Source organism: Strix aluco, chromosome 5 (genome assembly GCF_031877795.1).
Source record: "Strix aluco isolate bStrAlu1 chromosome 5, bStrAlu1.hap1, whole genome shotgun sequence".
Classification (NCBI taxonomy): Eukaryota; Metazoa; Chordata; class Aves; order Strigiformes; family Strigidae; genus Strix; species Strix aluco.
This window is the reverse complement of record NC_133935.1, coordinates 5,692,714-5,929,826: the sequence shown is the minus strand read 5'-3', so window position 1 is coordinate 5,929,826 and position 237,113 is coordinate 5,692,714. Positions and strand designations below refer to the sequence as shown.

At 41.7% G+C, this 237,113-nt stretch overlaps 3 protein-coding genes across 3 annotated transcripts; 1 reads left to right on the top strand and 2 right to left on the bottom strand.

Moving 5' to 3' along the window:
* Positions 1-2,702: 2,702 nt before the first annotated feature.
* VWF (von Willebrand factor) lies at positions 2,703-149,563 on the bottom strand. The gene is made up of 52 exons (XM_074825700.1): positions 149,414-149,563; positions 147,830-147,884; positions 147,093-147,251; positions 145,307-145,409; positions 145,013-145,221; positions 135,539-135,663; positions 128,234-128,450; positions 126,010-126,132; positions 123,378-123,489; positions 122,363-122,409; positions 115,814-115,950; positions 114,271-114,409; positions 113,593-113,693; positions 110,419-110,614; positions 109,204-109,419; positions 102,636-102,876; positions 101,738-101,832; positions 100,297-100,457; positions 93,236-93,339; positions 87,766-87,904; positions 85,911-86,045; positions 82,727-82,873; positions 81,931-82,071; positions 80,179-80,298; positions 79,409-79,565; positions 78,702-78,860; positions 77,341-77,476; positions 73,359-74,695; positions 72,451-72,570; positions 70,102-70,245; positions 60,958-61,101; positions 59,894-60,058; positions 57,586-57,629; positions 53,009-53,186; positions 48,717-48,937; positions 47,524-47,716; positions 46,575-46,916; positions 39,820-40,025; positions 36,023-36,125; positions 35,839-35,913; positions 35,203-35,307; positions 34,530-34,735; positions 33,051-33,200; positions 24,485-24,595; positions 21,505-21,688; positions 20,582-20,622; positions 15,562-15,675; positions 12,286-12,384; positions 10,826-10,954; positions 9,072-9,111; positions 4,560-4,657; positions 2,703-3,048 (listed from the first exon to the last, which is right to left on the bottom strand). The coding sequence occupies exons 2-52, from the start codon at positions 147,882-147,884 to the stop codon at positions 2,860-2,862; spliced, it is 8,412 nt and encodes a 2,803-aa protein (XP_074681801.1). The 5' UTR covers positions 149,414-149,563; the 3' UTR covers positions 2,703-2,859.
* Positions 149,564-178,460: 28,897 nt separating this feature from the next.
* CD9 (CD9 molecule) lies at positions 178,461-198,742 on the top strand. Its single transcript, XM_074825698.1, has 8 exons — positions 178,461-178,638; positions 189,747-189,849; positions 192,717-192,814; positions 194,018-194,092; positions 195,029-195,121; positions 195,706-195,795; positions 197,621-197,704; positions 198,398-198,742. Exons 1-8 carry the CDS (start codon positions 178,573-178,575, stop codon positions 198,461-198,463), a joined length of 675 nt encoding a protein of 224 aa, XP_074681799.1. The 5' UTR covers positions 178,461-178,572; the 3' UTR covers positions 198,464-198,742.
* Positions 198,743-218,689: 19,947 nt separating this feature from the next.
* NOBOX (NOBOX oogenesis homeobox) lies at positions 218,690-233,262 on the bottom strand. Its single transcript, XM_074825435.1, has 8 exons — positions 232,742-233,262; positions 232,224-232,330; positions 231,552-231,670; positions 230,532-230,665; positions 223,071-223,341; positions 222,156-222,505; positions 219,980-220,327; positions 218,690-219,384 (listed from the first exon to the last, which is right to left on the bottom strand). The coding sequence occupies exons 1-8, from the start codon at positions 233,130-233,132 to the stop codon at positions 219,359-219,361; spliced, it is 1,746 nt and encodes a 581-aa protein (XP_074681536.1). The 5' UTR covers positions 233,133-233,262; the 3' UTR covers positions 218,690-219,358.
* Positions 233,263-237,113: the final 3,851 nt, after the last annotated feature.

The window sequence follows — 237,113 nt, the reverse complement described above, 5'->3', positions numbered from 1 at the left end:
CCTTCTCAGTCTGTTAAGGAAGACATTGTAATATTCCCTTCCTCTTGCTCTTTCCCACTTGTCTGTTTCTATGACAGGGTTTTCAAGGAAGAAGGTCCTTTTGGCCTTGAGCACAACAGGTCCTTGTCTTTTCTTGGAATATATAGGTACTAGTCAGGCCTGAATAATTACATATAGACCATACAGAAATCCACAGCACTCTATTCAGTAAGAAAAACCAGCAAGTTCTCATCAGATGTATTGCTCACCCACTTCAGTCCATATACTGTCATGGATGCCTGAAAGCAAAATTGCAACCAAGAAAGTTGAAGGAAAGCCACATAGTTTGGATATATTCCTGAACTGGTGTAAAGTCTTAATGCAGTTTTGTTTATCCAATTACAGCAAGCTAACTCTGCTTGAGTTTGATCCTATAACCAAGCAGTTTTCCAATAAATAATCTGGACCTCCTTAGGAAAAAATACTAATTGCTCTAGTCTGAAAACAAATATCTTTATTTTAATCCATTTCTCTCTAGAGATACTTAGATCCACAAGATTTTTTTTCTTGTTAATTAAGGTAGAAGTGATGAAAGCAGGAATGCTTGCCTTTTTGTTGGACAGATCTGTCTATCCACTTTGTTGCTGGTGGAAAATACTCGCGGTGTGTGTCTGCTTTTCAGAAGTTCCAGAAAACTGTGGCTCCATCTCTGCCCCTGTGGATGCCCCTGTGTGTCCTACCCATGCAGATAAGCTGGTGCCTGACTCATACACTTATCTGATTAGAAGACCTGTCTGCAGCCATGAAGCCTTAGGCTGCAATCCTGTCAGCTTTCATGAGCTAAGAAAGGTCAGTCTGGATAAGGTCAACAATGGAAACAAAGGGGCAGTTCAGCAATGGTAAGGAGGAAAACATTGCCTTTTACCCCTTATCCACTCCTTTTCTCTCATCCTCTCTGATGTTGCAGGCTGCTGTTCCAGGAGTTGCTTATTTGCAGCTTCAGATGAGCTGCTGTGCAGTTGATTAACTGAGTGACCCAAATCCAACTGTCAGGGAGCTCAATAGCCAGAGCCAGCTACAACAAGGAACTAGTGCAACGATGGACGAAAACTGGTGACAGAGATTTACTGCAGTAAGTGGACCTGGTGCCAACTAAAACTTGGTTTCTCTCCCTGGGGTTATTGTGGTCTAATAGCAGAAGAAACAGAGATGCATAGAAGGCCTGCATTTCTCCTAGCACTGTCCAGCAACAGAGGATGTCCTGAATGAATAATAAGGGAAAAAAGGGCCTACAATTCAATATGTGTTGAATTCATGGCTAAATGGCAAAAGAGAAGAAGCAGGAATCTACCTGGTTCTTCTCAAAAAGGAATGCAACTTGCCTTTTTAGTTGAAAGCACAGAGGGAGTTTTTGTTTGCTCCTAAAGAGAGCCATTCATGAAGATGGGGAAGTGTTTTGACCCATTTAATCATGTGACATTGGCATTCATGTGAGGAGCAATAGCTCTTCATCTCAAAAATTTCCTCCCCAGGGGACCATGACCCAGGAAGGAAATGTCCTCTGAAATGCCTTCCATTTCCACAGATGCCAACCTAAAAACTGCGCAAGGATTACCTGATTTCCTGATCTTTTCTGTTAGGCTTCTCAGGAGCACCCTTCTCCTTCAGAACTTTTATATATGCTTTTCACTATTTCAAGAACACTTCTGCTAGAGCTGGATTTTTTTTCACCCATAACCTATTGCTAAGCCTTAGTGATTCCATAACAAACATATGGAAGGTCTGGGGTTGCCTTCCCCCCCCCCAATATATCTCCTATATCTCATTAATATATTTTATTTTAAAAGAAAAAGTTAATTCACTGAGATCTTTAAATATTTTTTGTCTTTCAAAAATGCAAATGGATGAACAGTTTTCCCTCTTCCATATTTTTGAGAAATTAGTACTTCCCAGTGAACTGTTTGACTGGCACTAGATTCTACCAGAATCAACAACCCTCTAGAAGATCTTTGGTCTTCCACGGCCTGATCAGACCAAGTGGAATTTAAATCCTGCTAAATTTACCCCTGGTAACAGTAACCAAATTAAACCTGCCACTGACAGTTCTGCATTTGAATAGCTTTTGTAGCTAATGCAACAGATGAAGTTTGGTATCTGGAAAGAAGGGAAATCACTGAGGACCTTTCTCTTCAAGTTGGTCTGTGCAAGTGCTGAAGTAAATAAGTAAGAGCTGTCCCTCAGCCCCGTTCACAGGTACTGAGGACTTGCAGAAGTTACACAGCCTGTCCCCAGCATGCAATTTCTTTGCATTCAGCTTCAGGAGGAACATGTATATGCATTACAGAAAGATATTTGGTTGCCTGAGCCATAACCAGTACTGCTTGTGTACTAAGAACATCACCCTACTATGAAGTCTTATGCCATAATTACTGTCCCCCTGACTGGGGAAAAAAAAGACCCAAAACCTAAAAGTCCACAGTGTGTCACTAAGGTCTGAAGTAAGGAATGCAAGTGTAATATCTCTGAAGACAATGCTAAGTGCTTTGTGATATGTTCTTTAAGTAGAAGCAACTGTCTCCGTTACTGTGTTGTGGGTTTGCTTTTTTTTGTTGGGGGTTTTTTTTCAATAATGTGGATTACTTTCCATGGTGAAGATGAAGGGGAACAATACAAGCTGCAATATCTCTTCTATAAACCACCCCAAGAACAATCAGAAAATGCTCTGTTGTGCTAGTAAGTTTTATTGTTTGCTGTGTTGATACAATTAGTTAGTCAGGATTCTACTGGATAAAATGGTCTACAGAGAGAAAATGAGGCTTGCACTGTAAAGTTCCTTCATCATAACACTTAAGATTAAACAACTGGGCTTCTTGGAAATATTCACTCTGTACACTTCCGAGAATAGCATTCACACTGAGAGGCAGAAGGGATGTAATACTGCACCACCGTCCCATTGGCACACTGGAGGGGCATCGTGACCATGGTTGTTTGAGTGGCTCTACAGCAGCTGCACAGGTCTTCCCATTTCCCTGTCTGAACAGAGTATCTGGTATTGCTTCTGCACTTGCCCTAAATGGAAAAAAGAGATACCAAGTTTGAACAGTGCCAGGACTCAGTGCAATCAGAATCCAAGTTCTTCCCTTCAAAACATCCATGGATGACTGTGTGCCTGGAGTTCAGTGCTCTGCTGTAAACCATGAACTCAGAAACAGGTATCTGATTCCAGAGTGTGGGGTGCTGGTCTCATCAGCATAAGCATAGCAAAGGAGAGGTAAAGGAACTGGTCACACACAAAAAAGCCTATAATTTAAAATATCATAAGTAATGTCCAGGGTTGTTGTGTTGGCTTCTAAGCACATATGGTTATCGTCTCAGCCGTATGAGATCATGCATTCAGAAAGTGCTTTAACCCAAATGTTGCAAGCCACACATCCGTTGTTGTCCTGCTGGTTGCTATTTTTCCTTGTTCTACTTGTCTGTCCGCTTTATTAATTTAGACCGAGCTGTCAATGCCTGTAGCTATATGCTTTCATGATGTAAAAACAAATGGGCCCACATGAAACTGTCAGAGTCCATTTCTTTTTGTGGCTCTGAGCTCTTATTTCTGATATTAATACAAAAAAAATTCATAACATCAGGGAGGACTTTGGAAAAACTGTACTCAATACCAGTCATAGCAGAAGTATTTAGTTTACTCAATATACGGTCAGTTTCACAAAGTGAAATCTGTACTTTTGCAGAGGAAACTTCAATACATATGACTTTATGGCTAAAGAAATGATTATGACTTCATGGACAGGACAAGAGGTCAATAATTATTCTTTTTAATGAAAGGTAGGTAGTTGTGTTGTTGTTCTTAAAGCTTCCACTCTTATTAAGACTTCTGCAGCTAATGAAGGGCCTTCACCAAGTAGCTATCTGAAAAGTCTGGGCATGTATGCTCTTAATACTTCTTCCTGTTCTGATTCTTTTCTCAGTAGCCATGGTAAAGAAAAACTCATTTTGCCTACTGCCTTAACTAAAGGGAATAGTCAAGGGGCTCGGTACAAGCCATCTTCTTGACTGCCATCCTTGTATGCCATAGTTTGGATTGCGTACAAGGGTTGTATGCAATCCTTGCATGAAACATGGTTGTCTCAGATTGAGCAGTTGTCCTGCCACAACCTAGTCTGGGAATAGAATGTCATCTTTGGTTCCCAATCTCAGAGAGATGGGAACATCCAGAAGGGAAGCCATGCTCCTCTTCCAAATGGAAGTTGCTCTATAAGGTGTAAGCAGTGAAGTGCAGGAAATTAAATTTTTAATCTGATTACGGAAGAAATGCACAAGACATGCAGAACACAACAGCTTAGTATGCAGACTAACAGAGGAGTCACATCATAGTGCTCAAGTTTAAAAGTCTGTTTAAGTATCATGCATCTAAATAACTATTTACACTTTCATAAATCAACTTCGGAGCCTGAAGACAGATATGTGCGCTTAACTGTAGACTCAGATCTGAAAATCAGCTTCACTAATACTAAGGACAGGTCTTGGCAGGGGGGTGGGGGGGGTGGGGGCTAGTTGCTTTTGTTATTTACCTCACAATGAGAAATAGGCACCTCCTTTTCAGCCACACATCCGTTGATATTTTTATACTGCAGTCTGGTACTTACTGGTCGGCATTCCACTTCCACACCTACCAAGTTAAATAAAAAAAAAAAATGTGTTTGACAGTGCTGACAATTGCTTTTTTTAACTGCCCCTTATTACTGGAATTGCTGTTAGTGAGATGTCATTACTGTAAGATCCCTAGCAAGAGAATTAGGTGTGTCTCCTTAGAGTAATTAACGTAGAGCTGTGTGCCTATATCACACTGCAGCCCTAAAATTCAACTGAAGAGCAGTTTCCCTCATGTTTCTTTTCAAGTAACTGCTTTGGTTTAAAGCCATCTTGCCACCTAACATGTGCCTTCTGGGTTAGATAACTCTCCTTTTAAAGATAGTTCAATGGTACACTGGGCAAGCAGGCTCACAGGAAAAAAGATGACACACATGGGAACCCCAATAACCTAACTGGAGAAACAGAGCACCCTGACCTGGCTGTTCCCGGGGCTGTCACAGGAGAGAGATCCCATTGTCTTGGGATGATGCCCTTCAAGATGAGTCAGTGGGAACAGCTCTCCAGATCACCTTACAGACTGAGGTGGGTCACTGCCTTCAGGACTATGTGGGACTCCTTTTGCCATGCTAGGGAAGAACATTTTGGGATTCTACAAGACTTACTTTTCATGGGATTTTTAGGAGAGGGACCAAAAGTGGGGGAAGAGACAGATTAAAGTAGTTTGAGGAACAAGCATGGAAAAATGGATGGATAAAGGCATAAAGGGGGCTAGTTTCATGTTAAACAGCTGCTGGTCCATACTTTTGTCTCACCTTGACCTATGTTTGATCACTGCAGTCTGTCCTGTCTTCTCATTAAACTCTTTTTCTAACTACTTGTGCTGGATGATGGACTTTGTTCTGTGTGGATGTGTGTGCATGAAGGCATAAGTGGAATTGGACCACAGGTCATAGGGCCCATGAGTCTAAGTTAGCAGGGATGCAAGACAGAGCGAGTGCCTAAGACCACTAAGGACCTTCATCCTGATCAGCCAGAGAGGAGATCTGGAGGAGAATGTGGATGCTTTTTGTATTTGCCAGGTACTGTGTTCCTCTGTGTGTATGTAAAGAATGAGCGTGTGTGCGTGTTGTATACATGTGTCTGTGTGTGTGCCTACTGGGATACATGCTCAGCCTCACTGTTGCCTGGACCTGGGGCCATGGAGTTGTGGCAACCTTGCCTCTATCAGGCTCCTAGATTTGACAATTCCTAACAGTCCTTGCACATGTGGTGCATTTTGCAGAAAACTACCATGGCAAAAAGAAAAACTAGGAAAAAAAAAAAAAAAACAAAATTAGAAAATTAATTCTGCAAAAATCTAACTTTGGGTCAATGAGAACTTTTCCACTGTCTTCAGTAAGTCATGAAAAACTCTGATACTTGTTTCCCAACACTTTTTGCTCTAAGTGTTAGGTAAATTCTCCCTGCTTTTTTCCATCTAAGGAGAAATCCACACAAGAGCTGGTAGATCTGGATTTGTTATGTGTGGAGGGTGCAAGCTCAGGAAATGTGCTGATCCCTCTTTGTGAAGTGAGGTTGGTTTGCTATGAACTGTTAACTGCAGTAGTCGACAGGGACTCTGCTCCTCCACTTTGGAACAGAACCTCGCCATTGACATGCTCAAATACAGACTAATCCAGAATATTTTGTTCTGAACGCTCTTGTCTGTTTTGGTCCCTGTCTAAAGACTTGTGAAGGAGCTAATGCTTTTTTAAGTGGATATTTTATGCACTGCAAACAGCAGTTCTTTGTACCATTAATATAGTGCTATGCCTCTGTGTAAAGATAGGCTCCTACTTTTACTCATTTCTAGGTAACCAATGGAATTTCTGTCAGAATACTGGACTATGTTTTACATACTACACAACAGCATTTCAGAGAGCAAAAGGAATTCAGCTGGCCAACTGCACAACTAAGTAAATACATAAATTGAAGAGATATGTATCCATCTTCCTAGCAGCAAACAGCTTTCAATACCTTTTGCATGGGAACATTAGTACCAAATTGGCTCTGTGCCTTGCTAAGGCTTTACATTTCATTAAAAAAAAAAAAAAAAAAAGCTTGAAGAGTGTTTCTGGCTCCAGGGCTGGAGCTGCCAGTTCTCTTTCAATTATTTCATCACTTCATTTGATAAAACTTGTCCACCTGGAAGGAATACACAATTGTGTCCGCACAACTGAGAAGACCAAACAAAATAATTGTCATCAGACTCAACACAGCTTCATCACCTTTTTGATCCTGACTTATCGCCTTGTTCTTGAGTTATTTTAATACTCTCATTTACTTTTTGTAAACTGTGCCTCCTTTGCAAAGGCAAGTGCTTGTAACTTAACAAGACATATGAGATCAACAAGGAAAAGAGGTAAGAAGTTCTTTGTTAAGTGGGAAAATAAGGAATATCCTTTGCAAATAATGAAGTCCTTTGTTAGTACCACAAAAATCTAATGAGAAGATGAACCTGTTCACTTATGTGCTCCTACATACTTAAAACTTGGAACAATGCCCTCAGACATACTAATGAACTCCAATTGCCAAGGCATAACATAGAAAGGGAAACTGGCTTCTTAAACAACCTTTGCTCAAAGCCACACAGGACTCTTCTGAACTAAAGGCATCATCCTGAACTGTGCTTTGAACTTGAGAGAACAAGTTCTTTGTGGTACTGAGGTGTCTGAAAGACAAACTCTCTCAAGACCTGGGAAGGCAGTGTAACCTATATCTAAGTCTCTGCGTCCATGAGAAACTGATTATTCTCTTATCTGACTTTTAAGAATATTTAAATTACTCTGGTTTTACAGTAGCTTTGCCAAGCCTTGGCGTTCCCTGTAGAGTATGTAACAGACTGCATGTTGCTACTGAGTGCCCTGGTGGAAAGATATAAATACAGAGGAGAGAGAAAGAGAGTTTGGTATCTAGAAGAATCTGTTTGATTCAAAGGTATGTGTTAATCACCATCCTTTAACTGATAACCCATGCTTAGTTGGCTGGATGCAGTATGTTGGCTTTTTTCTTCTGAAGGGCCCCGAATAGAGAAGTGACCAGGAATAGGCCTGCCCTGTAATACAGGACTTTTCAGTTTTGATCTATATCCACGCAAACATCAATGGGAAAATAAGGATTTGAAGGCTCGTACAATACGGGTGGTTTTAGGCATGTGATATTTCCCTTAGATCTGTTTGTTGCTGCAAGACAGTATCACTTTTAAATGACGATAACTATTAAATAAATATATGTTTTGACCCATTTGGAACTGGGTTTCTCCTCTCCTCAGTTACAGTGGTAGGCATTCTCAATTAGCAGAGCCTGCCCGCCACCCTGTCTTTTGAATCTTAAAATCTGGTTTTGTTAATAAATAATTTTCAGTATTCTTTACTTGAAGCCTGGTAGATTAATGCTCTCTAAACTAAATTGCCTGTTTGAGCCATTTGATGACAGTCGATCTCAATAGCTTTCTGACTTCTATTTCTCAAGCCGGAACTCCGTGATTATACAGACAGGCAATGGCTGCAAACCCTCCTGGAGTTAACGTCCTTCATCAGGGGTATTATTACAGCAGTTACTGTACCAGTGTGGTGATGGGCTGCTGTGCTGGCCATCTTTTATTTATTGGCACATGCATAGAGAAAAAAAACCTAAACATATAATGGAACACAGGCAAGATGTTGATAGTCTGACCCTAAATGAGAACATCAATCTTTTGTTACTTTTTTAAAAAAAAAAATGAGCCACGGTATTATTAATTTTTTACTTACAAAGGAGAAAACTGAGAGTTGTCTGTTCACAAAAGCATCAGAGATTCATTTTAGAAATGAGAACCCAATCCTGCAATCTTTCCTCATGTAAACAAACCCCTCCTACGCTCACAGCCTGACTGACATTTGGTTTATCTACACAATGATGCATGAAATTAAGAGTTGCAGGACTGACTCCTAAACTGATGAATTTAAGATGCAGGCAGGGAATGCACCTTTGACAAACATTTTCCCTACCATTTTTTGGTTATTACATTATCAAAAACCAATCAAAATTACATTACTGCCACCAGGGTATTTTGGCAAACTCATTTTAGGTTGATTGATTATTCATGAAGTGGTTGCCTCACATATTCAGTATCAGGTTATGTGACTTGTCAACCTGTGTCTGCAATACTGTTCCTGTTATCTTTAGATGAACAATAAAATAAAACATTCATAATTAACATCTGCATAAAATGTGGAGAGTATCTATTTCTTTCTAAGCACTTGTGAATACTGTCAAAACACGTGTTCTCTTGGACAAACAAAACATGACAGCAGTATCCCAATTAGAGGGTAGACTTGTTTGATGGTTTATTTTAACCACATTGCTTAGCTCTGTTTCATTAAACTGCATCTTACACAAAATGTACCTCCTTACCCAGTAGCTTACACTCTCTGCAATTTCCATGCAAGATTTTTGGCTTATTTACTTACATGTGTCACAGCAGGTATTGCCAATTTTTGCAATTCTGCCCTAAAACGATCAAAAAAGAAAAATTCTATTTTGGCACAAGTAATACATATTTGTTCTGCTGGAAGAGTACAATGGGATGTTTAAAACAGGGTATTAGACAACAAAAATGGTATTTCTATATTCTACAAAAATATAAATCTACATTAGTAATCACCTCTTTATCCCTTTTAAGGTTTTTAACTTGTGATTTTATCTGTTGACAGCTGACTTGAAATAATCGATTATATCGGCAAGTTCAACACCTGAAAATATTGCTTTCACTTTATATTAGGAGCTTTCTAAAGTAAAGACATTGAATACAAATAAATTTCTGGGAACCAGAGTGATAAAACCACTAGCGTTCTAGTCTTATGTCTGTTTAAGAAAGGAAGTTAAATAGTCCCTCATGATTTTTTTAGCAATATAGATGAAAGCATGCCTATTCCACAACAGCTGAAAATGTATAAGCAAATCATCGTAAAATATCACATCTGCTAAATAAGTTTTAGCAGACAAAAAATTTAATTTTTCTTGTTTCATTACTACCACGTAGAAAATAATTCTCAGAAATATATGTACAGTGGAAAATTACTGACAACCCATAGTGAAAGGCAAAATGGAGAAATATTTATACTGCAGGGTGATGCCATCATTGCACCAAACACCTGAACTTACATGCAAAATTTTGGAGGCTTTTTTAATTAAAAAAACCTAAACTTTCCATCTGTAACTAGATGAAAACCACTAATTTTATACCTGAAATAGTTCATATTTTTTGGATGGCAGGAAAATAAATGCAGTTTGGGAAGTTCTGGTTAAAAAATAAACTATTCTTCATTGATTTTCAAAGAAGACCTTTAGAATAGGATAACAACCCCAAGCCTGTAACATAATCCAGCATTTTTCTGATTCTTTGTTTGTATAGCAAAACTGTGTGTGCTATAGTGATTTCACAAAGTGAGAAATGCACCGTAGAAGCTTTCTTCTTCCTGCATCATACATCTCAAATCCTCCATTTGCTTGATGTGTATGTAGAGAGGGGCTTGGGCACAAGCCTTGTTAAAGGTTTCCAGCTTCCTGTTGTGCCTAAGAAAATGGGGACAGGTGGATATAAACACCTGTGTGATAGCAGATGAGCAAAAGCAGGACCCCGTGTGTGACACCCCAACCTGCACTCTGTTCCTCAGTGTGTGGCTAACCTCAAATCTCAGGAAGGATGGGTGGACATGCTGAGTGGAGGTTTCATTATACCATTACACCAAACAACTCCAAATGTGGAAGCTATTCTTACTGCACTGTGAAAATTCCTTTCCCTAACCTCATACAGAGATAAAATGTCTTAGCATTTCCTATGCATATTTGTAGAATAAAAGGGGCTGATCTGACTGTGTTCTTGGTTTGTGTAATTGCCCACACAGTTTTGCTCTGGATACCAAACTGAAAACACTGTTAGAACAGCCATTTTCTTATGTCTGCTGCTTTGTATGGAACAAAATTTCTGCAAGCTCAGCATCTCCCCAGCAGTATAGTCCCACATAAAACCAGCATATATTTTAAAATAAAGAAAACTTACATTTCTCTGAATTTCAAAGAAAGTTCAAATTCAGTTTAGCCAAGGTGCTGGGAGAGGGTTGGGGTTTCCCACCCTAATACACATAAGGTACCTATATACAGAACCATAAACATGACAGAGTCTATTAGGAAACCTGGAAACAGGACCCATTTCACTACTTACTCCTTCAGCCAAACATCTTCTGGAATCAAATGGAGGACAGCCAGTGATTCTCCTTTCCCAGATAAATTCTCCTTTCTCATTTACTTTACAGGAGTGACTATCACAGCCATCCTGAAGTGATTCATTTGGCTGTAAAGATTTAAGAGAAAAAACATGGGACAGTAAGTTTTCAGGATACTATACAACCTGACTGTTCCTTTACGAATATTTCAATTAATGTACTATGGTGGTGAAGTTTACAAAACATGAAAATCTTTGCTAAACAGAATTGTTTATCAACAAGATCATCTTCTATTTACTTCCATAACCGTATTGATTAGAACTCAGTCAAGACTGTCAAAACCTGACATAGCTCTTAACAGGGAAGAAATTTCCATTAACTTAAAAGAGAAATTTGTCTAGGTGAGAAACTTGGGAGTTTGGCCTATGAATTGTCTTTTAAAGAGACATGTATATGAATATTTAACTGCTGGCTGAGTTGGGAGCTTCTTTAAAAAAAAAATAAATACATAAAACCACCCCACCATCCCCCACATAGAATCAAAGGTTCATTTATGTTGGAAAAGACCTTTAAGATCATCAAGTCCAACTGTAAACTGAACACTGCCAAACCCACCACTAAACCATCTCCCTAAGCACCACATCTACACGTCTTTTAAATACCTCCAGGGATGATGACTCAACCACTTCCCTGGGCAGCCTGTTCCAGTGCTTGATAAGCCTTTTAGTAAGGAATTTTTTCCTAATATCTGATGTAAACCTCCTCTGGCACAACTTGAGGCCATTTCCTCTTGTCCAATGGATTCTTACTGGAGAGAAGAGATACCTGCCTCACTACAACCTCCTCTCAGGCAGTTTTAGAAAGTGATAAGGTCTCCCCTTACCCTCCTTTTCTCCAGGCTAAACAACCCCAGTTCCCTCAGCCACTCCTCATAAGACTTGTGCTCTAGACCCTTCACCAGCTTCATTGCTCTTCCCATACTCTCCCCATCTAAAACTTAGCTCCGGAATGGAATAAAAGAAAATGTTTTAACCAGAAAAATACCCACTCCTGTTTAAGAACCTATCATACTGAAGAAATTTTTCAAAATCCACATTTTCAACTTAAATTATCCATTTCTCATTTAAAATTAGTTTTTTTAATTTCCTCTAAGTATTTGTTTGAGCTCATATTCCATTTACAGTTCCCTGATAATACTCATGCGTCCAGGTGCATCTAGAATGTCCCTCTAGAATTTTGCACTGTGGTATGATGTCTCCCTTTTTTCATTTACAAACAACAACAAAAAACAATGAACTTCCTTGAAAAACCATTCTGAGATATAAAAGAAAAGGCACTAGTAATACCATGCTGCCTAACCAAAAAGGAGGAAAAACCCCACACTTTCCTTGGGTTGACCAGAAGCCCATGCTACATTTACATTTACTCATAAACAAATGAAAGAGTGCTTAAAGCTTACCTGAAGGTATTTAAGCCTTCCATCTCTCAGCTTGACACCACATGAAGTTGGCACACATTTTCCACAGCAAGAACCAGGGATTTCCTGTCTTCTGTAATTCTAGAATGTAAAGGACATTTTTCTGGGTTTATTTTGTTTTAAGAATGCTTCCTACACTTATTTGTAGAGGGTTTTTTTAAAAAAAAAAAAAAAAAAAATCAGTAGACAAAGTGATAGCCAGCAAAATGCTTTTTTAAACAGTAGGACTAGACTAGCTTAATCTAATTAGTTGCATACTTTTGTTTTTTTATTTTGTAAAGGCTGGCATTAATCCTTGTACTGATTTATTATACAATAGGGAGAGAAGATTATTTCCAATTAGAAAGCCTGCTGTGCCCACTGAATTCAATATTCTTTGACTGTAACAGTTGCAAGGTCAGGTCCACTAAACAACATCTGACAGTAGGAGAGGGTAAGAAACTTATTAAAATGATGTTTTGAGTGACAGACAGTTTGCATTTGTGGTGTGCAGGAGCTTCTCTGTAAAGCTCATGAATACTACACAGTGCAACTTGGAAAAGTAGTTTGAAGTGCTTAAACTAGGAGAAAAGGGCAAGATAACCAGTAAGTAGTGGGCAGGGAAAGGGAAGAATAAAGCTAAGGTAGAAAATTTGGACTATGCAGAGAAAAAGAAAATTGGCCTGATAAAATACTAATGTAAAAAGAGCATCAGAGAGGGTATGATATAATAAAACGAAAAAGGAGAGAAAGAAAGAAAAGAGGAATAATGCAGCCCCACAAATGGCACTGGAAGAAAAAAAAATAGTGGCAGGGAAAGGAGCATGGGAGAATGAGCAGCACTAGATGGAGAGGAAGAAAGGTATAGAGTGGATAATGGAAAGAAAGAAGAAAAAAAAAAAAGGCAAAACCAGAAAGGGACTGAGTTAACACATGAAGTGTCCCACAGTAATGTCTCCAGCTGCTACACATAACCAACAGCTGCTTATGATGAGCTGAACATTTTTAAGACAACAAACACTTTCTGGTTGAGTGAAGGCATGCATGTTATCCATATGTTTTTTATAGAAAAAGAATTTAGGAGGGGTGGGGGGTTACTATTAAATCATTGGAAGAAAACATAGTTCATTGTTATTTAGGTGAACTTGCTCTACTGGCAAAAATGTAAGCACCTAAAGTAGGTCATAAAATGACCAAAACAATGACCCTGATGAGCAGAACATGCTGCAGTTGGCTGCACTTCAATTACCAGCGCATTTACTTTCACAGCTTCAGCATCCAGTAGAAAGCAGGTGCTCCTGAGAGAGTATATACTCTTAACCCATGGTTTTATCCATTATGAAGGAATTGCTTTTAATCTGGGTATACCATGAAATCAGTGACTCTGAGACAGGAAAGATCCCAAATATGTGTGTGAATCCCACTGGCCTTAGGGAGATGAAGACATTCTGTATCTTATTTGATATTTTTTTCCCCCTAAGCTCCACAGATTTAATACAATGGCTACAAAGGGATACATACACCTAGACCTACAGCCTCCCTTGGGTAGCTGCACATCTCCTAAACACAAGTTCATAGCGCTTAATAAGCCCAACTGGAAATTGCCCTTTCTTCAGGGTTTTTTGTTTAGTCTGTACTTTTGGGTCAGGTGGGGGAAAGGAGCTGTTTGGGAATTGTGTGGGTGGTGAAAGAAGCAGGAGAGGAATGTTTCCCAATTTCTTTACCATGTATTTTATTGATTCCTCTACCTTTAACTTCTACAGCTGGCTTCTTTCATTGAAAAGCAAGAATTGATGTTTGTATATTTTTGTGTGGGAACATACATATGCACACATGTTTCTGGCCACAGATCATTCTAGTGTATCTGGGTTTTTTTCATTGATCTGCCAGGTTGCATTTTGTGGAAGTGAGGAGGATGCTCAGCACTGAGCTTGGCCATTTATTTTCCTTTCAAAAGCCTGTGTCTATAATCATACCTTACAGGAGGGGTGATATTAGGGTCCAGAACCAAAGTATTCCACATTTTCCCTTTTGTCATAGGCTACATCCATAGCAGCAAATAAAGGGGGTCAAGGCCAGTTTTCTGGCCCTGCAGAAAAGTGGGACATGTATGTGTGTCTAAATTGCATTTTCCCCACAGAACAGGCTGGTTTTGGGTTGTCCTAACCACTGACCTGTGTCTGGGCATTATTTAAAAGCTTGGTAGTGAGAATAGGCCAGCTGGGACACTGCTGATAATTCTTCAATGTAAGTGGTTGCAGAATATAATTTGAGCCTGCAGTCTTGCTCTGGTTAGTTTATCAGTACAGATTAAACCACAGAAACTTGACTTACTACATTGTCATTTCCAGTTCCACTTAGGGGTGGAAGACTCATCCAAACCTCTGCCCCTCTCTTTTTCAGGGACCCTAGAAATATATGCCTCTCCTGGATATCAGCTGGCAATCCCATGTGATCATGTTAGAGATGTGGGGTTTTTGGTGCAACAGCCACTGCTTGCCCAGGCCCTGGGTTTGGTTGAGTCCATTGGGCTCCATCCATTATCCAGGGAAAGGCAGAAGAAGGGGCATTTCAGCTTTTTTTGTGAAATTTAGCTCTGCAACTTGCTTAGGTCTTCTACCTGAGGTATTGGCGCTAAGAGAGAAAACTACATGACTGAGCAGTAGTCAGGCACTCCAGTCACACTGTTAGTCAGTGGAATAAAAAATGGGAGCTATTTGCCTCTGGCTTTCCCAGCCAAGCTCATTCCTTGCAGATGATGGCAGCAAAGCAGCAGCAAAGATTTCAAAAAGGCCAGTGGAACTGATGGGGACAATCACTTCAAATCACCTAAGGCATGGCTGGGAACCAGACAGAAATATTATTGACTCCAGCTATTAGACAATTTGGAATAGTCATAGGAAAGCCCTGAAGCTGCCAGTCCCTGGAGGGACAGATAGGACTGGGACTGTAGGAAAGGAGACACAACAGTTCCTGTTGCAAACGATTTGCCAAACCTTATTTTGCCCTACAGGTAAGTACTGTAAAATACACAATAAAATGTGCCTGTGGACCTGAGTACTATGAAAAGTTACGTTTTCTACACTGTGTATTGAGACCACATTTGGTATGTTTCATAGAATTCAGGGCAAGAAGAACACAGGGTCATGACTTCTCAGGAAAACTTTAAGGCAACGGGTCCCAGAGTTGTACAGAACATAAACTGGTGTATACGATGAAGAACACGACTTTCTCATCAGACACATTCTTAACCAGACCATCCAGACCACTTGCACTTACTATCGGGCACGGTTCACAGGTTAATTTTGTACATGTCAGAGTGTATCTCCGAGATGATAGCTCGAGGGAGCAGTGACACGTTGTGCATTGATCCACCATCAGGCGTCTCCATGGCTGAAACATTAGAACCAGTTGGTAAGTCAGTGACTGTCTCTTCAACAAAACTCAGATAAATGAGCAATTTTAACTAGGTTAAATCTCTTCCATTAAGTCTTGCATTGCAAATCTTTCCAAGAGAAAACAGAGAAACAATGCCCCCACTTTCCAGAGACGCAAATTTTTGCATCTGTAATTCCACAACAAGCAGCATAGCATGAGCTATTTTTCATGTAAACCCTTTAGAATTCCTTAGTCCACGAAATAGCATTGGCATTTCTTACTTTATTGCTTACAAAGCTAGCAAGCACAAAACAGATCCTTGGAAGTGGAAGATTTTGCCACAAGCTACCCTGACTACGTGTTAGGTGGTTGCCACCAGTTCATTTTTCCCAAGCGTAAGTGAATTGCTTTGCCAACAGGTTTCTATTCTTGAGCCATTGCAGCCCACAGACCATGGGCAGAAATTGTTACTGTCGTTGTAATAATACTGCTTAGAATCTCTAGAGGCCTAAAAGCTTAAAACTGAGAAAGGAGAAAGTCAAACAGAAACAGAATTACTGAGTGAAGAACTGGACTTGTCCATAGTTACAAGAAAATCGGTGGCTGAGCTGGCACACAATTCCAATTCCCTGAGCTCTTCCCCAGAACCTTGTTTGCTGGATCACATCATATTTTTAAAGCAAGCAAAACCATTTAAAATGTAGAGCAAAAATGCCAAACTATTAAATGGGAAACAAAAGGATGTGGAGTTAGTAATTGGATTCCTAGCACTGAAAGGAATTCTAAATACAAAGACTTTCTGCCTCCCAAGTGCACAGTCTTTCATTTCAACCCCAAAATAACAAACCACTGTGGTTGAAGGGACAAAATGGGAGGAGTGTATTCAAGATTTTTCAGAAAGAACTTCTAAAACCTAATAAATAAGGTAAACACAGACTGAATACTACTAGATTATAAAAGCTTTGAGTTGTGCTTTAAAAGTCAATGGAATGTCGCTGTTGACTTCATTTGGAACAGAAATTTCCCATGCTACATACTATGCATATCCTCAAATTCCTTTTTTTTCTTGTTCCACACTAGTAAACACTCATGGAGCAAATGGAGCAAAACTAAGAAGCTGGCCAGAGTAGCAGTGTAAAGGTAATGCGTTCATGTCTAGTTCAGAGCCAATACTCCGATACAGACGCTGAAGGATAAATGTTCTGATTAAAGAATTTTAATTACATTCTTACTCTGCACCCAAGCACAACAGAGGTCCTCAGGCCTCAGTGGTTTTCTATAAAGCACCAGCAATACCAATGACTTTTTTCTTGTTCTGTGGAGGTCTAGAAGAAAGATCCTCCACATACAACATGATGGAAGTGGTACACCAAGGGGGAGATCCCTGTCTTTTAACAACTCAGCTTGAGACCTCCACACAGGAATCTTCAGCTTTCTTGGTTTAACATTTTGTAGTGAATATCAGGTCATTAATCTGGAGGGTTAAAAGTCCTCAATGGATGCTGGCATGAGGACACACTCATAACATATTCCTATGGGAGAGAGACGGATAGCAAATGTCATACGAAACTCCAGAGTTCTTGTTTACTCTCAACATTGGAAAGCATTCAGACACCAGCGTGATGGTTCTCGAACAGTCTACACGGCCTCACAAGGGCATTCAATACACCGACACTAGTATTGCTCTACCAGTAGCTCCACACACACGTGCATGTACACATAAAAGCTTTGCAAATCTGGAAGTTGTATTCATCATGTTGACCTGATTCGAAATATGTTTGGGTTTGTTCTGTTTACTGTCATAATCGTACTTAATTCAGGCCCTCTAAAAATAAATGCTTATCAGAGAATGCCTCAGAAGAGTCTGTAAAGCCACAACTGATATTACAATTGATATACTCATTGGATCTTCTAGTAGTTCTAACATTCCAATTAAATAAAAAAAGGATAGATAAAGTTGAGTTTATCATAAAATCACTGTTACGGGCAGGAATGTAGGGCTTACAAGAGACATGTTGAAACAAAATCCTCACACACAAGCACCTTGAACTTTTGGGGGAAGGTCTTACCTTGATCCAAGGTTTGCATCACACCTTAGTTCTATGATATTTATTTAATGTATTTAGGGATCAGCATGCAAATGGCTTTAACAATGGCTTTCTGTGAACAAATATAGCTTAGCATGACAGAAATGAGTGAAATAATGGATCGACACATCTTTTTCCCTTTATATAATACACCTATCATGTTTTCTTGGCTAACTTAGAATGAAATGTCAACATCTGCTAAGTCAGTGTTAGTCAGTGCAACTAAAATAACCTGCATAAAGCCCAAATCTACTCAGATCTCCTTCAAAAATGCTACTCAGTAAAAGCCTGGGAAAACAGATGAGTGATATAGATAATCCTTTTGGTAAATACAGCCACCTGCTTGGAAGTCTGCAGTTAAAGCCCACAGCATTGTTAAGAACAGCAGAGTGAATGCAATACACCAAATTACTGGAATATAATATTGGTAACCAGATACAAGACAAAAATGTAAAGGGATTAAGGACACAGTCAGTTAACAGAACTGCAGTAAAAGACTGAAAACTTGGAACTATTCAGTGAATGAGTTAATGGAGCAAAGTTTTCCCTTGATATAAAATGAAACTTGAAACCTATTCTTAAAGGACCCAGAATAAAGGTTTTGAAATCCAGGAAGTATAAACTTCTGTGGACACCACATCTTCCTTCCTGACCAGAACTCTGGAACAGTCATTGAAGTAGAGAATAGTGTAAGATAAAGCTGTAGTAACACCAGCTGCCCAAAAACTTTCAGACATATAGCTAATTAGCTTACAGTAAGTCATTAAATGAAGCTAGTTTAATTCAAGTTCATGAATTTAACACAAGTTCTAATATATATGCTCTAATTTTATTTTTTTTTTAAATCAAAATGGCCACTTTGTTTAGAAATCATCTGAGATTATATCTCAACTCGAATTTCACACTCTCCATCCTGAGAAAATATTTTGGTAACTGCGTTGTTGAATGCTAACTTCAGTAATGCCTGACATTTGTGACAGCAAGAGCACAGAAGTAATGTAACAGCTGGGGTCTACCTACACCCTCAAAATCTTGTACAGGCAGTGTTTGATAAAATGACCAATTGTCAGGAAGAACAATAACACATTTTAAAAGCTATATTAAAAGAAAAAAAAAAAAAAAAGAAAAACATTTTAAACACAACTTTTCAATATACCCAGAGAGCAAATAAGAATGAGTCAAAAGGTAGTTCTGTGTCAGCTGAAACACTTTAGAAATTCATTCCAAATTGGGAAACTTTTATTAAGATAGGATTTTTTTTCAATAATGTAGAGATGAAATAGTTTATTTTTAAGTCTTCAAAACACAGATAATTCTGATTTTGCCTTCAACATGACATTTTGTTTCCAAATTTGCTTATGCTTCGCTTTACAGTGTTTTAAAATATTTTAAAACACTTGAAAATAGAACAAAGACTTTACTTGACAGATCAGGCAAACATTTTGTTGGAAAAGAAAAAAATCAGTTGTTCATGAAAGAACAGCATGCAACTGGAAAGACATCCTCTTTTTGTAACACGGAATATATATTTTTATATATATATATATACACACACACACGTTCATATCCTATATAAGAGAAGGTGGCAAGAGCTAGCAATTACTGTACTGCATGACATTCTCTACAACTATGATCTTTATAAAATGCCACAACTAGTTTTGACAACATACTACTGAGGAGACAAATAGAGAAATCAAGGAGAAAGCAGATTATTTCAAATTTTACCACTTTAAAACCCTTCTCCCAGTGTTTTGACAAGAAAGGCAGAGTTATTCCTTGGATTTAATTCTACAGGGAAGTAATCCCCACACAGAATGATGGATGCTTGATGACAGGGCTTTAGCTCTAACAAACTGATAAACTTGTGCCTATTGACTATGAAAAAAATCAAATCCAGAAGAAATAGATGGAGAAAGGTTCTCTGTCATACCTCAAATGTCCAAAGAGATTTAGGTAAACTTACCTTTTAAATAAATGAAAAATAAAGACATACATTGATAATGCAGGAATACGTAGGTTAAAAGTTAGGTTAAATGACTAAAGAGGACCTGTTTCCCTGGGGAATGATGAGAATATTTAGAGCTCCTTGACACCAGAGGTGCTGCCAGAATACGGATTTAGGGAAACAATAGACAATTGACAGAGCTCTCCAAAGATAAATTCGGCATAAATGAGATCAGATGCTTAACTCCCATCATTCCCACTGTCATGGGCTGGGTTAAATATGTCTTAATCTATCCATTAAATATGTAGTTGAGAAAAAATTTCCTCTGAGGGCATATCAGCAGGGATCTTGAAAGGGGACAGAGGTCAAACAGTGAGGAAGCTCAGCTTTCCTGTCCCTGCTAATAGCCAAGGAGGGATACCCCTCCTTCCACACAGGTGGAGCAACAGTCTCCATCCTTTTTTAATCTGCCTTATCCTCTAGGTAGAATACGGGAAGTTTTTCCTTCCCCGAAGTGGGCAAGGATCATTTTTGAGATTATCCCTCACAGAGAGTTTCCTGTGTGTTTGGTAGCCTGCAAGTCGTTACACAACACAGATAACCACAGTTCCTAAGCAATTTTCTCAAGCATTCTTTCAAGATAAGGAAGCATTACTGTCCTCATTTTGCAGAGATACTCATTGTCATATAGGAAGACCGTGGCAGGTTCATGAACTGGATATACATATGCTGAGCCCCTTGCCACTGCTTTTACCCCAAGGTCTTGCTTGCAGAGATTCTGTCTGAACAAAGCTGTCCTGTCTGCTTAAGTGTATTCTGGCAAGTTTGTGTTCTTCAAAAGCTCATTCATATATCTAAATCACAGCAAATAAAAGGAATCATGTCTTACCCCAATAACAGTGCCATTCAAAGGACAACCATTCAGGGGTACTGAAAAAGAAGATAATATTCCATTTAGCATTGCCATTATCATGACATTACCAAGATTTGATAAACCACAGGTATGATTTTTGACTTATTAGAGTTCCAGCTGAGGACATTTAGATCCAGTTTCACTGTAAAGAGGCATATTGAGCCATCTTACATTATACCTTGAAAGGTAGCAATTTGTCAGTTATCCTGAATTCCATCTCCGAATATCTCTTGCTGAGCTGTTTTTTAACAAGTATGTGGCACAATATAATTGTTCCCCTCCAGTTCAAGCCTCACACTCTCAGAAGGTGCACTCAGGTTTTCTGCAAGTTAAAGTGCATATTTCCCCTCCTCCTCCCACTGCTCACCCTGTGGTTGCGTATATACTTGTCAATTAAACATGACTGGTAGTCTTCCCAGATGGAGGCCAATTAACAAAATCTTCTGATTTGCACTTTTGACCCAAGTCTATGCTAGGAAATAGCCACAGCCACAATGCTCAGAGACATGCAGAAGACAGGATGGCTGCATGCAAACTCCTTGTTCATAGCAGGCACTGGGGAGAGTGTTGAACCTTCCTATGCCAAAAGTCTCTCAAGCCCTCTTTTAAATGCTTAAAAATGCAGGCTAGAACTGTAGAAACATAGCCTGATATGGCTGTGTGAAGCAATGCAAAATAGCTTCAACAGTAAGTAGTTCAAGAGGAGACAGGGAACATCAGTTGGAAAGAGAAAGTAATAGCAGCAGGTGCTATTGTACTCAATGTCTAAATTATACAGGAGAGCTTAAAAGTAGTACTATACTTGCATAACATGCACTTTTGAAATTGCTGTTGAGAAACAGGAGATCAACATGAGACACATTCTCTTTTAATTCCATTTGTCATACACAAAACCTTACCACATCTGCAGGAAGGACAGCAGTCTATTATTTGGTTGCAACGTAGCTCAGTTCCCTCTGGACAGTCAGGCACATCCATTTGAGAGCAAGAAAGATTCTTTTGCTGCACAAAAACCTCATTGTTCACCTGGACACACTCATTGATAATGCAGTGGTTGAAGGGGGATCGCCACTCTGTGCCGACCTGATGGGAAATTGTAAAAGGATTAAAGGTAGGCAGCAGTATTTGTGTCACTGGATAGAGGGAAGACCACAATAGCCAACATGCTGGTTTGCCAAAAGCACGTTCACTGCCTCAGGAACAGTCTGTCACTCAACAGCTCACAAATCCTTACCACGACAGCCAGTTTATAGAACAGCCTACTGTTTGGTTTGTTTGTAGACTATAGGAGTTACAGCAGCATCCCCAAGGTGAAAAATAAAGGGGCAGGTGAAATAACGTGGTAAAGAAGAAAAAGCACTCTTAACTAAATTTCTATCTACCTTTGTTACCCAGTAGCTGGCTGCATTGCATTGCGCTGTAGCCAAGCTGACCCTCTTTCTGCTGGAACCTGCTCCAGATCAGCCTGAGGGAGGCTTTGGCAATAGGCTCTAGACCTGAAAATACTTGAGAATGTAGAAGAGACCGGATCCTGCTGACAGTCCTAATGATTATAATCGTCCATGGGTCAGACAAGGTGGGAATTTCAAGTGCTATTATGGGAAGAGACATCACCACAGGCCAGAAAGAAGATGCTGTCACAATTCAGCCCTGGGAGGAGCTGATGACTGCTTTGAAGATATATGCCTCCATCGTTAACATGCTTTGAATACACTTCAAGAACAGTGAAAGTGAAAATCAGATCCCCAGCTCCAGTAAATTCAAACAGCTTTGCTCAGAAAGTTAGGGAATACTTCTCTCATGTGTTAAATATTTAGTTCTTTGTTAATGACAAAAGAGTTGAAAGAGGACAGAGCAAGAAAAAGACAGCAGAGTATGAGGATCTATTGCTCCATTAGGAAAACAGAAATCAGTAAGACACAGTGGGACATTAAAATAGGCCTTCTGAAGGCTTGTTTTATGAAGCAGAGAAGAATATTGATCCACATTTAGAAATGCTTTTGGTAAAATCAGGGAAGAGGCAGGCTGCAAAATGATGCATTAACGTTTTTTAAAAGACAGCAGCAGTCTGCTGTACAAGAAGCAATTAAAAAGTTAATATTAAATATGTGAACATGAGCTGTAGATGAAAATGCAGACACATTATAAAGAACAATACTTAGGGAAGAAGAGATGGGGAGAAGGGCTATTATTTTAACCATACTTAACTTTCACTTCTTGCCTTTGTTGAATCCAGAGCTCTACATAAGATTAAGCAACTTCACGCTACTGGGGCAGGCAAAGGCTTGCCAGGGGTGTTTGGGTCAGGGACAGAACAAACTGTATTAAAAATGTAGGCAAGAAAAGAAACAAATATCCATGGAGGTTTCCAGACTGGTAGGGTATCTTCAGTGCATTTTAAATGGCTGTTGCACACACTCACTCCCCGTTGGGGTCTTTGAATCCTAAGGAAGAGGTTGTAAGGAACTGAAGGAAGGAATGCTTCAAACACTCATTGACACAGAAAACCTCAAGGACAAGCTGTGGCCTTTGTTGATTAGTCTAAGGAATGTCACCCAAGGAAGCAGAAGTGTATGGAGTTGTACTGACAAACTCCTTAGATAAGCCTCAAATGGGGGAAACCGGACTGAGTGAAACCAAATGTTTGCCATCAAGCACAAGTACCGCTAATCACTGGCTCTACTGTGTAAGCCACAGAGCGCAGGCCTTGCTAATGACTTGGTGCCTTCACCATTGAAGAGGTGACAAGAACTGATAAGAGGTGATCATTTCTGCCCCAGGAGCCAGAGGACTGCTCAAGAAGCATGAATTCAGCAAAACTCTGTGGGAACAGAGCAAAAACCAAAGGTGGGCAGGGTGAGCATGACCACCAACTCAATTGGACAAGGGATGGTGCACCCCATTCCCCCTCAATGCATGTGCAGAACCCCTGCTACACCTTTTTCCTCGTCTCTCATGGAAACGAGTTTCTGGAATACCTTCCCCTCCTTGCCTAGTATGCTAATTAGCTGATAAAATGAACTTAAAAAGCGACAGAAAACTTTGCTGTGTGTGCACCCACCACCCAAGATTACCAGACCTGAGACAGCACTGAATCCAGGGGTGGTGATTTGCATTTCTTTGACTCTCTTTCTCTCTTTCCTTTGTCTTTCCTCTCCTTTCTTATAGATTTATAAGACATCACATTGCTTATTATCCTTTACCAAGTTTAAATTGTTTTCTACCGCAAGTAAAACATTTTAACCAGTCGTTTGGTGTCATGTCACTTTAATTTAACCTGAGGGGATCACAGAACCTTTGTGATTCTCTGGGCTTCCAATCCAGGTCATGTCAGAGGCACAGTCTGAAAACAAACTGTTATTTTGAGCAGAAAACAAGTGTGGCCTGGACCACTGCTGTTTGATCTGACATGCAGCAATCATCTTTAGCAACCAGAGAATAATTCACGTTTCTATCCTCATTTACTTCCCGATATTTCAGTGTGTACCAAATAGGATATCCTATTTGAATGGGATTGTGAAATTCAAGGAACCCACTACCCCATCTGCCTGCTATCCATAGAGTAATACAAATTAATTGACATAATTTAAACAGCCTACAAACAGTGAAGAATCACGTCCCATTAACATTCTTTTGAGCTATCATTTATGAAATTACTAATTTTACACAAAAATACTGCTCCCTTAGAGGCCAAAAAGGGTGGGGAGGGTTTGCTTGTTAGAACCAAGTAAGTCAGATGCCCCTAAAAACATTGTTTGTAAGCACTGCTAATGTATAGAAGAAATATTTCATATCTTCTTCACCTCCTTTCACGGAACACAAAATAATTTCACGGCACTTCTGCTAGAAGAGGAAGTGTCCACACAACCACCATCTCACCTCATGCAAACGTGTATCTGCATCACCTCGGGACCAGAATAGCTGCTCCTCACAGGCAGTCTTCTGGCATCTCCCACAACACTCCCCTTCTTGTATGATATACTTGTAACCCTGTAGGAGAAAAGAAGAGGACTGACTGATCCAGGAATAGGAGACGAATGAGAAGATTAATCCTGAAAGAAAACACTTGGAAAAATGCTTAATGTTAACAACTATTTAGGGAAAAGGGAGCTTGAAAACAGAACTGTAAGGCCACATGCTGCTATTACAAAAACAAACAAGTGGTCCACCCAGCTCAGCATCCTGTTAAATGGTTAACATTATCTGTCAGAAAAAATATCTTAAAATGCATACATTAGGAGCAGAAATCCTTATCTCTTTAGTTCCTACTTAATATATATTTTGAAGACATATTCACTTCAGCTACCTGAACTAACTCTAGGTACTATCTTTGCTCAGGTCATGCTAATTAACTAACGAGCCTTCCAAGGATATCAGCTTCTCTAGTGTGGTATGGAGCACCCTTCGTGGAGCACAGAAAATGTTGATGGTGCCTAACATAAGAAAAAAGGAAGGAAAGAAATCTAAAATCACAGAGAAACTTCTTCCTTTTGCTAGGATTTACTCAAATATGTAATAGCACAAAGATTTGCCGCAAGACAGAAAAGAACAGTGACATAAACAGGCAGAAATGGATAGGGAAGAGGTAAAAGGAAAACGCTTTCAGAGGACCCTGAGCCGTTTCAACATCATTAACCAGCAGTCATTTCCAAATGTTAGTTTATTGTATGTGAGCAGTTTCTTTTATGTGTTAGCAAATTGTAAAGAGCAAGTCTTCCCAATAACATGGACCTACAGAGGAGTGCAAAAGGAACAAGTAAGTCCACTTCTAAGGGTGATTGTCAGAATTGCTATGCTATTCAGTAGATTTTGAAAGAAAACTATATGTGAATGTTAAGAATCCAGTTTTAAAAAACTCACTACATTAAATGACTTCTGTTTTTTACATACAAATCTTACATAATTATGAGAATTTTTATTTGGTATTTAAAAATTTTTTTACATATATATAAAAAAATACTATTTTACAAAAGAATATTAAAGTAAAAATTGTTTTAGTGGCATCTTGGACATTATCAGCGCTCACAACTTCCCTTCCCACTCCTGAGAATTCAAGGTTAGGATTCAGTCTGAGCACATTCAGACATCTGACTGCCCTGTGCTGAAGCAGAATGAAGGGGTTGGTCAGACATGTAGTCCAGGGACCAGTTTTGACTGATCATTTCATCTTTTCATCTCCTGTAGCAACTAGACAAATATTCAAACATTGAAGCATGTAAGTGAAAGAAAACAAGGAGCTTTAATCTAATTAGAAATAATATATTCTACATTTAACAGCTAGGCAGTCTCCAAGGAGAAAAAACATAACACTGATTTCAGTACAGAGTTGAAGAAAAGATGTTCAGCCAAAGAAAATGCTGTTCATGTGAAAAATGTCAATGAAAATAAGCATCGTTTTATTTTGGTCAACCCCTTTGAACTGAATTGCTGAAGTATTCCCAACTGTTCCCTCCCTCCATGAACTGTCCTTGATTTGCAAGATGAAGCACATTAGCAAACCTCAATAATCAGCAGTCTTTCATATGGAAGTGCATTTTGTATAATGCCATAAAATGTAATACCAGAGTTTGACCTAGCTTGGTGGAAAAAGTTGTGCTGTTGAGCATTTAATTTTATATGACTTTTATCTGCTAAAAACATGTCTGAGGCATCTGAAGTATTGGATAGAACTTTTTATTTGCGTGGCAAACTCAGACAATTAAAATCCATGAGCTATCTGTGCCCAGAAAAAAGCAAAATCCAGCTGCAGGACCCAAATATCACTAAGTTGGTTTGAACAGAGCCCTCTAAAGTACAAACAAAAAGATGTCATGCAGCAAACTCCAGAGGTGATTTGCACCACTAAAGCACTTAAAAAGATGTTGGGTTTGGACAGTTCCACCTGCCTGAGTGGCCCTTTTGGTGCTCGAGGTGTTCAAAGTCTGGGGGCTCTGACTCCTAAGGGGGAGAAACACAGGAGATCACAGCTGCCAACCTCAGCACCTGCTGAACTTCTCCTAACACAGCCCCTAAACCACCACAGACTACGAACCTCTCAGAAGACAAAGTCTTCTTCAAAGTCTCAGTCTACAAGCTCCTCAGAAAGCAGAGCATCCATCTGTACTTAAGGAGTAGGTGGACAGTGAATCCCCGTTGTGACAGATCCTCCACAGCATGAGAAATATTTCACCATCAGAAAACTCCACTTTATGTACTTCACACCATGGGGAATTTAGGTCCATGGGAATAAAGAAAGGTTTACGTTATGTTTAATTCTAAAGGTATCAATGTTTAAGGTTACGTCTAAGAAAACAAAAATGTATTGTGCATTTTGAGGTGGTTTTTTTATTGTGGGATTGTTTGGGTTTTTTTCCAGTTAGATGACTTATGTACAGAGTGCACACTACCAGAATTATTCCTGAGCTGCACAGCCTTTGAACATGAACATCTGACAAGTCTCAGATACTGTGCTGTTGAAGGTTGTTGGACTGAACGAGGCAGAGTAAGCAATATCCATCTCTTCCTTCATTATTTTTCTTTTGCAGGCGTATAGACATTAGCACATAGGGATGCCAGTGTTTCCCATGGTTTGTTCAAGGATCCACTTACAGTAAGTATTTTGCTCATCCCCTGCTTTTTCTGGACTGGATCTGCTGCTTTATTACGCCTTCTGCCTTTTTTTTTAACACAGAGTTCAAACTTCAAACAAGCAATTAAAATTCAGAAGAAGCCCTCGGTAGGTGTCTGACCGTCTGTCACACTGAGAGGCAAATCACAGTCTACAGGACTAAAAAAAAAAAAACAAACCAAAAAATCACCCTGCCCCAGAGGGTGAGGGATGAGGCAACACGAGGCACTCCTCGCATTCAGACAGGTGCACGGGAGCGATAACCAGCAGCTGCGACGGAGAACCTGACAAGTGTGCAGTTATGCTGCCAGATCAGGCTGTTTTATCAAACACAGAGATAAAGCTGATCTCCCCCGCGGAGGGTGAAAGCATACGGAATAAGATATGCTGTGTTGGGGGATGGGGGGAATTTTGTGCTTTTTTGAACTGGAGCTTGGCTTGCAACAAACAAAAGAGGAATGCAGAATAATTCTGTAACATTCATAGAACACACATTTTGGTTTCAGAATCACAGAATCATTCAGGTTGGAAAAGACCCTTGGGGTCATCGAGTCCAACCCTCAGCCCGACTCTACAAAGTTCTCCCCTACACCACATCCCCCAACAGCTCATCCAAACAACCCTTAAACACACCCAGGGATGGGGACCCCACCCCCTCCCTGGGCAGCCTATTCCACTCTCTGACCACTCTTTCTGTGAAACATTTTTCCCTAATGTCCAGTCTGAACCTCCCCTGTTGCAGTTTAAAGCCATTCCCTCTTGTTCTGTCACTAATCACCTGTGAGAAGAGACCAGCACCAACCTCTCTACAATGTCCTTTCAGGGAGCTGTAGAGAGTGATGAGGTCTCCCCTCAGCCTTCTCCTCCTCACACTAAACAGTCCCAGCTCCTTCAATCGCTCCTCACAGGATTTATTCTCCAGACCCTTCCCCAGCCTCGTTGCCCTCCTCTGCACTCGCTCCAGCACCTCGAGATCTCTCTCGTATTGAGGTGCCCAAAACTGGACACAACACTCCAGGTGTGGCCTCACCAGTGCAGAGTACATCACCTACTCAAGGCTACGGGAGGGATCCGCAGAGTCTGTGGCTTGGCATATTTGTGCATTCCCTCTTTTCTTCTAGTGTTGCTCAAGATACTCAGCTCATCTTTTCACAGGTGCTAAGGTTTTGGCCAGAAAACTCTTGTAAGCTGCTTTTGGCAACAAGGCAGGAAAGAAAGAACAGAGATTATTCCTCAGTGCAGAATTTTTAAGAAGGCTCCAGTATTTGCCTTTTAGATATTGAGTAGCTAGAGAGGGTTGGAAGAACCAAAGAGAGTGAGAATGGCAACAGTAGACCAAGAAAAACCCAGTAGCATGGATATAAATCAACTTGAAATGCTGAAAGCAAAATCTTCAGTGGCAATGAATCAGCACAATTCTAGAGATTTCTCTGGAGCTGCACTCTTTTACCCCAGGTGAGAAGTTAATTCTCTGTTTGCAAGTCTCTAGAATATTAAGGTATCCTTTCCTAATTTCCATAATAAGTTATGCTTTAAAATGCAAGCAGGATGTTTGAAATCACCTCCCAACAAGACTTTCAGAGTTTTTAAATGAGATGCTGCACATCTAATATTCAAACAACAGTCTTCCTTTTACCTCTTTGATGTACACTATTAAGCTATCTACTACCTTGCCTTACACGCTAATTCAAAGGAAAATATCCGTTTGAAATAATGGAGATTAAACCCATAGCTTTGGTAGTCAGCATCTACTGCAACCATCATTCACTATGCCTTTGCACGTAGGGTGCAAATGTTATTTATTTTAATTTCATTAATCAAGAGGCTGGAAAATCTAACCTAATTAATTTACACACACTTAGCCAAATGGCTTTGTCTTAAACACTTATCCCAGAAAATTATGCTTCATTCTTCTCATAATCATTTAAAACTTTTAAATTATCCAATACTTTAAACCACACTCTTTTATATCATTTACAAAGTACCTAAGTCCAAGAACGTTGACAGAAATTAAGCAAGTGCTCCCTTCACATTAGTATACTAGTGATTTTAAGGTGTTTTGAAAGCTGCTATTCATTTTATCACCATGATTCTCTGAAGGGATGTAGTCTGATGTACTCTCAGATAAATAATTTCTGAAGAAGCTCCAGGAGGGAGACACCACTCCTCCTTGTGGCACATGCAATAATTGCAGCAATTATCTGCTTGCTTTCTCAAAACTTTGGTGAGAAAGATAGAAGAGGACAGAAAAATTGAGGCGACTATAACATATAATGAAGTAAAACCCACATTTGGTTTGCAAGCACGAAGTCTGTATTTGCTGTTAACCTCCTCAGAGAACTGTGGGATTGGTTCATTTAAATGAAACATCCACTCTTTTTCCACATAGCATTTCTTTACACTCTAAAACTACAGATAGGATTTGAGTTTGATTTTGTCATGCTCGGGAGAACAGCAGCACTGATCGTCCATCAGGGTGAAGGAGCTAGCACAAGTGTTATGGTTTTTTTTCTCTTTTTGTGTAGCTAGATAAAAAGTTTTAAGCTGTTTTCGCAGAAGTCAGATGACACAGTTAACAATGATACTGTACAGCTCTAAGACCTGGCAATGGAATTAGTAGCCATGAGCGGCAGAGAGTTTGAACATCATCTTAGTAATGATTCATGATTAAAATATGTGTTCAATGTCAATACAGCTTTCAATGCCATCTGATCTGAACTGAGAATTTAAGGCCAATTCAAACTGGATTACAGAGCTTCCGCTGTCCTTGATATGTATATCCACTGAATCAGGAATAAGCAACGGAAAAAAAGAAAATCTGAGCTATTCAGGTTCTCAAACAGCTACAGTTTTGGTAGTACACCTTTGATAATCATTAAAGGAGCAAAAGAACTGGCAGATTCCCAAAAGGAACTGGCATGGCTTCCACCAAGGCTTGCTGTTTGTTTTAAAAAAAGCTTTTTGACACTGCAATGCTTAAGGGTGATTTGTCAAGAAACTGTAGCTCTGCATTAATGACACCTTGTTAGAATAACAAATTATTGATAATGTTATGGCTATGAGCCAAAACATAGCCAGATACTTTGGATGTAATGTTTCATAATAACTGGCATACTAGAAACAAGTCCCTTCTACAGATGGAAATCAAAGGGATTCATCCTCTTGCAACAGCTGAAAAGCTCTCACATCTGCTCTCATGGTTTTCACTGCATTGGGCATCCTCAAGCTTTCTCACCAAACCCTACATTTTGCAGAAAGAGCACTAGTTTGGTTTGGGGTTTTTTTACAATGTTTTCATTCTGTTCCTAGGGAATTTAAGACACAGCTGAGGAAAATATTATTCAAAGAATATTTATATTTTGTTCACATCTTCTCAAGTGCACATACATATATGCTGTCCAGCCTTGTTCTGATACAGGGGCTGTAAGTTAAATGATATTGAAATATAGTGGTATTAAGACATTTGAAATTCTTTGAAAACCAAGGCACAATTAGGTTAATAGAATTCAGAGAAGAGAATTGCCTTTCAGATATTGGTTTGCTTAACTGAAATGTTCACAGTCACATTTCAATGCATGATTAACTGTTTTAAAATACATATTAGTGTAAATTCAAGTGAGAATTTAAAACAAGCCAGATAATGAAGGGTTTCTACAAGAATGTTAACTCAGCTGTGAGGTGCTGCACATACATGCTCTATGCCCAAGGTCAGTCTTTGACTCCCAGACACATTATTAATGATGTCTTTCCAAAAGCAAAAAGAACATCTCTAACTTCTCATAACTGCATATACAAGGTTTGCTAATGAAGAGCTTTCTTCCAAATGTAACTGAAAAAAAGTCAGGAGAAAGAAGAGATATCATGTGCTGATATATGTCTTAGCCTCTGCTCTGAATGCAACTGGAAAAATGGGACCCATTCAAAAAAAAAAAAAAAAGCAAAAATGCTTAAAAGGTTTAGAAAGAGTAGTAGAAAACAGTCTGCAAGGATTTGGAGACTGGGCAGAGGAAGGGAATGTGCATGCCATATTTGTTTAGAGATTCACTGTATTTCCAGCAAGAAGAGAAAAACCTACTCCTGGAGCAGAAAAAAAATCAAGTGAATCTTGTCTCACATGCAGCACTAGAAACCCCCGAACATCACAGTAGCATCCCAGTCAGCACAGAAGCAGCACCTGTCCCTCTTAGATAAAGGGTTCTGCAGTTATTGCTGTAGTGTGCCCTCCTCTGCATTTTCCACTGACAAATTCCAGCTGGTTACCTGTAATGACACCACGGCAGTGTCTTGAGTCACAAGCCAACACGCAGACTTTAATCAGCTACTGAAAGCACCAACGTTACAACACACATTTGGAAACACTTACTGCTTGGTCAACTGTTTGAATTTTGTGTGGGCTAACGTAATATATAGCCCAATATAAACATTTAAAAAGCAACTTGGAGGTCTGAAAAGCATTAACCAGCTCATCTTTGTTCTGCACTGAGGAAAAAACCCAAATTAGCTTCTTCTGGGTTTCACTTCACGGTTCAGGGAAGAACAAAGCCATGGGGAAAACCCTGGGTCAGCAAAAGACCTGCAGAGAATATTCTGAATCCCAGACACACGTAGTTGCTCCACACGGACCCCGCACAGTTTACTGAACTTGCAGATTGTGAACACACCAGACCATGGACTAAGGAGGAGCTGCTTCAAGTCAGATATGTCTTTTCCTGAATGGAAACAACCAATACTATCAAGAACAATCTTAATTAATCCATGTGTATGCTGAAGGCTTTACAGAAAGGTAGGATCTGACATTTGCCACACAACTTCTCTGGTCACGCAGCAGTTGGTAAGGGGTGGAGGTTGTCAGCACTTGGCTGGGCTCAACAACCTGTTCTGCCTTCTTCTGCAGACCCAAGCTGTGCATTTCCACTGTCCTCACTGACTGACCCGTCCATGTTAACCTCATGAAGCAAAGACATGGGAACGCTCCGGAATTATGGATACAAGGTGCTAGATACCAGAGCATACATGAAACTCTAGGGCATCACATTTAATTTTACAGTGATTTTTTTTACTTCCTTATTCTCCACATTATGTTAAGGTGATGAATGTTAGGGATGTAAATTGGGTAGTTTAAAGGAAGAATAAAAACCATTTTGACCATTTGCTTGCACAAATCACGTTTTGGTCAAAGTCGTCTGATCTATGACACTGCCAAGTGCTGCTGACTTTTAACCTTTGACCCTTCTAGAATTCTTCTACCACCTTTTTGTACCAAGTATCTGTCTCCTCCTGTCGACCAGCTATGTCAATATAACAAAGCACCTTATACTTCCTTTGTGGGCTTCCAAAAGTAGACTACATAATTTTATAGCATGTAGCAGATGTCTGAGCATAATAAAGGCCACAGCATGTAGTGTTATTACTGATATAATGGGCAGAGCTGTGCAATAGACACATCTGAAATGTTCTCTTCAGAAAGTGAACTTCAGCTATAACAAAGTCATTTGAAATTGAACTTCAGACATCATGACTACTTATTGTGGAAGTGGTAAAGTGCAAGTGCAAATGGGAGACACTTCAGGATGCAGTTCTCCTTTTATTGAAATATAAAATATAAAATAAACTTGTCACTGATTTCCTTAGCAGCAGGATATGATCCTAAAACAATAACCCTAAAATAAAGTAAGTAATGCTCAAGCCCTCTTAGACTCTGTTCCCAAGATAATTCGTTGCTACAACACTTATTTTCTATTTTTCTCTGGTTTCTCTAAACACACAGGTTTAAAAGTAATCAGTTCAGATCCCCATCAGGGCTCTGCTGGCTAATGCATTGGTTTAAATGTTACTCACCCGAGAGCAGAACGTGTTACATGCTTTGTCATGACACTCCATCATCTGAAGTCCTGTAATATCATCCCTCATACTAGTGCAAGAGCATTCTCTGCAACCATCTTCCCAGGTTGTCCCAACGGAGTAGACGATGTTGTTGTGCACACAAACCTATTGAATGCAACAATTAATACCTGAAAGAGCTCACCGCTGCTGTAAGGGCACACTGCTGGCTCCAAAAGGCTGCTTTTTAAGATGTGAAATCTACCATCAATTTTATGGAATATTTTAAACCCAGTAGAAATGCTACAGGTCTTAAAATTGTGGCCACTCTATTGATGAAAGGAAAATAAGTGCAACCAAAGATGCTGTTTCATAAAGAATAAATTGGAGAATCTTATCTGGTGGAATTGCCCAGGGTCTGACTCAGTTTCCCTGGAAGTATAATGGGACTGAATATTTAGAGATAATAAACAGTGAATCCTGTAGAAGGAGCCGTGCACACAAAACTTCTTCCAGCTAAATCAGCTGATCTGAAAAGACCCGACTTTGAGCTACAAGCATTCATCCTCTTGTAACCTTAGGCCATCACAGCTACCACAGAAGTAGTTCTACCTCTTATATTGCACTTACTAATAGAAAGTTTTACAGCATGTTATTAAAGAGATGAACATTATTTATTTTTATAGGTATGGCAAGTACGTCACAGAGACATAAAATGACTTATGCAAGGTCATGAACTACTTAGCAACAGAAAATAAAGGCTAGATCTCCTGAGCTGAAAGACAGTGTAACCCTATGTTAAGTTGTTAGGTAAGGTTGCTTAAATGAAAAGGTTACATCGCCCTGCAACCTCTCCTCTAAGCAGCCTCATCTTGAAGGTTAAGATAATATAAGTACTTAATAAAAGGTTGGCAAAATAAGGAAAAATATGTGCTGGTGAAGCTTTGACAGAGTCAGGTATTAATTTGGCAAAAATTTAAAGTGGCAATATATTTCATATAAGCTACAATGCCACCTCAGGCAGAGGCAAAGGTAATCAAGGGGCACACTTAGGTCTAAGGTGTCCCAAATATTTCAATAAAGTTAGTATAGGATTGAAAGAATATATAGTAACTCTACTGACCCAAAAGCATGTATCTCTGCTATCCAGAAACAAATTAAAAATTTAAAAATTCATCTGAAATTCCTAATGCTTGAATGATCCTGAAGTTTCAAATGTTTTTGCTTTATATATATATAAAAATATAAAATCTGATTATCTCAAAGGCACAAAAAATGGGTTGGTTATGTCAGAATAAATGTCTGTAATAAAACAAGCAAGAGTCTGATGCAACAGTGTCTTTCTCTCAGACACATTTAAAGTAAAAATGCCCTGGCATCGCGATCCAGTAGTCTCACTGGGGGTTTGTTAACACCTAGCTACCCGCTTATTTTGGTGCTATCACTCCACGTATAAAGACACTCTCATCCATGGAAATGGCACTTCATTCCTCTTACCCTGCCTGGAACGCAGGTGGTAGATACGCAGCCGCAGTCATTGGTGAGAGATCTGGATAGATATCCCAGAGGGCAGCTCTCTGTTGAGTTTGTACAGCTGCAGGTACACTCATATTTATCACAGCACTCGGTTTTCTTAACAGTCAGCTCTCGATGCGGTGGGCAGGAAGGTCGTTGAATTAAGCTGCACGCTTCTCTGTTACACGCTAGCAGAAAAAATCACATCAAGGACAGGGCATTGCAGAGTGCTGAGAGTAGACAAGACAGTTCTCTGGCAGCAAGACACTAATTGCTACTGCAAACTGTCACAAATCTATTCAAAGACTAAGAAGTAATGCAGATATAAAAGACCCAGGTCAAGGATTGAGCTGCAGGTTCGGGAAAAGCTCTTACCCTGCGAAAAAGTCTTGTGTCATATACAATCAAAAGATTTATAAAATAAGCATAAGGGTCAGAGTACACACGTCCAAAAGTGTTTCTCTTTTCCTTAATTCAAAAGTGTACTCAGAAAGTGACAACAATACCCTTCTTCCAAGTCTGTGAAATCATTACATGTCCATTGGGCTCCAAAATTAAACCTTTCAGAGGGAAAAAATAATGTCTAAAGGAAGTTGTCAGCGTTGCTGAAATGCAATGTTCCAGTGTCACTCCCTGCTAAAAAAAAATATCTTACCACATGTGTAATTCGGTCTGCATTCTCCAGGGTTGGTCAGAGCAAGCTGCAGGCCAAACTCACAGACAGGGACAGGAGGCAAATTACAGGAAACCAGATCACAGACTATGAAGAGAAATTGAGAGTGTTTAAGACCAGGCTTGACTAGTTAGTCCTCAACACACACACATGCATGCATGTCCCCGTTAAACTTTTTTTCCCTACACTCAATTGCTATTCTAAAATATGAAGTAAGTTAGAGTTCAGCAAGTCAGCGTTTGTTTTCAGAATAGCTTAGGGAACAGTTCAAGCTTGGGTTATGAGGATTAAGGTTCTAATATTATATTTAATGTGCAATTACAGACCATGCAAAAATAGATACTTCAGAAAAGACCATTCTACTGTCATTTAGACAAAACCAAATTGCTCCGTTCCCTTCTTCATTTCTGACAGAAAGAGAGACAAAGTCAAATTGGAAGTGAATGGAGACTCATATCCTCAGGAGTTGTTTATTTTTCCACACAGATGATTGTACAGTCATCCAGTGGTTTCAAAAATGTAGCATTGCATTAAATAAAAAAAAAAGGGATTGTATACCTTTGAAGCATCTGGTAAAAATAGGGACCAAGAAGATTCCAACAGTTTATGAGAACCTACCGCACTCATACTCAGGGCAGCACTGGCTGGGGTCCCTGCGCAGACGAGGGACTTCACAAGGACCACACTGAACAGCTGGAGTAAGAAGAAAACATCCATAAAACAAGTTTGGATAAGTACTAGAAAACTAGCTAGCAGAGACATCAATTCAAGTCTAATCATACTTAGAGCTAAACCAATTTACATTTGGCAGTAGGGCAAGGTTGGACCGTGCAGTTTACTTTCTTGTTATCAAGACACACGCAGATCTTGCAAGGCTCGTTGGTGGGAATCCATGTTTCCATGTACTGCATGAAAAAAACAAAAACACAAAAAAACCCCCAGATTGTTAGAAAGAAATCAAATATCTTGGTCACTGGTGTGTTAGTGATGGGGGTGTGCGATTTGGAAAAACAGGAGACTATGCAGGATTGATTGGTTGCTCTGTTAACAGTAAAAACCTAAGGAGATGCATAATTCTGAAATGACTGTAGTTACCAACTTAGCAAAAGATGTAAAGAATGCATGAATGGGATGAGGAATTACTATTGTTTTAAGCATGAAAAATGCTCAGATGTTATAAATGCAATTTCAGGCTATTGTGAGTAACAGTGGACTCGTTCAACTACATACCATGATTAGATGTTCAGTGGTAATAAGGGAAACAACGGTATTATGGGAAATATATAGAAGTGGCTGCTTTCCCAAATTAGTAGTTCTTAAACACAGAGAAATAAACTGCATATTTTTTATTAAGAATATGTGGGGTGTCATCACTTGATTTCCCAGTGGACTGAAGACTGGAAAAGCACTATAGCAACCCCAAATCTTAAACCACCACAGTGGTGATTACCTGGAGGTAATAAGCATGTTCAGAAACTGCCAGTAAAGTGTATCATTATTCAACAACTGCTCCTTCTCATGAGAGAGAGGGGAATCACTGATGTTAAAGATGTAGTTAACTAAAAATAGCTATCAACATTTAACACCCATGTGAACAGGGAGGTAAGAGTGAAAAGATGCACTGTGGGACAATAATGTTAATTTGCACAATCGATCCGGGTTCTGGGTGAGAACATGTAGAGTAGGTTAAGATGCCACAAAGGGAAAAGGTGTCATCCAGAAAACCCTGGAGTGCTGTTTAAAAATAACAGTCTACTGCAACTTTTGGTAAGAAGAAGAAAGGAAGGAAATATCTAAGCATACTGCCACCTGTACCCAGCGATATCTATGTATTTTAAGCCATCACAGGAGTCTGAAAAGACAGATTACTTTCAAAGGTTGACAGCATGGCAAGGATAAGACACCAGGCATGCTAGAACAAGCCAACCAGAGGTTTAACAAAGCTTAGGAACCAAGTCACATAGGGTCAGTTAATCCATAGGAAATCTATTTTAGTCAAAGAAAGCTTGCACAGACGTATTGCTAGTAAAGAACATTATCTCAGGGCTTGGAAAAACAACTCGGAGCCCTCTGCCAGAGCGTGCAATGGCCTCAGGGTTAAAAAGTGCTGAGAAGGCAGCTGATAGAAAATGCCTACATATGCAGGTGGTGATGTGAAATGCAGGCGGACATTTCAAAACACAGAGAAAGAGAATCACGTTTGCTCTAACATTTTCAGCAGCCTTGATTTTCACACAGGTTTTCTTTAGTGTAAGAAGGAGTTTAATACCAGAAAAAATGAGAAGACACAGCATGGTGTTAGTAGAGCTCTATATGAGCGTTGGTACTGACAATCCTGTAAGCCTGAGCACAATCCAGGGCAGAAAGGAGCAGAGGAATGAACACCAGAGGGAAAGAAGAGGGTTAAGGAAATCATAACCCACCACCACTTGCACTGCCTGTTGTATTGCTCACACAGCTAATCCTGCAACGGTGGAGACGCAAAACGTCTGTGTGAGCTGATCCTCCCCTGCCCTCCACCTCCCCATCCACACAGCAGCTGCATCTAAGCCTTGCCATTGGGGTACGGGTGAGAGGTTTTCAGAGTTAAAACCCCATTAAGGGGCATGCAACAACTCATGAATTTCAGAACTTTAGCAGAAACAAGCAAATATCACTGCAGACATTATTCCCAAGATGTGTGCTGAGTTTTTCTCCATGAGGCCTTGGAACAATTATTTAAATAAAAAATACACTGCAAAGCCTGAGGATTCAGGAATTTAAGGCACACAGATCCTAGACTTTAATCTGCATTTGTAATAACCATTTCATATAGAAAGATAATACAATAACTGGAGTTGTCAGGGTCACAGAGAGTTGGGCACAATTGATCTGTGTTTAGGGCAGTGATTATATACATTGCAAGATATTTTTTCCTGAGAGAGATATAACAAGATTTTTTTCTATTCCTTTTACCACAAAAATTACTGGTGGTGGTTTTTTTCCATTTTATCAACTCTATAAGCACTACAAATTGAGCCATAGCGTATTTAAAACAAAGATGCAAAACAGAACACAAGGAAAAACCCATGGCCATATGTATGGAGATGCTGTAAGCTTAAAATAAAAGACAGTAGAAGGTCCATGTGCTCAAACCTTGAGAAAACTCTAACCTTTTGTTTTGAAAAACATCATTTGGATAATGCAGTTGTGGAATGAAGGAACACATTTCCCCTCTCGCCGCCAAAATCCATAGGGTATGTACACCTGAGGGTACACCATAGGCTTAACGCCTATACCAGCCCCTTGCCCAGTAGTAGGAAACCCTCAAAATCATATTTAGCAAGTACTTTTCCAGTGTGCTGTGCTTTGACAGTACCAGTGGTCAGCACTAAGGCACAAGCCCTGGCAAAGCGGGATCCTCGGACCCGCGTGGGCCTGTCCTGTGCGAGGGGTGGAAAAAATGCTTTTGTCATTATCTTAATCAATGCAAACAGTATTTAAAAGAGATGTTTCAGCCGCAAACAGCCTTTTCTTCCTTTCAGTTTAACTGTAACTCCTTATAACACATTTCTTGCTGTATGAAATGCGAGTCTCAATATGCATGTGTAAAATTAAGTTATTCAGAGTACATACATTCATTTACTTTTTTAAATCTACCTTTTTTACTTAAAGAAGAGACTATCCACACACACACAGACTTCTGTTACTTACAGAAGATCTATGTTACAAAAACAATTATGTCTTTAATTTGATGAGTATAAGACCACCCAAAAATCTCATTAAGAATCTGAAGCCCATAAAATACTGAAATTAAAGCCCCTTCTTCTTAAAGTTCCATAACAAAACTGCAGATTTAAGAGGACTGGCTGACTTAGGTGATAACTCCAGGAGTTGAGGAGCTGGGGGTGAAGAGGAACAACCCCTGTTACTTGGACCAGGGGATGCAGGGAGGAGCTTGCGCACCCGCTGCGTGATGCCAAAAGGGAAATCAACAGTCTCTTTCACTGCAGTCTGGCGCCCAGTAACCGTAGCTCTTCCCAATCCCATTCTGCCACAGAGACGTCTGATTTAGCTGAGGCAAGTGGATTTTCAGTAAATTTAAAATGATGAATTCCATCAAAGGCATAATTCTCATCAAAAAAAGAGGATGTAGGCTAATATGACTTGACATAAGGTCGGCTTGGTCTCACTGCTCCCCACTAACCACTGAAAAATCTTTCAGTAAGCTTTGCAAAGACAATACAATACATTTTAAGTAAGGGTTCCAGATTTATGACTACACTGTCATTACTGGTAAAAGCCTGCTGAATGGAGGTGTTTATCTTGGTAAATGTTGACTTGCGCCTTCCCTCCTCTCTTCCCTCTAGCCCTCCCTCCACACAAATTTGTCATGCATTTCCGGGTCCGTACAGTCCCAGCTGTGAATTTTATATCCGTCCCAGCCAATTTCACACTAGGGGAGCTACATGGGGCTGACAGCCGGCCGGTTATTAGGAACTGAGCTAGAAAATAAAGTATCCAAAGGGGAAAATAGTCAGACTTATAAGACAGATTTACTTGCAAAGGTACAAACCCCAATCACTCACAAAGGTAAGCTGCTAAGCATATAGTTGTTACCTGATGGTGTGTGCCATCTTCACTGATGCATTGTGTGCAGACTTCTTCATCAACACAGCTGTCATTAAAAATCACCTGTCCGTCTGGACAGAAGCAGCCTTCTGTGGGATAATCCTTGCAGACACTGAGTTTGGTACTATTCTCACAGTGCTTTATGCAGGCTTTGTGGCAGTGATCATATGTCAAATATGTGGGACATTTCATTGCTGAGGAAGACAGAAAAAAACTCTTTAAAGAGATCTGAAATGCAGATAAATGTTTCCACTCACACTTTCTTCAGAATTCTGTCCAGGTTTTTGAAATCCGTCATCTGATGAACATATTTGGTCCTCTGCAGCCACTAAATTATTTGAAAATACATTTTTTAAAACTAGCAAAATCTACAGTGGAAAGTGATTGAAGGCATTTGATTAAGTTACAGTCCATGCAGAAATCATCAAGCTGCATTTTCAGGCCACATGAATCAACAAAGTATGATTTACCCTAATAATGACACAATGGCTTACATGAGCTGAACGTCTTGCCTAACTTGGTTTTCAACACTGGGCAAGAGACATAAAACTTTAGAACCACCTTTATGTGTATTAGAGAAGCACTGGTAACAGTGCATGGTTAGGAGATACCCATGACAGACTAAAGTATTCAACAAAGATTTTTTTGACAATTTGATAGGCAGCAGTGTTCCCAAGCAACTAAAGAAGCTAACAAACAGAATATTTTGGTACTTCAAAACTGAACCTGCTGGATTTCTGCACCTTATTAACTGAATTGACTTCTTAACAGAATTAACTGAAACAAGGAAAGTTGCATTGCCCCCTAAGCCAACACATAAAATTTTTACTGATGAGTTCACAATACTGAGCGTATTGTCTCCAAAAGTAAACACAAAACTAAGGCTACAGCTATTTAAGAAACTTATGGACACAGCTTCTATACTGTGTACTCCCTTAAGTCTACTTTATTTTTCTGTACAGCCTCAATTAGGAAAAATGTTTCTTATTTCCCAGTTTGTGACTGCTGTGAGGTTTATAAAAGTTTTTTTCCGTCCCCTGACAAAAAACACTGAAGGAAAATTACTCAATGAAGACCTGAGCTCCCAACTAAATAAGCATTCAGCAGCTGAACTGTCTACACACACCCTTCTTAGCAGCCAAAGGAAACAGAAAAGAAATGTCTTTAACATTAACCCTTTTCTGTTTCGAGCCATGCTAAATTCAATTATTTCTGGTGTGTTGGAGTCTATGGTTGTGTGTGTGTGGATAACCATCATAGTTCAGCAGATGCAAAGGAACTTGAAAAGCCACAGAAACTTGATGGGGACTCCAATTCCACCATAAAATGCTTCGTCTGGATTCTGAAAACACAGAAAGGTCTATCCAAGTAAAATAGGAGAAATCACCTGCTTATAAAACTGTACTAGCAGCTACCTAGACTATACTGTGTTTTCCAGAAAAACTCATTTCCAGAAACAGTTCTGTAAACAAGGTGCCTGGAGTAAGCGCCAGGGTTTATTGCCTGTGATGGTCTCATGTCAGCTCTAATGAATGTGTAAAAATACATCCACAGAACCTGTTAAGGTAGTGTGGAATTTACTTTTTTGTTAGTAAATATACTCAGCACATTGGCATTCATCTTGCTTACCTACTGCTAGTCCTAAAGCAAATCTAGTAAACCTTCTCTGTACAAAATTAGATTAATTTATTTTAGAGTTTAATGCTGATGCACGTCAGCATAGAACCTGGACAGCTCTTAAGCAGAATGAGTACCAATGCTAAAGCTTCTAAATGTACTTAATGTAACACAGCCCCTTCTCCTCCCTCCTCTTTGGCTGGCGTTAAGGAGCCAAGTGTGTGAAAAATGCAACGAAGAACCGTGCCCCAGACTTAAGAGATGCTAAAAAAGCCTGTGAGCCTGTGTAAAATGGCAATGTTTTCAAGGAAGGAAGAAATGAGGTTCTTATGTTTTACAAAAGAAATATAAATGAGCTCACATGAATGCCCTTGTTTTGAAGTCATCTCTGTCCTTGTGGATATGGGAATAAGATGTGCATAAGCAGTGTCAAGTGATGGGATAAACTCCAACACCCGTAAAATCATCCTAACCATCCTTTCATCCTACTGGCACAATGACAACCAGATGATTGTGGAAAGCCACCTCAGACACATTACTGCCCTTATGCTCCAGAGATTTGGCCAGGTCTATACATGACTTACAGGTAACTCTGCTTTTTGTATGGAAACTTCTGCCAGAGGTATGGAATGTGAGGAGGCATGAAGGACTCCCCACAGTCAGCCTCAAAACCAAGTATTTCAACAAGCCACCCTCCTGACTGGCTATTTCAGTGTTCACCTCAAATGCCTGTTGTTTCTGAATGAAAAGGAAAAGACTGTGGATACTAGCAAAAGGGCGAAATAAGGCTGAAAAGCAAGTAATATAAGAGTAATTCTGCCAAAGCAGTTTCAAAAGAAATCTACTTCAAATATTAGCCTGTATGATGTTACTATGATCATGTATTAATATTTTATTCTGTTTGTTGGCTCCATTAAGACATGACCTTTTCTTTCAAACAGGGAAGAGAAGCTGGGGGAAAAAAAAAAAAAAAAAACAAAACAGTTTCCTGTAAATGATTTCAAAGCCTATTTAAGTACTGACACTTCTTCCCTTATTTTTCCTTTAAATTACAGTAGCTATTCCTAGTAGATACTGGTTGGGAGAAAATAACCTCTGTGAGGATCTACAGAAGGTGCAAGTCCATCAAAATAAAATAAACCACTTACCAAATTCAGAATGAAAGATCTAGTGAGAGTTTGCACTGGGATTCACTCTGACTTTGTGGGTCAAACACCTAAGACAAGACAGAGCATCCCTGCTTGTAAGTACTAAATGGATATCTAGGGGATGGATGTTTTTCAAGCCTGTGATACCTGGAGAAATGCACACGTCTTTTCAGGTGGCAATGCCACTCCTTTCTTCTTAGTAGCATAATTTAGCACAATTTAGCTAGCTCCTGAGGTCACATACTGCTGGCTTGCCTTTTGCCTCACTGTAACGTCATGTGCAGCCAAAAGGACAGCTAAAACCCCATTGACAATGAAGCTGGAGTGAATACTTCACCAGGGCCAATAGCTCATCAGCTGCCAGTCAACCTCCCTGCATTGCTCAGGCAGTTTTCCTAAACCTCCCTTAAGGGTCCTCTTTATCCAAAGGAATATGTTTAGAAGGGTTTTTCCAATGTTCTTGGGAGTGGTTTCAAGGCCACGTTAAACCAACTTAGATCAGTGCTGCGATCAAAACGGGCAGTCCTGTCCCTTCCTTAATCTCGTCACCTCAGTTGTTCTTTCCTGCTGGCACTTTTTTCCCTTCCACAGCTAGTTTTCACAGTTCACCACACAGCATGAGAGGACTACTGCCAGCACAGAAAAAGGAGTGAGAATGCACGGAAAAGGAAGAGAAAAACTGTCCCAGATCAGCTGTAGGCAGTCACAAAGCCACCCCCATACTGTTGATTTCCAAGTCATGGTTTAAATCCTTCAGCTGTTATGGTCCTCACCAGAAGCATGCCCTGCTTGCACAGTGAACAAACAGCAGTGGATAATCTCAGTGTAGCTCCACTACACAAATCCTTCAGTAGCAGAGGTGCTTTAAAGGTTTCTTGTATCCCGTTGCTTCTCTCTCCTCCTCCTGACCCTCATTCTTGCTTCTCTGCCAGATGTCACTGCCCCTCAGTTGAGCAGGCACAGCCTGTTACACATTCGTTTTCTAACCTGGGCCCGCAAAACAACCCGGTGAAAGACAAAACATAAAACCCTCCAACAACTAGAATGCCTCATGAAAAATGTTGTTTTCAAACAAATTACTTTTCCAGGAATCCCTGCAGCTTCTGAGTGCCACCGGCATCCTCCTCAAAGAACCCCAGCTTTACTGAGCAGTACCAAGTAGAGGTTTGTTTCATACACCATGCAAGTACCTATCTAAATATAATTCATCTGCAAGCTGGTATTAGCAAGTACCTAGAGAGCATGACCACACTGCACATAAATGAGCTTAAAGAGCTGCTGAGAAGCGCTCATGGAAGCATCAGCATATGAAGACTAACAATTGCTGCTGCTGTTGTTTATCTTCTGAGTATTTCTGCTTTCTGAGCAAAATTTACAGACTGCTACTGTTACTCGGGCTACACAGATCAAAGTTGATTTGGTCACCTCCACATCAGCTGTAATTTTTTTTGTAACTGCAGAATTAATATATCTCAGTCCATTCATTAATCACTATATAAACAATCTTATTTCCAGGTGAATAAAGCTTCCTTTCCACACAAAGCTGAATCCCAACATATGTCGATATTAGTAATGCAGTGATTTGTTAGAAATTCCTATGATCTTCCCATTAAGTTAAAGCCCGTACTGTCATTGAAGTGGAAACCCTATTCGGCAGGCATTCACTGTGAGGGTGAGCCTGCTCAAGAGGGGCATATTCTATGCCTCAGGATTATAAGGCTATCAGTGGAAGCTACAGGCTGCTGCAACTTAAGTCTACTAAGTGTGGGGTTTGGTGACAGGGTGGGGGAATTAAAAAAAAAAAAAATCTATTTTTCACTGTGCATTCTTACCCTGGAGTAAAGTTTCCTTCCATCCATTGACACAAAGCTGGAGTCCACCAGATACCCCTCAACACATCCATCCCCCCAAAAAGGACCAAGGAAATCTCAGGCAGTGGAACTGAACAAGCACAGGATAGAGAACAAACCCTGTCTTTATCAGATATTCCAGTGAGTACACTCACCCATCCAGGCAGAGCAGTCAGGAATCACTTTTACTGCTTGAAATGTCCCAATATGGCATGACAATACGCCAAAACAAAGTTTACAAAAATGACAGGGGTTCACTGCATTGGGAAGAGGGAAGCAAGGTATTCCAGAGCCACGCCATTGTTATTAAAGCTGCACTGTCTATTTAGTCATTAATGTAACTTCTATGACGTCCCTCCAATTGGCAATTTTATTGTTGGCAGTTGCACACATGCACCTGCTTGAAAGAAGATGATGTTATTGTTAGGACTAGGACACTAACGACTGTTTTATGCAACTAGAGTTAAAATGGGCAACCCTTTGTCTATCCTTGTACATGCTGTGTAACAAGATGGGAATTTGAAAACTGCAGAGTTATTAAGGTACTCCACGGACATTCAGCCTTGGGCATTACAATTTGCAAAAGTGTGACAGAAGGACTGAATTTGGAAAATGGCTGGCAATATTCTCCCTCTGTTTTCTACGACTACTCCAAATGGACTATGTTGTATCTTACAAGATTCAGTCTGCAACAGTAACAGGTTCTTCAATAATCTATCCTGGAAAGTTATTTAAGACACTAACTGGAGGTTCAGGCCAAGTTCGCATTCACGTCCTTGACCTCCTATCCCATCATTCCCTCTGGGTTTAAAACACGAACAAAACAAAAACATGTACTGAGTTTTTGTGGTATCATGCCTTTAGGATGCTGGTCCTCCGCTTCTGAAATGAAAAGTATCTGGGCAGCAAGAGGAAAAGAAAACAAGACAACAAGAACTGACTAAACTGGAGAAGCAGCAGATGCAAAAAATAACTGGGATATCAAGACACTACATGAGGGGCCTAGCTGGGAAAGAAAATGCCCACATACATACACATCTCAGATGTGTTTCTGACTAAACCAGAAACACTGTGAGTGAAGATATGAATGTCTGTAACCATCACTGCAGAGAGGCTAACAGGAGAAGGTGTAGAATAAGCCACCTCAAGGTATGCCTTGTAATAGGGCTGTCAGGATAAAAAAAAAAAAAAGAAAACAAAAGAAAAAAACAGGAAGATAGGGCAGAACTTCTGTAAAAATTTAGGGGAGTAGGTATACCAGGTGACAACCATCTGAATTTAGCATTGGCATGCTTGCCCTGTTTCTACTGGGCTCTGGGCAGTTTGCAAGACTCACACCCTGCTACACTGCTTTCTCACAACACAAACTCTTCACCTTCAAAACACAAGCAAAACACAGCCAGAAGGAGAACTGGATTTGCAAAGCAAATTACACCTGGTTTGGTTAGTGTAGCTGGCATGTTCTGGCAAGAAAAGACACCACGGAGAGTGGCCATTTCCCCATTTTTCACTGCAGTAGAAACTTAAAATCACACTATCTCTTCCATCACAGTCTGAAAGGTTTAGGCTTTGGTTGAAACATGGGGAATTTGTGGAACTATTACAGAGAAAAGTCTTATTTTATGCCATTATGTGCAGTTATGACAGTGGCAGGATGGGAAGCAGTTCCACTAGTCCAAATTATGAGTTTCCCTGTCCACCTTGTACAGATCCTCAAGTATCTGTACCAAAGCAATGATATTTGCAGCTAAAACTGCCTGGCAGAATCAGAGCAGACTCTCAGTCCAAACCTGGTTCCACGATGGTTCGGAGGCTGCAGAGTCAGGTGCTGTGCTTACCTGTGCACAGCTTTCACAGTATTTTTGTTTTATAGGTTATCCCTCCACCCTTGCATAGCTACCTTGCATTTTACTAGTTAGAAACACTTTTTCCATAATAAACAACTTAGTGGCTGACAAACCAGTTATCAGATCTGTAATACGACTTTTATGGGAAACCTGATCTGGAGCTTCTGCCCCATTACATGGCATTCAAAAGATAATATCACACTGACAAGATGGTCGTTGTCACTACCATCACCAAGTAAGAGAGTTTCTATATCAGTTTTAATGGAGCATAAACGCCTTACGACAAAAATCGGGTGTTCTCCAGTCTATGCAGATCCCGTTTTCCCTGCAGATGTGAGCATAGGAAGTTATCATCTCACAGGCTTCATCCTCATAGCAGCTGGTCTCTGTGCACGCCTCGTAGAACGTGTTGGGGGAGATTATCCTGTGGCACTTTGCAAACTGATCAGAGAGCAGAAGGCGGCAGTGGCTCGTTGCGTGCTCAAGGCATCTGTCTTCTCTCCGGATTTCACAGATCTTCCCCGGCTCTTCCACTGTCCAGTCTTGGATAAACACGTTGCTGTCAGGAGTGACAGAGCCATCACGTAATGTGAAGTCATTGATGTGGTTCTGGTCACACACCCCTAGGAGGGTGAGTAAAAGGAAAATAAAAGGTCTGAGTACAGTCAGCAATGAAATAAACCTAGAGAAAACAGGCACAGGACAGACAGAGCTGGTTGGGGCTGCTCAGTGAATGCCAACGGGAAGAGGAATGAACAATATCCCTTATAGCTATTATCAATAGAGGCATAAAAACCCTGGATCTTGTTTCCTGTTTCCTTATTACAGGAGGCATAGGTTATGCCACAGAGGTATAAACTATACAATAGATTATACCATTGAGGACACCATAGAATTAATTCTCCCAGGTAGTAGTACCCCTCACAAACCTTCCACCTTCACTGCAAGCACAGGTCATGTCTCTCACATAAAATCTCCTTGAAAAGATAATGTGAAGTAAGTAAAACATGAGATGTCTAGCCTGTTCTTTCTAAGGTGTTACTGGAAGTCAATTAGCTGTTACATTGATGGTCATAGTAGAAAAACCTACATAGATTAGCAATGTGCCAGCAATGGGGGATCAGTTCAGCTAGAGAGTTTACAGGTTCAGGGCCACACAAATTACAATAACATAAATAGCAGTTCAAGCGCAAGTAGGAAGCTATTAAAATTACTAGCTTTCAAACTTACCACAAAGCCCTTGTGTTCCTGAAGAAAAGCTCTTTGAATTAAGTTTAAGAATAAATTCATTGTTTCTTGGAGTAAATGTGAGATTATGTCCAAGATGGGAGAACTTGATTTCGTGCATTATTGCTCCATAGACAGTGACTTCAAACAAACTGCTAGAATAGGGGATATGAACCCTTTCACCGTTAACAGCCACCTGTTTACAAAAAGGCAAGATCATCACGTCAGTTCTAGCAAGCAGTTAAAATCAATCCAATTTTACAATTGAGTCACATTTTGACGTTTGACACAAGTACTTGAAGATCCAGGTGAGGCTGGACATAAGAATCAACGGTGCAAGCTGAAACTTGCTGTTGAGTCTAAAAACTTACAGAACTAATCGACCTTCATTCTGTGTATTATATGAACAACCCTTTCAACATTTTCCCATATGAGTGCATTCCTTCAGCATCATGTATTTACAGATGAGCAATCTAACACCATGAAGTTAAAGTGCTGCCTACAGACCCTGATTATCAATAAACCTCAGTGAAAGTCAAGGCTGTCCATCACCATGCAGAACTGGGTGCAGGTGTTTTGGTCCATCCTATTTTCCTACACCAGTCAGAAGAGATCACCTTTGCAGGCTAGCCGACTTATTTATGTTTGAAGAAGCCAGAGACTGAAAAATGCGTCATACTGAATTTGAATACTTTGCCTATAAAATAGATGTAATGCATACTAAGCTGGCCCTTCTTCTAATGCTGAGGTCCATCTGCACACAAGCTACGAAGCAACTCCCTAGCTCTTCAGCTAGCCAGTCACGCATAGATTCGTGAAGAATAGACTGCTCTTCCATGCACCAAATGATAACATTGTGTAAAGGACCTGTGCCAAAAGAGAAGAATCAGAGTGCATTATGTCCTGTCTATAATCCCTGCCTTTCTGGCAGAAGCATCAGGGAGACATTGCCAAATCCCATGTTTTTGACATTGTCATACCAGCACAATGGGAAGAATAAGAGGAGAAACATGTCTGGCTCATTATGTGAACATAGATTTTATCATGAAATTGAAACAAGGCTTACGCTCAGAAGCCTAAGAATAGGCTGCAAGGGGAACAGAAACTGGATAAAGGGAAAAAAATTGTCCTCATAGCCTGAATTCTATAGCATGAGCAGACAATGCACAGATCACACTTCATTGCGTTGAGCTTACTGCCATGTCACTGAAGAGCTGAACAGATACACCACGGTGTTTCACTTCAATGGAGTCCATGCAGTTCATCTTTGGTGTTGCTCTGCATGGTCCTTCATGGAGAAGGACTTCAACATCATGTTGCACGTCTTTAAACAAGGTGTAGGAGCAATTGCCGGTCAGCTTAAAATTCAGCCCATCAAAAGTGACAATATGTCGAGATGAACTTCCTATGCAGACGCCTGAAAATCAATGGGAGAAAAAAAAAGCAATATAGGCATTTGCGTTTGTTCAAATTAGACTATTTCTTCACAGTCATTACGGGCATGTGGAACCAATTAATTGAGAAAGCTAGGAAGGTAATGAATTGCAAATGCTGCAGAAAATCATTGATAAGAAACTTTGATAAATACTTCATCACGTGGTTTTTTTGAAGTATCTTTGTCTGAAGCAATTAGTATTACAAAAGATTTGGATAAACTCATAGAAAATCCCTTTGCATGAAATTATTCATGTTGAATGTGATTTATTAATACATTTTTTATGAAAAATAAAAGCGGGGAAAATCCCTTCCATATTTGTAGAAAGACTGTAACATACTTGTTTTTAAATTTTTGCATTGCATTTTTATTATGGTACTGCATTTTATTCTGTACAATATTACATTTGGAACAAATCAACACTACTTCATTCTTATCAAATACATGTCACAAGTCGATACCAGGGGACATTTTTTTTGTCATAAGGGGAACAGGAAAAGGGCAGAGAAATAATATGCATAGGATAAACCAATGGTTAACTGACAGCCCAGTGTCTTGCTCACTAGGTTATAAACACTTTCTTGCCTTCACAGACTGGAAAACAAGGAGGATTATAATCTCACAAGTACCAACACAAAACCTGAGCAAAAGGATGCTTCTGACTCATGCATTTGCAATCTTTTCTTAAAGATAATAAGGACAATGAAAGCAATGTCAGCTAAACGTGGAGGAAGAAAATTCTCATTGTTAATAATTCAGCTACTTGGGTTCTGACTGAGATTTGAGAATAATTTGTTTCCTATTCATTGACCTTCAAACTGAATTTCCCAGGAAATTAAGCAACTTCCCAACAAACAGCAACTTGTGTTTCAAAAAAGAAAAAAAAACCAAAACCAGAAAGCAAGACTATCTTGTGTACTGTCAGGCACCAAATTGTCAAAAGATATATCCTTTTGGAGCACTGGAGCATTTTCAGATATTTTACTGTACTTGTTTACAAAGTCCACGTATAAACAACAATGAAACAAGTTAGCGAAAAAACAATGTTTATCAATCTTTTTTTATTCATGGACATTTGAAAAAATTCTAAGGATAATGGGAATTCTTTTAAATTTCTCACAGGTGTTCTGCAGCACAAAATGTATTAATGCAATCCATTTAAATGTAGTCCAAAATCACCCAATAGCCATGAATCACACGTTGCAAATAATTTTACCATAAAATTTGTAACTAGTTCAGCAAGCAAGTGCCTTTAGGGTGAAACTCCTGATCTATTTTCTGAACTCAGTTTTATGACATAAGACAAACAGGTTTTTGAGTGCTTCCTCTTTGCAAAGGCATTTGTCATATCATCTGCACTATCAAACAATTGCTTCAAAGTGTGCTTTAGCTCTCTAAATAACTGAATATTACTTCGCTGGATCGTGAGAGTCAAGCATGCACTGTCATGCTGCTGCAGCACAGATTGCCTAACCAGCCTCCATCCTTAACAACAAAGAGATGCTGAAGCACACTGACCTCCTACTAAGCACCTACTTTGCTATGCCCAACTGTAAAGTTTATCAACTGCTGAGAGTTTCAGCTCTGATTTCAGCACATATGGCTTAGAATCAGCATCACACTGGTTTTGCTGTGTAGTTGTTGAAACAAAGGTACTTTACCCACAGGGTTTTGATCAACTGTGTGGGATTGGGGATTTTTTATCCCCTCCTTCTATAACATGAAAATTTAATAGTTGTCCCTCACAAGCTGTAACATCTTGGGGAAAAAAAAAAAAAAAAGGGATATCATGGCTCATTATATTCATAAAGGGTTAAACAATTGTTAGCTCTTGTAAAACAGCAGCAATCCCAAGTTAACTATAGGTCTTTTCATGATAATCAGCTAACGGTACAAATGGTAGTTTTCATTTCATCCTTTCAGTAATTTTTTATGAAGACATGTTTTGAATGCCCAAAGCAATGCCTTCATGTCATTCTCAATGTAGTTAGGATAGAGAAAATTATTACAGATGCACTTCTTATAGGTAGATATCATTAAGAGTATCTTTTAAACATTATAAAATATTTATGATTATTCAACTAAAATCCTTCTACCTTTTTGAAATACTTACATCAAAACAGAAACGTTAGCTTTAAAGGGCTTGGATAATCTAATGTGCTAGTAAGAAATGCTAAAGCTTGGGGTGTTAAAATTTTGAATGTCTAACCAGCTCAGGTATTTCAAGGAGTGCCGTGAAGAAATTTTTCTTCAAACAGCTAGTTCAGCAGAGGACATTTTAACTTGAGATTATACATTATAAAGAGAAGGTATATATAGGGTTTTATGGAACAGGGTTCTATAGAACAGGACATAGACCTGCTCAAGTGGGTCCAGAGGAGGCCATGAAGGTGATCAGGGGGCTGGAGCACCTCCCCTGTGAGGACAGGCTGAGAGAGTTGGGGTTGTTCATCCTGGAGAAGAGAAGGCTCCAGGGAGACCTTATAGCGGCCTTCCAGTACTTAAAGGGTCTATAGGAGAGCTGGGGGGGGACTCTTGATCAGGACTGTAGGGATAAGATGAGGGGTAATGGTTTTAAACTGACAGAGGGTAGATTTAGATTAGATATAAGGAAGAAATTCTTCCCTGTGAGGGTGGTGAGACACTGGCACAGGTTGCCCAGAGAAGCTGTGGCTGCCCCCTCCCTGGCAGTGTTCAAGGCCAGGTTGGACGGGGCTTTGGTCAACCTGGTCTAGTGGAAGGTGTCCCTGCCCATGGCAGGGGGGTTGGAACTAGATGAGCTTTAGGGTTCCTTCCAACCCAAACCATCCTGTGATTCTATGATTCTGATTTACTTTTTAAAAGTCATCATATGACTTTAGATGGAAGCCAAATTTTCGAATTATGTTGGGGAGTACAGTCCTCTAATGCTCAAAGCCAAAGAGATTCAGGCTCTGAACAGGATTTAAATGCTGTAACATCTACATATTCCTGTTTTGGAGATTTCTGCAAATTTTAGCTGTAATAGCATGCACGATTGGACTGTAGAAATGTATTATTTTGTATAGTTACAACCTTTAAGGGTTACTGGAGCTGATCTTTTTGACATTTAATTCAAAATAAACATTTTGACTAATTTTTATGGAAATCAAATATATGACTATTGTGCATTTCCCATGGAGAGGAAGTAAGACTCCGTCCCCAAACTCAGGCTGAGGTGTACCAGAAGACCCAACGGCTGAGCCTACCCCTCATTCTGCCATGAAACGTTCTTCCCTGCGATGGCTGCGGAGCAACGCCCTGTGCCACACTGCATGCAGCCAGGCATCGCTGCCTCCTTCAGCCTGGCCTGCCACTGCTTCACTGTTGTCAGAGCATCTGTCTGAGCACCGGGGCAACCCGGAGGCTTCAGCTTGTTTTTCTGCTTGAAATCATCATTCTTCCTTCCTCACGTCTTCCTTTCACATACATGGGATTTTTCTAAAGCATCTCTCTTTTTAATAAATGGCTGAATCCCTCCACCCTGTAAATGCGAGTGGAGGCATTTAATTTCTGCCCCTGTCATCTCAGCCAAAGCACTAATAACACAGTATTCACCACTTCTGCTCAGATACTCAGTGTGAGATTTTTATGGAGGCAGGGAACATTTTTTGTTTCTTTAATACATGTGCTTGACTGAGGTCAGGTCAAACCCTCAAGCCTAGAGGTGGACCACGAATACATAACTTGCTTACAGCTTGCCAAGATAAATTTGTTTTCTTCCATGCATCCTCCTCACTTCACACAGCTTTGGAAATAGAGTGTGAGATTCTCTGATGAAACACTGCAGCTATGCTAATGTAAAAAATAAGCCCGCAGTGGCCCTGAACTTGCAAATAGCATCACACATTCCAGGCCTCAGTGAGACTCTCACACTCCCAGCTGTTTGTTTAACCAGTGTACAGCATCAGTTCCTCCCACCTCAGTCATCTTTGATGTGCACAACAACTGAGAAGCTCCATTCAGCATTATACATCTGATAAACATTTCAAGTGATGGGGAGGCAGAGGCATACATGCAAAGATAGATACTCACATGGACACATCCATCGGCAGCCACAAGTTTCTTCAATCTTAACAGCAGGAAGATTACTGTGACATACTGGTTTTGGCATCCTCTCACAGTTAATTTGGTGACTCTCCAGAACTGTGTAATCTCCTGGAAAGCATGTCACAGTGTGGCACTGGTCCGGTAATGTCCATTTATCACCAGGCTAGATGGGGAGACATGGATATTTAACAATTGAAAAGAACATGGGCAGAGGGGAAGAAAATGCAAAACTTGACTGCTGCCACAATCCTACCGCTAGCAAGTAAAGTGACACTGACAGCAGTGCTACTCAAATTAGCCTTGGATAATTAAACAATAGAATGCAGTGCATTAAGGACTTCATGAGGATAAGAAAGTTTAAATTAGCAACACTGTAAGAAATAGACTCTGAAATTCCAAGCAAAAGATAATAGTCTAGAACAGGAGATGTTTTGTTACAGCAGAATGAAGTATCTGGTACTCCATCTATTGTTAGCTTAGCCATCCTACAGCATGCATGGATAGCATAGTCAACAAAGAATTTCCCTTAGCTTTTCTTTAAATGTCAAAGACTTCAGTTTTCATAAGCCATAAAATTATTTTAGAAAGAGCTCTGAGCACAGATGGTCATGGCACAGCAGGAATTAACAATATTTGTTCCAAGCTAGAAAGGCGTGGAATACTCTAGTTATTTTATCCACAACTCCAAAACTTTAAAAAGGTTACTCCCTTCCCAAAGGGAAACTGTTCCTTTACCAGATTAATGTTATTAGACATACATAGTTGCTTTGTAAAATTAAAAATAAAATGTAAAATATACTCATCTTCTAAAGGACAGTCTAAATTTTAAGGCACCAGGACAGCATACTACTAAATGAGGAATAGATGTGGTCACAATCTGGAATATCTCAAGATTCATATATGCAAAAAGCTGAGCTCTCTGGCCCCAGTCCCGCAGAGCTCTGAAGTCCATAAATAGGCTCAATGAATTTCAAAACAGTGTTTATCCCCGAGGTCTGCATTCCCAAGAATATCACCAAATGTGGGAAACAGCCCTTTCCAGATCTATCTCTACAGAGGTGAGTCCAGAAGCACTAGTAAACAAGTGAGACAGTGGTTCTACGAACTGCATAACATTTCTTGATATTCACAAGCAGCAGCATGTGGGGAAGAAAGGATGATTGTTATTGGGCAAGGTCATCTCCCATCCTCTTCTTTTCAACTTACCCATCATTCCCATGAAAGGGAAAAGCAAAGTGATAAAATACCTAGGTAACCACAACATAACTCACAGACTATTCTTGGCACTAATGTGCAAACCAGGAATAGTGATGTGAAAGTAGTGCTCTGTATCTCTGAGCTATGTGATACCATCAAGTCTAAAAGAGAACTGTCAGGTTTGCAGCCAGAAAAATTTACATATTAAATATGAGTTAATTTACTGGACCTGCTTGTATGTTTCAGGACTTTGAGAAGGCAACTTGTCCTGAAAGAGGCTTAATACATTTCAGGCTTGTGAGCCTAGAGGAAGCTGTGAAAAAGTAACATGAGGAGCTTTAAGTATGGAAAAAATACTTAGATAGGAAGAAATGGAATGTTTTTTAATTAGAGTTGTCTCGCCTACAACTCACTGAAAGTGGAGCACCTGGAAGGGTACATATACAGCTGTGCAAGTCTGGCAAAGAACCCTCTGGCTTCCACACATATTTAATTGTTTTCACTTCACTCCTTAACAGGACATCTATTGGAAAACATCTAAGAGCTGAACAAGAAAAGCAAAGCACAGCACATTACAACAAAAATATCAGTTGAAGGATCCAAAAAAGCCAGGAATCCTGGGGCAGAGGAAAATGCAGGGACTCTGAAGACAAAGAAAGCCTAAATCCCAACTGATATGAAATCGTAGGAGTAAAAATAGGACAGAAAGGAAAGCAAAAGCAGAAGTTTCTAAATCGTGAAGGATAAGTCTGCTGAAACCGATCAGCCTGCCAGCACACCGGAGGAAGCCTCAGACTTCCTCTCTGAGGGACCTCTGAACCTACAGACCTGGACTTGCACACACTTTCTCTTACTGTGCATCTGCAGGAGGGAAAGCCACATTCCTTGACTGGCTTCATCAGCTGGCACCTTTTAATTTAGTCAGGGGTTGGTTTGTTTGTTTGCTCTTCTCTAAACCAAGTGCTGAACAAGCCTAGAAAAGTCATGTTACGGAAACTGCTAGTTCAGGAATGTGTTTTTTACCACCATACATAAAGGAGAAATGCAGAAGAGCTATACAGATCTCTTCATGATGAAGTGCTACCATTATAAGACAAGCACCTACACTTCTATTATCACCTTTATGTATGCTTAAAAGCATCAAAACAAGACTATTGATGAAAATGAACTACATCAAAAAAACCACTTTATCGTAATCATTCACATATTCTGTCAGCTGGCAAGTTCAAATATTAAAACAGTGTTTCTTGACACAGCCTGTATTTAGCACTATTGGAACTCCTTGTCACTGGATGAGTACTAAAAACTTACATGGATTCAAAGAATGACTGAACAAATTAATGGAGGAGAAAACTATTGAGCACTATCAAACACAAAAAGGTGCCACCCGCAGCTCAGGGTATCCCCGAGTCATAAATTGTTCAAGCCTAGGACAGTTCAGGGAATTTTCATATATACTTACTTACGTCCTTCCCTGACTTCTGGTTTTGGCCACATAATACAGGGGATTGCATGGATTTTTGGCCTGACCTAGCACATTTGATCTTTTGTCCTTCTGCTACTAACAGTGACCTTAGCCATGAATCTTCCTCCGACAATCATTTCCAGGGTAGAGGTAGTAACAAAGAAAATGTAACAAATCATATCATTTATGAAACTGATAGGATTTAGGCTCAGATTTGTGATCCTGAGAACTCTCATTTTCTTGCAAACTGCAAAAGACCTGTTCTCACAATCTCCAGGTGCGTGACTGACATGCCACTTGGGTAACTGAGCCTCCTCCAGTAACTCTCCGATCAACGCCTGAAATATTATGGATCCAGTGTAAGAACCTGTGTTTTCTGAATTAGAAAAGAGCCTTGATTCTTCATCCCTGTGGATGTGAGGCAGCAGGGGAGCTCAGCACGTGAGTGCTGAACACCAGAGGCAGAACACTTCCACAGGGTCCTGCAGGCACCACAGGATGCTCAACAGCCTGCTCCAAAAGGCAATGGCTACCATGTTGGTAGTGTCTTCTAAAACTCATTTTTTCTAGCTGACAGAAGAGGTAATACAAAATCCATCTAAAGGCTACCATTTGAAAGTGTGGTTCATTTTTATATTGACTGGAGCCTGGCCTCTTTTCTTCCAAAAGCATTTTAGCCAGAAGAGAAATTGTGCTTTAAGTTTATCACCAAAAAAATGGAACCTGACATGTCTGAAACTCAAGTTTAGCCTTTCCAGCACTTATCTACATGTACCTGTATCTGCTTCTAGGAGCCCAGAGGCCTGGATACATGCAATTCAAATGAATAAACAACAAGAATCTGATTTTTTTTGTTGATTTAATTAAGAAAGATTTTTAACTTTAGTTTTTAGTTGTTGGTTTTTTTCTTAATTAGGTTGTCAGCTTCAAAGCCACCAGGTTATACTTAGTGTCTGATCTAGCTAAAGCCTTTCTGTGTTCTGGCCAGCTGACTGAGGCCAATCACGTAAGGCAGCTTTGATATAAATATATTTCCTGTGGCTACACAATTCATAAGCATTTCTTTATTAGCCACATCCTTCCTTACAATCATGTCTTCACAAGGGAAAAATCAAAGGAATATTTTTAATGTACTGGAAATTCAAGATAAATCCTAGGGTAGAACTTGTAACTGAACCCTTAGTAGAAAACATGTAACAAGCTTATGCTAATATTTTTAAATGCTTGAAGTATCATATACACTCAAAAACCCTGGCATTTCACCTGAGATGAAGGAACTGAACCACTTATAACAGCTACATCATTCCTTTCTTAGAGTGGATCACTTTTGAGAGATCAGACAGGTTTACTAACATTTCTGACCATTTTCTCAGGATTAATAAAAGCTTTTCTGCAAATGAACGTTAAGAGCTTTGATTTCATTACTTAAGAGATGGTTTTCCCTAGAGTGATGGCTATTACTCAATAATTATCTTCCTATAAAATTTTCACAGGGACAAGGTACTTGTATTTTTAGCAGAAAGAACGGGTCTGGACAATGACGTTGCCTCCACCCATACATGCACCTTTCTTTTGGCCATGTTTAGCTTTCCCAGAATTTCTTTCACTAGGAGATGGAAATACATTTTTGCTTGTCAAGGAAGACACACACTGTCAAAAGTTTTGGCTCTGCACTACTTTCAATAGCGTTCAACACACTGCAAGATCAGGTGTAGTTAGAGAAAGTCTCCTTTGTGTGCAAAGTTATCCCATCAGTTCAAAAGCCAACATTTTCCTCCTCCGAAATAATTTTTAATATTGTCCAACACTTTTTGTTTCAGATTCTCTATGAAGGTATTGACGGTCCTGCATGAACTTTGTAACTTGAAAGCCAGGTGGATGACCCAGGCAATACACTTACTTTCTTTTTGTTTCCATCCTCATCTATACATTCTCTGACAGGGTCTGAAAGAGAAACAGACATCTTTTAGCCATCTCACTCCCTTAGCCAACCATTAAGTGCTGGTCACCAAAATACAAATTGCTCACTTAAAAACATAACCTAGGCCGCAAGAAGATTTTTTTGTGTTAAAATGTGAGAATCCCTACCTGAAGACTGCAGGCATCTGTCCAGAGTGTACAAGCTTTGTTACTACTAGTATTACCTGTCTTGTGCAGTGATGTTGGTCCCAAAACACCCTGTGAGCAATAGGTAGGCTGCAATTCTACAGCACTCCTTGTACTGACGTACAGCTCTGCCCAGATGGTACTTAAAAGATCATAGCTTTAACTCTGAGGCAGGGCCCAGCCTTACTTCTGAATCTTCTGATCAATTGAGAATATTTCTGGTAATTATCAGGTAACGAGAATATACACACTCATGCACACACACATTTATTAAATGCAGAAAGATAAATCCAGTGAGCAACACCAAGATAAGATCTGTCAGCAACTAGCTTAAGTATGAAAATAGCTGCAATAAGAATACTCAAATTCAGTTTCCTTACATTCAAGCATTACTATGATGGACAGGTTTTTATATAATCACAAGGCACCCACTGAATTGCAGTTTCTATGTTTACGTGCTCTTATAACACACCTAAAGATATATGAAAAGTAATTTCATATAAGTACTATGGCATGACAATGTGATAAGCACGTGTCTAGGAAATTAAAACACTGACTAGCAAACCATATAATACTTTACTATGCTAGCATATATATGCTATATGCTCTGTCTTTTCCAGGACAAGTAATGTATTTTGAAAGCATTTAGGAAATCTTTTAAACCTCTTTAATAGTATTATTTTTGGTATACTTCCATACATAAAGTAAGAGTCCCTCCGTACAAGAAATCCAACTGTATGAGTCTGGAGGGAAAAATTGTACTTTACAGATTGTAAGAAACTTAAATAAAACAAAACTAAAATCTTAAAAAACACACAAAACAAAAGATAAGAAGATTGTTTCCTACCCTGTAGCAAAGGCTTTACCATCAGCTAAAGGGAGAGCTAAATTTTTCGGATCCAGGCATCTAAACAAAGATACCTATCATCCAAGTTTTTGAGCATACGCTTTGTGCTGTTGGAAAAGCTTTAATAAAAATACAAAGCTTTCACTTCTAGTACCAATAGGTTATAGCACAGATTGCAATAAGAAAATAGTGACTGGTTTCAAATTCCTGTTCCCCATCCTATATCTTGGATCAATGTAATTTAGGGCAAGAACATCACATATTTTACAGTGTGAGGAGAGGAAATGCATCTTTAAAAGCTTATTTTAAAAGAAAAGAAAGAAAATGGCAGCTGTTTAAATCTAGAAAATGGCAGCTGTTTGATGCTCTGGAGAGATTTTAAAATGCCAGAAGTGATCCCAGTGGAGACTGATCGGATATCTCTAAGCTGGACTGTGCACACTCTGCAACTTCCTCATTCTTAGTGGTACTTGGCTCTGCAAAAAAGTCCACTTATTTTAATGGAGACGTAACTAAGCCCTAGTAATGCTGGTAAAAACCTGTGCAATGACTAACACGATGAGACAGTGGTTTGTGGAGAGGACACGTAGATGCTATTGTAATACAAAAAACTACAACAATATGAGTAATAAATACCTATATACACAGAGACCAAGGAGGCAAAAGAAGTCAAATACTGGCAAGAGTTGAAGCAAGTTTCCTAAATGGGGGGCATTGTTATCTACAAAGAAATGAATGCTTGTTTAAAATATTTTACACTTTTTTCCTAGTATTTGCTTTCTGGAAAAAGTTAATTCTTTCTTATTCTTTTGTTTCTTTCTTACACTTTGCCTGAATTCTTTGTGGACATATGTGCAACAATGCTTAGGTCTGTGCAGAAAAATATGTAATTTGAAATCTTTACTTACAAGTAACTTGTAACATTCCTGATCCATGCCCTCATTCATTCATGACAGCTTGAGCTTTCCTGGTGGCCTTCAGTTAATGACCAGCACTGATTATTAATAAGATGGTAGCTTGAAAGTTCAGGCCTAAGCAGTTTTTAAAATCTTCCTGAAATTTGGTTGATTAGAATGGTGGTTGGCTACATGCTGAAAGGGCTCAGATTTTGTTTTACACCTGTGATGGTGGTGGTCTAGGTAACACTAAAAAAGAAACATTGGACTGACCTCTCAAATGAAGAATCATTGTGGTTTTGGCATTTCAGGTTTTGGGTTTTGCTCCAGTTATGAGGCTATAACTATATCGGACTTACCCATGCACACTTTTTTGATAAATTCACTATTCAATGTGATCATAGTGGATAAGTCTTCAAAATTCTGAAGCTTCATGATTCTGTTAACAGCTGACGGTCCAGCCAAAGTTCTTAGTTGCTCTTCATCATACCTGTTTCCAACTCCAATTGGAAACAGGGATACCCCTAGGAAGAAAGGTTTTAAATAGGCAATGCACAGGAGAAGGAGGTATTTTTTTCATTTCCAACATGTATTACTTGCATCACTCCCTCCACATAGGCTAAAGGCAATTAAGGGCAGAAAGAGTGATGCTCTAATCACAGTGTTAGCTAAGATGAGCTCTATTAGTCCCAAGCATAATAAGATCATGCATGGTCAACAAAACTTCACTGCAGATTTAACATCATCACCTTCACTTTTTTCCAAATGTAAAAAAATCTCAATATGTTGTTTTCTTTCTTCAATTACATGGCAACTGGATAATTTTCAAGCCATTTAAATTTTAAAAAATTTGATAGTTGTTATTTAGCCTGTGCCTTATTCAATAGCTCCCAAAACAACCTACAAAGGAAGTCAATGTTCCTCAGCTGAACACCTGAGGAAACCGAGGTACAGAGACTACAGCCAGAAAACTTGAAAAAACATCATGCAGCACATATTGATAGCAAAAGAATATTCCTGTATAGGTCAGCACAGAATCTGATCAAATCCTGTCCCTGTTTTTTATTATTACAGTGAACCTTTCACGATCCGCTGCAACAGTATTGAATTTACAATATTAGATCCCATTTCTGTCACCTTTGTCTATCCACAGAACCTTGGAAAATGAAATGCCATTAGTTTGTGAGGCCTATGGAAGCTGTCCAGCTTAAATTGTGGATTGGTCCTGAATTTACCAGTAATTCAAAGGCATCTTCAACAGGCACATTTTGCTCAGGCCTGTTTCTTACCAGAACATTATGCACAGTAAGTCCTGAACTCATATGAACATACCAGTGCCTTAATTTCTCATCCTTTGTTCTACTGCATTACTTAAAAAAGCAACAACTCCGCCTGAAAATAGTGACAGCAAAATGAGATTTACTGTTCATTCTTGCAGAAAGTGCAGCAGCCTCCACAGTGTCTTCTGATCTCCCCGACGTGATGACTATCGCAACCTTTGATGCGCTGGGTCTCCCTCCATAGGATTCCGACATTGCATTCTGAACTACAAAATCAATGGCTTTTCCTAAGAAGAAATGAAGAGATAAATGAGATATATGATAGAAAACTCATAGGAGGCTATAAAACTAAATCTTACTTTGTATTAGTAGGTTACACAGTACTGGAAAATACTTATTCTTAAAGGACTTTTAATGTTTGCTTTATTGCTGCTACATGAAAGATCTCAGCTATTAAGCACATACCAGTACTGTTAATACATCCCAACACAAGAAGACCATCTTTAGCTCCCCAATCTCTGAAGTAATGGGAATTTTACTACCTTTCCTTAGCCACGAGGATGAAGTTATGCTCCTCGCTTTAGTAATTACCTTTTCTGGAAGTATTACCATTGGGTTACACGAAAGGAAAGAAGATATTGTAGAAAAACGCAACTTATTTCCAATTACAGAACAACAGTGACATCCAGTGGCTATCTGATCTACAACTTCACACCACCCTGAACTGTACACACAAGTTGCTCAGCTCCCAGAGAATGATCTAGTCCTTCCCTAATTTGGTCAACTTTTTCTACGGGTGTGAAAAGCGTATCTTGCCTCCTTACTACCAGCAACCTCTCTGAAATCTAGACTCAGACTAACCCATAATATAAGCGGGAGATCCATATTAAAAACAAAGCAAAAAACAAAACCAACAAACAAAACTCACCAAACCCCACAAAACACAAGAAGAAATTCTACTTTAGCTAACAAATCACAAACTGGCTTAAATGGGTAGCTGCTGCCCTTTCATTTAACATCTGTGAACACTCAGAAAAATTTTTGTTTGAAATCATGACCTCAGCAAGAGAGCACTTTGCTAGTACTTGTATTTAGATATGTATTTGCACAAATATTTACACTGGTAATCATGATATGCAGCTTTCTTAAAAGCTCCTTTGGGCTTGGAAGTTATCAGGTCAGGAAGTAGGAATGGTACCATGTGACTGATGTCATATTCAGGGCAAACAGTGAACGGTGAATAATAAATACTTGAAAGACTAGTTCCTCTGAGTAATCTGCAATAACTGTGGAGCAGAAATATGTTTGCCTGAAGAATTCACCCAACGATTTTAAATAATAAACACATTTGTAAAACACTGGAAGTCAGATCACAGATAATTCACCAGCACAGCCCCAGAACACCTTAGCACACATGAACACTCTGTACTTCGTGTCTTCTTTCATCATGTCACCCACCCCTTTTCACCAGTAGAAGCAAAGATCCTACTCCCAAGCTGCTGCAAGCATGGACAACCGCTAGGAAGTTCACTCAGCTCATTGACTATTGACAACGTGGTAACAGCAATTGGGTACTCTACAAGACTTAGGGTTTCAGGAAAAATTTACCCCTTGGAAGAATCTAGCCTACAGTAGGTATCTGGAAAAAGCCCAAATGTTTCCTTGCCGCAGTACTGGTTTGGAAGTGATATTCCCTCTTCAAACATAGTTGCTCAAACATGGTTGCATGGACCTTAAGTCCCTGGCTGACAGTCCCTTCCCACCTTATACAACCAACTCTTCTTCCCCATTAGCCTATTACCATTATTTCCTCCCCAGAGCATTAGTCTCATCTTCATCTCTCCACACAGGTGCCCACAACTAAAATAGAAGAGCTGAGACCCACTAGGAACTGCTGCCAGGCCCTGTCAGACCTACCCCACAGGAATAGGATACACATCAATCTCTCCTCCTATAAGCCTCCATCTCTCATGTGCCATTACCTCTACTAACAATCTCCTGTCTAGAGAGGGTCACATATTTTCCCAAGTGCTAATTTTCAAGTAGAAAGATGTATGTTTGTTTAAAGCAAAATGTTTTTTGGAAATGTCAAGTATGACCAGAAGGAAAAAAAAAAAAAAAAAAAAAAAAAAAAGAGAGAGAGAAATCAACAGAAAGCTTTCAAAAGTATTTAAGAACAAAATGGGATGTTTCTCTTCAGTTTCTTGCTATGCAATGATTATCTTTTATTTACTTATTCCAACTGTGTAGATTCATTTCATTCCTGTAACTTGATTTTCATTCCCACTGTAATTCTGAATTACATTTTACATACAAAATGAAAAAACACTTTAGAGTTTCTGCTCAGTAAAACCTCAAAATTTTGAATGTTTTTCTACTTGCAACAAAACATATTTTAAAACATCATTATTAGTTGGGTGATGGTGATTCCATTTCACAAACTACTATTCCTGACCAGAAAAATTAAGTAAACCCAGGTATTAACTCATGTACTATACAGCCATCTCATAATCATTGCTACAAATGGTTTTGTTGTCCAGTAGTTACTCTGTATGTCTGTAGAGGTAGATGTTAGATGCAGAATGGCTTGTTAGCTATAAATAACTAAGGGATAAAGCAAAATGCAGAAAATTAATATGACTATATTCCAATCCCTGAGATTGCTCCAGGAGGGTCAGTGTGCCAGAAAATTGACTCATTTCCCTTTTGTCCTATAAATAATTACTTTAAAAATGTATTTGAGGTTTTAACCTTCAAATATTTTAGGTTAAACTTTTGCATAGTAAGAATCACAAATGATTTTTCATTCATTTGTGAAAAGTACTTGGAATTTCTGTGTCTGCCTTTTTTTACTGACCCTTTGACTTTTGTATAGTTGGGGTGGTCACCAGCTGCTCCAGCTCCATTTTTCTTTCTCTTATTAATTCTGAAAATTTTCAGAAACTTCCATACATATCTGTAAACTGGAAAATCCATTATTTTTATAATTTCTAATAAAGAAATCAAGTTCCACTGTAATAGAACCAGGGACTATTTCGAAGTCCCCAAAAAACAATTACTCAATTTAATGGATGGAAAATTTGTTTTAGTTACTCAAAAGTCTTTGGATTTCACCTCTTATTTTGAAAGCCAGCTCTAGAGAAAAGAGCCAGGTGTCTGAAGATATGATCAAATGAAAAGTTTTGCCCTGACAGAGGGATTCAGAAAGTCACCATCCCAAGCTGGAAGCTGTCACTTCTCAGCTGTTCGTCTCTACATCCCACCAAGAAGGGAAATACCAAACTCCCCAGAGGCCATAATAAAAAATACTGACTGCTAATAAACCAACCACCTTGAACATATTCTTACTACTAGACTGCAACATAACAGCAATCTGCCATTTTCATACCAATAAAGGAAACTTAAAATGTTTACACTGAAATAAATATCACCAAGCCAAGGCTCTATTAAGACTGGAAAGAGACTGCACAGCATCTTGGACATAATTAAACTAGTTTTAAAATGATCAGGTCTGAGCCACACAGGCCTCAGCCTTTATGAGACCACCTTGCATCTCGTACACCCCTCCAGCAGCTGACATCTGGGCCACTTCTGCCGCTGGCTCTTCTCCAGCTTGCTCTGACCTATCTACACACATTGCAAATGCATCTCAGGCTGCCTTAGTGCTGTCACAAGCTGCTGGCAGAAGGAAGTGTCAGTTCCTCCAGCAGCACCAGCTGGGCATGGCCTTCCAGTCCCCTGGAGCCATCCATGCTGCCCACCTGCCCACCCAGCCAGTTGCCTCGGGCGAATCACCAAGCCTGAAAAACAACTTTTCTAAACAAATGCATTGTTTTCAGCCATTTTGGCCCTTCCTTCAGCTTGCTGAAGGCCCAGTGCACATCCCTTCGTGCAGAAGGAAGGCAGTGCAAGTGTGCAGCGCTGAGGTGTCGGGGGGCCCGGCGCTCCTGCAGTAGCTAACTCTTGAATCTGTTAAGCTGTATGGGACCACACCATCAGCTATTTATTTCAGTGATGGACCCTAGAGAAAAATCAAAATGCTAATAGAAAATACCCTAAGTCCTGCTCCATAAAATAACAAAACAATTTGTGTGTCTTTAAAGAAAATCTGGCAGTGGCCAAAACATCATTTGTTAGTATTGACAAAGGGTATCATATAAGTCCCAGCGAAGTGAATGAGAGGTTTGCTATGGACTTTAAGGGTTATACATTTTTAAGGGTTTTCTGTGTGTACATGTGACCCTAAGCCCAGAATAGCAGCCAACATGTTCCCACATAATGAACATAGGAGTAAATTATGTTCGTCTCATGTATTATTGTTCCAAATACTTTCTGTTTCTCACATACACAATGTGCTATCAAAAAAAAAAAAAAGGCAACAAATGGGCTTTGGAAGCAGAATGACTTCTATACTCACATGTATTTTAGGCATTAGACATACAACCCATGAGAAATCAAGATGGAAGTCTTAAAGCCAAAAGCCTTCATCGCATACAGGAGAATAAGTGAGCTGAGAGCAGCATGACACACAGTAAAAAAAAAAAAATCTGTTCTCAAAGGCAGTGGATGTGATGGAGAATGGATGTCTGGTCATCTGTCCCTGACCTCCTGCCCTCTCTTCTCCTACTGCCTCCTAACACGTTACACTTATGCTGGTCCTGATGGGCATAACTGCCACAATTAATTTCACACATGCACACACACACCCCCTTCCCAAATTTGACCATCTAAACATTTATCTGGATAACTGAACAAAAAGGTCTAGCTTGCAGAAGCACTGAGCCCCCAGCAGCCTTTCAGCTCAGTCAGCAGGGCATGATTGTTAGTTATTGGACATGTCCAGGGAAAAAGTACAAATAAATAAAAAGAAAAAACAAAAAACCATTGATCTATATGGGCTACTTTAAAAAGGGCGGGTCAGCCATTCCAAAGGCTCCCACCACAGCACAGCATCTTCTACCCATCTTTCAGTGCTGATACACTCCTGACTACACTATAGAGTACAAAACAAAAGTCACGTTTCAAATAATCATTAAAGCAAACACAACAGAAGGTGTCTTACAAAGACAGAGAGAAAAATGGAGAAGGGATGACATCACTGCATAGACTTCTCCTCTCAGCTAAGCCTATGAACATTTGATGCTGAACTTCAGTCAGAAAAGTCTTTGTAATAACCTTTTTCTGGTTGCCTTGAACAAAACTATTCAATAAGAGCTAATTAGCTGAATAATTTTTTAATTTTTTTAAGTCACCTGATGCACATTCAAGCCAGACTAGACTCGTATTCTGAAGTAATAATTCAGAATGGTTCATGTAGAGGTTCCTGAAAGGACTGAAAGCTGATTAGATGGACATAAACAAGCTTTAAGGACAAAAGACAATCTGTTGAGTAGGGTTGGAACTGTTTACTGGGAGTCTACAGGGAATTGCACTAGATTCTGCCTTATTGAATAATTTCATTGATTTGGATAAAGGAAGGAGAAATGTGTAAAAAGGCATGCTAATCTGAATCACAGATATTAGATTGGGAGCAATTATGAACATCATGGAATGAACTGAAAGAGCACAAGGTGCCCTAGAAATATTTGAAATATATCCAAGAAATAAAAAACAAGATTCATCTCAGAGTAAGCCAATCTGGAGGAAAATAAACAAATGTACAGACATTTAACGGTTTGGTGGGTGCCTCAGGGAAAGCAGAAACTTCCTAAAAAGCAACCTTTGCAATTATTTTCTTTAATTTTGTCTGAAATGAGGAATAAAATCTAAAGCCCCCGTGAGGGTCTGTGGAGTTGTGACAGACAGGGGATTCCAGTTAGGCGGAGGTTCCTGCCGGGAACTTGTGAATCAGTGCCTTAAGTGGCCTCAGTGGTTTCACTAACACTTCTGCAACATCTCAACCAAAAAAGAAAAAGTACTACAAGAAGTCTTAATCACCCACAAGTACTGAAAGCTGCCTGGGAAAGAAGCAAAAAAGAAATGGTTCCTCAGCACCTGAAGAGGTATAGAAAACGCCAGCACTATCTGGACTGTGGATAGTCCAGATTGCACCTCTTTAACCAAGGACTTGTCTAATCAGGAACAACCCTCTGTGATGATAATCCTGAAGCTGGTCTTTATATCTTAATTTAGGGTCCTGACTTGACATTGAATTGAGTTTTTTAATGGGAGATAGCAGATTATTTTAGTTTTGAAACAAATTAGCTATTGCAAATCGATCCCACAGATCGATGCTTTAAACAGTCAATTCTTAGCACATTGATATTCTGGCATTAACATGTGACAATTAACAGAATGGCTGAACTCTTCATGTACAGCACAGATCTGTCAGTCCAGCAGCCCATCACCACTGGAAGGAGCAGGCTATGAGGCCCCACATCCTATCCTCTGCTGTCTTGGCTCTGCGGGTCACAAATCCTGCATTTCTCTTCCCACTAAGGGGTTCTGATGATGCTGGGCTCCACCAGGACCACATTCAACTCACAGACCTTATAAGAAATGAACTAAAAAACCATGCAAGCAAACAAAAAAACCTGCCAGGACAGTGAATTAAAATAGCTCAGGGAAGAGCCTAGTAGGTACCCAAGGCTGGCCTCAGAAAGGAGCTGACACCACCAATTCAGAAACAGCAATGGGGGAGCAAGTGAAGAAGATCTCTGTCTTTCAGTGGATGAGAACCCTTAGATCAGGGCAGCTGCTGGCAAAACCATGGGCTTGGGTGGATGATGGTGGGGCAAGATTTTGAAAATTCTGCACAGATCGCATCACTCGGAGATCTGAATTAAAAAGAAGTGCTATGGTGGGCTTTTGTTTACTAAACCACAAGGGGATGGTTAGAAAAGAAACATTTATGCCTTCTTAATCATGACAGGTAAAGCTGAATGCTGCTATTCAAATATGTTAGTAACTATAGACATTTTCAGTGAAAATATTTAAGATTTCTTTCATTAGGGGGTGGAGCCCCACATTTTTTTCCCCTAACAATGCTTTTAACACAGTCGAGCCTTATGGATCATACTTCCTCTAAATTTTGACTCTGAGGCAGGCAGTGGGCATGGAAAACATCAGCATAAATGAGCTACTTTTAGTAAATGTATAAGCAAGCAAAATCATGTTTTTATAAAGTGTTAAGCGGTATTTACTATAGGGATTGCTCAATGACTCTCCCAAATACCCCGAATGCTAAACAGAGGCATGTTTATGTGAGTCTCAGTTCTCTTGCATTCAGTCTTTTAGCTGAATGAAGGTTTACATAGTCAGCAGTTAGTTTTCTTTTTTCCAGTTATTTCTTATGTGAAGTTGTACACAATTTCATGATGTCTGAATATCCCCAGAGCTTCTTCTCAGTAGGTTACTTGAGCCAAAACTTGCCTGATGTTATCTTATTGCATAAGCATGGGAAAGGTTTGTGGTATATGCTGCTCTTTTTTGTTCTCCCTTTGCCCTCAAATACTCTGTAGCTTTTCATTATTTACTAATAAAATGTATCTTTCTCCTGGAGTTTCCTTATGGTTAAAATGAAACAGAAAAGGGAACCCTTTCTGTGGTAAGAAAGCCTACTGTTGATCTCTGCATATACAGCTTTTTTGGCTGAAATAGGGTGATTTGTATCAGCAAAGACTGAATAAGGATAACAGAGGATTGTGTTTCTACCACAAGGAAGACAGCACAAATGAGAAGAAACAGCGCCAGTCTGATGGTAACGATATTTTTGATAGGTAAATCCTGATCAAGCCCTCCATAGGCTAGAAAAAATTCCCAAAGCTACTTAGGGAACTGCATCATGCAGACTGAGCCATCTACACTTTTTCAGAAGCCTCTGTGTTTCCAGAGGCTCGAGCACTGACAGAATGACGTGAATGACCATGCGTTTCCCATGGATGCTGGGTCTCCTACACAGTCAGCTGAATTCACACACATTACAAGGTGCAGGACAGGACCACAGTGACTTATTTTCATTACTTCATTTGGGAGGAACTACTTCTACTCTATTCCATTTTGGTTCATTATACCACATCCCTCATCACGGTCTCTGAGCATTTTCCAATGAGACATAAACAAATCACTAACGAGTATGTCATGTGGCTGCCTCTCCCATTTCATTTCCCAAAGGCCATGTTTTCTCTGTTTATCCTGTAGTTGAGTGTGGCTTACTATACACATTACATGGAAGGCTTCACGAAACTTATCTATTTGTACGTAACAATTTATCCCACAACGAGCCTATAGAAGTCTCATCAGCCATCTGGTATTTTTATTTCTCCAGGCTGAGAAAGCAATCATGGCTAATCCTCCTGCGAACTATGGAAGTCAGGTTTTATTTCTCACTTTTCTGTACCAATAACTCTTTACAGTCTGAAGTAGGCCAAAGACCCTAAAAATGTGCGTACTCCTCAACTCTTATAGGACCCTAATGCTAGGTGGCTGCCAGAGCAAATGTATTTCCAGTCCAGAACAACAAAATTCTCAGGGTATCTGGTGAAAGATCAGATACACTGTAGGAGAATCATTTTTTGCTGAACCCTACAACTGATACATGTGTGTGTACTAATTTTCCACAGACCCAGTGGGAAATCTGTGTTATGTTTTAGCACATGAAAATTGAAGTGGACATGCTTTTCAGGATGCAGTTGTCTGGAACAGAAGATGATGTTTCACGTGTAACTCTTCAGCTAAGGTGCCCCCTTAGGCAATCCTTGCTCCCTGGCACCATCCCCAGCCTTGTGCCAGCCCAAGTCCTTGTGGGATCATCACAGTGACTTGGATGAGGGAACCAAACCACCCAGAATATAACAGTAGTTATTTTTCAACCAGATCAGTTACACTGGCTCAGCACAGAGTAACAAACATCTAGTGAAGGCAGCTACTGAAGTCAGCATAAGTAGTTCTGCTGTTAAATGTCTAATCAACTAATTGATGCTGAAATGTTAATGATCAAAGTCTTTACTTCTTAATTATGTTTTGCTTGCTTGGAAGAATATGAATGCAAACCCTGAAAATTACTTCAAGGCTAAAAAGAAACCAGTCTTTTTCTTTCCAAAAGACATTAGGATAAACCCTAATTTGACTAATCTATGGACACATTTTAAGAGAGGAAATTGAATCTTTACCAGGAAATGTACATATAGTAAAGATATAAGTGAACTCAAAAAACCTGAGAGTCCTACTGCAGAACACTATCACAATAGCACTGACATAAATCGGTGACTGGGGCCAGGCTTTATTTAGCATTTCTGGGTTTTTTTTCCCCATCTTGTTTAAACATCAACATCCATATAATCACTCACCTAGTCTGGTAGGACCTTGCTCCCTTTGTTGAATTGAGTGCACCATCTCTACAAGCTTTTCAGTCTCTTGAGGCATGGTCCATGAAATTTCTAGATTATTTTCCCTGGCATACTGGAGAACTGACACATGAAGTGAAGTATTGCCTGAAGGCGAAAGCAGAAAACAAACATTTTAAGCAGTGCACAAATGTCTTAAAATAAAACTAAAGGATACGTTATGGGTGCGTTTTACATTAAGCACAACTAGGCAGTGATTTTTCATCAGCGTGTGAAAGCCGCATTTTCAATCAAAAGATCAAAACTGAACTATTCCCAGGTGAAAAAATATGCAAGTACTACTAGAAACAGTTGCTTTTCTGTCAGGAATCAGCATGCAGCATTTTACCTCAGATCAATTTGACCATGATGGCTGAATTTCACTTCATTGATCTCCAAATATTCCCTTTCCATTTTAAAATTGTCTAAACATAGCTTCTTTTTTTTTTTTTTTATGTGCTCATCGTTTTGCAGGAGTGGTAGTTGGATGTCCCATTTGTCTGATGGGCCAAGCTTCCCAGATGACTACATTTCATGCACATTTCCCTCTGTCATACATCACTTGAGTGACATACATCAGGCTGCAGCATGGGACACAGCACACCTAGGGAGCATGACTTGCAGGGGAATTAAGAGAAATTCCAAGTTCTGCTATTCTCTGACATCCTGGATCTCCTTATACATTATGTAAGAAGTACAAATAAAACTCTTAACAGAGGGTCGATATAGATAGCTAATAAATATCAGACTTGCAGAACTGAACTGGGCAATACATTGGTTATAATGATCGCCTGGTCTTCGGACTTCTACTGTATACTGAATATACTTATGTATATAGCATATTATTCTTTATCAAAGCTTTGTAAAACATTTATGAATGAAGTTAATAATAATTGGGATTTCACATATTCAAATATTGCAGCCCTATAATGATCTGAATAGTTTACTCATGACGCTTTACAAGTTTCCCATGGTCGTCTTAGAGATTTTAAAATCAAGGCCGTAGTAAGGAATCATTTCATAGCTACATTATTATTGTCCTGTTGATGATGTAACATTTGCTATTACATGCTTCAAAGATAAGGAAAACAGTTAGGCTAAAATAAATTGTCTCTTGGTTTATTGTTTAATTTCACTTGGCTTGCTTCTCCATATCGTGCATGTACACAGTTATCAGAAACAGTGTCTTCCAGGTACAATCTCTAAAAAATCTGAGTTATTCTAGACATACAGAAAAGCTACGCTTTCCCTCCAGGACCTCTCTAATTAGTACAGGTGCTAGTAATCACTTCTTTTGGAAGCACAGATACAACACAAACATGTCAACACCCAGTGGGAAACACTAACAGCAACAGCAGTTGCTCCATGGAAATGGTTTAATGCTGAATTGAAAAAGTACAATTCTGATCAAAAAAATCCAGGTGTGTTAGAACAAGTGCTACTGGGAACACACAGGATCCTGTGCAGCCCCTGCCATGTGGATGGACTTGGTGCAAGGGCACACAGTGTCCTAACTTACATGCGCCACATGGTCCCTTCATGTATGTGCAGGATATATGGCATTCTGCCAGGGTGGCTGCACTGATAATTTCTGTGCTGAATGGCCTAACCAGAGGTGTGCTTTCCATCAGTACATACTCTGAAAGCTCAGTGAGTCTAGCACTCCCAAAAAGTGTCTGTCATCCAACATAGGTCAGGAAATAAAGCGTAAAAGGTCAGTTCCAGCACACTAGGTTAGCCAAAAAGAGCTGGTCAGAACCAGAAAAGCCTGTTCCAATAACCTAAACCTTGCAGTCTGACCAAACATGAACCAAAGGCCCTCTGAATTATCCATTCTTATTTGAACCAGAACTGAACTGGAACTATTGTTTTCAAGTCTGTTGAACCTAACACAGAACTGAACCAAAAACAAACATGTATTTTGTTTTTCTGCCACAGAATAACAGTTCAGTTAAATCTCCATGCTGTGACAGGGACGTCTTTGCCTGTTTGACACACACACTTCTTATGTCTAGTACAGCAATAAGGGGAAGTGCTCATCAGAGCTACTCCTCGTCACACAATTCCCTGAATTGGATGTCAAACCTCTATTCACCTGAACCAGAACAGTTTGGTTTGGGAGGAAACTGAACTGCATCTGAACCAAAAGCTTTATTAACCTGATTTCCCAATATAAACTGAAATTTTTTCGAGGGATTGGAATGAGTCATTTTAACATAAAAATTAACAAAAGCCTATACTGAGAAGCCGTTTTGTCCTGTAAAAGCAAAAGAATACAAAACATCTTTATGTGTTTGAAAGACAGATACGTACTGATCTCAACACTTTCAATAAATGCCCGCACAAAGTTTTTCATTTCCTCAAACTCTGATGCCCCAATATTGGAACTTCCATCCAGAAGAAACATGACATCCATTGGTTTGTTGCACAACTCTGAGAAGCAAGGGGGAAGAAAAAAAAAAAAATGGTTATTTATACATGATAACCAGAAGTAGCATCTGTTAATCTATTGATAGGAGCAGAAAGGGCATTTTGGGAAAACAAAGCAGGATAATGATCAGTTGAAAAAATAAGTGATGTTCCTAATGGAAACCTTGAGATTTATATTCGGTGGGATACATGGGTATTTCAATTTCTGTTTTTCTACCAATGGTATTTTACTCTCAGGAGACTAAAACAAAAACAACAGCAAACAAAGAAAACCCCACACAAACCAAACCAACAACAACAAAACCTCAACAACAAACAAACACAAACCAAATAAACAAAAACACCAAATACACCACCACCACCCTAAAAAACAAAAAACAAAAAACAAAACAAACAAACAAAAAAAAAACAACAAAAAAAACCCTACAAAAACAATGACGTCTCAGAATAGAGGAAGTATACTTTTAACTCGCTTGAGGCAGACAGATGAAAATAACTTTTTCTCTTCTGTCACCCTCCAACCTAGCTGAAAGCTACTGTACTTTACTGAGAAATGGAGCCAAGGACTTCTAAGCCTACAGAAGGCTGGCTGCAGGTCTGTGCTAAGTACTGCTGAACTGGGGCAGCATCCTCAGCCTTCAGTGAAGATAAATGGTCCTTCCTTGGCATTTAGACAACACGATACCGAATGAAGGTATGGGAACGCTTCAAATTTCAGTGACGTGAGAGGGAAATGAAGGAGACAGAACAGAGAAAAGAAGAAATTACACAGAAAATACATCCAGCTTTACCTGAAATTTCTGTCCAACGTTTATGAGAGCAGCACGATTGCAGCACTAATTCGGGTGCTTCTTCAATAAGTGTGTTATAACTATGCAAGATAATTGGGTTATTAGGCTGACTGATCTTTCTGAGCTCCTGGATATTTGCATTGGGGGTTATGCCTATGGGAATAACATTTATGCTCCTGGGAGGTCGTGTGATGACATCAGTGGAAGGACTGGATGACACCATATACACCAAGTGAGGAACATCTTGCCTGCCCCCATTCACTTCTGTAAATGTGTGTTTAGAAATATAATCAAGGGCATTTCCAGTGTTGGTAGCCTTGCCTCCTTGGTAGGGTATGCTCCTCACCTTCTCAATAATACTTTGCTTTGACTGTATTTCCCTAAAGGAATACTCCAGAGTGACAGTCTCTGAATACTGCATGACCGTAACATGAATATCTTCCTGGCCCACATCCATCCGTGTGATCACCTTCTCAAGGAACTTCTTGACAATATTGAAATTTTCCTCCCCTACATTGTCAGATGCTTCCACAATAAAAGCAATGTCCAGACTTCTGCGAGTGGGGTTTTCTGAAAAGGGGGGTGGTGCTGTGAGTCCCCAAGGGGGAAATAAGACACTGGATATTGTTGGAGTGGATGTAGTTTGTAACTGAGAGCTTTCTTCAGGTCCAAGATCACACAGATGATCAATGAGGAGATCCCTATTATCCATTAGCTCTAACACATTGTTCATTAGGAAGGCTCTATTATCTGGTGACTGCTTTTCAATGAACCTGATCTGCTCCACATTAACATACGGTCCAATCCCCACAGGTGTTACTGTGATTTTTTTATTCTTCAAAGCTGTGAGGATGCTGCGGAGTTTTCCTGGAGACTTGCTTGCTATAAATAGCACTGCAATTCTGGCAGCATTGGTCCTTTCTGCTTTTCCAAACACATGAAACACAGTGTATTTAAGGACTTCAGCGGCAGACGCTACTTCATCACCTGTGTATTTTATGTTTTGGACAATTTTTCTCATCTGGGACTGTGTTTTCATATCTTTAAGGCCAAGATAGATTGTGGGGCCAGCCCTATACACTAGAATTGACACTCGGATTTTCTTTTGGGAGATGTGGAGTTTCTTCATCATGCCAATTATGAAAGTCTTCAGCTGTTCAAAGTCCTCCTCTGACAGTTTATTGGAGCCATCCATGAGGAAGGCCAAATCCATCATCTTGCTGCATGAGTATTCACTGGGTGGTAGTTCAATGTCCTCCTCTGTATCAGGTGTTGGTGTTATGGTGTTGTCCACTGGTTCACAGGCTACGCAGGTTAAGTTCTTCCCTTCACACAGACTACAAAAATCACCAAAGTAACTGTAAAATACCGGTGCTTATAATAACACATCACCTGCATCTAATAAAAGAATGCCCAAACAGAAACAGTTAAATATCTCAAAAGCACAACAAATCCAAAACACGATGTGAGTGATTTTTTTTTCCCCCACCCCATCTCCCCACAAGGTATTGTACAGCTAAATCCTGTATGTTCATACACGTTTCTTTAGATCCAGGAAACATATGACAAACTATGATGTGTTTGTCAGAGAAAATTATCCATATAACAGCCTTTGGCAGAATGTGTAAAATCTTTGTCTGGAAAGTGTCTAGAAATCCACTGAGCTTGAGCAATACAGCTACCTACAAGCCACTGCTGGACTGAACTGGCAGATCTGTTTTGCTTCACAAGGAAGACAAACATGAGGCAAACTGGAGGCAGCTAACACAAAGTAGAATAGGAAAGATGCTTTTAGCTCTGATATGACTTAAGAGACTCTGCGATGAGGCTAGGTTTACCTAGGTTTTAACCTTCATGAAAATAACAAACAGCTTTTTTTCTACCTCTAAAGTGTATTACTTTCCTTTTCTTATTCCTGACTTCATTTTGTTTGGAATACAGCTTTGGCACATGTTCGTCCTCCATTTTTTCATGTCTCCTTTCTTATCTTCCTCTTATTTACTGTGTTCCCTGTTTCAGTCCCTTTTCTCATATCAAATGATGTATTTCATTTATAGCTGTTATCTCCTTTTAGCTCTATTTGTCTTGCCTTAACATTTCTATTCACCTCCATTAGTACATTTTTCTCTTCCCCTTTCCATCTCAGCTCCCATTTTTCTTTTTTTTCCCCATCTCTGCCTTTTCCACTATTCATCCTTCCATACCACCATGAGATTTTTCACCTCTGTCACCCTCTACCCTTTAGGAATTTGTTTATAATTCATCTCTTTCTATCTTTAGCAAGGCTTTAACACTTCTGCCCTTCTAATTCCTGGTCACGTCATTCTCCTTCCTTCACTTATCAGTGCAAAGAACACAATTGTACTCACACAGAGAGTGGTACAGACTCAGCCAGTGTATTTTCCTTGTCTTACAGGACAGTCCAAGAAACAGAGTAGGAAAAGTTTATGAAAGAGCAAGGACCAAAAAAATGCTTGTTTTCACTGCCAGAGAAAACCCAGGATGTACAAACTAAACAAGTCAGCACTGGAAGAAGGTGCCATTTTCCAGCAAAAGACTTCACTTTACACGTGGCACCTTCATTTAAGTTCTCCCAGCATTATATTCTTTTCAAACTGCTTTTAGTGTCTTCCTAATTGAAGAATGCACAGCTACTTTTGGCATTAACGTATAGCAACAGAAGATTTATTATTTTAATCCTAATATGAACGAGCCTCTCCTAGTTTCCAATTTCCTTTGGATATTTGCTATAAAATTCATTTTTGTGCAATATTTTCTATTGTTTGTACAGATGGTGTAGGCATCTAAATTAGGTGACAGCTATGCAAAAGGATGTTTCCCTAGTGAGGTCAGTTTTCCTAATGTTCTGAAATCTTTTGTGAGCAGCAGCCAGCGTATCAACATTTAAGATAAATTATTATTAAGGATTACAAAAAAACAGGGAACGGAGACTCATTTATGAAGACTCTTTTTTGACCCCTTGATGGAATTCAAGGCTCTTCGTGTATACTGTTAAAAAAAATTAAAAATACTTAATTGATTAGCCTAACAGTCTCATGCCCTGGGTTTATAGCACAGACATACACTAGCCCTGGCAAGAGGACAGGAATTCAAAGTTCATACCTATTCAGAGCTTCTGTGAGGTTCAGGGCATTTGGAGCTAAGGTGCTAGTCTGGGCTAATAGCTGCTGCAGTTTTACAACTCAGTTTCTATTAAATATGGTCAAATTACAAGACGGAAAACTCTCTTGTATTCACAGCATTATAAGTGACTAGTGAAAGTATCCAGCAGAGGTCTAGACATCTGAAGAATACCAAACTTTCAGATACTACAGGCCATGGCATAATATGCCACTGGGCAGCATACAGAATTAAAATCGGTCTCTGCCACAGCGCGGCTGAAGACCCTCATCCTGCATGGTGCACAGCACTGTGCACCCTGCATTAATTTCATCATATTTGAAAATGTATGCTTGCAGGATCGGGCCGTGGGATATCATATTAAAATCTTGGGGAAATTGGTTTTCCAATAGTAGTACACAATTCCAACTGCTAATAATCTCATCGAGTTCTAGACTGAGCACACATTCAGGTCTTGCACTATACACAGGATTTTTTAGTATTGGCAGAAGAAAAGAGTCTGATGGCTTTATTGATGTTGAATCACACCTTACACAAAAAGAAGTGGAATATCTGAAGCCAGTAGGGCCACCTACACATGGGAAAAGGCCTTTTTTGAAAGGAATTTATGAATTTCACTTGCTTAAATTCAGCTGACATCCTATAATCCCTACTGTCACTGAAAAACTTCAGCTTCAGTTTTTATGTGAAGGGATATTGACATAAAAGATGGTTTCCAAGCTTCATCTTCAGCGGTGTGTTTAAAGTTACATCCAAAAACTTATTCACGTGGATGTGCTTCATCTCACTCCCTTCATCCAACCCAACAGGCACACTACTTCACTGCATAAACCCATCATACCAAGATTGACAGTGCTGTGGATCATCTCTGTTCAAAACTATTCTCCTTCCATGCAGGATCTTGACATCTCCAACTGCACACACGGGACAGTCTTCTGGACTGACACAGTCCAGGGACAGTTCATCAAGTATTTTCCCTGTTTCAAAATAGCAAAGTAGTATAAAGATGCCAATTTTCATGAATTGCAAAACTAATCATTCCATTTACCCTGCTACAAAAAAAACCGTAATAAGGCTTCCGAGTTGGGCTCAAGCATTCTGAATACTGTGCTTGTGTTATGACCACTGCCAGCTTGACACAGAGAAGTATTTCCATCCTTCATAACCACTTTTATTTAGATATTGGAAGCATTTAACCAGTGTATAACTTGCAACAGCCAATACCATACAGAAGGTGGATATATCTTTAAAACAAAACATTGAAGATGACAGGAGAAAATGGCATTTTCCTTTTTACATGTATATTATTTATTTCTCCCAATATCCCCTACCTCACTCTGATCAGAGATACCAGGGCCCAGAATAGCTATTTTGGGTCTTAAAATACCTTCTTTCTTTGCCTTCATGTCTTTTCACTCTCTCTTTAGGAGTTATTTATTCATCTGAGTTTTCACTCTACTTTTGGATCTTGTTTGTCTTTCATTCCTTCCCTTTCTGTCCGTCTTTCCTCTCCCCACCCCATATTTCCCATATTTTTTCCTTTCCCTTTTCTACGAGATAGCTGCTGGGAACAGTTAAGCTGAGAGCTCAGGCTCACAGGGGGATGCCTGCTGGGCACTCTCAGGAGCATCAGAGCCCTGAAGGTACTAAGCAGGTCAAGGCAATGGGTTTCCCCACTGCAGTAGTTGCTCTGAAGAGAGCATTTTGTGAGTGTCCAGCACAAATTCATACCCTACTTTAACCACATAGTCAACAATCTCTGTTGCTACACAGACTCTAATCCTCCTATCTTCCTTTCTTATCACCCTGTTTGCATTCTCTCTCGTTCTTGCTGTCAGTGTTTCATTCTCCTCTTCTAGGCACCATTTCATCCCCTCCACACACAGTGCTCATTTCGCAAACTCAAACCAGGATGTCTAACCACCTCCCTCCTTATGCAGTAAGAAATTGTGGTGAAAACACATCAGCAAGCCTGTTAATGAATTAACTGCTACATCTAAGTCTTTTGTAATCTCCATGCCTTAAAAATCTGTGAATATTTCTGCATTGTAAAACCTCTTTCCATGCAATGGGAACACTTAGGTTGTTAAAAAAACCAACCAACAAAACAAACAAAAAACCCAACTCTACAGCAATACCTACAAGTACCAGGAGCATAGCAGAAAAAGATAAGTAACTGCTTAAAACCAAAGATGGACTTACCTGCAGGACAGTGTACATGGCATCCTTCCACACAGTGCAGAGGGCACTCCAAAGCCTGTGGGTGCTGGCATGTTATAGGACAAGCAGGTCCACAGCTATTATATCGCCATTCACACTGATAATCTAATTCTTGTTTATTCAGGTCCTCGCAGCTTTGTGCTATGCAGTGGAAGAATCAAAGGTGAAAAAGTCAAACCAGAGCGTATCCATCATATCTTTCAGAACTATGACACCAAACTTGGTATAAAGCGGACCACATACACACAGAAAAAGAAAGATTTCCATCTTTAAATAATTTATTTTTATTTTTTACTACAACCAAAGCAGGCCACTTCTTCACACTTGGATTTTTTTTTCACATAATTAAACAGAGATATTTTGTTTTGATTAAAAAAATTGCAAAAAACAAACTTTAAGCTTTAATTAATATATAGAACTAGAGAAACCATTTCTTTCTCTAGATTTTGTGGTACCACAGATTATTATATCCCTTAATTGAGGGCATGGTTTTTCCAGATATGGCTCTGTACATAAATAGAAAAGGGAGTGGAAACATCACTGTGAGCTGCTAACCCAGTCCCATCAAAGTGAACTTTTCTGGACATCAGTGTGAACAGAGCTGGATGAGAACAATCTATCTGAGCCAACAGTTTGATTAAAAGCTTGAACATTTTCACCCAATTATTCCTCATCTACCCTGTACTTACGGCACAGAGCTGGTGATCTCCAGTGAACAGCAACACCTTTTTGTGCACAGACATGTGCATAGGCTGCTATAGCATCACAGAAGCAAGCACAGTCCCCAATAGATTCACAAGCACAGGTGTCATACATGCAAATATCTATGTAGGGCTCAGGATTCACCTACAAAAGAGAAATATGGGGTACAGTACACTCAGTGATTCCCTTCATCTCCTTCTTGTAGACATATTTAATCTTTGGATGGTTTGGCTGCTCCATTTGCCAAGAGTTGAGGTGCCACATAAATTAGTGCAGATCTTTCTACTGATGTCAGCAAGGACTCAAACTGGGCCACATTCTCAAGGTTGCTATAGATGCTACAGTTCATTGTCCCTTAATATTCCACATATGGATTAAATTTACATGGTTTTGGGCCCCATAACCCTCTTGTGCAGCAGCTTGGGTAGACTGCAGTCTGAACGGCATTATACTAGCTCAGCTCCCCCTCCCCTCAAATCTCAACCCTTGTGCTTGACTTCACGTGCCAGTCTCGGGGCTTTAGATTAAAATTTCCCTCAAGCAGAAGTTATTCTACAGCTTACTACTAGCCGCCAGCCTGCATTTTCCCATGAAGGATCAGCTATAGGACAGGGCCAGAGATGAGAATGCCAATTAGTCAGCCTCCTCCAAGTCCTGTGTGTTGCCAGCATAACCATACTTTTGCCTTCAGCTGCAATCAGTGTCAGCACAGATCATGCAGAATTGAAGAATGTGAAATATGTGACACAATACTCACAAGTTTCTTGCATTCTTCAAAGAGATCCCCGGACAAAATGCTGCATGACGTTTCTACCATCATCTGCTTCACTATGTTTCCATTACACAGTGGAGACATCAAGGTCTGTTCCTGGTTGGGCTTAATATTGTAAGAGACAAGCACACATTTCATTAGCCTTGCCTTCAGGACCTCAGGACACTTCAAATTGAAGTAAGAGACTCGCTAGCACTAGACATTTTTCATGACAAAGGAAATTGTTTCTTTGAGTAAAGTTTCAACCCATTGTAGGACAGGCACAGATCCTGCCATGGCAGAAAGCAGAGTAGAGCAGGTCACCACCTACATTTTCTCCAGTTCTTACTTGTACGCTGCAGTTTTAACATAGACATTCTGATGACAGAAAGTCCTACTGTACCAAACATCCATCCTGAAAAACAATCATTCACGGCTCTACAGAAGGCCCATGGGACTCACAAATATGATCAGTCTTCAGCACACAATACCCAAGGCCATTGCTGAAAAAGAATGGCTCAGTAGTCTCCCCTTGTCCCGCTTAATTTATCTAAGAACAAGGACCACTAGTATTGACATGGCATTTACCATGGAGACAGTCTGCAGGTTCTGTTCTGTGCCTATTACACTGAAATGAGAAGCTGCTCCTTCTCAGTTTTACCCTGCAGTCTCCCTCATTATTGCGACTTCTGTGCTCCAATCAAGCCACATCAAAAACAGTGACATTCAGCAAGATAATGCTGTGGTTATGTCACACTCGCACATAATTAGCAAACTAGCCCAAAAGATTTCGTGTGATCAAAAATGCTTCATTTTATTTTCTGATAATGTAAATCTTTTAAGGAAAGATCTAAAAAAGGCCTCTCTTCCCCTTTCTCTTTGAAAATTTGGAGGAATTTTCAAGAGAAAATTTTCAGCCCTAAAAGCATCATCTGAATGAAATGCTTCATTTTACAGATGTCAAAACAAATTGTCTTCAAGTTGTTTCATCACACTTTTTGATTTGGAAATACTTTTGGCCACAATTATTTGTCAGCTCAAGACAAATTTATTATTCAATTTCATTCTTTCAAAACTCTGTATTTAGAAACAAGAAAGTATATCTCATGTGTAGCATAATTAGTACCCCATGATATCACCTAATCTCTGGCACCAGGTCATAGATAACACTTTCATATAGCAGGTAATCTCCTCAAAATTCAGAAGCAGTGATAGATAGCAATAATGTCTTACATCCCCTCCTGTATCTTGTTTTTTCTGTTCAAGTCTCCCCAGTCTGAAAATAATAACTGAATTCTCTTTAAAAAAGATTGAGAATTATATGGAAAGAAATTAACCTGCGTGTTCAGCTGTTCATAAGTAGACAGACTAAGATTTGGTATATAGAAGTTTGAATAGGGAAGTATAAAATTTTTATCTGAACTCCCTGTCTGAAAATTACAGCTGGTTTTTTTAGATTAAGCTCTAAAATGAGATTTCCAGTTATACCTGGATTTCAAGAATCTGGGCTGGCAAACTCTATGAACAGCCTTTACCATACAGATTGGCTATTTTAACATTCATCTGAAGCCAGGCAGCACAGAGACCTTAAATAAATTAATTGATCTTTTATCAGATTTCAAGAAATAATATTATTTGGCAAAAATATGGGGGAACGAGTTAATTTCTATTTATTTTTATCCTTCCAAACCTCTTTGCCCCCTCTTGAGTGATACTGTAACCTGTATTAATTAGTTTTCACAGTTCATTCACAATCACCTTTTCAACATCAGCACAGTATGGATTAACTTTCCAAGAATTCCCAAAGTCAACTGGATCTACTTCAAGATGTTCATTGCTGCTGGTCAAATCATTGTTTTGGATTCCATCAAAATTTCCACACAGACCACACACTCGATCCTTGCAGGGAAAGAAACACAAAATACATAAATCTTACATCTGTAGACTGGCTTAGGGTTTTGTTAAGAAGTCCTTTTAGCCTAGTTCTTTAATGGCACAGGGTTTAAAAGCTGAATTATCCCTGGTCTTGCCAAGTTCACTAAAATAGACATAGTCTCTCACAGAGAACATTTAGCTCATATTCCCATTCTACCTAGCCGAAAGTAGGACAATACTGTCTCCAAGGACTCCAGGAAGCAAGACAGCAACTCTGATCAGTGGTGCCTGTTGGCTCTATTTGGAGTACATCCCTCCAATCCCATTGTATTTCTGGAGTTGACTGTCCTATTGCAATCACTAGTACACCTGGCTCCTTATACTGCTGCTCATGAATACAGAAGAAATCACCCAAGGCATAGTTATTCTGAGGCACCACAGCATTCATCTTTTCTGTCATAGCTCGTCTCCAATGATCCAGAATTTACCCCTTGCATTTGAACTACCAGGAAAATAAGCAACCCTTATGGTATTATAAAAAAATCCCTTCGTTTTCAGTCAAGTGCCTAATACTCCGTGGAAATGTATCAGTAAGTCTGCATAAAAAAATTGCTATTCTCCAGAGACAGGGTAAGTGCATTCTTTAGTGAGAATAAGTAGTAAAGCAAAAAACACTTACTTTGAAATTGCCTTTTAAGATAACTGAGACTCCCATGGCCAGATCCCAGGTCACACTGATGCTTTTGCCCAGTAAAATGATGTAATAACGGCCAGACCTCATGACTTCTAAATCACTGTCATCTTTAGGAGGTACCTTGATGTTTACCTGAACAAGAAAAGCACATTGTGCTATCAGTCATGTCTCTAATTACTATTTCACGTAGGTCACTTTCCCAGCGGGATACACGCTCATAGGTTGACAGCTATTTTCAAACACTGTTCTCCAGAAAACAGATAGGTCCCATACACTATGCAGATGCTCCAGAGCACTTGCAGAACTGTAAGCAAGGTATGGGGAAGGAACAGATTACAGGATAGTCTCTACACTGAAAAGTTTCTGTAGATAAATTATTGCCTTAGAAACAACACTTCTGAACAGCAAATTAGGATACAAGTACAGTACTTCAATCACATCACATTTCCATAATTTTGAATGTGGCAATGTCCCTTGTGCTCCCGAGGTATAACATACACTCACCACAAATGCTGACACACAAAGCAATGACTAAACAGAAGGAGGGCTGATAAAGAGGACAGGGTATACCAAATTAAGGATCAGTTTAGTGTTCAGTTAATGGTTCACTGAGTAATTACATTTTGGTTTATTTCACATTTTTAAGAAACTAACAATTCTGTGCTCCTGAGGCAGGTAGCGACAAAAGGGCTGGCTAGGTTTAAGAGTAATGTGAACTGGGAGAACCACATTCATCAGTGGCCTCTGAAAGACCAGAGTCTGATTCTGAAGTCAGGAAGGATTTTCTTCCCAATCAGCTACACCAACAGGAAGAATCCTCAGAGATTCATTTCGGTGTCTCTTCATTTTTCCATCACTTTCACTTCCCCCCTGTGCCTCTTTCCATCTGGCTGCAAATTCACTGCCTCTAGCTACTCAGAATTTAAGAGATTAATTTAAAATGCTTTCTTTTACACCATAATCCCCTTTCAATGGGAACTCTAATAGGATTATTAACCACATTTGGAGAGAAAGGTCTGGCATGGCTGTTACTTTAAGCACCATTAATGCATTAACTGAAAACTGCTTACTTGTGGAAGAGGCAGATTAAAACTTTCAATCAGTACAAATAGTGATTAAAGCAAGGGAGAAAGAGGTGCCCACAAACCATTCACACACTCCTCAGTTTGAGGGCAAAATATTTCCTCATCCTACTATTCTTTCTTGCTCAATTCAGTAAAAGCTCAGCACCATAATTCAATTCTGTTCATCTCTGGGCTATTATCAGAAACCTTTATCGCCAGAGAAGACAGTTTACAACTTCCAAGGATCTCCTAAACAGTCTTTAGGGAAGAATATGTTAAAAGGAAGCTTTTTCATCTTCTCCTATGCCTAATGTATTACTATACAGTCGAGTCACACTTGGTCACGTCACTTCTAAATATAGTAGTCTCTTTTTCCAAACTCAGGCAAAAAACAGAGGAAGACAAAGCTGAGCTGGGAGGTTGACCAGAATTTGTAAGTTTATGGAGGCTTTTTGCCCAACCATGAAGTCATAAACTTTTGACCCTGAAAACTGGCAGATTTATTCGTTTCAGAAAAGCAAAAATTGTTTCATGGTAATTTGTTTTTAATGTGAGCCAGAACTGTAACATGCAGATACCTCAATTAAGCCTCCCTTTACTTAAAACTAGAAACTGCTCTCAAAACAATATCATCGTAAAACAATGCTGCTTGGAAACATTTTAATGGCAAAAATAGACTAGATTCTCCTGCTTGCTTCTAAGGACTCTTGTGGAAAAAGAGTGTAGGAAGTAATCACTGGTTGAGAATTTGCCTAAATCTTCATATCAGTTGATTTTCCCCAATCTCTCCTTTGGTTGCTGTTATTCCTAAGAAAACATGCTCTAGATATTATTACACTGAGCCTTAAACTCTCTAGAAAGCCAGATAAAAATTCAGTCAAGGTTGTGTGGACAGCCTTGAGGTACAGACCTAGCTCTTGCAAGGACATACTCTCTCAGGAACCAAACACCTGTTGCTGTAGTTGCTGGGTGCCTAGTGACCTCCTCTCTTTTCTAGCCTTTCTTGAGGTGTCCAAAGGAATCACAGTTTTTCTGAAAATCTGTCACCTACAGAAGCTTTCAGACAAAACTTGGCTCTAAAGTATTACCCTGCACTACTATTCACCCTCACCCATGTAGGGGATTCTTTAGCAGTAGAAAAAAAATGGTTGGGCAACCAATATGTCCTATGCTCATTCCTCCAGCAACCAAAAGCCTGCGTGGTTCATATGCTGTCAAGATGCACTGAAAAAACACAATTTATAAAGGTCATGTTTTACAAGTTCCTGTTAAGTATCAGTGGCACACAGCAATTCGCAGGCAATTTGCAGGCTGTGCAAAACCCTGTACAGCTTTGTCTGTTGACCCAAACAAGGCACTTTTCACTGGGAACATTTTTGCAAACCTCTGGTCCAGATACCAGTTCAGAGCACAGTACTTCTGAAAAGTGAGCAATTGAAACACTATAAAGCACCGTAGCTCTGTAATGTTTGAACACACAGAAGGTCTTAATTGTTGCAGTGCTCAAGGCAAAGAACTGAACTTTGTCCTTTGGAAAGCTTGTTTCCTGCAGTGGGGGGATATGGGGGGTGGAAGTGATTTTTGGTCAATTCTTCAGTGCTCATTGGTAGGAAAGAGGGGGAAAAAGGAAGCATTCAGTCACCTGGATTTTCCATCTGACAGTTTAACAGGGGAAAGGATAGTTGATATTTGCTTCTGCAGTATCAACTTGTGTGAGCTACAACTTCCTTTTTTTCCTGTGTGCTCAGTCCTTCAGATGGCTAAATTAGGTCTGAAGCTTTACTAGTCATGGGACAGTAACTTCTTAGTTCTTCCTTGCACATAATGTAGCTTAAAATAGACTTAGACCTCCCACGTTCAGGAAGGGCATTCCTCATATGAGCTTGCATTGAAGAGCATTCTTGTCTGACAGATTTGTTGGCATCAAGCAGAAATACCAAAATGTCATTATACTTCTGGAAGCAAAATGGATAATTATAATCCTGCTAATCTGTTCATTTTATCAAGAACCACTGAGCATGAGATCATTCATGCCTCATCTTACTAAACAACCTGAAATTCTTTTCCCCAAAAAACAGAAAGAAAGAGAATAGAAGTGTACGTACATTTCCATTAAACAACTCTATTTCCCCACTTTCATAGAGAATGATAACCCTTTTGGTGCACTTTTCTCCAGTGAAGCCACAGCCTTCATTTGAAATGAGTATCCGGAATGTTCCAGAGTTATCCTTGCAGAAATCCTATCAGATGAAAATAAATGAATGAGTCATTAATGTGGAACATTTAAAAAACACACAGAGACCTATGGAGAAAAAGGAAGTCTCAAATAATACCCTCTGTAATCTGTGGCCAGTATGTTGGCATGCCAACTGTTTCCATATTAATCTATTTTGTGCCCAGCCTTTGATATTCATGTGGTCCACACCCTTAAAGAATGACACACGCTCTGCCAGCGACACACACGTGTGCGTATTTTGCAGGGTATTTTTGGGCAGGGAGAATCCATGCTATTACAGTATCTGTGATATTTTGAAGATGTACAATTGGCACAGTATACCTCTTAATACACAGATATTAATTGATTTAACAGTGAAAACAACACTCCGCAGCTTTAACGGTAAAATAAAAATATAAACCTAGAAGGTTAGGTTAGAAAGAAGGGTTAGAAGGAAACTTGCTGCACAGTCTTGAGCAAAATGTTTGATGCTCACGTTTTCCCACCTGTACGTGAATAATAATTACAATAATGTCAACCTATTTGTTGGGGAGCAATTACGTAGTTTAATGTATTGACTTTCTTTTAAGATAAATATTTCTGAGATGCATGGAATTAGTAGTACATTTACATGATGACTCATGACTCTCAGGCCTTTTAATTTTTTGGGTTTGTTTTATTTCCAATAAAAGAAAAAGACCCTGTCTATAGCTGTCTGTGTTTGTCATCTGAGGAAAACAGATCTCATTTTCATTTTAAACAGTTCTGTAGTACTTTATTCTATCACCACCCTTAAGACCTTTACACAGAGCTCTCACTAGTGTCAGAGCTATCATTCTTCTAAGGTAATCCAGCTGGCAGGTAATCCAGGTGGGAGCATAGTTCAAAGACCTAGCCAGAGACAGGTTGATCACACTTTCCTGCCCAAGGAGAACTGCAAGGAGGAATGTGCCTCACAGAAACGGTCTGTGGGGAAAATAGGAGCACACCCAAGAAACCTGTCCCTTCATAACTGCAGAATACTGTTGTTATTAATTAGCAGTGGATCCATTTAATGTTAGATCGAATTTTCAGATAAATCCTTCTTTTGCATGCACATTTTTAAATACACAGTGATTTGCATCTGTAGATGAGCATTAATCTTATTCAACTCTACAATTCTGGCTGCTCCCACAAATCACAAGTTGATGTTAGTGTGCTATGTCTTTATCCACCTCTTCCCTTTGCTGCGAAGAAAATGGATATTTTCAGTGTACTCCAAACAGCTTGGTACATGGAATAGGAGAGTGACTTTTGCCAAAGTGAACGAGCAGAGTCTGTGCCCTGGATGCATTAAAGGCAGGTTCACCCATCACTCCTTATGTCACTCAGTCAGACAGTAAGCCATCACTACAGGATAAAGAGACTAGTGGGGAATGAGGAAAGATGGTTTTATGGGTATCTACAATTCCTTGTTAGAGATGAGATTCAGACAGCTCCTCTCTGTACCACTCTGCTATCACAGGATTTATGACTGCCAGCTAGACACATGAAAACCTAACTCATTTCTATAGAACACATTGCAAGCTTCAAAGTTCTCAAGGCATCTTTGAAATCATTAATAAATTTTGCTGTCCTCTACCATACATCTGGCTTAGTAATTAAGAATACTTTACTGTGATTTATCCAAACATTGGACTTCTCTTCTGGTGTAAAACACCTTATATATTATCAGACAGCTTCTTTGGCATTTGACATGGTCTTACCTGAACTAATACATATTGACAGTTTCCTGGAAACTTGTATTTCAATCCATCAAATGTCAAATAATGAGCTGTACCAATAACAGTGCAGGTGCCATCACACATATTTTTGGTGCATTCCCACTTTCGACCATGGCACACACTGTAACACAGAAAAGGAGTCAGTGACAGTTACCATTATTTCTAATGTATATAATAAGCAAGAGAATGCAAGGTGCTTTAGGCAAAGCAAAAGAGCAAAATTTCTGCCTCCAGGAACTTATGATTTGAAGACTCTCCAAAAGACACACAAGGAGTGATAAGCTATTATTTTGCCCTTTTCCCGGGCCTGGGTCAGGGAGTAACCAACTGCAGAGCAAACAGGAGCATTGTTCCTCTGTGTGTCTTAACCCAGCCATCAGCTGTGAGGAACCTCTGCCGTTGTCTGTGCTGCTGTCCATCCTCAGGTATGTCCCCAGCAGATCCGCGGTGTTTGGCCTTGAGAAGGTACTCTTAGGGGTCTCCATGCCTGGGTTGCTCAAATCCTTCTCTAGATAGACTTCCATAACTACGTTACACTACTGTGCACCAGATGACACTCACTCTCATTAACATAAAGTAGCATATGTTAGCAGTGGCTGCATAAAGCCAAACAGTGCATTAACAACTTAAGTGAATAAGGAATGTGTTTCCCTTTTTCTTCCAAGCTGCATGTAGGAGTATGTGCTTTTTGAACTTCCCTATTACAAAAAGAGGCCTGGACAGAGCCTGCTAGAATATTTCATACTACTATTAGTATTTTATTTTGGATATGTCGCTGTGCTCTGAGTAGCCATTTAGAAATACATATTGATCACCCTCTAAGGACCATTACAGGATAAATATGAAGTATAATATCAGCAACCCTGTTTTTATTTGCAGTACTATCCGTTTTTCCCCTCATTAAAAGCCAAAATAGTAGTAAATTTATTATCCAACTGATGCCAAAGGACATGCACTTACTCTAGCGATCAACTTCTGCAACCAAGTAACCAGGACCGTAATTCAGTCTGCCCAGTGGGTTTTGTTCAGATTATATACTTCTGTATAATACCACCCTTCTCCAAAGAGATCTCTCTGTTTTTAAATTAAATTCATTCTTCATGGTAGTTTATGTGACCTAGCAATTGGAGACATTACCTCAGAGTCTGACAAGAACACACATATGGATAGAAGTATTTCTTTTTGTGTACATAGGTACACATCTACATACACCCTCTGAGCAATGTCCTAGGGTGTGATACTGTCCCCTGAGGTCTCCTGTGGTGATCGAACCAGAACGCCTGCCCTACAGGAGAATTCAAATTTTGCGACGTACAAATAGGCATAAGCTAAATCTCAGCTTACGTGACAGGAGATATGACAAGACTCCTGATCATGAAAGGAGATACACCAGTCGTTCCCTGCCTGCATAGCTTGCAAGTGGTGTTGAGATCACCTCCTAGACTTCCTCACAAGCACAGAATATGCAAGAAAAAAAAAAAAAAAAAGGACATTCTGACATGCAGAGCAAAACGAGATGGTGCCTTCTTTTTTCAGGGGGAGATGAAATCTGAAGAGCAATCAGACATAGGGTTAAGGTCTTGATATCATTATACCCACGTTGTTGTAGCAGCTGTACTGCACTGTCATTATTACACAAAACCAGGGATGCCATTTATGAAAGGGACAGCGTTCTCTTTTTTCACTCCTTTTGCACTCTTTTTGCCTTTTGTTGTTCTTTGTTGTTTCGGCTTTGGGTTTGTTTTAAAAAAGCAAAGCAGAATGAAACAAAAAAAAAAAACATGGTAACCATCTTCCAAGGGGATATTCAAAATGCAAAGAAATCCAATTCTCTTATCTTGCTGTAACTCAACAGGTTTCAGTGTAATTATACCAGTGTAACAGACAGAAGGAAAAACAGTAGGGCTCCTAGTCTTCATGATGACACCAAACCAGCCACATTCAACACCAATCATTACTAAATTTCTGAGAGTTTCCAAGAACATTTGTATCCTTTCATTGCTGTAATACATAATAATCTAAATCTTACATGGTACCCTTATAAATAAGGCTCAAGGAGGTAAATATGCTCATGTTAAAATGAGGGAAAGAGAGAAATTGAGAAATAAAGAGAATTCAGAGCATCCACCCTGTCTTCTTGCCCTTTTCCAGAGGTATCTTGGAGAACCACAAGCCTCGCTGCAGAAGCTGCAGCTATGAAAGGGGATCTTTCCTTTGGCATCCACAGGCTTTTGATCAGTGAAATAAATTGATTTGCTAACTAGCAAGAGACTAAGTAAACAAAATAAAAAACAAAGTCAGTGAAGTACAATCTGCTCACTCCTTTGTTTGCTATTAATTTTGGGGAGTTAGAATAGCATCTGACCCCATATCTAATAATCTAATCTAATCATAATAATTTAATAATCTAATAAGCAATATTTTGCTTGAGGTTGGAGAAACTTTCATCACTCAATGCTTTATGAATGCAGATGGACACCATCACTACCCCAGGAACTTTCTAATCAAGCTCGATAAGGACAGGGAAAGGGGAATTCTATCCCTGCTTTACAGATGTAAAAACTCAGAGGTAAAAAAAAACCTGAAGTACTTTCCCAAGATCAAATTGCTAAACATAGAAAAACTGGCTACTGAAATGAGTTCTCTAATAATGCCTTAACCCAAGCATAAGCATTGTTTAATCTTGATAACACTTCACAGCATAATAAATATTGTGCAATACATTTTCTTCAAAGAATGAAATTTCAGTAACGTGGAACCTATTGCACCCCCTGCTATTAAATCTCTGCTAATAGGTAGAGCAAGACCAAGATTTTGTATATATGTGCACGGACAGATTATAAAGTGTGTGGTGTAGCAAAACTCAGATTAGCAAATTTCTGCTGTGTACTGCTTCATAAATGTTATTCCAAAATTTTCACTGAGCTCTACAATGAATTCCCAATACATAGCATAACAAAAGTTTTGCCACTGGCTTAGACTTGGAGACATTCCGTTGTTCATGAATTAGGGTCTCCCATATGTCAAGTCGAATGTAAACGCCAAATCTGACACCTCTGGCTCATATATTGCGTTTGCAGGTGTTCACATCTGGCTAAGAACAAGTGAGAATGAGAACTCCTGCAACAGCAGTACAAAAAGCAAAAACAAAAGAAAAGGAAGATCTGACCTCCAAAATGCAGACTCTCAATTCTTATTAATTCTCAAAGCAATAGTAATTTCCTATATCACTTTCTAAATGACATTTGACTTGATATTTGAGGAGAACTATCGTGAAACTTTTTAAATTCACATAGTTCAAAAAAGCCCTAGTGATATTTTTGAAGAGATCTTATTTCCAATTTTACTTTCACATTAAAGAAAAATATCTAAAATGAGAGGAAGAACTTTTTATCAATGAGAAAAGGCATGATTTCTAACATTTTTTTTGACCCTGATACTAAAGAAAATTCTATGTATTAGAGGAATTGTCACTTACAATGGCACTGCCAGAAACAAAAGGGCAGTTACAAGAATGAAGCAACACGTTTATGATTATTTTAAGATTGAAGATTATAAGAATGACTGAAAATAAAAATGATTGAAAATTATAAGAATGACCGCAAATAAAAATGACTGAAACTAAAAAAAAAAAAAAAAAAGTTATTGTGAAGAATCTTGCAACTTTCACAAGGATGCCTAGTTTTACACCTTACTGTTCTTGTTTCAACAAAATTTTCACTGTGTCTGTTTTTCAGCTGAGTCACCTTTACTTAGATGTAATGTAAGCAGGTTATAGTATATGCATCTATATAAAAATATCAACTTTTCCTCCATCTTCCTCCCTTCAAAACTGCTTTTCCTCAGGTCTAATTACAGTATATGATTCACAACGTACTACGTAGCTACAAAGGAAAAAAATGAAACAAAACACTGGAAGGTCAACATTTCCATATAAAACCATAAAACTTTATATCCAAGTCAAACTTACACTAGTCAGGAGGAGTCCCACTAGTTTAAAAATTCAGCACTTGAAATCACTGTTGCTCAGAGATCAATGCACAAAACAAAAGCCAAACCAATGACTCTTTAATAGTGCTGATTCTCTGATCCAACCCCACCCAGTCATGCTGAGGATAACAGAAACACTGCTCCTGGGGGTGCCACAGAGATGGGCAGGGACATGTCAGGTAAAACATACAGGAGATTCCAAAGTCTAAGTTCAAAGAGAACACAGTTTCCATGCTGCTGGTGGCTGGGTGTCCTACACCTTGGACTCTTGGAGCTCTGCAGAAAAGAGCCACCATTCCCTCCACAAGCACACACGGAGAGCAAAGCACCTCCAATGCATCAAGCATGCTGTGCAGACAGAAGCCAGGAATTATCCAGCAGGTAAACACCCTATTCCTTACCCAAAGCTGTGCTGAGAGTTTCCCTCCATGCAAATCTCACAGTCCAGCACTTGCTTTTGAACCTACAAATTTTTTTTCAAGAACCAAACAGGATGGATAGGGATGTGGGTGAACAGCATGGAGCATTTACTCTTTTCTTCTAAGTAGATATCACCAACTCCCTCTTCTTTTTTTCTCTATTTTTTTTTTTTTAAATAAATCAATGGACTAAGCACTCATTTGAGATGTAAGAGGTCAACTACGTTTCTGCCTGATGCTTTAACATATTTCCTGAAGAGCTCATGTCATATTATAGTTGGCATATCACACCCCTTCTGCTGATGCATGCTTCTGGCTGAAAAGGACTGATTTGAAGGGCCCCAGACAGCAAAAAAAGGGAAGGATAACAGCAGAGCGTAGCAACAAAGTACAGGCTCCATTCCTCCCACCCCAAATGAACTCCTATATTGTTATCTTGCATTGCAAAATCAAGCAGCTAGCTCTCCAGCTAGTGGCTGCAGAGGACCTGCACAAATACATAGACTACTTTTTTGCAAGGTACCAAATACAGTTTGACAGAATCACAGAATCATTCAGGTTGGAAAAGACCCTTGGGATCATCGAGTCCAACCCTCAGCCCGACTCTACAAAGTTCTCCCCTACACCAGATCCCCCAACATCTCATCTAAACGACCCTTAAACACACCCAGGGATGGTGACTCCACCCCCTCCCTGGGCAGCCTATTCCACTGTCTGACCACTCTTTCTGGGAAACATTTTTCCCTAATGTCCAGTCTGAACCTCCCCTGTTGCAGTTTAAAGCCGTTCCCTCTTGTTCTGTCACTAATCACCTGTGAGAAGAGACCAGCACCAACCTCTCTACAATGTCCTTTCAGGTAGTTGCACTGGTCTTTACACAACACGTGAAGGCAATATGCTGGTCTGTGCAATATGAGTATTACTACACTGCAAACCCTGACTTTTATATAAAATAGATCTGTTAAGAAAACAATATTTTGTTTTAAAAGAAACATGTTAGGTGTCCTAGAGAAAACCAGAAAAATGCAGTTCCAGTGGCTCACCAGGTGTTGCAGTCACTAGTCACTGTGTCTCCCTTGGCATATTCTCTTCCATTGTGAAAACACGGGCATCTCTCAGGAGCAACACACTTGTTTTCATGTCGCACCTAAGCAAAACACACAGTTTGTCAGCATGTGGGCCTGTCTGTATGTGCCAGTACACAGAGGAGTAGGCACAAGAACATGTGCATAAAGAATAAAGAAAAGGATAGATGGAAAGGTTCAAGACTATTTAAGGTAAGAAAGGTACAGCACTGATAATATTTTTTCCCATTAACATATATAGATCTATAGGTACATAAATCACAGTGTTGCTTCAGCAGCTGAACACCAGATTGAACTGCTGGGAGAATAGATTAGATTATAGAAGAACGTTGTGATGAAAATGTCCAATCTGACCAAAACTAGGATGTGGAGAAGGTAAAATAGGCTACTTGTATATGACGAGCAGGTGAGAGCTTCTCACACAACAAACTGAAGGATGGCCTAACAGAAAAGCAGCCAAACGCAGGGCTCAGCTGGGCTAAAATCTGAAATATGAACACTGAGGAAGAGACAAGGAGCTGCAGTGCCAGAAAAACCCATGTGCAAATGCAGGTTCTATTGTCACAGAAAACAGCACCCCAACAAAGCCACCTCCCTGTCGACTCGCCTCTGAAAATTGCAGTAGTCACTCATTTTCTTTCAAATCCCTATTTATTTCCTAGAAGGCAGGATAAATATCAGTCCACTTAAGTCATTATTTCACTCTCACAGGCTCTGTTGCTGGGAAATAGGTCATTATGTTCCATCTACATTTTTTTCTTTTTCAGTTTTACCCTACTGATCTTGGTTTCACTTTGTATAACAACAAACAATTTGTGCCACTTAAACAAAAATAAAGTAAACAAAGAACCAACTAATGCCTTTAGACTATTCAGATTTTTTCCATTCCTTTTCTCTGTTTTTTCTGTGATTATTCCCTTTCCATTTTGAAGACAGACAGTTTTAGAAAATCAAGCAAAACCAAGGCTGGCTATGCTGTTTTTCACTTGGTCGTGGTTCGGCAAAGCCAGGGGTAGGTTTGGCTCTTGCTTCATGGAATGCTGAAATGGAGAATGCTTCCCCTCCCTCTCATTCAAAAGTCACAAAATATCACCTTCCCACTTTCAACTCTTTCTGTAAAATCATTAAAATAGTTTCTTTTTTACCATTAAATACAGGCCAATGAGATCAATGTAGTCTGAACGCCAGGTTAATAAAGTAGAACAGCTCTGCCTTTTCCTATGGGGACCTAGAACTGCCACAGGGAACTACTAATAAAACGGATTTCACAGCCCTGAGACCTTTCATTCATATGCAGCTCCACATGCTCTGTGGCTTATAGAGAGCTATATTATGCCAAATAAACTCACACCAATAGAAGCAAGATGGAAACAAAGAAATGCTTTTCTAGATGATAGACCTGGGGCTCTTCCTCAGACTTAATCTCCACAAAGGACAGGGAGAAAACAGGCCAGAGAAGACCATATGTTTATGGTCTTTGGGGTGTTTAATTCCTTCCTTCCTTCCTGGTGGCATTCAGGAAAAAAACAATATATGACTTCACACTCATGGCTACATTTCTGAATTTTCCACACTGTTCAGCAACACAGTTCACAAAAGACTTGGGGGCTAGTCTCTGGATACAAAATTTGGGATTAGACGTGTGGTTAGCAAAGGGAGGATTAGGACCTCTTCTACTTGCTCCCTCACACATTGACATGAAGCTAGTTACAGCCTATCCCCAACTCTAAAAGCTTAATAGACTGGTATTAGGTGTTTCCACCACAAACATACACCCACCATGAAGCTACAGTGCAGCAACTGTTAATTCACTGGCAAAGAGGGAAGACTACCTTGTTTGAACACTGCAGAGTGGGTGAGTAGGATTTAGAAAGCTGGGCATAAATATCCAAAGTGGACTTTGACCAGAAGACTAATTATTTGTGCTGCAAAACTCAATGGATTATGATTTTGTTAATAGTAACACACAACCTACTGGTCATATTGACACCACATCCAAAAGCTGGTATATCTGGCAGCCCGATGAGCACAGTACCATGTGGTACTACAAGGCCAGTGGCATTATTCACCAATAGCTGGACTTTCCACGGAAGTCTCTCAATCCATCGATAGACAGCATTTAATACAGGAGATCTAACAGTCTTGAGTGCCTGAGGTGATGGGAGGCATGAGTGTTGTGAAGGCAACCACAAGGAAAGACACAGATTTGTAATGAGAACAGATACTGTTTGCAGCGTCTCACACCCTTATGATGATGCTCCTGAGAGTGCATCCGTGGGATTATAAGTGGTTAACTAGCTGATGATCCCCCCTCTACTTGGGGATCTGACAGAAATGTCCTTCGTTTCCTTGCTCTGTCTTATTAATTTCTAAGCCATCACAAATCTTGCAAAAGGAAGGACAATATCACAGATTTCAGAACCTTTAAAATTGTTCTCCCCTAAACTCTGCCTTGATAAGGCTGAATTTTAATCTCTCTTGATCAATACAATTTTGATGAGTATCTCACTGCCAAGGGAAGCTCAGATTTTCACTGTTCCTCCTGATACACCTGAGGACTTCAGCAGAAAGTCAGTCAAAGGTATAAAGGAGTATGGGATTAAGTAAAGGAAGTGGGTCAAATTAGAACCCGATAGCTGATATGTTTGAACTAAAACAGCCTGTCACCATTTCAGTGCAAAGACAAGTCAAAAACATGTTAGGACACACCACTCAATATGTGCTGGTTTACACTTCGCTTTTCTTTCTTATGTCAGCTGTATGCTTCTTCTGTTTGTTTTATGAAGCATTATCCTTGGGCAGATGCACATACCAGAAAGCTGGTACCCACCTCCTCGTGAAGACTCTGTCATGTTGTTCTACAGGATAAGCCTACACTGAAGAATATACAACAGAGCTAGCAGGAAAATCAAAATAGCACTCTATTGAGTTTCTGTTGAAAACAGATTGGAAGAAAAAAAATATTTCAAACTATACTGATTAAAGAGTTTTTTTTCCTTTTTCTGCTAACATATCATAGTTTTAGAAATAGTTTTATTTCATCAGCCAGAATACAATAAAATGTTTCATTTCAATTTTAAACCTTAATTTACTTCAGTTGTTGAAAATTGAAATAAATTCATTTTCTAGTTTTGAAGTGTCTGGATTTTGTTCTTTCTGATTGTTCTGCTCCTCTTTTTCCCCAGAAAGGTGGTTAACACTCCATTTGTATATTCATTAATATTTTCCAATGGGAAAAACCTGGAGTGCTGTAAACTAATCTGAGAAAGCATATTTTTCCCCACACTTCTGCACATATGTTATGATTTATTTTTTCTGCTCTGCAAAAGGGTGACAAGTATGGAGAATTTCCCACCCTCCAGATGATCAAAGACAGAAAAAGAAGAATTACTTTTCATGACATATTGAACATTTTATATTGTTTTGATTTCTTGAAAATAAAAATATTAAGTCAAGGTGAACTGGAAAACTTATTTTTCAGTTGCAAGAAATTAGTTTTCATTTACATTTTCTGACCAGGGAAATAATCAATTGATTGATTGGCAAATTCTCACCCCAGAAAATTTTCCCATTCAAATCTAGGCAACTGCGGCTTCATGGTCATGAACCATCTTTGAATGCTGTTTTTTATTATTTTTCAGATATGTAATTCAAAACTGAGAGGCAATTTGTGCATACAGATTTTAGACTATGATTTCCTCTGTTTAAGACTGATAACTCAGCTAACTGATATATAAACATCTCTTCATATATGTGGGGATAACATTGCACTTAATTACATATTAAGTGTTATATATACTTGCAAATTGTACTGGAGAGTTTTCTGCGTAAACTACGTCCCATTGACTGTTTTTCCTGATCATATGAACCATTTTAGAGCCAAGCGAGAAGATTAATTTTTTTGTTAATAAGTTATCCAGGACCATTCATAATTTTTATACACTACTGCACCGCAAAAGAAAAAATATTCAGTAAAATGGCACAATTTCTTCTGGAATGGTATGTGCAAAAATTTATTCCCATAAATGTTCAGTAATCTGTTACTTCCCACAGACATTCCTACAAACAGTAGCTCACCTCCGTGAGTGCTTGTAAATTAAGCAGGATTACAGAACACCAACAAGGGAGACTGATGGGTAAAATAAATACTTATACCATTTTCCCGTCCCTTTATTGCTCAGCTCTGTTGGTACAAGTCTGGAAAACACAAACTTCATGACTTTGCAGCGTTTTCACACAGTGTGCTCAGAGTCTTTAAGGTAGAGAGAGGCAGGATGGAGAGGAGAACCTGGTCATCACCCCAAATCCTTCCATTTTCGGCAGCTGATACTGGGACCACATTGCAAAAATGCAAAAATAAGGGAAAAGCCTCCCCCAAACCATCCTGGTTAAGTACCTATTGGTGATGAGGAGGAAACTGCTCTTTGATGTCAAGCTGGCAGGTTGTGTGGAACCACATTGCCAGGTGGCCAATGCGTGGCAAAGGGCACCCACATAATGAAAGCTCCGAGCTTGGTCCTGCCTTTGCATGGCCATGCTTCCACAACATCATCTATATACTGGCTTCTCCCATCGTGGCTTTGAGAAACTCAAATCTCTCAATTTTTATTCCCTACCAAATGGGAAGCCCATGAGAACAAGAAAATATATAGACTGTGTTTACTGGAAGATTGAACCATACTGTCATCTAGCGGACAAAGAACATATTTTACTAGTTTAAAAAAAAAAAAAAAAAAAAAAAAAAAAATACTGGGCCCGATTCTTCTATCCAAAACCTGACAAACCACCTTGTTGAATTCAGGGGCATGTTTCACATCGCTGCAGAGTCAAGTGGAATTTCCAGTTCCAAAATGACAAAGACTGCTTCTCCTGGCAAGAATTTTATGAAACAATTGTCTGAATGATAGGTCCAACCTACTGAAAAAGAATACAAAACTCTATACTAAATCTGAAGGTTAATTACTAGGAAGTTGATTTAGGGGAGGGTTTTGGGTTTGGTTTTGTTAGGGGGGGCTGTCCCGTCCCGTCCCCCCCCCCCCTTTTTTTTTTTTTTTCTGTTGAGTACTTTTCATAATTTGTTTTCTATTATTAGCTCCAAAGTCTACTAATACAATATTCTGGAACTGAAACAAATCTCAAGCCCCTTTCTGATTGTTACGTACAGAGAAAGACCTATTCACACTGGAGCACTTGGAACTTTACACATACACAAGCTTTTTAAAGTTTTCTTACCACACTGCTATTTAGGAACGTTCTTCTCTGAAAGGAAAGACATGTGAAAGTAAAAACTGAAATGTGAAAAGAAGCAACACTTGTTTTTAAAATTGTGGTGAAAATTTGCTCAGTGTTGATACGGATGCCTTCAAATTCTGTTCTGTATTTTTCACTTTGTACCTATAAAGCACCTCACAAGTTTGAGTTTTTGCCTACAACTGGCATTTTATTCTGGAGTAGCATCTACTTACATAATGTGTGTTTATCAGCAAAATATGGTAGCAATGTTCAAAAGATACTTTACTATTAATTCTAGAAATTGCTGTATTATGAGAATTCAAGGGGGGTTATTGTTTCTAGTAAGACAGTGGAAGGAATCTGGGGGGAGAAAACGCCTGTATTCATACAGAATTAAAAACAGCATGCCTTTATAAAAATACATGGTTCCAAATAAAGTTAATTGCTTTTAAAATGGAATTTAAACTGGTGGTTGCAGTAAATTCATTAGAGCTAAAGCCTAAACATAAACATGCATCTCAGCCCTAGAAGTAATAACCCACACCTTCATTTGCTAACAATCAATGTCCAGTGCATATCAGTCTGAGCCCGAACCTTGAACAGCTATAAAAGATTTTTTTTTTTAAAAAATAATCTTTTGCATTTCTAGACTTCCTGGGTTGCAGCATTTGAAAACATCTTGCTTTACCATATGCCTGAGTCAGAAAGCTCTACCAGCACGTCTCTAAGTACCATGGGTATCAAATAAAGTCTCACAGCTGTATTTTAGCCCTCAAACAAAATAAAGACACAACCTCGACTCTTTTTCCAACATGTACTTGGTATGTTCATCTGCACTTCATGCACTAAACATCACAAACTTCTTAATCCCAGCAGTTTTCCTGGACAGAGATCTCAAAAGTGTCATTTTTTTAACTTCATAAAGAGTGTAGCATGTGCTCCACCTCCATCTTATTCACATGATGCCTGGGACTATACCCCAAGCCCCCACTAAGATCCTGTGCAGAACTCTTCACCTGCCCAGTGTTGCACAGCACTGAACACATGCTTTTTTCTACTGCTCAGAGAACAGCAGCAGCAAGCTGCTGTCTATTCTACTTTATCTGCTTTTTATCAGGGCTCTAAATTGACATTGAGTTCACAGTCACTGGCTTAGCAAACAACTATTTACTATTCGCCCTATTTAAAAATGACTAGATTAATAATTAAATTTGAGGGTTGCAGGGGAACATAACCCTAGACTTCAGAAAGCATTTTACCAGTGAAAAAAGCATGCTCAGCCCACCACCTGCAACTCCAGGACACCCTCTGGCATCATCTTAGCAAGTTTTGTGTCCCACGTTCCTTCTCAGGGGGAACTCTCAGTTTAGTACAACACACAGGAAGGCAGCAGAAGAGATGGAGACTTGACAAAGAGGCAACGTATCAGCAGGAGGGTTTGGGTGGAAGTGGGGCGGGTATCTAGGGTATGGGTGCCTGTGTACTTCTGTCTCTCTGACTGGGGAAGTTCAATAAGACCGAGGAGGAGTTTGGGAGAAGAGTTGAAGAAAGGTATAAATTGGTCTTAAAAAAAGTGCATTTTGGCTTTTTGATTCTCAATTATTTTTACAAGCTGAACTTCATCTTCCATGCAGATACACTACTGTGTAATGTAATGTAAAATACATGTATTTTAAACCAGTCACAATTTAGCAGAGTCAATACTTCACAACCGCATGTTTCCAAGTCACAAGAAGACTGCCGGTAGGAAAAAATGAAGGCAAGAAAACAAAGACGAGCCTGCTTACCATCCCTTTTGGACAGAGGCATCCAGATATGCAGCCATGGCTGATGCACTCCAAGTCATAATTCTGGCAAGTCTTGGCACACTCCAACCCTTCAGCTCTTGGGTTGTTTGCAGGACAGACAAGTTTTTCCATGGGGGATCTGCATGTCAAGCTCCTTTTTACTTTAAAAAAAAAAAAAATCAATTTACAAAAATTGCAATTAGAACTCAAGTCTTGTTAGCACAGTATTTTTCTAAAGGATGGGTCAACATTTTTATTAGAAAACTAATTTAGGATATAGAATAGAGCAATGCCACCACACCACCATGCATGACATCGTAAAGGTAACAGTCCCCACTTCTCATGAAGTGACCTCAGTTAGGCTGTCCTAAAAGCATGTATTCTAATATGGATGCAAAAGGAGCCGCACAAGGGTTCAATTCTGGATTGCACTAGGGCTACGAGCACACTTCAGCATGAAACATATTTCAACCTGTAGGCAGTGTACACTAGCCATGTCAGCACAAAATTGATGTTCTGAGAAGCAACAGCACCATATATTATTGTGGTTAGACTCACTTCCAACACAGAGTATAACTACATGAGTGACTGTTAATAACAATGCCCTTAGCTTAAACACAAAGTTTTCAAACTCTTTGAGAACTTAGGTTCTGACAGATCAGGATTTCCCAAGAAACTCCAGGTTATTATTTCAAGCAATGTTAGAAATACGCCTCTCTGAGGTTTTGTAAGTCTTAACGCACTAGTATCAGGAAAATTATGTCTTAATAACATTACAGCAAGAGTTTGGTGAGTTATACACCTAGAAGGCTTCACCTGAAGGACAGTGGGGGCCAACCAGTGACACTGTTACTGGTGACCTACCAAGACACCCCTCTCCCATCACAATCCTATAAGCTCCATTCATATATCAGTGGGAAACCTCAAAAAATCCCAGGCCACTGATGCCCTATTTTCTAATGCCTATCTCTACATGGCAGTTGTTAGTCTCCAGGAGGTTTTTTGGTAAGATGTCTCGTGGCTGGAGGGCCCACTCAGTGCCTGGCAGCACTCTAACCTTCAAGCCACAAAAAGCTTCATCTGCACCAGAAAGTAGAGCTTGCAACCTGCTAGTCACAAGCAGGAGGTATAAAGCTGGCTAGTTACTCGTGTCATGTGACCTTCAAATAGCAATTGGAGGCCTCAAATGACCGTCAAGGCACCCCTTAACCTCTTCAACTAAAGAGAGACTGCAGTGACTAACTATAATTTTGAAAGGTGGGACACCATGAGCCCTGCACTCTCCCATGTAAACATTTTGTTTCTATCCTGTAACAAAAAAAAAAAAATCAGAAAAAGACACATCACCAGCCACTACAACCTCTGGTACTCTACTCTAGATTACCAAGAGACTGAAGAGGGAAAAAAAAAAAAAAAAAAAAAATTTTTAAGGCATACTAACTTCTGGCAGATGGCCTCTCATCAGCGAAAACATCTGGCAGGAAGGCACCAGGAACTCTGTTTGTACTGCAGTGCATGAAACCATTTTCACAATAGCTGAGAAAAACAAATAGAGCTTATATTTAACAAAGTGACATTTAGCTTTCACTCACACTGTTGTTTTCAGACAGGACCACGGGCAACTTGTCAGTGCACCAAAATCACACCTCTCATCGGGGCTGATCTGTTGCTTACCAAGCTTAAAGGCAAACCTTCCTTAAAATAGTTGCAGTGCTAGACTATCATGGTAACCCAGCTGACGCTAGCCCTGTCCCACTGAATCCAGTGCGTCTGCACAGGCATAAAACTGGGCAAGTTAATAGTCAGGTCTGCTGTGGAGAGATGTAAGGGGCCAATTAGTGCCTGCAACTTATGACTTTTGTGTTAGAAGAGAAAAGGAGAAGACACTGTTCCCAAAACTGGGCTTGCCAGGAGCCACCCAGCAATTACATTCCTACTCTCAATGTACCACTACTCAATTTAACAATTAGAAGCGCTTTTTAATATTTGTATCTTTGACAGAGGTAATTAGGCTTTAACATTTCAGAAATGTATCTCAGTACATTAAAGTGACAATTTTAAAGCCTTCAAAGTACCTATTGTCAGTAATTAAAGTCCATTTCAAACTGGCAGGAACTCTTCATGGAACAAGGCTTAGTATTGTTTTCTAAGGTGGCATTTGAAATTATATGGATAGAGATGCAACAGTAAAACTCACCGTTTGGTTTGTTGGAGGCAAAATCTTGCCCTCTTTTAAACTAATTTCAGTGGAGGTATAGGAACTGAAGCAGTTAACCACTCGGACTATCCGTAAATTTGAGTCACACCGTGTAGGGATGAGTTATGAACATTACACTTACCACATGGTGTAATGATCAGAAAAGACATCCTCTGGCTGGAAGATCTCACCATCATAGTAACAAGGGCAGTGGGACTTTGGCACGCACTGCTCGTGTTCATCCAGGTAGTGCCCGGGTGGACAGTAGCATCCTTCCACGCAGAGATCATCACAGTCCTCATCCGGGTAGGACAGAGATCTGCAGGTCTGGTTGCATGGCGTCCCACACTGCTGGTACACTTGGTCTTTAGGACAGGTCATTGCTGTTGAATGATGTACACATCAGGGAGACTGGAATTTCATCCAAAGCCAACTAAAGGAAAAGCTGCCTAAACCAGACTGGGAAACTGGGGATTAAAATGTATTTACTTAATTTACACATCGATGGAGGCCTGTATTATTCTGTCTCTCCTTAACTCTGCAGCACCAGTGAGGCCTAGGGCACTGCTTATATATACAAAAGCAAAACCTTATTATGTGCAGCTCCCAATAAATGTCAGGACTGGATTGCAACCCCTGCAATGGAAATCCATCCACAACATTTCATCCAGAATGAAAAACACGGGCTCTGTCCAACCTCCGTTATTACTTGGATCTACAAGTTAGGAGCATTACAGGTGTCACGTACACATTCACACTTCTCTTCCTTGGCAACTTGGTTAGGCACAATTTGGTCAAAATAAGTAGAAACTTATGTTTCTGCCATGATAAGCAGGTGCTGCAGTAGTTTAAAGCCTCTCATCCCAGCAGCTCTCAGTCATTTCTGTGGAAACAAGTGCAAATAATGAAGTAGTGATGGTGGAGCCAAACCTTGGGTACCAACGATTTTTCACAGAATCATCTCGGTTGGAAAAGACCTTGAAGATCCTCCAGTCCAACCATTAACCTCACACTGACCATTCTCAACTCCACCAGATCCCTCAGCGCTGGGTCAACCCGACTCTTCAACCCCTCCAGGGATGGGGACTCCCCCCCTGCCCTGGGCAGCCCATTCCATCACCCAACAACCCCTTCTGCAAAGAAATACTTCCTAAGAGCCAGTCTGACCCTGCCCTGGCACAGCTTGAGGCCATTCCCTCTTGTCCTGGCGCTTGTTCCTTGGTTCAAGAAACTCATCCCCCCTCTCTGCACCCTCCTTTCAAGGAGTTGTAGAGGGCGATGAGGTCTCCCCTCAGCCTCCTCTTCTCTAGACTAAACAACCCCAGTTCCATCATTTTTTATGATTAATTCATTTTTATAGAGACCTAATTATGGTCTTCGGAGACATTTTGTCTTCTTTGTTTATAAAACTTCTACTTAGTTCTACAGTGCTGATTTTGAGGCAATCTCCTCTGCATACATCAGCATCGGCACTAGATGGCAGCTATGACAACACATTTCAGAAGACTGGAAAACTAGTGTTATCGAGGGCTTTTAAGAGGCCTCCTGATAACCAGGATTTACAAAACCTGTCGTTTGTAGCAGCCTTCCAAAGCAAATGGCCAGAGTCCTAAGGTGATAAGGTAGGATGTTCAGCAGAGCGAGAGAAGCAGCTGCAAATAAAAGTTGGCATATTTGTACTGTGTTAAAACCGAGATCAAGGGCTTACAGAGAAAGCTCTTCCTTTTGTCATCCCTGCAGAATGATTTGATAATCCCTACCCTCTCTTCTGTGAGCACACACCCCTGGGAACTGTAGCAGCAATGGTAGGAAAAGAAAAACTATAGCAAGGCTACAGCCTCACCCAGCTGCTAGTAGGGCTGAACTAACACTGAGGCTAACAAAGCAAGGCCTACATACTAATCAACGTCTAATGCTTACCTTCACAAAATTCTTATGAAATGAAGAATTACTTCTACTTACTGAAGAGAGGCATGGTTGCACCAACATCTCCCCAACTTCTGTTGAGGCACCTGAAGTGCCATACACAGGAGCGTAAGCCCCTAACTTGAGGATCCAGACCAGAGGCAACTAAGGTGACTTGAAGCCTTCTTCAGAGCAAAATTCTCCCAAGTCTGGGACTTGTGCCGAAACTATTTAACGTACATTTCAAAACACAGCCTAAGAAATTTATGGGTGCTCGTCAACACAGTAGTCACAGTAAATATCTCCTAACTCTGAAACAAGTAGATGATAGATTCACTCACAGTTATAGGAGTCTTTGGCAGCTATTCACAGAACAGTGCTTCTAATTTACATAAACACAATCTTTGCAGTAAATCTTGCAGTAAAATACTGAACAGGCACAGCCCAGGGCTGAGAACCATTTTAAGAGTAACTTTCACCACTAAAGGCATATGCAAACAGGACAACCACAAAGCCTCAGCCAAAACTATGATTTGCTACACAGGAACCTCTAGAAACAGGGAACTGGTTTGGCAGATTTCAGGCAGCTACACCAGTTTACTAGTTTCAAGATTCAATAAGGACAGGATAACTGACCCCAGCATCCTGCCCTACTTTCTAGTCAGTGGTAACACTCCCTATCCACAGAGACAACTTTGTAGTGGATCCCTTTCTTTGCTAAATCATTGAAACTCATCTTATCTGTCCATGCACTTCCTAAGATTTTAGAAACACCCCCCATTTTTCCATTTATCCTACCCATCACCTCCCAGCAACATCTGTTTTTAACAGCAAAAAGGCAAGACAACTGACCTAGGAAGGGACTGTTTGTACACTTTCTAATATACTGCCACTAAAAAAAACCCATCCCATTATTACCAGGAAAATGAGAGGAAAAGGCAAGGTGCATCTACTGTCTATGGATGCCTGTTATAAAACTGAAACAGTTGTGCTCTGAAGCTCAGCCTGTCCCAAGGATAAGATAGGAAGTAGTGGGAAAGCACTGGAAAAATGTGTATCCATCAGACATTTCATCCAACTTCTTGTGGGTGAGTTTTCAATCTGGAGTGAAAGAGACATAAATCCTGCTCAGTTTCTCAGGTAGTACAGGGTGAAAACACAATCTCACCGAGGTCAGGAGCTCTGGGTGAAGATGCACCCTATCAGAATTAAATTTAACACAGCTACTCCACCAGCACCAGCTGCCCTTAATTCCCTACTGACCACTCCAGCACTCCTGGATTTATCCCATACAAATCCACTCACAGAAGCCATGCAAAGACAATAAACTACCCCAGCACCTTCACATTAAGGAAAATAGCAGGCTCATCAACAGGTCCTAAAACCTGAAGAAAGATCTAGGGAGCTGTTGACTGATTGCCCTTTGCTGCAAAATTATATATATATATATATATACACATACACACATACAAGACAATCATAGAATCATTTAGGTTGGAAAAGGCCCTTAAGATCACCAAGTCCAACTGTAAACCTAACACTACCAAGTCCACGATTCAACCATGTCCCTAAGCACCACATCTACACATGTTTCAAATACCTCCACGGATGGTGACTCAACCACTTCCCTGGGCAGCCTGTTCCAATGCTTGAAAACCATTTTGATGAAGAAATTTTTCCTAATATCCAATCTAAGCCTCCCCTGGTGCAACTTAAGGCCATTTCCTCTTGTCCTATCACTTGTTATTTGGCAGAACAGACCGACACCCACATCGCTACAACCTCAGGTAGTTGTAGAGTGATAAAGTCTCCCCTCAGCCTCTTTTTCTCCAGACTAAACAATCCCAGTTCCCTCAGCCACTCTTCACAGGTCTTGTTCTCTAGACCCTTCACCACCTTCATTGTCCTTCTTTGGACGTGCTCCAGCACCTCGATGTCATTCTCGTACTGAGGGGCCCAAAACTGAACACAGTATTTGAGGTGCGGCCTCACCAGTGCTGAGTGCAGAGGGACAATCAGTTCCCTAGTCCTGCTGACCACACTATTTCTGATACAAGCCAGGATGCTACTGGCCACCTGGGCACACTGCTGGCTCATATTCAGCCAGCTGTTGACCAACACACCCAGGTCCTTTCCCACCAGGCAGCTTTCCAGCCACTCTTCCCCAAGATTGCAGCGTTGCTTGGGGTTGTTGTGACCCAAGTGCAGAACCCAGCACTGAGCCTTGTTGAACCTCATACAATTGGCCTTGGCCCATCACTCCAGCCTGTCCAGATCCCTCTGTAGAGCTCTTCTACCCTCAAGCAGGTCAACACTCCCACCCAACTGCGTGTCATCTGTAAACTTACTGAGGGTGCAATTGATTCCCTCATCCAAATCACTGATAAAGATATGAAATAGAACTGAGCCCAATACTGAGCCCTTGGAGAACACCACTTGTGACCGGCCACCAACTGGATTTAACTCCACCCATCACCACTGTTTGGGCCCAGTCATCCAAGCAGTTTTTTACATGCATGTGCAGGACAGACAGCCCTTCACAGTACAGTCTATCTGCTCCTTCCATGCAGCACGAAGGGATTGGCTCTGTTGTTTTTTCATGGTGGGTTGCAAGGGTACAAGTTAGCTCCTAAACAATCAAACTGCAACTGAAATAATTTCAAAGACATGGGAGATGAATGCCCTTATTAGCTTGATACGCAGCAGAAATGCTGTGCTACGCTAATGACTTACCTCCCTGCCGCTTATCCACTTCAAATCAAGCAAACCGGTTCTGTCAAGTCATTTCCCAAGAAACTGAATCTCTGTTGACCAAGGCAGGAGCGGAGCACGTGTTCAGTGCACTGGGCCATCAACACAAATTACGCAACCTGCACATTCACATCTCAAGCCCATTAAAAGAGGGATTGTTCTCCTTCATGTGACAGGAGATGTCTAGGGCATCAGGATTATTTAATGGGGGCTGATGGATCTGCAATCAGGGAAATCGTCACTTTATGAGAGCATAAAGCGCTCTGTAATGCACAGAAAGGAGGAAGCAGCTCTGCACTATTAAAGATTAATTGTGAAAATTGACTTTTTCAATTACAGAAAGAATGATGGTGCATTATCGCTGCTCTTTCTTTCAGCCTCCAGACCTGCACATTTTTAAAAGGATTTTTATTACATTACTGTTCTACTATCTGAACATTTACATAAATTAGGTAAAATATTATGAAACCATACAGCAGTTTAACATAAATTGGTTTTGTTCTCATATGCAGTAAATACTCTCCAGCCTGGAGAAGCTGTAGTCACTGACCTTACAAGTACAGACCCTACTAGGTGGAAGGCCAATGATCTCTCTTTCTCTCTCTCTTTCAGTTTCCACACAGTCAGTTTATAAATGTTTTTCCCACCCCCTGCTTGGGAAGAAGTAGCAGAACAGATCTGGAAGGCTGCCAAGCACACATGCTTTTCCCAAAAATTTTCAATTGTCTTCTTTCCTTAATAGCAAAGTTGCTCAGGAAAATGGAAAAACATCCATTTCACAAATATTTATGGAGATGTTCCATCAAAATTCCATTGCAATGGATTTTTTTCCTACCACATTGACGTAACAGAGAAAGAAAAGAAATAAAAGATGTTGGCTGTTTCTGCTCCAGCTTCTTAGCAGTTTGGCTGTTAATCTTGTACTGAACTGATCTATGTAAAAACATCCTATTCCTTCTGTTACCCCACCTCTGTAAACCAAAACCTGCAGTCTGAATTTTCATTCTATCCTCTTGCAACATCTTCATCTTTTACACTGTAAGCTTTTGAACCAGGGTTGCCGTTTATTACAGGTGGCATCCTGCAAAATATCCTCAAGGGAATTCAAAACTCAACTCTTGCTGACTCTCATAGGAGTTAAATGTCTACACAAAATGTCACAGACAAAGCTCTTTTTTGCCTAGCTCAGTGGTGCCACCCACAGCCTGTTGATCAAGGTTCAGGATCTCATCTTGAACCAGCTGACACATCATACTAGAATTTACAAGGAGAAGGAAAGGAGCTCACATGTGGTTAGAAAAATGATATACACCCTTGAGCTAGTGGGTGAACATGAAATGAGATCTGACATACATCTCAGACCTCTGCACGAATAGGGTGATAATCCAACTGCTAAGAGAGAGAGATGCCAGAGACGTTGTGGGATCTTCATCCTTGGAGGTATTCAAAAGTTGTCCAGACAAGACCCCAGGCAATCTACTGTAAATTAGTCCTGCTATGAGCAAGGGCGGTACCAGAGATTGCCAGAGGTCCCTTCTGATATGAATTTGTCTATACTTGTATGACTCTGTTCTGTGATACCACTTGACTGAGTACCTGCCTTTGTGCTTCCTCCATACCCTCAACTTCAGCTAAAGTCAGCAGTCACTGATGAGATCAGGAGCTGGGAAGCTTGGGCCTTGAAAGAAGGAGGTACAAAAAAGAGTAATTCATACACTGCTACAAATCACTTGGAGATTCCTACCCTGAGATATTCAGAAAGTTTCCACGTGAGTAGCTGAAACTTAAATACAGCTGAAAATGGAAATCCAGCCAAAAGCTCTGCTGAGGTATGTATGTCAGACAACTGCTTCTCTCCCCCAGTGTTAAGCAGTCTCTGTGAACAGTTTTTGCACCCTTCTAGAGTGGAGGAAAAATATACTCACTCATCATTTGCCATAAGAAATATTTGGCACCTTGTAGAAATCATCTCATTCTAGATTTCTCATCTGACATCGCCAAGAAATTCCTTCGAGACAAGGAAACTAAACAGGTTTTAGGAGCCTTTCACTTACAGCAGAAGTCAGGTTGTCTCCACTGGACCAGGATGTTCTTCCTAGCACAGGCTGCTGCGTAATTAGCAATAGCAGAGCACAGACAATCCTTGTCGTTGGAGCAGGAGCAAACGTCAAAGCGGCAGTTCTTCACATAGGGAGTGGGACTGACTTCGTGGTGACAGGGTTCAAATGCAGAAGTCATCAGAACTGAGCAGGAGTCCTCAGCGTACTTGGCTAAAAAGAGAAAAATTATATGCTTGCACTGAATCAATCAGTGGCTTTCAAGAAAAGCTACAAGAGCCACAGTAAGCAGTTTCTTTTTCTTCTGAAAGAAAAAGAAAAAAAAAAAAAAAAACAAAGAAAAAAACACACAGGAGAATAAAATAAGATCAAGTCGGCACAGATAGCATCATAGCTCATAGGTCATGAGCTCCACTAAAAGAATAATGTTTCACTAGTAAAACAAATCAAGGAAAAGCAATGCTTTTATATTCTGTTACCACTATTTCTGGTGCTGTACTTCCTTTTGCAGGGCTTCTGCTGTTTTTTTATATTTTCAGAATTAAACCTTCTAGGCTGCATTACACTCATGAACCACCAGTGCCTGCTCTGATCTACATCCATAAGATTTTCTGGGTGCTTGCTTCTCCCAGAAAACAGAGGTTGCTGTAACACCTGGGACAAGAAAATCACTCTGAGAATTTCTCCCTGTGTCCAAACAGGACAGCCAAGCAGTATGGAGGGAAAGAGGAAAGCTGTCTGTTGGGATGCAGTATAAGAAGGGAGACAAAGGATCAGGAAAAGTGGTTAAGGTGTAAGGACAGAGGGGTGAAGATGACAGGTGTTCTGTCCACCTAGAGGATAAACATAGTATAGTTATCACTTGGAAGAGTAGTTTCAGTGGCACAAGTTTGTGCTGTGGCTGTGATGGTCTGACTGTGGTCCAGACTGAACAGCAGCATGATCCCACATTACTGATTTTTGTTTTCAATTTTCACAAAGCTTAACATTTTCCTTAGGAAGCCTGCATCAATCAGTATCTGTCTCTGAGCTTTTTTGGTTGTTTATTTGTTTTTTTTAATCAGATTACAGCCACCTCACTGGTAATGTAAGCAACACCAGCTTCTTCTCTTTTTCTTTATTTTTCTTTTATTTATTTTTATTTTTTTATTGCTATGTAAAATGGAAGATCACAGTTTACTATATGTGTTAATTTTGGATGGAGTCCAGTACCTAAACGAGGATTGAGATTGCAGGGGTCACTGTCTTGTTTTAACAAGTCTTGACAGTCTGCGTGGAGCTTCCAGGAGTTTCCAAAATCTTCCAGAAGAGCTTCCACCATGCCAGAGGGTGTAAGAAAATCATCCCCTTGGTTACCATTGTAATTTCCACACAGCCCGCACATCCTTTCAGAATAGACTGGAGACACCTAAGGAACACAGCATTAGCCTGGTCATTCTTCAGAATAAGTCACCACTGTATAGCAAGATTTTTTAAAGAATGAACCATACACAATTTAACAACCAAGGAAATGCTCAAATACACATTAAAATACTATAGACACAATTTCATTGTACTATGTTTTTAAACTTCTAATAAAAATACCACTATTAGTAGCAGCAGGAAAATTTTTGCACAGTCCAGTGATAAATTCAGATGGTAACTGAAGGCGACTAAGGTAAAAATGGCTTACTTTCGTGCCTTGAGCAGCACTCTAGTTTAGTCTCCCCCTATTTTTCTTCTTCATTCATATAAATGAGCCGGGCAACAGTGGGGGTTGCATTTTTTTAATATAGTGAGATGAATATATCAGCAGTGGTAATTTGGGAAGAGATACTGCACCTGAAACCATTTCACATTTTAAAAGAAAATTTGAAGATGAAGAAAATTTAAACAGATTGTTTTGTCACAAAACAGAGGCAACGTTGGAGGAGTTATTTCCCTCAACATTAAGGATCATTAATAAAATAAGGAAGAGATTACTACTCCTAAAGCTACGTTACCTCCCATTAGAGCTACAGAAACGTATGATGCACTGAAAGCAGAATTGCAAACAACCCACATAGCAGATGTACTTTTCACCCCGCCTTATTCTTGCTGTAAATCAAGGGACAGCTGAAATGGGACCCTAAACTCTACAGGTAAACAGGGGGAAATCTCCTAAGCAACATCTGCCACACAAAGGCGCCAATATCTTTTATTCTAGTAGGAACTTTCCTTTTCTATTAGAAGTAAAGATCTGGTACATCAGAAGTACTACCAGCTGTCCTCAGGAGCTGACTTGGTGCTTTAATGCTACAGTAGCACTCTGTATGCATTTAATAGAGATTGGCAGGAGTAACCAGTGAAAAAGAACCAAAAAAGCTAGAAAAAAACTTTTTTTGAAGAAAACTGTTCTTCTGTATAACTAAAAACATTCTCCAAAATATAACCTAAAACTACCCTCCCTTTGAACACAGTGGTCAGAGAGTAAATATAGAACATTGAAAGGAACAGCCATGAATTATTAGAGGATACATATGCTTATTACTCCAATGGCCAAGGAAGTTAATTTTTCCACGTACGTTGCAGACGGACAATGACTCATACAAATCCAAATTCTGATGTGTTTTTGAGTGGAAGCTCGAATCACAAATATCAAGTGGTCAGAGAAAGGGGAGCCTTCTTGAGAAACAGAAAGAATTTTTACCAGAAGTCTGGCCAAGGTAATGGAAGTGTATCACTTCCCCCAATTGTCAGAAATACTTGGCAAAGGGTCAGTCTACAAATCCAGCATAAATTAACTCTCCAAAAGCAATTAAAAAGATGCTTTAGATACCCAGTGAGAGAAAGAGCTTGGAGCGGAACTGAATAAATGCAGACAATTGGAGAAACTTCCACTGCTTTTATGGGTAGAGGATCTAGAGCAGAAAATTAGATTTGTTTTAACTGTAAGAAAGAATTTGTCACTCTATATGGGTCTCTGATCTGGCAGAAAAATACTTTGAATACTGAGGAAAGCCAAAACTTCTGAGATGTGCCAAGGGACTGAACTGAATTATCCTCAGCCCCTAAACAACTTCTAGGACCCTTGGAGCATGGAGATACAGAATAGATTGAAACAACACAACAAAACAACCATGGATGCTGTCTAAAGTTATTCTCAACCTTTCTTCTCTGTTGTCTTTTCAACTCTGGTACTCACTTCTGAACTAGCTTTCATGGACATTTACACAGTGCCAGACATGACATTTAAGCCAGATTTTGAGGCAGGCGAGGAGAGTGCAAAAACAACGCCATGGTTCAGAGAGGCAGCGCTCACTGCTCAGTAGAAAACACCAGGAAGACTGGGTTTCTTGGCAAAACTCTTCTCATTGAGCAAAACCACACAGGGCCCAGCTGCAGATCCCCTATTACAAGTGGGGCTCAAGTGCAGGGCTGTGCTTAAGCACCCATCCATGCAAATATGGCAGGAGCACATGGGTCCACAGTCACCCAGCATCATTCAGGAGCACATCACCCTGACTTAGCACCTGTAGCCTGCAGGTCATGACACCAGGAAACAACACTACAGGTGGACTCATGCTCCTGAGGGAGTGAATACACCTTCAGTGACAACACTTGCAGTCCCTGAGACCTATCAATCGAAAGAAAACAGCCTCTTGTATGAGCAAAGAGGGCTACAGATGGCTTAGCTGGTGAAGCTGTGATGGTTTATCGGCTATCAGGAGACTATTCCACAGTAAATAATCTTCGCCTCTTCCCTCAGAGGGTTTTCTGCACTGCAAAACATTCTGCAGCTTATAACACAGACACAAAAAGTGATTTATGTAAAGCATTCTGTTGTTGCAGCTAGACTTCTTTCCTTACAGCTCATTCCTTTTAAACCTCATCTGGGTATTGCTACACTCTGCTGCTGTCTGCAACACAGACAAACCCTAATTGTTAATTAAGGGTGACTTTAAACATTCCTCACAGTAGAAGGAGCATGCAACATATCTTCTATGAGATAATTGATTTTTCCTGGAAATTATGAGTAACTGTGTCCCTGGAGCCATGTTCTTCCCTTATTTTAAGTCATACAAATCCATTGCTTTAGACCAAACAGTCAAAGCAAATGAAAGTAAAAATCCAGTTTGGAGGGTATCTGCTGAACAAAACACAAAACTATTCATGGTTAATAATGGCTGTCACTGCACAAAAAAAGAGAGAAAAAAAAAATACCAAGCTGCTGTAGGATGAAAACATTTGTTTCTGGAATACAAAAGGACCTGTATATCTCTCTGGGGGTAGTCAAAGAGAATGGAATTTCTAACATGCAACACAAAGCAATTTCTCACTTCAGACAAGAAAATCTTTGTACATGTTTGGGTGGGATGAGAGAGGGGGCAAAAAGGCAGAAATAAAACAGATGGAAAGCAAGAATACCTTCACTAGGAGTTCACCATGACCATCCCAGTCAATCTGCAAATCTTCCCCATAGGTAAGGCGAACTGAAGTCCTCACTGTGCGCTGGATACGGAGGGCACCTTAAGACAACCACAAAGTGTCAGTCAGTCAAGCCAGGATGTAGGGTGTTCCACTGCCTGGGACTGCTGTGTCGTGCTGAACAGGCCAGAGTGACTGCTACAGAGCAGGGGGCATGCAGGTCTGCCAAAGCAAGGGGTGCCAGCAGTGCCCACTTCCCAAGCTTGGTGCCTGCTCAGCAGTTTACATCTGCATGAACTTGTCCATAGGCTCTGCTTTCAGACACTCGGAAGCCCTAGAAGAGGATATCTGTGCATTCTGCAAAACCTCAGGCATTAACTGTGACATTTTGCAAGATAACCAGAGGGATTTCAAGCTTCTGGATAAAAAATAATTATAAAAAGCATAGAGCAACAGTGATTTTCAGGATCACATCTCACAAATCCAGGCCAGCTTAACTTTAGAGGAGCTGAGCCAAGATGTGTCAGCTGCATGGAGAGAAGCTGAAATGACAGCTTCTAGAAAAGGCTGCAAGTGCAAATTTGATATTCAGAATACTTTTTGATTGAACTGAGCTAAGGCAGGCCAGAAAACACTAGTAAGGAGGACCCCTTCAGTGGCTGGCCCATGAGAACACACCTTGTAGCAAAGGGATCTGTATGTCTTGCCCATTCAGTGAAATTCCTCCTCCGTGCTTCATTTTAATGAGGCTGTTGTCCATATCCTGGATTCGGACAGAAGCTGAGCGCGTGCACACGGCATCAGGATCATCTGCACACTGCAGAGAAGGGAAAATTTGCCTCAAACCTCAAGCTTTCACTTTACTGGCAACTTAGTCCCAGGCTCCCAGAAAGCATTTCGGCATCTAATTCGGGAGGTGTTAAGTGTCTCGATGGTTTTATGGACCTAGTTTCTGCATCCCGCAAACACCAGGCTGGCAGCCTTTCTTCCATTATCCCTCTAATCACACACCAGGGAGCTAACCACAGCTCCTCATCTGTCTCAGAGCCTGGAAAGCAATCGGCAGGCATTACACCAGACCCCCGGGAGCGGCCCATGCCAGCGACCAGCGTCCATCCCCACCAGCTGCGGCAGGGGCAGGAAGGACACGCTGCCCCGCACGGCCCATTGGCCTGGGAAACAGCTGACGTGGTTCACACTGCCCTAGACTCTTGTGCTATTTATTTTCCCTGGCTGCAGGTTATGCAGATGACGAACAGGGATTGCAGGCCCCCTTGGTCTCCTCCCTGGTTTCGCAAGGGAAGTTTCAGTGGAAACCCGTTCTGCAAGTTCCCAAGCACAAATGACCTCCGAGCTGCATTATCAGAGCTTTCTAACGCAGGTTACAGACGTTGATGGTGCATACAACTAACCGTCACACCCCGTTTCTCCAACGCCTGTGACTTCTCTGTTGCTCGTGTCCTGCAAGGCAGGAGGATACTCCCCTTCACTCCTGTCAATCTCCTGACTCCATCATACCTCTCCCTGTTCCTCTGTCCCTGTCCCTTTTCTTCCTCTCTGCTTGAATCAGTACCCTTTTCAGTCTGCAGGTTAGTTCACCTATTCCCATGTGCAACTGGTCGATTAATTTCACGACCGGTTAACCTCCCCGTGACACTCCCTCCAGGGTCTCCTTCCCTCCCGCACTGGCCTGGCTCCCTTTCCTGCCTCTCTCCAGCTGCCTCTCTCACATCCATCAGCAGAGACAGCGAAGGAAGTCTGGAGCTGATGACCGGCTAGTGAGCAACAGAAATCACCAGCCAATATGACTTTAATGGAAAGCAACCCAAGGTACTACTCTGCCAGCGCACCCTACTCAGTGTCTGAGGAAATGTCTTTTCCCCAGGCATTAGCAAGGCACCGGCCTTCAGGGTGCTTTGCGAGAGGTGCACCCCGTCTGCATTTGTTTGCTCAGCTGGCAAAGAGGCAGCGAGGGCTTGTTCTCCAAATCTCATTACGAATCTCAATCTCCAGGTAGGCTCCTGGGAACAGCAGCAAGGAGAAGCAAAACACTTATTAACTAAGGAGAAAGACTGCATCTGTTGTTTAAACTAATTATTTCATAGGAAAATTACTTCTGTTGGCCTGTGCATCTGCAATTCATATCGTACTCCCACAGCCCTTCCCGCTCTCTCAAGAGCATGTGCAGAGGCCCACAGGCGCCAGCCAAGGCTGCTGTTACCTGCACGGTCTCGATGATCACAGAAAAGGAATTTTCCACGCAGTCCTTGGCAAATAAGTACTGACAAATCCCGCTGAAGGTGAAATACTTGTTGTCAAAGCTTTTGAAATGGGACTGGCCGGTGACAGAGCATTCTCCTGAAAAATGCAGAGAGCCATTAATCACCCCCATGCCAGTTGTGAGCAAAATCCTGCCTGCCCCCTCTATGCCACTGAGGGGGAAGAGCAGCCCAGGGGAGCAGGTTGCACAAGGTCCAAGTTCTCTGCAGACCAGAAAGCACGGGCGAGATGCTTATCTCACTGTTTATTCCTGTAAGTCATTACCAGTAGTAACAGAGGCACTAACAAAATCTGGGAAATATGGTATAAATCGCACTCAAGAGCTGAAATTCATGCCTTAGGGAAAGCCTATATAAGGTTTCAAGTGGAGGGTCATGAGGACGTCAGCAAACGGTTCAGCTCTCTGCCTTGAAGCAGATTTGATTCTTCTGTAGTATACACCTCAGTAGCCCTGGAAATTCAGCATAGTCACTCGAGCTCCCCGCAGGCCAGGTCACACCTAGTACCTAAGCAATGGGTGCTAGCAGCACTAACCATTTTAAACAGCAACCCATGCTCTCTTTTATGTAGGAATTAAGTTTCCCTCTTCATACCACGGGGAAACCAAGGCACAGAAAGTGGAAGTACTAATGCCTAAGACTGGGAGAGCTGGGAAAGACACTCAGGATTAGCCAGTATTAGTCACATACTTCATACACTAGGACATGTTGCCTCTTTACCCCGATGCAGGAGCTTGCAGCGTAAGATACTTTAAAGCCCTTTTTACTTAGCCCAGTGGAGCTGGTTGCAGAATGCAGGTGTTTTTACAGAGTTGAAAAATCAAAATTTGCAACCAGATTTGTTGGACTCTCACTGCTGCTCAGCTCTTCTTCTGCAGAGGTGCCTCGTTCTCAGTCTGTGTGCCACAGTTGTGTCTTGGCAGATTGTGAGCCCCCTCTTTGTCTCTCTACTGGTGTTTTTAGAGCATTACAGTATGGTTTTATGAAGGCAATAGTGTCTGAAAGCCTTCTTCACAATGACCTCCTTGAACACAGCCCCCAAAAAGTGTCAATCCCTTTGTTGGGCAGCCTTGAATACCAATGTTATTCTAACATTAAAGTGAAAAGACATTATCAGAACAAAGACCTAGAAGATAATGTCTGTTGGAGCTCTTCCAAGGGTAGAATTTATGCTGGACTTTACTCTAAACCATTACCTTAATTAACTAGCATAAAGTTAAAAAATAATTCTATAGTTACAACAGCTACATCCAAAGTCCTTACAGAACAATGTGAAAGTCTGGCTTGCCCACCCTTCTACTACAAAAAGAGGCTATTTAAACATATCAATATCTTAAAATATTTTGGTAAGTTGTGGGTTTTCATTTCCAGGAAGGCAGTATTCAGATGCCACAACTGGGATTTAGTATCCTTTTATGCCAGATTCTCTGCAAACACATAGGGAAGCTCCGACTCTACAGAGCTTGCAAAGAAATTCTTTCATATGAGAAGACTCAGAGACAGTCCCACAGCAAACAAGGTCGGCAGAGACCTCCTTGTCCAGAGCAAAATTCAGGTGCTGGGCCTACACTGGAAATCCACTGACAAAGGATGGCGAAAGGTTAAGTGTTACAAGCTGGCAGGTGAACCCCATGAGTTATTCTCTCTTCATTGCCTTTGAATCCCACATAAGTTCTGCCTAATGAACATCAAGTGGAAATTTCCCTCTTCAACATATTATTCAGTGTTAAACATCTTAAACCAGCCTGTGCTAAAGCACAACCTCACAGATCCTGAGGATTCTCAGCCTTACACAACTCTGATTTGCCCTAAGAAAAGTCTAGCACCCACTGAATGTTTGTCATCCCCTGCAGAGTAAGGCGGCTTGGTATTTTCTAGCTCACCCCAGAAATCCTACTTTCTGTTCAATTAAACTTGGACAAAGGTAAAATAAGTGTTGTTATATTCAACTTCAGAGTCAATTAACTGGCTATCAGATGTGGAGAACAGATTTAAAGAAAACTAGGCATAATCCACCATATGCAGTTTGATTTCCAGGGTGTTCTCTGCAATTAGGAACCAAGAGGACAGGTTTGCAGCATGGGGAACTAGGGACTGCCACCCAAGACAAATCCCAGCCCTTTGGCATTGCTCCTGGAAGGGAAATTTCTCCCCTGCAACAAAGTCTCTTCTTATGGGTCCCTCTATCTACTCCATTTGGTGTAATGCATCCCATGAGATGTTCTGAAACCTACTGCCTTCATAATTAATTTAATTATGATATCAGCTTGAGAGCTTCTTGCTAGTGCTAGCCAGCTATTGTTAGTTGGCTGACACAGCACTGCCTTCTGAAGTACTACCTTCAGCTGGGTACCCAGCTTTATCACCAAACTTACAGCTAGGCAATTCATTCCCACAATATAAAAGAAACCTTTCCTGACAAACAGCTTGGTAAAAAAATAATGGAACTACCTTGAGCTTATGTGAGTTTAAGTACATAATCCTTCTGGTTTTAGAAATAATTGTAAAAATAACCAACCAACAACAAAAATATGCTGCAATATTTCAAAATGTTTCCCAGAAAGAGTGGTCAGACAGTGGAATAGGCTGCCCAGGGAGGGGGTGGAGTCACCATCCCTGGGTGTGTTTAAGGGTCGTTTGGATGAGATGTTGAGGGATATACTGTAGGGGAGAACCTTGTAGAGTAGGGCTGATGGTTGGACTCGATGATCCCTTGGGTCTTTTCCAACCTGAATGATTCTGTGATTCTTCAAATAGAGACAAAACAGGACAGGTAACAGTATAAACCTGGCTACTGTTCTTATCAAGGACTGCTACTATGGAGGCTTTGTTGTCCCAGTACAGTTTGTAGATGTTAGCAGGTACATGTACAACAGCTGCACTTATACAACCTTCAGTCTTGCACAAGCTTAGCTGAAAAGGCACAGGACCAGGCTGTCCCCATGTGCCAAAAGACAGCGGGGAAGAAGACCAGCCTGGCGGAACAGAGAGCTTTGGATGGAACTCAGGAAAAAAAGGAGAGTTTATGACCCTTGGAAGAAGGGGCAGGCAACTCAGGAGGACTACAAGGATATCATGAGGTTATGCAGGGGGAAAATTTGAAGGGCCAAAACCCAACTAGAAATTAATCCGGCTACTGCCATAAAAGACAATAAAAAAATGTTTCTATAAATACATTAACAAGAAAAGGAGGGCGAAGGAGAATCTCCATCCTTTATTGGATATGAGGGGAAACATAGTGACAAAGGATGAGGAAAAGGCTAAGGCACTTAACACCTTCTTTGCCTCAGTCTTTGATGGTAAGACCAATTGTTCTCAGGGTAGCCAGTCCCCTGAGTTGGAAGACAGGGATGGGGAGCAGAATGAAGCTCCCATTATCCAAGGGGAAGCGTTTAGCGGCCTGCTACACCACTTAGACATACACAAGTCTATGGGACCAGATGGGATCCACCCGAGGGTACTGAGGGAGCTGTGAGAAGTGCTCACCAAGCCACTTCTAATCACTTATCTGCAGTCCCAGCTAACTGGGGAGGTCCCAGCTGACTAGAACTTAGCAAATGTGACACCCATCTACAGGAAGGGCCAGCAGGAGGTTCTGGGAAACTACATGCCTATCAGTCGGACCTCAATGCCCGGGAAGATCATGGAGCAGATCATCCTGAGTGCCATCACACAGCATGTACAGGACAACCAGGTGATCAGACTCAGTGAGCATGCATTTATGAAAGGCAGGTCCTGGTTGACTCGATCTCATTCTATGACAAGGTGACTCGCTTAGTGGATGAGGGAAAAGCTGTGGACATTGTCTACCTAGACTTTAGTAAAGACTTTGACACTGTTTCCCATAGCATTCTCCTGGAGAAACTGGCTGCTCATGGCTTAGATGGGCATACTCTTCACTGGGTAAAAAACTGGATGGATGTCCAAGCCCAGACAGTTGTGGGGAATAGATTTAAACCCAGTTGGTGACTGGTCACAAGTGGTGCTCCTCAGGGCTCAGTATTGGGCCCAGTTCTGTTTCATATCTTTATCAATGATCTGGATGAGGGGATCGAGTGCCCCCTCAGTAAGTTTGCAGATGACACCCAGTTGGGCGGGAGTGTTGATCTGCTCGAGGGTAGAAGGGCTCTACAGAGGGATCTGGACAGGCTGGAGCGATGGGCTGAGGCCAATTGTATGAGGTTCAACAAGGCTCAGTGCCAGGTCCTGCACTTGGGTCACAACAACCCCATATAACGCTACAGACCTGGGGAAGAGTGACTGGAAAGCTGCCTGGTGGGAAAGAACCTGGGGGTGTTGGTTGACAGCCGGCTGAATGTGAGCCAGCAGTGTGCCCAGGTGGCCAAGAAGCATCCTGGCTTGTATCAGAAATAGTGTGGTCAGCAGGACTAGGGAAGTGATTGTCCCCCTGTACTCGGCACTGGTGAGGCCGCAACTTGAATTCTGTGTTCAGTTTTGGGCCCCTCAGTACAAGAATGACATCGAGGTGCTGGAGCACATCCAAAGAAGGGCAGTGAAGCTGGTGAAGGGTCCAGAGCACAAGTCTTATGAGGAGTGACTGAGGGAACTGGGATTGTTTAGTCTGGAGAAAAAGAGGGTAAGGAGAGATCTCATCGCTCTCTAAAGCTACCTGACAGAGGCTGCAGCAAGGTGGGTGTCAGTCTCTTTTCCCAAGTAACAAGTGATAGGACAAGTGCAAATGGCCTCAAGTTGCACCACAGAAAGTTTAGATTGCATATTAGGAAAAACTTCTTCACTGAAAGGGTTATCAAGCACTGGAACAGGCTGCCCAGGGAAGTAGTTGAGTCACCATCCCTGGAGGTATTTGAAAGACTTGTAGAAGTGGTGGTTAGGGACATGGTTTAGTGATTGGCTTGGTAGCGTTAGGTTTACAGTTGGACTTGATGATCCTAAAGGTCTTTTCCAACCTAAATGATTCTATTATTCTATGAGAAGTAACTTGGATACATTGGCGGAAGGTACAAAAATAAGTTGGCTTTCTTTTCAACTTCTGCTCGTTCAACACAGCTTCCCAACTCAGTAAAAGACAGCAATTCCCTCTTGCAAAGCTGTATATCAACATCTGTTTTCAAGCCTCAGTACCAGGCTTATCTTCATATCTATGATCACTATGAAGAAAACATGGCTGGAGTTGAGGATCAAAATTTGGTCTGCATAATATTCATAGCAGCCCAGAAAGAAAGGACATTAAGAGCTATAACCTAGATTAAAAAAAATGAAGTTAGAAAAACACCTATTTCTTGTTTGTAGACATGTTGCTGCCCATTAGCTAAAAGACATAACAAATCAGCTGGGGCTGTCCTTGATTCTGTGTTTTAGACAATGAGATTCCCTGCACTTGGAGATATTTCTAGTGAACACCTCAAGCACGGGGCTTCTCACAGTCCTGATTAGCATAGTTCACTAAAAATGTCATTTCTATTTTGAACACTTGCTCTTTCAGTCTAAAGCAGGAGCAAATGGAGCAACTGATAGGTCAGGCTAATAGAGACAGACTTTCTGATAGCCATTTTAAGACTGTTTTAATTCTCCCGATTTGTGAGGATTGCACAGTCTCATCTCAAAAAGGCAAAACAAAACAAAACCACCAAACCTGAAAAACCTGCTCTCTTTTCCTGTCCTGCCATAATCCCAGTCTCCTTTCCATCCCGTCCACTCTCAGTTCCCAAAAGCAAGCAGAACAAACAAGATAAGATCTGTACTGTCTCCCTGCAAACTTCTACACACAATGCAAGCAGAGTTAAATGCTGTTTCAGGTCAAGCAGGCCTTTCCATGGCTGAACATAGTGGAGACAGGGAATGGGCCACAGAACTAGCAGGAGGAAATAAGGAAGGTAGCACTTTGCTGGCCAATGAAAAGTCACATGACCCACACAGGAAAATTACTGTGACAGCAGCCACCAGTACTGGTGAATTTGAGAGGCAGAGTATGAGGATGAGGCGCAAGAACACCTGCAGAGGTGTCTCTCCAGTCTGCCACCACCCATGGAAGGCAGGGCAGCCACCTCTCCCTGGGGCTGTAGCTCCTTCACCTGTAACATGACTGTTAGGGCCCAAACCCATGGGGTCTTAAGAGCAATCCAATCTACTCATAGTACTGTAAAGGCCCATCAACAAAAGTATGCTGGTTCAGACAATCAAATAGGGAACAGTACCTGGTTCCTCTACCAGAAAGCAAATCCTCTGAACATATGGACTCTTATATCTTGATATTCTAAGTAATCAAAAGAGGAACCATTCTTCTCACTAAACAGGATTTTTCATTACTACACATAAACTGTATAGCATAACGTCTGGCTTTTCTCATGAGAACTTAGAAGTATGATCCCATCTGGATTGCACTGGAGCCAGCAAGTAAGAACAAAGACAGATTCACTTTTTGTGCAGAATAAAATATAAGTGGGATGTAAGTGGGAGGTATGTAGGCAAGGCTTACTTGTCAAAACCTGAAAAGATTAGAGCCAACATACCTGGGCATTCCCCATTGCTGCAGATCCAGGTGCCGCGTCGACAAATGCTACAAAACATATCATGACAAGTTAGGTAAGAGTACATGAATTCAGATCTTCTGTTGCAACTTTTTCCCAAATAATTGAAACATGGGCTCCTGTTTCAGGGAAGTTAGACCAGTCCGCAGCATCCTTTCCATTTCCCATAACCTTGTTTCTTAATATATCCACCCTTTTTTACCATCATTCAACAGCAACTGCTGGTAATATGAGCTGGAGTGGTTGCAAAACTCAAGAACTTCTGTTTCCTGCACCAAAGCTCTGTGTTTAATAGCTTTCAAAAATCAGAAAATTTCTGATTAGCAGTGATAATGCATAGACTGTCTTTCTTCTGCATATGGTGGCCTTCACTGTGTCTTTGTTCTGTACTCTAACTAGAAACATCTGGGCACAGAGTTGCCTGAATTCCTTCCACAAATATGTTCACACTTACACAAAACCAGATCAGGGACACATTACTCATTCTCCTTCCTTTCTTTAGGCAGCTAGCCTTCCCCTTCAGGTTGGCATTCATGAGTGAAAGAAAAATTGTGAGCCATGCAGCTGAGAAGATTCATTAGCTTTGTAAGAGGTTCCAAGGACACGTCTGAGCTAACTTCTCTTGGAAAAAAATGGGGTTTAGAGGTTAAATAAATGTAGGAAGTCAAAACAAAGACACCACCACTGATACTAACCAGACATGGGAACCTGCCGGTCGTTCTTATCCACAGGAAACAGGTAGTTCTCTACTGTTTGAAGGAGTGTGACCCTCACATTGTTCTATCAGACCAAATATCCCTTTAAAAGTGAAGCTGATTTTGTCTTTGTGAACAGCTCACTTCTTGGAAGGGGCTAGCATTTCCAATAAGAGAGCAGGTCCTTTGCCAATGAAAGGAATTTGTTTAAAAAGGAGAGAGAGAGAGGTTTCTAGAAAGATCACTAACAGTCACTAACCAGCATGCAGTACTCATCTAGAGCAACAGCAGCCAGAGTTTACCATGAGTTGCAGTCCTGGGAGATGGTGAAGCCAGGAGGATAGTGTTTTCCAGAATGGATGCAGGAGCAGTCAGAGCTTTCAATGCAATGTTCACCATCAAGGAGCTTCCCCTCTGGATAGACCAGGTAGCAGCAGATACACATGCCATAGACACACAGGGACACAAACATGAATGTGATTAGATTTTCTAGTTCTTCATATATTTTGGCAAGATTTCATATGCATTATTACCCATAGTTAGTCAGAGACAGCAATAAAAAAGAATGAGCCTTGCCAAAAAGCCTCACGGGAGGTGTTGTCTACTTTCCTTCTAGTGCTGCCTCTCCCTCAGATGTGCTGAACGGAGCATTTCTGGTGCTCCCAGAAAAGCTCTTTGTTTAGCAAGTCCCCAAGACCAAAACACACATATTGGAAAATACATGAGTCAAACACGGGGAACACGGTCAAGGTTGATCAGAACAGGTCTAGAAACATAACTGTTGGAAAAATATATGCACTTCATTGACTGCAGTAAAGGGTATCCAGACAGGGTTTTTTAAAATTTGTTGTAAAAGGACAGAAGAGGAGACAAAGTAGGGAATGAAGAAACAAAGTTAGATACCATAGAAGTCTATCAGAAAGGGTCTGAGAGAAAGAAACTTTATCGTGTAGAGCTGTGGTTTCTCTTCTCAACTTCTGCAGAAGCAAAAAGTGAAAGGGCCAACTGCTCAACTTGGATCCAACTGCTAGGCTTCCATATTACACAACTATAATTACCTATTTTATATAGAGAGTATTTTATCTTACAAAGATAAGCGGAAGCACAGAAGAGTTGTCCAAGGTTGCACTACAAGCTAGCAATAGAAAAAAGGACAACTTTCTTTCTCTTAGATACCCATGCCGAGAGATAGTTGATATTCCTCCATTTTTAAAAGAGCTGCTGTAGCAAAACATTTTGTTTGCTGAAAACCCCTCTCCCTCCTCTTTCAGGGACTCCTTCCAATCACCTGCAGAAATTTTGGCCCTTTTCCCTGGCAGCAGCCACCACTGACAGTGAGACACAGGTAAGTCCCCTTTCTCCCATTCTTCCCATAGAGCTGCCAGGAAAGATCGTTGTTGTTGAGAAAATCCTTCCAGTGAGAGATATTCAGAACAATATCTGAGCATTTAAGAGTGGAGTGGCTCTCCAGAGAGCACAAGAAATCAGAACGTCTGCCTTTTTTCCTGGCAATAGTAATTCCATTTACGGCAATTAAAATAACTGTGGTACATTTAAGACAAAAAAGACACATTTGTTGAACAGTTCCTTTTTACTCTTGGAGCACTGGAGGGAAGCTAAGCAAAGGTATAATCCTCATCCTAAATCCCAAATTCCTCTATTCATCTGTCAGATCCTCTGTGTTCTCTATGAAACTCAAAGTTCTTCCCTGTTGACTGTGCACCAAATAACCAGCTGTTCAAAACTTTTACTGTTGTTATTCCTTTTCATGCAGTTCCTTCTACCCATCTACTTGTTCCTCATGCAGTACCCTTTCTGTTGAGCTCCTGTTTCTCTGCTCTTCAGCTCCTATCCCCTTAGAACTTTCCTGTGCTGAACTGACCAGTGCAGCCACCAATGAAGGAATATACCGAGAGTCCTTGTGTAGCCAGTGGATTCATCTCCTTCAGCTTTTCCCAACACCCTCAGGACTGCACAAATATAATAGCTAGATCCTTCACAACAAAATAAGCTCCTGTGTCTAGTTACATCACCTGTCACCCTCCATGTGCACCTTCCCAGGTCCTGCCACAGAGTGATAGCTCTGGACCTCCAGTAAGAGACTGGCAGCTAAATGGGAAACTACTAAGCTCTGAGTGCCATAACAGCTCCTCAAACAAGGCTGACATTATCATCACTGTCTTGTTTTAGAAATTATGTTCTCAGTAAACCTCCATCACACTTGGTATCTTGTACAGGGGGTCAGTAAATACCTCTGTGCATTCACACAAAGTCCAGATTTGAAGGGTGAAACACAGAGATTTAAAAACAAACAAATATAAAACCCACAAAAACCATCTAGAAATGGGAGCCTATGGAGCTTTGCAGCCAGGAATAAATCTCTCCTCCTGCAGTTGTCTTAAGTACAATAGACAGAGGAGGAAGACTGTGGTGGTTGGGCTGCCCCCTTTAAGCCAATCAAATCTCCTCTACAAATGATTCAACAATAAGTGAAATCGTTCATGTAAAATCATGAAGACCTTTGGAATTATAGTGCGAGGTCTACACATAGTCTTTTTCTGTAAGAAACTCCTTCAGTATATTCTCTGTTCTTTCTTTAACTGGATGCTCTGAACCAAAAGCAATTCAGAAGAAATCTAGATACGTCAATGGTAAGCAGGCCCTCACCAAGAAAGAAAGGCAATCCTAGAGTATTAGATGGTGCTGGTTTTCACAGAAGTGCTTACTTTTTAGCTGGGTCTGAAAAATGGCCCTTTCATGGAGTGAGCATACAGGCATCATAGAAAATGGTTTATTCTAGGGCATGGTCCCAGAGAAGAGAAGTGTTTCTGATTTCAGGAAAATTTAAGGGAAGACACAGCTTTCCTTCTTTTAATAAAATAGGTAGCATCACTGCCAAATATTTCTCTGTAAATAACCCAGTAAATAAATTACCAGGGCAGCTGCAGCCATCAACACATTGTCCATGACACACTTCATTGATATTCAGGCTCTGGCAGGTTTCTGCACAAGGGGATACACATTCCTTATACTCCATGCCAACTGGACATCTTGGCCCTGAAACAATTAAAAGAAATTAGAAATGCAAATTCCTCAATAACTCCTAAATAAATAAATCCCTTAATTATCAAAGGCTGAACCACACAGACACCAAAAAGGTCATATCCTCTCCAATCAATGATTTCTTTTTCAGAAACAGAACATTTAAGAAACACTTGATTTTCACTTTGCTGCAATATCATGATCTGTCAGGTTGTGTAGTAAGAGGTTAAAGACAATTCCTTTTCTAAGATGTTGAGTCTTAATAACTAAAACCAAGTGCATTAAGAACAATCAAGCTTGGGGAGAAGTTTTGCAATAATATCTAAGTTATTTGGATAGACAAGCATGTTCTGTACCTTTAAACTATGCAGTTACTCCACTCATTTGTGAAATTATACTGTTTCATGTTTCCAGAGAGAACTGGAAGACGGTTAAGACTCTGAAATCCCATCCTCTTTCTTCCAAAGAACTGCCAGCACAGGATAACACCCATGCTGTGGTATCTTCACTGCTGTCATTATCTAGGCTAGGCCATTATGCAAGCACACACTATAGCTATTCCTTAATTTTGATGTATAGACATACCCCGCAAGACTGTGTGGGCATGGAGTAGGAAGAAAAGATTAGAGCCTGCCCTTTCCCAGCAAATCCTCTGTTGAAGGAGGTGGGAGGATAACAAAGGAGCTGTCTTGTCCTCTGTGGCTCCAGATCCTGGGCACTAGCAGTGTGCCCAGCACTAGAGCCCTTCCAACACAGCAGAGCATTTCATGCCTCCAATGCAACTATCATCATCATCTCCTGAGAAAGCACCATAGCACAGATGAAGAGTGATGGAAAATTAAGCTCCTGATGTGGCAGCAGGCCACCTCTCTTTTCCCTGACTCAGAAAAAAATGTGGTTTGTGAAGTCAAGGGTTAGAAATGAGCTCTGAAACTCCTGAGAACAGAGAGGAGTTCATTTCACTTGTGGCTTTAGCTAGAGTTACAGACAGGCCTAGCAAAAATGGGTTCTCTGCCTTGCACCTGAGCAAGGAAACAAGTTTTCATCAGATCTCTTATGTCCCAGTGGAAAGGTAACAAATTGCTGCTAGAAATAAGACTCTCCTCTGGTGTACAATCCCTTGAGCAAGTGGTTGGCATTATCTTCCTGCCCTAACCATAATCTGAAGGCACCATTTTCTTTAGTGGTGGCCAACAGAATATCTTTACCAGAGAAGAAAGTGTTGTCAATACAAATCAGTCAGTTACCCCATGAAATCAATTTGCATAAACATCCTGAGAAAACTGTCCTTCCTGTGTAATGTAAAAACATGAGGAAAATCATTGAGAACATGATATTAGAGGATTGATTTTTTAATTTTTATAATTCATGTGCTTATGTATTTAACTGGGGTTCTCCAGTGGAGGTATATCTATATATCAACAGTGGGTGCAAACATGACCTTTCCTCCATAAACACAATCCATCTCAGTCAACCTGTGCACTTCCTTGTTGCAAAATCTTAGCAGAGATACAATCAGGGCCTCTGACCTTGGCAAAACTGGGCTAATGAAGGTAGCGTTTCAAGATGCAATCAGGATCGCTAACCTAGACAAAATTTGGCTTAAAAAAGGCAACATCTCAATTTTAATGTAATTGGTTCCATCAAATAAAGGATGAAACAATTGTCTTCATGAGAAAGCGTTAAGGAGAGCCTTTCATGAGGATGCCAACTTGCAGGCTGGAGGTCGTGACACATGTGGACCATATATGAAATAGCTCCTAAACATCCCAGTCTATACCTTTGTGTATCAAATGAATCTCCACTGACTTTGTATACCATGGTGGGACCTGTAACAGCTCAGGATCTTCTTCATATATGGTTTAAACAACCCTGTCTTAGGGATAACAACTTCTAGAAAAAGGTGGGTGATGGAGAGCTGAAAGGGGGAGCAAGCAAAGGCACTTGAGATAAATGGAAGTAACAGGCACTTCAGATTTTAACCTGCCATGCCTGAATCAACCTGAATCAACATCCTAAAAAAGCACCAGTTGCTTTTAGCTGCAGCACATAAATCTGCAAAAGAGGCATGATCTCATTTGGGATAAGCAGTTTAGGAATAATCCTGTCAACTTACTGCATGAGCTCTCTTCAGTCCACCCGTCCAAAATCACTCCTTCATGAGCGCAGCTTCTTGCATAATCAAGGAACGCTGAGCAGTGACAGTCCATGTGCTGGGTACAGGCACAGAAGTCTCTTTCACAGAGATCGATGTATGGCTCTGGATCAACTCGATGGTGGCAGCGGGAGAAGATCAGAGATGTTCTTAGCAGCTGGCAGGTTTCCATGATGCCCTGCATGACAAGCGAGCAGCAAAGGTAGAAAGAAAGAGAGAAAACGTAACAAAATGAGTTACTATAGTCTCAGGAAGAAGAAAACCCCACTCTTCCCAAACACGCTGTCACCAGTGTTGTTAAATAACATCACGGTTATTATTTAACACCATCATGTAGTTAAATAACATCACAGTCAAGAGCTAGTAGTGAGCTCCATCCATTTATTCACCACATCCATACATACACAGAGGTACATTAATATTATTATAAAATAGTGTCACATAAGGGATGTTTCATGCTGAAACCTGTCAGTCAATCAGTCGGCAAACGGAGGGAAGCAAAGAACTGCTTCCTACCCAGTGAAGACCCAGATGGTGTCTGGAGTACCAGGAAGACACGCACACCAAGGAAGAGGAACTTACGATGGAGGTACTTAGGAAGAAGAATGACCAGACTCTCTTTTGGATAGTGAGGGAACAGAGTAAGTTTCAGAGTGAAAGATCGAGTCTGACTGGAATTTGAGGAATCAAATTTGTTTCCCACTTCTGGCCACATGTTCCTGTCACTCCTCCTGGCTTGTCCAATGCACAACAGGTCAATTTAACTTGGATAAATGGCAGAAAAATAACCCTGGGAAGAAAAGCTATTTGTTCTGTTCTTCTTGTGAGTTAAATCAGTATGGTGACAGCTAGTGTAAGGAGAGGACCGCACAGTGAGTTGGGGGGAGGGTACCAAAACCTCTCAGACAGCAGCAAGCTAAGATGAAACTTAGTTGTACATGAAACACAACCTGAGGAAAACTTGGTTTAAGGCTAAGTTCTCCAAGGGAGGCTCCCAAATAGACTTTCTCTTATGTATGCATGGTGTCACAGTTCAATAAGTCTGAGGTCCTCAATGCAATCTTCTGAAAGGATGACACTGAGTTTAGATAAGTGGAAAAACAATCTTCTGACACAACCCTCTCACCGTTGAAGCATAACTTACATCTGCTTATATAAAACACTGACAGGTAAGTAGAAGAAACCATGCTGTATATTTCAGGTGTTATACATAGGGTGGACAGGCATGTTCTTCAGAGTAGTTCACAGTAATAAAGTGAATACCTGAACAGGTACCTGAGATGACAGCACATACAAGTTGCTGTGCTAAAAAAAAAAAAAATAAAAAAAAATATAAAATAAAAGAGAGAAAAGAGACAAAGTCTTGTTTTTGTTTTTTGGGAGATGAAAAACAGGGAACAAAACCACCCATGGATTTCAGCAGACATCTAGATGTCTTCTCTGAATGGCAGATGGTAGGAAAACTGCTGAGTAGAAAAGACTTTTTTTGCTAAAGGGTGTTTTGTCCAGGTGATCAGCTAAAGCTACTACATGTCCGAATCGAAAAATAACTTCTTGCTTATGAAAACAAACCAACCAGAAATGTCTGTCCCATTAGGAATACATTCAGAGTTTAGCAAAGTGCTCAGTCAGCAGCCACATACAAAAAGAGGTTTTGAGCTTTCCGAGAAAGGCCTCAGGGAACAGCAATGCTAACTGAGCACCATTAGACACCTGAACATTATTGTTCTCCAGAAAAATCAGCTCCAGCCTGGAATAATTCTGATGCCCTATAGCAGCCACCATGATGAACCAGCTGGAAAAGAAAACTAGAAGGAAGGGAGCAGGAACTGCTTAAATGGTGGTTGGCGCTGCTCTAAGACTACACAAAGGTATAAGAAAGCTGAAAAAATGCCCTAAGGGTGGAAGTAACAACAAGAGAAGCAGCCAAAAAAAGCTTTTAAAGCAGCACTTCAAGATGAAACTGATACAACTGAAAGTGAGCTTAGAGCCTTTCAGAGGATGAGCAGTGCAGCAACTCCCAGATCAAAGCCTTGATCCAGATACTATCAAATGCAAGAGAAAACCAATATATGCAATAAGCCCATCTAGGGGCTGTGTTTGTAAGTTTTCCTAGCAAGGTAATAACCTTGTTAAAAAGGTAATACAACTGTTACGGTGCAATAGAACTCAGACTCTGTATATTCCACTAAACAGCAAAACTAGTACAAACAACCTTTTATCACCATGTTTATTACATACCAGTAAATGTTAGATGTGAAAAATAAAGGGGGTCCACGCACACACACACAAAAATTAAACCCTCTTTTTTTTTTTCTATAGTGTTCTTTGGTCTTGTTCAATAACAACATACCTAATGACTGAGCTCTAGCTGGTTATCAAGAAACCAAGTGATATATGTCAGAAAGCAACAAACAGTTCATTTTCTCTATGTAAAGGTTTTCTTGCCATTCAAATTGCTTCAGATTTTCCAGCGACTTTGTACAAGAAATCATAGTTGAAATTTTCCATCTTTTAGACATTATCTCAACTATTGTGATGAACTAATGGCCATAAGCTGAAATATGGGTAAATACAAATAGATTTTTGAAAAAAATGTCACCATAAGGATGGTCAAAGACTGGAACAGGCACTCAGAGAGGCTGTGGAACCACCATCCTTGGAAATATTCAAAATGTGAGTGGACAAGGACCTGAGCAACCTGACCTAAGATGGCCCTGTTGTAAGCAAGGGGTGGGACTAGATGGCCTCCAAGGGTCCCTTCCAACTTAAACCATTCTGAAAATTATTTTTATTTTCTCCTTTCTTTAAAACTCAATGGTCAGGCTGAACTAAGAGATGCCCTTGTTCTTTAGTTTAGGGGACAATGCACATACATGGCGAGCACCAGATATTGGCAGCCTCACCCACTGCTGTAGCATTCCTGCTCATGGGCCAACAGTGCTGGAAGCGGCTCCACACAAAGAAACATCTAAAACCAACAGACCAGGAAGCGAGGCCTCAGGCTGAAATAGTCCTTAGAGTATAGGAGGCTGTAAGATTAAAACTAGTAAAACTGACTGCAGTATTTGAAATACAGGTGAAGGTCTTGAAACTTCTCCCTTGACTTCTGTATGAGTTCTATTTTAAGTTTTTCTTTAAACGGGTTGGCGGTGTCCTGGCACTGGCAACCCTTAGCAATCGCAAACTCGCTGACCTTCTTTATGCCCCAGTCCCACCACACAGAGTTGTAGGTGGAATTTTGTACATTCTTCCAATTTCTGTGGCGTTGCCTTCTGCAGCTGCATGAACTGCATTTGTCTATTGCTTAACAACTGCCATTAAAGAGATATAACCTAAAAAGTAACAGAAAAAGCAGAGACACCTTCTCATTCCCTTGATTTTAAACCCTATGGTATATAGATACACAGAAGTGTTTCTCCAGATCATTCAGGAAGAGTATATTTTGGTGTCATACTTAGGTATAGTTTTTCCAAATACCATCTTTGGGTTCACTCAAAGGGAGAATGATTTATGCTCCCATCTTTCCAAGTAAAAAACATCCAAAGCCAAATGCCGGCTGTATGTTTGAGCAAACGTAATAACAACTGACAGAAGTCGCTTCACTTGAATGCTGGTTCAGGTGACCTGTGTATTTCAGGAGCAGAAAAATGAGATTTTAGATATAGTGGGCCTCATTTTCACCCCTAAAATGTATTATAGTATTGTATGTCCATGTCTTTGCTGGACCTGCTTGTGACGTCTACCATTACAAATTACGGTCCAAAAGTTGAAAACTTCTCCCACTTGCTTTCAGATGTGGGGATAAATGCTATTTATTTGTTGCATATGGAAGTATTTCAAGGGATATGAATGGGACTATTTCTTACTAATCGCAGCAAAAGCTGAATTTCAGCAAAAGCAGAAATTAATTGAATTCTAATTTCAGTCTTTTTCACATGTAACATGATATAGGTATAGTTTCCTAATAAGAAAGAAAAAATAAGAAAGAATACAGTGAACTGTGGCCTCCATTTCTGTTAGAGGTGAAATCTAGAAGATAAAGGTAACATCTAAGAACACATAAATCAATCGCAATGCTCTAAAACATACACTTTTGTTTTCAAGGCTGCCTCATCACCACAGTTATCCGTGTCACTCCATTCTATACTTCAAGATCGATGTTACCCATGCTGTTAGTCATCTGAGAGGATATTAGATTGCAGTACTTCATTGAACAGGTAGCCTAAATCATCACATCCAAGTGGTGAAAAAATGGGTCTGACAACACAGAAAAGATCTTTCTTTTTGGTAACTAAACAGCAGACGGAGAGGGTAGGGCATGGTATGGAGGCAGTAGCTCCCTCCCTCCAACACTACCCACTTTGGTGTGCTCTCTGGGTCACAAGACAGGGTAGCAAACAGGCAGCTTCACCGTGCAGCTGCTAAGATGCCTCCAGCCCTAGGAGGGGCATCCATGTATCCGAGAAGAAACCGTATCTGCAGGCAGAGCTGTAGTCACACACGTGTAAGCGTGTATGTGTTTTGGAGGGGGAGGGCAGGAAGAGTCCCAGAGCAACAGTAGGGTAAGAGTGTGAGCTGGGTCAAGACCTTCAGCTGATACACGGAGCCATTAATCAAGACAAGAGCTCGCTCTTATTAAAGAACATGAAATTGCCCGCATTTTCTATGATTTGAAGATAAAAGATCAACAGGGCTTTCTGGCTTCACTGCATCTTGCAAAGAAATCAGAAGCCATCTCTCCAAGGATGCTGTCGTGGGGGCATCAGGAGGGCAAAGAAAACCACAGATCTACCCTGAGGTGGGGGGACGGGGACGGAAGGAGCGCACTGAACCAAAGCTGCTGTTTTCCTCACCTAGCAGCTGACTGCCTGGCAGGGAGGGAGGCTGGGAGATGGAGGAGATTTACATTCCTGAAGCCGAAGCAAGCAAACAAAGCCCGCTATTAAAAAGCCCTACATTCTTCAGCAGGCGCTCGTTTGGCTGCACTTCTATTAATAGCGCTGTGTTTATTCTTGCACAGTGAATAAATTAAGCCAATGTTAAATGCTGTGAGCTCATGAACTCACACGAGAGAAGATAATTTCATCCAGTTTGCAGGAGAGCAAACTTTATCCAACGGAGCATCAATATTTAACGTGATCTGTACAAAACTCCATTAGTTGCGGTCTACCCATCAGACAGGATTTTACCCTGCATGCCACTCCCTGGCCTCAGTTGCAATGTTGACATTTTCTAAACAGTAAACTTGCCTGAGTAGATAAAATTCCATCAGCCACAACCAGTCACAAGAACTAGCCCTGCTCTAGAGCTGTAACCAGGTTTAAAACACAGTCCTGTCCCTCAAAAGACACCTCAGCCAGGTTGAAACCCCTCACGCTTTGGTCACACCCTTGGCACCATGCACCATTACTTAAGTCAGGTGTTCAACCAGTCCCAACCCTGACAGAAACGCCCCGTGCACACCAGCTCAGCTCAAGCAAGAAACATAAGTTGGAGATTTCCAACCTGAAATCACTGCTGTATTTTCTCAGCCAAGTTTGCAGGCTGCGAGGCTGAAGCTATGGTGCCAAGAAGCACGAGCATGCCTCACTGAATTTCAGAACATCTCTAATATCCCCATTCAAAAGCTTAGTGGAATTATAAGTAGTCAGAACTTTGCAAGCTTGTCCAAGTCTTAGTTAGCTTTTTCCAGGTAACTAGGAAACCAGAACTCAAAGTAGCTGTAGAGCAGATATGTTCCAGGAAGTGCTACTACTCTTGAGAAAGTATTTGAGCCTAGTTTAACGAGTATCGGTTTACAGGACTTGTATAACAAGAAACTGACAGCTAAATTTTGGCCTAAGTTACTCTGGTGTAAATCTAAACCTGGCACCCACCAGATCGTTCTGATTTACAGCAGAGGACATGAGATCAGATGCAAACCCTCGGTGGATGAAGGTTCAATTTACCATGACAGTCATAACCTGTAACACCACATGCAGTCAGTATATATTCAAAGCTGCTTCCCTCCCTGAGCTGGTGACCATCTGCAGGCATCCACCCTGTGTCTAAGGGAAACAAAGAACATGTTTATACTTATAAAAGAGGAGAAGAAAAAAGGTTGATGCAGCAAAGGGGTCACAGAGTTGGCTGAGACAAGCAGTTCTGTGTTTCTTCAACAAATCAGAGCCACTATTTATATGCATAGCTGAAGGAACCTCCTCCTCCTCCTCCTGGCAAGGGAAATAGCCTGGTGGCACAGAGCCTTTGTAACACCTACAGAGAGCATCTCCTCAGTCAAAAATAGCCTGGCTAAAGCATCTCCCCGCTCTGGTGACTCTCAGGTATATGAACTTCAACACATTCACAAATACTATTTGTGGTGGTGGTGCCCAGAGGCTTCAGCACTGATGCTTCCCTGCTGGCAGAATCAGAGAGGGAATTAACTACCTCATTCTACAGGCACTGCCTAAACACACCTTTCCCAAGTAACACCAAAGTTACTCTGGCAGCAGCTCACACTTCAGGCTCAAACGAGCTGTTGGTTTCTTTGTTTATCTGTTTAACATTTGTGTGTTGGGTTTGGGGGGGGAAAGGAAGGGGCGGTACGTATGTACTACAGTTTTAGAAAGAATAGCAACAGGCAGGGTGTAGTAGGAGAGAAAAATTGCATTCACTAACTAGTGAGTAAACTGTTCCTCTCTCAGCACTGCATGTAAATAGGACATCAGTCATAACACACAGCCTCCGAGGTCTCTTTTCTATAGCACCAGGCAGCCCAGGGCAGAAATCCTCCTGCTAGCACCAGCCAGAGCCTTCAGGGAGGGCACATAGTTATCAGCTCAGGAACCACAAGTACACAGCTGCATCCTGTGTCCAGCCCCACACTGCCTCACAGAGGGGCCAGGAGCGTCCACAGACAGTGCAGGCATGTGCTGAGGATGTGTCGCTGTTGCTTCCACCTTCTACACCACAGCAGGGACCTAGAAACAGCCACTGCCAGCCCCGTAGTTCACTCCTGCCAGGCTGGATGAGGAGCCATGCACTTAGTTCCAGTGCAGCAGCAAGATCAGTGCCCAGTATCGCTATCTCAGACCACACTTCACCTCAGAAACCCAAAATGGGTATTTCCTGCACCTCACACCCTAAAGGCTTGCTGAGGGAGGACCACAGTAGGGACAGACAGAGATTCAAGGAAACATTTGTGTTCTTCTGCCAAAGGGCAGGCAAGCTACCTTCAGGTAGAGGAGGACCGAAACCAGAACAGTATCTTGCAGCACCAACCTTCTTCGCGATATCAGATGAAATGTTGCAGGTGTTGCTTGGAATCTGCACTCTCTTGCACCGCTTGTTTTCACTGTGCAAAGCCCAGGAGTTTGCAAAATCGTAACTGTTTCCCACAAGGGTCCCTGTGAATGAAGAAGAGGTAAAACACATGGCTGTTTAGGGTTTTGAGCAACAAGTGGTCATTACTGGCTCCTATCAATGTGATAGTTTGCTGAAAGCTGTTGTTAAAAATAAAAACTGTTGTAGCAAATGAATTTCTATTCCAAATAGATTGACTGTAGAAAAGCCACTTTTAGTGATCTGGACTGACTCCTGCAGAAAACCTCTCTGAGCTTGAGGACAGACTAGCAGAAGGCAGCTCCCAGCACTTCTCACACCTGCATGGACACGGTAGGACTTATTTGCTGGTCAGCTATAAACTGCAGAAGTCTAAGCACACCTACATATTTTCCTACTATTTAAAAGTGGTCAGTAAAACACAAGACATATTAGAGAGGCAAACAAAATGAAGCTGCTCTCCCTAATCAAAGAAAATATTAGCATTCCTGAGCCCAGCTAGCCTTTGTTTTCCCCTCCTATCCGAAACTAAGTCTTGTGTGTAAAGAAAATTAACATACACCATAATTGCTTGGGTCCATGATCTTACTGTGTAAGCTGTCCTGAAACATGCTCCTCTGTCCTATTACAAGCAGCTCCTGGCCCAGGCTTGGCAAGTTTTGTGCCCATTTTGCATAAAAGCAAAACTGGAATTAATCTGTATGGCTGCCACTTTCTGGGAGGTGCAAGCCTGTCTCTGCTTCTCTTGCTCCATCCTTCTGAGAAGGGGGATCCTCCCAGAAAGAAAATGTTCCCTCCTCCCCCTTTTGCCTCCCATGGCCCAGCTGATTCGAGGACTACCTCTGCTTCCTTCTGTGGGTACCTGCTATGAAATAGTTAATCTCATGACTCTCAGGTCTGTAACTACTTTATAAGACCTTACTGTGTTGCATGTGAGAACATCAGCTGCCACTGTTAATGCGTTTCCAAAACCTTGTGCAGAGAATATGTTGAAATATGACCCTGACTGTATTTGGAAAACAAAAGAAATGCTTCCCAAATATACCTGTATACTATTTTATAATATATATGTGTATCTATAATAAAAATTTCACTGAGCTACCTGCTGTACATTAAGTATAAACACATGGAACACACTGAACACTAAAACTGTTCCTAAACTAAAGGATAGTCATGAAAACTACACTGAGAATGCTAAGGTGGAGGTAATAAAGCCAGTAGCCTTTAGTAGACTTTTTTGTAAACTAGAAATTAGGGACTTATAAAAGTAGCATATGTTAGGCCCACTGCAGAACACAGGAAAAGAAAAACAGCAACAAGAACACAACCCTTTAACTTACCACAGATGGTAAAGATTAGAGTAACGATGAAATCTCTAGTCTGATGAGAAGCAAGGCGCCAAACTAAATACATCCCCTTTTATTTGCACTAATGCAGCTTTACACTAACAGTTATACAACAGGAGATGGGCTCTGCTCTGAAGCAGTGTTTCTCTGGCTCTGAATGCACGTCCATGTTGAGCTTCGTACCACCAGATCCTCATTTACCCACAAGTTAAGATTTGAAGGTTGGGACAACTGTTGGCCCTGAAATGCTGGTCACCTGGTTTTTTCATTTCTCCCCCTCCATTAGATTTTTTTCTTCTCTGGTGCTTGTAAACTTACACCTCTTACGTAGTTCTTTTACACAACATTTGTATTATACTATTTTAACACTTCTGCTGTCTTCTATGATTAATACTTCCAAATAATATTTTTTTTTAAATCATTTCAAAACTTTTGTAGTGTTGTTTAGGGGTTCTTTTGGAACCAGCTCTTCAAACTCTCTTGTTGTCAGCACCTGTTTGTATATTAGCAGACCATTCCACAGGCAAGAGCAATTTGCCAACAACCTGCCAGAGCAGTTCTTCCTCCTTGCAAAGTGGAGCCCTTAAACTAAGCTACAAGCTGTTTGGAACAGGCAATACTTGATCGATTTGGGTTTGCTCCATAGCTCAAGGTCCTGCCCCAGGTAAGCCTCCTCAACATAGAACAGTAAAAATCTAGGATAATAATGAATTGAGACATCAGTTGAAAGTGTATTTTTCCTGTGATGTGTCCAGTGTAGCCTTAAGTGACCTATGGCAACAGGTAAAGGGCTGGAGAGGCACTATGACTTTAAAATGAGAGTGCTGCAAAGCTTTGCATGCACAATTGCCAGCCTGCTTTTCCCCAGAAGCTTTGTCCTCAATGCTAAACAACACAGTCACTAAAGTTGCACAGTATTTCATTCAATATAACTAGTTATTGCTTCCAAAAATACAGATTCAATAGAACCTGTATTTGCAGAGTACTTGCATTTTTGTTGAATGAGCAGCTTTACACACACAGAGTAAGATGCAATTCACCTGTAAAGGTGAAAAGCAGCTGGATGTGAAGGTTTCACTGACCGTCAGAAGAGCTCTAACCTGAAACTATGAAGTGACTCTGGGGCCACTGAGCTACTTAAACTGGGGTTATGGGGATAAGTTATTTCTGCAGAGGGCAACTTTGGAGAAGAATCTTCAACCTTCAACCTACTCTCTGCACTAGATGCCCTGTCAATTAGTGTGGTGATTCTCAAATATTTCATCTACTTGATGAGGCTTCGGAAAGAAAAGCAGGGAGGGAGAATTGTCCCTGGCATGTCTGATTGCTCCGGGTGGAGGGAAGAACAGCCACCACCACCACCGTTGCCTTTCATCCGACACCTCCATTTCCTTCAGCTGAAGGACTCAAGGGAATAGGAAAGGAAAGGTGGTGGAACAGACAACACGACAAGAACATCCTGAAAAAACCTGAGGTTTAAGTGTGCAGGTGATACTATTAACAGAGCAGCCGTCCAGCTCAGCTGCCTGCTCTGGCACTGCACACCCACCACACAGTGCGACCGCCCTCCTCTCCTACACAGCAGAGTTTTGTTTTCTTTCTGTTCCTTCCACGTTTGTTTTTTCTTCTTTCTCTAAGCAGCCAAAATTCTGGAGAAACAACTCCTAGCCAGGGCTCATCAGAGCCCTACACCCAGAAACCCTCCATACGGCCCAGGTGGGATTTTTGCTAAGGCACTTGTTTTGTCTAAGTCTTGCAGGAAGCATGTTGAAAATAGATGCTGTCACAAAATGTAACGAAATCAGAGAATTTGAACACAAGTGCTTGAAGAACCAGTGCCTGATGGAGACCATAGTACAGAGTGATACTGGTATGCAAACTGGCTGCTCAACAGCCAAGACTCCCTGGCAGCTAGTTAGCATGCAGTGTCCTTTTAGGATGCAGGATGGGTTCAGGAGGTACCTGTTAAAGCACAACCCAAATCTCACCTTGTCCCTATACCCCAGAAACATCTCAGCACTTTGATGACCCTGCTGAGGTCCTACAGGAGAGCGCCATGAACCAACCACGTGAACAGCAGGTAGGAACTCCAGGGCCGTCCTGTTGGACTATGACTTTAGTGCTCAAACTGCTGCCCTCTCATCTCTGTCTCTTTGGAGATTAAAACAAAAAAGAAACAAACAAACCAAAACCACACGCCACACTGACATGTTTGGGGAAAGACTTCTCATCCCCCCTCATTTGTTGTTTGGTTTTTTTTTTTTCTTTCACTTATCTGATTTTCAGACAGATGATGTTCATTCTTGACAGAAAACTCAGTGTTCACTACTTATCTGGGTCTCAAAAGTCACCAGTTCCTTTTGAAATCTGAAACCGGTATGCTTCTTGTTTACTTTGAGACCGATGGTCAGGCAAGACGAAGCGTTTGCAATAACCACCCGGCACTCAAGGCACGCGAGTGGGAGGCAGGAGCCCTGACCTCCCTCCCTGGGCCTCTTGCAGATTTTCTGTATAGCCACAGGCCCATCAGGTCAACTCTCCCAGGGTCTGTTAACTCATCTGTAAAATATATGCAAGAATTTGTTCAAGGCACTACCATACTGTGAGTGGAGGTGTGCAGACTTTCACTGTTGGTTATTTAACAAGCAATCGGGGTTTCTTCTTTGTTAGGGGTTTATTTTAAACAGTTTTACATGGTTTAGTACATGGTTCCAGACAAGCAAAACTACTGGCGAGGTTGACCAAAAATTGATCCATACTTTGGACCAAATTAACGACACAAAATATTGATGTCATAGGCTATAAAGTCTTTCCTCCCCTCTCTGGATCAATGAATACCAAATTAATAATATTAAACACAAAAGAGGGAAAAAGCCATCTCCAGAACTCCACAGCCCACAACCAAAATGTCTCACAAAGCACCAAAAAAAAAAAAAAAGCTCACAACAAAAATGTCTAACTTTGATTCCAAACTCTGAACAAAGCAGAGTGGGTTACAAATGCAGGTTTCCGGTATCTCAGACGAGCGCCATATAATGAAGACAGGTACAAGGCAAGTCTTCATCTGTACTGTTTGTAAATGACAGCTAAATTCCCTTGTGAATCTATGCCCTTTCCATTCAAATTAAAATGCAAGAAAGAAAATGAGATTGTTTACTTAAGCCAAACAAAGCTTTAAAATTGCCTAAAATCAGATCACTGATATCCTTTAAAAGAATCCAAGAAATCTGGATTTTAGAATGACCAAAACTTCTGTTTATTTCTTTAGGAAGAAAAAAAAATAAAAACAAAAACAAAAAGAAAAAAACGCATCCTATCTGCACTACCATCACTGTGAGTTTGGAACATGCTTTAAAAGCTTCTGGTAACAGGTACCACACACAAGGAAGTTGCATATTCAGTCATATGCGTTTATACTACTTCTGGAACAAAAACATTACTTGAAACATGAGATTTTTCCTTGCATATACTGTCTGCTTCTAGTCATTTAACCTATATTCACTCTCCAGTGGCATCATATATTCTGTATTTCAGCAGCTTAAAAGGCTGGGATATGTTGCTGACAGCTAGGACAGGATCAGAATATCAACCCTTTATCCAAAATTAGCCATGGGTATTGTTTTATCATTAATATCTTCATAATTTGGAGACAGATTTCCAGAAACACACTTCCTGCAAGTGCTAAGAAAAGCATTAATGGGACAATGGATTAATTTGGATTGTTTTTTTTCTTCCAAAATGCTAAGAGCGTGCAACATGCACAAATAACAAAATGATGGCTTAATACCCCTGTGTTGCACTCAAATGAGCTCTTTTTGCACAAACGAACTTTAACGATGACCTAGACATCCAAGCGCCTATCACAGCAATATCACTGTGAGACAGCTCAACGTTAAGAGTATCAGGCACACAAATAAGCTCCGTGGACTTATGCTTCAGCCTCTCTCATTGGGGAGAAATTACCTTACACTTTCTGCAAAGTAAGACCATGCCCTCGACCACTAGCATGCTACAAGGCTATGGGGTTTTGGCAACTTGCTCGTGCATGCATGCCCTGAGGAGATTTCAGTGTAAAGTTGCCCGTGTTGTGTCAGTTTTCCTCTGTAGTATTATCGAAGTTACCTCTTCTGGCCTGTGCTTTGGATCCCCCATTGCAAAATGCTCGTGACAATGACCATGAGACACTCGAATGCCACAAGCTGAAGGCTGCCAAATAGATATCTGAGCATCTAGAAAGGACTCAACTTCATGTTTCTAATATGAGCAAGGACTGGCAAGCAGTTAGAAGTGCATGATGATGTCAGAAAGCAGAGCCTGTTCAATTACCAAGTCTTGGAAGCATTCACAGGATGGCTATAAAGGACCAGAGCCTAGCTGGCACAAATAAGCAGAGCAGAAATTAACTCCTTCATTAGGATCTAAAGGAAAAACAAACAAACAAAACCAAAACAACACCACCAAAACAAAAAAAAAACCACCCTGGAAAGGTTCCAAGAACTTTCTTTTTATATTTTAGATCTGCTTGAAACGTGAGAATGAACTCTCAAGGGGCAGCTGGCTTGTTTTTACTGACATATCCAATAAACAAGCAACCCTGTACAATATAAGCAATTTTGTTTGTCTCGACAGGACATGAACACTTCTCTGCAGGATGAGCTAGTTTAGTAACCAGCTACATCACTGAGAGTGACTCAGCACCCCACCCTCTGTCTGAATGACAGAGTGTGTCTGCAGCTCTGAAACCTGCTGGGGAGACTTTCTTTTTTTTTTTTGTGAGGTTCAAGAGCTACTGACTAAGGCCACTACCTTCAAAGCTGGGTCCTACCAATGTTAATTTGTTAGCATATCATAGCTTGAGTCGCATCACTTAGACATTCAGAACCTCAATAACTGAGCAGCAGAAGTGTATATAGAAGCAGTGTGTCATCCTCTTAAGTTTCCACACCAAAACAGTGAGGAGTCATAAGAGTGCCATGACAATAACACGTGGATGGATTATAGAACACGAGCATAAATATATCAAGAAAAAAAAAAAAAAAAATCACACACTGTTCACTAAGTTTAAACACCCTTTCCTTCATGCCTCCTTTATTTAATTGCTCTAAGTGGTAACGTCCACCAATACAGCAGGTGCTCCACCTCTTATTTCACCACCACCCCAGAACAATTCAAATATAATTAATGAAGTTCTATATCATAATCCACTTTTTTAGGAGCAAATCAAACTAATCCTCTGTGTTATTAAACCACAATATTATTTTTTTCCAAAATACAGAAAAATCATATTTTCATTTGTTTTCAACATAAACATTGCCTTTTTTTGAAACCATGAAAAACATGTGACGCTACATGAAAGACAGAGCTTATGGGCTAGATTCTACCTATGACAACTCTGACTTCTGCACTAATTTGGGATCTGGTCCTCTAGTGCCACAAAGACACCCTAGAAAGGGGCCATCAAGTCACATGGGTCTCCTCCTACAGAGGCAGATATAAAGAAGATACAAAAGCACTGCATTAGCTTTTAAACAGTGTGAGCTACAGCCTGTGAGAAACAGAAGAAAACATTTCAGACCTCTTTCCATCACAGTGGTTCTTACAGGCGCCCCTCCTACCAGACAAGGACTGTTAGCAACCAGACAGGTTACCTTTTCAGTGTAAATCAAACGCTAGTGCACCTTGAGGTGCCTGCCCAGCCTTTAAAAAAACCTGGAGGAAGGTTTAACAGATCTCAGCTATCTGACAAGCTCATTGGCTATAGCGCAGTACCTGATGCATAACCTCTAGTATCATCTCTCCTCCTTTACCTCTGACATTCAGATCTTCATAGTTAGTGCTCCCCAGGGGTTTGCAAATTAGAGCCTGTAATCTTGCCAACATCAGATCATTGTCTTTGTCCTTTGCTCACTGTGCTTCCCTTGCCTATTATTCTGAAGCTCAAAGATCTTACTGTATTTATTATCAGCACAAATCCAGCCCAGAAATATCTCTAATGGATTAGAACTGAGAGCCTAATTGGATAAATCAAAATATGCCCAGATTTTAACAGAAAGCAATGGACACAGCAACAGGAGAATTCAGTCTGCCAGCAACCTTAAGGTAACCCTTCAATGCCCTCAGGTTGCTAAATCATTACACCAAGCTCACATCCTGGGTTGGGTTGACCTTTATGAGATCTAATCGGGCTAAAAGGAGAGCAAATAAAAACTGCAGGGGAAAGAAAAGGGTAAACTGCTTCATAGGCCACCAATAGGCTGCATAGATCCTTTGTTTAAAGAATGTTACCTCTCCCAGCTGCTTGTGTTGCCCCTCACCTGGAAGTTAGCTTCAACAGTGTAAAAAAAAAAAAAAAAAAAAAAAAAAGGTCTGAATCAAGAGCTGGTTTTACTTGGAGCAAGGTAAGACAGACTCATATGAACTGCCCCACCAGCAAAGCTGCCAAGGAGACAAACATGTGGGTGTAGTGACATCCCTCACCAACATGACAAATTCAATTCAAACATAATTAATTCTAATTCCTTCTAAATTAGTTTAAATGAAAGGTCTATTGTATCAGAGCAAAATGGCAGAATTGCTGAGATATGATTCTGTTCTTCAGGATAAAATCACAGATCTGTATGTCCATGCAGTTTACAGAAGTCAGGGCCTTCCTCATACCACAAGAGCTACGCATGTTCTCTGTCACCTTCTCTATTATATTTCAGCTCTTCCAAGCAGTGACCCTGTCACATACGTCATTACATTCGGAAATCTGTGGTTGTGAAAACACTGCTTTTTGCAAGAGGGCGGATACAGTCTCCAGCATGTTAAACAAATACAGCATGAAACATTTAAACACAAGCAGCAGAAGGGAAGTCTTCTACATTTGAACAGTCCAAGGCAATACAGTCGTCTTTTCTGCTCCTGCTTTTTATAGTAACCTCACTCCTATTTATTGTCTCAAGAAAAAGATGCAAACTTCAGATCTCAACACATTCAGACATCAAGGTATCTAAGCCCTGCCAAGCAATTCTGTTAGCTGAGTTTGTTTTGTATTATTTACATTGCTGAAGAACCGAAGAATCATTTCAACATACTATGAAATCAGGTTTTTTCTGTACATTGAAGCTATGCTTATGTATCCCAAGTCTCAATAAGACACATCTCTGGAGCACTGCCAGGCTCTTCTCCAAGTTGCTTTGTCTCCCTTTCTATTTTCTGTATCATTTATTTTTAATACATACTTTATGTTATGAATTTAACATATTAATGTATTAACTAACTTTACTCTAAACCTTTCCTCTTCAGGTAAGTGCTAAGAATTAAAAGACACTCTGAAATACCACAAATCAAGCTCGGTCCTGCAAAGCCATATTCAGGGCTTCCCCAAAACTCTTGGTCTTCACCCACACTGGCAGACTTTGCATAAAGGTGTATAGAGCAGCAAAAGCAGTCTTGTGTCTCCCTCTTATTAGGAACCGTTGTGATATATATAAGGTGCACCTCCAATCCAACAGCCCATATAGACAGGGAAATGCCATTAAAAGGTAACCACTTTATAGAACACCATTCCATGCCAAATCCAAGTACAAACCTGCCAGGAACAAACCCCAGGATATAATAGTCTGCTATTGCAACAGTACCTATTCTTACTCCCGCTTGTCTAACTCATGAAAAATTAGATGTTGAATCAACAAGTATTCCTCACATCTTTTTTGCTGGGCCTTCTCCTAGTTGGTCTCCCCATACACTATATTGTACATTATTTAGCCTGTAGGTTTATCTTTGTATTTCAAGAGTCAAGGTTTCTAAAAGTATGAAATTCGGGGGGAAAGGGGGGAAAGGGGGGAAAGGGGGGAAAGGGGGGAAAGGGGGGAAAGGGGGGAAAGGGGGGAAAGGGGGGAAAGGGGGGAAAGGGGGGAAAGGGGGGAAAGGACTTAGTCACAGAGTTTTTTGGTGCATCAAGATGAGGCACCTGACAGGTTTTGTAGAAACATTTTGCTGCATCAGCAAAATCTTTGTTGAATCACCCATCAGGAAAAGCGTGCAGAGCATACGTTAGAATACTATCAGTTTGTTGTAGTCTTACCTTCCTGAGTTCTGAAGTCATCTTCAGCCAATTTATTAAAGTTGCCACACAACCCACAGGTCTTATTATAGTGCTTTTCTTGAAGGAGTATCTGAATATTCCCACTGATATCAATCTTCACCACAAAGCCATGCTCATCACTGGATATTTTATAATAACCTGCCTCCTTCTCTATAAATATGCCATTGGAGGCAAAAGGTATGGAAACCCTGTGAAGAAAAATGGGAATTTCTCAGAATATGACACACAAAAAACATCAGGTTCTTTCCGCCGAATGTTTGTTCCCACAGGTACCTTTTGTCGTCCTGCATCACAACTCCATCTAAAGAGAAGCGAAGATTGAAATATTCTCCGAGATACACAGAGAAACCAGTTTTCTTCCCATCCTGGTAGTCACCTGAAGAGATGAGACATAAGGAAATATTGTTAGTTCTAGGACTCAGGAGGACAACTTGTAAGACCATATAGCAGGGTTGGGAGGGTATCATCTAACATTATCAAGAGCCATCCATCTGCTTCATCCCATAACTCTTTAATGTGACATGGACGGATAGTCCCAGGATGAGTGCTGGCATCAGCATAACCTGGCACTGGCTGTGGACTCACGCTCTCCACATTATTGTCTCTAGCCCGTAAATTCTCCATCTACCATTCTCCATGGTAGCATGCACATTGGAGAAGTTTCCACAGGAGACGTGCCCAATATCTGCCTTGCTCTTTCCCTTCCTAGTTTACTCCCAAGAACAACCCATAGCTCTGTGCTAAGAGAAGGGGGTTGAATCCATTGAATTGGTGGAAGAACTGAGCCTGGATATCTTCATTCTTGATAAGCCCTCTAACCATCTCAACTGGTCTTTAAGTGGTGGATGCCAATATTGACTATCCAACTGTGGGGGGCAACTCACTCTGAATTTTTCAAAAGGAGCAGCACAGAGATGGAGACAGCTTTCTTAGGCTCCAAGAGAGAAGGGAGGGAGGAGGTGGGGGGGTGTTTTCAGACATGGTCCTTTCTCTGCTCTTGTCCTTATCTAGCTTTGACTTTACAGCAGTTGCTTGCACAATGTGCTACCCATACTGGACCTCCTCTTCTGAGGTAGGCAAGTCTGCCCAGACATAGACTTTACTCAGCAATGCAGACTGCCCTTCACAGCCACGTATCCAAAACAAACCCACACACGTGTACTAAGATAGGAATCAAAAATACACTATGCCACACTTATGTGTCCAATATAAACATAAAGTGTCCGCTCATGAGGGGGGTGTTAAGATTTAATTGATCATAAAATACGGCAACCAGTTCATACTTCACATATGCTGGTGGGTTCTTCTGTGTACAAAAAATTTGTACCAAGTTGTTCAAATTGAAGAAAATTATTTAAATTGGTACATGGTTCCTTTTCAGAGTGATGGGATTAGTTTACTCCAATTTATTGTAGTCAGTAAAAAGTCATCTTAAACTATGACTAATACAGAACAGTTATTAGTGAATATAAGACTATTTACCAAAAGTTTGGTATGAAAGTGATATACAATTGTGATATTCATATTTGTGATATTCATATCATCTCTTGCCCATCCCCAAGAATAATGCTGCAGAGGCTCATGCTAATTCAAAAGCCTTTTGTCCTGCAGGATGAGATTTTTCTTACTGGGGTGATTTAGCATACAGGTAAAATTAGTTCTACGGGGTCATGTAGTTCTTATTCCTGTACTCAGCTTTAACAGCCACATTCCCCTAACAAATTCAAAATTAAAAAAGGTCTCATGTTCACTCTTTAGAAGAGCCAGTAAGAAAATCTCCATTCCTCAGCAGCTTAGTTATGTGTGAGTTGTGTTACCAAGGGATAACAGAAGCCAAAGTGACAGAATTTCCTCAGAAGTAATCCTACTTCAAACAAACAAACAAAAAGAACAGAAAAAAAACCCAAAAACACCCCAAAAAACAGAAAGAAAACCAAAATCCTTTTATGCAGTGGTCCATCCTATCTGACAAAGGGCAATTATTTGTCTTTTCCAGTGCAATGCCACATCCCTACAATATTTTGCATTTGTAACTTCGTGGTGTCTTGCTCAGACTCACCTAAGAGTGTGAAGGAGCGCTTGTGACAGTCCCCAGCAAGGAGGTAACTGCAGTCCCCAGCAAAATTGTAGAAAGAATCATCAAAAGTTTTGATGTGATCATTCCCAAAAAGGCTGCAACGGGAAACTGATGATTCCTGAAGCAAAGAACCTGATGATCCTGGATATCAAAACACAACATAACTTGCAATGTAAACCAATCATTTTTTAGTTCAGGAGTTTATCTGCTGGAAATTGTCACCATTGATCATTGCGCGTCCTGAACCTTTAGCTCTAGCTTTTAGGCAGACTGCATGCCTGGCTTGACAGTCCATAGGACCGAGCACAGATTTTTGCATTATACACATTAGTGAAACGGATTTTTTCACTTTATTTCTGCTGGCCCAAACCTCGCATGGGTAATTTCAGTCCTGATCCTTTGAGGAACGCCATGTGTTCATTCATTTGTGCCTGCCTGCAAACCCATTAAAATCAGTAGGGCAGTAGCAAAGCCCCGTAGTTTGTTCAGCCAAACATCACTGATTTCAGGGAGTCTTTGTGACTCACAGTACTTGTTGCAAGGTAAAGAGCCAAAAGGAGTAACTTTATTGATGTCTCTAGCATGATGAGAGTATTGCCTGAGCCAGGAGTGCAGAACTAGATGGGCTAAAAGCAGGTGGAAAAAAAAAAAAATCTCACAGAAGAAACAGTGAAAACATATTATAATTCCTAGACATAAGAAAATAAATGTTTTTGTACCTGATGTTACAGTGGGCAGCAGTAGGCTTGTTAGCAGCACTGCCAAGAGAAGCATCTGCCAAAAATCAAAAAGAGAGAGATTAGAACATTCTTAGTTTGGGGTGTTTAGCCTGTTTCGCAACAACACAACATTTTCTATCCTTTCTTTATAAAGTTATTTTTGAGGTTCTACAACATTTCAGAAAGCTGTAACGCATGCAGACTGTCACACTAAATCAGTTTACTTATTTAAAGAAGCATGGGTGGGTATCTAGGAGAGTAACTATTCTTTGTTCCCATTTTCACTTCTAATTACAGCGAAATGTGGGCTACCTCCACAGGAAATGCAACCCAACATATACACATATTCCAATTTACCTGAGTTAATACATAGCACACACAAAGCCTTTCAATATGCAGCATTATTTATCAGACAACCTGACACGAAGAAGAACACCAGACTGGATCGGCCAACTTGGCGCCAGTAGAAGTCACCTCTGCTGCACAAGATTTGCATCCTGCCCAAACATCCACGAAGGGAAAGAATATATAGGTTTTGCACCAGCCAACAGGTCTGGCTGGCAGACCATTAAAACCACATGCTTATAAATTCACTGATTTCAGGGTGATAAGATGCTCGAGACAAGGGGCAAGAAGTAAAGGGAGGAAATTGTGCAGAGCTTAGAGACTCGGGGTGAAAATTTCCATTCACCAAAAGCAGTTTTAGCGTTGTCTCTTGGTTTCTACAACCAAAACCTCTGCCTTTGTTCTCCATATGTCTATAAACTACCTCCTGAACCGTCACACCTTTAAAAATAATAATAGGATATGAGTGTCATGCAGATGGTAAACTACAGATGTGTTCTGTGGCAAGACATTAGCAGTTAATGGATGAAAGCTGTAGGGAGTCCATTTAAGTGAGTTAATTTAATGATCATATAAGCAGCTAGAGAGGCTTAAATATACCATACTTAACATATTAATGCCAGGAGACCAGACACACCTTTCAAAGAACCCTCCAATTAAAGACTAGAATACATTTTGCAAGGACAAATTCTGATTTCAGTTTACATTTTTTATTGATGTCAGTTATGTAGGTCCAATTCACAGCCACATAAACAAACATTGAGTTTGCCTTATTTACAAAAGACGGGAAAAGAAAGATCTATTATAAAATTCAGTCTAATATAATGCTTCAAACGTCAGTCTGACATAAGGCTGTTACTGCTGCAAGATAGCTAAGAAGTGGCAACTGCATGGGAATGTGACTACAAAGTAATGGTAAAGAAAACAATAGGCATTATTCTCAGATTACACGCTTGCTAGTGTATTTTTAGTGCATGCACTGAGTTACTGTGACCAAATCAGATATTGCTTTTCTTTGTTAACTCTTCAGTTTTACAAAGCAGGCAAAGAAAAAAGGGGTATAAAACCCTTTTCTTCAGCCCCCTTCCACCTCCCAGTTTGTTCTAAGCTGCAGACTTGAAGTTTCCCCCAATTCTAATAGAGCAGGTGCCACTAACAAATCAGAACACAATGAAGTAAGATCTGCCAGTATATAACACTCCATATTTTTATCACTGGCTTAATTAGAAATGAACATACCTTCTTCTGTGCGAGATTCCTCTTGCACGTGAAGAAGCTCCTCAAGTCGTTACCTATAGCCTACAACACCATTGTTCCCGTGTCCCTTACGAAGACAGGACTGGAATGGTTTTGGTCTGAAATTTCTTGTTTTTGTACAAGCCAGGAACTCTTGTTCATTTAAAAGGAAAGATAAAGACCAAACGTCACATCCGTCTGATTCTCAAGACAATAGATAAAATTGCTATCGTGTAAATCAGTAGCCTTAATTGCCAGAAAGTTACAATGAGGGGAAATAGTTTTTAAAACTTACATGACAGATAAGTCTTTGAAATATATTTTGCATGTGTATGTGTGACAAATCTCACTGGCAGAGCCAATAGGCAGCATATTTATTTGAAAGACTATTGTTAAAAAGAAATAGTAGGATGCTCCATACCTCAAAGACCACAGAGCCATGTAGTATTTTTTTCCTGAAAACTGCTTTAAAGGAGAAAGCAGAAAAAAATTCAGAGCTAGTACTGACCTGTTATTGTTCTCCAGGTACAAACACATTTGAATTTTGTCACATTTTACTAGATCAACACATTTGGTCCTTGAATTTGCAAACACTTATAGAGGTACCCTCTGGAACAACACATAGTAACACGTTAGTCATGCACATACTTGTTTACTGAGATGGGCACAAGCTTTATGGGCATATGTACAGCACTGAACAAAAAATGCAGAGCAGATTACATCTTACTTCACTTTCAGTGTCCCATGCTTCGTATTTTCAATAGCTACAAGTAATGACAAAGGGGTTAGAAGGCAACACGTTTCCCCATAAATCTTATTTTGCCACTTGTTCATAGAATCAGGTCCTTACTTTAAACCAAGGAAAACAATGCAAAACAATAAAAAAATGCCTCCCAAGAGTCCCCAGCAGGTGTGTCTGTCTTGTGCACACGGAATTCTGAGAATGAAGTTCTCTGCACACAGTTCTTAGAAAACAAGAACAAAAAACATTTTAAAAGCCCACATAATATCATCATTTCTTCCTGCAGGCAACTTCACTTATGATTTCTGCAGACAACTAGGTTGATACTTGCAGCATGGCAATGGCTTACTTTTGAGACAATTTAGGTGATGAGTCTGCTTAGGTTGAGGAGTTACAGATAACACAAATAATAAATTGTTAGCCATACTTACTTTGTCTTGTGTGAACTCTTCGTGACATCTGCATGTTAAAATGTTGTAGAGCTGTACTACAGCTACCCAGTGACAGAAAGAAAGAAGCACAGAGCAAATTATTTCTTCTGTCTCTGTCGAAAGACAGAGAACAAGATTTTAAAATGAACGCTTTCTGTCAGGGTCTTCTCAACCAGATGCTCCTGCCTTTTCTCCAGCAGCAGTAAGGTTTGCCCCGCTCACGTTCATGACAACGCAAGGCCTACACCTGACAGCAGCTGGGAAGATCCTGGGGAACGTACAAGAAAATGCCCCACATGTGCAGAAACTTGAAGTCCACTACAGTCACGAACTTTGCTGTGCTCCACAGACATCTCTCCAGTGTGGGTCAGTCCTAGCAACCCCTCCTGCTGCAATAAAGGACCAATAAACAACAATAACATATCCCCCCAGCTTCTGCTCAAAGTGCTCCTCTGCATTTGCAAAGGAGTAACATCTGTGGGAAAAAATATGCAATTCAAAGCTTTGAAAACAGTTTCTTTGGCATTTTTGCATTAGAGGGTGCAACAGCAAAAGCTGGGAACGTCTAGATAGAGGGACCAGTAAGTATGGAGGTTCTGACAATGCTGAAATCTGCAGGCCAGGGTTTTACCCAGTCTAAACCTGACATGGCTATAGAGAAGGGCTAAAAACCTTTCACGTGAAACTGCCTTCAAGGCTAATGGTACAGCTGAACAGCACGCAGAAATGAGGCAACAGTAAGGACAACAGGCAAGATGCCTCTTGTTTTTCTCTTAGTCTCACTTCTGCTTCTGGTTTCGTATGAAGACAGAAGAGCAGCGTTGGCTGGGAATCATTGTCTACTCTTCCACCAAGCTGCCAACTTTAAGCAGGTCCTTTGTATTTCAGAGAGTCTGGGCATTAGAGATCACAGAGAGATGTCCTCAAAAGCTTTCATTACAGGAACCCCAGTATTATTCATGACACAGGGTATAAGATCTCCTATCACCACGGTCTTTTGTCTTTTTCTCAGTTTTAATCCTTTCAGTGCCCCATATAAGTCGCTTCATTTGGTAACTTCCTCTTGCAAATCTAAATCTAACAGGCAGCTTTGATTCACACTTTTTTATTTAGCACGTACAGAAGATAAAGTGGGAGTCCCTTAAAATAGTCCTTAAAAATAGAAACATTGCTGGGTTTGTTCCGTAGTGATTTCTTTATCATTATTATAAGAAGGGGCCAGTTCTTCAACTGTGCAGGATTGTTTAGTCTGTAACCATGATGGATGGCCGAGGTCTTCCTTTATGAGCTTTTGTGCCGCTGCCTTCACAGCCTGACAATGACAAGGGCATCAGTGAAGGAGAGAGCAAACCACACAAAAGTCTGAGTCCATCAAAAGGGGCTTTGGAGAGGAGCAGGCTGCAGGTGGGCAGCTCACTGAACATGGACTGAGCCTCTGAAGTCCACAGGCACTCATCTAGAGCCTTGGTCTACGCTGGGGGACACCTTGTGACTCACAGTGCCAATATTTAATAGATGATTCAGATAAGTCAGACATCATGACACCTCTTAAGTGTCTTAGGGACGTTGAGGGACATAACAAAGAAAATTAATTGAGATAGACACCCAAAGAACAAACTTCCTTTTTCCCTTCTGGCTCGTTTTTCTCAAAAAAAAAAAAAAAAAAAAAAGGAAATTGTAATTAAAGAGCACATTTATTGGCTGATATTGTACATTGTTCAAATACAAAGCTTAGTGATGCTTGGGTAGATCTGACATGTAATTTTTCAAATAATACACCTGAGACACAGGAGGAAATATATAAAGGACTATGCACTGTTGCTGGAAAGGCCCCTATAGACAGTTCCTGGAACAGAATAGGAAGGACTTCTGAGAAAAATTATCCATAATACCACTTTTTATTGCTTTGTTCAAATACTAGGTCACATGCAACAAGTCCAATGATTCCTAACAGTTATATGATAATATGTCCTGAGGCGTTAGCGTGCCATGTTCATCAGAGCCTGCTACACAGACAAACACGTACGCAAAGTGCCTCTATTATGAAATCTGAAATGCTGAGTGTAGAAGTAGTGATGAAACATAAAGGGCCTGAACAACAAAAACAAGCCAAAATATCTTGATGGAGCTAAACTGGAAAACTAAAGCCTAGCAATACTGAATTTTGATTCTGTGCTTAGGAACTGGCAAATTAGATTAGGTTATGGATGCAATACAGGATGTCACCTTAAGACTATCTGAAAGATGCAAGCATTTGCTGAAAGGAAAATATACCAATATATCATCTTAAGGAAAATATACCAATGAGGTTCACTAACAAAATTTTCTTTAAAATTGTTTTTTAAGAGGGAAACAAGCCAATCTAGGATGTCAACAGAGATCTTAATAGTGCCAAATAATCTGAAGATTCTGACCCTGCATGTTGAGTTCAAGTACTCCATTCTGGACAAAGTTTGTTTCTGTAAGCATCACTTAATTTCTGTAGGCAAAGGCACTGATTGATTTTCTGAGGTCTGAAAAGCGTTCTTAGCATCCTGAGTAAACTGAAATCCCAAATGCCACATCCTCAGATGCCACACACACAAAAAAAAAAAATATCAAATGAAGGACAGTGTACTTTGAAATGGAGGAAATGTTGGAAGACATACCTTGTGAATCAGCAGAAAGTCCTTAAGCAGAGACTCATGGGGAAGGAAGCCATGCTGCTTCATTGCTCAGAAATAGTCAAAAAAGTGAAAGAATTACAGGAAATAGGTAAGAAAAAAAACCAACACATTGTTGTGCAATCATAAATACAAAGTACAATTTAATCTTAAATATTGTCTGTGCTCCTGGACAGTCCATCTCAAAAACAGTGAAATTCTTAAGGTTAGAAAAAGAAAAGATAAAATTATGATTAGAGGTAGGAAGCAACTTCTCTGCAAAGGGAGGAAATTTCCAATCTTAGAAAATCAGAGAAGGAAAGCATGAGGAGCATCAAAAAATGGCACAAGGAAGGTAAAGAAGAAGTAAGGATTCATCATTTCTCCAGTGTAAAGGTGGGGAGCAGTCAATGAAAGTCTCAGGGAAATTCTCAGGGAGTTGTCTTTAAAGCACATAACTGGAAGGCCTCAGCACAGGTCACTATGTCGAAAAGGAGTCAGACAAATTAGTGAAGGGCTGGTCCACCACAGGGATGGATCAAATCATAGGGATAAAATGATGAATCAGATAGACCTTGTGGCTTAGGAAGTCTTTACCCTGTTGAGTGTTGGAAGCAGAAATCCCATCCTTTAATGTTACTTTGTTTCTTACAACTCTTTTCCTAAGCAACAGCTGTTAGCCACCAGAATCCTACTTTTTGATCAAAAAAAAACAAGATAGTTTGCTTTATCCCAGTCTGTGGGAAGGTGTCTCAGTGGTTTTTCACAACTGAGATTCATATTAACTTTTTCATTAGTGACCCAACAGTGAAACTCAGCATAAGCAATAATGAATAAGCTAAAATAAGAATTATTGCAAATAGTTCTGAAAATAAGAGTATCCCGTGACAGCTTCTGAAAGCCCAGAGCAGCAGGCCAGAAATAACACAGGGCACAGGCTTACCAAAGTTACTTCTGCATCCCCTCCTACCTTCCCCGTGCCCGAGAGGAAAAAAAAAAAAGAAAAAAAAAAGGCCACAAATAACCCAAACAAAACAAACAAAACAAACCCCACACATGAGAATATCAGCTGGCAAAGCCCACATAACCCTGTATTTCAACTCTTCCCCTTGGAACATGCAGGCTACTGTACTCCTTCAAGGAAAAAGCCAAGGTAGATGAACAAAGTATGCTAGTACTGAAATGGAGTATTGACCTTCCCCATGCAAAAAAGCCTTGAATGAGATTTATACTGCACAATTATTCATTGACATATTTTAAGGGCATAAGTAAGGGTAGGGAAAATAAGCCAGTTACAGATATTCAAGAGAAAGGAGGACATGCAGACAGCTGTAGTGGCTGAAACAGCAAACTGGCCATGCACTAGCGCAGGGCAGTACCAGAAGTAAGGGATGCTCATCAGGGATGCCCAGAGGGCTGCCCTGTGTCCCTGAGCAGGGCAGCAGCAGTGCCTGCGTGCCCTTGGAGCTGCACATCTCCCCTCCGTTGCTTCTTTGCTGTGCTGAGGAACTCCCCAGCAAGACGAGATGGATGGCTAAGCTGTGTCGCAACAATAAAGCCAGAGCCACAATCTGTCCCCATGGCAGCTGCCCAAACAGGACTGTATTTGTTGCACAGAGCAGTGTGAAATAAATTTCAGCAAGTAGCAGAACACGTTTCTTTGAAATGACCAGAAAGCCTATTTGGAAAACTAAGCAGTGCCATTATCTCTAGTCCTGCAAGAATTGCAGGGGCTTCAGTGCATTTTTGGGGTCATCAATGTTCAGTTCCTTCTCCCGGCACAATTAATGATAGATGGCTTAAAGAGAGACACTCTTCAGAAAGGACAGGAGGCACCAACCACCCACATTTTGTATTTGTAACTCCTCAGCCTCTGGACATCCTTCCGCATGCTGGAAAGTACACAAGGCAAAATAAATACTTGGGCACTCTCCCTCCTAACTATGCAACCCATCAGAGAAGGGCATTACTAAAGGTAATCCTTCTTACTACCAGCTGAAGTCCTTCCCTGGTGGCAAGTTCATGAAATTTCCAAATTTTGCAGCCTTCCTCGGGGTTATCCTTTGAGTCACCTGAGCCTAAAGACCCCAGGCTGTAGCAAGGGAAGTAAGGCCCTTCGGTGCTACCCTGTATAAAGCTCTTCAGCGTAGCTGCCAGATCTCCAGACTACAAACCTGCCACGTAGCAGCCTGACACGGGGGCTTAACGAGCCAAGGTGCATCCTGTAAACTCAGTGATTCACAGCACAGTGTCAAAGCAAAATACCCCCCCTCCTGTACAATGACCCTATGATGTCTCTAGGAAGTAAGAATACTGTAGCTGAAGGACGATATCTTCAGCTGGTGCCAACTGGTACTGTACAGACTCTAGTCTGTGCTCACTGAAGAGCCAAAAGCATCATAAATTTGCATTGCATTACAAAGAAGAACCAGGAACTGAATGAAAGGGAAGGGGAGACATTATTTTTCTCCAGGTCTATGGACAATTTATCCCTTATGTAAGTTAGGTATCACCCTGAGGACATAGGCCTGACTGTACCTTCTAGACACTAACACAAGTCTCAGAATTCCCAGGAAGGGGATGCTCCCACGACAGAACATCACAGCCTTGGAGGGAATTGCTCATCTTCAGTCTCCCCCTGTAAGAATCTGGAAGCAGTTGCTCACTGCTCTTTCTCTTTTGCTTGTTAACATCTTAAGCCTCCACCCCTGCGTTGAAGTTACCTGCATACAGCGAGTCAGCCAAGGCCAATTTAACAATTTTCCCCCTCCCCTGAAACTGTAGTTTTCATATCCTTTTTTTTTTCCCCCAACTAGTCAAAACTCTAGCCTTATTGATTTACACAGTATATTTACAGACATAAGATTTTCTAAACGAGGCACTCAATGCATACATGCTATTCACTTTACCAAGTCCACAATTACCCAGTGGGATGCTTTCTATTCATCTAGCCTATTCCAGACAGAGAAAACACTTTACCACCCTTGGCATACCTTAACATCAGCGCTGACATCAGACAGTCAACCACCACAGTATCACCATTAGGCTGCCGAAGAAAAGAAAAAAATACATACAATGCAAGGGAATTTTTCCATTAAGATAATAAGAGAAAATGAGAGGCTGAATTCCACATGATGTCATGCCAGTTTTCAAAACCCACGTTTTAAAAGCAGTTAATCCCTCCCGCTGGGATTAAATTTGTCCAAATGCCTGGCTGCTAAAATGCCTTTAAATGAAACCATGAAAAATATGACTAGCTAAATCTTCTGGGCTGCAGGCCTGTAAAACAGCTGCAGTAACAAATTCACCTTGTAACACCATGTATACAGTAGAGTAGTTCATTACTAAATTACCCAAAGTCATCTTCAGATACGCACCAAGATCTCCAAACCTCATTTATATGGAAAACATCCTCAGTTGGTCTGTTACCTGGAATACCTGAGGTTTGGTGAGCTTCTAAGATTGACAGTTTAAAATAAATAAATAAATAACATCACCCTTGATTGATGATCCTGGAGCAAAGGCAGGAGGAGACAAACAACAGAAATGTAGCTTTGAGTGGATATCAGACAAAACAGCCCCACCACTGTGCTCTCCATTCGGGCAGGAAGGGGGACAATCAAAATCTATTAACCCCAAAGTGATTAAGCACTGTGAATGCGTGCATGTACAAATATACACCAATATATGCACCCACTTGCATACACCCACCAATTACATCTGTTCTGACAGGAAAACATTAACGTACTGAGAAAGAAGTAAACAGGAACAGCCAAAAGGTGGGAAATACCCTCTTAGGGTGGGTAGACAGTTGCAGAAAAATAAAAAAAAAAAGCAGAAGGAAAGCGATCTTTCTTACAGTGTGCGTTTTCTTACAACTAATGCCTTGATTTGTTAGTTCTTACAACTGTCTTGATTTTGAATCACCTATCTCGTAAGTGTCCCTGCTTTTGTTCCTAAAAACCAATTGTCTGCCAGTATAAATCCACTTATTTCAGCAGTTATGACAATAGAAACAAGAGCCATAGTTTGCCAGATGAGATTTAAATAGCGTTAAGTGGTTATTTTTGCAGAGTGAGGCCTTGCCTTTACAGAAGGGAGCAAACAGAGACACTCTGCTGCTGCTTTACAGTTTGAGAGGCAACTTCATCCCTCTCCCCTTCTGTAATAAGGCAGAAACAATACTTTCTGTATTTGCATCACAAGTGTGTAAGCAAGGATAAATTAACTGACGTCTTCTGCTCCACCCACAGGGCTGGTCTAAGGTCCTAGGAGGTTTACTAATGATGGAGTTACTAATGACAGGCTTCCTGAAACGCTCCCGCAAACACACAAGTTTCCATCCAAGGTCGCAACTGTTAAACATCCTTCCACTGCCCAGCTGAGACAGCATCAGGAGCCAGGTGGAGCTTTTGTGTTCAAGGCTGACCCCTGTAGGATTGTCCTAAATTAATTATTTTTTGAACTAGAATACCATCAGGGTTCATTTAACATTTCAACCTGATACAACTGTTAGCAAACTGTTTCAACAATTAATGTCACACCACGTTAAAAATACACGCTGTAACTTGGGTTTCAGCTAGCCCAGATGCAGTCTTCAGAGAGTGGATTATAGGAAAACTTAAACATTTATCACCACGTTTTCTCCACAGACCTGCCCAGACAGTGACTTCAAGCCAGTTCTCCACCATCCACTTACTAAGTTAAATCAACTGAGCTCCCAGATTGTCTCCCTAAAGCACATTTCTGCCCATTTTAAATGGTTTTCATGGCTCATCTCTAACTCTCTCCAGAGACCAAAACTAGAGCCAGGTTTAAATATCTAACACTGCTGCTATCCCTACAAATACAACATTGCCTTTGTGGTCCATATCCCTCCCTCCCCAGCATCTTCTACCAGCTCACCATGTTAAATAGCATCTATCTCTGCCTTATGCTATCAAAACTCAGCCAGAAACAAACCTTCTCAGAAGGATGCTTATCATTTGGCCACACAATCAATTTGATGAGCACTTAGTTGTTGGGATTTGGGGTCTTTTTTTTTTTTTTTTTTTGCATCATTCCAGGTTTTCTAGTCACCCAAATGATGCTATGGTAAATCTTAAAGGTGCCTAAGTATGTTGCATTAATACTATTTGCCAAAGTTGTGATCTCACTAAAGATTTATAAGGTTTGTTAGACATGATCTGTTTTCATAAAACCACCAAAATTCATAAAAAGCTCAAGTAGCATAATGCAACTACTGTTCTATCCAGATCCTTCCACACTTATACTTTAAAGTTATTTGGCCTTCTTGGTTTAAAATATCTAACTTGAATTTACAATGACATTTAGCAAGAGAATGCTAGATGTTGGCTGCCCTTGTAAGTAATAAAAAAAAAAAAATAAAAAAAAAAATCACATTATAATTTCCTGATGAAAACTCTTCATATTCAGAACAAGTTATTTTGACACAAAAAAAAGGTTATATTAGTGCTGTCAAAGTACAGGTGACCAGAAATACCAATCAGCAAGGGGCATCTAAGCCACTAAAATATTTTTCCATCTACTTCAACTTTGCTGAGACTTTAACTTTCGTATCTCTACCAGAGATACAATCACTATACTCATATTGGCCTTCATTTAATAAAATATTTATACATGCTTTCAGGTTCATTGACTTAATTCTATTTTGAATATAGGCTACAAAAAGGAAAATTCTCTGACTAAATGCTACTATACCCTTTCTAGTGTCAAAAAACTTCTGCACACAGACAGAACAGTTGTAAAAGATTGGGAAGAGTTCTATGAATTAAACCAAATTACATAGAGATCCCAGTTCCCATTGAGGAAGAGGTAGTTTCTGAAGGTCTCCACTAGGAAGAGTAGTCCCCAAGATTGCAGTCTTGGCCCATGGAGGTTCATTACACTGTGCCAAGGGGAGCCAGGATTTTATCTTAAATGTTTATTCCATTTTCTTAATCACTTTTGAAAGATTGTGCATGGAAGTGACTTTTATTTAGCTCATTTTTCTAATGCCAAGCAAGAAACAGCTCTAATAATAAGCAGATCGTTAAAGTCACGTGTTTCTCTTTCTGAAATGCTGATTTACCCTAGTACAAGACAGAGCATGTTACTCATTGTGGAGGACAATTAAGTCGCAGAAACATTCACTGCTCCCTGGGAACAATTGGCACCATTATGCAATCAACAAATCTATGTCTTATGTGCATTCCCCACCACCACCCTTTTTTTCCTGCAGTCACCCAATATAAGCACGAGGGATGGCGGGGGGGGGGACGGACGGACACAAAAGCTCAGATTGTGAAATTTGCCTCTAGCTCCTGTTTTTTCCTTACATATAGGGATACAGTACTTATCCTAAAATCACAAAAGTAATACAAGAACTATGAAATTCTACAATAATAATTGGCTCATTCCCATATGCCTTTTGATTTTTTTTTCCTAACATCCACGATTAGCATTTACAAGATTTTCTTCAGAAAGATGAAGGGTAAAGATTTACTTCAAGATGAAGAACAAAGCTGAGATATTCACAAGAACTCCTAATCCCTGTGTTTGGCACTCTAAAGATAGAACCCTCCAAATACTATAAGATTCCAAAATATCATCATGCAAGTTGACAATGCAGATGCAAGGATTGGAGGGTAGGGTATCAGGGGTCGTATGTCTCCCACTGGACTGTTCCAAAACTTATGGAATTTTATATAAATTGCATTATAAAATTAAAAATACTCTCCAAGTTCAACTTCAGCACTCTGATTTAACAAAAAGCCATGGGTCAAGAAGTCCAATGTTTTTCCATTTGGAGCGGGACAAAAACTGTGCAAAAATTGCATTCTCATAAAAGTTTAATTTTTGAACAGTCTCAAAGTTGAGAGCTACCTTAGGCTTACTATTTTGCGAGCCCATTTCCAAAGATTTTATCTTTAGAACAACAAAGAGACTGTATCTTGCTTATCTATGTTTGATTTCTTGACATAATACTGGTAATAAATTGTTCCGAAAACGTGAAACAGTTAAAAATTGTGCTTACTTTCTGTATCAAACAAAAGTAATCAGAATATATTCTTTTTTCCTTCCCTTGCTTAGCAGAAAAATGCATGGTATTTAGAAGGAATAGCGCCTGAGGATCTATGCAAGCATGGATATATCTGTGTTTTTTGTTTATTTTCTATTCACTTTTGTGCACATCCTTCTTGTACTTGGTTTTTCCCTATTCACAGCACAGGCTCAGCATCCTCCTTGCTGGTTTTGAAGATACACATAGAAACAGTGCTGGAAATACTCAGGTCCCAATGCACATACAAAACTGAGCTACTGATCCCAGCAGTCTGACCTGCTTTCTGGAAGGTGAGATTCAAGCACGGATATATAGAGATCTCAGGAAGGTTAGGGCAGATTTTATAGCATATATGAAATCAGCAAAAGTAAACTAATTTGAACCTTGTAGGCTGAGAGAAAAGTACACCCACCTTTCAGTCGTGGTGTTCAGATTAGCTACCATGGTGCTTGCAATGTCTTTCTCACTCTTTCCCATTTCGCCTTTCAACACAGAGCATGAAATCATCTTCCCTCAAATTTCAATCAAAAAAATGAATGCCAAAGGTTTCCAAAACTTAACTCACCTTTGGCCATTTTACTTTAATACAGACTATTTAATTAACATGAATTCTTTTACATACAATCATGGTTTCATGTATTACTATTTTTTTCTCTCCTTCTTCCCCTGATTTGAGAAATACATCCCAGGTCATGCCACCATGACAGACTCTCAGACTCTCGAGAGGACAGGAAGGCAGAGATGCACAGTAGGTATTGTTATAACAGGTGCCACTACTAATTGCATAAAGATAATTTTATAGCAATTACAGTGATGGCAGAAGTGCCAAAACTGATTCCAGGGAGCTTTTTTCCTCATTTATAAGCAGTAAACATCCATTACTTTAATTAACAGTGTAAGTCAAATAAATCGTTTCCTTAGCACGTAGAACCATCACTTATTCTATACAGGATAGTGGCAAAAATGGAATAACTTCTCTGTAAGCTAAGAAAATTGAAAACATTTTTTATCTATTATAAAGATGTATTATAGTATAGGCATTTCTTTGGGGAAACAAAACCCAACTTTTAAATTATCTAAATTTTAAATCAGAGGCACAGCCACATCTCATTTATTAAAAGACAGCATGCAACTTAGTTCCTATAAGCACATACTGACTTTCTTCCAGACTCAAAAGCATTGAACCGATTACATACAACTAGAAGTGGAAACACATGCCACAGCAAGTGTTTTATTTATAAGGAAGAAAGAAAAAGACTTCCATTATAGATCTCCTAGGAGTACCTACGAGACCACTCACAGACCAACGTCCCATTACGTTAAGCACTGCACAAACACAGGACAAAAAACTCTGTCCAAACTCAAAGCATCAGTAGGAAGACCACAGAAAGAATGCTTGACAAGGTAGTTATACGGGAAAAAGACCTTAGCATGGTTTGGGAATTTACTAGCTTTACAAGTAAATTAAGCTTTTAATATTTTAACACTACTTTTAGCTATTTGTAGCTTCACAGTCTAAAATTTGTAACTCGCATTAGAGCAAAAAGGCCTGTTTAGAGAAGTCAAACCAAAGGAAGAGTTCTGCAAAGACAAGCTGAAAAGCACCAAACCCTGTATTTCCAACAACTAGAATTAGGGAGAATCAGCCTAGCATCAGTAACTACAAAATTACAAACATGCGCTAAAACTCAGATTTAGTCCCTCCAGAGACTTAACATTAAAAATATCCGGCTGCCATATTTTTTAAGCAACAGAAACCAACTTGTTTGCCACGTTGGTGCGTATGAAGCTCTGCATTACCATTAAACGATGGACAGCAGTGGTTCTCAGGCACTGAACTGAAGTTCATGCTGAGCTCCTGCCCATGGGACCAGGCTCATCCAAATCTTTTGGCTCCTAGTTGATGGCTGGGGATTAACAGCACTGGAAACTAAAATTCAAAGTTTCCTAAAGGGATGTACTCTAAGTCTGGTTTTCAGCCTGGTTTAAATTTTATTTATGTACATATTTTAATATACATATAATTCTTTGGCCAGTTTTAACTAAATCATGTTCTTACATGTTTAATGAGTATCAGCAACCTCACATGGCAGGGAAGGGGGGAATATTGTCCCCAGCAAAGGAAAAGCTGGAGCACCCACTCAGTAGTTATCAGCATCGCTGCAACTACAAACCAGTCAATGCTTTGTCCCTGATGGTAGTTTGTAAACAGAGGAGGGAGCGGGAAATCCCTGCTCTGTGGGGTGGCTTAGATGACAGCAGGAAGGGCAAAACGTGGAGGTCAGAGAGGGGAGAGGGAGGAAGAGGAACTGTGGTTATTACAGTGGGAACAAGACACGGGGACAGAGGGTACAGCTCTGTAGATATTTAACTTTGCTACTCCTACTATTCCCAAAACTATTTATATATGTATAGACATATTTTTTTAATATTCTATCTGGAAAACCTGACATGGGATTTGCAAATATCCTGTCCTGCCTCCTGATTGAAACGACAGCACAGAAGCTCAAAGCCTGGAAATCCCTGTTAGGCCTGTAAAACTCCACAATCTTGTGATAACTGAGCTAACTGGGAAACAGCGGGTTTGCAATTCAGAAAATTCTTAATTTCCAGAAAGTTTTCATCCCAGATTGGGAGGCTTCCTAGATGCCTTAGATCCCCCCATTCCACAACAGTCTAAGCAAGTAGTGTGCTGAAAAACAAGGGAATCGGGCAAGGCAAAGGATTGATACGTAAACCAAAGGTGCCACAGGCACAGCATATCTTCTGATGAACTTGCATTTTCCAGTGACAATGCTAGAAAGCCTCTGACCAGCTGTACTGAAAACCCAAGAACCACAGCTCCTGTCAAACAGTACCACAGTGCCCCTCCTCATCAATTAATTTGCTTAATGGGTAACACACCAGGAGAACAAGGAGGCTGTTTGAAGGACTCTCAGTGGAGACAAAGGAAGGCTTGTGAACTTACCCAGAAATGTCCCTCGGCCATGCAAAAAGAGAAATTGGACAAGGATGTTCTGGGCAGAATAATGCTCAAAACCAGTTTGCAGTCTGGTTTTATCTGGTCATTGCTGAACAGCACAGGAGCTGAGCAGTTCAGTGGCATAAAATAATGTGTATACTACTGACATCATTTGTCCTGATAAAGATTAAAAAGTGTGATGGTAGGCTGATCTGCTATAGACCACCACCTTATCAGGGTGCCCATAAAGAGCAGAACAGGACCTTGACGGTGGCTTGGCTACAGGAACTGCCAAGGGCATGGCCAAGGATGCTGACCAATAATGGTTCATGATTTTTTGTGCTCCTCTTGTCTACAGGTAACTTTTGTCTCATCTTCTATGTACACGGTAAACTATTTGGAGCTGGCACCTTGTTGCTATTCTGAGTTTGTACAGCACTTAGCACAGTGGGGACTGGGTCCACCATTTGCATTACAAATAGCATCAGCACTACACCAGAAAAAAAGAAAAAAAAAAGAAAAAAGAAAGTCAAAACTGAGCTCTACCACATGCACTGAACTTGTCGAGTTTAATCCCATGGAATGGAGGGAAGGTAAAGCCTTTGCAAGTGATGAAAGACACATTCATATCTAGGCTAGAGTTTACAGCCATCAAGGAGCTAATCACACAACTGACATAAATCCTAGTCTAGACAAAGCTTTGTACACTGAAAATACAGGGCAACGGCATGGAAGACGGCTTCACGCCCTTCTGTAATGAAGGTTGAGATAATTTCAGCTAAGGCTAGAGAAGATTTTAAGCACCAGAGATTCATGCTGACTTACACTGTCTTAACATTTTACTGTGCCTTTTAAGCACACAGTCTAAGTCCAAAGCCCCTCAGATATGGATCTACCCAACCCACACTTCTTATTTACAAAGGTCATTTTGCATATTTTGGCCCCAACTGATGCCAGTGTTTGTTAGCTACTGCACAACAGTGAGAACATGATGGTACTCAACCCTATTTTCTGGAAGTCCTTCACAACCTCGTGCACCAGTCCCCCAATTTGTGCTCCCTCTGACCATTTTAACTAATCTGCACATCCTACAGAATCACAGAATCATCTAGGTTGGAAAGGACCTTGAAGATCATCTAGTCCAACCGTTAACCTAACACTGACAGTTCCCAACTACACCATATCCCTCAGCGCCATGTCGACCCTACTCTTAAACACCTCCAGGTATGGGGACTCCACCACCTCCCTGGGCAGCCCATTCCAACACCTAACAACCCCTTCTGGAAAGAAATACTTCCTAATATCCAGTCTAAACCTTCCCTGGTGCAATTTGAGGCCATTACCTCTTGTCCTATCACTTGTTACTTGGTTAAAGAGACTCATCCCCAGTTCTCTGCACCCTCCTTTCAGGGAGTTGTAGAGGGCAATGAGGTCTCCCCTCAGCCTCCTCTTCTCCAGACTAAACAACCCCAGTTCCCTCAGCCGCTCCTCGTACGATGCCTCATGTGGAAAATAACAGAAATGGTATTGCACTAGATCAAAAGAGGGAAAGCAGGAGATTAAGATATGGGGAAAGAGTGAGCATGCAGCCAACGCACTGCATGGCCCACACAGTCACTACCAGGAAGCCAGAGACTCCAAAATCTTCAGCCAGGGTTAAATGTGCATCCTAAAAAATTGCTTTAAAAAACACACACATCCATACAAAATATGTGTATTTAAAAATAATTGTTCACTGAAAGGTAACAAAGTGCAACAACAACTAGTTCTCAGTGCTAACTGTGGTTAAAGAAATCTCCAGAAACCAGGGACTAATGAGATAAGGCAGTATAAATGCAAACTGCTGAGAAGTGAGAAATGCTGAGTTAAAGAATGTTTTGTGAGGAGGTGGATACCTTAAATCCATCCTGCTCAATGCGAGGCAGGAATAAATCTAGACTTCTATTGCTGTTGTTACACAGGCTGCCTAGCAATTATTTCTGGCCTTCAGAACAGACTATTTCTACCACAATAAGAGAGGAGGATGGAGCAGGAGGCAGGACAGTTGGCACCGTGGTGACTCCAGCCCCAAGCCGCCCTGTGAGCTGGGTCCAGCTGTGTCCACCAGCAGAGGGAATAACAGGAGGAGGCTGGCGAGGAGGAACAAGGGGGTGTGTGTCTTCCAAAAAGCAAGCATGCTGTGTTTCAGTGGGGAATTATCTTCTGAGGGCTTTCATCTGTCAGATGCCATGACTTTTCTCCCCGCCTCCCCAGCTTTCCTACTCCTCAGCACGTGTATTACTCTTCTGCAACTTCTGCTGTCATAGAACAGTCTTGCTGTGGTAAGTATTTTGGCAGGTCTTCAGTTACAAGGAAAACATCCTTTCTGGCAGGCCCAACCCCCTGAAACATCATGAGACCAAGTACAGAAAGGGCCAGACTAAATCCAAGGTTTATTAATACCAATTTTGGGCAAAGCCTCTACCCAGTATACAATACTAACTTTTCCACCTCAGGATGTGTCAGGGTGGGGTTGCTCTGAAGTATTTGCTATAATCCCAGATCAGATGCTGGTGTACTAAAATAAAAATGTCTTCAAACTTTTACATTTATTTCCGGTACTGATTCAACACTGCTACTAGTATCACTGTCACAAGAGAAGGAAAGTTACATTATCCTAACTGTGAAAAAACAATTCAAACTGTTTGTCTCTGGGAAATGTTTTCTAGGCACTTTTAAGTGTGGAGACTCAAAATTACAAGAACACACCTGGATTTGCATCCAGTGGGAAAGTAACTACTGAGCTGCTGCTGTATGTGATGAGGAGCCCTTGAAATGAAAACAAACCAACTGCAAATCACACTAATGGGAAGGCTGTCACTTCTGGATTCAACCATAGAAATGAAATATAATAGGGGAAAAGAAATATTGGCTTTATTCCCAGACACAAAAAGTAAATCATCTGCAGAGAGAATGACATTCCTCTCCTCCCCTTCATCCCAAAGCAGATATTGGATCTATGGAAGTGAGTACACAGAAACTTTCCCACCTTTTGACAATCCAATTTAGAAAAAAAAAAAACAAACTATAGAAACTATACATATCTATTAAATACATGATAAAATTATCTACAAAATTTGCTTCCTGAAGTTGGACAACAAAATATGTAATCTCAACAATGCCAGAAATCTCAGTTCCACAGGTTCCTTGGAGAAACTGGGGGAGTCCACATAGAAGGTATTTCATGAAATTATATATATATATAAAGGTCTGAGGACTGAAATAGTCTGAATTTCCTGACCTGGTATCTCAAGATGGACACCTAAAAAATATGAAGACTCATTACACCTTAAACATCCCCGCCAGGCTCAGCGGCTCTTTGGGAAGCACAGTCCCCCCCACTCCCTCCCCCTGACCAACCCAGGTCTCATCAGCCAAAGCAAGGCAAAGAGTTTCCCCCTCTCAGTTGCGTGGCTACAGACCTTTAAATGACCAGAAAATATTAAATGGCAAACAAACCTGTAATAATATCCATCACAAATACCAAATAGTTGGTTTGGGGTTTTTTTGCTTAGTTTTTGTATCGTCTAATCCCAGGCTTGAGCCCATGTTCTGGAAAGCCTAGGTAGAATCAAGCACTTGAACACCACGTATTTGCAAGTTTCCATTCCTATGTAGACACCAAAATGAATGACTTCAAATGAGAATTTTGAAATATGCATTTCTAATCCAGGTACTCAAATAGGATGTGGGACTTTCCTAAAAGCTTTGCTACCAAGTGGCAGCTGAGCAGTGGAAGACCCAGCTTTCACACGTTCGTTACCTCTGTGGTCAGAAAAGAGTAGTTGTGTACTCAGCTCTCACAGCCTTCTGAAGAATATATTCCAGTCCCCCAGAGCTCTGGTATCTGGCAAATTTTCAGTATCGCATACTTGTTGACTATCCTAGTGTGCTCCAGGATAATGCTGAATTATGAACCCAGCCCTCTGCACAAAGTGCTCCCGTATTCTTTTCAAAAGACTTCCCTCCTCCACCCAGAAAGTTAAAGAAGCAATTCAAGCCCTGCTGTGGAAATACCAAATTTGTGTTTTAGCGAAGAGGACTGCAAAGCAGGGAGAACAGAGGTTTACAGAGATAAAAGGGACAAGCCAGCAGCCCTGATGAGAAGTTAGAGCAGGGCGGGTGCTGAGGCCACACAGAAAAAAGCCATGCCTCTCATCCTTTCCATAAAGAAGTGAGAGCAAAATGATCAGGAAACTACAGTGCTCAGGTCAGGGATGAGCAAGAGAAGCTGAGTCTAGAGGAAGCAAAAGAATTTGAGGTAAGCAAGTATGCAAGAACTAGGTTAAAAAAATAGATTTAAAAAAAAAAAAAAATCAAATGGATCAACAGTCAGGTGGACAGTTACCACACTGCTGACTCTTACAGGCTGAGTGATACTTGCTATGCCCTAAACTGCAACTTCAAGCCATTAATGGCTCAGGGTGAACACAGGTTTTGGTTTTAATCTCAAAATATACCTGCTAGCCACCTGCTAGCTGGGCTGGCCCATTCTTCTCTCTCATCTCTGCACAGGAGATAGTGTGAAGGATGCTATAGGTGGTTAAGTCAAGCGTGTGAGCAAGAAAAGGATTTTCTAAGGAAATTATTCAGCTGGAAGGGAGTGGGGGTCAACCTTTGCAAGCTCCCCCAGCCCTTGCAAGGAAGCAAGGCAGCACACAGAGCCAGTCTCAGACACCTACAGAGCAGGGTCTAGCACAGCATCAGGCCATCCATGCAGGATAAGAGGGTGTCATTCTGCAGGTGAAACATAGTGGTAGTCTCTTCAGGTCAAGGCTGAGCCATTGTAATTCCACTGCTACTGCTCATGCCACACTTGATAGATCAGAAATCAATCTCCATTCCTGTCTGTCTAGCATCTTTTATGACTATTGCAAGTAATTTTAAAGAAAATCAAACACCCCTTTCTGATTATTTTCTGTGAATTCCTTTGGAATAAAGATACTTGGCAAAATCTTCAAACTTAGCAATTTAAGTTAAGCACTTAATTCCAAGTTTAGAGACTTAGATACGGATATCCACACACCTTACTGCTGAACATTCATAGAAGAGCCTTATTTTTAAGGAGAACAAAGCCCTGGGAGGTGAGGACACTGAGAACATCTGAGAATTAGAGCTTAAGTCAATACTAGACTCTGAGACTGAACAAAATCAACCCTTTCTTGTTTTATATCTAGCTAACTGGTTAGCAATTTCAGCCAAACATTTCCTCAAGTTTCCATAATGAGTCATACCAAACATGGGTTAGCTTCATGGCAACAAGCTTGTATGTAAGTAATGGAAGGAAAAAAAAATAATAATATGCAAATCTGCAGCATTTATGCAAGATCTCTATCCACACTTAATATTAACTAGACATGGCAGGTTTTATACCACATTAGAGAGCATACCTAGACAAGCAGAACTGACGTTTATTTCATGTAGAGTTGTGTTCAGGTTCAGATACATGACAGATTATCAGCAATTTTTAGGAACAAGTTGACTTACTATAAATCAAACTCTAATATCAGTGCAGCAAGGAACCATACAAAGCACACATAGTAGCAAGATTATAGTATTCTGTTAGGAAGGTGATTTATTGCTTAGCATTTCTTGAAGTTTTGGGGCCATCGGTAGAATAGAGTCACTTGCCAGTTTTGAAACACAGCTCACAGTCTGTCTCTGCCTACTGGCATTTAAAGATTGGTTGTTAAAGTTAAAAACTCTACTCCTCATTTCCCTGAGATGCTCTAGAAGTCTATTACTTCTATTTGTTTCCAGCTATATAGTATCCAGGTTAGGGTCTGCTTTACTTCAATCCCCTATCTTCCATGTAGCTGGCAGAGACTACCCCTCCTTCCTCCAGGAGTCTTCGCAAGCTTTATTAATCAGCTATAGTCTTCTGGAAAAATAAGAATACTTAGCCTCATCCTAAGAAAGCATACCTTTAGGTATCTCAAAAGGTTTCTGAAGAGCTCATAATTCCCCCCCTAGTTCAATTATGCTGATTATTAACACTTTTCCTCTTCGCTTTAGAGTCAAAATCAATTCCCTTCTAACCAGACTTCTCCAGAATCAGATCTTCCTTATACACTTACCAGCTTTAGAGCACTCAAAACTCCTAGAAAAAAATTACAAAACTTTTTTTTTATAAATGCTTATTGTTTACTCTAAGAACCAGGCTCCTTTGCAGTGATTTGGAGATGAAGTCATTTGTTCCTTCATACCACAACATTCACCCTGAAGAACGCCAACAGTGCTTTAAATCCTGAAAGCCACAAGGCTGCTTCATCAACTGCAAAACTGAAGTCACCTGTTATCCTGACCTAAGGTGATGAGTTGCTGACACAGGAGAAAAATTGGTATTACTTATTATCTCAATAGGGTGAACCAAAGCTATAGATCTAACACATCTTTTGAGTAGTGGTATCTGATATTATGGCTATGCACAGTACATATATATTTTCAAATTTAGCAGTGAGCTGAATAAGGTAACGTCTTAAATCAAAACCAAAGGATTTTAATTATGTCAATGCAAAAAGAATCAAATAATATGATGATGCTTATTTATCATCTCTTCAACTCCTCATGTGGAGATTTATTTCAGAAAATACTACATAAACAAGTCTTAAAATTTAGCAAATCTAACTCTGCCCCCTTGAGAAGTATGCAGAATATCCAAAAATGCACATACCGAGCCCCATTTCTAAGGAGGCTTTCAATCCTTATTTCATGACTTGATAGGTAGAGGAGAGATGATTTTCAGTTATGCTCTATCTTGATCCTTGTTTTCATCCACCATTTTCATCTGAGGTTCATCAAAGGAGATTGTGTCACTGGCTAAGAGGAGCTACAGCTGTTAGTGGCCAGCACAGTTAAGTTCACCTACGGGCCGATCACACAATCATAAGACCTATGGTTTCGCTCCACTATGAGAAAGTTTCGCAAGTTATGTCAACATAAGTAGAGTAACAGCTGTGCCTTTAAACAAAGATTGTCAGATGCCTTTAAACAAAGATTGTCAGCTTAACGTAACAGAAGCAGAAGTTGAGATGAGAAGAAATACAATGCTATGGCTTTAAAAACATCCCTTACTCTTTGAAAACCCAGCCTTCCTATGGAAACAAGCCTTCCTGGGTGACACCACAGGGCATGTTCTGGCCCAGATTTCTTCAGGAGGGTTTAATTAATCATTTAATTAATGATAATTTGAGGAGCAGTTGGAGAAATGTGTGCCCATCATTTCAAGGCAGTGTGATTCATAGGAAGAAATGTGGGAGAACAGTTGTAAGATACGAAAAACAGCGCTCCTTTATTTTCCCCACCACATCTTGTCTTTGATGAGAGGATGTTCCCTAGCCCCCAGTGGTGTCATATGGAAAAGAGAAAGCACGTTCAGCAACCTGTTCATACTGAAAATCTTCCTTTGCTTCTGGATTTAATGTAAATACAGCCCTGTTTGGGCACTCGCTGAAAGAAGACTAAGCAATCAGCTCAAATTTGGTGTGACCTCCCTCTTCTAAACTGAATCACAACATCCAGAATATCCCCACCTTGGCTTTTGCCTCTCTTTTACCTGTTCTAAAGAGTAGGCCCCAGTAGACAATGCTTTCCCATGCTATTTCTTAAACTCTACTGGTTTTTTTTCAAGCAAGGAGGGACTTGTTTCCATTTTACAATGCTTGAAACACACAGGCAGATTGTAGCAGCCTTATTTCTTACTCTTCTCCTGAAGATACAGATTGGTTTGCCTCAAGCAGGTCTTCATGCTTCTCTGTTTTCATCACTAAAATAAATAAATGTCCAAGTAAGAACAGGCACCAAAATAATCCAAGCAGATAAATTTCAGCTCCCCAGAACACATCTATCACCTGCACAAGTCTCCTACAACAGCTTCCCAGCTGATTCACGTTTGACAACAGCAGTTGAGAGTGGTCAAAGGCTTTGAACTGCTGAGGACTGTGAGGGTATCCCTGTCACGCTTTTCAGTAGCAGCTGTAGCAAAATAAATTACATAACGTGTTGCATATGCTAGCTGTATGCCTGCCCACAATGCTTTCACAACATAAAAAAAAAATAAATAAATAAAAAGTCAATATTGCAAAACATTGGCATTATTTTGCAAAGCCTGAGGACCTCCTGGTAATTTCAGTGACAAATGCTTATCTGCACTTTAAAAGATGTGTCCACTAGAAGTACATTTCAGGTCCTTGTCGGTTGATTTTCAGGTGCAACACAACGTAAAGTAGGTGACTTGGTTAGATGACTTCCTTATGTAAAAAGATAAGCTGCAACCCAGCACTACATTGGCAATTAAATTCCTGTTAAGACTTTTCCTAGGAATTATAATAATAGGCCTCCTGTGACACCGGCTGGGATGACCTATACACTGTGGTATAAAGCAGCAGTTCCCACCTGGGGGCATTCAATGTTGTTCTGGGTCTGCAAGAAAGATTTTATGAAGTAAAAAAAAGAGATGCTGATGGAAAGGGGAAGTGATTTTTCACAGGCTTTCCAAGCTATGAAGCAATCTGCAGTGTGATCAGCAGGAAATGACCACAAACGTCATGATGATACTAAGAATCTGTAACGAGAAATATTTAAGAAATCCTGTTCTTGATCATTTGATCATGTCACAGAAACTAGGAAATTAAGTCATGCTAATTTTCAGTGAGAACGGAGCTTATGGAGCCTTTGGTGTATCGTAACAGTTCCTAATACTAAACCTCTACAGCTAAAAATAAAAGGCACCTGATATTTTTTACTATTTTCATGTATTTTTTGTTGGTTTTTGATATAATTTTTTGTTCTTGTCACTTGCATAAAGAAAGCTTCTTTTCTTTCTGAGAAGACAGTGGGAAGAATCTCCTGGACACTTCTCCATAACTGAAAAATCAGGGGGAAATATCCTCCCTTTCTCCATTTTAAACATTACTTTTCCTTCTTTCTTAAATTGAATGTAAGTTAAAACCCCAGGATTTTAAAGCTCAGTCACATAACTCTAATGTTCTGAGTTGTGTATGAAAAATATTTATACATACAAAAAGATTTATAAACACTGTTAACTGAGACTCTGCCAGAGTGTTCAGATTCCTTTCCATCAGAAATTTAAATTGTAAAATCTTTAATGTAACCATGAATCTCAGATTAAAAATAATATCTTGACAATTTCCCAATCAGCCACCTAGCAGCACCAAGAAGAAAAGCCCAAGTATCTCCCTAACCTGTGCTGGGTGGCTCTCCAGGAGTTGGATCATGAGTGAGAGGGACACTGGGACTGCCAGGGAAATTTGGGGAAAACACTTGGAAACCTACCTCTGGCATCTACCTCAGAGCATCCCGGCAGCCTTCCCATGGAGTGGGCGGGGGGGAAACCCAGGTGAATTTGCACCACAGGGTGCGGGATGCCAACACCTAGGAAAGAGGCAGAAAGGAAGAATGGAGAGAAAGGAAGACGCAGAGGGAGCGTGGGGACCAACAGACCCAACAACAGTGTTGGGAGCCCTATGTGACAAAATGTGCACCAAAACCTGCCCCGTGGCACCACCGCTGCCTCAATCCACATCCCTTGAACTTTCTCCTCTCAACTTGATCAAACAAATAGATGTAGCTAACATGGGCAGCTCAAGCCAAGCACACGCAGTGAACATGTTGACTACCACAAAGAGACCCATGAAAGATTACCAGCTCCTCATAGAAACAGAATAAAGACCAGAAATATTTTCAGAATTGGGACCATAGCTAGTAATCATGTTTAAGAGGCATTTGGACCATGCCCTTAATACCATGCTTTAACTTTTGGTCAGCCCTGAAGTGGTCAGGCAGTTGGACTAGATGATCGTTGTAGGTCCCTTCCAACTGAAACGTTCTAGCCAATTCTATTCACTTTATTTTGAAGTGGGGGCTGGGGTGCGGGGGGAGCAGAAAAAAGCCTCCAGATGATTAAATACAGGCAACAGTTAGCTCGTGGTAAAGCACTAGTTTGAGTAGTCATGCCATTGGGGCCGCTGCACAGCACTGAGTAAAGACTTTCTGATCCATTCTGTCAATAGTCTGTTTGAAATACACACTAGTATCCGATATATAGAGTAATGTTCACATTTTAACTGAAAGACTATTAAACATATGCAAGTAGTTGCTTGTCAATCCAGCAGCGTAAAAGGGCTAGAGAGCAGCCCCGGGGCAGCAGCACTTGGAAGAAATCCCAGATGTTTTAAAAGCTGCTTGTATATGAGTTATTCCTTCCACTGGACACACAAATGAAAACCAGGGACAGCTTAGTGTGAAGTACAGAATAAAAATTGCAAGAGAGTAGATATCACCAGTTTATGCCAGTCACTCAAAGCGGGGAAAGCGTTTCTCTTTAGAGCAACAATTTAGTTTATTCTAGATTGCGCCTTGTCAGACTTGCAGTCAAGGGACACGGTTTAGAGTCAGACACCTTTGGTGGACATTGGCATCTGCCCATCAGAATAATGAGAAAACACACTGTGGCCTTTGTTTACTTGTCTATGAGACACAGACCTTGAGCCATTTCACGCTTTTCTGATGCTTACCTGTATTTCTCTCTCACGTGCTTGAAAAGCCAGGATTTTTTTTCCAGTTCGTTTCACAAAAGTCCTAGATGACCCTCAGTGGCCTGATTTTTAAGCTGACATCTAGAAATGTTTGCCCCAGGTCACCCCACATGCTACAGTGCCACATTACAGCAAAGGAGATGTGGCACTTTGTGGGTTCCTGTGCTCACGAAGCCACCAAACTGCATGCACCTCGATAGCAGCCACAGCCTGTGGCCCCACTTCTGCCCTCTGGTCTTAAAATAACCTCACCTATACCAAGAGGTCTGACACATACAGACACCAAAATAGTAGTTAGATGAATCACACTTAGGGCTGCATATGTGTTTACAGTCATGATTTCCAAAAAGGCGTTTTGCAACCCTTCATAGTCACAGCATTTGTCACTACCAACAGGCTCTTGTTTATTAAAGCTCTGGGCTCCCATCCTACAGACACGAGACTGCTCGCATTTTGGAAGTCAGATACAAGTACTACTATCTGCAGCATGAGGGTCTGAAACAGTAATTTCCCTTGAGAAGGAGTTAAACTGTAAGCTACATATTCAATGGTGTCAAACTGCTTCTATGAAAAATTAAGGGGCATCAAGACTATTTTTTGTATTTCATGACAATTAAAAAAGCAGGTGTGTTTTCTTTTCCCTAAGTAAAACTATGACATTTTCCACTTCCTTCCTTCCTGAAATGACCTACTTTCAACATTGGTAGGAGTAAGAGAGAGTCTGAATTATTTGGAACTGATGCTTATACTTTGGCTAAAAGTTTAAACAACTGAGAAAAAAATATTTTTGCTTTTTATCCCATGCATTTTTTCTTGGAGTTGGAAAATTATTATGAAACTGATTATGAAAAAAATCTTGTAAGGGTTCCTAAGTTCACACTGAGATCTTCCAGTTGCTGTCCTGACATTATCAGTACTAATGTATCGTACACAAAGGTCTTATGCCAAATATTTGCAAGGATGTGCCTAAATCTTTTTTAATCTTCTTCAAGTCTGGGTTAAAAAAGTGAATTAAAACCATAGAACTGAAGAGGTCTGGCTTCAGGTCTTTACTTCCAGCTATACTTCCAGTTATAGAGGAAGACCTAATTTCTAGTGAAATCCCAAGGAGCTTTGTGGATTCTTCAAAGCCTTTCTCTGGTGGCAAAAAGCAGACAAACTTCCATGATGCACAGATTTACTCACAGCATGAGGTCTTCCAGAATTTACTGTTATGGATACCAAACACCAAACACTTTTCCTCCAGCAGTGGAAAAAGGCCAGTGCCTTTGACATAGTGTTATCAGCATGACTGATCCTATGAGTCATTTTTGCAATGGAATGAAAATCTTGACTCTCCAGCTCCAAGACCAGCTTCTCCCTCGCAGCACCAAGATGTGAAAGCCAGCAGGAACCATTTACCCATTACGGCTGTCTCCCCTGTATCACACCAAATTATTGCTGCATTTAAAAAAAAACTAAGTGCCTGCAAGATTTGCTTGAGAAGGTTGGACCAGAAGAAGTAAGGCACTTAACCTGAAACTGCACGGATGAACTCAGGGATGGATAAAAAGAAATAGGAAGCCACAGACCTACACCAGTGTCATCTGGGTCATCCTAAACTCTCAACTCCCTGACAGCAGAGAAGTGATGTGGTTGTACAGCCCTTCCCCTCACTGGGTGGCTGCATCCAGCTCAGCAAAAAAAATTCACTGAAGCTAAAAACCAAAGCAAAACAACCTTTTGGGGTTTTTTTCTTTTGTGACTGGCTTGTACAGCCAGAGAAGTTGTCTCTCTACAAAGAAGGAAATTGTTATTATTTTTCCCCTCTAATCCACACTTCTCAAGAAACTCTGCTAATCCCTATCCTTCACTGGAGAAAGCTTTGGACTTTATCTCTCTGCGGTTCAAATCGTTTATGCCTGGCTGTTCAAGAGAACTGAAAGAAACATTTTAAAAGACCTGAAGTTGCTTATGCAAAGAAGGCTAAAGGCATCCAGCTAGTTGACACTAGTCCTTCCGCATAGTTGTAAAGGTAGAGATGTGGGGAAAACAGGTCAAGGAGGCTGCGAACCTCAGTACTTCTGCAGCACTTACCAGTGGTTCCCAACACCCTTTAATACAGTTAGGGGAGAAACTCCCTCTGTCCTTTGCCTTGCTTTATGAATCAAAGGATCAAGGTCCTTTGGATAGGGCAGTCTGAGGGAAAAACCTCAGGAAAATGAGAAGCAAACACTTCTCCTTTTCACTATTGGCACAAACAAGACATTTAGTTTCTCATTCAAACAGGAGAAAATGATTCAGCTTATCTGTATATGAAAACTAAGTCAGTGCCGTGTTTAGATGATTAGGAAAGTAATTTTAAGAGGCTTCTGGTAAATTCAGATTTCTTCTTATCAGCAATATCCCAAGTTTGCTCTTCTCTGTTGCAGTAGGACAAAATAACACTTCAACCATCCAGTACAGTTTTAAGTGCAGATAATAAATATTTCATGCAAAATATTTTGGCCTATTATCCCATGTAAATACAAGGTTTTAAAATAATAAATCATTCTGAAGTACTTCTACAAGGGTCATAAATTTCCATTAGCGATTACTATTATGCAGAAATTCAGTTGATTACTATCTTGTTCCAATAGTCAGAGAAGTTCAGGTATGTTCAGAGAGATGCATCTACCAGATCATCAGACTCTCGAAGACTGAAACACGAATGTTCTCTCTGGACCCTTTGTATGGAATGAAAAAAAAGCCACATAAGCACAAATTCTAAGTATTTTCACTCCATGTTCTTGAAAATACTAAAAATGCACAAATGGGTTTCACTTCTTCATAAATTAATTCACCGGATGAATGGGGAGAGTTTAGTGTTAAGTAAATACAAACTCACTGGAGGTTTTGATCCAACAGGTCCATTTCTTGCCTCTGATCAAAAGGCTACGGCCCAGAATTTTAATGGGAGTTGCTTTAACACAGTGTAAGCATAAAAAGCTTAATAATACAAGGGCAGGAGGAGGTTATCCAAAGTTTTTCTTTTATCCTTAACTTTGGCAAGTTAAGGAAAGCTATATTACTGATATTAACGAACAGGCATAAATTCTTAATGTCAGAGTTAAAAAAAAAAAAAAAAAAAAAAAGCCATACTGAAAATCAGTCCCAGCTCTAGAGTGGAGACACAGGACTTTCTCTTGCTCAGTTTACCGTTACCACAAGAGTTGAGTCACGTGCACTTACTAATCTCAGCCTTGCTGGAGCTATATTGTTGTCACCAGCCTCCATCCCTCCAGTTCCCTTTACTGACATATCCAATAAACCAAAACGCTTCAAGTAGGGTTTGCTTCGAGTTAAGCGCCGTTCGCCCTCCTCTCTGGAGTCAAGCTCATCTACTGTCAGCCCATTTAGAGACCCCAAACCCAGAGCAGCGGCAAACTCCCAATGGCATCACTGAACACGCTGCAGCTCCCCACTTTTCTGCTTTCAGACACTCGGACCCTGAGGCCACTTGGATGCTTGGCCACAGCCCTGCACCATCCCCAAACAGCAACGCAGCACCCTCCCCAAACTCTCCTTTTCCATTAATACCTGTGGTGCAGAGGCCTCTTGGTTTGACTACAATTGTGCACTCAGAGTCGCTTTTGAATTTCTCCGAGCTCTTTATTTCCCTGCCTTGTTTTCTAATGGAAATATATTCACGGTTTGCAACCTGCTCTGGGAAACAGCTACCCGATTCAACATCCACCCTATTAGCTCTGGAATGTGCTCTATCTTATCATTTATTTTGGCAACAATAACTCCGACATGATTTTATTTGCGTTTTAGCAAGTCTTTTCTGTTCTGTTCTGCTTGGGGTTTTTCGGACTCTTAGTAACGGCTGAATTCCTAGTCACACTGTATTAAATTAAGGCTCAAGCCCTCAGTTTTCATTCCCGAGCTAACGGACTCCGAAGTTGAGCGCTGAACTTCCCCTTGGAATCAAAAGGAAATTCTTGACTGAAATTTAGCGTGTTTTGTGTCACAGCTGGGGTGACCTAAGGGCACGGCGCGCAGCCTTACGGTGGATCAGTTGGCGGGTGGAAACTTACCCCACCTGATTTTTCTAAATCGCACCCTCGCAACTTCGTACGGACAGATTTGAAAGATGAAAGCAGATAAACCACGCTGCGAGTTTACCCGCTCCGGGACAACACCCGTTGGGGCCAGACTGATGCATTTCAGCTCACAGCAAATTTATGCCGGAGCAGGTGAGGCCTCGGCCCGCACGCGGCCGCCACCCACCCGGGTTTTTCCACGTTTCCACGTCACAGCACTGAGATGGTTTTTCCCCCACACCCCGGCCGCAGCATCCCCCCACGGAGAAGCACTGAACCCCCACGGGCTGCCCCCCGCCCCACGCCGCGCAGGGACCGGCTGGGGCGAAGGGCGGGGGGGGAGGCCGCTCCCGGGGCGGGGCGGGGGCGGGGCGACAGCAGGTGAGGGGCGGGGCGTGACCGTGGCGGAAGCCGTCTATTGGTCAGGCGGGGCAGGGGGCGTGGAATGGGCGTGGCTACAGCAGGTGAGGGGCGTGGCGTGGCAGTGGCGGCAGCCGGCTATTGGTCGTACGGGTCAGGGGGCGGGTCAAGGGGCGTGGCCTCGCCGGGGCGGGGCAGCCGGGCCGAGAGCGGCGTCCAGCCGGATTTAAGGAGTGGCGCCGGGCAGAGGGGTCCCTGCCGCCGTCGTCCCCGCTGCCGCGCACCCGCCTGTCCGTCGTCGCCATGCCCGTCAAAGGAGGCACCAAGTGCATCAAGTACCTGCTCTTCGGCTTCAACTTCATCTTCTGGGTGAGGGACCCGCGGCGGGGAGGGGCAGAGTGCCGGGAGCGGTGGTTTGGTTTTTCGTTGTTTGGTTTTGCTGGTTTTCTTACTTTTTTTCCCCGCCCTGGAGGAGGAGGAGGAGGAGGAGGAGGGCGCGGGGGGGGGGGGGAGTGCGGCCGCAGGCGGGGGCCTCTCCCCTCGCGGAGCCCGCAGCAGCCGCCTCGCCCGGGGCGGGCGGGAGGGACGCGGTTACCTGTTGCGGTACTCGCTGTGCTGCTCGGCCGCAGGGGTCCGAGTAACATACAGACCCGGCTCAATGCTTTATTTTCTTTTTTCATTTATTTTATTTCGGTAGCACCGTGTTTGGCGTGAGGCAGAGCGTGTGTCCTGCCCTGTTAACGTATCGCCCCATAGGTTAACAGCTGCCAGGTGTGAAGGCAGCTCCCCCTCCACCCCCCAGCAGTTCATACAACACTTTGCCCAGAAACTCCCTTTTTTTGGTGTTTTTCCGGTGCGAAGGCTGTACCGGGGGATGGCGAGCCCCTTCCTCGCCAGTTAATGCTGGTGGCTGTGGTTTATGCGAACTCCTCTCGGTGGGGAGCCCCGGCTGGTGGCTTCTGCCTCGCACCTTCCAGGCAGCATCTTGTAAAGAAAATCCTAAAACACTTTAATCTGTAGGAGCGCACCACCAGCAGGAGTAGAAATTGTGTCTCCGGTGCAGTTTTCTGGCATGATTATTTCTTGTTTGCCAGGCGGTGTCGGAAAGCACAGCTTATCTGAGGGCTTACAGCTGCTTCTCAAGCATTTGGGCCATGGACATCTGAATTTAGTGTCTTTTTGCCTTATGGAGAAAATCCAGCACAACTGCCTGTGTGCTGAATGCATAGGTGTGAAGTGTGAGGCTCAAAACCCAATGAATTTTCTCTTGTGTGTGTGGCTCCTTTTCACCCTCTGATGTGGAGAAGTGAAGTCGGGGCTGTGGAAGGAAACTGCTTCTGGAGTCGGTGTTGTGTGTGGGATGACTAGAAGACGTATTGCGGATAAAATACTTGTGATCTCCCAATTAAAAATGGGTTTCAGCGAAGTAAGAAAATGGAACTGGGCTGCAATTGAGGGAAGCTGTGCAGAGCAACTTTATAAGGGCACAGAAAAGCAGATATTGCCACCTGAGACTCGCCAGGAGGGTGAGCAGGGGAGGGATATTTGAAGGTTTATAGCTGGTAGAAAGGAAAAAACCTAACAAAGCCCTGGCTGAAACCTCTGGGTCAGTGAGGTGTTAAACTTCTTGTTGGAACAGGATGAAATATTCATGGTTTGGTGTTTGTGGGCTTTTTTTAAAGCTACAGACTTCCTACAAACTATTTTATAGCACAAGAATGCTTGTTGTGGCAAAGGCATTGCCTTAAAGATGCTCTGAACATGAGCATTGCCACTTTGCTCTGGGGCCCAGGGCTGAGAATAGAGACCATATTTTTGTTGAGCTCAGGAGGCATCTGTGGCTTGGGGGTGTCGTGGTAATAAAGCTCAGAAGCTTTACTTGCACCTTGGGATGCCCAGTAAGCTCGGGTGCAGGCTTGACCTGTTAAATAGGATGGAGGAGAGGAAGAGTAGTGGTGGGGACGGGGCTGTATCATACACAGGCTGATACAGCTGCCCTGCACAGGGCTGCGGCCCGGAGGAGCCACGAGTGCAGCTCTGAGTGGCCTTCTCAGGGGTTGGCAGTGAGCAGCTAGGATGTGAGAAAACGAAGAAAAAGTGTAAGAAGAAAAGAATTTAGGGGATATGAATGCTGCTTCCTCTCTGAGTACCCCAACAAGAGGCAGTAAATGCAAGCAGCTTGGGTTAGCCAGAGATAAGTATTTGTAGAGCAGCTGGAGTAGCCCTTGGCTCTCAGGGCTCACTGCATGTATCTGTGCCCTAACAAAACTGTCCAACAGGAGTTTCAAGTGTGGTATTAGTAAACCTCATGTCCCCTATGGAGGAACAAACAACTTGGGCTATTTTAGACTGTTAGGTCTCAACGAACAGTGTAAAAAGTGAGGTGTCTTGGGCCAGGCAGTACTAGAGGGCAGGAACAACCCTAGTAAGAAAGAAGGCTTTAATGTTTCTTATGACATCAGAGACCTGAAAAGTCTATTAAGGAAGTAAATTGAGCAAAACTGGTGTGCCTGAGTGCAATTCTGATGCTAAAATTGAAGGCACAGTCAGTGACTGTCTTTTGGCCTTGGGAAGCCCCCCCAGGAGGAGGAACAAGCCTTTGCTTGCTTCAGAGTAGTCCATGGGTGTGTGGGCCTGTTGCCCAAGTGCTACTTGGGACTGGTGACAACAATGTAGTTGATTTAGTGCACCTCCTGGAGCAAGAGAAGCTAAAAGGTGCTGTGAGTCTGTGAGTTTACACAGTACCCCCTTTTTAAAACAAGTTGCCTCAAAAGGACAGGTGAGGAATTTAAATGGTCTGCAGCAAACCTGCAGGTATTTGTAGACTGCATGTTAGGTGGCATATATTTGCCTCCATTGGAGATTTGAGTGAGGGCAAGAGGAACCAGAAAGAGAGAAACAGCTTGGTATAGGAGGCTATTAAAACAAAAATTGGGAAATTTTCAAAAAGTTGAAGCTGTGTCCAAAGGAAGGAGATAAAGGTTCATAAATGCTGGTGGGTCAAATACAAAAAATATAGTAAGGCTAGCCAGAGGAAAGCTTTAGGAATAACTTGCCAAAGCAAACCCAGCTAATGTATCCTCCTTCAGACACATAAGGATCAGGGAATCCTTCCAGATGGTAATAAGTCCAGGTGTAAGGGCATGTTGGGAGTGGTGTTCTGTGGCATTTTTATCTTACTGGGGGCACTTGAGGAAGACCTTGAGGAAGTTCTGTGCTATAACCAGTCTTTGACTCTGAATCTGTCACAGGCTTGAACTGACCTTTCAATGAAAAGGTGGTGAAACAACGGTAACAAATACTGATTAACAGCTTTCCAGGGTCACACAGCAGTTACTTCAGAACTATAAATATGTTGTGATTAGGGAAAACCACCTGCTCGCCATCCATCTCAATGCCAGAGGGTTGGAATGTGGTGAATTTGAGGCTGGGTTTTTTGGTTTGTTTTTCTGGGGTGTGTAGAGTGGCACACGTGATGCCTCTGGAATAAGCAGAAGGAGAAGATTCTTTAAAAATAAAAAGTTTGTGTACATGTGGAGATGTGACACTGGAGAAGCGAATGGCTACTGCAAGGAGAAGTACGACTTCATGAAACTGTTAGCTTGAAGCCTTTTAAAGCCTGAATCTTGGAGAGAACAAGGGCAAGTTGGTGTTAGTTCACTTGTTCAATGTCTCCTGGAAATCCCAGAGCTCTTAGGGGAAATAATCAGTCCTGGAGTAAGATCCTGGCAGGGATGAAATCATTGACTGAGCAGAGGCAGGGCTGAGATGAGGTGGAGAGAACCAGCAGACCTGGCATGCAGGAGCAAGCCATGTGGTGGTCAGTATGGTCCCACCTAATCTGGAAAAGCAAGTGAGGTGATGCTTCGGTGCTTGAGTAGCGTCCGTTATTTGGAGTGATGAAGATGGGTGCATGCTGACATAGCAGGCTCTGTGACAAAGCAGAGTGTGACGCTGCCAGAGTGGCATCGACTAACGTGTGTGGGAGGCAGGAGCAGGAAGAAGCCTGGAGTTACCAACTAGTTGGTTCAGGGGCAACTGCTGCCACAGAGCAATGAAGTCTTGGGAGAAAAGGGTCTACGATGGCATTGCAAAAGCTCAGCAACAACAGAAGAAAACCAGCTTCAGAAATGAAGGACCTAGAGAAGAGGAAAGATGGTGCCACTGCATAAATCCATTGTGTGATGGTGTCCTGCAGTGCTGTGGGCTGCTCTGGTCTTCTGCCTACCTTGGGAGGAACGTGGTGGAGCTTGATAATGTTTGGGAAAGGAAGAGGAGGGTTTCTGCTGTCAGGAACTGTGAGTGAATTGAGATTCTTAAGCTTGGAAACATAAAGGAAAGACTCATGGATGGTTGCTACAAATGCTTCTGAAGTCCGGTTAACCATTGCACTTGCAGGGAATGGTTTTTACTGCTGTACTTGCATAGATCAGTAAATTGGGTGGTCCAGTCCCTCTCGGAGGTGTGAGAATGAGGGCTGGCTGCATTTCCTTTAGATTCAAGTATTGCTGCAGACACCAAGCTCCTTGCTGCTGTTGTGCTGCTCTTGTTAGGGCTGGGTTTGCATACAGCTCTTCTGTCTTGGCGTCACTGCTGCTGGCCCTGGCATCTTTGATTGGGCCTGGTCTGTAATGAAAGCTGTTCAGGTCTTTGGAAGTTTGGGGTTTGATTTGGGGTAGGGGAGGGAAGTGTTGAGGCCAATACAGAACTAATACAAAGATTCTTTTCCACCAGACTGGCATGAGCTTGGAAAGAAGTCAATGGAAACATCATGTTAGGTGCCTTAAACCGGAGTGGTAGAGTGGTCTTACCAAAGCTGCTTTTGAACCATCTTAGTGTGAGCACATGCTTGCTTACCTTGGGTTGTGCAATGAGTGACTACCCCTCCAGCTGAGCTCCCTTAACTCGTGGGGTTTGCTCAGGCTTGTTGGCCCTGGTGACAGTCTTTTGCTAGTAAAACCCCGGCCACTCTTAGCAGCTCGGTGCACATCGGGCAAGCGCCTGGCATGGCCACACATGTGGAGCGTGTGCCTGCATGTTAACCCGCAGGCTTTCTGCTGCTGAACAAAAGCAAGGGCTCGCATCATTAAACTTAAATGCCAGGTTTTTCCCTTGTGAATTTTGTGGAATACAAAGACATCTGCTGCTAATATTTATAATTTAATGTATTATAGGCAAAGACGTACTGTAGCATACTGTCAGAGTTCATGTTGAGTCTTAGCAATAATTTTCTTGCTTCTTTACACTATAAGGCAACTGTCTTGTCCTGGCTCTCCACACTTCAGGGTGTGTTGTGTTATATAAACAAATGCATTTATCTGTGGGAGTGCCTGCTAAAGTAGGATTAGGCCTGGAGGGCTCTTTTCATTCTGTAACTTTAAAGATACCAGTGACTTTGTCCTGAGCTGTAATATCATCTGCTCATGCTGCCCCAGGGACAGCTGGTCGCAATTTGGTGCCCTGACTTCTGCAAAGGGTCTTCCGTGCTCAAGTGGAGAAGAGGACTTGTAGGACGGGCAGCGTGGTTGTATGTATATATGCACACACGTACAAAAGGAACAGAAATTAGTTGGTTTTGCTTTCTGTAATTAACTAATTTAGTTGCTGACAGCAGCATGTGAATCAATGCTGCTTGGGCTCAGCTCAATGTATTTTAACTCCAGTAAGTGCTATGAAGTCAGGAATGGAGTTGGAGGGTGTTGCCTTGAGGAACCTGATGTGAAGCTACTTGTACTTAGAGTTCCAGCAGTCCTAGCTCCTATTTGCGATTTAAATTGCAAATATAGTAGACTGGCTTCTGAATAGGAACTTGTATGAAATGGGCACTAGTCTTGGCGGTGGTTCAGGAATTCTGTATGCTGCTCCTACTGTACTGGAGCACCATTTTATTGCAATAAATGCTGTGACATTAACTTAGCCCACAACATTCTTGAAACTAGCCTAAGCAGAAAGAAAATACTTCCTTTCCGATCCCTTTTTTTTTCTCAAAGGAGTTTGGAAATAGCTGCAGTTTCTTATATAACTGCTAGCACTCCTTGCACATCTGTTAGGAAAGCTTTTTTTCAGAAGTTTGAAAACCTGTACTGTTGTGGATAACACTAATCCTGTAATTAAGGGTTTAGAGTGATGTTGAGCCTCATCTATACTTACTGTTTATGGGTTTTTATTTATAGAGTACCAGCAAGTAACAGGACAGAAACAGACAGTTCTACTGCTGCTCCTAATAGTCTCAATTTCTTTGCCTGTGTACTTTGCAACATTATATATCTGGTCCTGCTTTTGTTAATCCAGTGTCTTGCACAGTGAGGAAAAAGTTAATTGTCTGTCTTACGCAGAGGAAGATCTGAGTCAGATTTTTAGCTAAAAGTTTTTACCTGTTTATGAGGAAGGGAAGATAGTGGATTTTTCATTGTATTCTTGACACACCCTGGGTAAAACCTATGTAAGGAACAGTCATGTAGAGCCTGATGTACGTCCTTACCTCAAGAAAAAAATTAATAACAGTAATCTGTTAGATGCAATACTGAGCTGACAATGCTGAAAATAGTATTTATTTTTGACTGACTCTGCCATATTTCCACATACTGACTTACCTTCTGCTAGAGGTAGTCCCATGAACTTGATAGAAGTTGGTTAGGAGCTTGGCCTGAATGTGCTAAAATAGTAGAACCCATACTTTCCTGCATAGAGGCTTTTTTTTACATGCTTTCATCCATGTATCAGGAGTTCTTGTAATGTCGCATTTCTTCCCTATCCTTTCCTCCATGCTCTGGAAATATGGAGGAAGGGCTGGTAGTAACCTGGTGGATGCTGAGGGGGATCCCCCCCAAGTTTTATCTGTTAGCTCTAAGGATGTGGTAACTTAGACCTTGAGAGGCAGTTCTGTCTGTGGAAAGATGCTGTAAGATGTTTGCAGCAAGTGGGGTGCTTGCCTGGGGATTGTCCTTTCTCAAGATGACGGGGTCAGAAGGGACTGAACAAAATGGTCCTTGCAAAATAGTGGTTAAACATAAAATAAACTTTCCAGCTTCCCAAAATAGTGTCATGCATTGCTGTATCATGGGATATGTTAACAAAAATTGGAATTTCTAGTTTAAAAAGCTCAAGCTTTTAAGTGCTTACACCAGTATCATTGAATCTAATGATTCCCTGTGCAAACCTTCTGCTAAGAGACTCTGTCTGTGAAACCTCAGGTGTTAAAGGAAAAAAATTGCAGTGGAAATGGCTTGATAGCATGCTGCAGCACAGAGTACTCCCAAGTTCATGCTGAACTTAACCAAGTAAGGTGAGGGGAGGAAGGCAGAGTGTTCTGTATGGCTTCTGCCTCCAGGATAGACAAGGGGGGTTCCTCTGTCAGTTATCTCTGGTCACATAGAAGGCTAAAAGAAAGCAGCCTGTCAAAGATAAATACTGGGACACACCCTTAAATATGCTCAGAATCAAAGCCAGGTGGTTTGCAAGGGGGAGACCAGAGCAATGGAAAGGGCTGGCTTTGGAGAAGGCACTTGTCAGAGTGTGGGACTGGGTGGGTGGGAGGAGGGAAGTCCTGCACTGGAGGCTCACTAGAGAAAGTGTGGGGCTATATAAGAAACACAGACACACCAAAAAAAGCTTTTTTTTTTCTGTTGCAACAGGCAGAAAGATGTATGCAGGAGAAGAGCCTTTGAGGTAATGGGGATATGTTTGCATGTAATGCAAAAAAAAAAAAAGAGACTCCATAGGACTAGAGGAGTAATGATCAGGTATTTTAATTCTTGCTTAGCATATGTCCGTTGCAGCTATAGAACAGAGCCAAGTCAAACAGAAATGAGCTGGGACTTGTAAGATGCTCGGCAGTGGTTAGGGGAAGCATAAGGAAGCCTCGTTAGCTTGAGCAGGGATGTCAGTACCATACTTGTGCCAGACATGCTGTTACTGGAGAGTCACTGCCACAAACTTTTCCAATACAGTGAGTGAGTAGTACCCCTTTAACTTCACATTTTGGTCAGATTGGTAAAGAAACCTGTCTTCTGAATTCCTTTTCCTGTACTCGTTACTACAGAAATATACTACTTACATGTTTCACAAGCACATAAACCTGCTCTTTTCTTAGTTTTGTAGGCTTTTGCACAAAGTGACTAGCTTCAGGAAAACAGTTTTGTTCTTTTTTCTGTTAAATTTCTTTTTCAGCACAGGGTAGATCCACTTAGAAATATCCTGTATTACTCAACTCTTATGACAAAATAGCTCTGTTAGATTGGGAAAACACTTGGATGAAAAAACCCAACACCCAGCTCTTCAGGGCATCTGCTTCTGTGCAGCCCAGGTAGGGGGGGCTTGCACCCCTTTCCCAGGGAGGGAAAACACATCTACTAAAATCACCCCAACACGGCTGCCAAAACCTGCTGGCAGAGCATCGGTGAGCAGAGAGGTGGCAGTGTACCAGGCTCTGGTGTGCCAGATTGGCCTGAGATGCTGCCAAGTGCAGCGGGTACCCATGGGGGCTGTGCTTGCCTCTTCCTGAGGCTGGTGTTGGTGCCCTCATCTCTTGTTGTTTTGATGGAAATTTGAAGCTTCAAGTTACTTTCTTGCCTTCTGCTTTAAAACTGCCTTTTTTTAGTTCCGTGGTCATTGTGGTTAGGAAGAGCACAAACTGAGAACACAAGTCTGCTTTCCTTAAGAAACCGAAACAAAAATTCACTTTCTTGCAAGAAGGAGCTGCATTATTTTTCTTAGTCCACCATGGAGAGAATTACCACTTTATTTAATCCTACTGGTGTTTTTTAGTGTTTTGAGGCAGTTCACTGGCATTAAGTATTATCACTGTTCTGTGATCCCATAATAAGTCTCTTGCCTTCTTGTGATCATAACTTTCACAGAATGACTGCTTTCCTGAGGAGAAAACATACCACTTAACTCTAGGCCGGGGGGGGGGGGGAAGGGTTAAGTTTGGTTTTTTTGAAAGGAGCCATGTTAGGTATGTCAGCTCTCCCTGATGTTAACCAACCAGTTTGTTTCTGAAGAGATCATGAACTGACCCTTCTGCTTTGCTTGGACTTGTAACATTATCTACATGGTTGTAGTATGGCTTAGTTTCTTCACAGTTTAAATACTCTGGCCTTAAAGGTCTGCTGGGGGATCAGCTCTGGGTTTTAGTTGTAGACTCCTTTGTTGTGCCCTGCTCCAGTTGCAGTGCTGCCCCTGAGCTCTGTACTCGAATGCTGAGGCCTGTCAAACCACAGACATAGGTGGGTGTGCTCAGACTCCTCCTGGCTTTGCAATTTGTGAGTTCCTAGCAAAACAAGCCAAAGCTCTAGGTTTCTTCTAATGCTGCAGATCTGGGTGCCTATGAAAGCTGAAGACTGCTTGACCCGGGAAAGTGAGTCTTGTGCAGAGAATTATTAAATACTGGGTGACTTAACTGTAGGCTAGAAGCGGTGTGTGAGACTTTTTCATCACTAAGCCCTCCTGGCTTTTGAACTGAAGTGAGATGAGACTGCAGACGCTTTTTTTCAAGTGATGCTGTAGAAGTGAGCACAGGCAGAGCAGCAACACTTCTCTCTGCCATTCCCACTCTTGCACCTCTCCCTTCCCCCGGGGTGCTGCTGTGCCACAATAAATTGGAAGTAACAACGCTGTTGTGACATACTGTGTACTACCAAGGTTCTTAGGCATCACTTAAAATTATTTTGTCAGCATAGCCCTAACAAGGAAAGCGGCAGGTATGTGCAGGCACTGTTCTTGCTGCATGCTTTGTGAGTAAGCCTGCGCCTACACACCCCTGACACCGACCGAGTGCCTTTTGCATAGGTCTGGAAACCTCGTTTGGGGTTTGGCTCCTTCTGTGTTGTGTATCACTTCATCTTTTTCCCAGCTAAAACCCTGCAGCTCCTCTTTGAGGCAGGCTTGGGAGTCAGGTGTCTGCCATGCAAGAAATGCTGGTTTTTCTGGCATGGCTGGCCTCTCGTTTTTCTTCACTGATACCTCAGCCCTTTGGGATGCTCTCTGCTGAGAAGCTACAAGGGATATACTTTCCCTTAAGTCCTTGCTTAGCGCCATCCTCTTTCTCCTGTGTGAGTCTTCAAAGCTCTCCCTACTGATTTTTTTTTTTGGAGGAACTATCCTAGGAGGTTAGGGAAGACAGCCATGGGCAGCAAAGCTGTGCCTGCCTTCGAACAAACTCCCATAGCAGGGGAAGGGGCTCTCGGGCTCCCCATGGGGAGGGTGTGGGGCTGGGGCCATTGGGCTTGGTGTGGAAGGAGTATACTCACGGGTGCTTTCTGTGGGAGTGCCTGCCGTATTCTCACTGAAAACTGACATTAATTAACTTTCCAGTTTCTTGGAGGTGAATCAAGAATGTTGTTCCCTTCTAGAAGGAATTTCTTATCAGAGATAAGGCTTTGGGTTTTCTTTTCATGCATGCTTCACCCCAGACTTTCTAAGCTCATTGCTCACTCTTAAGTTTAAATTTTTAATGTCTGCTGCAATGTGTGGTATTTCTGTCCTCATCTCACTTCTGTAGAGGTTTTTTTGATAGTTAAATGGCCTTCAAAGGAGAGAAGGAAAAGCTGAGAAGCACACACTCTAGCTTTCTAGTTTGTCCTGGTTTCTTTTTCTTTTCTGTGTGCAAGATGACCCCAGGTTTTTCTTCTTTTTAGCAGGGAGGATTCAGTCTGTTCAAAGCAAACTGTTAGCCTTTGCCTTACCAGGGTGCAGTTCCCTCTTTCTTGCAACACTTCTGATGCCTTCTGCCAGATGTTTCATCCAGAAACTAATTTATACACACAGCAAATTGCCACAAACACAGGCACCAATATTAAGAGGAACCTGGAGGCTCACAGGCAGAGATGATAATAAAATAAAACTAAATATTATCCAAAATTTGATTGCATTGTTCCAAGTCAGCACACAGCAATGTTGCTATTTCAGCAGCCTGTGTTTTCTTCTTCCTGTCAGTGCAGTAACTTATTGGATTGGTTTTATCCTGTTTTGCTTTCTAAACTCTATACTGCGGTACACTGAACTCTTACCAGCCTGTTTAATAAGCTAAAATTTTTAGTTGGCCTTACAAAGTGCTTTTTCTTGATACCCTTGTCCTTCAGTGTGAAGATTTAAGCTCACTAAGCCATGCAATGTCATTGCAGTCACCCAGAATAAAACAAAGGGTGGAGGGGGGCAGTGGAAATACTGAAACTTGGCACTTTGGTAAACCTTGAGTATTTTAAGTAAAGAACAAGAATGGCATTGTTCTTGTGTGGCATTGTAGTTTAATATGTAAACACGTCTATCAACAAGATGCTTCATGTCGGGAACTAGGTTTGTTCTTGTTTTGATATTCCCATCCTTTTATGCTGGTTCTTTATCACCAGTTCTTTAAATAAGAGCTGTATCCTGTGTTTACTTCTGATGCTACTAATGCAAGGGTGAATCGGTGTTATAATCTTTATAGTATTTATTTAGAATTGCTGTTATTTAACAAGGCTTACTTGTTCTTACAGCTTGCAGGGACAGCAGTTCTTGCAATTGGACTATGGCTTCGGTTTGACTCGCAGACCAAAAGCATCTTTGAACTGGAATCTAACAACACGACGTTTTACACAGGTGAGCTAGGAAATGTCTCGGGGTGATAGATCATGCTTTTGTGCCCAGATTTCCAGACTGCTTAGAAAAACTTAGTCTTCCTCAAAGGCTAAAGACAAAACAGCCTGAACAGCCTCGGTGGGGCAGAGAGCAGCTTCCCCTGGCTGGTGGAGGGGGCCAGCCCCTGTTGTGAGCTCTTGTGCAGGCAGCAGCAGTGTCACACCGGTGGTTTCTTGGCTCTTTGTGTATCACCTCATCTGGTTCTCTGCAGTTCCTCTTTGCATGCTGTTGGTAAGTGTTTTGTAATCCCGGGGACTCCTCATAGACATGGAGAATGTCTCTTCCTGATGCTTCTCACAATGAGTCAGGGAAGTTTCACTCTAAGCTAAATGAGTACTCACAGATGACATCAATAACTAATTTTTTTTTCCTATGAAGTGACCAACCTAAGCTCCCCAAAACCACAACTCTCATCACCTCATCTCAGAAGGAGCATACATGTTATTGTTTAACTCTTACAGCCCTGTGTATGCTAATTTATACTGAACATAATTGAACAGCACAAACATCTTGGACTATGTGAGCAACTATTACAGACAGCTGAGATCAATGTAGCTTTAGTTAGGCCAGGTGGAAGTTATTCCTTGATATAGTCTGTTTTGCAAGATTACCAATTAGGGGACAAACACACATGTTTTCAGTTTGCTATTCTAATGTTGCAGGAGTTCCTAACTGAATAGGATTTTATCCTAATTGTAACATTTTGATCTCTACAGTCACTTTTAGGCTTGGGCAGAGGAACACATGCTGCTTTGGTCAGTGCTTAAACCCTTTCTGAATTCAAGTAGCTGCATTTGAAGACCTCTAACAACTGGGAAGAAAGCAAATTCAAATATGTACCTTTCTTACCTACATGTCGCTTTTGATTTGGACAATCCTTATACATATTTCCCTGTAGCACCTGGATTTGCTGTGTCCTGTACACCATCACTTGTTAGCCATCCATGGTGTAGTTAGGTTGGTCTTTCTCTTGCCAAGAAAACTGGCTCCTGTGGTGAGCTACCCAACCTGTCACAGCACCCCAGCTGGTCTCTAAAGGGTCTCTAAAGACCATGCAAGGCTGACTGGGAGGTACCAGTCACCTTGTAGCCTTACCAGAATAGCCTGTGCCTACAGGGAGTACTGTTAGGGATGGTGAGTTAGGCTTGTTAGAGACCATAGTTGGGAATTATGTGTGACTTCGCAAAGAGGCCACAGGAGTGCAGACAGCTTATCTGTGAGAAAACTTGTGTTTTACCCTTGATATGCTGGTGTAGTAGCAAACTAGGGGGTTCTTGCAGCTGCCAGGAAGATTTCCAGGTGCTTTTAACTGAACCTTGGAAAGTGAACAGAAATCTACACTTTGCTGTTGAGCTGAATATTTAACAAGTCTTACTTTGGATAGTCTAAAACACTTATTTCACCTCCTAAAACATAAAAGTTTTATGATGTGATACTTAAGCTACTGGCTGAATGCAGCCAGTGAAACCTACTTGAAACCTCTGTAGGTTAAGCTGAGTTTTTAAAGTTCAGTAGAAATTACTGTTTTAAGATATTTTTCTGGGAGTAGTTACCGACTGCAGTTTCTAATAGGAAATTGAAAGAATCTGTCAATTTGCACCTAGTAACAAAGCAAATTACCTCAAAAGCTTCCTACACTACTGAAAATAAACTGAAATAAGATGTTCTGATGGATTCTTATTTCAAAATGGGAAAAGTTTAAGCTGGGGTAAAAAAAATGGGTGCCGGAATTTCCTGCTGATAAGAAATGTCAGGCTTAATCACTTCTACTTGATTAAGCATATTTTATTTTGGCAGCTAATCTTATCAGCTTGCATCTAGAAAATATCATTTACAAATGCTTACGTATGGCTTGCTTTAAATAGTACTGATTGGGTCTCTGAAGGCCAGAACTGTGTTTTTGTCTATATTGATAGAAACGTCATACTAATTCTACGTGCTTTGTGCTGATTCTTTGTCTCATGTTTCACCACCCCAGTACTTCCTCGCCATCCTTTGGGAGTTGTTTTGCTGGCTACATCTTGCTGCTCTCACCAGCTAGCAGCTGCAGTGCTTAAACTGGCAGTTTCCAAGCTTAGGAGGAAAGGATTGGGCCTAAATGGAGTCTTTTAGCCCAGGAATATTTGCCCTCTCTGCTCCAACACACTCGCTACCTAATTTCTGGGCAGAATGGTCTGCAGGCTCAGCCACTTGATAGGGTTTGAAGCATTTTCTGCAAAAGCAGATACTTCTGAGTTTCTTGTAGCTAGAGAGACTGTCAGGCAGCTAAAGTGTAGACTTGTACCACCATGTGGAATTTCCATAGTGGAATAATTCAGTGTTTCCTGATGGAAAAGCAAGATAGGAAAGCATTTAAAGCCTTATGACAGGTGATCATGATGCCTTTTAATATCCCTTCTCCTAGAGGTAGCACACTTCAGGAATTCTCAGATGTTGGTAAATCACTAGTTCCAGATGTCTCTAACTGCAACACACTCTTCATCTGATAAGTTGATAACTCTGGCTCTGAGCCAGTTTTAGAATGTGTCTTACAGTTTGTCCTAAGTGGCTTTATCTTGCCAATTTTCTAAAACTTGTGAAACTGCAGTAGTGGTACACATTAATTGTTAGAAGTTGAACTTTTAATTTATCCACAATTTCCCCACGAGTTTTGAGATGTGTTTGCTTTGAAAATTAAGCGTGGCCCTTCTTTTGCTTGGAACACCTCAGTAAAGAAACTGAAACCTTGACAAAAGCTACAGATGCTCTTTGTGGAGCAACTAATTTTATACCTCGCTGCTGAGGTCTCAACTAGTCTGTACATGTGTCTCTGTTTTTCTCCTCCCTAGGAGTTTACATCCTTATTGGAGCTGGTGCACTTATGATGCTGGTTGGTTTCTTAGGATGCTGCGGAGCATTGCAGGAATCTCAATGTATGCTTGGCTTGGTAAGTGTTCAGAGTAGCGTTTAAATTTTTAGCAGCATGATGAGAAAGGAAGGAAAAATATTACTGTGCGGTTAAAGGGCAGCAGATGCTGATTATTTTGGCTCCACAATGTTTAAACTCATGGTCACCTACATAATGCTGATGTTATGTAATTTCCCTTTGTGGCCCTAAATCCAAATGTCCATGTTGCATTTGAATACAGGATGACTTCAGGAGTTGGTGACATATTCAGACATTGAAGTATCAAGACCAGGAGTATGTGTGAATCCAGAACTAAACTCTTGATAAGAGTAATGCTATTTATTAAACAGTTTGTCCTGAACTCTGAAGGCTGTGCAGTCTTAAATTTTTGAGACTAGAACTGTGGTATTTGATCCTTGAAAGAACAAGCCTCTACTGTTCATAATCACAGGGTGAGTTCTGCTACTTGATAACTGCTCTGCCAGCCAATTATTGGAGAGCAACCTCATTGTTTTCAGACTGGAGGGGTCAGCAGAACTTGCTGGGTTTGTGCACATCTGTACACTTGTGGAACTACTTATTGAAATAACCAGAAGACTTAGTTAATGAAAGACTACTACTATAGGCTGGTGAAAGAACAATTCCCTTTCTGTGTCATGGAAGAAGTTAATTTCATATTTCTTGCAAAATGATACCTCTAGCCCTTTAATTCTGATCATCTTTTGTTAAAGTGCTTTTAAATAGTAGTGGTGTTTTGGACCTGGTAGTCGGACACAGAGATGACACTTGTATTTCTATTTTGTGGGATACACAACAAAGAAGTGACCATTAGTGTTCTGGGAGCTGGTGGCAAGCTAGGTATTAAGTAATGACTCCTAAAGCAATAGGGGTGACAAACCAGAGAAAAGAATTGGTGTTAGCTGTTGTGATGTGTCTGAGTGACCTGGGCCACTTCAAAGACTGAGTTAACAGATGATTGGTTTTTAATTAACACTGATCAAAAAGGAGGACTTTTGCTTGGAAAACACTGCTGGGCTTTCCGACGCTCCTGAGAAGTGCTGACCCAGTGCAGTGTGTCCTCTTTCCTAGTCTTACCAGTGTTTCAGACCTCCAGCTGGAACCTGGTTGAGTGACAGTACCAGCAAGGCTGGACTCTGGGGACTGGACAAGCTTGCAGTATATATGTGTGAAGCTGTCTTGTGGTGCTATGGTCTTAATAATGATGTGGTCTTTCTTTTTTAGTTCTTCCTCTTCCTTTTTGTGATTTTTGCCCTTGAAATTGCTGCTGCAATCTGGGGATTTGCAAATAAAGAAAAGGTAGGTTGCTTTTAAAAGTTGCCAGAGTGGTGGGATGCTGGAACAGGTTGCCTGGAGAAGTTGTGGGTGCCCCATCATTGGCAGTGTTCAAGGCCAGGTTGGACGGGGCTTTGAGCAACCTGGTCTAGTGGAAGGTGTCCCTGCCTATGTCAGGAGGCCTGGACTAGATCATCTTTAAAGGTCCAAACCTTCTGACCCAAACCATTCTGTTAGTCTATGACTGTGCCAACAGAAAGCTAGCAGTCTGCTGAAATCTGTACTAGTCAAATCCTGATTACCCGGGGAGGTTGGGGGAGAGGAAGATGATGCATTCTAGCAAAATACAAGAAAGTAAACTAATATTTAAAAATTAGACTGTAGCAGAGAAGCCAGAATCCAAGATGCTGTTGCATGCTAGAGATGCACTCCAGGCAGTACCTGGCTGAGCCGTGAAGCAAAGCAGGCCATCAGTGAAGCTTTACCACTTCTAGATAGGAACTGGGTCAGCTGTGGGCTGAATGCTTCCGCATCTAAAACATGACTTATCTGAGCTGTCCCCTCATAAGCAGTCAAGATTCTGTCTTGTTTCAAAATAAGGTGCTTTGTGACCAGGGTTGCTTTTCTGCTTGTATTATACAACAGGGAAATGTAGCAACTTCTGGGGTACAGAAGGGAATAGGGAGTATTTTTGTGTAACCAGTGGGCAAAGACTTGGTTCTCTCACTCCGCCTAGAAGCTCAGAGCTTTGGAAGGGAAACAATCTTATCTGTTTAGGTGTGTCTTTTAAGGTGAGTGTACCAGTTAGGCTCACCTGTTCAGCATGAGAAATGCTGTCCACCCTCTATTTCTACATGTCAGAAGGATGGGTATTGTAAGTTGCAGAATTTTTAATGACTGACTCAAGTTTTCCATAATCAATAAGACAGTAATACAATACAACTCTTTGCTGTCCTGTAGGTTATTGAAGAGTTAAAGGACTTCTACAAGGAAACGTACGAAAAGAGATCTCAAGCACCTGCCAGAGAGACCCTGAAAGCATTTCAGTTAGCTGTAAGTACATGGTTATACTTAACTAGACAGGAATGCAGCTTGTTCACACTGTTCTCCACGTCATCCAGTCCCCTGTACGAGTGTAGTATCTTACTAACTAGAAGAAACCAAAGGAGTATTAGTAACAAATGGCAGAGAAGATCTTTTTGTATAGTATCAGTGTATTCAGTATGCCTTTTTGTCTGTCTGAACCTCTGAAATGCATAGAACTAGTTCTTGTTTTCCTAAAACTCGGAAGCAAGCTGGGACACTCTAGATCTCTGTTATTGATCTAGAGGCACCATGGTATGCATACCTGCATGTCTATGAGGAGTTCATCCTTGTCTCTAAGGAGTACAAGCTGTCACCCAAATTCATGTGTGTATACTTAATGAGATCTAGCTCTTCCTTTCAGAATCTTGTCCTTTAATGCAATAAAGGCTTTTTAAAAATTAGGTTTATAGTAGTTGCATTGGCAGGACTTCTAAGCAAATTTGCGTAATGTCTGTAATAAAGCCTGATGTAATCTTTCTTCTTTTTACCAAATACAGAGCAAAAATAAGGATTATTTAACCTGCTTTTCTTTTTCCTGTTTTCTCTTGTAGCTAGACTGCTGTGGTCTTACAGGATTCCTTGAGCAGCAGTTCATGGACACCTGTCCAAAGAAGGCCCTGCTCGAGTCGCTCACTGTAATGGTAAAGCGTGACTTAATTCACTGACAGCTCTGCCCAATGCATAGAACGAGAAACATGTTTCTGAATAAACCCTTACAGTCCATGGGAAATTCCCACGTCACGCTTCCTTAGCAACCTATCTCTATAATCAGTCTGGTTGTGGAAAATCAACGTAGTGTTACTGTGGAAAGAACAGGCGGGGTCAGCAGGAAATGTGCGGGCTGTGTGTCACTAGACTTGCTGGCGTGATGGACAGCGTAAGGCCTAAACTTCACCTAAAAAAAAGTGCTCTGTTCTCCTGGCTGCTCCAATCCCCAGAGCACCTTCTTGGTGCTGCACGGGAGCTGTTGCCTCACCTCTTGGTGAGGGAGGAGCAGAGCGTGGGGTGGGAGTATGGCTGAAATTTTAGCGAGGAAAAGAGGGGGGTGATGCCTGGTGGCCTGTTCAGGTGAGTGTCACTGTGAAGCCAGTTCTCTGAATCAGATTCCCCTGCTGAAATACTGCTGCAGAGGTACCTGTATGCCACAGGTACAGGAGAGGCATCTTGTATAGTTTTTAACTACCCCTTTGCCTCTTTTTCTTACAACTGTCTTGTGTTCTTGCTTCATACTCCAAGACAGCCTGTATGAATCTTCCCATAGAAAATAACATTTTTAAGGTGCAGGTATTCAATTAATGACTTGAATTTTGTTTTTCACATTACCTGTGCTCTTCCTTTCACTACAGATGATTTTGTGCCTCTAAATATCTGACCATATGAGACACTTCAGTTTGTATTTAGACTGTATCTTTAGTCCTCTCTGTACAATCTGCTATGAGTTATAGGGGAGTAGCTGAGACAGTATGTAGGTTTTATTGTTTGTTTTTATTCTAAGTGTTCTAAGTTCATCTGTTGACTTAGTCTTGTGATGTGTTTATGGCCTAGTCCTAACTCTAGAAAAACAGTAGATAGACTGCAAGATTTAAAGGATATAATGGTGTGGCTGATCTGTGTGCCTCTAAGAAGCAGTGCTGTATTAGTATTCTGATTTTGGTGATTAATTCATGCCTGTATATCCCTTTAATCCTTGATTCGGTCTTTCTGGACTGGATAAGGAAAAAGTAGTTTTCAGCAGCTCACTGTAGTCTGCTGCTGGAATAAGTAGGACAGGAGCTAGGATGAGACTTTGACCTCTACCAGGCTCTTCAAGAACTTTTACAGAGGTATAAATCTTTTTCTTGTCTACCATGTGTCTTTGGGGAAAGGACTGTATTTAGATTTTTCTTTAGCTGCAATGGTAATTCATTGTCCTGGGAGCTTCAAACTGGTACCTCTATGCTTCTGCCTGTAGCCTACCATGTATGTGTGCAGCTCAAGCAATCCTGCTATTCCCAGGCACCATGTGTTCATAAGGTGTCTGCAAAATTACAATAGCGATTGGGAATATCAAGAGTGGCTTCAAATCTGTTTTGAGAAGGGCTGAGCAATACAGCAGTTTAAATGCTGACAGCCATTGGTAACAAGCCAAGGCTGGTATGACTGCTGTTGGTCCTGATCTACCTGATCAACTGCAGGTGTTGAGAAGGGAATCTGGCTGTAGCCAAGGTGCAGTTAAGAGATTTAGATACTTGAAGAGTAGATTTAAACTTCTCCACCAACTTTTGTGTTGGAATGTCCCTGGCTCTCTTTAAAGATGTGAAAATAAGGGCCAGTTCAAAGCAGCTTTCAGAAGATGAGTCTTCATCTCCAGTGCAAGTAAACTTGGTCAAAGGTATAGCATCAATCAGCAGACTTGATCTCAAACAAGGAAGCAGAAACAAACCTTTGATATGTATGAAACACTAATGAACATCTGTTTCTTTTCAGTCATGCCCAGCTGCCATTGATGATGTCTTCAATTCAAAACTGAATGTGATTGGAGCAGTTGGCCTTGGCATTGCTGTAATAATGGTGAGTTTCCAGATTATTTAGAGGGTAGTTTTATGGCCAAAGGACACTTACAGCAGCAGTCTGAACAGTGCCTGGCATGGCACTCTAGAAGCCCATTCCACTAATGACAACTACTGGCAGGAGCAGGGTGTGTGCTGTGGGGCCCCAAGGCAGCGCAGAGGGTGGTGCCTTGGACCTCCCTGCTTCTGCTTTGGACTAGGATCTGTCTCCTTGTAGCTTTAGCAGTGGTGAAGTTGTATTGGCAGTGCATGTATATATAGGGACAACATGTATTGGTCGTGTTGCCTGCCCACTTAATATCTCTTGGGGATCCTTGCTTTTGTTTCCTTTATAACAGTTAAAGATTCTGCTAGAGAACTGAAGTAACAGTGCTAGTAAGAACATTTGCACTTTTTCTAACTTCTCTGAAGGAAAGGATGACATGGATGCAGATGTGCTGGGATGATCAACAATTTCTTAGGAGATATGGCAGGGGTTTATAGCTGATCTGTTTTGAAGTATTGAGGGTGAAGGAGATTCATGAAACTTTGGCGGGGGGGCGGGGGGGGGGGGAAGTGAGGGGCAGGGACATGACCTGCAGAGTAAAGTGTTAATATGGCCTCTGGGCTGGGCAGACCAGCTATGCTTGTCCCTGTGTTGATAGAAGAATGTGCTTTGGTCCCCCAGTTTCTAATGCATTTGCTTTCTTTACAGATTTTCGGCATGATATTCAGTATGGTTCTCTGCTGTGCTATCCGCAAAAACAGAGAAATGGTCTAAGAGCTAAAAACCCAAGACTGCTGCACTATAAAAATCTTTGTCATTAACCTTAGCGTTCTGAAAGCATTTCTAAAAAGTTATATATTTGTTACCTTTTTAATGCTTTATTTGGTACTGATGTAGGTTTGCTTTTTGTTATAGGTTAAAATTATAAAGGTATATCTGACTCGAGACAAATATTGTACATAAAATATCTGACTTTCTTGAAACTTACGTAATTTGGATGTAATTTATGTTGGAGACAATTTGATACTTAATAAAGAGTAAGATGTATTGTATGTTTGTGGGGGAGAGGAGATTTTACTATGCTTATTAATCATACTGTTTGTTGCGTAGCGTGGAGTTGAACTTGCAGAACATGTGAAGTGTTAAATCAGTAGGGTTTTGTATAAAGCAGGAAATAACTCCTCTGCCAATGCCATGTTTGAAGGGAATTCCAAGGAAGGAAGACAGCTGTCAGTATGTCAGTGTGAACAAAAGCAGTTCTTAATTATATTTCTAAAATGTTACTGCTGTAACACTTTTACTGTCATCTTCATCCAGGGTGGCCGAGGATGACTGTCATACTGGTGGTAGGTGGGCAGTGGTACTTTGATGCAAACAGGCTTGGGCTCTGCTCTGGAGCCAGCTGGGCTTTCTTATATCAGCCTGTCTGCTGACATAACCATCCCCTGGCATCTGACACAGCCTCAGCTCCTTGACAAAGCAGATTCCCATTGTGTATGCTCAGGATTTTTCTCGGTGGCTGGCTTTGTGCTTTGTTTCTCCACAGCCAGTGAAGTACAATCTCAAGGGCTTACAGCATGTGTGCCAAATCTCAGGTTTCCAAGTAGGGGAGAGAAAAAAAAAATAAAACAAGTTGCATGTGAAACTACTGTAGAGCTCTGCAGTTGCCGCTTGCAGCAGCGGCTAGAGTTGTGGCTATCCTGTTTCAGTTTAAAAATGCTTATTGGAAAGAGCAGAAAGATTAGCGTGGAACCCTTAGCCTGAAGAATTACCAATTTGTCCTGTACTACTCTAAATGGCTTTTTGAGTGGGTTTTTTTTCCTTCTAAAATACCTTCTGGTGGGAGCTACCTCTGGACCTGGATCCTTACCAGCAAGTTGATGTGCTGTACCTGTATCTGATGTTCCCCTGCTGTAGTATCTCAGCTGTGTTCCTAGGAGCTTCTGGTCTTTGTCCTCTAAGTACTACAAATGTCTCTTAGTAGTACTTGTTCCCACCTTTCTCTTGAAAGGAGATTGGTATTTATTATGACAAATATCAGAACTGTTGAGGGACAGGCTCTGCCTGTATCTCTGGACTAATGCACGAATGTATTGCCACCTTTGTGTTACCCATGGTCACTTGTCTAAGGAGTTATACAAAGCATACATCTCTCTGTAACACCTTGTGCTATTCTGTTAATGGGGCCTTTTTAAAAAAAAAAGTCTGGATTTGAAAAAAAAAATATCAAATGGTTATCATGCTTTTGTGTGTTTTACAGAGATTGGAATGACTCCAGAAAGGAGTTGATCTAACTTTCCTCCCTGGATATACAAGAGAGCCTGGAGGGAAAAATTTAATCTCGTATGGGAATTTGAGACCTACCCCTCCCTGAGCTCTTGCTGGACAGATGTAGCATTTTTGTCAGCGTTTTGTCTGGGCATGAGACAGAACCTGGCACCTGAAAGAACTGGGTTGAATTAGCCAACCATAGTGAAAGTTTACTGCTGACAACAGCCCTTGGTTTTGTTGGTCCGTGTTGGTGCATGCGTTCAGGTTACCAACATCCAGCGTGGCTGTAGTCCAGCACTAGCAGGGTTTGTCAACATCTGAGAGAAGGCTGTGGGTTGTAACTTGGGCGCTGAGGACTAAGCTGTAGGCTCAGCACCTCAGCTCAGGAGATGAGTTTGGGTGACAGCTATGGAGGAAGCTCTCAAAACTGGCATCCAGGTCAACTGAATATCCAGAAGACTTAAGTTTGTACTTTCCACCGTTGCCATCTTCTACAGAAGCTGGATGGGGCCTTCCTGTGAGTTAGTTTTTACCTTGCAATGCTGCTGCCATAACCACGGTGTTTACTGCAACACTTCATGCCTCTGCTGCCTCCCCCCTTCCCCCATATTTTTTTAAGTCCTACAGCCCAATCTTTGGCCCTTCTTGAATGTTCTGGGTGTGTAGGTTGGTGTTTTCTGAGTAATCAATAGAAGGGCAAATTTGTTTTTGTCAGAGAACTACTGTTTATTACTTCAATATTACTTTCCTTTTAGCAAGAACATGAACTACAGATGCAAAACCTGGTTGCAGTCTGCAAGCTCGTCTGGAATGAGTACTTCTCAGTAATGAATATTGATGAGTTATATGATGAGAAGTTTTACTTTTCAAGTAGCAATTGTGACTGAATTTCCTGAAGAATTTGGTTCCAAGCAATGGCAGCACTAAAAGTTGGTGTGTGTAGCCCTGACTGTCCAAGCAGGGAGCGAGTTCCCCTCTTCAAATGTGATCAGAATTGTCACAAGGAAGCTGGAGCCAAATATGGCTCATGAAGTAATATGTAGAAGCTCAGGTGTACAAAAGGGATAATAGATTTTTCTGGGAAGCAGGAATGGGGAAATTGCAATACTGAAGGGAAACATTGTGTTTAGGACAATGTCAGTGAGATTTTTTTTTTTCCATGCATGTGCTGTGGCAGGGGTGACTAATGGTGGTGTAATGCTTGTGAAGGGGGAGGGAGAGCGAAGTGAATCAGGACTCAGCAAGGATCCCTGTTAGGAAGAGATCCATCCTGGTTTGGTGGGGCAGCAGAGGTGCAAGTACTGATGCTTAGAAAAAAATAGGAGTAGGAAAAAATTATCCTAGAGGTGGGATGTAATGTCTTTTGGGAGAAATAGGATGAAGGAAAACATACAAAAGTAAAATACTTCTCTGTCTTTTCTCTGCTATCCCAGCTTCCCCATCAGTAAACAGAAAGGTGTAACTGTGTTAAGACCTTAAAGCCTGCCTGGAATGTGAGAAACCACTCCAGAAAGAAAAGGGGCTTAAGTAGCTTTATTTCCAGACACAACCAGGTTTCTTCATTAAACCCAGGTGCTGCTAATCCTCTGCACTTAAATTTGTCTAATGTAGCTGTGTTGTGGCCAAATATGACACTCTGCATTGTGCATCTATGGGAATTGCTCGTGGATAGCAAAGAGCTGTGGGGAGCAGTCTGGATACTTGCTTGGATTGGGATAGTAGAAGAGATGATAACTGGTAATGGGAATACATCCTATGTTAGGCACTAACACAAAACACCCTTGAAACTGTTAGATGGACAATGGTAAGCAAAGATTGTTTGAGCTGATGAAATGGGTGGTGAGGGGGCAGAGCATAGGTTGCTGCTGGGTTTTGACTTCTGTAGATGGGGAAATGCTGGTGGACTCTGCACCGTATTGCTCTGAGGCTGCTGTCAGGAAAACAAGGGAAGATAAAGCCAAGCTGCTAAAGGATATGGCTGTTTATATGTTGTAAGCTAGCCAAGGACAGTAGGGAAAAACAATAAGAGCACATGCAGAATATGGGAATTTGCACCAGGAAATGGCATTATCTGCTGTTGCAAGCTTAAGAAAATAAATGTTTGACTAAGGAGCAAGCACTTTTATGTAAACTCCTAAGGAGTGCTAGATTTGGCTCTCTACAAGGTAATTATGCCAGAAGCAAGATTTTTAGACTGCAGAAAATGAGAGGTAGCCTGCCTCAGGAACGGAGAGAGTCTTAGGCTAGATGCACAGTCAGCAGTGTCAGAAAATGGTGTACCATAGCAGGGAGACCCTGGTTTTCTCTGAGGACAGGGTTTATTGCTGGAAAATAGCTTTCTCCTTAACCGTAGAGCTGGGAAAGTCTGTGGTACAGCGTGTTGTCATTTTACAGGAGCCCTAGCACATCAGCACCGTAATTGAGTACAAGGGAAAATGACAGCAGGTCTGTGAAATGTGGGAAGGGAGTGGGATGTGGGAAGAAGCTGGCAACAGTGGAAAGAGAGGTGTGAGCCTAACACACTTCGGGGAGGGGAATAAATCCTATCCTCTCAGACACTTAAAATTTTAAATCCATCATGCCACATTCTGACTACATTTCAGCAATTAATAGGCTTACTCAGGGCGTAGAGAAGATGTATTTGCAGAAGGGGAGAACACAGTTGCCTGCAGGGTGACTTCAAAAAGGGCTCCTAAGAGAATTGTTCCAGTAGACCGAAAAGCCTGGATTTACTCTGACAGGCTATCCCAGTCAGGACTATACTTCACCCTCTCCACCCCTCAGCAGAAAAGAGTATTAAGCGTTTGCAAACAGTTCTTAAGAATTGCTTGTACGTCTCCACTATTGTTTTTCAGCTGAATTTGTAAGTCCAAGCAAACTTTGCGGTAGATTGGCTCAGCAATTGCTCTGAGGGTGGAGGAGAAAAAAAAATAAAGTGTTTGGGAGTAAAATCCCAGTGTTAAATGTGAGTCAGATGCAGTTTCCATGGGGGAAGCTGAGCCCTGCCCTGTTTTCTTAGAAGCTCTGAAGGCAGGCACTTGCAAGCCTTTGCAGAGTGATGTCACAGCTGCAGGCAGAAATACAAGCAGGGCAGTGTCTCTCTTGACTTACCACAGCAACTTTTTTCGTCCTATTTTCTTCCTTTTTCACTGCCAGCCTGCTGCTGGTGGAAGGCTGATAAGGCAAAGGCAGGCGAAGGTCTGAGCGCCCTGGGAGGCCGTGGGTGTGCGGTGTAGCCCAGGAAGCTGTGCCAGGAGCTGGGTGCTTTGCTGTGGAGTAAAGTCTGTGCAGCCACAGCTGCCCTTGAGGGACACCCCGTCAGCCCCAGGAGGGCTGGGGGGCTGCTCTCCCTGGGTGAGAGTTGCTGCTCAAGCACTGCCCAAGCTGGGTTGTGTTGGGTTTCTATGTTTAGGGGGTGGTTTATGCCTAAGGCCACCGTGTAATTATGATGATTATAAAATAGCCACCCCTTCAGTTTCTGCCTGTTGGCAGCTCTGAGGAAACGACCTAATTTGAACTGCCAGCAGTGAGGACCTTGAACCCTATCAAAAGTCACTTTTAAATGAACCTAGAACATGTAGACAGTTGCCAGACTTTGCTGGCAGTGATAAAAATAGGTTAGTGAGATTTTTCCACTGCTGGACACAGGCTTCCACATGCGTGGCTCCTACAAAATGAATCTACAAGGCAGCCATTCATGGCATGTTGAATGCTTCTCTTCTCTAGCTGCCTATTTCGTGTTCAATAGATATTCAGACTGTGGCTGAGAAGTGACCTTTTATGCCTTGTTCTTAACGCTGGTGTTTAGTCCTGAACTTGCCACACACTGGACTACTGCGCTTCTGCTGCTGCGTCCCACCAGCGAAATCGCTCCCTTTGAAGCTCGAACGTGGCAGGTCCTGCTGGATAAAAGGAGTTTGCGTCTCAAGATGCTGCTCCATGCCTGTGTATGAGGAAGTAGTAGAGTGGAGGAGAGTCGGGGACGTTGCACCGCAGGACAGGTTTTTCAGCTTTATGCTGGTGCAGTCTGATGCAAACTGCACCTTCGGCTTATGCTGGCACCGCCTCCGCTTGTGGAAAGATGGGGGAGTGCTCGGCAGCCCTTTCCAAACCTACAGTCTCACCTCAGCTTGAAGTCTGTAATTAAAAGAATACCTTTAAATATCCTTGACGCTTCTTTGTTGCTGGGATTTCTTGGTCCCTCTCCTTGCCTTGGTACCCCAGTGCGTGGTTATCCTCACAGCGGAGACGCAGGGCAGAGCGAGTTCCCAGGAGGGTGGTGGATATCTCAATATTTCAGGTTACATCCCACCATCAGGAACTCAACAGGGCCAGAGGAGAAACGGGGCCAGTGTTCAGCAAGTCATGATTCGTGACTTGGTCTGCTCGCAGGCTATTCAGGGCACAGTGTAAATGCAGACATGTTAAAAGTGGCAGTGGGCGTTCAATAAAGTTACTGTTTTGCCTCTTCTTGTATGGGACTAGCCACTCCAGTTCAGTTCTCTGTGACCTTATTCTGCGTGAGAGTGAAGGCAGAAAAATCTTTATTGTTCAGGGCTGCCAGTGGGGTCTGTCTCTGGTTTTGCATGGAGCCTGGTCCCCTAAAGCCACGCAGCCCTGCTGTGCTGTGGGGCGGGTTGTTTGCTCCACAGCGCTGTGGCTGCCTTTGCCAGGCGTAGGAGGGAGAGGAGAGAAGGGCCAAAGTCCATGTTAGCCACTGCCCTGTGCCTTTCCTTGACTGGCTTTATTAGTACAGTGAATTTGCAAAAAAATTTCATATCGCAAGGGTGAGCAGGGACCTATCTCATGTTTCACCAGCCAAGATGAAAACCCCATCTGCCCTTCTGTGTCCAGTCACGCTCTTACCGCAGCCATCATTGTATCTGTTTTTAATGAGAAACAATTTTATTTGCAGCATGAGTTCTGGGGGCAGCTTCTCATCCCACTTCAGAGTAGCAAAAGACAGCCCCCCAGGAACCTCTGCTCTTTCAGGGTGGCTGCTATGTAGCATGGGAGCATTGTGATTTGTAGACCCTCAACCATTATCACCAAACAAAATTATTTTCATTGTGGTTTCATGTCTTTTTTTTCCTTCTTTTTAAAGTTTTCCCAGAAGCCATGTAAGCAATCAGCTTTTACACGTGGCACAGACAGGGACTTTTTCCCCTCTCTCGCAGTCTGTGGATGCAGCCTTTGTCCTCTCCACCAAACTGAAGGTTTTTGCGTGGTGTACGCACCAAAAATGCTCTTGAAACGAAACCAGGGTGGCAAATATGCTGTAAATAGATGGAAGAGGGAAGACTGAGTCAAGGCCCACCCTCAAGATCATGCAAATCACACTTTAATGGCAAGTATGTGAGGTGAATGAGTGAGGCCTTTCCTTGTAGAAGCAGAAAGGATGACACACTGCATGCTTTAATTTTTAAACCAGAGGCTGTAAAAACCTCCAGGGCATGGGGACAGTAAAGCTTAAAGAGAATTAGGATCGTAGGGTCACAGAACAGTTCAATTTGAAAGGGACCTCAGGAGATCCAACCTCCTGTTCAAAGCAGGGTGAGCCATCAGGTCAGGCCGGGTTACTCAGGGCTTCACCTAACCTGATCTTAAAAACCTCCAAGGATGGAAACTGCGTAGTCTCTTAGGGCACCTGGCCACTGCTTGGCTGATGTCCTGGCAAGAAAGTTTTTCCTTATGAGTTTGGACTTCTTGTGTTTCAACCTATGCTTGTCGTCTCACCACGCACCACGGTGAGGGGCCTAGCTCTGTCTTTTTGGTCATATTGTCACAGATACCTGAAGGCTGCCATTATCCCCCCACCAAAATCTTCTCTTCTTCATGTCAAAAAAGCCCTGTAACTCCAGCATCTTCTCACAGGGCACATGCTCCATCCAGCCTGCTCACCATCTTGGTTGTCCTCCACCAAGCTCAACCCAGTTTGTCAATGCCTTTCTAATGTTGGAGGGGGACAAAAACTGGACACAATGATTTGGATACCGTCTAGTGAATGCTGAAAAGCTGGAAGTAATCACTTTCCTTGATTCTGATAACTGGTTATGCTCCTAATCACAGAATCATCTCGGTTGGAAAAGACCTTGAAGATCCTCCAGTCCAACCATTAAACTCACACTGACCATTCCCAACTCCACCAGATCCCTCAGTGCTGGGTCAACCCGACTCTTCAACCCCTCCAGGGATGGGGACTCCTTCCCTGCCCTGGGCAGCCCATTCCAATGCCCAACAACCCCTTCCGGAAAGAAATACTTCCTAAGAGCCAGTCTGACCCTGCCCTGGCGCAGCTTGAGGCCATTCCCTCTTGTCCTATCACTTGTTACTTCATTAAAGAGATTCATCCCCCCCTCTCTGCACCCTCCTTTCAGGTAGTTGTAGAGGGCGATGAGGTCTCCTCTCAGCCTCCTCTTCTCCAGACTAAACCCCCCCAGTTCCCTCAGCCACTCCTCGTAAATCTTGTGCTCCAGGTCCATTAATGCAGCCCCGGATGCTGTTGGCCTTCATCATTGCTGGGGTACACTCCCAGCTCATATTCAGCTTGCTGTCTACACAGCCCCCACCCCAACTCTACCCCAAGGGTCTTTTCAGCAGAGCTGCTCCCCAGCCTGGCAGTCCCCAACCTGTACTGTTGCCATGGGGTTATTTCATCCCAGATGCAGGACTTTGCAATAATCTGTGTTGAATTTCATAGGTCTCTGTTGGCCCATACCTCCAGCCTGTCTGGCTCTCTGGATGACAACCCTGCTCGCAAGTGTATTGACCTGCAAACCTGAGGAGCGTGCACTCCCTCACCTCCTTGAGATTATTGATAAGGATGTTAAACAGGACAGTTCTGTGCAGACACCTGCAGTGCTCCAATTATTTTTGGCCTCCTTTAAAATGAATGTCTCTTTTTGCACACCTGACAACTTGTCCCGGTTGTGGGCTACCTGAAGGTCCATTTCTGACAGAAGCAAGTAAACTAAATGTAGGGAAAATACCTCATCACCATCCTGTGAAAATCTTCAAGACTTGTCTTCCACGTAGGGCAGTTGCCCGAAAAAAGTCATCATAACCATGGCTTTTGTTCTGCTGCTTTCTGGGAAGTCCATGCCCTTTGGCTTTCCTTTGGGACACTCTGGCCCATTAGTAGCCAAGGTTAGAAGAACTATGCTGACAAAAAACAGTAAGCAGTTTCTTTGGTACTTTATGGGTTTGTGAAGATAACATGTCCATGCTCAAGGACTTCATTGTGGAAAAACCAAGCAAAACTGAAGGTGGAAATGGGGCAGAAAGCCGAGCAACCAGTAAACATGCCACTTGGCAAGTTGTTCCCGTCAAGGACTGCTAATCCCACATGCCAAGGTCCACTAGAAAGAGTAAGCTTCTCCTCTTTGGGAGGGCTAGCTTGGCTCCATCCTTGACTTGGCACTGCAATTAGTAAAAGCTGATTTTTGCTGCTATCAATTCCCCTTCCCGAGCCTGCTGGCATATCTCGTGAGCTGCTTCCTCTGCTTTTCCAGTCATGTGGACACAAGCAACTGCATCCCTTCCCAGAACAGCAAGCCCCTTGCTTAGTGCTGAGGGCATCTCGTTACCCCTTGAGAGGAGCTCTCCTCCCTCTGGCTTGCTGGCAAAGCGCCCATCTTACTCCTGGGGAAGATTTCTATTGAAAAAGTTCAGTTTTCCCTTCTATAAGCATTTTGGTTTACAAAGCGTGTCACATTTATCTGTAAAATTAGCCCTGCAGTGGGTACTAGTTATTCCTCCGTGCTTTTTGTGATCAGACCCTGTTATCAGCACCTTATCGTTGCCAGAGTTCAAGTGTCTGGGCTAAAACTTTCTATGCTGCCTGCCTCAAGTTGAATGGGTTTTGTGTATGTACTGAAATATCAGCAAACAGGGTTCGGTTATTGCCAACAATGAGCTGAGAGGAAAAAATGTTGTTTTGCCAATGTTTTTAAAAAAAAAAGAAGTCTAGAAACCATTTAACTGAAGTACAGCTTCTGTTTTGGAGGCAGCGCCTGAGAGTTGTGGATCATTTCTGCTTTTTGTTAGAGCTATGCCTAGGGCTTTTTAGAAAGGAAAAGAGCACCGAAGTGTAAGTTTCTGGGAGACACCATCAGCTGTATAGTCCTGCTAGACCTAGAGGCGAAGCCACCAAAGTAATTGAGCACCTAAGCATGTCCCTGGGACTAACAATGCAAAGCTCAAAAGCTTCGCCTACGCTTAGTCCCACATGCACCTAAAATCCGTAGATAGTCATCAGGCTTTTCCTGGGAACAAAGCTGTGCCATAATGCAAACCAAATTTTCTCAGCCTGGTCAGAGCTGAGTTGGGTAGCTCTTGCCTCGGGCTGTCCCCAGGAGGAGATGGCCTCACCTGCCTCCCTGGGAAGGTCTCTCCTGTGTGGGAAGGGCTTTCCTAGATGCTTACGGACATCTACGGTGCACCTGTAGGATGGGATGCCGTGTAAATACTCTGGAGGCAAATTTTCTCAGGGATACAGCAGGCGTCCTTTTATACAACAGACTCCCTCAGGAGCCCCTTCTCTGCCCAGGGAATGCAACCCACCATCTTCCCCACCCATCTCCCCAGATGAGTGCCCAAATTACTTCTCCGTGTGCTACCAGTTGCACACTGGGGGGAGGAGCCCAGGCTTTCTCGGCCTTCTTGAGGCTCTGGTTCACCCAGGCTCACAGCACACCTCTGCCATCAGCTTCGTGCAAGGGGGACACATCCTCTTCTGAAGGGAAACCACGATGAGCTAAAACCTGAAAGCATCAGACCTGGCGCAGCCCAACTGAAGGCTGCCACGAAACACCCAGGCTACTGAAACGTGTCCTGGGGTACCAGGCTTTCAGACACACCTGCAGATAGCCCTCTGCTCCAGTTTGCTGCCTCTGGCGGGACAGCACCCTGCAAATTTGCTGGTTTCATTCAGATTCACCTGGCCTTTTCCCCTGCCACCCCGAGGCTTTCCAATGAAACACAAACAGAATGTATCTAGCAAAACTTGTCCTTACGGGGAGCGTGGGAACATAAGGTTGCAAGTGAAGAAAACATTAAAGGGAATCCTGGTCGGTGGTTAACCCGCCTTAACCTTCCCCAGTGCTCCCAGCCTCTCCTGGCTGGGAATCACCCAGTGCCCAGGCATTGCCCTGACCCTGGGGTCTTTTGGAGCTATAGGGCCATCAAGAGAAGACGGATCCTTACTGGTATCCCAAGTGCCCAGCTATTCATTTCAGGAGACGTTTCTGCTGCATAAAACCTATTGATCTGGTTTTGGGTGCCCTGGTAGGCAGCCTTGAAGTTTTATCTCTAGTCAGACCTCCTGGTTAACTGGTTCATATTAATTCTCTCAGCTTCACACTAAATACTCCAGGGCGGACTTCACAGGGCCGCGTTGTAAAAACCCGCTGTCTTGGATGTGTTGCCAAGTTCCTGTAGAAACTGCGCAGGACACAACAGCAAAACGTGCCAGATGATGCAGAAACGTCTTGCTGTGCTGCAGCTATCAGAGCAGGTTTTCTCATGCCCACACCTTCATTGCTGTCCCGGTGTTGCAATATTGAGGACAGCTCGATGCTCGGCAAGGCGCGTGACTTTGCAGCCCAGGGGTTGCGGCACTTCTTGGAGCTGGGAGAAGAGAGGTAGCAGTTCCAAGAGCATCTGTGCATTTTACACAATGACCTCTTTTATAAGGAAATGCTTAGCACAGCCAGGCCTCGGAACCTCCAGAATGGTACAAGGAGGGTTATGCTCCTCCCTTCAGGACCTTTTTGATTTTCCTTGGTTTGTTTCAATGGAAAAATGAAAAATCCCAGGGTAACCAGTGACTTCTTTCTTTGTGCCAATCCTCAAAGCTACCAGGCACTTTGGAGGCACTTCTTTTTGGAGGCATTTCTCCAAAATCCTGGGGGGGGAGGGCCCAGCCACTGTCACCCTAAGTGGACAAGTAGGGGCTGAGGGCTCCACAGTCTCCTTCCACCCCAACTCCCCTTTCTGGAACCATTTTAAAATAAAGCAATAAGCCATTCCTCATGTTTACTGGAAGCAGCATGGAACGCTTCCCCCAGGTTCCCTGTACTGTGACCTGGAGCAGGGTGAGGGCGGTGCAGAGAACACGGTGAGACTTGCATCAGGGGAAACGAAGCTGCAGAGAGGGGCTGGAAAGTCAGGGAAGGGAGAATAACTAGGGATGGAGGAAAGGGTCAGCGCTAGCAACAGAGTGGGGAAGGCAGATGCAGAGCATAGGTATAAGGATAAAGATGAGCGAGAACAAGTTGTAGGGAATGACAGGAACAAGTAATATCTGGGAGAAAAAGTAATGGCCCAGGTATAGAGGAGATCAGACTAAAAGATACAAAGGACTCTTCTAGCCTGAAATGTTGGCACTATGGAAGGGTCTATCAGCTGGCTCTTAAGCTCAAATGATGAAATCGAAGACTGCAACCTTCTGATGATCATTGTATGGCAGTATGACCCCGGCACCATGAACTGATGCTTTTGTCATTTATTCAAAAAAAAAAAAACAACAACAAAACACAACTAAAAGAAAGAACAACCAAGAGCAGAGAATAAATGTAATTAAGACTGCGATCTCAGGTGATGCTAGTGTGAAGAGCATGGAGCAAACCTCTAATACATGTGCACATACACTGCGATATAGATCTGCAAGATCTGTGCTTCCCTTTTGGCAGGAGATAGGAGGCTCTAATGAACAAATTGAGGAGCTTAAGGAAGAGAAAGAATGCTCTTGTGGTGAAGATACACTGATATTGTCCTGCTTCAGGCCCAAAGTGATGCGGGGCACGTCGCACAGTTGGGTTCTTTCTGTATTTCTCATTTTTTGAGTTTAGTAGGTAAAGTATTTCTAGTTTTGCTGAGGTGCTGGGCCCACATGGCACCAGCTGAAGTCTGTAAGAGCCGTGGGCTACAAAACATCACACCTCCCGAAGAATGATGCCTCTATTGTCTCAGTCCATTACCACTACCTATTTCTGAGCTTAAACATTTTTGTGCCTGAGCTCCCAAGCTGTAAAGCAAGGATATAGAAGAATTCCTACTATTCCTGCAGGGTATTGTGTGAATACTTCCATGTTTGTGGAATACTGACAAACAATACTGATGAACATCATCAAAACGCCACATGAAAATTATTAACTACTCAGTGAGGAATTAAAAGACCATGAAGTAAATATGGCCTCAGTCACACACTGGCTGAAAAGAATAAAAAAAAAAAAAAAAAAAAAAAATCCAAATTACTACCTACCTACTTACTGGCTGAGACAGAGGTTCTAAGCTAAAAATAGTCTTTAATTACAAGATCATGTATGCATAGGCACAAAAGAGGTTGAATAAAAGTTGCACCTTCATAGCAGTATTTCCTAATTTTTGAATGCTCAGCTCTATTAACTGAAATATTTTTCTGCATTTTTTTTGCATTTTTCTGCATTTATGCTCTTTAAAGTGCTGATCTACCCCCTAAAAAGTGACTGTGCAAGGCCTTGTTACTGCTGCACATCAGCTATGCTCTGTGTAAAGTCTCTAAGTTGGGTTTTGTTTCCTGCCTGCCAGCTCTGTTTCAAACAGGATATTTTCCATTTTGTATGCAATTGCCAGTAAAAAAGTCCTAGAGAATTCCACGCGTGCCTCTGCACCCTCTCCAGATAGCAGCTCCTTTTTATGTTAGTGAAACTATGTTATGGGTAATTTTGTGCAAATACGTTTGAGGGCAAAAGGTATGGCTGAACCAGGAACTTAATTTAGCTGATGATGTGTGGGCTCAGAGCGCCTCGCTCCTTTTCCCCTGGCTAGGTTGGGTTTTGCAGATCCAGTAATTTAAACAGAAACAATTCCTATTTCAGTATTTTATTTGGCAGCATCACATTTATACAATCACTTTTCAGAGTAGAACAGGGAGTTCCCTCTCCTCCTCCTCCTTCTTTTTTTTTTTTTAAATTTTTTAATGTGCTTCCAGTCCCTCAGCCCGGGCAGGACGGAGGGAGGGCGTTGGTCTAGACCGTGTCCAGCACACTTATTAACCAAGAGCTTTGCCTACAGGAGGAGTCTTGCCTACCAGACTGGAACCTGCTCAGGCTCCAGAGCAAATGCTCCTAAAAACAGCTTTCACTAAAGCCAGGCCTGCTGAACAGGCCACCGCCAAAGTCAGCAAAAAGATGCTTTAAATCCCTGTAGGACTTGGCCATCTTCCTCTGGGCTGGAGGGAGATATCTCCCTCCTCTTGGTTTTTGGACCTTCCTCTCGAAGCGCCAGCAGTGCTGCTGGGGACCCTCTAAAATAGCCAAGTACCCTCTAGCAGAGGAACGATGTTGCTGCATCTCCCACGGAGTCCACACCTACACCTCCAGGCTGCATGCCCCGTCCACCCAGCCAGGCTGGCTCAGGCTTGGCGCAGAAACTATTTCATTTCACAGTGAATTAAGTCACAGGGGAATTAAGCCCATTTCTCACTGCGCTCCTGATTTGTAGCCACCTTGACCGGACAAGTCCTGTGCTGGGACACAGCTGGGCTTGCACAGCGGGTGCTGACAGCCCTAACACAACCCCGGGGGTCCCACCAGCCTTTCCCCCTGCCCACACAATGTCCTGCTACCTGTTGGACCAGGCAGCACCGGCTCCCCTCCCGCCACCCACGTCTGCTCTTCCCACTTCACCCTCTCTTTTTCACCCTTATTCATTCGTAGCCGCAGTAGAGATGCATATTCCTGCAAGTATTACTCAATCTTTCCCCCATGCAGAGGGTCTCCCGTGGGAGCAGCCCGGCACCACAGGGCAAGCCTCCCCTATAGGGAGGCAGGGAGATGGGGATTCCCTTTTTATTGCCTCTCTTTGTGTCGACAGAGTTTAAAACAGTATTTTAAATCAGTTGAATGACTCAGTAAAGCAGCTCTGGCAGGGTGGGGAGCCTAGTTTGGGAAAAAAAAAAAAAAACAAAAAAAAAAAACAACAAAAAAAAAGAAGGAAATAAAAGGGCAATGATTTTTGCTTTTATGATACATTGGCTGCTATTCAGTCATCAGTACACAAAGGGCTTTTCTTCCTGAGCCATTAACTAAGTGAATCAGCAGAGAGCTGCCTCCAGATGCGTGGGGCAGTGTTCTCCAGAGTCCCATCTCGCCTGCGCTGCGCAGACTGGGAGGGCATCTATTCCTCTGCCACAGCGGGACCAGTACGCAAACAGGGAGGTGCTTTTCCAAATGGAAGGTTGTTGTAAAAATAAACCATGACTCTTCTACAGAAAACAGAAATTACGGGAAATATTTTCAGCTTTTGTTGCTGCAAACAGAGTGTAAACAACCCAGCCGGCAAAACAGGCTGACAGCGTGTGTGGGATGGCGGGTAGCAGCAGCCTTCCCGCACGCCAGCTCCCGTTCGCGCAGCCCCCAAAGCCACGGCAGTGGCTGAGCGAGCTGTTGGCTTTCACGGAGCATTTGTGCTCTGGTGATGAGAGGACACGAGCCCTGGCAGGTGGAGCTGGCGGGCATTGGGGTGCAGCTCCTCCTGACAGCCTGGCGAGGTCTCCGGGGCCGTTCTCCAGCCAGCCCAGCACCCCCACACTGGAGCACAGAGCCTGGGCTTGGGGTAGGGACCCACTCTCAATAAGGGTCTCCAAATAACCTTGATTTCAGCTCCTTCTTCCCCAACAGAGGCTCAAATTAAGCAGGTCCCCAGAAACCTGTTGGCTTACAAGAAGGGCTCTTCAGCTTCAGAGCAAAGCGCTCCTCAGCGAAATGCGAAGGTGAGCTCAGAGGACGGGTATGTAACACCTCAGCATGCTGAACCCAGTGTGAAAATCCAAAAAGGAGAGATTAAAAAAGGTGGCCAGCAGCCTCCTGTCCCCCACTGGCCCTCCTGCCAGCACAGACAGCTGCAAGACCACCGGGTAGCCTGGAGCCCGCAGGTCACTCCTGGAACAAAAGCCGCAGGGGCACGGCAGGAGGAGATGCCAGGCAGAAGCGGCGCCAGCAGCAGGGATGTTGCATGGACACAAACACATTTATAATGAACCAGAGCTGTTCATGAGCTCAGGGTTCCCATCACCGCCCTGAACGCAGTCCACAACAGGTCTTTTCACATCTGTTTCTTCTCCCCCTCTTTCTTATTATTTTCTCTCCTTGGCACTCAGTTTTTTCTCTGACCTTCTCCCATCAGTGTTTCTGCACTCCTCAGAGATTACAGGAGCTCAAGACAGAATCACAGAATCATTCAGGTTGGAAAAGATCCTTGGGATCATCGAGTCCAACCCTCAGCCCAACTCTACAAAGTTCTCCCCTACACCACATCCCCCAACATCTCACCCAAACGACCCTTAAACACATCCAGGGATGGTGACTCCACCCCCTCCCTGGGCAGCCTATTCCACTCTCTGACCACTCTTTCTGGGAAAAATTTTTCCCTAATGTCCAGTCTGAACCTCCCCTGTTGCAGTTTAAAGCCATTCCCTCTTGTTCTGTCACTAATCACCTGTGAGAAGAGACCAGCACCAACCTCTCTACCATGTCCTTTCAGGTAGTTGTAGAGAGTGATGAGGTCTCCCCTCAGCCTTCTCCTCCTCACACTGAACAGTCCCAGCTCCTTCCATCGCTCCTCACAGGATTTATTCTCCAGGCCCTTCCCCAGCCTCGTTGCCCTCCTCTGCACTCGCTCCAGCACCTCGAGATCTCTCTCGTATTGAGGTGCCCAAAACTGGACACAACACTCCAGGTGTGGCCTCACCAGTGCAGAGCACAGGGGGACTATCACATCCTACTTCTGCTGGTCACACTATTTCTAATACAAGACGCTCTCTCCCCACCTCCTCCCCGATCACCACAGATCACGTGTGGCGCAAGGAAGAGCCTGGGCACAAACGGAGGGTGATGAGCCTTTGCCCAAGCCCCCAGGCAGGCAGGCAGGTGGTACTTCACATGGGAATACACCTCAAAAAAAAAAGAGCAAAAAAACCCCCCACCCAGCTTCCCCAAGCAGCTGGATTGAGGAGATGCAGCCAACTGATTTCCCTATGGAAGGTAAGGGAAAAAGGCCAAGATGGAACCACCTTCCCACAGAAGAAGAAAGGGAGACAAGTTCCCCTCCCCAAAAACTGCACAGAGGCTTGTGCCTCAGCCCCTCTGTTGCAGCAGGGAGTGCTGGAGGAGCTGGGGCCCCCTCTGCCCCGAGGTGGACCCTACTCTTTGCAGGTAGAACAGGCTGCAGCTTTCCCTCTTAATCACACTTTGCTCAAAATTCCTGAAAAGAAACCAAGGGAGGAGCTTCACCCCCTTGTTCTAGGTGCTGTAAAAATATACAACGAGCAGAGAGGGCACAAGGAGTATCCCAAGAGGATGCTTATATGACTGTATGTAACTGGAACCTTTAAGCTCCTGGCTATTTACGCTGCCTTGTTGTAAAATCAAACACTTTTCCACAGTTCATTTCTGCAGCACAACCCTTAGCAGGCTGCTGTCACGACCCTGGTCTCCATGAAGCTGTTGGCTTCACGTTCAAGATTTACCAACCCTCGTCTGACGGGATCACACAGACGTGGGCACGTGGGACACACAAGAAGACTAAACAACGTGTCCCGGAGTCCCTCAGTGTTGGTTTTGATGACTTAACGCTGTGCATCTGATGCTGTGTGGTCTCATCTGCCAGATTTATTATCAGTTCTGAAGGTATGATTGTCATTAAGCTAAATGAGGTATCCCAGGTGTTTCCATGCTTGTCAGCATTTAGCTATGAAGATGCACAGCACTATCAGATAATGGATTTGGCTTTGGGTTTGTCCTTTTTTTTTTTTTTTTTTTTTTAATGCATTGTTCTTGTGCTTAGCACAGCTATGTGAAGAAAAATCGACATTTGCCATTCAGCAATAGATTATTTTCTCCGGCGATTTGTAGCAATCTTTATAATAAACAATGCAAAAAATTCCTTGGGAATTTCAACTGCTAAACTGAATAAATGTCGACACGTTCAAATGTATCCTGCTTTACAGAAATGAAGAAGCTTGTAAGAAAAGATTTCCTTTTTTGACTAAAACAGAAGTTAGGCCGTGAGGTTTATGTGCTCTCACCACATAAAACAGGACTTGTTTGTAGAAAATAATGTCTATTCGCTGGCTAAGGCACATAGGAAAAGGTTACATATCAAATTTACCCGTTTATACATCAGCTATTTAGAAGTAGCGAAAATTTAATGATTTCATTATGCTAAAATATGCAATATAGAGGATAGATACATGTATGTGAGCGTGTGTGAACTGTTCAGCTGAACAGCAACACTTTGGGTAACCAGACAAAACCTTACAGACACTTTCTTTCTGTGGAAACGCGCTCGCTCTCGTTTCCAGTCTTACACCAATGACACTGAATTAGCCCAGTACAAATACACACATCCACAATTTGGCTTCCCACTCATAAAAATCTCTTCATTAATTAGAAAAAAACCACACAGTAATACTTGTTAACGCACACAGCTATATCTGTTTGTGCCAAGGCTGACTCGCTTTGAAATTCTGACTACTTGGTGTAGTACTTCCAGTTAAAATTATGATACAGAGGCAAAACAATTCTTCACTTTGAACGAGGAGATGCCACAGTCAGAAAGCTATGGCATTTTGAATTTTGATCGTGCCTCTCTAATGAAGTGAGGCTTTTTGAGACTTAACGTGCAAAGGAAATACCTAATAAAAGCACACAGGGGCCTAAACCCAAGGTGTCTGTGCAACACGTGCCTAATTCCACTAGAAGTAAGTCGCAGCAGGGAGAACAGCACAAGGAGCCGAAGGAGTGATGCGATTCCAAGGTATGAGAGCAGTGTGTATTGCAGGTTCACACAGCTGTGCAAGGCTCCTCACTGTGGTGGCGACCTGGCACATGCTCAAGGGCTGTCGCTGCTTCTGACACTGGCAGCAACGGGCCAAAAAAGAAAGGTTTTGGGTACCTGCAGAGCAGCTTAACCTTGGTTTAGCTCCAATAAAGTCAGCAGAACCACAGAAGGGATGAATCTGGCCATCTGTGTACCCGCAGGTACCCACCCTTTCCTCCAGCTGGTAGCAGCGATATGAAAGAAATCTCGGTTCAAAACTTCAAGCCCCATTGAACCTGGCAAGTTTAAGGTAGAAGAATGGAAATGAATCAAACCATTCCCAGAGAAACATACATTTTATCCAAAAGCTTGAACGCGAAAGGTTTTACATTTTAAAAAAATTTGACGGTGCTCATTTAATCCCCCAATTTTTTGAGATTCTATCACATAGCAGTTAGTGTTCCTGAAAGTCCAAATGACATTTTTATGGGAAATGTCACGGGCAGAATACGCAAGCTCACTGCAGGACTCTGCCACCAGACAACACCCAAAAGGTGTGTTTCTGAAAATAAAAAGTTTCTCAAAAAGCACCCTATATTATTTCTTTTCTTTACTGTAACAGAACGGGCAGGTAGGGGTGGACAAGCTGGTGTTTTGTTGTTGGTTTTGTCCTCTTCATCCTCTGGAGGGGCTGGTTTTAGACCCAGGCAAGATTCACAGCCAGCCCTAGCTCTGAAGAATTCTGCTGTCGTCACCACTAACAGCTCTCAGACCGCACTTGTAATTGCAATGAAAACTCCTATTCACACCTCTTGGAAATATTGGTTTAGGCTGTTCAGCTGCGGATGAGTGAAACACGTGTGAACTAAGGCACATTCCCAACCAATTCTCAGCTTGTTACAGACAAGAATAAACTTTTGCTCTAGGAAATGAAAATTCCAGAATGTGTACACAAATCAGTAGATTTGAGATATACATCTGTCCCTGACTGTACTGCTTAGTCTTCAGCAGTCTTTGGTCAGCAGCACTGACATAAAACAGTGTTTTACAAGACACAGGAGAAAGAAAAAAAAAGAGTGGAGCAGCAGCATTCAACTCCTGCCAGACGCTCTTTATGAATAGACTACGGCGAAATTGAAACAAAAGATCTGGTAACGCTTTCACAAGATATAAGAGGGGCACCCAGATCACTGTTAATACAAAAATTATTCAGTCCTTGCCTGTGTCCAAAAGGCAGTGGAAAGTCTCAGGGTTAAACATAGAAAGCATCAAAAGAAATGCACCTCCAGTTTCCTATAACACAAAGGTCTTTGTCGCAAGGACACGGCCAGAGCCTGACGTACATTTTAGCCCCTCGCGTTATGTATCCCACACATCCAGGTGGTTAAAGCTCACTTGGGAACCACAGTCCCATCACTAGGGACTCCATCCATTTGTTTATGCACCAGAGTGAACGATCTCCTCGCCTGAGTCCTCCCTACTGCCGCTGATGCCTGATTTCAGAGACATATGTGACCTGTTTCCCAGGCTGACAGTCCCAGGTAAAGCAGAAGCTGAGACTATCAAGCCAAGATCGCTTGCTCTACTAAACTACTCCTGCTAACGCTGCAGCCTGATATTCCCACCGTAAGATTTGAGGAATGCGAGGGAAAAAGCCACAGTTATGAAACATCCCAACAGATTAAACTGCAACACATCCGAACAGGATGCAGCCCTGAATGCAAGGCGTACCCCTGTAAGCCATCCACAGTTCCTGTTAACTGAAAAAGACAGCGGAGAGCTTAACCCCTTTTGAAGCACCTGTGCCACCTCAGCAATAAACTCTTGGGTCAGTCCCAGAAGATGACGACCAAGTAACTCAAGAAAGTGGTACCCACCAAAGACTTAAGCTATCAAATAATTTGTAAAAAAAATTTTAACGCAACCCTCACACATTCAAACCTATCTACAATTCAAACGGGATGCTAAACAATTAATAATTGATAGGGATCAGGTTACATTACCAGCATTTATAGTTACAGTTTTGCTGCCATTTATTGTTACAGTTTTATGTTGAAAATAATTTTTTAAAAAAGTAATTCAAGGCTAGCAAACACCAAACCAATGGTGGACTTCTGACGACACTTCTTTCACTGTCTGGAGTCCCTGAAATTAGGTGAAGTTTATGGAGTTCCTCCCCATTTTGCAAATGTCTTATTCTTCCTGGGCTCTCTTCCCACGTATTCCAGGATGCCAGCCACACCTTCTGACTCCTGCACCATCTGGAATTTCCACCTACCCAGGGGACTCTGGTGCCTGTATCAGCTCTTTCCTGTCTGTGCTCCTCAAGATTAGAATTCATTAAGAAGAAGAATGTCAGGAGTTTTGAAAAAAACACAGACCAGAAGCTTTCATTGATTGAAATTTCCCTGCTTCTTCCCTCAGCAGGAAAATAATCATGGCAAAAAGAAAAAAAAATACAACCCCCCAAAAAACCCCACACCAAAAGAGTGCTTCTGTTGCAAATATTATTATTCTTGTCTCTGTCTCTTCTTATTTTGCAGAGTTTAAAATGGCAATGTTTCCTCTTCCTTTAGGTTTTTTCCTCAGAGTGCAGCATCAGTCATTATTTTCTTCTTGAATATCTGAAGAAAAAACAGATTCATAAAAAAATGTGATCTCACATGACACAGAATACCTTGAATTTTTTCAACTGTTTTATATTTCAAAATGAGACATACACTCCCCCCCTCCCCCAATATTGAAGGCATATGACACCTTTCAACAAATCTAGAGTAAGGTAATTTTTTTCCAAAATAAAAGTCTGAAAATGGAAATCCAAACAGAAAGCTCTCCCTTCCCTTTCCCCTTCCCCTCTTCTTGTTCAAGAAATTCTGCCTTGAAGAGAGGTGTCTATGTCTCTGAAAATCTTAGAAATAATCGGTCCTGGGTAGCCATTCAGCTCACAACAGACAATGTCTGACAGAGGACAGAACCTTGCCATCTATTTTACTGACCTGTAAGTCCCCGTTTCTAAAAATATATGAATCTGAGAACTAGATATAGGATAATGAGACCAGTCTTGGACAGCAACACAGGGAAAAAAAAATGTTCCATTCGTGCCACAGTTTTGATCCTGCATTCAGAGGAGCTACTGCTGTCTTGGAACTCTTTCCTTATCCCTCACTTCTCCAAAAAAAAAAAAAAATAAAAATAAAAATCAGCTGGCCTTTCAGTTACCAACAATAGTCTCTCCTTTCTTGCTGGTGCCCTCTACTTCCTCTCTTTCAGCAAACGATGTCAACTCTGGCTCTGTTTGGAGGTTCTGGTATGAACTCTGGTCTGGTGGTGTCACTCCCTTTTGTTTTCCAGTATGTGGCATGGATCCCAGTGTTGTTCCATTGGGCACTTGAAGAAAACATGGAGAGGAGGGCAGGCAAGACGGCTGAGTGTAGGAAATCTGCTCTGTGAAGTACTGTCCTCCTGCTGTGCTAGAAAATGGCATTTGTGAGAGCAGCTGATTCGAGAATGGAGCTCCCTGCACGTAGAAATCATTCCAGGGGACAGCCTGATAGGCAGGGATGCCTGCTGAGGAAAAAGCAACAAAGAAAGGACAAAATCATGAAAATAAGGAAAGGAGGATTAAAGCCATGTATGTGTAAAAATGTGTACGTTGTGCTTAAGAGAGCACGCTCAGTGCAAATACAGTATTACAGTTACACCTGGTTACTTCAGCAGAGCAGACATCGCACATAGACGAAGGTTAACTTTGTTGTTTACATTGCAGTTTATTTATCCAAAACATTGTTATTAGGAGGAAAAACTTAGGAAGTTCATAGCATTGTTATAACCTAAAAACCATGATGCCACTTCAGCACATATCCTGAGTGTATTGATATCAGAGACACACACTGCCCATTTTTTTTCCTCCATTCCTATTTTCCAAGTTATTTCTGCAAACCATAAGCTGGCTGCTTAATCTTCACTTTCATTTATAAAAGCAGCAACCCAGGAAGTAGGAATGTTTTTTAATTAATATCTATCATTCAGCTAAACTGCTCACTTTCTTACATGCTGAAGGAGGAATTATGGGTGTGCCTACACTGACAGGCTGGTTCCCTCCCCACTGCACTGCTGGAACCCCAGGCCCTGGTCATCTACATTAGAACAGTCACAGGATCCCCTCCTTGAACAGAAGAGCCACGTGCTGCTGATTGTGCTCCAGGCAGAAGTATGGAATAAAACAACATCAACTCTACTTCTGTTCCTTCAACAATCCTCCAACTTTATCATTCCTAACAAGGCTTGTACCTTTACACATCCCTTTACGCTCGCACGACATACCCCAAGGCATGCAACACACACTTCTGGCATCACGCTATAAAAACATTAATTTGGTGAGCTGGGACACAGCCCTCTCATTACTTCTGGCACTTCAGACTGACAAAACACAGAAAATAATAATTGTGCCTTGCAACCAGAGAGGAGAGCCAGGCCGAGCGTGCTGCCAACCTGTTTTGGAGAATGTTAGCCATGAACAGTGTGAACATGAGCCAGCTTGCACCCCTCAGCCTGTGAGTCAGGCTTCTCTCTCTGACAAGGTCCACAAAAACGGTACAAAAACAGGAGCAGCATCTGTGATCTGAAGACTCTTTAATTTAATTTAACTTAAATTAAAAACCCGGCAGTCTGAGCAAATAAACTGCAATAGTTTATCTTTTGGCTGTACTTGGGCTTTAACAACTTCAAAATACAAATCCCTGACACAAAACAAGGAGGCTGACAATGTCATTTCTACCTAGTTACTTTTTAGAAAATTATGCTGAAGTGCTTTAATCAAAGTGGTGTTGCAAATGCATGTCAGAGGAAGAAAAAGAAAGAAGCTATACTTCTGTTGGCCCCTGTCCCTAATTCTCTTTTTTTGTGCTACTCCAAGATATGTAACATTGTTTCAAAGTGGTTTCTGCAGAAGCCCAGCAGTTCCAAGCCTGTTTTCCTTCCTGTCTCCAACTATTCCATCTGCTGGGGCAGTTTTTTCACTTTGCACATGCACCAAAGGCATGTTAGTTTGCACAACACTACACTCCTAAAAAAAAAAAAAAAAAAAAAAAAAAAGTTATCTCTCCATTTCAGACAAAACCATTGCACCACCTGACATATTCATGTGGTAACACTCCGACATGCAGCCTACATAGTAACTTTTGATTCAAATTAATGGGTTGCTCAGCACTTTAAAAAAAAAAAAAAAAAAGGAAATTAAAAAAGAGATGGGCAGCATATATATATTTGTGCAAGTATCTGCACGTTCCTTCTTTCTGTCACAGTCCTCGGTAAAACCGCTGATCATCCTGAATGTTTCAGGGTATTGTTTAGTTACTTCAGAGGTCTGGGGTGCCAAAAGCTTTCCGAGATTTACCCGAGTTTCCACTTGGCTGCTGTAACAAGAGCTGTCCCCCCATGTGGTTTTGTGCGCGGTCTTGTGTGGCTGCTGCTGCCGCCTCGTAGGTCACGACTCCGCTGTTACCAGGGGCGGCGAGGAAAGTGGGCTGGGACTCGGGGGGCGTCGTGGGAGTGAGGCGGACACTGGAGAGGACGTTGCTGGCCAGGTGGCCTGGCAGATGGTGGAACTGGGAGAGCTGGTGCTGCTGGGGATAGTGGGGCAGCTGGTAGATTCCACCCTGGCTGCTGTACTGACAGTACATGGTCTCTAGGTTGCCTGCTGCCTCCAGCTGCTCAGGGTAATTGCAGGAAACTGGTGAACTCAAGCTGCAAAGCGAGGGGAGATTCAGAGATCAAAGTAGGGTCACAGCTACAGCAACCTGTACAGTAAACAACTGTTACATCTTCCCCTTGACAGCTCCTTCAACCCTGATCTGACTCCAAACCTTCCTCCCAAACGCCAGGCACTGGACAAGGGTAACAGAAACCACTTGAGCCAAGTGCTTTCACAGCAGGATTCCTTAACGATGCTCGTTAGTGGCGATTACCGTTCCTTTAGTTCTTCCTGCTCTCCAAAGCACACCCCGATGCTTAAAACATCCCTCTCTCAAGGATTCCTTTTCACTGAACCCCACTGTCGCTTGACAGGCATGCAATTCTGAAAGGCTCTGATTAAAGGTATCACTTTTCTGATAGCAGGTGCCCAGTCTTACTACGCACATTATACACCTTTTCACACTCTATTTAAAGGACATTCTCACTCTCCTGTCTAACTTTTTTCACTTATGTTCCCACCCATTTCCTTGCCCCGTGTCCCCCCTTCACCCTCCCAAGGTTTCTCCCAGGGTTCAGTTTTTTCATCTCCCTCAAAGTCAATCTCATCGATTCCTACCCTTGATTCTGGATGCTGTAAGTGAAGGCTTCCCTGGAGCCATTTTCCTGTCTGGACAAGCTGCATTCACTGTCGGGAGTGTCCAGCACCAAGGGAACGATGTGAGCCTGGGGGTTGAAGGACAGACCAAGAGGTAGGCTGGCCCTGCGGATGGGTGGAGGGCTGGGGAGACTAGGGAAGGGCTCCATCCTGCTGGAACTGAAGCTGAGCGGTGGTAACGCCTTTGTCGGAACTGCTTCACAAGATGCCACCATTCCTGCCACTGAAGAGACTGTGAATAAAAAGAGAGACTGTCACACTGTGCTGTCATACTGAAAATAAGAAGGAGGAAGCAGAGGGAATGACAAGAGTGGCACAACAGGAAAGCAAGATGTCAGTGAAAGAGCGGAGGTTAACTGATGGGAATAAAGGTAAACAAGTACCAGCACTGCTGCTGGGAAGCAAAAGGGAGTATAGCAAGCTCTCTGGAACAGAGGATGATGTTTATTGGTTAAATAAAATTACCTTCATGATTTCAGTCTCTGCATACTGGATTTATTCAGCTCTCAAGAAGGTAGCCAAATGAAGCAAAGTACTTCCTGGAAAAAAGCCAGGTACAATCCCCCAGCCATCTTCCATCTCTACTGTCCTCCGGGAAGAGTGTGCTGCACAGATTACCCTTTTGAAAAATTAAACTGTGCTTTGAAAGAAACAAAAATGCGCCTTTAGAGATCAGATTTCTAGGCCATTTTTTAACCAAATTTTCACTCATGGTTAGGCCTCTGACGAGTCATGAAAAAAAAAAAATTAAAAAAGAAATGTCAGCTGAAGGGTCTTGGGAAAAAGAAGCTGGGAGATGCAAAAGGAAACCAACACCTTTTGGTTGCTAGAATCTTGTTTGGTGACCCGTCTCCTCAGTCACTGCTGGAAAAAGAGAGAGGAACAGTTTCCTACAGAGCAGCCTCTGTGGAAAGAGGACAATATAGGAAACGAAAAGGTCAGAATCACGTACGTTGATGATCCAGAGTAACAAGTACACATAGAAGTTCAAGAAGTTTGCACGTGGTGCAAGAGAACAAGATTCTCTTCTATTAAGCCAAATAGCAAATTATTTCTCTCTTGAGAAGTATGACCATCAGGTACGCAAGACACAACCTGAAATGATTTTTCGAGTCTAGCTAGGCTGAACCAGCACAAGGATGAGGCAGATATGAGAAAATACCACTGACTGTTCAGGTAAAGTCGTTCTACTCCCACACATTGTAAAGCATTCAGGGAAAGCTAGTAGCATGGACACTTTACGGCTGTACTTCACCCTTGCAGGCATACAGAGTAACACCAAATGTACTCCACCAGGTGTGAACCAAAGGCCTTAAGCTTAAAAACCTAAACATAAAGCTGCCACAGCAAGCATGAGCAACCTTTAGAGAATTTCTGAACGCGTGCCCAGAGAGCTGATAAGGAGATTTCACTTCAACGCCTTGCAGCACCATTTCTCAGACTCCCCAGTGTGCTGTGCAATTGCATCTACCTTTACTGCATCTTCTTCCCACATCAATTATTTTTTCCAATGTGGAAACTATGGAGAGAGGGAGTCATGACATTTCAATGTAAAGTTGAATAGCCCTGATTTTGGGCTCATTTAGAAAACTATAGCAAGATCTAGGATGGCATCTCTAAAGCATTCACGTGCCCAGGCAATTCTCAGTGGTTTATTTTTTCTATTTGAACACATTATTTCTCTATGTCAGGCAGCATGTATGATGCAGTAGTCACATTCCTGGTTTTTGACACAGCACAGATCTAGTCCCACACAACAAAGCATTAGTCAGGACAACATTTAGTTTCCTCACAAGTCAAAATGGCTTAGCCAGAAATGAAGCTGAAGATCTCTTCTGGGTTTTGGGGTTTTTTTTAAACCTTCATTTGCACTGGTTCTCCTAACCATTCTGCCCCAGAATGTAGCAGTTCACACAAACATTATGCAACAGCAGCCCCGTGGGGCACAATTTACCTGAAAAACAGTCTATATCCAGATAAAGCTTCAGTTTAATAATGACAGCAGGATTAGCTAGTCTACAGATGGTCTTAGTCTTGCCCAGGATGAATACAAGCAGTGTTAAAAACATAGCCCAGGAAATCACTTCTAAACCCACTTTCACACCTACTAAGAATTCAGTTCTGTTTTTTGAAATATTTGCAACATTTAGTGCAGATAATCTTTCTGGATCAGGGCAACAGGACCCACGGGCAATGAGATCATGAAGACAGCATACTCAGCCTCCAAAGAGCTGGTTCAGCCTTTTCTAAAGTTTCTTCTACTTCTCTATCCTTTCAACGAAAGTCACTGAATTTGTATCTTATCTTCTGAATAAAGTCACAAATGCAGTAAGAACAAACAATTCCCAAAGAAGTAATATCTGCTAGATCTGACACTATATTTAGAGACATTCCAGCATCTTGTTCGATGATGAATTCTGATCACTGATTTGAAACAATACTTACATTTTACAATTCTGTTGCTCTTCCTGACATTGACGTAGAGAGATAGATAACCTCAGAAGGCTTTCTAGTGAACACGGGAATGAAACAATAGGAATTTTGTTTATTACACCCATTATTTCTGGGTTTTCAGTCCATGAGACAACCTTGGGAATTTCTGGAGAGCAATTTAGTAATTTGCAGCTTCAGATCTCTGAACCAGTCCTGGCACTACACTTGTCTTGACTTAAGAATGGCTATTCTGTGTCTTCAGCTAGACAACTGTCTTCCCCCCACTGTAGCTGCTTTCTCAACATCCTATCAGAGTTAAGAGACCCATTCTTTAATGCAAATAGCTTCCAATGAATGGGACAGTCTTAAATTAACAAGAATGGATGTGCATATTTCTGTCGGGATGACCGTGACTTCGGTCTTTCACCAGTCTTGAAGGAGGCTGAGGCCTATTCTAGAGAGGTGCCCATCAGCTTACAAGAGAGTACGGTTTCAACTGTGAGACTATGTTCTAGGAAGCTGCTTTCACTGCTGTTAACAGACCAGGTCATGTGCACAAGATTTGTTACCCAAGTGACACCTATCTCCATTGCAGCCCTTCCTCTTGTCATCAGCCACACGTGACTTTCTTAGTCAAGCACTCGTTGTGTTGACTCCAAAAGGCCTTGGCATGAGACGCCTGCGATGATTCTGGCAGTTAACTGTGGATCTGCTCGCAGACTGTTTGGGAGGCCGGGGACAGTGATTGCAACTGTTGAACAAGCCCAGTGTTGGGCACGACGCAGCTGATGTTGTTTACATGCTGAACAACCAGTCTAACCTCAGATGGTCTACTTGCTAGGGCTGCTTTCTCAAGCATCAAATCAAGAGTGCAGCAAAAGGCTCTATTATTATGAGTCTCTACATCATACACTATCCAAGCCAGTTTCTTTTAATGAAACATGCCTATGTAATTGCAGCATTTACTGGAACATTAAGGGTCATCACAAAGCTTTCATAGATACATCCTCTTCTTGAAATTATGAGAAATACATTTCTCTTGTAAATGACATCTTGAAAGCAGACAAAATATTAACCAAGCTTAGGAGCAGCGGCATTCTTCATTTAATGGACTGAAGATCAGTAAACCAACTTCAGTCTCTAACTGCATTGCTTTGAGAAGTGCGTCAGTCTGATCCTCTTCTGGATTTTCAGTAGCCCAGAACTTACCACTTTTTAAAAGGTGTGACTCTTGCTTGCCGTGTCAGCTACACATCATCAGCTTTAAAGTAATTTGTTCAAAAGCCAGAATCCCGTAAGTGAAGTCATTAGAGCTTGTCATTCATTTACCGCTCTTTGACAGATCACACCTAACTTCAACCAATTGGTCCCAGGACTTCCATTTCAATCCCACCTCTGCCACTGAATAATCATCTTGCTATTTGCATAAGATACACCAGCATAGGCTGGGCTTCTGACAGGTGTCCTCAGCAAAATAGCCACATGAAACAAAATTATTTCCTGCAGAAGCACCAGTGGGGCTGAAGAATCTCCTCCTGCAAGCCAGGTGCATAGAAAGTAACTTCTTTCTAAAGGATCAACGCTAAAGAAAACGTAAGCCAGTGTTTTAAGTCAATGAATCACAGATATATATATATGTCTGTAAGTGAGACAAAAAAAGAAAAACTTCAAATAACTGCAAATGTAAAAAAAACCTCCATTAATTTAAAGCAAGCTACCTGTCTAGGAAAAGTAGTAAAAAAAAAAAAAAATAATTCTAAGATCAAAGCAAGCTCAAGATTGAATTTCTGAAGCACAGAAGTCTCTTATGGCAAGTTGTGTAGCTAATATCAAAATTAAAAGCCATAACTGCCAGCAAGGTAGAGAACATCTCAAACATAACTTGCTGGAATTTTTAATCAGCTTGTTTGGAGAACCGTACAAAAGAGTAGGACATAAAAATCCCCCAAACAAACCGACAGTCAGAACTACTGGCTAGAGCAAGGAAAAGCAATGGAAAAGGTGGCACTGAACACTCTCTAAAGGTGTCAGGTAACAGATCATACAGTTCTCATGCACTTTAAGTCATTCACTTGTCCTGCTGAAAGTGGTCAAACACGTTGCTACCAAGGAAAGCACCTGAGTAGCCGCTCAACGAGGCCACAGGCTCTGGGTGCAGCTGCACCACTGTGCACAGGTCACAGATTGTTTTGCTGAAACCTGCCATGAGCTGTTTCCACAAGAGCTCCTTTTACTAAGCAATTAGTTTTGCCTTGTAAATTGATGACCTTTTTATTCTTTTGTTCCCTCTTATTTTGCTTCTGTTACTTTGGATTTTATCCTATCCAAGTTTTATCTCCTTCATTTTCTGAGATATTCTAATAAAAGAAAACAGGTGGACCCTGGACGGCCCTATTTATTGAAGCTTTTTTTCTGAACAAGGAGGATGAATGAATTTAAAAGTCACATTGTCTTTCATTTTTTTCCCCGTTTCATTTTCTGCTTTCATTCTTAGAGAGGCAAGTCTGCCTATGCAATGCTAGATAACAAAAAAAGCAAGTTTCATTCCCCATGGCTGTGTAATCCCACATCTAGTAAGGCAAAATTACGACTGGAGCTTTTTGTGAGACTGGGCCATGCAGAGCTGTCTTCTGTGAGGACTCTCTACACCTAGTAAGTCTTTTCCCTCAGAGGGAGTACTGACTTAGGTCTCTACTCTGCCCAGGCACCAATTCTCCCATGACTTGTAGGAACATAATTTTTAAGACTTCCACCTTCCGTCAAATTTGATTAAACAAATTTGGGTGGCAGGATGGGTTTCATAAACAAAGAGAATGTGTGGCTCATTACCCAGACCACATTCCTCCCTTCCCTCAGGAAACCAGGTTAAAAAAATCAATCACCAAATCTCACAGCTTGTGTGCATTAGCAAAACAGGTCTCTTTTCTGAAAAGTGATTTAGAAAAGGTACTTTTTTCCCCCCAACAGATCTGTATCTGGAAAGTATTTACCAGCCTTAGATGACACAAATAGATTTCATTACTTTTTGCCCAGCATGACTTAAAGAGAACAAGGGGAAGCTTGTTCCCTCCCACAGATCTAGAGAATGGAGTACATTCTCATCTTCACACGTCCTTAACACTGAAGATATGGGGGTTTCAGACAAGCAGAGGAAGCATGTGTTTCATAAAAGCTAGATGCATACACAGTAAAGGCAATGGTCAGCAGCAAGTTCAAAGGATTCAAGGAGTAAAAACCAAGCTATCTTTATCGCTCATTTTCTCACATACCCAGTCCACTCACGGGGAAATTCATTTGCCCTTTTTCTTCCCTACACATTGCACAAAGAATTCAGACAGGACATTTCTCTCCTATCAGAAAGATTGCATCCCAGTGTGCAGATTACCCAGAAATAAATTGCTCAATACAGACAGATGACAAGATCACATCCCTGAATGAAACTATTTCTCTAACAGCCATACTCTCTCTTGACTAAATAACATGTCTGCAGATGTACTTTACAAACCAGGAGAGTTCTGAATACAAGTGTAGAAATATGAGGATGTTTGCTTTGGTTCCTTTAAATGAATTATTTTGCAAAATCTTGGTCTTTATTTAATTAAATACAGGACTCAACAGACTGCACCACTTCATCATTCTGGGAAGCAGAGAATCATTCAAACACTTTCACCATATTTACTCTGCTGCAAGAAGAAGTGGAAAAACTGGAACTGAATTACAGCCATATTGGTTAAACAGCTCATAGAATTGACTACCGTAGTCCTTGCCTTGAGACTATGACAGGCAAATCTGAATGACAGAAGTGCTTAAATACAGTATCAAGAAAGTATCTCAATTAAGTACTTTAAGTATACATATCTACTTATTAGTATTCTAAACTTATTGATACAATCTCATAGTTGCTTTCTACAGTGCCAAAATATTTTTAAGGTGTCAGCACTATTAAAAATATGTTAAAGGCTTTGGGTCATTATTAGAAAATGACTTGCACAGAACTGCCCTTAATACTGATAACCCTGTATATATTTGGAATACAATGATGGGGCAGAAATGATGGCACAAAATTCAGAAGAATTAATTACACTGGGAAGCAGGAAAATAGGCACAGTAGTACCACATGTCAGCACATCTATTGCTTGGGATATCCATCCTTAAGGAAGCGGTGAAATCCTCAACATTTTGGAAATATTTTCAAGTTGTGCCAACTCGGAAAAGTAAACATATGTAGGAAGTGCTTCGGGGAACATTCCTGACTCTAGGGAATGCTCTGATACTCCACACGTGAATACACAGTTGAACAAATCCTCTCTTTTTGGTTGCCATTAATCTTTAAAGTCTAAGTGCATCTCAGGTAGAACACTGGTCCAAGAGCACACCCCACTGACTTTCAACAACACTGCAACGGCAATTAAGCCGCATGCTTAAGAACTCAACTAGTCTCACTCCCTCAAGGTCTTGCATGAAATGGAAAATTGCACTGGCTGGAGAAGTAAAGGAACCTCCTTTGGAGATTGAAAGGCATGGAGTACCTGAGGAAGGCTCTACCACACCGAGTTATACAATGCACCTGCCTCATACAGCTCACTGGACTACAGGTTGTAGCCAGAATGTTACAGTCTAAAACAGAATATGGGATGTGTGTATGTAATAGCCAGAATAATATTTTCATCATCATTCAGAGGAGCAGTGTCAAACACCTATAACAGAAGAATGTCCCAATCACATATCCTTATGAAGTCATATTGCTGGCTTGTACCAGGACGTGAATAAGGACTGCAAATTTGTCTCTGGCACTAGCACAGAGGCATCACCGTGCTGGTACGTAGCTGGTAGATACTCAGCTAGCAGAGAGCTGTTAAACCCGGTGTCAATTTTCGCACTGATGGCATAGGGCTCTCACATCACCTTCCCTGAATTGTTTGGGAACCTACCAGCATCCCCAGCTAATGCTGCAGCTATGCAAAATACTTGTGCTGATGGGGGTCTCACCTGAGGAGGAGGCAAGCGGTGCAGGATGTCCACTGAGCAGGCTGGAGTAGTTCCCAGCTGTAGTGTCTACTCTCAGCATGGCAGACGGGTCGTGAGCAATGTCAGGCAGTGGAGGCATGGGCAGAAGAGGTGCCCTGGAGGTATACACAAAGGGTATGAGCACGGACCGGAGGAAAACATGAGACATTACGGCAAAAAACTCACTCTTTTAACTATCCTACGATGGGAAAACCCTAGATCACTAGCGGGTGGAAAGGGAAAGCGCTGGCTGACTTGTGAGTGCAAGCAGGAACAGTGCAAGGGATGCTGTATCAACAGGACATGGGGAAGTGGCCCCAGGTGACTAGAGCAGAAATCAGGCAGGTGGTCTCTAATCTTTCACTTAAATATTTCTTTTTTCATTCTGTTTTCTTCATGGGAAGACCCTCTCTCCAAATTGCTATAAATACCTCCCTGTGGAGACTTCTTCCCTCCCTCCCTCTTGAAAGGCCACATATCCTCTCACATACTCCCTTCTTCCACCCCCCAAGAAACATCCCCTGCTCACCTGTGAAAGGTGCTAGCTCGTATTTCTTCAAAGAAGCCCGTGACTCTGTAAAACTGATCTACACAAGCAGCATTTCCATCACCAAGTGAAAATCCATGGAAATGGAAAGTGATGGTGGGAGGACTCAGATAAAAGAATTCCCAAGTGCCTGGCCAATGCATTCACAGAAACTAAAAGTGAAGGGGTGATTCCACAGACCTTTTCTGTCTCATCCCCTGCTCTCTACACAACTTCAGCAACAGGGATTTCAACAATTTCATTTAAAACAGTGCTACAGGTTAATCAAAAGAGCTCTTAAGTGGGCCCACTACAATTTGCCCAGAAATCCATCAGGCTGGAGAATACAGAGGACAGGCTACCGAGGTCCAACTCAATAGTTAGCTCTCCACAGCTTAAATGTAAAGGGGAAATGGCAAAGGGAAAGATCTAATGCATGAGGTATCGTGGAGAAATGAGAAGACAAAGTCCCTCACCCATAACCATCTGACCCAAAGGGGACTGACAGAGCTGATGATGTTGGATATTTTTTGTTGCCTTTCACACTCATCTTCTCCGATTTTCGCCACTTTGCCCTGCGATTCTGAAACCAGACCTGATAAACGGAAAGAAAGGATATATTCAGAGAGGAAACCATCTACGCATGGGGACACAGGCAACAAATCAGCAATGGCTGTCTCCACACGCCACCAGGTGACGCCAGAAACCTTTCTTCCAGAAAAAGGAACCTCGAGAAGCCTTCGTTCCTGAGAATCTTCAAGATTCATTACAACCAGAAAAAGATCATAACAGCAGAAAGATACCCCCAAACACCAGTTTGGTTTGTTGCCCACGATCTTCAAGATAAAGAGATTAACTCCAATCTCCTTAGCCTCTTTCACCTACCCATTAAGCGTTTCATCTTAGGAAATGGGAAGAGATGGAGCACACAACCACAGACTCCACTGCCCTCGTGGGTGGGGTAGCTGGTTGTGCAGAGTCATCCCCCTGGGCTCTCTTGTCACCAGTGCCAGGGGCAGCCTCTATCCCATTACTCACGAGCTCCTTTTTCCTTCCTACTCAAGCTCCTCCCTCCCTGCCCGGACCCTCTCCCTGTCATTTTTCTGCACAGAACCCACGGTCAGCACCGCTGCCCACACAGGCATTACCATGATACGTTGCGGCGTTACACCAATCACAGCAGCGATCTCCTTCCTCTTCTCACTGTCTGGGTAGCGGTCTTCTTGGAACATCTTCTCCAACTCTTCTAACTGCTCTAGAAACCATGCATTGTTCAAAGAGAAAGAGGTGGAGGGTATGTGACAAGAAAACAAAACCGAAATAACCCAAAAGAAAAAAGACAGGGGAAAAACAAAGCATTTTTTACTATACTTAGAAATACACTAACAACATAAAAGATTTTTATTTTTGAAAGTAAACCACAAAAACAAATAAAAATCTCCTTCCACAGTAAAACAAACAACACTACTAGCGATACTTCAAATACAAGGCACTTGGCAACCTTTATTTGAAGAAGTTTTCACACATCTAATAGTGTAGAACGCATTGCAATGCCAGTTAGAGCAGTTCAGCACCTCCATGCTGTGCCTTCAGGATGGTAAAGGAAACATCAGCACCACTGGCACTACAAGTGCCACTGTCTGCCAGTGGGTCCCCCATTATCTACCTGCACTATAGAAGGTGCGCGACTTCTTCCTGGCTGGTTGTAGAATTTCTGGATTCTCAAGAAACTCTTTTTTCCCCTTGGTCCCATCATGGCTACTCCCAGATTCCAGGACTGAAGACACTCTGTAGGATTGCTGAGCGGCAGCGCTGGTTGAGGCGCATTTGGATGATCGGCGAGTAGCTGGGCCACACACATCCTGCCTGCAGAGATCTCCAGGGATTCCACTAGATGCTTTCTCAGCGCACATCCCACTTCTGTCAGTACTTTTTTTCTTCTTTGCCTCCTTTTCAATCCCATCAGAGTAATAACCTTCACACTGTTCATGTGACCCTGACTGACCCGCGGGCTCCCGTGCAAATTCAACCACAGAAAGGGGGGTCAGAGCCTTCATGTCACTGAGGAAATCTGACAGCTGCCCACACACTGAGGCAAGGTCGAACTGGCCGTCAAGGGCTGCCGAGTCTCGGGAAGTCGACCCCGTTGCCTGCAGGGTGCAGTATCTTCCATCTTCCTCCTCCTTCTCTACACGGCTGATCGTGTCTTCTGTTCCCAAGGCATCTTCAACATTTTCCTTTATAGCTGTGCTTTGGAATGCAGATAGCACACTGCTCCCTGTACCATGCCCACCAATGGCTTCAACATCTACCACAAAGTGCGTGGTATTCCGCAACACGTCCTCCTTCTTGTCCTTGCACTCTACAAGGGAAAAATGAAAAACACCCCCCCGCCTCACATGCACACTGCCTAAGCCTGGATGGCATGGGGAAAAAGGGTGTGCCTGGATAGGAAGTTTCAGTTGTGGGAGAAGGAAAACACTACAGAATGAAACCCAGAGTGGAAAGAAGTAGAGTTCAAAATAAAGACTGTCATCAGAACAGGGTGCTGCTAGGAAAGCAACAGCAGAGAATGCAATACAGTCAATATGGGGATGTTCAAACATCTGAGATGAGAAAAGTCTCATTTTGAGAGTGAAGAAGCCTGCAAAAACAATCAACTCTAAACTACAGGAAGAATTAAATCCAGATAGAGAATAAAGGGAAGGTTGCGTATTACAAACACAGTAGTGGGAAAGCAGCACTGGGGAAAACAAAAGTCTTTGGAATAAGAAACAGAACAAAAATCAGTTAAAACAAAAATCAAGACACTACGTGTCACCTTATTAAAATGAGCAAAAGACAAACACAAGCAAAATTCTGGTCTACTGTGTCAGCAGTGATTATCTGACAAATGACATCACTTTTTGATTTATAGAAGTTTCTATCATACTCAAGCTGACCAAGCAAAAAAAAAAAAAAAAAAAAAAAGAATTGTACAAACTTCTAATAACTGCCTTCTAATAATGCAGTTTTCTGCAGCTTCAGCCACAAGTATGAATAAAAGACAAGATAGGTAATGAAGTAGCTGGCTGAGGACAAAAATAGGTGAAGAGGTCTGACCAAGTTTAACAAAAAGCACAAACTGCATTACACTAAGAGACTGAATAGTAGAAGACAGGTCAGAAAGAACACAGCAAGAGAAATAATTAAAATAGGCAACAGAATAATAAAGAAGCATTATATTTTCCCAGCTGAGATATACATTTCCAAATGAGGAAAACCCACTGATTGTCTCAGAATGTGCAAATCTGTGATTTTTTTGCTACTTAAAAAAAAAAAAAAAAAAAAAAAAAAAGAAGAAAAGAGTATTTCTTAAGGATAGAATGTAGAATAATAAAACCCAAACCATGTGTCTGCCTCTGTCTGGAAAGAGGAAAGTTTGAGCATACTGTTGGCAGCATTTCAGTTGTATGAGCCTACAGAGAAATGTGGTTAATTCAGGGGGAAAAAGATCTAAAATAATTTCATTTCACTCTGTCCTACGTTTGATATATGTTAATGCAATGCCAAAATAAAGGACTTGCTTTCTGCCTCAATGTTTTTTAAACAATTGTTAATCAAGAAGGAACTCTACACCACCAGTCAGATAGGAGAATCTTCATGGAGGTACAAGGGGACACCAGGCTGCTTCCAAGACCTTCTAATTTGCCTTTTTACAGGATTAAGAGAACTAATTGTTGCAGGGGAAAGAGACAGAAGCAGGAAACTGTAACTATAATAACTTGATCTTGTTAAGCTGCAACAGTTTCCACTGCTGTTAAATGACATGAAATATCCTGATGGGGAGGGTCAAGAACTGAGCAAGGCAGAAGCTCGCTATGTTCTATGTAATTCCTTTTTCCACCATTCTCCTCAATGCCTCTGAGCTCATCTCACTCATGAGAAAAAGCTAGTATTTTCACGTGTCATCCCCTCTTGTCACTCACCCTCTGCCTCAAATCAAGAATAGGATTTTCAGTTTAGTACTCTGATTTGAGAAGGCTTTTTACTTATTCTTACTTTCATGCAAACACCAGTTATGTGCTTACGTCACAAAATACATTTCAAAGTCTAGTGCATATACCTTGTACCTGCAGCAGAGAAAGACATTGACACCTGGGGTTTATAGCATCTACAGGAATATTTCTCCAAGAAAAACCTAGATGGTGGTCTCTATTTTTAAAACATATAGCAGAGGCCTGACAACAACTTGGGACTGACAAAGAGAAGACATGAAATGAAAATAAAGTTTGGAGAGAAAGACAGGCCTTCATAGTAACAATTAGGGAGTTGACAACCCAGTCCTTTCTTCCCATTGTTCATATGACAAGAGACCAGATTGATCATCACTTTGTCACAGTTTTAGATAAACATAACCTTAAACAGAAGGGATTTTAACTGACTAGGAACATCATACATATAGAGTCTGGAACACCTGAGCTGCTGAAGGTGCACAAGCAAGAGGCAAAGTCCTCCTTTTCTTCTCACAACTGCCTCCTTAGACATTTCTGGGAACAAGGCAACCACTTGCACAGCAACAGCAAGATTTTGAAGGTTGCTTTGAGCGTTTGCTACAAAGCAACCTGAACGCATGTACAGGGAGAAACATCAGCTTCGCATGTCCACCCAGGCAAGCTCAGAGAAGGAAGAGGAAACCAGACAGTGGGTGAAGGTGGTCAGTGCCAGCAGCCTAGAAACCCAGGGGCAGCGGGAACCCCTCAGTGTGATACCAAGTGAAAACCACCTGCCCCTAACCCTCACGCCAGCTTGCTGGGCGCTTTCACAAGCCAGGTGAGATGAGGGCACCGGGCCGAGCACCAGCCCCTTGCCCCAAGTCCCCTAAGGCGCTCACGGGCAAAATGGCGGCTTCCCCCTCAGGGCCAGGGTAGCGCGGGCCCACCTGCCCGAGGCAGCGAGGGCCGGTGGCCATTAGCCCCTGCCTCCCCTCGCCGCCACAGCCCGCGCGGATAACAGCCTGGAGGAGGCGACAGAGTCGTTATCCTCCACCGGGGCTGCTCATTAGGCTCATTGCCGGGTGCCTCCCCCCCGGTCATTAATGAGAGCCGGCGCCCCAGTCAGGCCCTTACCCAGCCCTTTGGGCTCCCGCTCCTCCGTGCCCGCCCCGTCCATGCCGGCTCAGCGGCGGCGCGTCCAGTCCGGCCCGGTTAATGCCCCGCCTCGGCGGCGGGCGCCGTGCGGGCTGCGGCCGCCAGCCCCGGCCCGGCTCATCAAGGCCACCTGGGCCGCCATGAGACCCCCCCCCCCCTGGGCAGAGGTTACCTGACCAACCTACCTCGGCCGCCCGGGCAGGCGGGGAGCCATCTCCCGCGGGCCGGAGGCGGCTGTCGTCCCTCGCAGCGCGGCTGTGGGGAGCCAGGGAGCCGGTCTCCGAGTGGGGAGAAGCCGGGTCCCCTCACGCAGGGTTCAGAGGGGTTCTTGGCGCACCTGGAAGACTCTGCTTCGGCAGCTCTCCCGTCAGGAGCGGGCTGCGATGTCGCTGATAGCACACCTTGGAAACCCAGATGTTACAGAACTGGATGGTGTAATATGCGTGAGAGGAGCCTCATTATCTTTCCTTGTGGGCTGGCAGGAAGACAGATCCATTTTTTTTTTTTTTAACGTGCTCTGGCTGCAGTTGTTTAGCAGTGCTTCTGGTTCTCCATAAACTACTGTTTCCAAGAAATAAATGGTACTTCGTGACTTTCAGGTGCTATAATTTTGTGTCCTTTCTATACTTAACAATGCTTAGAATAAACAAGGCTCCTAACAGAGTGGTACCAGGCAGTTAGTGATGGCACACTACTACAAGTGTTGTCATCTGCTCAGGTAACATTTAAACCAGCTTTGTGTGATTGCAGGTCTCTATGCAAGAGGAAGGGCAGGAGCGAACCAAGCCTGGCTTTTCTGACTTCCTTCTTCTCCCGTACAGTTGATGGAGAGACCTGTGCTGCAACTTCAGTCATGATGGTTCCAGAAACCAAGCCCTCTGCTCTCGTGTCCCCTGTCTACAGCTTTTC

Excerpts from the sequence above, each read along its gene's own strand:
- VWF (XM_074825700.1), bottom strand. The coding sequence starts at position 147,884 with ATGCTTCTCTTGGCAGTGCTGCTAACAAGCCTACTGCTGCCCACTGTA. Across the intron at positions 113,694-114,270 it reads ACAGATCCCTTTGCTACAAG|GTGCCCTCCGTATCCAGCGC; the intron begins GTGTGTTCTCAT and ends GGTTGTCTTAAG. Across the intron at positions 24,596-33,050 it reads GTAACACGTTCTGCTCTCGG|GGTTACAAGTATATCATACA; the intron begins GTGAGTAACATT and ends TTTCTCCTACAG.
- CD9 (XM_074825698.1), top strand. The coding sequence starts at position 178,573 with ATGCCCGTCAAAGGAGGCACCAAGTGCATCAAGTACCTGCTCTTCGGC. Across the intron at positions 189,850-192,716 it reads CAACACGACGTTTTACACAG|GAGTTTACATCCTTATTGGA; the intron begins GTGAGCTAGGAA and ends TCTCCTCCCTAG. Across the intron at positions 197,705-198,397 it reads TTGGCATTGCTGTAATAATG|ATTTTCGGCATGATATTCAG; the intron begins GTGAGTTTCCAG and ends CTTTCTTTACAG.
- NOBOX (XM_074825435.1), bottom strand. The coding sequence starts at position 233,132 with ATGAAGGCTCTGACCCCCCTTTCTGTGGTTGAATTTGCACGGGAGCCC. Across the intron at positions 223,342-230,531 it reads ACCGCTTGCCTCCTCCTCAG|TCTCTTCAGTGGCAGGAATG; the intron begins GTGAGACCCCCA and ends TTTTATTCACAG. Across the intron at positions 222,506-223,070 it reads TACAGCATCCAGAATCAAGG|CTTGAGTTCACCAGTTTCCT; the intron begins GTAGGAATCGAT and ends CTCGCTTTGCAG.